Source organism: Ricinus communis, chromosome 10, assembly GCF_019578655.1.
Source record: "Ricinus communis isolate WT05 ecotype wild-type chromosome 10, ASM1957865v1, whole genome shotgun sequence".
NCBI lineage: Eukaryota > Viridiplantae > Streptophyta > Magnoliopsida > Malpighiales > Euphorbiaceae > Ricinus > Ricinus communis.
The window spans coordinates 12,865,149-13,105,741 of NC_063265.1; the positions used below are offsets into that span (position 1 = coordinate 12,865,149).

General features: G+C 33.4%; 38 protein-coding genes, 2 long non-coding RNA genes, 2 other non-coding genes and 3 pseudogenes across 95 annotated transcripts; 25 read left to right on the plus strand and 20 right to left on the minus strand.

Moving 5' to 3' along the window:
• Positions 1 to 393: 393 nt before the first annotated feature.
• Positions 394 to 4,984, minus strand: LOC8269813 (pyrophosphate-energized vacuolar membrane proton pump 1). The gene is made up of 8 exons (XM_002512456.4): positions 4,302 to 4,984; positions 2,831 to 3,405; positions 2,267 to 2,646; positions 2,077 to 2,163; positions 1,629 to 1,959; positions 1,068 to 1,478; positions 899 to 958; positions 394 to 783 (listed from the first exon to the last, which is right to left on the minus strand). The coding sequence occupies exons 1-8, from the start codon at positions 4,522 to 4,524 to the stop codon at positions 577 to 579; spliced, it is 2,274 nt and encodes a 757-aa protein (XP_002512502.2). The 5' UTR covers positions 4,525 to 4,984; the 3' UTR covers positions 394 to 576.
• A 2,406-nt stretch (positions 4,985 to 7,390) lies between these two features.
• On the minus strand, positions 7,391 to 9,766 carry LOC8269814 (RNA pseudouridine synthase 1). 3 transcript variants are annotated; one of them, XR_001534716.3, is made up of 3 exons: positions 9,349 to 9,766; positions 8,306 to 9,045; positions 7,391 to 8,137 (listed from the first exon to the last, which is right to left on the minus strand). XR_001534716.3 is itself a non-coding variant. In XM_002512457.4 (2 exons), the coding sequence occupies exons 1-2, from the start codon at positions 9,764 to 9,766 to the stop codon at positions 8,378 to 8,380; spliced, it is 1,086 nt and encodes a 361-aa protein (XP_002512503.3). In that variant the 3' UTR covers positions 7,391 to 8,377. The 3 variants fall into 3 exon arrangements, 1 of the variants encoding a protein (XP_002512503.3); XR_001534715.3 differs by having other exon boundaries at positions 8,226 to 9,045; XM_002512457.4 differs by having other exon boundaries at positions 7,391 to 9,045.
• A 144-nt stretch (positions 9,767 to 9,910) lies between these two features.
• LOC8269815 (peptide chain release factor PrfB2, chloroplastic) lies at positions 9,911 to 13,049 on the plus strand. 2 transcript variants are annotated; one of them, XM_048370104.1, is made up of 7 exons: positions 9,911 to 10,444; positions 10,722 to 10,934; positions 11,310 to 11,411; positions 11,558 to 11,695; positions 11,923 to 12,227; positions 12,310 to 12,474; positions 12,563 to 13,049. In XM_048370104.1, exons 1-7 carry the CDS (start codon positions 9,911 to 9,913, stop codon positions 12,636 to 12,638), a joined length of 1,533 nt encoding a protein of 510 aa, XP_048226061.1. In that variant the 3' UTR covers positions 12,639 to 13,049. The 2 variants fall into 2 exon arrangements, with proteins under 2 accessions (XP_048226061.1, XP_015570378.2); XM_015714892.3 differs by having other exon boundaries at positions 12,310 to 12,463.
• Positions 13,050 to 13,460: 411 nt separating this feature from the next.
• Positions 13,461 to 16,658, plus strand: LOC8269816. Of its 4 annotated transcripts, XR_007214425.1 has the most exons (5): positions 13,461 to 13,862; positions 14,159 to 14,274; positions 14,816 to 15,254; positions 15,656 to 15,934; positions 16,074 to 16,658. XR_007214425.1 is itself a non-coding variant. In XM_048370105.1 (4 exons), exons 2-4 carry the CDS (start codon positions 13,743 to 13,745, stop codon positions 15,195 to 15,197), a joined length of 618 nt encoding a protein of 205 aa, XP_048226062.1. In that variant the 5' UTR covers positions 13,466 to 13,624; positions 13,738 to 13,742; the 3' UTR covers positions 15,198 to 15,402. The 4 variants fall into 4 exon arrangements, 3 of the variants coding, with proteins under 3 accessions (XP_048226063.1, XP_048226062.1, XP_025011925.1); XM_048370105.1 differs by lacking the exons at positions 15,656 to 15,934; positions 16,074 to 16,658 and having other exon boundaries at positions 13,466 to 13,624; positions 13,738 to 13,862; positions 14,816 to 15,402; XM_025156157.2 differs by lacking the exons at positions 15,656 to 15,934; positions 16,074 to 16,658 and having other exon boundaries at positions 13,466 to 13,618; positions 13,738 to 13,862; positions 14,816 to 15,402.
• A 122-nt stretch (positions 16,659 to 16,780) lies between these two features.
• Positions 16,781 to 22,325, minus strand: LOC8269817. Of its 3 annotated transcripts, XM_015714891.3 has the most exons (7): positions 22,144 to 22,325; positions 21,075 to 21,360; positions 18,569 to 18,796; positions 18,305 to 18,478; positions 18,107 to 18,213; positions 17,703 to 17,989; positions 16,781 to 17,604 (listed from the first exon to the last, which is right to left on the minus strand). In XM_015714891.3, exons 3-7 carry the CDS (start codon positions 18,710 to 18,712, stop codon positions 16,985 to 16,987), a joined length of 1,332 nt encoding a protein of 443 aa, XP_015570377.2. In that variant the 5' UTR covers positions 18,713 to 18,796; positions 21,075 to 21,360; positions 22,144 to 22,325; the 3' UTR covers positions 16,781 to 16,984. The 3 variants fall into 3 exon arrangements, with proteins under 3 accessions (XP_015570377.2, XP_015570376.2, XP_002512506.3); XM_015714890.3 differs by lacking the exons at positions 21,075 to 21,360; positions 22,144 to 22,325 and adding an exon at positions 19,072 to 20,134 and having other exon boundaries at positions 16,781 to 17,583; XM_002512460.4 differs by lacking the exons at positions 21,075 to 21,360; positions 22,144 to 22,325 and adding an exon at positions 19,072 to 20,128.
• A 4,235-nt stretch (positions 22,326 to 26,560) lies between these two features.
• LOC8269818 (lon protease homolog 1, mitochondrial) lies at positions 26,561 to 36,960 on the minus strand. 2 transcript variants are annotated; one of them, XR_007214291.1, is made up of 21 exons: positions 36,522 to 36,960; positions 35,815 to 35,880; positions 35,321 to 35,512; positions 35,146 to 35,211; positions 34,975 to 35,016; positions 34,723 to 34,845; positions 32,098 to 32,196; positions 31,860 to 31,925; positions 31,686 to 31,772; positions 31,465 to 31,504; positions 31,054 to 31,225; positions 30,420 to 30,544; positions 30,116 to 30,246; positions 29,906 to 30,010; positions 29,639 to 29,752; positions 29,259 to 29,426; positions 28,975 to 29,076; positions 28,467 to 28,688; positions 27,684 to 28,202; positions 26,933 to 27,300; positions 26,561 to 26,826 (listed from the first exon to the last, which is right to left on the minus strand). XR_007214291.1 is itself a non-coding variant. In XM_048369692.1 (20 exons), the coding sequence occupies exons 1-20, from the start codon at positions 36,831 to 36,833 to the stop codon at positions 27,115 to 27,117; spliced, it is 2,937 nt and encodes a 978-aa protein (XP_048225649.1). In that variant the 5' UTR covers positions 36,834 to 36,960; the 3' UTR covers positions 26,561 to 27,114. The 2 variants fall into 2 exon arrangements, 1 of the variants encoding a protein (XP_048225649.1); XM_048369692.1 differs by having other exon boundaries at positions 26,561 to 27,300.
• Positions 36,961 to 39,609: 2,649 nt separating this feature from the next.
• LOC8269819 lies at positions 39,610 to 41,415 on the plus strand (annotated as a pseudogene).
• Positions 41,416 to 42,744: 1,329 nt separating this feature from the next.
• On the plus strand, positions 42,745 to 44,740 carry LOC8269820. Its single transcript, XM_002512463.4, has 3 exons — positions 42,745 to 42,842; positions 42,957 to 43,089; positions 43,768 to 44,740. The coding sequence occupies exons 2-3, from the start codon at positions 43,014 to 43,016 to the stop codon at positions 44,484 to 44,486; spliced, it is 795 nt and encodes a 264-aa protein (XP_002512509.1). The 5' UTR covers positions 42,745 to 42,842; positions 42,957 to 43,013; the 3' UTR covers positions 44,487 to 44,740.
• A 5,408-nt stretch (positions 44,741 to 50,148) lies between these two features.
• On the plus strand, positions 50,149 to 51,528 carry LOC8269821 (nicotianamine synthase). The gene has a single exon (XM_002512464.4). The coding sequence runs from the start codon at positions 50,257 to 50,259 to the stop codon at positions 51,217 to 51,219; it is 963 nt and encodes a 320-aa protein (XP_002512510.1). The 5' UTR covers positions 50,149 to 50,256; the 3' UTR covers positions 51,220 to 51,528.
• Positions 51,529 to 54,859: 3,331 nt separating this feature from the next.
• On the minus strand, positions 54,860 to 59,519 carry LOC8269822 (homeobox protein knotted-1-like 1). The gene is made up of 5 exons (XM_002512465.4): positions 58,437 to 59,519; positions 58,117 to 58,230; positions 57,662 to 57,806; positions 55,395 to 55,645; positions 54,860 to 55,203 (listed from the first exon to the last, which is right to left on the minus strand). Exons 1-5 carry the CDS (start codon positions 58,704 to 58,706, stop codon positions 55,000 to 55,002), a joined length of 984 nt encoding a protein of 327 aa, XP_002512511.1. The 5' UTR covers positions 58,707 to 59,519; the 3' UTR covers positions 54,860 to 54,999.
• A 6,555-nt stretch (positions 59,520 to 66,074) lies between these two features.
• LOC125368638 lies at positions 66,075 to 67,412 on the plus strand. Its single transcript, XR_007214339.1, has 3 exons — positions 66,075 to 66,720; positions 67,099 to 67,180; positions 67,271 to 67,412. It is a non-coding gene; the product is annotated as an uncharacterized LOC125368638 (long non-coding RNA).
• On the minus strand, positions 67,309 to 76,571 carry LOC8269823 (protein SEMI-ROLLED LEAF 2). Of its 6 annotated transcripts, XM_048369852.1 has the most exons (21): positions 76,403 to 76,571; positions 76,277 to 76,291; positions 75,479 to 75,613; positions 74,612 to 74,686; positions 74,424 to 74,539; positions 74,106 to 74,220; positions 73,399 to 73,527; positions 73,181 to 73,228; positions 71,852 to 72,042; positions 71,525 to 71,721; positions 71,095 to 71,378; positions 70,863 to 71,012; positions 70,106 to 70,510; positions 69,860 to 70,009; positions 69,344 to 69,422; positions 69,135 to 69,259; positions 68,761 to 68,952; positions 68,538 to 68,678; positions 68,201 to 68,338; positions 67,876 to 68,082; positions 67,309 to 67,660 (listed from the first exon to the last, which is right to left on the minus strand). In XM_048369852.1, exons 3-21 carry the CDS (start codon positions 75,608 to 75,610, stop codon positions 67,544 to 67,546), a joined length of 2,991 nt encoding a protein of 996 aa, XP_048225809.1. In that variant the 5' UTR covers positions 75,611 to 75,613; positions 76,277 to 76,291; positions 76,403 to 76,571; the 3' UTR covers positions 67,309 to 67,543. The 6 variants fall into 6 exon arrangements, with proteins under 6 accessions (XP_048225809.1, XP_048225807.1, XP_048225808.1 ...); XM_048369850.1 differs by having other exon boundaries at positions 76,277 to 76,571; XM_048369851.1 differs by lacking the exons at positions 76,277 to 76,291; positions 76,403 to 76,571 and adding an exon at positions 76,078 to 76,226.
• A 1,513-nt stretch (positions 76,572 to 78,084) lies between these two features.
• Positions 78,085 to 83,552, minus strand: LOC8269824 (RNA polymerase II-associated protein 3). 9 transcript variants are annotated; one of them, XR_003078111.2, is made up of 15 exons: positions 83,224 to 83,549; positions 82,985 to 83,077; positions 82,683 to 82,817; positions 82,466 to 82,590; positions 82,166 to 82,287; positions 81,992 to 82,074; positions 81,749 to 81,907; positions 81,161 to 81,310; positions 80,624 to 80,806; positions 80,134 to 80,228; positions 79,938 to 80,035; positions 79,567 to 79,675; positions 79,106 to 79,154; positions 78,500 to 79,018; positions 78,085 to 78,300 (listed from the first exon to the last, which is right to left on the minus strand). XR_003078111.2 is itself a non-coding variant. In XM_048369832.1 (13 exons), exons 1-12 carry the CDS (start codon positions 83,263 to 83,265, stop codon positions 79,575 to 79,577), a joined length of 1,386 nt encoding a protein of 461 aa, XP_048225789.1. In that variant the 5' UTR covers positions 83,266 to 83,549; the 3' UTR covers positions 78,085 to 78,583; positions 79,567 to 79,574. The 9 variants fall into 9 exon arrangements, 3 of the variants coding, with proteins under 3 accessions (XP_048225789.1, XP_025011923.1, XP_015570381.1); XR_001534713.3 differs by lacking the exon at positions 79,106 to 79,154 and having other exon boundaries at positions 78,500 to 78,583; XR_001534710.2 differs by having other exon boundaries at positions 79,106 to 79,675.
• An 872-nt stretch (positions 83,553 to 84,424) lies between these two features.
• Positions 84,425 to 88,806, minus strand: LOC8269826 (SWR1 complex subunit 2). Of its 3 annotated transcripts, none has more exons than XM_015714889.3 (8): positions 88,371 to 88,806; positions 87,502 to 87,672; positions 87,038 to 87,382; positions 85,942 to 86,590; positions 85,747 to 85,847; positions 85,555 to 85,644; positions 85,307 to 85,434; positions 84,425 to 85,026 (listed from the first exon to the last, which is right to left on the minus strand). In XM_015714889.3, the coding sequence occupies exons 2-8, from the start codon at positions 87,643 to 87,645 to the stop codon at positions 84,882 to 84,884; spliced, it is 1,602 nt and encodes a 533-aa protein (XP_015570375.1). In that variant the 5' UTR covers positions 87,646 to 87,672; positions 88,371 to 88,806; the 3' UTR covers positions 84,425 to 84,881. The 3 variants fall into 3 exon arrangements, with proteins under 3 accessions (XP_015570375.1, XP_002512515.1, XP_015570374.1); XM_002512469.4 differs by having other exon boundaries at positions 85,942 to 86,629; XM_015714888.3 differs by lacking the exon at positions 88,371 to 88,806 and having other exon boundaries at positions 85,942 to 86,629; positions 87,038 to 87,425; positions 87,502 to 87,643.
• Positions 88,807 to 89,039: 233 nt separating this feature from the next.
• Positions 89,040 to 92,022, plus strand: LOC107260758. The gene is made up of 2 exons (XR_007217698.1): positions 89,040 to 89,181; positions 89,423 to 92,022. It is a non-coding gene; the product is annotated as an uncharacterized LOC107260758 (long non-coding RNA).
• Positions 92,023 to 95,678: 3,656 nt separating this feature from the next.
• Positions 95,679 to 100,894, minus strand: LOC8269829 (dynein regulatory complex subunit 7). Its single transcript, XM_015714887.3, has 9 exons — positions 99,430 to 100,894; positions 97,941 to 98,468; positions 97,772 to 97,837; positions 97,438 to 97,604; positions 97,171 to 97,324; positions 96,984 to 97,074; positions 96,500 to 96,903; positions 96,287 to 96,391; positions 95,679 to 96,202 (listed from the first exon to the last, which is right to left on the minus strand). Exons 1-9 carry the CDS (start codon positions 99,562 to 99,564, stop codon positions 95,891 to 95,893), a joined length of 1,962 nt encoding a protein of 653 aa, XP_015570373.1. The 5' UTR covers positions 99,565 to 100,894; the 3' UTR covers positions 95,679 to 95,890.
• A 1,625-nt stretch (positions 100,895 to 102,519) lies between these two features.
• On the minus strand, positions 102,520 to 107,937 carry LOC8269830 (solute carrier family 40 member 3, chloroplastic). Its single transcript, XM_002512473.4, has 14 exons — positions 107,406 to 107,937; positions 106,932 to 107,145; positions 106,764 to 106,827; positions 105,834 to 105,958; positions 105,663 to 105,752; positions 105,401 to 105,577; positions 105,212 to 105,286; positions 104,952 to 105,053; positions 104,755 to 104,872; positions 104,532 to 104,678; positions 103,934 to 104,040; positions 103,731 to 103,844; positions 103,030 to 103,331; positions 102,520 to 102,859 (listed from the first exon to the last, which is right to left on the minus strand). Exons 1-13 carry the CDS (start codon positions 107,567 to 107,569, stop codon positions 103,038 to 103,040), a joined length of 1,791 nt encoding a protein of 596 aa, XP_002512519.1. The 5' UTR covers positions 107,570 to 107,937; the 3' UTR covers positions 102,520 to 102,859; positions 103,030 to 103,037.
• A 918-nt stretch (positions 107,938 to 108,855) lies between these two features.
• On the minus strand, positions 108,856 to 110,478 carry LOC8269831 (probable pectinesterase 55). Its single transcript, XM_015714896.3, has 5 exons — positions 110,221 to 110,478; positions 109,838 to 109,997; positions 109,522 to 109,740; positions 109,186 to 109,430; positions 108,856 to 109,105 (listed from the first exon to the last, which is right to left on the minus strand). The coding sequence occupies exons 1-5, from the start codon at positions 110,430 to 110,432 to the stop codon at positions 108,940 to 108,942; spliced, it is 1,002 nt and encodes a 333-aa protein (XP_015570382.1). The 5' UTR covers positions 110,433 to 110,478; the 3' UTR covers positions 108,856 to 108,939.
• Positions 110,479 to 111,274: 796 nt separating this feature from the next.
• Positions 111,275 to 113,698, plus strand: LOC8269832 (pentatricopeptide repeat-containing protein At5g66520). Its single transcript, XM_015714877.3, has one exon. The coding sequence runs from the start codon at positions 111,322 to 111,324 to the stop codon at positions 113,314 to 113,316; it is 1,995 nt and encodes a 664-aa protein (XP_015570363.2). The 5' UTR covers positions 111,275 to 111,321; the 3' UTR covers positions 113,317 to 113,698.
• A 1,657-nt stretch (positions 113,699 to 115,355) lies between these two features.
• On the plus strand, positions 115,356 to 128,769 carry LOC8269834 (protein SUPPRESSOR OF QUENCHING 1, chloroplastic). 2 transcript variants are annotated; one of them, XM_015715160.3, is made up of 29 exons: positions 115,359 to 116,047; positions 116,194 to 116,294; positions 116,378 to 116,434; positions 116,529 to 116,623; positions 117,118 to 117,217; positions 117,768 to 117,826; positions 118,051 to 118,175; positions 118,486 to 118,609; positions 119,186 to 119,273; positions 119,384 to 119,468; positions 119,673 to 119,730; positions 119,879 to 119,954; positions 120,216 to 120,326; positions 121,338 to 121,433; positions 121,890 to 122,012; positions 123,120 to 123,317; positions 123,561 to 123,665; positions 123,823 to 123,887; positions 124,466 to 124,559; positions 124,721 to 124,878; positions 125,048 to 125,097; positions 125,201 to 125,322; positions 125,487 to 125,594; positions 126,197 to 126,289; positions 126,540 to 126,576; positions 126,727 to 126,974; positions 127,110 to 127,259; positions 127,674 to 127,858; positions 128,549 to 128,769. In XM_015715160.3, the coding sequence occupies exons 1-28, from the start codon at positions 115,690 to 115,692 to the stop codon at positions 127,833 to 127,835; spliced, it is 3,246 nt and encodes a 1,081-aa protein (XP_015570646.1). In that variant the 5' UTR covers positions 115,359 to 115,689; the 3' UTR covers positions 127,836 to 127,858; positions 128,549 to 128,769. The 2 variants fall into 2 exon arrangements, with proteins under 2 accessions (XP_015570647.1, XP_015570646.1); XM_015715161.3 differs by lacking the exons at positions 127,110 to 127,259; positions 127,674 to 127,858; positions 128,549 to 128,769 and having other exon boundaries at positions 115,356 to 116,047; positions 126,758 to 126,945.
• Positions 128,770 to 134,965: 6,196 nt separating this feature from the next.
• On the plus strand, positions 134,966 to 136,058 carry LOC8269835 (transcription factor bHLH149). Its single transcript, XM_002512478.4, has one exon. It carries the CDS (start codon positions 135,245 to 135,247, stop codon positions 135,866 to 135,868), a length of 624 nt encoding a protein of 207 aa, XP_002512524.1. The 5' UTR covers positions 134,966 to 135,244; the 3' UTR covers positions 135,869 to 136,058.
• A 6,476-nt stretch (positions 136,059 to 142,534) lies between these two features.
• On the plus strand, positions 142,535 to 142,653 carry LOC112533765. The gene has a single exon (XR_003078128.1). It is a non-coding gene; the product is annotated as a U5 spliceosomal RNA (small nuclear RNA).
• A 950-nt stretch (positions 142,654 to 143,603) lies between these two features.
• On the plus strand, positions 143,604 to 143,719 carry LOC112533766. Its single transcript, XR_003078129.1, has one exon. It is a non-coding gene; the product is annotated as a U5 spliceosomal RNA (small nuclear RNA).
• Positions 143,720 to 144,305: 586 nt separating this feature from the next.
• Positions 144,306 to 145,976, plus strand: LOC8269836. Of its 9 annotated transcripts, none has more exons than XM_048370220.1 (3): positions 144,306 to 144,482; positions 144,899 to 145,677; positions 145,759 to 145,976. In XM_048370220.1, exon 2 carries the CDS (start codon positions 144,954 to 144,956, stop codon positions 145,536 to 145,538), a length of 585 nt encoding a protein of 194 aa, XP_048226177.1. In that variant the 5' UTR covers positions 144,306 to 144,482; positions 144,899 to 144,953; the 3' UTR covers positions 145,539 to 145,677; positions 145,759 to 145,976. The 9 variants fall into 9 exon arrangements, with proteins under 9 accessions (XP_048226177.1, XP_048226174.1, XP_048226178.1 ...); XM_048370217.1 differs by having other exon boundaries at positions 144,309 to 144,482; positions 144,831 to 145,677; XM_048370221.1 differs by lacking the exon at positions 144,306 to 144,482 and having other exon boundaries at positions 144,491 to 145,397; positions 145,516 to 145,606.
• A 186-nt stretch (positions 145,977 to 146,162) lies between these two features.
• On the minus strand, positions 146,163 to 148,541 carry LOC8269837. The gene is made up of 3 exons (XM_002512480.4): positions 148,306 to 148,541; positions 147,471 to 147,619; positions 146,163 to 146,486 (listed from the first exon to the last, which is right to left on the minus strand). Exons 1-3 carry the CDS (start codon positions 148,412 to 148,414, stop codon positions 146,406 to 146,408), a joined length of 339 nt encoding a protein of 112 aa, XP_002512526.1. The 5' UTR covers positions 148,415 to 148,541; the 3' UTR covers positions 146,163 to 146,405.
• Positions 148,542 to 149,506: 965 nt separating this feature from the next.
• LOC8269838 lies at positions 149,507 to 150,284 on the plus strand. The gene has a single exon (XM_015714955.3). The coding sequence runs from the start codon at positions 149,732 to 149,734 to the stop codon at positions 149,966 to 149,968; it is 237 nt and encodes a 78-aa protein (XP_015570441.1). The 5' UTR covers positions 149,507 to 149,731; the 3' UTR covers positions 149,969 to 150,284.
• Positions 150,285 to 150,584: 300 nt separating this feature from the next.
• Positions 150,585 to 155,890, minus strand: LOC8269839 (importin subunit alpha-4). Of its 3 annotated transcripts, none has more exons than XM_048369834.1 (10): positions 155,510 to 155,887; positions 154,801 to 154,897; positions 154,597 to 154,652; positions 154,368 to 154,499; positions 153,805 to 153,990; positions 153,512 to 153,675; positions 153,289 to 153,367; positions 152,270 to 152,398; positions 151,630 to 151,757; positions 150,585 to 151,276 (listed from the first exon to the last, which is right to left on the minus strand). In XM_048369834.1, the coding sequence occupies exons 1-10, from the start codon at positions 155,726 to 155,728 to the stop codon at positions 150,907 to 150,909; spliced, it is 1,560 nt and encodes a 519-aa protein (XP_048225791.1). In that variant the 5' UTR covers positions 155,729 to 155,887; the 3' UTR covers positions 150,585 to 150,906. The 3 variants fall into 3 exon arrangements, with proteins under 3 accessions (XP_048225791.1, XP_048225790.1, XP_048225792.1); XM_048369833.1 differs by having other exon boundaries at positions 154,597 to 154,688; XM_048369835.1 differs by having other exon boundaries at positions 151,135 to 151,276; positions 151,590 to 151,757; positions 154,597 to 154,688; positions 155,510 to 155,890.
• Positions 155,891 to 157,426: 1,536 nt separating this feature from the next.
• Positions 157,427 to 160,756, plus strand: LOC8269840 (rhodanese-like domain-containing protein 6). Its single transcript, XM_015714839.3, has 9 exons — positions 157,427 to 157,817; positions 157,904 to 158,065; positions 158,179 to 158,284; positions 158,440 to 158,629; positions 158,773 to 158,854; positions 158,968 to 159,050; positions 159,322 to 159,454; positions 159,642 to 159,807; positions 159,979 to 160,756. The coding sequence occupies exons 1-9, from the start codon at positions 157,638 to 157,640 to the stop codon at positions 160,725 to 160,727; spliced, it is 1,851 nt and encodes a 616-aa protein (XP_015570325.1). The 5' UTR covers positions 157,427 to 157,637; the 3' UTR covers positions 160,728 to 160,756.
• A 145-nt stretch (positions 160,757 to 160,901) lies between these two features.
• Positions 160,902 to 167,554, plus strand: LOC8269841 (intermediate cleaving peptidase 55, mitochondrial). 15 transcript variants are annotated; one of them, XR_007217591.1, is made up of 16 exons: positions 160,902 to 161,329; positions 161,809 to 161,883; positions 162,202 to 162,465; positions 162,778 to 162,870; positions 163,327 to 163,533; positions 164,110 to 164,213; positions 164,394 to 164,460; positions 164,567 to 164,674; positions 164,809 to 164,901; positions 165,180 to 165,272; positions 165,386 to 165,476; positions 165,648 to 165,718; positions 165,869 to 165,924; positions 166,288 to 166,314; positions 166,642 to 166,702; positions 167,061 to 167,141. XR_007217591.1 is itself a non-coding variant. In XM_048379859.1 (15 exons), exons 1-14 carry the CDS (start codon positions 161,282 to 161,284, stop codon positions 166,073 to 166,075), a joined length of 1,431 nt encoding a protein of 476 aa, XP_048235816.1. In that variant the 5' UTR covers positions 160,902 to 161,281; the 3' UTR covers positions 166,076 to 166,124; positions 166,226 to 166,702. The 15 variants fall into 15 exon arrangements, 9 of the variants coding, with proteins under 9 accessions (XP_048235816.1, XP_048235817.1, XP_048235818.1 ...); XR_007217589.1 differs by having other exon boundaries at positions 166,015 to 166,314; positions 167,061 to 167,121; XR_007217590.1 differs by lacking the exon at positions 167,061 to 167,141 and adding an exon at positions 166,015 to 166,124 and having other exon boundaries at positions 166,226 to 166,314; positions 166,642 to 166,705.
• A 130-nt stretch (positions 167,555 to 167,684) lies between these two features.
• LOC8269842 (50S ribosomal protein L13) lies at positions 167,685 to 171,738 on the plus strand. Of its 3 annotated transcripts, XM_015715056.3 has the most exons (6): positions 167,685 to 168,349; positions 168,450 to 168,537; positions 169,319 to 169,390; positions 169,750 to 169,916; positions 170,273 to 170,384; positions 171,170 to 171,738. In XM_015715056.3, exons 2-6 carry the CDS (start codon positions 168,502 to 168,504, stop codon positions 171,389 to 171,391), a joined length of 609 nt encoding a protein of 202 aa, XP_015570542.1. In that variant the 5' UTR covers positions 167,685 to 168,349; positions 168,450 to 168,501; the 3' UTR covers positions 171,392 to 171,738. The 3 variants fall into 3 exon arrangements, with proteins under 3 accessions (XP_015570542.1, XP_015570543.1, XP_048235821.1); XM_015715057.3 differs by lacking the exon at positions 170,273 to 170,384 and having other exon boundaries at positions 171,175 to 171,738; XM_048379864.1 differs by lacking the exon at positions 167,685 to 168,349 and having other exon boundaries at positions 168,356 to 168,537.
• A 4,203-nt stretch (positions 171,739 to 175,941) lies between these two features.
• On the plus strand, positions 175,942 to 176,832 carry LOC8269843. The gene has a single exon (XM_002512486.4). The coding sequence runs from the start codon at positions 176,190 to 176,192 to the stop codon at positions 176,694 to 176,696; it is 507 nt and encodes a 168-aa protein (XP_002512532.1). The 5' UTR covers positions 175,942 to 176,189; the 3' UTR covers positions 176,697 to 176,832.
• Positions 176,833 to 177,544: 712 nt separating this feature from the next.
• LOC8269844 (protein AGENET DOMAIN (AGD)-CONTAINING P1) lies at positions 177,545 to 180,382 on the minus strand. Its single transcript, XM_015714847.3, has 3 exons — positions 179,745 to 180,382; positions 178,613 to 179,068; positions 177,545 to 177,980 (listed from the first exon to the last, which is right to left on the minus strand). Exons 1-3 carry the CDS (start codon positions 180,249 to 180,251, stop codon positions 177,966 to 177,968), a joined length of 978 nt encoding a protein of 325 aa, XP_015570333.1. The 5' UTR covers positions 180,252 to 180,382; the 3' UTR covers positions 177,545 to 177,965.
• Positions 180,383 to 181,268: 886 nt separating this feature from the next.
• On the plus strand, positions 181,269 to 184,850 carry LOC107260767 (pentatricopeptide repeat-containing protein At5g66520). Its single transcript, XM_015715043.3, has 2 exons — positions 181,269 to 184,311; positions 184,460 to 184,850. Exon 1 carries the CDS (start codon positions 181,317 to 181,319, stop codon positions 183,708 to 183,710), a length of 2,394 nt encoding a protein of 797 aa, XP_015570529.1. The 5' UTR covers positions 181,269 to 181,316; the 3' UTR covers positions 183,711 to 184,311; positions 184,460 to 184,850.
• On the minus strand, positions 184,830 to 187,054 carry LOC8269846 (putative pentatricopeptide repeat-containing protein At1g56570). Its single transcript, XM_015715044.3, has 2 exons — positions 186,443 to 187,054; positions 184,830 to 186,352 (listed from the first exon to the last, which is right to left on the minus strand). The coding sequence occupies exons 1-2, from the start codon at positions 187,052 to 187,054 to the stop codon at positions 185,147 to 185,149; spliced, it is 1,818 nt and encodes a 605-aa protein (XP_015570530.1). The 3' UTR covers positions 184,830 to 185,146.
• A 130-nt stretch (positions 187,055 to 187,184) lies between these two features.
• On the minus strand, positions 187,185 to 191,566 carry LOC8269847 (alkaline/neutral invertase A, mitochondrial). Of its 2 annotated transcripts, XM_002512490.4 has the most exons (6): positions 190,487 to 191,563; positions 189,703 to 189,862; positions 189,280 to 189,491; positions 188,502 to 188,995; positions 188,341 to 188,389; positions 187,185 to 187,841 (listed from the first exon to the last, which is right to left on the minus strand). In XM_002512490.4, exons 1-6 carry the CDS (start codon positions 191,300 to 191,302, stop codon positions 187,515 to 187,517), a joined length of 2,058 nt encoding a protein of 685 aa, XP_002512536.1. In that variant the 5' UTR covers positions 191,303 to 191,563; the 3' UTR covers positions 187,185 to 187,514. The 2 variants fall into 2 exon arrangements, with proteins under 2 accessions (XP_002512536.1, XP_025011889.1); XM_025156121.2 differs by lacking the exons at positions 189,280 to 189,491; positions 189,703 to 189,862 and having other exon boundaries at positions 190,487 to 191,566.
• A 1,120-nt stretch (positions 191,567 to 192,686) lies between these two features.
• LOC8269848 (psbP domain-containing protein 1, chloroplastic) lies at positions 192,687 to 193,934 on the plus strand. Its single transcript, XM_002512491.3, has 3 exons — positions 192,687 to 192,925; positions 193,081 to 193,515; positions 193,614 to 193,934. The coding sequence occupies exons 1-3, from the start codon at positions 192,779 to 192,781 to the stop codon at positions 193,827 to 193,829; spliced, it is 798 nt and encodes a 265-aa protein (XP_002512537.1). The 5' UTR covers positions 192,687 to 192,778; the 3' UTR covers positions 193,830 to 193,934.
• A 134-nt stretch (positions 193,935 to 194,068) lies between these two features.
• On the minus strand, positions 194,069 to 197,169 carry LOC8269849 (AP-3 complex subunit mu). The gene is made up of 8 exons (XM_002512492.4): positions 196,730 to 197,169; positions 196,519 to 196,618; positions 196,224 to 196,334; positions 196,035 to 196,124; positions 195,671 to 195,918; positions 195,153 to 195,362; positions 194,767 to 194,974; positions 194,069 to 194,503 (listed from the first exon to the last, which is right to left on the minus strand). The coding sequence occupies exons 1-8, from the start codon at positions 196,762 to 196,764 to the stop codon at positions 194,258 to 194,260; spliced, it is 1,248 nt and encodes a 415-aa protein (XP_002512538.1). The 5' UTR covers positions 196,765 to 197,169; the 3' UTR covers positions 194,069 to 194,257.
• A 141-nt stretch (positions 197,170 to 197,310) lies between these two features.
• LOC8269850 (Golgi apparatus membrane protein-like protein ECHIDNA) lies at positions 197,311 to 200,108 on the minus strand. The gene is made up of 6 exons (XM_002512493.4): positions 199,910 to 200,108; positions 199,583 to 199,639; positions 199,293 to 199,496; positions 199,126 to 199,185; positions 198,658 to 198,784; positions 197,311 to 197,680 (listed from the first exon to the last, which is right to left on the minus strand). Exons 1-6 carry the CDS (start codon positions 199,922 to 199,924, stop codon positions 197,592 to 197,594), a joined length of 552 nt encoding a protein of 183 aa, XP_002512539.1. The 5' UTR covers positions 199,925 to 200,108; the 3' UTR covers positions 197,311 to 197,591.
• Positions 200,109 to 200,792: 684 nt separating this feature from the next.
• LOC8269852 (chloroplast stem-loop binding protein of 41 kDa b, chloroplastic) lies at positions 200,793 to 204,023 on the plus strand. The gene is made up of 10 exons (XM_002512495.4): positions 200,793 to 201,023; positions 201,150 to 201,284; positions 201,402 to 201,488; positions 201,611 to 201,701; positions 201,794 to 201,848; positions 202,156 to 202,216; positions 202,718 to 202,939; positions 203,150 to 203,266; positions 203,393 to 203,482; positions 203,678 to 204,023. Exons 1-10 carry the CDS (start codon positions 200,916 to 200,918, stop codon positions 203,855 to 203,857), a joined length of 1,146 nt encoding a protein of 381 aa, XP_002512541.1. The 5' UTR covers positions 200,793 to 200,915; the 3' UTR covers positions 203,858 to 204,023.
• Positions 204,024 to 204,172: 149 nt separating this feature from the next.
• Positions 204,173 to 207,530, plus strand: LOC8269855 (annotated as a pseudogene).
• A 706-nt stretch (positions 207,531 to 208,236) lies between these two features.
• LOC8269856 (G-type lectin S-receptor-like serine/threonine-protein kinase SD1-1) lies at positions 208,237 to 211,509 on the plus strand. 2 transcript variants are annotated; one of them, XM_015715034.3, is made up of 7 exons: positions 208,237 to 209,595; positions 209,684 to 209,821; positions 209,925 to 210,076; positions 210,181 to 210,391; positions 210,478 to 210,715; positions 210,811 to 210,961; positions 211,047 to 211,509. In XM_015715034.3, exons 1-7 carry the CDS (start codon positions 208,338 to 208,340, stop codon positions 211,353 to 211,355), a joined length of 2,457 nt encoding a protein of 818 aa, XP_015570520.2. In that variant the 5' UTR covers positions 208,237 to 208,337; the 3' UTR covers positions 211,356 to 211,509. The 2 variants fall into 2 exon arrangements, with proteins under 2 accessions (XP_015570520.2, XP_048226209.1); XM_048370252.1 differs by having other exon boundaries at positions 209,466 to 209,590.
• A 2,868-nt stretch (positions 211,510 to 214,377) lies between these two features.
• On the plus strand, positions 214,378 to 216,154 carry LOC8269857 (galactinol synthase 2). Its single transcript, XM_002512500.4, has 4 exons — positions 214,378 to 214,908; positions 215,016 to 215,336; positions 215,419 to 215,553; positions 215,648 to 216,154. The coding sequence occupies exons 1-4, from the start codon at positions 214,573 to 214,575 to the stop codon at positions 215,870 to 215,872; spliced, it is 1,017 nt and encodes a 338-aa protein (XP_002512546.1). The 5' UTR covers positions 214,378 to 214,572; the 3' UTR covers positions 215,873 to 216,154.
• A 4,815-nt stretch (positions 216,155 to 220,969) lies between these two features.
• Positions 220,970 to 222,718, plus strand: LOC8269858 (galactinol synthase 2). The gene is made up of 4 exons (XM_002512501.4): positions 220,970 to 221,469; positions 221,558 to 221,878; positions 221,969 to 222,103; positions 222,200 to 222,718. The coding sequence occupies exons 1-4, from the start codon at positions 221,134 to 221,136 to the stop codon at positions 222,425 to 222,427; spliced, it is 1,020 nt and encodes a 339-aa protein (XP_002512547.1). The 5' UTR covers positions 220,970 to 221,133; the 3' UTR covers positions 222,428 to 222,718.
• Positions 222,719 to 223,594: 876 nt separating this feature from the next.
• LOC8269859 lies at positions 223,595 to 228,016 on the minus strand (annotated as a pseudogene).
• Positions 228,017 to 228,205: 189 nt separating this feature from the next.
• On the minus strand, positions 228,206 to 231,948 carry LOC8269860 (WAT1-related protein At1g09380). The gene is made up of 7 exons (XM_002512503.4): positions 231,604 to 231,948; positions 229,940 to 230,002; positions 229,710 to 229,826; positions 229,353 to 229,605; positions 229,098 to 229,256; positions 228,826 to 228,977; positions 228,206 to 228,640 (listed from the first exon to the last, which is right to left on the minus strand). Exons 1-7 carry the CDS (start codon positions 231,783 to 231,785, stop codon positions 228,454 to 228,456), a joined length of 1,113 nt encoding a protein of 370 aa, XP_002512549.1. The 5' UTR covers positions 231,786 to 231,948; the 3' UTR covers positions 228,206 to 228,453.
• Positions 231,949 to 240,593: the final 8,645 nt, after the last annotated feature.

The following is a 240,593-nucleotide window of genomic DNA, read 5'->3' on the forward strand; positions in this document are numbered from 1 at the left end:
CTTGCATAATAATTTCTGTCAGAAAAGTGGGGGCCGGCACTTACTTTTATTGGCTGATTTGGATGCTTGCGTTTGAAGCGAATCATTAAGGTTAGAGCATAGGGTACGGGTCAGCCACTGTCATTACAATATATATATATATATGGAATGTAAATGCATGTCAAAGTTTGAATTTGAAACATTAGTTAACCTCGTCTATATGATTTTGGGTGTGTCATTGCATTTACATATCTAGCAAATTGCCATTAATCTAAGGTTTACTTTCAGTCTCTAATGGGTGTCATGTGGGAACCCCTTAGTAAGACAAGCCAAGCCTCCAAAACGGCTAGTTCAGTTCCAGTTGTGAATCGGTGTTATTAAGGCCAATGCTAGACTGCAAAAGGAAGAAATGTATATATGAAACTACAATTTTATTCACGGTAAATTTAGCAATGTAGAAGCAGCAAAGCCATATATCTGTTTCTTTTTTTATATTCTTTTTACATGTTGAAACTATAACAGTGAGAACTCAATTACATGATATTGCTTCCGTCGTAACAACATATCTTTGCTCGGGTTATAACTTGCTTGCTTAAATTACAGCAATTTGAACAGCAGACCTCCGTGAGCAGCAAAGAATGGAGCAAACACCAATGACTCGACTGCCATGAGCTTGATCAGGATATTAAGTGATGGACCCGAAGTGTCCTTAAGAGGGTCGCCGATTGTGTCGCCAATGACAGCAGCTTTGTGAGGGTCTGAACCTTTAGGACCTAGTGATTTAGCATGCTCAGAAGCACCAGCCTGAAAACCCACATTGATGGTGGCTAGTGAGATATCAGAACTTAGAACTGATTGGCATCGAGCTTCTTTCGGAGTTGGGTATTGTAAATAAACATAAATATCAGGAACTTTTTACCTCAATGTATTTCTTGGCATTATCCCATGCCCCTCCTGTGTTAGAAGCTGAAATGGCAACCTAATCAGCAGAAAACGCACGAATGAGATGGTGGATTTTAGATATCTTGTCAAGCCCTTAAGGGAAATATTCAATCCTGTTGGTGAAAAACGATTAATAACAGAAATACCTGCACACCAGAAACAAGTGAACCAGCAAGAACACCAGCAAGAGTTTCAACTCCGAAGAAGGTTCCAGCAATTAGTGGTGTAAGCATAACCAAAGCACCAGGTGGGATCATCTCCCTGAGCGAAGCATCAGTTGAAATTTTGACACAATTGGCATAATCTGGTTTAGCTGTGCCTTCCATGAGTCCTGGAATAGTATTGAATTGACGACGGACTTCTTCAACCATTTTGAGAGCTGCACTTCCCACACTCTTCATTGTCATGGCAGAAAACCAGTATGGAAGCATTGCCCCAACAATCAGCCCAATGAAGACCTTGGGAGTTAAGACATCAACAGTTTTGATGCCTGCCCTGCTGACAAATGCACCAAATAAAGCTAGGGAAACAAGAGCAGCTGATCCGATAGCAAAGCCCTGACACAGGAAGAGGTGACGTAAGATTTTTCGGGCAAGAACCTCTAGCTCAACTAAAATTTGATGTTGCACTAAAAAGAATTTGTTAATTCAAAAACAACCAACTACTACTCTGAAACACTGACATGCTATAGATCAGAGAAGTCCTACCTTGCCGATTGCTGCAGTGGTATTTCCAGCAGCATCTAGAGCATCTGTTCTTTCGCGAATCTTGTGACTCATACCGGCCATTTCTGCAATGCCACCAGCATTATCGCTTATAGGCCCATAAGCATCAATTGCAAGACCAGTGGCGATAGTACTAAGCATTCCTAAAGCAGCCATAGCAATGCCATACATGGCCGCCATGCTAAAGCTAACATAAATAGCAATGGCAATCGCGAAAATGGGAATGATGACAGATTTGTATCCTAGAGCCAACCCGAAAATAACATTTGTCGCAGCACCAGTCCTGCAAGAATCTGCTACATCCTGCACTGGGCTGCAGATTTTGAACAGGATAAATAAGCATCAGTACGAAATTTTGATGGTTCTCCAAAACACACCACACAGAAAGAACAACTTGTTAGGTGATAATTTCATAGAGAAAATAACTCACCTGTAAGCATTGCTTGTATAGTACTCGGTTGTATATCCAATAACAAGTCCAGCCCACAAGCCAATTGCTACACAAAAGAAAATGTGCCTGCACCAACATATGAATTAATCAACATCATGAAAACCCTAAAAGAGGGGAAATCCAGAAAAAAAGATAAACAAATGGAGATGGGTTTTGATAGATAGCATACCAATTCTTTACAACCTTTTCAGTCCCAAAATCGAAGAGAGTGAATTCTGATGGTAAAGCTAAGAAGCTGACCATGGCAATCCCAGCAGTCATCAAAATGGTGGAGATAAGAAGTTGTCTCTTCAAAGATGGTTCAATTTCACTTGCATCCTTGATCTCAAATAGATCAGTTGCAAAAAGTGTAGTTATCAAGCACACGATTATCCCCATTGAACTTATTATCAATGGATAACACATGGCTGTGACGTCATGGCTGATACCAAATGACGAAATAGATGCAACAAAGAGTGCTGCACAAGATGATTCGGCATAAGATCCAAACAGGTCTGAACCCATCCCAGCAATGTCTCCTACATTGTCACCCACATTGTCAGCAATGACCTGCAAGAGAACCCTAAAATTAGTGCGGTCTGTCAATGATAAAGGCTTAAGCAACAATAAAACATTAGTAGTTGGACTTATAGCATGGCTAAGAAGGCGGCAATTATTGGGAGGAAGGACTAAATTATGCGTGAAATCATGATAATCAGTGCAAAAGATGGCAAAAGGAATTCGAGGACATTACAGCTGGATTTCTTGGATCATCTTCAGGGATATTTCGTTCAACTTTTCCAACAAGGTCAGCGCCAACATCAGCTGCTTTTGTGTATATACCTCCGCCAACTCTTCCGAAGAGTGCCATTGATGACCCTCCAAGACCATAACCAGTAATTGACTCATAGAGTCCCTCCCAATCATCTCCATAGTAGATTTTGAACAAGTTGATGGATACATAGAGCACCAAAAGTCCATTGGCAGCTAGAAGGAAACCCATTACTGCCCCAGACCGAAATGCTACAATGAAGGCTTGTCCGACACCCTTCCTTGCTTGTAGAGTTGTCCTAGCATTGGCATAGGTTGCAATTTTCATGCCTAGAAAACCTGACAGAACGGAAGTAAGAGCACCGAGCAAGAAAGCAAGTGTGCTAAAGAGGGCATTGGCCAGAGCTGGTTTACAAAGATTTCCCTTGTTGTATGTGCAAGGTTCACTTTCTGTGCTAAAGCCCTTAACTGAACCAAGGAAGAGAAAGATGACAGCACCAAAAACACCCATGAAAATACCAAGGTACTTGTACTCAGTGAACAAGAATGAGGTTGCCCCTGAGAAAATGACAACATATATTCAATCTTATGCACTAGACAAAAATAAATAAATAAACCATAGGCTAATATGATGCGAGTATATTTGCTTGTAAGATATAAAAGAACTGCATAAGAGTAATATTGCTTGTTGAATATGATAAAAAAACTATGCTAATATATATTCTGCTCTTAAATTGACATATCGAAAACAGAAAGAGAAGTGACATGAAGAAGCTGTCAAAATAATCTTTCCAGTACCAGTTTAAATGCTAGTGAAAACCAGTTCTTAGAATCAATAATCTGACTTTCTTTTGCTACTGAAAGATTAAGAATTCTGATTTCCATTATTACCTCAGGAAAACAAAATTTTCCATTGATGGAAACGTCCTGGTTGTGCATAAGTATCACAAGAATAATACAGACTTTTATTTAGATCTAGTAAAAGAGACTACTTTCTAAGATATAAAACTATCACTTAACAGGTTCATTCAGAAGGGGAGTTTGGGAGCTGAGTGTTTGAGCAAGATGGAACAAACAAAGAGAATTGCAGAAAAAAAATGGAAGCCTGATCTGAAAATCGCAAAAAGGAAAAGGATTGCTGATAGGTGAATGACTTCCTTTGCAGAAACAGATGCTGCAAACTCAAATCTAGCAGAGATTACAAGGAAGAAGACAAAGAATAAGTACTTTAATGGACCAATGCATCAGCAAAATAAACCGACAAGAAATCATTTGATATTTAATAAGCACAAGAAAACCACATATCACTTTAATAATCTTTTAACTTTTGGCCTGGCTTAATGGAACTGGAAGTGCTCATCATCCTAAATTAAATAATAGATTTCGTAGTACGTAAGATAAATACAATTGATAATCGCAGTACAAACACATGAATAATAGCAGTGAGAGATTACCAACAGAAATTGCAGTCTGGATTTCAGCACATTTAAGAGTAACCTCAAGATTATCAATACCATCCTCTTCTTCTCCAATCAATTTATCATTATAAGCATTACCAGAATCTCCCGAAACCCTCACTTTTGACACCAAAAACCATTGAAGCAAAGCAAACCCGATACCAACCAAAGAAGCTACAAGTATAAAAACTTGAGTAATACCCTCACTCAACATAGCCATTTCTCCCCTGGAAAAACAATATCAGCACTGGTTTCTTGAACAGTCTTGCACCAAATATAGCCAAATGGTACAAGCTTGGTGGAGTTGTCACTGCTGCTTATTAAAAAAACTATAGACCCTGAAAGTACATTATCCGAAAAAAGAAATATCCTCTTTAGAGGCCCATCATTTTGGCCATGAAATCTACAAAGAACTGGTTGGTCTGATTGACAGCTGAAGAAAGAAAGAAGATTCTTTTAGTCCTTCTGGGTTTCTTAACCAGCAGGTTTGTGTTGAATAGCAGTTATCAGTTTATGTCACTGTCTTTATCACTTCCTCTTTAGGATATCTCAGTTTCCTTGTAATCCGACTCTGTGTCTTTGTAGATTAAGAGTGGCGGGTATTGAAGGATGAGAGACAGATAAAAAAAGACACAGAAATATAAAGTACTGTTGGCTTGATTGATCCTATTCAATGAGTTTCACTGTATAAATTTATTGGGAGGAATACAGTGATCTAACAAAACTTAATTACTAAGACTAATACATTTCTTTTCTTCTTTTGTTAATTATTATTTTTATTTCAGAAGTTAGAAAGAAATGATCTAGATGGTCTGTGTTTTCCCTCCTGTTGAATAGGTTTAAGTAAAGAATAATTCAATAGCCAAAGCCAAGTTGAAGTGATTAATTCATTGAAAATTGGTCCAAAGATTAGATTCATTACGTGTAAAAATCCATTGGTGATTGTGGAAAGGGAATAAAAGAATTGACATAAAAGATCAAATTGCTTACCAATATAATTCTGTGAATGAAACCAAGACGGACAATTGTATTTCTTGACGTGAAAAAATATCAGTTGAGTAGGGTTAAGAGGGTGTTTGATTTATCAGCAGGATTGCTTAAAATAATATTTAAGATAGAATTATTTTTTTAAATAAAAAAATTATATAAAATTATATTTTATTTATTATTAAATTTTCAATGATTCATTTTGATAGTTTTAATGAGTATATAGCATTTTTTTTTAGTTTTAGTTTTATGGTTTTTGACTTGCTATTAAATTCTTTTATTTTAGTCAAATATTAATTTATATTGTAATTATAGTTTTATCTCCATACTTCAGAAAATCATAATTTTATTTTATTTCTATCTTGTTTTATTTATTTATTTATTTATTGATATTAGTTAAATTCTGGTTCCTAAAAAATTTTAATTTTATATATAGTTCCTGAAAAATTTGTATTATAAATTTTAATTCTGAAAGACTTGTGTTATAAATTTTAGTTCCGAAGGACTAATGTTATATATAGTTTTTAAAAAACTTATATTATAAATTTTAGTTCCTAAAGAATTTGTATTATAAATTTTAGTTCATGAAGTACTTACATTATAAATTTTAGTTTTTGAAAAATTTGTATTATAAATTTTAATTCCTAGAGAACATAGTAGTTTTTTTAGTTCATGAAGAACTAATTAAATTAATAATTAAAGTATAGATTTCTGAAGAATTTTGACCATGAGTTCTTAAAGAACAAAATATCCTGAAATCTAGTATCCTAACTTATTAAAAGATTAATATTTTTTGTTCCTAAATAAATAAATATATTAGTCTCTAAAAGAATTATGTGTCATTGATATTAGATACCAAAACATATCTGGATGCTATGGATCTTGAAAACATAATCAAAAATAAAAATTAAGAATTTCAATAAATTGCGATAAGGTGATAATTTTTTTTCTTCGTCATCATCTTCTTGAAAGACTGAAACTGAATTATTTGACAGCTAAATATCCATTAGTTCTTTAAAAGAAATTAAAAGAAATATATGACTATCATAAATTAGTCATCCTTTCAAAGGCTTGTTATGAATGGATGCATTTACGATTGCAAGATTTTAAATTTATAAGTAAATATAATTTTACAGTTTTTAGAATATAAAATTATAAGAAAATATGAACTAGAAGTTTAAAAGATCATTCATTTGTAAAAGAATAGCAAACCAATTGTCAGATACATTTTATGATGTAAAAAAAGTTACTAAATCAGATATACCAAATTACAATTGAATGTTTGACAAGAAAAAGTAAATTTACTAATTTCTGAAAAGTTATTCCATTTCTTCTTTTCCAATTAATTTTTTTTTCTTTTAAATTATACTCAAGGATTCAAATCGTACATGTGGTGCTAATAATTTTATTTTTATAGTTTCTTGTGGTTTAAGCATTGTACGAAGTCTTGGTCAACTAAGATATAACAAAAAAAATTCTTTGCTTTTGGTCTTCTTTTACATCAACATATACGTAAATCCAATTTGAAAAGGCAAGCTTCTGAATTGTATATAATTCAAGAGTGGTTAAGACTTATAGATGCTCAATTAAATAATAGAAAAGGATATTAATTCACATTGTTGTTAACGAATTTGAGAGTTGTTGAAATCTTATAAGAGAGAAGATCAACCGGATTGCTGAATAATGCATAATTAACCTTAAAGAGAGAGCCTTCTTATCATATCAATTCATCCGATCAGACAATGTAGAAATGATCTTGCCATTGTGCTCGAGTTCAAATATTGATTTCTACATTTTCTGTTAAAATCTCTGTCTCTGGCTCCAAAAAAAAAAAAAAAAAAAAAAGAAAAAGAAGAGAAGAACCCTTTTTGATATTTAAAAGAGAAGATCACTCTAAAGGATTAACTTAATTTAATTGTTGTTGAGTTGATACATAAACTAATGACATAGTTGTCCATTAAACAATGTTATCAAGATAAACCTGCCACCGCATCCTTTCTCTTTTACACGCTTGAATCTCTAGCCTCAATGGCTCAACTGCCGAACCTACTACTACCACTCATTAATTACATTCAATCAGATTATTAAGATACTAATAATGAAGAGCCACAAAGTCCATATACTTTCTTGAATAAGATACCAAAAGGGTTAAAGAAAACATCCCAATTCAATGGGCACATTTTTACCTTTTTCCTCCCCAAGTTGAGTTTTCCTATGCGTTTGAACCTCTTCAAACATGCAGAAAGCGAAACAACACAATACTCTTTCTAAAATGCATGTGATTACAGCACACTGTTTTGGTAACTATGCTTTGCAAATTCTTACAAGTCTCTTGATTATATTCTATTGAATAAAAGTAGAAAGTCTAACACCATCATGCCTGAAATCCTTTTTCTTACTTCTTAAAGTCACAAAGACTTGCGTGAAGGAACCTTTAGCTGAAGTCATCACCTGAATTTTCAATGAACAACGGCTTCTCAACTGCACTACCCATCAAGGTACAAAAAGAAGAAGGAATTTCTTGCAACTTGAAAATTTTGACAAATTATATCCTGCAACTTAACACAGGGTGCTCAATCATGCTAGAGCTTAACTACAGCACAGAGGACCATCAAGTCAAGTATCTACCTATCACCTTTTCAATCACCGAGCTAACTATTATTAACAGACCAATCTCTGAACAAGTTTCTTAATCACATCCTTGCTATATGTTACATCCTCTTAATTGCTTCAGGCCATTATGCGTCCTCTCCTCCTACTGTTTGTTTCTCAGATGCCATCTTATTCATATGTATCTGGCATGAACTCATATAAGCGGTTGGCAGATTATCCACTGTGCTTGGTTGCTGAGAACAGGACATAAACTTCCCTGTTTAACTCCCAATATAATTAAGGAAATGCAATTGGGACAAAAAGAAAATGTATATCTCTCACAATTTCTGTTAATGATCCTTCATGGGCGTAAATGTGCTTGCCATTCCACCTAAAAATATAGAAAAACAGCATTAAATCACCTTATAAGATTGTCAGCAGCTTTCAAAAGCCAGTTTCCAGAATGACATTTTGAAGGAAACTGCTTAATAATGTCATAATGGCTGCAATGCCTGGATGGCCCATGAAGGTAGAGGTGCACGGAGCATGACAGGCACCCCAGTAACTGGATGTTCAAAAGACAAGGTCTCTGCATGCAATTCATGGCCATCATATGTTCTCCCTTCCCACTCATAAACGCCCTCATATTTCACATCCCCTCTTATAGAAATTCCAAGATACTGACAATGCAATCGGATTTGGTGTGTTCTTCCACTCTGAGGAAATGCTCTAACCAAAATCTCAACCTTCTTTACATCAGCATTTTTCGCAGCTTTTTCTTCAACTACCAAAATATTTTCATCTTTCTCAAATTCAGATAACTCTTTGAAGCTCCCTTGCCCATTTACTGATAATAGTTCAAATGAAGTTTCCATATCTTTAACTGTGGATCCACCTGGAAGCGTCTGACCCACATCTGATGCAGCATATACACGCCAGACCCCAAATTTTGACCGACCATGCCCTGATTTAATGGTAATCTTTTCCCATTTTGGAGCCAAACCAATACAGAGAGCAATATATGTTTTCTTAATCTTGTGATCAGTAAATGCCTTTACAAGCTTAGAAGCTACTTTATGTGACTTGGTTATAACCATTACGCCACTTGTATCACGATCAAGTCGATTGGCAAGATGGAACTCATGCGGATTGCCTTCAGCTCCTGAAGTTAAGATGTTAAAACTAAGTTCAATATTCAAGAGCAACCGATATGAGTTGATAAAAACAAAGTATGTAAAAATAGTCCCATTTATCAGACCTTGAGAATTCAATACCCACAAATGAAAAGAAATATGCAGCGATCCATTATAGGATATAGCCAGTCAAGCAATCATATAAGCTTTCATATCTATGAGCTAAGAACATTTCAAATTCAAACATTTGCATATCCAATCCCATTCTACATTATGGCATTTGCTTTTCCTAAAGTTGGAAAATAAAAATAGGTAAAAATTAAAATTTATACCTTCACTAGGATCAGTTAACTCAGCTGAGGCAGCAAGAACACGTGGGACAGATTCCAACACGGTTTCACAATAAACTCCTTGAGGTTTATTAACAGCAATGAGCCATTGATCTTCATATAAGACATCACTTCTTGACAAAGTAAAAAGACTTGATCTTGAAGAGGCAGACAATGCCCTGGCAAGTTCTATTTGCTTTGAGATGGAAGGTAAGGGAGGAGAGAGTGGTGTAGGATAATTTTGAAGGGTTAAAGGATCATTTTGAGAAGTGGGATTTATGTTACCAGGTGGAGATGACATGGGGTTGCTTGATGATTGCTGAATACAGCAAGAAAAGATTGTTCTTTTGGAGAATTTGGAGAAAAGGGGGTTTGGGGCTAAAAAGAATAGGGTGGGACTGTGAGAGGATAGCAAGGGCATCTCCGTCCCTTATGGCTGTTCTCTGTGTGCTAGTGCTACTATGTTATGTTGGATTTAAAAAGTATTAGGAAAACGGTGTCGTGTGACAGTAAGAAAGAAGCCCTTTTTCTTTTTGAGTTCCTATAAACCTTGAAATCTAGTTCTATGCTAAAACCCAGAAGACAATCCCAAAAAGAACCCGGCTTTCTGTTCATTACATTAGAAAGATCAGAAAAAATGTTATCTTTAATTCTCAATACATCACGCCGTAGATATTTGCGCCATGATTACAAGTTCTTGATTTCTGGGTTCTCTTCGTTTTCGCTTAAAACTATAAAAGAACCATCTGAGTCTCATTTTAGCGGATCAAAGAAATATCTTTCTTCAGGTTGCAGTGAGAATTACAGGGTTTTGGCTTCTGGAACTGGTGTTTTACAAAGAAATTTTTCTGGGTTTGCTTCAGCTCAGCTTCCGAGAGTTATATGTCGATATGAGTGTAATAAGGATCCGGTCAATAATTCAATGTGGTTATACTTTTTTAGTACACAGGCAGCCGTGGAACTATCAACCACTGATGGGCTAACTGTTGACGGAATTGTTGCTAATAATTGGATAATTCTTGATGAGAATGAAAGCGATTGGAAGAGTCATGCTGCTGCTATTGCTCAATCCATTCAAGTGATCAAGAAGCGCTTGCAGGTATAGCAGATTTTTGTATTTGCTTCAGTTCTCTTCTTAAGTAGCGCACTTGATGAAATTTGAGTCAATATCAAATAGCACTTCTGTATTCCCACTGGATATTCATGTATACTGTGTATGCGGGGGATGAAGTATAGTTTTTGTGCCTGTTGTGGATGAATTTGAACTCATTTTCTATCAATTTTCCCGAAAATTTTTGTGCAAGAATATTCTAGTTTTTGTGCTTATAAGAATGTTCTAGTTTTTGTGCTTATGTGTTTGTTGTCTGTGGTGGCAGTGGAAGAAGTTAATGGTTAGGTTAGATCTGTTATCAGTGCAGCTGAATAAGCCCGACCTTTGGGATGATCCTGTTCTAGCTGGGAAGATAAGCCGCGAACATGGTTCACTTATGGCTAAAAGGAAGGAGGTAACTGCATTTGAGAGGGAATTGCTTGAGCATATTGACATGATAAAACTGGCTCGTGAAGAGGATGATGCTGAGTTGGAATCGGTGGGCTCTCACTTCTTATTCTAGGCATGTATTCGTTCTTATCACGATTGCTGTCTTGTCTTTGGTATGTGGCAACTGTTGTCAATGATGTTTAGTTTTTGACTCCTTAAAACTTACCAAGTCTTCTACTTATTGTTGCAACTGTGTTGAGATTCAACTCACCATAAGGAGCAAATAACCATGTTTTCTTATTTATAAAATGGAACACTGAGAAGTCCAATTGAGCTGAAGAAAGGATTAGTTCTTTGCTAGAAATTGAATCCTATAATCACTTAGGACTCTTTTCCTGCACTTAATGTGATACTATTTACTGCATAAATTGAATTCCTCTATGCCCGTATTTATACATGTAAAATGCCTTGCTTCCTGCTGCAGGAATCATTGAAAGCTTTATTTCACATGAGAAGAAATTCAAAAGAGAAAGAGCTTGAAGCTTTGTTAGCTGGCGAGCAGGATTCTTGCTCCTGTTACATAGAGGTTAGTTTTACATTGTTCTGATTGCCTTTGCACCTGCTTTATGACATCTTTGAATGTTATTTTCCTCCACTCAAAAATGTAGAGATATATTATATGGATGTGACGTTTCACCAATTTGAACCTTGATATTTTGACACATAAAACAGGTTCAATCTGGAGCTGGGGGTACTGAGAGCATGGACTGGGCGAAAATGGTCATGCAAATGTATAAGCTATGGGCTCAACGGCGTGGTTATAATGTAACAGTGGTGGATGAAATGCCTGGTGAGATTGCAGGAATCAAGGTTCAGCTTTTTCCATCCTTTACTATTTTTTGAACATAAATTGTTATATCTTTAATATTATTTACATATTCAAATGTAGTCATACAGTATAATTGTCTTTCTGTCATGTCGGATGGAAAGCCGGTAAAATGTAGCTCTACCAACATGTATCCTCACTATTGTTTCATGTTAGTGGATTTTCAAGAACACATTTTAGGTTTTTAACCTCAGATAGGCATGTCTTTCAGCGTGCAACAATCAAGGTAGATGGTGAATATGCATTTGGATATGCCAAAGCAGAGGTAGGAGTGCACAGGTTGGTTCGTATCTCACCTTTTGACAGTGGAAAGCGTCGGCATACTTCATTTGCTGCTGTTGCTGTAATTCCGATACTAGGTGATGGATCCACTCATGTGCAAATTAATGAGTCTGATCTCCGTATTGAACGCTATCGATCGGGGGGACCTGGCGGTCAGCATGCTAACACAACTGAGAGTGCTGTGAGAATAGTTCATATCCCAACAGGAGTCACTGCTACTTGTCAAAATGAAAGGTACAGACTTTTTGCTAATCATAGAATTGGGAGCTGCAATTGTCTAATCTCTTTTTTCCAAATTATTTTCTTGTAATCACAGATCACAGCATATGAATAAGGCTTCAGCAATGGCAGTGCTCCAATCTCGGTTGGACCAGCTTGAGATGGCTCGTCAGGCTCAGATGAATGCACAGCATACACAGTCACTCACTGAAATAAGTTGGGGCAACCAGATTCGCACTTATGTGCTCCATGTATGTTGCAGGTTCATCTTCCATTATCTCCTCAAGTACTGTCGAAAATTTAAACTAAATTAGCTTTTTCATTTTTTTTCTTTCTTTCTTCAAATGTAGCCTTATCGCATGGTTAAAGATCTGCGAACCAATTATGAGGTCTCTGACCCTGACTCCGTGCTTGAGGGAGAGATAGATGGCTTCATCTTGAGTTACTTATCAGCGTCTCTCGATAAAGACGAAGACTACCAGTAAGCTTAGCTTGATACTTGCATATTCCGCAGATTGGCAAAAGAATTCCCTGCAGTCTACGTGCTTCATTGTTCAACCTGTATGAACTTCAGCTGCTGGATTAGTGATGAGCACGGCAATACATACTGCACATGTCAATCATGGGTGATAGATTATCCTGAAGATGATGACTATAATTAGAAAGCACAATGAGTTTTTCTCTATGTAGTTAAGCAAGGATGAAAAAACATATGCTGCAGAGAGTTTTTATCACTTGTAGTTGTAAGTACATATTCTTCATGGCAAGCTGTGATTGCCATCAGTTACAAAATTGGTCAGTATTTATAACAGAATAAAATGTTCATTGCTTTGATAATCTTCTCGGCGAACTAGTCAAACAACATTTCAACACTTTGTGAATCTGTCTTTTAAGAAAAAGTCATTTATAGGAGTCTGACTAAAACTTGGCTATGCAATGCTATTTTCTTACACACAGAACCTCTCTTTTGAAGAGCATAACGCTGTTACTAAATTACACTTTCAGTCGGTCTTTACATTACATAATTCAAACTAAATTTTAAGTATAATTAAGGGGGAAGAAAATCAAAAGAAAATGGATGTTTGCTCAATTAAGAGGGAGAAAAACAAACGAAAAGAGAATCTTTTATTAATCAAAATAGAATCGTACCTTTTTATAAAGTTGGTAAAGAAAATAATGAAAACAATATTAAGAAAAAGAAATAGAGGCTTGGACTTGAGCTTACGACGAGCAAGGCCACAGGTGGCTAAAGTTCAAAACGACTACGTTCGACATAAATTGAAGAAGTAAATATATATATACATCTCAAACCCAAAGGAGCGAGGATTTTACGATCCAAACACATCAGAATTTGCAAAGTTGGAATCAATTTAACAAGCACAGACATCATTGTGTTGGTGAATTAGGTTAAAGTTTTATGTCACTAAATTTACTTGATTCTCTTGTTATTTTATGTTCTTTTTAATTTATTTCCTCTCTCTTTTTCCTTGCATTAAATTTGAGCTCTAAAATTTGTTCCTTTTAGAGGGAATGGAATCATCGTCATCGTCGTCTTCTATAATAAGTCCAGAAGATGTATTAGAATCACTCATGAACGATGGTACTATTGATGCTCTCAGATTAAAGATCATTAATCAGCTTAAAGCAAACGTATTTCTCTTTCTCTCTTTCAATTTCGTGTTGGGTTCTGTGTGGTTCTTTATAAAGTCTAATTATTCTGGGTTCTGCAAAAAAAAAAAAAAAAGACTTCTTTTCCCTTTTCCTAAATGCTTCTTTTTTTTGCTCTTTTGAATTTTATATTTCTTTAATGAAATGAATGAGCTTTTGGTTCTAAAATGTGTTGATTGTTAGATATCTTGAAAGAAAGAATCTAATAAAGATTGTTTAGTTTTGGATAGGTGTGATGCATATGGAAGTAGAAATGGCTAATTTTAAATCTGCTGCAGGAAGAGTTAAAGAATACAACTATTAGAATGGCTGAACAAAGCAAGGTTTTAAATACACCTGGAGCTGAGAAGCAGACTAAAAGAGAGTTGTTTGATGCGCTTCGACAGGAACTCGAGTACGTATTTCTGTTTGTGCTCACTTACTGTTGTGTCGGTAAATAAATTTGTCGGGATGCATAAAGCACAATCCATGTATTGATTGTTGTGAAAATGCTAGGAGAATCTATCCATAAATGAGCTGCAGCCGGAGTAATATTGGTTCTCTAACTGTTGCATACAATTTTTAGCTGCATTATTCCATAGGTGAAGTGACCCATGGCAGCTAGCAATAGTATGTATTTTACTAGAAATAGATATGTGAATGTAGGGTTATGGTTTTAAATCCTTATTTATCACTTTTACATGCTTAAGCAGCATTCTTTCTCCTTGTCCTTCACATACCTCTTGATTTAAGTTTCCTTGAAAAGAAAAGGAAAAAAGCAAACTGTTGAGATGAAAGGGATAGTCTGTATGGTATTCCATACGCCGATTTCTTTGGATTTTACCCCAAAACTGGTCAGATGGACAGCATGAATGAATGTCTGATCTTGTTTTGAGGATCATTGAGTATGTCATAATACTGATTTTCTTCATTATCTCTGTGCTATTTTAATGCAGAACTCCAGTACTTGAGAAGGCCTCTAGATCAGTGTGGGAGTTAATCCTAGATAGCAATGGATTGGGGAAAGAAATAAGTGAAACCGTTGAAAGAGTGTTCTGTAGATTAAGTGGACGGGAACCTCCATTGTTTCCAGTGCAAAATGCTGAAACCCAGTTGACTAAAGAAAATGACAAGAAGGGAGGAGAAGGAAAAGAAGAGGAGAGTGAAAGTCAGAAGGAAAAATTAAACTCAAATTCAAAAAAAAGGAGTTATAGTGAGATGAACATGGAAGGAAGGGGAACTGAACTTGGAAGCCAGTCGGCTAATGAAGTTGCAGGAAAACCCAGTGAACCTGCACTTCTACAAGAAAGCTCTAGTAAATCCCCTCTGCCAACTTGATAGAATTCAACCTTTGTGTGGAACTAGCTGTGCTTTGCAGAGGAAATTATCAGTCGGGTGCTCCTCCAACATTTTGTTTGTCATTAATATAATATTCTTTTGTTGTAGAATTAGCTTGACATTGTTAGGACTTCCCTAGGAGTGAATGTAGGGACTAAAGTTCGAAGTTCTAATTGCATAATATATGCGTCTACATTTATGTTAATATTTTTATATCCATCATGTGCATATTGCTTGAACATACCCTAGGTACAAGTCCTTTAGCTAGTGATGTTATGACAGAGTTCAATCTATCACTATAACTTTCACTGCCAGAGAGCTCTTCAAAAAGTATTTTTCTTTCTTTCTTCAATAAAAGTAATGAGCGGATGTTTTGATCAGTTTAATTATTTTCATCTTGCCTCCTCCAGAATTTTGATATTTTTTTCTATGTTTTTCTTCATATTTTATGAAATAAGGATTAAATTTGCTTTGGCCGCCTCTCAAGTAAATTTCTAGTTGTGCCACTGCATAAGATGAGCTCCAAGTTGCCCGTAAGCTATACCTGATGCATCCTTCTGACTGCCTCCGTCCATGCCTTTTTGGATCTTAACATTGTTAGTTTGAAGTCTCGTAGCTTAAACGGTATCAGAGCTAATCTGGGTTTACCATGGTCAAACCAGTTGCACAGTATGTGGCAGTATGATTTGCAGGCTGCAGCTTTCTCCAAGGCATAGGGATTCAAGCAGTTACCTGAGGTAAGAATTTCAATATCTGACGGTTGCTTGTCATCCGTGTATCTTCAATTGAGTATGCAAGTGCTTCAGTATGAAGGGCAGCAACATATTGTCCTCTATGGCTAAGAAATCTGAGTTCTTTTTATTTTTCTTTTAACAGGGCAAATTCTTACAGCTCTCCAAGAACATCAGTGGTTAGGTGGTGAAAGAGTAGTACCCTTTACTCTTTAAGGGTTGCCAATGATTATGGATAATGCCAGAATTGAATGTGAATATGTGCAAGTCACAACTGGCAAAGGTTTAGGTATTGGGCTAATTTTTTAGGATAACATGATTGTATTCAAATTTATGTTGCCTCTCGTGTTGAAGAAGACTAGCAGAGACTACATGAAGGATGATATTACGTTTGTGATATTGATGGCCACTTGAGAATTGAATTAGCAAGCATGCCCAAGAAATGACCACCCTTTAGGAGGATCGGAAAACAAGCTACCACTCAATGCAATGACGGCTACTAGATTGTTATTGACTAGAATCTTGATCTGACTCGAAATGCTGCTTTGTGTTTAAGGCAGCTAGCATGACGCGTTTAGTGACTTGTAGGAAAAGCCTTGTACTGCACAACTGTATGTTAGAAGAGCAATAGAAATAACTTTTTTGACAAGACATGTACACATTCCCTTCAAATTATACTTTCTTCAAAGAAATGATTCATTAAACAGATATAAAAGTTAACCATTCTTTTGTTCCATTCCATTTTATCAAGAAAAGTTAGCTTAAATTATTCGCTTTGCTTCTAAATTTTATTTTTAAGGTGTTTCATGCTACATACAATTGCATATCAAAAGCCTTAAAAACAAAACAAAATTCAATTGAAAGATTTCCTAAAGCAGGTTGCCTTTGCATTTTGACGCTATACCATGTAATTGACTAACAGCTGAGGTGTTAAGAAAAAGGGTAATCCTAGAGGAAAACATAGAAAAAGAACAAGAGCAGGAGACGATGCAACGCCTGAATATTTACACTCATCATTGACAACTTTCTCCTCTATCTGCCTTACACAACCAGATGTCAGGTCCAACGTTTCAGTTGATCGACAGTACTGATATGACCAAATTCTTCCATCATCGAATCAGGACTGAGAGGAGAGTAAGACAGGTGGTTCCCAGCCTGATCCTGATGCATCATAGCATTCGGATAACATGCCTGTAAAGACATGCAAGAAAGTGATTGTTGCTGCTGATAGTCTGATATTACACTTGCTTGCTCGTTACCACTAAAAACCATGGCATCGTCACTGCACATTTCTTGTTCATGAAATGTCTGCTGTACACTATCTTCACTCGCCCGATTCGCTTCCTGAGACATATTGACCAATGCATTTAGTGATGCTACTCTTGCCATGTGATATTTCTCATCATAACCTTCAACTTGGGCGTCACTTAGCAAATGTTCAGCCAGATTATTTAGCAGCATGTTATTCAGCAAGTTAGAGGCTTCTCCTTGATCAAAAGCTGATGGGTTGTTGAAGTTAAGGTAGGAACTAGCAGGAGGATTCGCATGGTGGAATGGGATACTAGCAGCTGAAGAGTCGATAACATTATTGTTTACCCCTTGAGACCATATAGACATTCTTGGATTCTCAAATACATTGTGGTTAGTTTGCTCATCTGAATGCGAAAAATCCATAACTATGTTACAAGAAAGAAGAGTTAGTCTTTTCTATAATACAAAACTTTTCAAGTCTTAAAACAGGATATAAATAAAAGCTTGGAAAACAATAGCAGACCTGATATTGGTGAATGTGTTTGCTTAAAAGATAGTTGAGGAGGTGTTTGTTCATACTGTCCATAATGGACAGCCATCAAAGGAGAAGGAATACCAGAAAAATTAAACTGCCTTTCTCCATGATAATTAAAGAAGAAATTGGGATAGTTAAAAACACATGGCTCAAAATAGAGTGATTCCAGACTAGGAAAAGGTCTTTGGGACAAGCCATATAATCGATGGTCACATTGTAAAAGCTTCTCATAATGTCTGTCAAGAGCTCCAGGAGGAAACACAAGATAATGCCTCCTGAGAAAGAATATACGAGCAATAAGTTAGACAAGTGCTAGGAAATCGCTTGCTACGCTAATGAAACTGTGGCAGTAAACTGCTTCTGCTTGATTGATTGAAATAAGTGGTCTAAACCTGAAAGTTGAAGCTTGTCCTCTTGTGAAATCTGATGTTAGTCGCCAAATAGTGTGTTTTCTTGGCTGTGGATCAGTTTCCTCGTGAAAGGTAGGAGCCTGGCTTAACTGCAATCGGAGAAAAAGGATATCATATTAGAGAATCATCAAAATCTGTTCAAGAGAAGAGTATTAGAATAAAAGAATAGCAAAAGAAAACCTCAATTTCTAGGATTCCAGGCTCATTCTCCTGAATATGAGCTTTCAAGGCTATAATATCATTCCACTGAATTTCAATCTTGCTTTTCAGACCCTTTTCCAGGAACTCCCAAACCAACTTCTTTTTAGCATAGTAACATTTAGCTACAAGGTCACCCTCATTCTTGGATCTTCTCTGCACAGATTAGTTCCACATATATTAAGCAATGGTAGTAAAACTTGACTTAGCCTCTATATTAGAATGTTTTGAAATGAAAAGAATTACCTCCCATGTGCCAATTTTGAGCAATGAGGCTGAAAAATTAGATGCCTTCAACTTCTCAGAAATTGGTTGAGACCCATAATCATCAACCTTAGGATGAGGGTGACAGGATTTTGCTGCTGCATGTTTAGGGTGGTTTAGATTCATGTCCACTGACTCTACTAGAGAGGATGTAAGGCTGAGTTTTAAACCAAATGGACGTAATCTCAGTAGGACATCAGCCACCTCAGCCTGAGATAAGAAGAAAAATGAAGAAAAATGGTGAGTTATACATTTGTCAATACAAAAAGTTTGACTGCATGCATGTGAAAATCGTGGATTTCTTGGAGCTTCTTCAAAGTCGATCGATATGAAAAATAAGACGAAAACAGAAAAGAGAAGGGGCCGGGCTGGGTTCATATGATTGAAAAATAAATAAATAAATAAAACTTGCCATGCAAATACCAAAAGAAACCATTAACAGGACCCATGCCACTGCTAGAAACAGAGAAATAACAAATGTAAACCTCTTCACTATTTTCTTGTAGGGTTTCTATGATTCTTTTATTAGCTGCTTCAGTACAATAATCTCGGTTATTCTCTGAGTTTCCGAACCCGAAAAATTCATCCGGGAACTCCATCCTTGAACCAAAAGGACCATCACCACCAGCACCACCATGACTCCAAAACAAGTTTCGTCTAGACCCACCAAGCTGTTCATCAGCCATCATTAAAGGACCTTTTTACAGATAAAACCCAGTTCTCGAAAACTCAAATATATCAGGTGTATACTATATACATACAACAAGTTGACGCTTTTAGATAGGAGAAGAAAAAACGGAGGAATTGTAAACAGAGGAAAACAGAGCTGAACTGAACAGAATCAGAGCAAAATAGAGAGAAACAAATGAAAATTCTTAAAAAAATCCTTTCTTGCAAATGAAAAGTAACAACAACAACAGTAATAATAATAATAATAATAATAGCAGAGGAAGCAATTGTTATGAATAGGGAATTAATCATGAAGCCAATGATGGATTTATAGTTGTTTCAGAAGAAGTCTGCTGACATCAGGATCCTGCCCACGTGTGTTTAAAGTTACAACCTTTTTCTATTTGTCAATAATAATAATAAAAAATCATACTTTTCTTTCTGTTTTTTTACAGATTCTCTCGGTTACTAATTATTTACTTAGCTGCTTGTTATGTTTTCCAGTGTCCAAGTGCACTGCAATTAGAGTACTCAGCCATTTGTATAACTTACAGTGCAGTAAAAAACTATTAATTTTTCAATAATTTCTGTTTAATTTATCTAGTTGGTAATTTTGTTAAATCTTCTTTTTATTGTCTTCTGTTATTTTTGGTGGTTAAGCACTAATTTGTGTTTAACCCAAATTCCTTGGTTGTTAAATTTGTTATTAGTGGAATATAACTTTTACCCTTTTGTTTTAACTTTCTTATTTACCATCTTTCGGTTTCCTTTACTTCAGGTGTTTTCAGATCTTCTGTTGATTCTGTTCTGGCAAATGTTTTCCTCAGAATTCCTTTTATATATCAATTATAAACTTCTAAGTATTTTCATGGATAATTAATTATTTATTTACTAGAACAAATGAAAATCTTTTAATTCATTATATATATATATATATATATATATATATATATATATATATATATATATTTTAAATTAACCCTTATTTTCAATGCTAAAGTTATTAAAATAATTTTGCACAATATAAAGTATGGCATTTAATATTTAGACTAAAGTGTGGCATTCTTTAATCAAATGATATAAGTGTCTTAAGAGCAAAGGGTCCAAGCAGCCAAATGAAGTTAATCTTCAATACCAAAATGATTAAATAAATAAATAAGTGTTCAAAATGATGAATAAAATAGTTGATTATTGTTATTATTTGTTGTTAAGGTTGACATATGCTTTTGGAAAAGTAATAAATAAAATTTAATTTCCATGATAGTATGAAAGCTTTGTGTGTGTACGCCAAGCTATATAACATTATATTATTGCATCTTTATCTTATATATTAATGTTATCTCTCTAATTCTCGAATCTAACTTATGTTTTCTTTTTTTTTATTATAAAGTTTTGAATTCTGACTCCCATTTATTATATAGTTTTCATGTTGACACCAAAACTAATTACCATATTCTTATTAATTAATTTTTGTGTAAAGTAAAAAAAAACATAATGCATGTTGCATATTATAAATATTTTATTTTTGTAGCTCCACCTAATTATCTAAAAGTATTGAAATTTTGATTATTTAACAATTTTAGCCAATTTACTAAGAAATACTTAAATTTTAAAATAAAAAAGTTTAAACTAAATCTTTGGCTAGAATATCGATACAACACTAAAAGTTAATAAAATATTAAATGAAAAACAAAATGTTTGATGAAATTATTATTCAAACAACTAATTATACTTAAATGAAATTAATTAATTAACTAATGAAATAAAAGTAATTTTGGTTAAAAGGGTTTTAAAATTCAATTTCAAACAATTTACGTACCTAAAGAGAAGTGATCCTCTATAAGATGATGCAGTAAGCATAGTTGAAAAGCAGAGTACTAGCAAGCTAGTGGTATCCACGCGGCAATCTATGATTGGAAAGCAGCCATCCTTAACAGAAGAGCAGCCATTTGGTGCGCCATGTAAAAGCCGTCATCATGCACGCTAAGCATGTACTTTGATCCGGACGCCACGTCAAATTTGATGTTATTATTTTTAAATAAAGGACCCCACTCCTGTCTCAATTTTATTTGATCATCGCTCGTACATTCCCACATATCGTGTGGCTGAGAAAACACCGCAACAGAAATACAGAGAGGTTATAGAACTTATAAACAACACTTCATTTTCTCCAAATAAATAAATATAATACGTATACGCACTAAATTTACTGCGTCCCGTTTGGGATTGCATGTATTTATATTATCCATTTAAATTTCAAAAACCATTTAAATAATTGACAAAAATTATTTATAAAAAAGCTTAATATGTTAAATGAAGATTTGATCCATTATCTTATAATTTTAACTCAAAATTAACTGTCTACTTATTAAACAAATTAGCACTGGTAATTAATTAATTAATTAATTAATACAAAGAGTGATTTAATGTAGATATTGAGCACAGATTCAATGCTTCAGCAATGAAGCTAGTGGGTATATTTAAAAAACACTATTGATTTCACATGTGATTAGTGAGTATAATTCAAAAGTTTTATCTACTCCAGGGTGAATAACAAAACCCTAATTGCATTTCTATCTTTATTAATTTTTTTCTCTCCACACTTACTTAGCCTATGGAATTTCTTTTTTAAATAAATCACTGTGGATTATCATAAAGAAGAGAATATTGAGTAGATGGTTTTACTTTCAGAATCCTGAATTAATTTCCAAATTATTGATTAGCTACTCTTTACAAGTTCTTTGTGACTGCATAGAAGAACAATAAAGGGAAAAGAGATGAAAAGAGCTAAACACATGCTAAAGTGCTAGTTAAGGAAGATCATAAAAATGAATCTATTTTGATCAGAAATGCATTTAAAGAAGAACAATCTCGGAGAAAAAAAATACCTTATAGTCGGAGTTTGAATTCAACTTCAAAAGTAACAATCGAAAATCATATCGAATATATCTATCGCCGAAGCCAGAAAAGAATATCGAATTCATCTAGATTTAAAATTATTAAAGTTCGAGCGTAAGACATCGAAAGACGAGATATATAAAAGAGTCGAGATCAGTTTTCCTCGTTTTGTCCGTCCAGAAAAAATTTAACGTGTATATATATCAAATTTAAATTTTAATTATATACAAGTGACTTTTCTAGTCGAAAAATAATATTAAAATTGATGATGTCATATAATCTTATAAAATAGTTATATTAATAGGTTATGACTCAAATAATGAGGAGGCCAACATAATTAATTATTTTTTATATATTATAAAAAAATAATAATATTTTTACCACTTAAATTAGACCGAAAACTTGTATCCTTAATTAGTTAAATTAGCGAACTTTGCATACATATCCACAGTTAAGTGATAACATCCAGTAAATGTTTTACTTTTACGTTTTTGTTTCAAACCTCAAAGTTGTCAAAGCAAGAAAAAGGAAAATAGATATTATGAGGAAAAGGGGAGTGAAAGTGATGATGATTTCAAACCTTTAGTGATCTAAGCATTATCAACGTTTTCCTTACTTTTTTTTTTATATATATATTTAAAATTTTTCTTTGTTGGTAGAGAAATTTAATAAAAAGATGGGGAAATGAGATCAGCCTCAGATCATACAAAAAAATGATCCAAAAAGAAAAGAAAAGTGTCTTTTTCTTTCTTACTTTGAAGGGAATATGAAATATGAGAAGTATGAGATTGCCAAATGGATGATTAGTTAGAGGAATTAAGCCACACCTGGACTTCCAAATCATGTTTTCCTACCCCAAATGCAAAGTCTGACTTTGTTTGGTGGGTTTGTCCCAATTACCCACAAGACGTCACATAATTAATATTCGGATTCAACCGTAAAAAGAATTCCATATTTTTCTGTCCCATGTATGACTTTTCTTTTTGTGAGTAAATTTCATACCAAATAGACAAAAATATGAAGAAAAACAAATTTGAATTTATACCAAATACAATTTCTTGTGACCCATTTAGGCAGAGAATGGTGAATGACTAAGCAAGAAGATATCTGAAGAGATAAAAATGAGTCTTGATTATATATAAATAATCCACAATTGATTAGGGTCTTAATTAAACTTGAGGGTACCTTAAATTAATTATCCATTTCAAGGTGTTGTCATGGCATGAATCATAGATCATATTTTGAAGGCATCATTTGTTGAAGAACAGAACATTCAATGGGTATAAGATTAAAAAACCCAACACTTTATTTCACTGTTTAGTGGATATGATGGATAATGTTTACCAAAATCATTGCTTTATTTGCTTTTCTTTGGTTAATTGGATTAAAAGTTTGGAAAAAAAAAAAAAAAAAACTCCTGCAATAATATATGAAGTGTGTGGAATTTACTTTATATTGAAAATGACATTATATTATGCATTTGTGGCTTTCAAGTAATAGAGTCATGCATAGAAACCTCCAAAGAATTAGGGCAGGAAAAAAATACTTTTTCTTTTCTGAAGAAGCTTGTAGCCTTGTACCAATCTGCTATAAGATTTCCTGTCCTTAAGATTGAAATAAAAACTAAGGGCCTCTCAAAAGTCTAACCACACATATATGTAGTCATGTGTCTAAGATTTTCCTAGCAAGAGCTTGATGATACATATTGGCACCAAATTAATTTAGGTTCATATCATCCCAGGTTTAGTTTAGATTATCTACAAATGCAAACACGCAACTTTTATATATATAAAATAAACACGTATAAATAATGAATTCTTGAATAAATTCTTAATCAGATTTTATATCAATTCTAAAATATTGGACTCTTTTTAAATCTGTACGTGCGATTTTCAAGTAATACAAATGGTTATTAGTTCAAAAATATATGGTGTTTTAACTTTTTTAGGAGAAAAAGAAATTCCAATTAATTTTTACAGGTTTGGAGATTTTTTCTTTTTCTGCGATTGCGATTGGTGAATTTGTATCTTTGTAATGAATATAAAGAGATGATTACTTCTGTTGTATGATCAACTGCCCATTAGCCCTATTTTTTTAGGGTATCCCTCTTAGTACGAAAAGAAATTTATTTTTTATTTGAATTAGAAGTGTTCGAGTTGATAGTTAAGCTAATATTATGCATAAATAATTTGATTAATCTAAAAAAAATTCATTCCTGCTTAACGGTAAATGTTCTACTTATTCAGATTTCTCATATCTCATACGAAGAAAATCTTGGGAAAGGAAAAAAGAATTGAATAAGACTTGAAGCTATAAAAAGATGATTTGCTAAAGTAATGGCTTTTGGTTTATGAGATTGGATTGCATGGACGATGAGTTGGCTGCTAGGGCTAAAAAAAGGATGGATAATGTTAGTTAGGCGCCTACTATATAATACTATTGTATCTATTGAAGGAGAAAAGGAAGAAGAAAATAAAAATACATTTCACATTTCTATCATCTCATAAGCAGAAAAAAAAAGGGTTATTGGAAGATTTCCTTTTCTTGACTATATATAAGATGTCAATGATCTAATCATATACTTTGATGACAAGGAGCACAAGCTCACTTGAAAATGATGGTTTCAGCTTATGAAATCAGTCAATTTTCCAAGACTTGTTCTCTCGCATTCATTCTTCTTTTTTTCTTTTCTCTTGGTGGAAGTATGACCCAACATGGTCCCTTTCAAATCTCTCTCTCTCAACCCTTATCCAAAATTTTCTCTTATGTTATATATATATATTTGGACTTGCCTAGTGGCATTTTGATTTTAGAATATGTAGTTGCATTTTTGCATTGATAATCACATGGGTTTTTTTTTCTTTTTTTTTCTCCCTGTATATTTAACAAATAAGGGTTGAGATTGATCTAAAGGATGAGATCTTTGTGGGGTCTTTTGAGTATTATTTTTATGCACTACTTCCTCTAATCATGAAGGTGCATGCATTATATCTAGTACAATCTTTCTCTAATTTGTGATGATTAATTACGTACACAATTTAGATTTTGGCTTTATCTATGTTAAGTGTAAGTAGCCTTGAAGATCTTATCAAATCTTTTTCGGATGATTAATGATCTTTTTAATTATATGATTACGGTAATTTCTTCCACCTTTCTTTCTTCACTTTTGTATATTTAGTCATTGAGAGAGTCCAAAAAAAGTCTTGTGTTTCAAAGAAAAAAGTCTTCTTGATAAAAGGTGATCATTAGTAATTAATAATTACTGAAAATGGTTTTGCATAGACTTTTCATTTCAGAAAAAAAAAAAAAGTTGATTCAAGGAATGAGTACTGTTTTAAGCAAAAAAAAGGGAAAAAGGAATTAAGGGGAAAAGGGTCTTAATCATGGAACTACATTTTCTCAAACACGCATGAGTCTTGAGATTCCTGAAGCTTTTCTTTGGCATAAATATGTCATTGTTGGTGCAAAATAGGAAGTAGTTCGTTCCTTCGTATGGTAGCTTAATAATAGTAACAGAATAAATGTACTTGTAAAAGATAAAATGTGGTCGTATTTCCAATTTGTCACATCTCTTAGGAATGGAATATGGTTTATCCATTTCAGAAACCAGAAAAAAGAAAAGAAAAACACTACCCAGTCGAGGACATAGTCCTTGGAGCAACACTAGTACTAGGAGGCCAGAGAAGACCAACAGCATCATCCTCGAAGGGCGACGCAATACCAACGGGCGGCTCTCTCCATAGCCAAATTTTAACCCTTCAATGTATCTAATTTTTATTTTTATTATTCTGAAATATTTGAATATTTATGGTGTGGACAGCAATTAAGAACTTATTAATGCGGAATGCAGTCTCTGATGTTATGGAGGCCATTGGGCGGGGTCCTGAGAGTAGTCTCATTGACACCAAGGAAAATGAAATATGTAGTCTCAGTATTTTATATTTTTCCTCTTATGGAAAAATGGTGGGTCTATCTCACATCATCAGTTGCCCTTGTGGGGCTCAATTCTTTTTCAGTGAGAAAGGAGATTTTCATAAATAAAAAAAAAAAAAATCAATGAATAAAACTGACACCAACCCACTTGTTATTGACCAATGATAGCCATACTTGTTAAGGCTATCTGGAGAGAGAGTAGTGTCAGTCTATGAGAAAAAGAATCAGATCCTCAAGCAGAAAGTGCACCTGTCAGGTGGCACTCAAGGCTTCGAGACTTCTTCATAGATCTTAAGAGTTGGATTTGGATTTGGACAAAATTCCTTCTTTCTTTTTTTTTTTTTTTCTCTTCAAAAATAATAATTGTAATGGATCCTCTTTTGCTTTTGATCCTGAATTTCTGATGCAACGCGTGCGCTCAAGAACTACAGCGAATTTGCAAGCTGATACTGGTTTTGCATGGCAACTAGGAAATGATAAAAAGGCAATTGCTCATAAAAATATCTCCTTCCTTTTGAAAAAGCAAGGCATTGCCAATGATTTGTCTCTCGTCTTTCTCCAAAAAAAATCTCCAAAGTTCATCATTTCTACAATCATACATTGAAGCACCAAATAGCATCACGAAAGACTAGAATTGCCGACAGGATTATCTTAGATGTGTATCCCGATTCCTGAACAGAAACTAAGGCAGCATTATCCCCCTATATGGCATGCTAGAGCCGTTAAAGTACAAACTTACCCTGTCAGCCAAAAAAGGAAAAGAAAAAAAAAAACTATACTTATTACAAATGGTGGTTCTGGTTGCAAAATCAACTAAATAAGTGACATAAAGCAATGGCAAATCACCTTCCACCCATGTGAAGGAACAGATCTCAGCTATATTTCTTTTCTGAGAGTATCCGCATGAAAAATGTATTCATGGTATAAAACTGGATTTAGTTCCAGGAAAGGGTCACAGAGAACAAATTGGATTTCATTGATGGACCCTGAAAAATAAGCATCTCAAGAATGGAGTGCGTAACGAGGGTCTATTTTTCCCCATTCTGGTCATATCCAAAGGCCAAATCTAATATCTGACTATAGTGATCTACAAAGTGGACATCTAGGCCTTCTTTCACATTAGGTGCAAGCTCATCATAATCCCTTCTGTTTGCTGATGGGAAAATAATGGTCTTCACCTCACTCCTCCTCGCTGCTATTGTTTTCTCCTTGACCTGATTTATTCACATAAACTGAACTTGTTAATACACCTATTCTGAGGTGATAACATAAGACTTGTTATAAAGTAGAAGAAGAAATGGTTCTGAATTACAACATATTAAAGATATATGACCAAAAGTCTGTATACTTAATCGAGGAATTTCAAAGAATTTATGTATGCTAGAAATGCCACTACTACTACTATCATAACTAATACCACATAACAAGCCTCACACATCTATGAAAGCAACAGAAAAAATAAAACAATTCTATCCGAGGGAAATCAAGTGAGCATGCATGTGTATTCTGATGGTTCTGCTACTAGAATAAGATGTTTAGGTTTGGGAACCAGTAAACGTTAGCAGGCAAGAAAAGAATTCATGTTTATCAAACATACCCCGCCAATGGGAAGTATTTTCCCAGTCAGTGTCACTTCCCCAGTCATCGCCAGATCTTTCCTCACAGGTTTCTTCATGGCAAGGGAAAGCAAGGATGTGATCATGGTGCAACCAGCACTTGGCCCATCCTTAGGGGTCGCTCCTGCAGGAACATGGAGATGAAGCTTCGAATTGGCAAAGAAGGGGTTATCTGGCTCCTTCTCTGTCAATATTGCTCTTGAAACAGTGTGAGCTATTTGGGCACTTTCTTTCATAACTTCTCCAAGTTGACCGGTAAGATGAAGAGCCCCCTTCCCCTCTCCTTGTTCTACCTGAGTGGTCTCTATATACAAGGTGGAACCCCCCATTGCTGTCCATGCAAGACCCATTACAACACCAACTGGAGTCTGTTCATAGATGCGCTCAGCATGGAAAACAGGCTTGCCAACAAAATCAGCTAGATTGGATGAATCAACCAAAACCTTCTCAACCGCCTTAGTTACTTCACTTTCCTTGATTTTGTCAGATTCAGTTGCTTCCTGTCATCATTAAACAAAAAGAAATTCAAAAGGTGACTGGAATTCAAAAAGCAATAAAATGAAGAAATTTTCTTAGCTGCAAAGCTATTAGAAAGCAGAATCTAGAGGGAAAAGAATTCTTATCCGTTCACATTTTAGAAGACACCATCTTAATGTGTCCCGGAGGAAAGTCCTAATTTTCATAATAATATTAGCATGGTTGCATTTTTGCTCAGCCTTATAACTGATACAGAGATTTCTAGCAGCAAATAACTTTTAGCATACCTTTGAATCAGCAGCTTGCTCTACAGGACTTTGAATCTGGTCAGATGGCTGCTCTGCCACCAGAACCTCAGATTCTTCAGAGGTCTTATTATTCTGTTCATTACTGCTCCCCTCTACTGATTCTGAAGAAGATTCATTACACTCTACCTTTATTTCTTTTGGTTCTCCTCCAGAAACTGCAGATTCACTTGTCTCCACTTGACGTACAAGTTTCAGTGCAATCTGGCAGGTAGGATAAAACGGCAATTTAAGCAGCAAGGCACTATAGACATTTGATTATTCAGGTATGCTTCTGTATACAGTCACGTGTCTAATGCAAGTAATGACTGTTCAAGCAGGCTTCAGCTAGATGCATCCCCAAGTACCACGTACATACTCTTAGGAAGAAAAAATAGGGTCGAGATATAATGTTTGAACCCAATATATATTGGATGAATAGTTTTGGAGAATTTCCTTTTCTATTACGTAGGGGAGTAGGAAAGTGTCGAAACCAATGTCTTACACATACCTTCCGATATATCTTCTCTATTTGCTTTTGAAGATTCCGTACCCCTGCTTCTCGGCAGTAATTCTCTATGAGGGCAAGAAGAGCAGTATCAGTCACTTCAACCTGAAAAATATTAGAATAAATTCTGTAAGTAATGATGCATCGAGCAAATTCTAGCAGCGGCAGAGTGCGCATGCATCCTAAATTTTTTAAAATAATAAGGTTTTTAAGTCAACAAAGATCTTACAACCCCTGTAGTATCTTAGTGCTACTACGATGAATTTACTTCCAGTAAGCATACTCACCTCTTCAGGCTTGATGCCACATGCTTCACGTGTAGACTTCTCCAAATAATCTCTAGCAATGTGCATTTTCTCATCAGTAATATACCCAGCAATAGCAATCACCTCCATTCTGTCCAAGAGAGGCCCAGGTATCATGTCCACGACATTTGCTGTGCATACAAACAGAACCTGCAATAAGAAATTCACAGGATGAAAAGGTAAAAAACTTAGAAAATGACATACAGAAAGATATGCATTTAACAGCAACATATGTTTAACTTGTAAAATGTACAGAGTTCTTCATACATCTATGGCACAAATTAAAAGTTCCAAGGACACTTAGGATGCAAGTAAAGCCAATTTTGACATGACATGATATGACAATCACTGCATTAACTAACCTTTGATAAGTCAATTGGAACATCAAGATAGTGGTCCAGAAAATTAGCATTTTGCTCTGGATCAAGAAGCTCCAACAAAGCACTAGCTGGATCACCAGCATGTCCTCTTCCCAACTGTCATTATTCACAAAAATATATAGATTACGTAAGCTAGTACTTCAGTTTAGAAATCAAAAGGATCTAATCATTGTGGTCCACCAGTGGAAAACATTGTCAGGAGAGATGCAAAAGAGGACACGGAAATCAAAAGTAAGTAAAACATAGTACCTTGTCAATCTCATCAATCAAAACAAGAGGGTTAGCAGTTCCCACATTTTTCAGACACTGCACCATCTTTCCTGGCATTGCACCAATATAGGTTCGACGATGCCCCTAAATGTAATCTCAAGTCAGATGAGCTGCAAATTCTATAGGTCATGACACTTTATGGTCAACACTTATAGACGCGATCATTTTATCTAGAGAACTTTCAACTACCTTAATTTCAGCAACATCAGATAACCCTCCTACTGAGAACCGGAAGAACTTTCGATTCAAAGCACGTGCTATTGAACGGCCGATGCTAGTTTTGCCCACTCCAGGCGGACCAGAGAGACAAATGATTTTTCCTGATATGTGTTTGAAAGAAATGAGTAATGTATATTAGTGCTGCTCTAATAGTCTAACTAGCAGAATTATCAGTGATAAGTGGAATAGAATAATTAGATGGCAAAGAAAACATTAATGGATATCTTATTTAGATTTGGACTATAAACCTAAAAGAAAGAAAACGTAAACCAACCTTGTGAAGTTCCTCTTAGTTTTCCAACAGCTATAAACTCCAATATCCTTTCCTTAACATCAGTTAATCCATAATGGTCCTCATCGAGAATCTTTTGTGCCCGAAGAACATCAAAATTCTCATCGCTGCATTTGGAATTAGAAAAAAAGTAAATGAGACAAGTCTAATGTTCTATATAAATTCCACGATGGAGTTTTCCAAAACCAATAGTCCAAGGTACACCTTCCCAACGAAATAGTTTGTACAGAAAAAACAAAACTATAAGACACAATTGATAGTACTTGAAAACAATTGAGAATAGGTACTAGCTTGACATCACTTTAGTAAGAAACAAAAATTATAAAGTTCAGAAAATGAAATTGCCTTCTTACATAATTTGATATCTAAGTGTGCTAGTATAATACAGATTGATAGAATTTATATTATCAACATAATTGCTATAATAGAAACTCAAATAGGGGATGCCTTTTCCTCCTAAATATTAAGCCACTTAATCAGCTAATAGGTTCATTTCCCAAACTCCAAGAACGAGGTGTATGTCCATCAATGTGACTTGTAAAATATCAACAAGGCAATACTTAATATTAAATCTCTAGGAGACATTCATGAATATGCAGCAAAAGGAGAAACAAACCTATAATTACCCCAAGGTAATGCAGTCAGCCAATCCAGATAATTACGAGTAACATTAAATTCACTTGAACTGGCCTCTAAAAGCTGCAGTTTTGTAAGCTCTTCTTCTATTACTTGCAAAACATGTGCCGGAATTTTCTCCTTGTTTGGTTCAAGCCTTTCCCTAAACTTTGCTGCAGCCCAGGAATAAAACATTTAAACTATAAATTACAATCCAGAATAAATACTTTGATCCATCTTAAGGTAAAGCCAAAAGCAGAACTAAACTAGGAGAAAAATGCAATACTATATCAGACCTTGTACCATTATGACAAGCGTCAATATACATACATTTGTAGTAAAATACAATCCTGAAGAATTTCTTCAAGGTGGGTTTGGAAGAGGGAGAAAGGGAGTTGAGAGAAGAACTAACCAGAGAGAGCAGTTTTATCATCTGTTTCTAATCCCAGTTCCTGTATCAACAAAGATAATAATAGGTAAGTCCCATGAAAATAACTTAAAACATAATTTATCTGCTTCTTACCAATGAGACAAGCTGCAAACTGACTATGATAGGTAAAGATCAATAACAGAAAGGATAGACAAATAATATACAAACACATGCAGGTCAAAGCAAAAAAGTGGACCAAATACCTTCTTTATGGCCTTAAGCTGTTCATTCAACAAATAACGGCGCTGCTCACCACTTATCTTTTCTTCAATTGCTTTTGCAATTGATTCCTATATGGATCCCAGAAAGTTAAACAGCATGAACAGAAACCGACAATGATAAGACACACGTGCCTAGAAAAATTATGAGTAGTGTACCTGAATCTTACTGATTTCCACTTCTTTCTTCACCAGCTCTAGTGTAAGCTTCAAACGTTTATATACCTGAGCTACCCAATATATAGTTATAAAAAGTCTCACAGACATAAGGCGTTAAGTGGATTTTCCATTAATGAAGGTCCACATCTTTCGCCCAATCAAAATATTAACCAAAAACATTTCAAATTTTATCAAGATTATAAAGTGAGCTCTTCGACACATGTCTGCTGCTACTTACATCCAACTCTTCAATTACTTCCTGGCATTGCAATTTGTTCGCACCAGATATTGCAGCACCAAAATCAGCCAACCTTGGAAAATTGAATTCACCTATATGCTGCAGTCATCAAGAGGGAATAAAAAATTACTTGGAAAGAAAATGAAAGCCTATTGATCAATCAATCAGTTGTGTCATTAAAATATCAAGATATACATGAAACTCTTATTCCGGTCATAAGGATTATCGCTGTACTATCATTAAACCTGCAATACTTAATTGACCACGTACATCATAACATATATAAAAGTGTGAAGAGGGGGGAGGATGGATAAATTTACCGAAAAGCCTTATAATTATTATTGTTAAGATTGACCAATTTAGTCTTTTACTAATTTAATATAATTTAATAGAAAAGATAATAGATAATAGTAGTATAAGGATAAAATTTATATAAAGATAGGATACTACAAGATTATAAAGATTGCTTTTACTAATTTAATAAAAGAGATAATATATAAGTAGTATTAGAATAATATTCATATAGAAATAGGATACTACAATATTAAAAACAAAAGTAACTAGAATTAGAAAAAGAAAAAAATAACAGAAAAATTAAATACTAAATTTAATATGTTGAACACTAAATTTACTTAAATGTAAAAAAGCAAACACGTACCTACATATGTGTGTGTGCAGAAGGGAAATAAATGAAGAAAAACAAAAGTAATATGCACAAACTAATAGCAAAAGAAATTTGATTTCAGAATTAGGAAAAAATCTAAGGTTTTTGTTCTTAAAAGGAAAACAAAAATTATAAATATTAAATTATTTAAGGTTTATAGTATAATAAATATTAGACATGTTCAATTGGTCATTGGAGTGGATTTAGATTCTATCTTATAAAACTATATAAAATCTCTATATTCATTCAATCTAGATTTAATAATTATTTTATCATTTACAAGTCTAACTACTATTAGATAAAAGAAAAGTTTTTTTATTTTAATTTAATGGATTAGAAAAAATATTTAAATAGAAACTAATTGCCTAGAAGTCTAGCTACTTAAATAATATTAAATAATCAGTCTCAACTGTAATTTAATTTATAAATATAGAATCTAGGTATCAAGAATAGTTGCAGATACAAATATAGAATATAAGTTATTTTATAAAAAATTATAATTAAGATAGAACCGGTAAAGTAATTATGTGATAAATCCACATTTTTTTATAAACTAGATAGACTTTTCATATCATTAAAAATTGAATCATTGACATTTATTGAATGAAAAACTAAAGTATTTAAGAGAAATAAAATCAGTACTAAATCTATCTGATAAAATACCAATAAAATTATATTTTGGCTAACATCAAAAGCTTTAAGTTTTCTAAATTGAACAAATATGTAGATATTGACTATTGAAGAAGTTATATGATCAATCCAAAGTTTGAGAATATACTTAAATAACGTTAAAAGTTTACATAAACATTTATATTTATTTTGTCTAAAAATAAAGAAATTGAGTCAATATTTTAGAACGTTGACTCAATCATAAACTTTACTTAAAATAGATAAAATCATAAAAGTATTTAGATTATATTGAATGCTAATAATGAATTTCATCAATAGAAATTCTTTAAATTTGTCCATTGAATTTGTATCAAGTGGACTAAATATATATATAAAAAGAAAAGCTTTTACAAATGAAAATTCATTCGATTTATGTGTATTTTTATTATGAAATAACATCATATGAACTATTTCTACTTACATATTAAGTGTGATAGGATTATCCTATAGTACATATCATCGCATGTAATTATTAATGACAAATTATTATTGTTACTAAAGTATCAACTTATTAATGACAAATTATTATTGTTAGTATAAAATTAATTTGAATTATGAGAATATTGAGTTCAATTATTTAAAAATTTAAAAATTAACTCAACTAATGTGTTCATGGATATAAATGGTTTAATTAGTTTTCAAAAATAAAATTTAGATGAACCATTTATAATTTAAGAATTATGCAATTTTACATTAATAGTATTTATTATTCTAAATTTAGTAATTATTTTATTTTTTATTACAAACGAGTTCAATTATTAATATTCACGTGCAATGCCCGTGAGTAAAAACTAGTAAACATAAAGGGTCAAAAAGATATGTGGAAAGATGTCTAAGACACTTGTACAACTTTCTTGTTCTATATACAAACGAGACGATACACCAAGGTGATGGCATCATCATCTACCCTGCCTCTTTCTTCTTCCTCAGTAACTGCCTCTTTCTTCTTCCTCAGTAACTGAACTTTTAACTTGAACTATATAACTAAGATTGGGAAACCGTTGTTTAGAATTTTAGAAAGCAGCAAAAAAAAAAAAAAAAAAACAACAAATTGAGAGTGACAGTTAGGGACTTGAAAGCATGAAATTATTGCAAGGCAAGATTGATTTACATGACTGACCATAAATTTATAAACAAGACAATAGCATGAAGGTAGTCCTAAATGAAAACTTTGAAATACAAGCGCACCATAAAAACTAACAAAGTGCGAGTAAAGACAAGCTTTTCAAGAGCACTAATAAAACTAATAAAGAAAAGAATTAAAATCTTGGAAATCTTTGAAAGGCACACACCTGAGTATATGTTTGAACGTGATCTCTCCAAAGGGAACTTGTTTTAAGAACCTCCCTTAGAGTTGAAATAACCTCGAAGGATGTCGCCTTTATGACATCGTCATCCTTATTAAATGGTTTTTCCTATAAAGTGAGAAAGGCAGGTCCATGATTGGAAGGGTACAAAAATCTCTCTTCTAGAGATAGATCATGTGCTTCTACATAAGAAGCAACGATTAAAGTTTAAACGTAAATAATAGACAAAAGACATACTTTAAGATGATCAACTTTAACGGTAAGGGGTTCCTCGCTAACCTGTGCAGAAGCCATAGTTATGTCAGCACGAAGAACTTCATAGCTAAAACCAAGGAGAAAAAGAATCACAATATCATAAACTTAAAAGACCTTGTACTGGCAAGAAATGACGAGTTAATCCATACTCACCATCTCTGTTATTCGAAGTCGCCTATGACCAATAAGGATGACCTGGTCTCCTTGGATGCTCGAGATCTGGTATCACAAACCATAGATATGGCGTCAGCACTTTTACACTTTTCTCGATATTGCTTCATTCTAAAGATCATTTTACTAAGGAAATGCAAGAAAACAAAATGCACACCTGAGCAAGTGTGCCAACTTCATGAAGCCGATTAAGCAAATCTTTTCCCTTAAGTTCATATATGTTTTTCTCTGACTCAGAACCAGTTACTACGCTGGGATCAGTCCCAGGCTCATCTTTAACAAGAAAGGCACCAGCATATGGGGCTTGCCTTTTCCGACTTTCTTGTAAAGCTGCCAATAATTTAGGATCCTGAAATTAAAATAACAATACATCAGTAAACACCAATTTTATGCTAGCTTAAAGTTTGATTCACCAATGAAATGACATCCTCCCAACTACAGTTGAGCTTCAAAGAGCATGTTTATCAAATTTCTATGCAACTATGCCAGCTATTGTAATTTTACAAGTTGCATGCCTAGAGGATTATAGCCATGATCCCAACTTGAAGCAGTAATTAGGCCTGCGCTCTGACAATAGAGTAATATGCCAACTCTAGTTAAAGTTCTGTGTGATCTTCATAACCAATGAAAATAAGACAAAGCTGGCTATACCTTGATGTAAATAGGCATGTAGAAACCAGGGAACAAAGGTCTATGCGGCAAGGGTAACGCCAATACCTGTCGAATCATGAAAGATTATTGTAATAATAGACAAATCTAAATCAGTCTCAAAAAAAAATCATCAGGTTGCAATTAGAGATCACTAAACAGAAATCTGAAGAAAATGGCAAAAGTGAAAATACTAATTAAACCTACAAAGATAAACTTTCTAATCAGTGATATCTGCAAGTATTCCAATTCCAAATGCACCAGAAGGATGTAGAGCAAAATTTTATATATGTGTCAAATAATTTATACCAGGGACAACTACAAAATCATTTAAATACGTTAGGCACTATTGAAAGGCTCACTTTTTTTTTTACTTCGTTTCTTTGCTAAACTAATAAGCTCAACGTATTCTACAATCTAAATAGGACTTTAATTTCACCAAAATTAGCTTATACTTCAGTGTCAGTAAATCAAATAAGATAACATTATGTGACTAGCAGAAAAGTAAGGAAGAAACTAACTTTAGTATATCATAATTGAACCACATTTTCAGTCGAAATGACTATGATTGATAGTTAACTCTGTTTAATATTCCAATACCATTAAAAAAAAAAAAATCGATTACAGGATTATGAGAGCATAAAAAGAAGTATATCAATACCAAAGAGCAAGACAAAAGCTTAAAAAGAGGGAAGCTTTATAGCACCAACCGTGAGATAATCCTCAGGACGAGGACTAGTAGGCACAATAGCATTGCTAGCATCAGCAGCATCATTGACGGAATCTGCGCTCTTCAATTCAATCTCGACCAATTCACCAGGCCCATCTCCAGAATTGGAGCAAAAGAAAGCCTGTTGATAAGAACTAGGGTTTTTTCTCCGAGTTAAACTGGTGATTGAATTCAGTGCTTTGAGTAAAGGAGAAGACTCGGTGGTGGCGGTGGTGGTGAGTCGGAGATGAGGAGAGGTTGTTAGGTGGTTGTGAAAATGGCGAGAAGCAGAAGAAGAAAGGAGCTTTAACATAGTGTTTGGAGGTGGAATTGATGATGAAGGGCACAATTGGAAAATGATTGGGTTAGTTTTGAAGAAGTGGTGCCATTGAAGGAGGTGGAGAATGTTGTAGAAGGGGTTCTGTTAAGAGGAAAAGCCCTTCATAAACCCTTTTCTTTCAATTCTTTGCGTGTGCGTTCTTATTTTGTTGGACCAATTTGTCCTTTTCTTTATTTTGAGTAACTGTGTATTTGGAGTTTTACTTATGCTAAATTGATTGATTAGACTTTCCTTAATCCCTTAACTAAAGAAACAAAAGTAAAACTTTTAATCTAACTTCCAAAAAAATAAATAACTAAATTTTGTTAATAAGCTTTAATTAACTTGTGGCATGAAAGTTTATTCATGAAATTGAAGAAATTTATAATTGGTTGTAATATAATAATTATGTAATGACATTTATAACAATTTGATACAAATTTAAATTTGACATGATTAGTTATTATCAAATTATATCATTTTTTAATTCTCTACGATTCGGAGATAAAATATTTTTGAAAACAAGTAAAAAATTATAACAATTTTTATCTTTATTTTCAATTATGCCTTATTGTCTTTCAATATAAATAGAATCAATCTTATTTCTGTATTGTTAATTTATTTGTTGCTTGTTCTTATGGATTAATAAGATACTTATGGTTTGATGCAAAAGAAATTGTTCATCATTTTTTACCTATAGACGAATGGATTTGATAATAAATATTCTTCTTTTTATTAATTCTGTAAGAGTTAAATCCTTATGAATCATCAAAATATTCAGACTTATTTTTTGCCTTTGAATATAAGATTGTCAGTTTAAACAGGAGACAATATATTTTAATATTATTGATTATTTTTTGATTTAATGAACCATTCCATCTTAATTGAAAATATAAATATCGTTTTAATATTTTTTGATCTTGGTGAATTGTAATGAAATTTTTTTATCAATTTTATCAATTATTTGATACTTAGTAGTCTTTATGTTCGCTTCTGATATCGATCCAGGATTCAATCTCGACCTTCTCTCTAAGACAAAAATTAATAATTTTTCAATCCAAATATTTTCTATTTGGGCTTTTCTCTATATCGATAATATCATCTTTCGCTAGATAATTATTGATAGGAATACCTTCTAACATGTCAAAAAAATTACTTTTATTTATGTTGTAATTATAAGAAATCTTTTATTTATTATTTATTTATAATTGATGATCATAAATATACGAGTCCTTTTTATTTTCATAATTAATAGATTTATATGATAAAAGATTATATTTATAGTGTTTTTTAAAATTATCTTTTTAATTCGGTAATGAGTCTGCCTCAAAATTATTTTTATCATAATGAATTAATTGGTCCTTTTCATATAAATTTCATTTGTTTAATTTTTTGTTTTGAACTATAGGGTGTTGGTACTGATTGATTCTATTTCGCCATTTTTCTGGTATTAATCTAGACCTTCTAATCTAAGATAAATCGTATTTATATTGATAATGACTCCTTAGCCAGTTTTTCCATTGATTAATTATAGAATCTCTAACATTTTTTTCTTTTAATTGAAAATCAAATAGCTCTTGGACTCTAAAATAATCATTTATTTTATTCTTTAATAAAAGTCTTTAATATTGAAGGATAGATCTTAACTTGTATAAGTTAATAATTTGAATTTGTAATAATTTGTAAAATACATATGCTTATGACATGGAGGATATGTCGTAAAGAATTTTTGAATTATTATTAACAACATCAATATTGCTATTACTAAATGACTTTTTTATATTTATAATCGAAATAAAATAAATTATATTTTAGTTTGTTTTATCAAATTTTTTATTTTCTTCATTATTGTAAATGTATTTAGTAACAAATCTTTTTGTTGACTCAAGAAAAAGCTGTGCATGGATCCTCGAATTACTAATGATACCTAAAAAGATATCTATGCACATCCTTTCAATTCAAATTCTTATAAAAAATGGATTTATGTGCTAATTGCACATTTCTTCTTTTTTAATACCTGTGAAATATTTTTTGATGATTTTAATTTTAATGTTTTAGCATTTTAACTTAGTTTTTTAGAACTAATATTTATCTATGAGGTCGTTACTCTGTTTATATCCGGAATATTAATAATACCATGAAATAATTAATGAATCATAAGTTTAGGTTCGAATTCCATAGAAAATACGGATAGTATTATCTATAATGATAGACAAATGAAAGGCTTCCTGAATCCTTTTTTTTTTTATGTTTCTTATGCATCCACTTATTTAATATTTATTTATATTTTAAAAATGAGTTAGTTAAACTTGAAAATTCATCCATTGAAAGTAAGTAAATAATTGAATTAAATGATTAGAAGTATATGAAAATATTAATTCTTAATTATTATTTTTTATTCACAATTTTAGAACTATTAAAGTCTATAAAACTCTAAGATATTTTAAAAATTTCCGCCAAGCAAAATCTTAAATGCTAAACTCTCAACTATTAATATTTTCTAGTTCTAACCAAATATACTCTTACTACTAGTCTTACTTTCACTAATAAAAATCAATTAATTATTGATATTTTACTTTTAAGTTAATTTGGGTAAAAAATAAATTAAAAAGGGCAATTGGTAAATCCAACTTTCTGCTATGTTTCAGAAGAATGACTGCAGAACCAGAAACGAAGAGAGGGGAAGAAAAATCATTGCAAATAAAGAAGCCATCCTTTTTATATGAAGAAACTAATACAAATTAAACATATTTGAGAGGAAACTATGTTGATGTATCTGAAACTCCATATTTTCCAGGGTAAACTATTTTACACATTCATTTTCCCGAGAAACAAACAACCCTTTAGTAGATTCAATTCATCATGTGTAAATATCCCAGACGTTATAGACCTCATAGCGAAGCAATATTGGTCAGAGCTCAAAACCCATCTCAAGAGTACAAACCCTATTGCTCTCCTTCATCAATTACTCACCTCAGGAGCAGACTCAGACCTTACTCTTAGGTATTTTACATGGTCCCAAAAGGAGCTTAAACTTTCACACTCTTTAGAACTTACTTTCAGAATGTTGCACTCGCTTGCATATGCTAAAAAGTATTCAAAGATCAGATCTTTTTTGGATAATTGTGTTCATAATGATAAGAATTATCCAGTTTCTTTTATTTTTCATGCAATTTCAGTTAGTGGGGATTCCTTTTGTGCTAATTCTATTATTGTTGATATACTGGTATGGGCTGATGCAAAGAATTTAAAAACCCGTTTAGGATTTGAGGCATTTAAGAGAGCTAGTGATTATGGGCTTAAGTTGTCTGTTACTTCTTGTAATCCATTGATGAGTGGTTTGGTTAAGGTGGGTGAAATTGGGGATATGGAATTTGTGTGTAAGGAGATGATTAAAAGATGAACCTACTTTGATTAGTTTTAATATTGTGATTAATGGGTTGTGTAAAGTAGGAAAATTGAATAAGGCTGGTGATATTATTGAGGATATGAAAGTGCGAGGGGGTATCAGCAAATGTGATTACTTATAATACTCTTATTAATGGCTATTGCAAAATGGGTAATTGGGAAGATGTATAAAGCTGATGCAATTTTGAAGGAGATGAAGGCAGATGGGATCTGCCCGAATGAGGTCACATTTAATATTTTGATTGATGGATTTTGTAACGATAAAAATGTATCAGTTGCAATGAAGGTGTTTGCGGAAATGAATAGGCAAGGTGTAAAACCTAATGTGGTTACATACAATTCATTAATTAATGGGTTATGTAATAATGGGAAGGTTAACGAGGCTACTACTTTGCGGGATCAAATGGTTAATTCGTGCTTGGAGCCAAATATCATTACTCATAATGCTCTTCTAAATGGGTTTTGCAAGAATAAGATGGTAAAGCAAGCGGGTGAATTATTTGAGGATATGCCAAAACAAAGAATAACTCCTAATGTTACTACCTACAATATATTGATCGATGCTTACTGTAAGGATGAAAATATGGAGGATGCGTTTGCATTATATAGAATAATGTTAGGCAAAGGGGTATACCCTGATGTTTCAACATACAACTGCTTAATTGTTGGTTTATGTAGAAAGGGAGATTTAGAAGGAGCCAGGAATCGTGTAAGTGAAATGGATACTAAGCATTTGAAAGCTGATCTCATTACATATAACATATTGATGGATTCATTATGCAACAAAGGGGAAATGAAAAAGACCTTAAGACTCTTGGACGAAATGTGCAGAAAAGGATTGAAACCGAGTCAGTTGACATACAATACCATGATAGATGGCTATTCCAAGGAAGGAAATCTCAGGCAACATTAAATTTAAGGTCACAAATGGAGAAAGTAGGGAGACTAGCAAATGTTGCCACATATAATGTGTTGATAAAAGGGTTCTATAAGAAAGATAAACTTGAAGATGCAAATAGGCTTCTTAATGAGATGTTGGAGAAGGGCTTGGTTCCAAACTGAACAACGTATGAGATTGTTACAAAGGAAATGATGGAGAAAGGCTTTATTCCAGACATAGAAGGACATCTATATAATGTTGCAGTCCGCTCTTAAACTTTGTAACTGAACAAGGGGTTGTTATCATTGTTAGATATTAGAGTGCTAGCACTGAAGAAGCTAAATGGACTTTCACATGGAAACTTATACCTGACTGCTTAACCCGTGCAGATATGGAGCTGATGTGTATGGATCATCTTGGATCCTGCTAACTGCTGTAGGATGGTACTTGTCAAAAGGAACTGCTGGTGCTTAGCAAGTTGTTGAATATTGTCAACCTTTGCTTATACAGGTAGATATATCTAACTTTTGGTTGAGTATTCTGATTTTGTGAAGATTACAATGCAAAATTGCATGTCAAATTCTTGATTATGGCAAACTATTGGTTCTTCCAAATGCAACATTGTCAAATTGAAGTCAAAGTATGTATTTGCACTTGCATTGCAAAGAAGTCGAATGATGTGATTACCTAAAGTTTCTTCTTTATTTCATTAGTAGTTACTTATTTGACTGGATATGATTGACATTTCAAAAGGAGAAGGAATTATCCACCAAATTGTTATGTTCTCTCTAGAATTGTTTCTGTTTCAAACTTACATTTAAGGTGTTATAATATTTGGAATTATCTTTTAGAAAGAAAAATGGTTTAATACTAATCATCATGGCTATATATGACAACAAATTCATGTTTACATATTAGCTATTATTTTCTCTTTTCCTAGTTTTTCAATCTCAATGCACGGGAAATAAAGTACATTTGTTGTTTCCTTGCCATTTCAAATTGGGTTTCTCTTGTTTGATTTTTTTCTCAAGAGACCATCTGTCAATATTGCTTTTATGAATATGATGGTAGATGATGGTATAAAAGCGTGAACTTTAAAACTTACAATAATGATATTAAATGAATATGGAACTAACAATGGATGACATATATTTAATAGTTAAATTTATTATAAACAATTGTATAATGAAAATGTCATGATTAAATTTGAGGATATGAGAAAGAATAATTATCTAATCACATTAGCAAAAATTTATATGAAATCTTTCAAGAATGAAAATAAAAAGAAAATAAAGTAAGACTTCATTCAAAAATAAAAATTAAAAATCAAGGGATCATTGGGGCTTAATACATAAACTATAAAGTTTAAAGTTTAATAGGCAAAAGAATAAATTTCAAGGGCTTAAAACATATATTTTTACCAGGGTTAGAAGTCCGTTACAAAGGGGACTTAATTAATAAGATTGAAAGTTGAAAGATCCAGTTAAATTAAAATAAAGTTCAGGGGTCTAATTAACAACATACGCAAAAGTTTGAGGTCCTAAATATGCTTTTTACCAGAAAGGAAAAGGGATAACAAAGCAGATATCAAGACAAAAATTGTAATAATAAAACTAAAAACGACAGGGTTCCAGTAGTTCGGACTTCGGAGACCGCACACCAAGGAGGTGAAACGGTGCGTTTTGAATGGTGGGCAAAGTCATTATTCAGCGCTGGTTAGTCATTAATGTCGATTCAAAGCAAGGAATTTTCTTCGTTTTGGAATTTCAGGCACATGGCTTCATTTATTTTTTAACTTTCATCAATTTAATTAGTTCATTCATTTTTAGTCGCATACCCAAATCCCAAATTTCAGTGAAGAATTATTGGCCAAATACGAAGGCAGTATGGATTTCGATTTCCAAAAGAAGCGGGTTCAACTTCTAATCTTCATGATTGGAATCGTCGCTCTTAGTATCACTGGTATGTCTATTTTTCGCCCTTTATTTAGAATTTTTCTGGGATCCAATTGTAAGCTACATTTCTTTTCAAGTTTTCTAGTGATTAAGCGATTGTTAGAATTTATTTAGTTAGTTAGTGAGTCTTGTTTTGTGTATATGGAGGTTTTGAATTTTATTATCCACCGAAGCTTTGTGTTTTGATTTGAATCGACATGTATGTTGCAAAATTGAGTATTGGAATTCAGTGTTTCGAATAATAATGCTATATAGTTTCTAATCTGGGTGATGTAATTAAAAAGAAAGAAAAAAAAATCACCATCTGATTGATTAATGCAGGAATTAACCTTGATAGAAGGAAAAAAAAAAAAAAAGACTAAAACCAAAACATAACTGAAAAATAAAGGTGCATCAAAACTTTCATATTTCTTATGTTTGATCTTTTTCCACATCGTCAATCTTTTTGGTCTGCTCACATATGAATTTAGATGATTTAATCTGAGATTTTGATAACAATATAGCTGATTTGAACCCTTATCTATTCTTGATATCTAACTTGCGTGAATTTTCAGTGAGTTTTGTTCATTTGCATGTAAAACGTTGTTTTCTACTGGTGGATTTTAGAAGAAAATCAGAACCAGATGTGCTCTGGTTTTGTTTTGCTCTACTGATAGCTTATATTCCTGCCTGCTGCTGTCTACAGCTGATAAATGTAGGCAACTAGTTGGGGAAGATTCTTCATCCCAGAGTGGGAAGTTTACCATCTTTAATTGCTTTGACATGAGCACCGGAACCCTGGCATGCACAGTGAAGGAGGGTGTGAAACTTTATTTCTACAACATCCGGTCTGCTCATGTTGAGAGTGCGAGGAATCTTGCAATTGAGCGTGCATTGCTTGATGCGTTGGGACAGGGAATGGCTGCTAAAGATGCAGCAAAACAAGCACAGAAAGAAGGGGCAAAAGCTGCAAAGTTGGCAACCCGACAAGCAAAACGTATTATAGGTCCTATTATATCATCCGGCTGGGACTTCTTTGAAGCTCTTTATTATGGGGGTACCATAACAGAAGGATTTTTAAGGGGCACTGGAACTTTGGGTGGTGCCTATGCTGGAGGGTTTCTTGGTGAGGCAAGGCTTGGACGCTTTGGCTATCTTGTTGGAAGTCATTTGGGCAGTTGGGTAGGAGGCAGGATAGGGCTGATGGTATATGATGTGGTTAATGGAGTACATTACTTGCTTCAAGTTTTCCAAGCAGGAGATAGCGAAGTTCATGAAAATTATGAAAAAGTCGTAGTTTCTGAGGATTCCCCTGTATACGAATCTTCTGAATATACGAACTCTGAGGCTTCTGAAGACTCCAATGTCTATGAAGCTCCACCTTATGAAAGCTCTGAATCGTATGACAATTCTGAATTTCGGTAATATTTTAGGTCTTGAGTGGCTTATCCCAATCGGTTTCATTCTTTGTAGGTGCAACATTGCGAGAGCTATAGTTCAGTGACAGTAGAAAATAGTGTATAAATACAGAGTGACAGCAGCATTGTTATAAATACTTGTGTTAAATGTATTTTATTTGGGAATTTATCCAGGTAAGCATCATCACTTTATTCCTGTATTCCCCTGACACATCAATCTGATCTCTTCATGGGGCTATGAATATATTGGGATTCGTATCAGCCTCATATGAAACTGGTTTTGGACAATTCCATGTCCCGTACAGGAGAATGTTTGTGGTAGTTTTACATACACCTTACCTTTGTGAGTTGTATATATTTGGAAGTCTGAAGTTGTGCTTTGTGAGAATATAAGAATGCCCTCCATGTGCTGCTACATAAGAACTTAAGAGAGTCTCTTCTCACTGTTTTAGGACTTCAATATCCCTTACCTTTGGAGTTTGTTGGACTATATTGCCACATAAATCTTCTTTTTCTGATTTTCTTTTTTATTTTAATGCTTTTCCATGATAGCTATTTAGTTATTGAATAATTGAATCTATAAATCATATGGTATACTAATAAACAATAGGAAAACTAAAATGCCAAATATATTTAAAAACTTTATTAGTCGTAGTAATTTATTTATTTTTATAATATTAAATACATTTTAACATACGACTCTATTTAATATATACATTTTAAATGATTAAATATCACTAATAAATTAAAAATTAAAAATTAAATGTGTTGTAAATGTTATAAAAATAGAGTTCGGATATTTAATAGATTAAAATAGAAAATTAAAGTTTCAAAGTTAGCAAAAATTGAAGCCACTTTCCAACTTTATCAAAACTTTCCAAATATGCATTCCAACTTTATGAAGACATGTTGTGGCTATCAAATACTAAAATGCAAGGACACTAAACTTGTTTTTCACAAATACAAGAAATCTCGAAGAGTTACAAGTTAATTATTAGTATTAGACCTAAGTTTCTAACTTTTCCTTTATAATAATATGGCCCTTCCTTTATTAACTTCATGACTAAGCACATAACTTTTTTCTGCATATCAAAATATATTGATTTTTTTGTGTTTAGAGTGTGCCGGGTGCCGAGTAAGATTTTTACGGGTGATAAATTACTGTTGCATACCCAATATTTTAGTTTTTAGCAAGTAAAAGTTAGCATGGAGTGATCTAAATTCCAGTGGGAGTCAATTACTTGGAAAAAAAAAAAAACAAAAGAAGAAGAAAAACATAGAAATATCTAAATATACTGTATAATGGTACCTTAAACTAAAGCCTCATAACTCATAGCAGTATAGCACGACAGGAGAATAGTATCCGTTGGAATAAATACAACCACACCACACCAGAATGATAATTAATGGTCTGCACGCTAAAGGAACTAACACAAACTTATTTTGTGTGTGTTTTAAGAGAAAGAAGGAAAGACAAGAAAGGAAGAAAAATAGAAGCAAAGTCGAAAGGTCTACCTTCTGCAAACAAACAAGAAATTGATTGAAATGGGGAGAAGGCAGACAACCCAAGTGGCAGGTACCACACACACAGTGGATGTTGGCAGCAGCATAGACTAGAACACAGAACAACAAGCTTCACCATCCATCCGTCCGCCCATCACAGTCAGAATCTTTGCAGTTTGGCACATGGCGTCGTGTGGTTGCCACAATTTATTTGACTTCGCTCACAGCCAACCAACATGCCGTTGCCGCACTTGTTGTTGTTGTTTTTCTTTAGTTGCTTTAGATTTCCCTCTATTGCTTTTTAATTAAATAAACTTAAAATTTTGAATGCTAATGCTATATATCATTAGTTCCCTATCATGGCATGAGGGCACGCCTCCAATATATGCTATACCTATCAAAGAATAATAATACTAAACCAAAGAATTTAATGATGATTCCTTGCTTATGAAACTATAGGAGTGATTATAATATAGTGATGTTCAAGAATGATTACATAAATTCTTAATGAAGTATTAAAACAAAGGTTCAAGCACCACTACAAGAAAATACTCGATCAAGTTCTTAAATCCTGATTCATAATTTTTATAATTCAGTTTTGTTTAATGTATCAATGAAGATTTCATGGTGTTATATATGACCCATTTAATAAAAAGATGGCCAAATCTAATATTTTGATTCATTAAGATGATAGAGCAAATCAAACCCTACACACTTTGTTGAAAAGATGATCCCAACTTCAACGTCGAGTAGTCGCGTAGGTGCCTGTTGTTGGTGGTGGTGGTGAAAGTGGCCAAATTGGCTATAAAAGAATCATATAAATAAAGCAAAGCCACTTCAAATGTGTCATAGTGTCTACATAATATGTACGAACATGACTTCTCTCAATCAATGGCCAAGCTTCAACATTTTTTTTTTTTTGAAAATATATAGAAGATCTTGGAACAAAGTGGGAGATGAAAACAGAAGATGGGACATGGAGAAACTATTAGATTAATAATTTTCAGCAGATTGCACACTTAACAAATTCTTATAATTCTCGTCGCATTGACCCAATTAGCGAATGATTTGGTAAAATAAATAAATATATCATTTAATCAAATCTTAGACATAAATATAAATATAAATTTTTCTATTTGACCTATATTTAAAATAAAATTAAAAAATATTTTATCATAAAAAAAAATCATACATTTCGATATGAAAATCAAAAAGGAATTGTATCAGCAAACTACTTTGATTTAGCAGCGAGTGTTATGAATTATCTGCTAGCCTTTGCATCCTTAAATTCTTATCAAGTGCTTGCTTGTTAAAAGAAGTTGTGAATTTATCATTAAGAACCCGTTTAATCAGAGAAAGAGAATTGTAATTGACTTGTGAAGTTAATATTTTTCCTGTTTTTCTAGATATAAGAAGTGAAGGGTTTGGAAAATTTTCATTATGCAATTTGTTCTAAAAGTGCACAAAATTGATTGGTTCAAAAATGGAAGTCAAAAGCAGAAAACTTTTAAAAGCAATGAATTGATAGCCATCACTTCCTGAAAGAGATTGCTGAATCTCTTGTATTCACCATTGAATTTAAAAGGAAGAGAGGATATCAATAAAAACAAGGAAAAAAGCAATGAAAGACCACTTTCTTTCTTATCTAAAGAGATAAAGAGAGTATTATTATATTTAAACAAGAAAACAAAATGGCATGAAATGTCAACATAATAGTCATCGAAATTGGCCATCCAATTGCTGTAAAGGACACATTATGTCTGTTTACATAATTGAAGAATCAAGAGTCGAAAATTAAAAATAAATAAATAAACTATTATTTAGTGCCCTAAATTAATGATGCCAAAAACATCTTTTCTGTTGCATGTCTTAACTCATTTTATATGGCATCTAACAAAAATAATCTAACATCTCTGGACCCTCAAAAATCAAAGTGACACAGCCGGACCTTCAATATTAATTATTGTTGCAAAACTCAACTACTAATATTAATTGCTATTAACTTGCTAAATTGAGACAAGCTGGTGATTGCATAAGTAGATATGAAAAATAACTTGCTTACTTCATATATATCTTCTTTTGAGCACATATGAAAAAACCCGTACTCATATTGACCAATCCATAAACTAGATCGTGACCCGCTCTTGAAATATTGTTTGTTCCTTCACCTTGTAGCCTCACGGTTTTATCCTTTATAAGAAAAGGGTTCTAAAAGTGAAGAGATGGTATTGAATCCTATAAAACTCAGGTTCTCTTAACTCTTAATTAATGTGGAATATAGTGTGATCACATACTATATAATCACTCGATCTAATAGCTAGTATGGAAATTGCGTGCACAAAACATGAACATGGAGTCAACATCCTCTTGTTTTTCTTACAAGAAAAGTTTTGGTAAAATCTTATAACTAGTAATTAAATCACTGGATAAAGACATTTGGTATTACATGATTGAAAGAACACACTTTGTTTTCCTGTATTTAATCTCTAATCCCAAAAGACATATGGTAATTCTTGGATTATAATAAGGAAAGTCTAATACTTTTTGTTAGCTCCAAACGGAGTTGAAACTCAAGACAACACATTTATAGAAATTATTTTAGTATTAATTTAGCTACACTTAATTAATGAGAAAGTATAATACATCAAAAGGATGAAAAAATAATCTTAATTAACAATCTTTGGTATTGTTCAAAAAGAATTAACAAACCTTTGTGAATTAAGGTGAAGTTTTACTATGGGGTGGACCCAATTTTTTTGTCTTTAATGTAAGATAAGACGATCAATTTTGATTAGGAAAACGAAATGACATAGCTATAATGTGAACTGAGAGATGCTACTTGTTAACATCAATATAGAGAAGTTCCTTGAAGGAAAAGAAGACTTAGTCTAGAATTAAAAACTAGGGTTTACCTCAACCATCATTGATTGATTTAAAATATCTTTATGAGCTAACTATTGCAAAATACTATTACTTTGTTAGGTTCTACAAGTAACCATCCAAAATCTAGTAGTAAGAAAACATTTTAGAGTAGTGTGAAATCATTCATCAGTTGAAAGAATCAAGGGTGTGAAAATATTAGAATAAGAGTCTTATTACATTTCATTTTATTTTATTTTTGTTATTATCATCACGTAATTCCATTAAAATTGAGATAAGATGATTCAAAACAAATAAGTTAAAATTTATTGAGTAAATTAAATCAAATTCTAAGTTTAGTATTATTACTATAATTAACTTCAAAATTTGGAGAGACTTATGACGAGCTTACCCTATTGTATTTGTGCAACTCAAAGTAAAAATAAATAAATAAATTTATTGCATGACTAATACGAAAAAAATTTAAATTATTCGTATGAGTTTCAATGATGCGTGATACTCCAGTATTAGTAGAAATTTTTTATCTAATTTAAATCCATACTTTTACCTCTACATTAAAGGAATAGATAATATATTTTACATATATATATATTGGTAAGCAAAAATTAACAGTATTAATTATGACTAGACTTGCAAAGTTGCACCAATCCACCACAATATAACAGGAAATATTCCAGAGAAAAGAAAAGGTGTGTTCATTTTTCTCTTAGTAGTTTCACTCAAATGCACTTCAGATTCTGAAGTCTCAGGTCTGCAACTAACTGCTTCAATTCAGTACCACTAATGTTAACAAGAAGACAACAAGAGAGGATGAACTTTTAATGCCATATTGGCAATTGATCTTTTTTATGATTTTGATGCTGAAACATAAATGCCTCGACATTGGGATCGTGAGTTTGATCACATCTCCCAAGGAAAATCATCTTCTACTTGTATAGTGTGACTGTGGTCCATATATAATATAAACCCTAGTTCTCCATGAGACAAAGAATAAGCTTTTTTAAACTTCTCATACTGTCTCCATTATTAATGAAGACTAATTGATATCTTATTCTAGTTCTAAATATTTGGCTATTGATGAAAATGAATGAGTATTAAATCTATAAATGTAAAATTATTTAAATACAAACAACTATTAAGATCATCGATTGTTATTAAAATTATTCGTCAGATCTATTTTAATATTTTTTTAAAGAGAAAAATAAATATATAAAAGATGCAAATCTTCTCTGGGGTGGGCCCAGAAATGCCCATAAATAATGACCTCATTGGAGGGCTCCTTCCTAGATGTGAAGAGAGTAATACCTTACTGTATCTTTTGAAAGGTCCTTGGAGTGAGTTTTCTAATCTTCCAAGAACAGCCTTTGCTTAGCAAATAACCTCATAGTGTCGACATGGGCTGCCAAGAAGAACTCTTGATACAGAAAGTCTGCGACTTGTATCATCAAATCTCAAGCCTTGAGAGTCTCAAACCTTCCAAAGATGTCGACATGCTTTTCACAAACCTTGTTCTCACGTGCATGCCACCGAACCCTATTGATGTTAACAAGCTTTGCAAGAAAATCCAAGAAATGAGGTCCAAGCTCATTAGATTATGTGGAGAAGCTGAAGGTCATTTAGAGACTCATTTTTCCACAATCTTAGGTTCCTTTGATAACCCTCTTGACCATCTGAATATATTTCCTTACTATTCAAACTACCTCAAGCTTAGCCACCTCGAGTTCACTATCCTCAGGCAGCATTACCCTCATGCTCCTAGCCAAATTGCCTTTGTGGGTTCTGGCCCTCTGCCCCTCACTTCGATTGTGCTAGCCTCCAACCACCTTACCACAACCTCTTTCCATAACTTTGATATTGACCCATCAGCCAATCTTAATGCGCTTCGCTTGGTCTCCTCCCATCCTGACCTGTCCAAGCGAATGTTCTTTCACACAACTGATATAATGAATGTCGAAAATGGATTGCAAGAGTTTGATGTGGTTTTCTTGGCAGCTCTAGTTGGAATGGACAAGGAGGAGAAGATTAGGGTCATTGATCATTTGGCCAAGTACATGGCTCCTGGAGCTATTTTAATGCTAAGGAGTGCTCATGGTGCTAGGGCTTTTCTCTACCCAGTGGTCGATCCTTGTGATCTCCGAGGGTTCGAGGTTCTTTCTGTGTTTCATCCTACTGATGAGGTGATCAACTCAGTTGTCATCGCACAGAAACATCAGCTTCCTATACAGTCAATTGATCAGCAAGTTTTTGTCCCCAATAACATAATACTGCCAAGCAAGTGCTCTGAGATCCAAGCCTTCAATCCCCTCAACCATGGAAACATGATTGAGGAATTGGCCATTGAGGACCAACTCTCATAAACTCATTCTCTTTCCCCTTCTCTTTCTCTCTTCCCCTTGATACGGTCTCTTAGATCATCCGCATGGAAATTGGATCTTCAAATTGCATCTTGTATGTTAATGATGAATGTCTAACATATCATCTGCTATTTTATTACATAAACAAACTATCATCTATAGATTGTAATTTTCTCCCAATTCGTGTCTTTACTATATTTAATTTTCGATGAATAAACATCTCCATCTCAGGCAGATGTGTTTAAAAAAAAAAATCTTCTAATTTGTTTGTGCAGTGGAATATTATGTTTCTATTAATTTTACTTTCTTCAATGATATTTGTTTCAATATTTGGATGCATATTGTCATATAGCATGTTAATTTGTTCAAGTGTATCATCTTTTGCGTGTAGAAAATTCAACAAATTTCGTGCATAGGAATTATACTCTTATATGCATCTCTGTTATTACTTAACACAATCTGATATACATATACCTGATCTGAAGTATTCTGACTGCTTTACAAGATGACAATCTGACACAATGATAAATGTGAGACCAATAACAGTATACCATGTGGATGCTGCATATATATAGCAGTAAAGAATTAATGCAAGAGTAGCATCGCCCTTCAGTATTGGCTTACGTTTGCTTAACAAGAAGCGTATGTCCTATTTATGAAATCAATCCTGCCTGTGCATTAGCACTAGCTAGCAATTAATGTATTGACTTCGTTCAAAAACCAAAACCAAAAAATAAAAATCTAACATTCAAAGTCTGATTATGATGACGTCCATGCACATGTGGGGTTGTAAATATTGTTTGGCTGATAATACATAATGCCTCTTCTTTTATCTTATTCCTTCCTTTTTTTTTTCTTTTTTCCTTCTTCTTTCTGTTTTTGATGATCATCTTCGAATAAATGTCTTTTTGTTTGATATATGAGGTGGGGTAATGGGGTTGGAACTTTATGATCATGGCAAGAAAATGATAATGCAATAGGGAAAGAAAAACCGGTCGAATGAGACTCTTTTTCTTGTTGGATTAGACCTGTAAACAATATCGTTACATAACATGTAGGCCATCATATATCTTATCAGCTAAAAGGGAAAGCAAGTCTCAGATTTGTCCATAAGTGATCAATTTATAGGTATATTGACAGTTCCTTAACAATCTTTTTTATCTATGCCTTCATTTCCCTATCTTTTGCTTCTTTTGGTTTCTGCCTAAAATTTGAATGCTCCATCGAACTATTTATCTATATTAGTATGAGAAATGTGAAAAGCAATAGATGTTGTTGAGGAGTTCATGATCGTCTCGATGAAAAATAATAATAATGATAATAAAACAGAACTACTATGCATTAAGATCCTAGTTCTTATATATGATGACAAGAACACACCTGGTACTTAAAAAGAACGTCAGCATCTTTCAAATTTGAAAATATCAAAGCACTATTATGACTCAATTTGCACCTTGTTAATCGCTTAAATCTGACAATTAAAAGCCATACCTGAATTATTAATTGAATAGTAAAGCAAAAGATTATATTGCTTCTGCTTCTCAATCTGTGCATTGGATGACCCAATCATTCCCCATTTCAATACGAATTTAACTCAGAACAGCTTGTTCAAGCTAAAAGGGCAGCAGCAGCAGCAGCAGCAGGAGGGAAGCCTTTCGCTATCTGTTACGATTGATTTTTCTACAATCTCATTATATTTCAATTACAATTAGTGCAAATTAAATTAAAGCTTAAACCTGCATTTGCTTCTGAAACTCTCTATAATAATAATAGTAATTAGTTGATGGAACAGATTTTCTGATTAACACCGGCCTAAAAGGAATTCACTTTATACGGTTGTGTCTAACGACGTGTTTGGTTAAATTGCAATCACGTCATTGTATTCTAGCAGGTCGGGAATCAACCCATAGTTGGGTTCTTGTAATTTGGTTTTTTCTTTTCAAACTGAATTTTTTAATTTGGTCCATTACAGTTTTAAGTTTCTTTTTTTAAAAAAATCAATTCAACTAATTAACCAAACTAACTGAAGCTTTCTATTTATTAATACAAAATATTTTAATATTTTAATTTTAAAATATATCTAGTTCAATTTGATTTATTTTTTTTTTCAATTGGAATGATTTAGATTCATGAAAGAAAAAAAGTTGATTTGATTTAGTTCTCTTATTTGATTTAAATTTATAAATAATTTGATTTTTTAATGTATATATATTTAGAGTTAATTTAAAGAATGTCGTGCAAGATTCTTACGGATGGTAAAATATTATTTTAAGAGTTTTAACAAAGTTACATACTAGATGATCGAACTCAGAATCTTAATTAAACTAAAAGAGACCATTATCATCTCTTCTGTAAGCTGTTGAATATAAATAATTTGATATGAAGAGTTTGTGTCTACACAATTGAATATTCACCCCTAAACAGGGCAATATAAGTCCAAGTTTCTCAAATGCCTCGTTGCACAACTACATTTGTTATTTTATTTTCATGAAACCTGTTATATAATTTTTGAATATGCGATTTTCGTATTACTTATAAAATTTAATATATATCTCCTTTTTCTTGGTTAGATATTGAATAATGACAATATTTATAGAACACATTTTGAATAGAGTAGACATTATTCTTAGTTATTTATTTTTCATTCATAGAATAATTAAGAAATCAAAGTCATCTATCCTTTTATTATTCACACACTATAAAGGTGATAATTCTAATTAATATAGTTTGTTTTATATATTTTTAATATTGAAAGAGACTTTAACTTTGGATAAAGTCACTAGATTAAAGTACTAATCTATATATGTTTATAGGTTTTAGATAGATTTATATTGTTTATTATTTTTATTTTTATTTTTAATTTTTAAGTTTGGCCATGTCCATTGGGTATCTACTAATAACTATTGGTCAAAATGCTCCAACACTGTATTATAGCTCCGGCCTAAACTAAACCGGCCCAGCCCAATGATTGAATCAAATTGAACTGATTTATCACTTTGTTTACATACATTTATTAAAAAAGAATTACAAAAAACAATAACACTAAAAATTGAACAATCTTATGATTTTTTTTATAACAATTGATATTTAAAAGAAAGATAATAGTTTCGTTTTTAAACTTTACGGTTTATAATTTATTTCCTACAGTTTATATATTTTATTTTATATTATTTTACTTATAATCTTAATAACCCAAAACATTATAATTCTATAAATATACATCTATTTAATTATTTAAATTTTAATATATTTTTAAAAAATTTAAAAATTTTAGTATTTAAACATAATTTTACGTGCCATTGAAATTTAATAATAATAATTATTTTAAGTTATATAATAAATAAAATATGTTGTCGTTTTGAAAACATTGACTGCGGCAATATTCCAATTCCGTCACAAAACTAATGGGTTTTCTTTCTTTCTTTCTCTCTTATTCTTTATTATGTTTAGTTTAAAGTATTCTTTCCTCCGGCTGAAATGCGATCATATTAAGCCAAGTTCATTAGAAGGGTAATAATGGGTGGAAAGTTGAGAACTAGTAGCTGCCATGCAAAGTTAACCAAATTGAATGATTATTCTTTTTCCTTATTATTATTATTATTATTATTATTATTATTATTATTATAAATTGAAAAATATCTTATACTTTACATGTATATAAGTTTACATAAAAAATAAATAAATAAATAAGTGAAGATAACTTTGCTTAAATAACATTGTAAAACAAAAGATATTAAAGTGGTGTTTGAAAACCAGCCAAATCCTTAAATCATCAAATGTCACTCACATACCACCGTCACCTCCACCTCTACTATCGAAGTAGGAAGGCGCTCCTCCTATGCTGCCACCGACAGTGACACCTTCCATAAGAGCATATCTCACATCTTCAGATGGCTTCCAATGCCGCTTCCGCTGGTTGATAAACCAGTTGTTTATTTGCTTTTGATCTAATCCAGTGATCTCTGATAACTTCACTTTCTCGTCTTCCTGTACCATGCAAATCGATGCAGTTCATAATAACTCGGCAAGAACATCCCACATATGTATCCAAGAAAAGATGCAGTAAAAGGAAAAATATAAGTACCCAGGACTTGTTTTCAGAAAAAAGTTGAGAATTTTCTGTTCAGCCACATGCAAACGCAAGACAGATTAATTTGTGAAAATGGGCGATGTTTTACCGTAGGATATGGCCATCTGTAATGATTATTCCACCAATCCAAAAGAATCATCCTTGCATCCTTTGGTAGTTTGCCTTTCTTTCTTTTCTTTAAGAACTCCTTTCTCAGATTGCTAAGATAACCACTGTACTTCCGTAATAGCATTCCTTTAAGATCCGGGTCAACAGGCCGGCTGCCACAAGATTCTCGGCTTTCTGATGCTTCAATCTCACCACAGCTTATCTCCTCCTCTGAAGTTCCAACTGCTTCATCTACAGCCAAAAACACATTGTAGCAACATGAATCAGAATGCAGTGGCGTGGTTACATTTATGTAGAAAATCCCATAAAATTAACATATCCATATCCCTGATCCTGCAAAGAGCATTTGGAATAGGGTTTTAGGTTTCCTTAATCACATGAATATGAACAGAAAGTTCCTGTGCATTAGTATAACTTGTTTAGAATCTTTAGTTACAGGCAGCATTCCTTGCATCCAATTCCTGCAATATCTAAACTCCCTAGTTTCATTAGCTAATGTGCAGTATACCCGGATCCTGTTCATCCTCATTTCGAAAGAAACACCATTACTAGAAGAAAGATGCTTGCTACACCCTGTAAATTTTAGTTCTGAGATATTAGCAACTGGCTTCATAAACTTCACCTTTGACTCCAAGCTTCAGCTACCACCACTCAAGTTAAGAATACGAAATATCTACTTACAAAAGTAATTCAACCAATTTCATTGCTCTCTAATGAGGTGAAACTTTGCATGTGGGAACCATAGAAATTGCCTATTCTCTGGCAGTGGTACTATATTGAGGGAGAAACAAAACTATCCCTAGAGAAGCAAACCCATCAAAATTCAATCTACTAGCTCAAAAATATGGCTAAAACGGACGGGTAAATGCAAGTTATAAAATATCAAGAGAAAATGCAAATTCTAGAAATGAATATAATAAAAGAATTTAAACTTTCTATAGCCTCAACAAATAGAAAACAACCGTACTACTAAAACAAGAATTTAAATATACATACTAAAACAACCATCACCCTGAATAGCTAAGTAGTGTAACAAGATGTCTTTAAATAATGTTAAGAAAGGGTTATATGCAATCTGTGACAAAGGATTGTATTCTGGAGTCTAAAGATGTAACTGATATGTGATTTGGCCCCTTTCAACTATAATGCCTAATGTTTCTGTGCCAAAACTAGCTAAAGAGAACACCTTCAACATGCCTCTATAGTTAATAATTTTCTGTTAAGAGAAAATTCTCTATCACTTCCACATACTGTTCCTTCAGCTACTAGCTTTAGCAAAGCGGTTGACAGGGAGTCCAGCCACCTTGTTTACCGATGGTAATGCATTCAGACAGTGCAGTTGCAAAAGGTTATAGTGATTAGGAATTTGATCACAGGTGGAAGAACATTATATTTTCCAAATCTAATTCTCAAGCATACTTTTTCAATCCATTGTTAATCTTTAGTATACCTCCACCAAAAACGAATCAATATATACATCTTAAGTATTTTATAATTTGAGCTCTTAGAATTATTCCCTTGAATACTATTTCCTAAATGCAAACCTTCATTATAACAGTTAAGCAAAAGAGTCAAGCTCCTGGCACAAAGTTCATCATAGACTGCTTATTGATCTTAGCAGATACATTTTACGGGGGGAAAACTTCTGAATTAAACAAACAAATGTATACCAAAGTTCTTTTCTCTATATAGGCAATACTGGCATGACTGATAACATTATAAAGTTCAATTAAATCTAAATCCCCAATCACTTTTGAAGCGCTTTGAGCTTGAGAAATGCGATTGCCTGTAATAAGAGTCATAAATACTGCAAAAAGAGATGAAACAAGTAGTTAAGCTGTCTAAGCACAATTACACAGCAGAAGTTCGTACAGCAAAAAAAAGAAAGGTTCATGAATCAGAAGAAAGATAGGTATGACTCAACGTCAAAATAAAACAAATGCGCACAGAACATTGATTTCATCCATATGAACATGTCAATGTTGGCATAAACAACGCATAGAGACTGATATGGATGGAAGTTGGCAAGTACAGCAGCATATGGTCATCTGCTAAAGGGAATCGCAACTTTTCAACTCAAATACCAGAAACACTATTCTTTTTAACATGCACAGTGGCAAAAAGTTTGTACCCTCCGCAATTCAAGCTCCTTCAATGCATAGATTAGAATAATATGTATGACCCATTTCGTAGCACTAACAAATTAAACATGAAAAGCAATTACGAATTCACATTACAAATCATTACCAGAGCCATAATGAAAGGTTTTTGTCAGCGTTCCTTTACAAAGATTACTTAGTTGTGATTCTATGTCGCTGAAGAATGTAGTCGCCTCATCAAACGGCTTGGATAGCTCCTCCTTGTATCTATGGAGTACCTCACAGTACGATTCCTTGAAAAACAACAGCAGTTTTTAGTCCTTAATTGTTCCGAGAATATTACTAAATGAGACCTAGAACAACATAGACTTGCTAACAATTTAAACAAAATAATAATAATAATAATAATAATAATATTACAGTTGGCCCCTCCCAAGAAAAAGCAAGGAAAAGAAGAGGTTAAACAGGAGTTGTAAGATTCGAAGAGTTGTCTTTTCATTTCGTTCACCATGAATTTTCTTGAGAAGAAAACTGAGGATAAGCATGATGAAACTGAAAGACTGAAAGTAAAATTATAAGACTTAAAGAAAATGAACTACACACCATGAATTCATCAAGTTCTGGATCAGCCCCCATCTCACCGCTACAACCTTTGATTGAGTAGTTCTCTCTCCCTATTTCTTCCAGAAGAGATGTCATTTCTGGAGGTGCACCAACCTTAGAAAGGCACAATAAAAGAAATGGGAAAATTAAAAAAAGAAAATTTACACTTTTGATCACATTGTTCTTGCGTATTTTCAGCACCATCCAAAAGAAAAACTTTGCTTTGAAAAGCAAGAGAAGTATCTTGAAAATGCATTGATAACAAGTTTTAAAAGAAAAGGAAGAAAGAAAGAAAGCAAAGATGTGTAGACAGTGAAAACCTTCTGGCATTCTATGTAGGCAGACACTAGGTCAGGATAACGAGGGTGATGGGCGATCTGGGTCTTGATTAAACCAAGCATATCTGAATCAGACACTTGTGCATGATGATGATTACCCGCTTGAAATTGAAGTAAATTAACAACCGAACTACGAAATTCATGAGTCGTGCTAGTAGAAGCAGTGAAGTTTGCCGGCTGGAAGTTATGATCAACAGTAACAATATTTTCTGAACAAGAAATCCTAGGATCAAGTCTGTACAAATCCTCCATGGCATGCACAAGATATGGTATCACATAAAAAAAAAAGAAGAATATATATCGATTCTTGAAAACAAAACAGCTAGCAACAGATGGCTTGTGTCTTAATCTTGAAATGACCTAAAGAAAAGATTTTCAAGAAATCTTTAACCACCAGGTTTGAGATGGCCAGTTGTATGATCAAACTGATCCGCAACCATCAAAATCTGTTCAAGACCAAAGGGCTCTGGAGTTAGCAAGAAGTTCCAAGTCCAAGAAAGAAACACTAGTTAGAAGACAGACACATACTTTCTTTTCTTGTAGGACTGAAAAATGAAGATAAAGGGACATGTATGTATGTAAGTATTACTGTATTAGGAATAAAAAGAGCACGATCTAAGTTGCGACCAGTAAAAGGCAATCTTTAATAAGTAATAGAACTCCCCATTACTAGAACAGAAAACTCGAAGTTCAAGAATACTAGTTGCAGAATAAAAACACAAGTGAGCTAACAAGAACCATTAAAGGAAAGAAACAAGAAGAACCCCATCTAACACACAAACTCCAAGTTCAAGAATCCTAGTTAAAGAAAGAGAAAGAGAGAGAGACACGGTCACAAGTCTTAGTCTTTGAAGTAAATAAGAAAAAGACCAGACTACTTTCTTTCCCAAGAAGAGACCTCTTCAGATAAAGTGGGTACAGTGAGAAAGTGGACTATGAAGAGGTAAAGAACTGAAAAAGTTACTTAACAGAGCGAGATGGCAGATGGATAAGCAAAGCAAGCAAAGGCACGTTCTTTACACGGTGGGTAACAGTAGAAACACATAATGAGAAGTGGGTAGCCCGAATTTATAGAGAACATGTTTTCTCTGTGTATTTATAGAGTTTTTTAACTGTGACATTTCATTCTGCTAGGTTTCGGATTCCAATTGGGTGAACTTTAAGAAAAGAAGAAATAAATAAAAACAGGAGATTATTTAGAACAGTAGATTGTGATTGTGGGTTTCAATGGCCTCTCTCTTTCATTTTGTACCGTACCATTTATGGCTGTTGCTTCCCGTTCACCAAGAGAGACCACACCACGCCATATGTATACATGTCCTCTTCTTCTTCTTCTTCTTTTTCATTAAAAGAATAATCATAATTATATACTTATTCTTACCATAAAACTAAAATTTGTCAAAACTGAATTTATGATTAACAGAAAAATTCAGTTTAGTTAATGACTTTTCAAAAAGAAACTAATCAATTCTTTATCTGAAGTTTTCATGAATCAATATAAAGTCTTTAATTCAGTGCAAGAAATTAAGAGTTTAGACTTTATAATAATATCTAATCTATATTATTCCATATTGATTACCTTAAAAAGATTTTAATATGTATGATTCTTATGTTTCTTAAATTATTATTATTTTTATACATTAACTAGTATATTATTTTTTTAATTAAATCATATAATAATTCTAATATTAAAAAATAAAATATTGACTAACGGGTTACTTTTTCAATTAAGAATAATATTAAATTCTAAAAAATATTATTCATATTATTAATATTACTTACAAAAATATAATTAATATATTAATTAATAAACTAACAAAGTATTCTGAATTTTTTAGAATATTTTCTAATCTTATATGATATTAACTTTTTTTTTTCTTTGTATAATCGTGTAAATTCAGTTTAATACTAAATAAATATTTTTTGAATAAAGCTTAATTTGAATTTGAAAACATTATAATTAAAGTAATAACAATATTCACATGGCACGTAGATTAATAATTAATTATTTTTATTACTATTTATTAGAATTTTATATTGAACACAAAGTACACTTTTTTTCCATCATACTAATTATGAATTATATATTAAAATTTTCAGTTTTTGCAATATTTTTTTATTTAGTGTAAATTCGAATATTTAAATAATTACACTTAGTAGACTATAACATTTTATTATATTCATGAAATAAAAAACAAAAGATCATTAGAAGTAAATTACTGTCTAATTGTTATTTTATTTTTTATCAAAGAGAATTTCCTTGCCTTTATATTATTATTATTATTATTATTATTACTTATTGACTCATTTGTTTCTACTAGTGCATGTATTACGTACATGTCAGAGAGGATTCTGACCATATGAATGTGCTAAATTCATATTTTTCTTTTAGGACAAATTATAGAAAATGTATTTGCGATTTTGACTATTTCTTAAATACAAGTATGTTATATTTATTGAAAAAATAGTATAAATAAATTACATTGTTAATAAAATTAAATATATAGTATTATATCAAATTTTCTTATATGGTATATACATATTATATATACTGATAAAGCGTTTTTTCTTTAGAAAGATAAATCATAATTTTCTTTAGTTTTTCTTTTACTTTGAAATTGTTATATTAATAAATTAATAATTTATAAATAATATTATTATATTTTACTAGTAAAAGATTATATAAACTAACTTTATTAATAAAATATCTATTTCTCACTTATTCAGTACATATTTTTCTTTAGTTTGAAAGCATTACATTACAGTAAAAGAAAGCATAACATTAATAAATTAATGATATCACAATAATATATTATATTTTATTAATGAAAAATATGAAAATTAATTTTTTTTAAATAACATTCTAAAATTCAAAAAGTAATTAAAATCCGAGTAATTTTTTATATTACTTACCTTTTTTAAAAAAAATTATTTTAAGTTTAGTATATATTTATTATTTTTAAATAATAAATATATATTAATTATTTAATATTGAATATAAAATGTTTATTATATGAATTCCTTTATTTTCTATTCATTGTAATGCAATATTAAGTCTAAATAATAATAATTTTTTTAATTTTTTTATTGGTCTGCCATCTTTGATCATTTTGGAAAAGTACGAGGCGGAGAGCCTTTTGTCAAATTCTAAGGCTGCAACATAGTCAACAACAAAGAATTTAAAGACAATATCTGAAATAAATACTTTTAATTCTTATATACTTCAAAGAGTTATATATATAAAAAAGAAAAAAGAAAAACTCAACTAAATTAACCTATGAGAAAGAGTTATATTTATAAATATGATTGTTAGTAAATCACAGTCAAATTGATTACACCGTTAGTAAATACTGACATGGTAATTGAAAGAAGAGTAGCTATCGCATGTCATATCAAAATCTTTTATTATTATTTGCTAATAATTATATTTATAAAATACTAAAATAATAAAAAAATTTAAATTTTAAATAAAAATATATTAAACTACGAAATAATTTAATAAAGTTTTTCCAAATAAAAATTACTGCTACATATACAGTCCATAATACACAACCAAGAGAAAAGTACACTAATTTATATATATATATATATATATATATATATATATATATATATATATATATATAAATTTTTAAAATCTAAAACTTTTGTGCCATGTGTGTTAATTTTAATATATAATTTTTATTTTAATATGTGTATTTAATTTTAACGCATGAGATTTAAATTTATGTATAATTTTATAATTTTTTATTAATTTATTAATTAATATATTTCATTCACAATTAAATACCTGACTCTAATTCTAAAAAATAGCATATTAATTATATTCTAATATTTATATTTACTAATAAATAATTTTCTAATCGGATAATGATACTAATTCTATCATAAAAAATTGTATATATTAATTATATTTTAATATTTTATTAACTAATAAGTTAGTTTTTAATTAGATAATACTTTTAATTCTAGAAAATAGCATATTAAATTATATTTTTATTATTTTTAATAATAAATTAATTATTAATTATATGATAAATTTTAATTTTAAAAAAATAATAATATCAATTATATTAATAATATTAATTTATATAATATTAAAGTTAATTAATAAATAATTTTTATATTATTACACTAATAAAAAATTTAAAACATTGAGAAGGACATTTCAAAATATTCAGTTTACTATTTTTTTTTAAATATTATAAATTAATATCAAATATTAAAAAATTTATTAAATTTTATCTATCAACTTGAATTTATAGTCAAAATAATAATAGAATTATATTTTAATTTTATTATTTATGTAGAATAATTATTTTTTATAATAGAAATTTAAAATATGGTGACAGCGTGGCATAATCCTAGAACAATATAGATAGGGATAAATTTAATTTGTGTGGTGGAAAATAATGAAAATGAACAGTGGTTCCCTGGTTTCTGAGGGTGGAAATTAATTTAACAAGAGTGGTAGGTAGGAAACATTTTGTCTCACCATTGCCCTATTATTATGTGAAGAAGCTGCTACATTTTTCTACTTCCTTCTATGATCACTGTTTTTTACTAGTATTTTCTGCCCCCCCCCCCACATGCCTCCTATCAAATTCTATTACTTCTCAACGAAAAAATATATATAATTTTAAATTCTGATATTCACTCCATAAGGTTACATTTATTTATTCACTTTAAATATTTAAATTTTTCGAGCTATATTATGAACATAATAAATTAAAATTTATTTAGTTTACTTGTCAAATAAGATTAAATTATTTCGAATGAAAAATCAAGTGTCGTGTTCGACTCACAATCGGAATACCCTTTTTTGCATCCATATATACTTTTATAATAAAATAATAAATTATATTGGACTTATAATCACAAAATCTACTTTTAGTTTTGAAAAGAATTCTTTTTTTTTTGTGAGAAATTGAAAAAAAAATCTGAAAAAAGAATAATATATAGACACTCACGGATATTTACTTTCGATGAATAATTATACAGTCGAAAAAAATATTTATATTTCTTTCTATTGGAAAAAAAATTCTAAATCTCTATTAAAAATTAGTTTTTTTATATATAAATAAATATCACGATCACAAATTGTGTCTCCATCATATAATTATTTGGGACATTTTCCTTATTATAGAAAAAGAAAAATTAGAATTCCCAGTTAAAAAGAATTGACTTTTCTTCAACCCACAATGTACATGAAATGATTGTTAAAGGAAAATAAAAGAATTTCTGGCTTTGATCATATCAGAAAAGCAAAGCCGCCATTGAAACAAATGAGTAACAATTAGTGATGAAAATGGTTGCTCCACAGCAAGCAATAGATTTCTAAGGCCACCATAATTCACCCAATTCTTTAAGTTATTGATGCAAATCTTTGACTCCTGCAAAGTGACTGAGGGATTTGGGCTAGGAATTATGGTTTCTCACATACTTTAACTTTTTTAATTATGATTAAATATCATGTCTATCTTCCATTAATTTTAATATATATCATCATTTTCATAATAAGATAATAATATGATGGGTTATAATAGTTTATAATCATACATTTTATTCTAATACTTAAATAATTATTGAGTTAATTTGAAGGACATCTATTTATCATTAGTTTAGAGGAAATTAGAAAACAAGGGAACAATAAAGTAAGAAAATGAGAGATTCTAAGCCTGGGTGGTCGACAAAGCATCATTGCTTGTTCATGATGAAGAGATCCCCACCTTTTAGGATCATTATTAATTTGCTTTGCTTAATTTTCTTTCCTAATACCAAATTTAACTCAAAATCATTTTATCTAATTTTCTCCTTTTCACATCTTAAAAGCCAACTTTCAATCAACCTCAATTCAACACAACAACTTTTTAATAATTTTATTTGAGTTTTCTTTTTTCTTTTTCTTTTTTTAAAAAAAAAAATTCATTCCGGAATAGAAAATAGATTCGTTTCCTAAAACAAAATCTATTGTATTGAATTTTTTCATCTCTAGTCATCGGACTGTATAGTATAGTGATTTATACGACTAATGTTATATGCACTCGACAAAATTAATAAATACTAAATTTCTTTATAATTCTATATCTATATTTGAAGAGAACGGTCTTCAAATTTCTTTATATTTTTATATCCGTATTTTTAAAAAGAGCATATTTTATAATTTGGCTATGTTATATAAATAAAATTGAAAATAAATAGATATCGATTTGGATATTCAACAATTTGCCTTATGAATATTATACAGGTACAATACTCAAAATTACATATGATTAAATTATTTTATCAATCATCCAATGTTAAATTGTTTATTTAATAATCTATGTGTAAGAGCTTAAGATTTTTATTTTAAAAAATTAGTATTTAAATTTTCTTGCCAGAGATTAAGAAAAAGAAAAAAAGAAAGAAACTATAGGCTTAAGTTGGAAATGTTGAGCATATTTTAGGAATGACTTAAATAGGGTTTATCATTGCAATGTATTATCAAGGAGACCCAAAACTACAAAATAACTAATAATCAAGCAGTCTCATAACAATCCAAAATTTGAAGAAAGAAAAAGAAAAAGTGGAACTCAATGAAAGGACTCCAACCCAAATAAAATTTGAGGAAGTGAGCTTTTAATTATTTGGTTGTCTCTCAATGTCACCAAGTAATCAATTTGAAAACAACTTGTCAACTTCCATAACACTAATACCTAAAAAACTTGAGTCGCTGTCTGAAATATTGTAAGTTAGCCATTCAATATTTTTATCATCTATGTATTATGTATGGCCCTTTTTTTTTTTCTTTTCTTTCCCCCCAATTATCCTATCATATCAAAATTATACACCTCTTGCATTTACCCACAACTCTAATATGTTCATGGACCCCCTTTTGATCACACTATTTCAAGAACCCATTTCTTTCTATCATTTGTTAATAACAAATGTTTGATAAGATTGTGTGTTTGTGTTGGAAAATGACAGTCTTGATGAGTTATTTTCAGACCTCATTTTAAGAAGGAAAGTGAAAGTTTAAAAGTGAGAATAGATACATACTTTATTCTTAAAAAGAACTTTAAATTGGTATTTACTTAAATTACATGTTTAAAATGAATCAAATAGAAGTTTGATACTCAAAAATTTCTGATCACTAACATCCTATCAGTATCACACAATGATTTCTGTAATTGGTAAGAATTGTGTTTGCTATTTCACCCTTATGATTATGCTTTACATGTTCTACTTCTACCTAACAGTTTGTACTAAGAAAAACAAATCTCAATTGGCCAAAGAAATGTAAGGCTACGGTATCTTATCTTATCCTATCTATTAATAACAGTGAATAATAGAACAGAAAGTGGTGGTGGCAATCAAAGAAAAAACAAAATTAGGTGTTTGTCGGTTGTGATTTTCTAAAGTTTAAAAGTTAATCTCCCTTTTTTTAATTAATAATGTCTTCTTCGCTTTTAATTTCTTGTGCATGATAGTAATGCTACATTATCATTCAAATTAAATGCTACTAAAAAACAATATAAGATATGAAAATTACCACCCACAAGAAAGGAAAAAACAGTGAATTGACTGTACAAAGGACAAGTACAAAGAACATGGAAGATGAGTGGAGGCATTGATGTGAATTAGGCCCACAGCACACGTTCAAAGCTTAAAAGAAAGGAGGAGTTGCAGGGCAAAGAAAAGCAGTCATGGCCAGGTGACAATACTTTTGAAACAAAATACTAAACAACAATGGAGACATCAATTGCAAGTCTGTACTGTTTACCAAAGTTATTCAGACAATTCGTCCCATGGGTACAAGACGTTGACTGTGTTTTATGGATCAGCAAAATATAATTTTAAAATATTATAGCATCTTTGGTATTGCCAGGGTACAAATTTTTTTGTTTTTTTTTGTTTTAAAGGTAGCTGTTCTAGAAACGGATACTTAATTTCAAAAAATGTTTGATAATAAAGGATTTTAGATTTAATATTTCAATACTGGACAGCAATCTCAAATAGACTTATACGGGTGAAAATTAATATAGATAATAAGCAAAAAGGACGATATCAGAGTTTTTTGACAAGGCAAGTTGGCAACAAATAAGGTCCTTGATTCTGTCTGCATATAAAAGAAGACAAGAATGATTCACATTTGTTCACATGTATAAAGCAAGAGCCAAACACAGAGGCATAATGGTTTATTTTTCAAAAAGATTAAAGAACGTATTCGCATTTAGTTCACATGTATAAAGAAGGGGCTGGAAATATGAGATTTTTGAAGCTTCATGTAAGTGATTTTATACATGCTCAAAATGATTCATGGGTGATTTAGAAATTAATGCATAAAGTGTATTATACTAAGAAGATGCTTTCTCCTATGATGTACGCTCCGATCCTTTGCTGCACAAATTATGCTTAAAAAGCATCTCCTATTTAAGCTCATGAGTACTAATTTAATGGTAATTAGATTCTTGATTACCATGTTTAACATCTATTTGCCTGTCATTCACATCAGTGTTCTTTATATTGAATCTATATTTGCAATTTGCAGACATCGAATCTACTGTAGTCTTTACTATCTTAGGTTATCATGTCGATTAGTACACAAAGAAGGAGAAGGTGCTAATCCTGTTTATGTCTACTAATCAAAAGTTTACAAATGTAGGTGTTACAAGAAATTTATATGAGTTTTGAAATTTATGTGCTGGTGGGAATTTGCCAGCCTGTGGAGTTCCACGTCCTGAAAGGTGAGGAGTTTTCATATTAAAAATTAGAATTTGAAACTTGTAAATCTATTTTCAGGAAATTCATAGAACTGACGAATAGAGCATTGCCAGGATTCCTGAAAGTAGCGCATCAGCATAATCAATCAAAATAACATCAAGAAAGGGCCTCGCAGATATCTTTAGATACTTCCATCCTACTATTCCTTATCAGTACAATGCTCAAGTTAAAGACTCAACATCTACTTTACATTGGATACATTAACTGGGCATGGAAGCCCTCAAATCATCTCTAAGTTCAAGTCAAGAAGTAGCCTACAATTCCCAATTCCTACCTAACACCTTTACAACATTGATAGCCGAGCATATGCATGTTGCTGATCTCTTTTAGCATCCGGCAGCTTTGAGAAAGTTATCAAAAGGACTAGCAGGAGGCAGCCTCATAGCCAAGCATGGGCCTGTTGGCTTGATGGTTGCGTGACCAATGTCAACATTACTCATTATCTGCAAGAGAATAAACAACACTTTCAGAGAAGCTTTTTACAAACATGTTCAACCATTAGCGTTCCAATAAATTGGAATATGCCCAGCAGAAATACTGGTTTGTTATCCATTAATTGCAGCAACACAAGCAAATCAAAATTCACGGTTTCTGTATAATGCCTCTTGTGAAACAGGAGCAACAAATCTGAGGTGATTAGTAAATTGGATCCACTAACCTTCTCTAATTCAGGGCACCCATTTGCAGGAACTGCTGGTAAAAATTTGTCAGCTCCTCTAGTGTAATGATACTCATGGGACAACCAATTGGAAAGCTTCTTTCTTGTGCCTTTGCCAAGATCTTCACATTGTTTAGCCATGGTGTCATATGGGAGGGGTGAGGTAGAGATAGATGCTCCTGCCACTTGACCAGCTACTTCAAGTGCCTGAAACCATATTATTCAAGTTCACATAAAATATGAATGTGCACACAAATTTGTCAACTTCCAAACCACGACAGTCAAAAAGGGAGATAGTGGGGTTGCCAAGGAAGGATGACATTACCGATTCCAAAAGTTGCCCAATGCTAATGACATGGGAAACTGAAGGGGATGATGGCATTTTGGGAATGAACCGGGACATGTCTGCAACAGAGGCTTCGCTTACAGCATCATCCTCAGCCAATGAGCCTGTTGGAATATCCTGTGAAACAAAAGTTATAGGCAGAATTTTAATTTGATTATTATCTTCATTCTTGTCACGTGTACATGAAGCTGTTTGCTTTTCTCATGGCACTAGAACCCCAAAGAAAAAGAGAAAAGGACATCCTTTAAGACTCAATACTGCCCGTGTGATTTGCAAATTCATCCAGAAGAGGATCATACTTTTGAGAAGCTCATACCTCATCAAAGGAGAGTGATTCCTTGGAATGGGAAACCATCTGGCTGTGGTCCAGATCAAATAGAGATCGTGGAGCAAAGACAAATGCATCATCAGGTGTAAATGGTTCTGACAATTGTCTTGCCAAATCATTCTCCTCCAGCTTGAAGAGCAGTAGACACATATGAGAGAAAGCAAATGAAAGAGAGGGAGATGGGGAGGTGGGAGTTTTTATCAATAGGTACCTCAGTAGCATTAGAGAGGTTCTGAATTAAGGTATCCATTATAACCTTGTCAGATTCAAATATTTTTCCCTGCAACTCAAAGAGTAATGATAATGCTAGTTGATTATCAGTTGCGGATCCATATTCTCTCACATCCACCTGAGGCTTTAAATATACTTGAAGGTCATCACTAATGCCAATGTAAGGATCAACCTGAAGTGGGAGAAGATAGACTAAGTTAATGTACTTCGTAAAAGCTTGTGCCATCAAGGAAATTGAACTGCTTTAAGGAGAGCTCTGATTAACCAAAGGACAGCTCCATACCAGCAATGAAAAAAATCTTATGCTTTCTTCATTTGAGAAGGTTTAGAATAACAATAGATGTACAAACTCACATTGTTTGGAACTAATGACTTGAGTTGATCATTCAGCTCAGGAATTTGATATAGTTTAGCAGCAAACATTAACATTCCTGTTGATAATACAAAAATTGATCTCTGGCATGCTGGATGTAACATCCCTGACAAAAGAGGGTAAACAAGTAAGTTCTGTAAATACTTCTCTCATGACAACATTAAATGTTGTTTCAGTAAATGAACTATACCATTATTACGATCCAGGGATAAATTTCTGAGAGATAGGGGGAGCTGAAAGAAGCGGACCACAAGGCTGTTACTTGGGTTCTGCAACAATACAAATTGAGGGCTTGTAATTGGTGTCAGTAATAAATAAAGAGCCACAAACATATTGGAGCATGATCAAGCACCCCATGAACGTCAAATGTGTTTTTACAGGTTTGAAGTTACAAATCGAAGAAGGCCATAGGAAGACTGAAGGACAGGGTGCTGTACCCTCCAAAGGATAGGAACAAAAGAAAAGAGAAGGATATTGTGCATCTTTTTCACTGTTATATGCAATAAAAGCTCAATTTCCAAGATCAGATTTGTAGGACATTTATAAGTAACAGGAAAACCAAACCAGAGAACAACCAAGATCCTTACTCAATGTGAAATTCATATAGTTCCTCAACTAGATGATGCAAGATAATAACAGAAAGCAACGTAAAAGTGATCACACATTAAAAAATAATGAATAATATCTACATATTTGGAAACCCAACCTTCAGTCGCGAGGAAATAAGTGTCAGCATGAAAGAATGAGCTATAGCTTCAATATTTGAGGGCAAGTTATCTGGAAGATTGGCTTGTATCCAGAAGGCAGACAGCAATTGTGCAATTTGATCCTCACTAAGCTTCATTACATAAGGCTCCTACGAAAATCATCAATCAGATCTTAGTTAGCAGCTTGCTAAACTAGATTTTAACACCACATGCATACTTTAATTACCCAGAATAAATTTTCTTACTGCCTCAGCCAAGCTTGTTGTCCCAGAGGTTCTATCAATAATAGAACTTATATTGTAAAAGTTAGGGGAATTCTTCCGTAGTTGCCCCTGCTTCCAATCTTCTTCTATTGCATCTCTTTCTTTGTAATCATCAGGAACATTGTTTTTATGCTTGTCCATTCTGGTACCATCCTTCTCTCTCCGAAGCTTTTCAAGTAATGCTGCAATAGATGAAAATGCAGATGCAGTATTGGAATTCCTCGGTTCCCGAATATAACCAGATTGCAAAGGTATAACTCCATGGCGGGGATGACTAGAGCTTGGGATGAGAAGCACTGATAATATCTGGTGTGCTCCAACTCGCACCTCAACATTTGGATGCAGCATTACTTTCAAAAGTTGGATAAGAAGTGCTTCTGGAAAACCCTATATGTTAAATTTTTTAAGAAGTTCAGTAAACTGTCTCCTAAAAACAATTTCTGGATAGCATTCCAGGTTTCATTGTCAAGACATTGCATATTTATTCATGTATAAGAGCAATAATGAGATAATTTCCACAATAAAACAAAGATTTTAAAATCATTCCTTGGAAGATATTTGACTGACAAATATGAATCAGTAACATTAATGTGCCCTCAAATTACAATATACAGTAAAATAACTATAAAAAATGTCTAAACGTAAGTAAATTTACAAGTAAAACTAGTATGACTGTATGAGGCAGCAGCTCAGAAAGTAAATATGCATGAATAGAATAAGTAAATCAAACTCCTTATACCTGCTGTGAACAGGAAGTGACTGATGATAATGAAATCATATGAGCAAGAATAATCAATGACCCAATGGTTGCATGGGCAACAACTCCAGAAGATGGCAGATTCTCCAGCGTTATGGCCATCATGTCAAACAGTGGGTGTGCGTCCCCAATCTGATATAGCCAGTATAAATTAAAGTAAACTAGATTGACAGTAGAGACATTCAATCTGATACAGCCATCATTTCAAACTCACCCCTCTAGCAATTTCAAGCAAGCAATCTTCAATGGAATTCTGGAGCAAGACATTCATATTTGACTCTTGCTCTCCTGCAGATTCAACTGTGGCCTGAAGACTTTTCCTCAAATGCCTGCATAGGTCACTGACAAATCCAATTTCAGCCAGCACTGTTTCTGATCTAATTTGCTTAGCTAAAACTGCAGCAACTTGTATGACATCAGATTTGAGCTGTGGATCATGCACAACATTTTTGTGGTCCAGATGGCGTACAACAGCAGCTAACACCAACTGCTGATGCCCTGAAATGAAGTAAACATTAGCACTGTCACACCCCTACACTTGCAAATCACTGAGAAAATTTTTGCAACTGAGGGTGCAAGGCTTAGAATGAACATAAGCAAGATATAGTGAACAGACCAAACAATAAGTAAAACAGTCAAGCTACCTGAAGTCTCAAGTAAGTGGCACATATCAGACAAAACTGCTATGGACAACCCTTGGCGGGGAACCCAGTGCCTTCCAGAATCAAAATAAACAAACATTGGATCCAATACTTGGCGCACTGTTGTGCTCTCTTTTGCTAGTTCAGCCATTCGTTGAATACAAATTCGAGCCCATGCACTAGGTGTCTCAATCTCTTCCCTACAACAACAAATTGAAGGAAGCCACTGAAAATTATCAGGAAAAGAAATGGAACTATTTATCGACTTCCATGTGTGATTTACAATCCAGTTTATGCTGTAAGCAGTTTTTTAGGCTTGACTAGTCATACCCAGTCAGAAGAGAAGGATCTTTCTTTTCTGGTCGGGGTCTGATGGTTGTGCAGTTAGAGCTAGTATCATAACTGACAGCCGCCCCTCTTCCCTCAGATCTAACTACTTCGTCCACCCAATTATGCTGTGGTTCCCCTCTTTCATCATCATGCTTATCCGGCTCATAGTTATCTAAGGTGACTTGTACAATCTGCAGTTTGGATATATTTACTACTCAAAGCCTGACAAAACCGATAAACATGTGGATATACATACACACTACACGCATATATGATATAAAAAGCAAGTAAATAAGGCAGCATCCCGTACTACCTTGACAAGGCACTCAAATTATGAGCAGCTTCACAGTCATCAACTACAACTACTTTCTTTTGTTTTACTATTCATTGGTGTACTTTTATATTTAAGTGGAGCACAGTACAGGGCTGCAGCACTTATTTCTATTAAATATATGTTAGTCCTGAATTACTTTTGCTTGGTCTCAATAGGCTGCATCAAAGCATCATCAGCTTGATATATAGGCCCAGTTCGCCATAGTTACAACCAGTAATCAACACCAGACTTGAGCAATAGCCACCATCAGGGAAGGACAAGATAAGTTCCTCTACTTCCACATGGTCTTGAATTTATTAGAACATTGACAATACCTTTATCCAATATTACTAGTACCAAAACCAGAACATTCTGGAATTTAGAGAACTAATAGCACTGTCAATCAGGCCTAACCTAGTTGGTCTCCTCACACTTACGTTTAGTGTGAGAACTGGGGAGGTCTGAAGTTTGAATCTCTCCATCAACCAATATCAGTGGAAGCAATCACCTTTATGGTAAATAATTAGTAAGGGGGAGGGCTGACCCAATTTGTAGCCCATAGATCCAGCCCATTGGGCCTCCCAAAGAATCAGAAAAAAACAAAAGAAAGGTTGAAGGGCCTTCTTGAGGGCTGATCTTCCTAATACATGGTTCAAGTATTCAGTGTCTTTGTTTGTACTGGAGATAATAATTAACTTGAGTTCATCCAGAGAGGAGCGAAGTGAGGAAATTCTATTAGATCAGAAACTGAACATCCAACGACATGCATCTTATTTCCAACAGATTTTTGGAAAGAGTGGATTATGTATCTACTGATCATATAGCTTAGAGTTAGGGAAGAATATCTTTCAACTTTTATTTACCGTATGCATATTTTCATCTCTTCTACCATCCCAAGTGATCAAAAAGACATTAAAGCTCTAACCAATTAGTTCAAATTTCGCACAATAAATCATGAAAACTAACAAAAAGGCCATTGAAATACAATGTAAGGTAATATACTCAAAGGAACTAACCTCGTCAAAAGCACCAAAAATGTATAAGAACTCTGCCATGAACCACACCTAGCAAGATAGAAGCTTATCAGATGAACAGTTATCGAAAATCTAGGAAACGATCAGAAAGGACAAAAAGTGAAAAATAATAAGTAGAAAACAACTTAACCAGAAAAAACTAGTAGAAGTAATAGATTAATTAATGTTTCTTCGCATCATTCAGAAACCTATGGAATTACCATTGCTGAAAGACACTGCAGGCTAGATGCTCTCAAGCGGCTTTTATGATGTTCGTCCCCATGCTCACGTGCCAGCTTACATACTTTTTGAACAAATTTTTCAATGTTATGCGTGTAAGTTCCATCTGTCTGCACATATCAGATTAAGAAATATGCATGAAAAGATAATTCTAATCAAATATCAAACTTAATCAGCAAGTTCCTAAAACCCATCAGATTGAATCATCTCATTACCAGAGGAAACACCTCGACCACAAGTGCAGTCGATGATTCCCAAATAGATGAGTTGACTGCAAATGAATAAATGACATTCACAGTTTACATCAGTTTAATCATTTGTAGCACTTCACCAGGTCATATAAAAACTCAGGTGAAGATTCTGAGAATTGCATGCCTGATCCATGCACTCATTTTAGTCATCTCTCTCCAATTTAGTACTTCTTTATACAATAACAGGAGAAACATATATGGAATTTTGACAGCTGCAGAACTTCTTTTGTCACTCATAAAGAATCTATTAGCTTATTCAGATATTTGAAGCTGGAGGCGTACACATCAGTTACTTTGTGACATCTGAAATGGAATAATTTGTTAATTTTCATTTTCTTTTTTTTCCAGCCTTTTTCCAATACTTCTTTTTCTTGCACGTTTCATTGTTTTTATTGTCATTTCTACCAAATTTATCAGAAAGGCAGATTTTAACGTACCTGACTATAGATAAACCTTGTTAAGGTCTGGCATCCAAGTATCAGCAAAGCATCTTGCTTAGGTTTGTCCAACAGTTCACTGACCACATTCAACAAACTAACAGCAAAGTATGCCCTGCAAAGGAAAAAAAGATAAGTATTCAACATTAATAAAAGACCTCCAAAATGTGAGTTTCTGGCAGTTATTTATACATAAGTGAAACAAGAAATTAAGAACCTACGGAGCTAGAGACTACAGCAGGAGACTACAGCGGATCTCCATATACCATTCAGAAATAAAATAACTTGAAAGGAAAAGGAGAACCAACTTGCACTTACATCTGCTCCTTACAAACACAGAGCAACTTATTATATGTCTCTGTGACAGTATTAATGAACTTGATGTGCTCACTTCTAAGTTCCTTGCAGCACCTTTCTTCCAGATATTTTGCAATCTATTAAAAAGCAATGATTCCAGTAAGGACCCAACAGAGCAATAGTGATTTTCAAGTTAACAGAATCATTACCTTTGGAATTCGAAAAGGATTCTTTGCAGCATATTCACATAATTTAACAATTTTTCTTTCATTCGGGGGGCCATCCTGCAACATGTAACAGTGAGCTTACACCAACAGAGACAAAAAATAACAGTAAAGCAGCATAAAAAGACTCTTACTACATGATCAAACAGTCATCATCTGGTGCTTTTGCCTAGTAGTAAGGTGGGACCATTTTAGGAGTGGATAGCAGGGTTTAAACCTTACCGAGCTCAAAGAAAAGAGTAATCATCTACCTCAAGCATGGAAACTAAACCACTTGCCAGTGCCAATTATTCTGTCTTGGTTTTCAGTGAATGGAGTTCATTGACATGTAAATATGTCCAAAGCCCATGATTGTCCAAGAATATCTTAATCTAATTTATACAAGATGGGAATTCAGGATTCACTACCATCCATTGGCTAAAATACAGCCAAGAACACCATAACAAGTCAGACTAGAGTATCTTGTCTGAGGAAAAGGAGATACATCTTTAGCATTTGAGCATCTTAAGATATTCATCCTCCCATTGTTTCTCTCAAGATCCAACAGAAAGATGGCCATTTTTCATTTATTTTCAAATTCAAGTTTCTGAAACAACCATGCATTTCACAAAAGTAAAAGAGATGAATAAATTCTGCAGTAATGGCACACATTAAAGGCCAGTTTTTTCTTTGTTACCTACTAATTATAGATAAGCTAAATGTAGACTCTAGCAGAGACATACATGGAGAACAAAAAATTGAAGCATGAAAATGATTTCTCAATCAATCCTTATAATACTTGATGCTTAAAACAATGCTTCTACGCCAAAGAGAGTGAAAGAAGAAGAAATGGTGTGGACACATGATACTCACAGACTTAGGGAATATCTCAGCAAGCAGTTTTTTATATCGTTTAACTGGTTGACGAGATCTGGACCTCAAAGCAGGGCAGCACACACACATGCTCTCACAGGCAGGAAATATCTTCCTGGAAACGAAACCCATTTCCTGCACATTGTCATGAACAAAAAAAGAAAATGTGAGAACTCAGCCGAGTTCTTAGACTGAAATCCTAAACCATAAAAAAATAGGGCCAATAAAAATAATTGAAAACAAAAACTCATATTAATAGCAATAAAAGAGAGAAAAGGGAAAACTTTGAAATTAAAAGTACCAGCTTGAACACTAGATATGTATTTAGAAAGGAAAAATACCAGCTTCAACAAAAATGTATGACACTAAATTACCCAGAAATCAAAATGACAGCAATTCTAAAAGGTAAAAGAACCACACGCCCTGTTTTGTTTTTCAAGACCCAAAAGAACGACCCACATCAAATGTACTTAGTGTAGCATTCCATGAGATAAACATTGATAAAAACAATGACACGACCAGGAACTCGAAAGGTCACTACAGTGAAGATATAAGAGATACAACCAACCAACTAGAAAGGAACAAAAGAACGAAAATACCAGCAGTAACTAACTGGAAACTTCTGGTAAACAAGAAACACAAGAAACCCAGAACTCAAAACACCATTTTTGCGGAAAACATCACCAACCCAGAAACAAAAAGCTACCAAAACAGCAAATTTTAAAACTTTAAAACAAACCCATAACAGAAAAGAATGACAAAAAAGAAATACACAAGAGAAACGAAAGTGGCACATACCTTGAGCCACACTTCCAGTTGTGGACAGACAGACCCAGGAGAGCTAAAAATTAATACTCTGATAGTGAAAGAAAACAAACACAAGAAAACAAAGACACAAAGCAAAAGGGTGATCGAAGACTATACAAGGAAAGAAAAGGCGCCTGGATTTAGAGAAATTAAAGCTCCATTTGAGAGTTAAGAGAGAGAGAAAGTGATCACGTGATATGTGTCAGTTTTTGTTCTATTTTTACCATTACTTACTGTTACAGTGCGAGAGAGAGAGAGAGAGAGAGAGAGAGAGAGGGATTTTGAGTTATTGTTGTCAGAAGCTAAGAAGAACTCAAAAAGGGGGCTACTTTTTAATATGCTTTGTTTGAAATAAAGGCAACATTGTTTCATGGGCATGGAAGCTTTGATTTTGAACACACATTACATTGCATTATGTTACCATTGACCATTGCTTTAATGCTTTTTTTGGTACCATTCTCAATCAACAATAAAAATCTTACCTTTCCTTTTGAATTTTGTATGAGGTAATCAATAATTGGATTAAGAAAAAAAAGTAAGCTTAATTGATTGAAAGTTGAAGATTTAACAAGGGTTATCTTTAAATTTAAGCTACCCAAAAAAATTGATAGGTTATATGGGTGATGGTGATTACCTAATGCAATCCTTTATTTATTTAAACTCTTTCTTTTACTGGGGACTCATTATAGCTGATGTGGTATGAATATTTGATTAACTTGTAATTTTCTGTTTAAATGGCTTCCCCTGTAATCATAGTTGAGTCTCTAACTAAGCGTAAATTATAAGGGAAGGTATATCTTATCTCTCACTAAATTAGAATAGAGATTTCTAAGATTTTAGTTTTTTTTTTTTCTCTGTAATGTATATGTGATTGTGTCAGGAAATTAGATTCTTGATATAGTCAATTAATTGGTTTTTTCTTTATAACATTGTTTCAATTTCATGCAAACATTTTTACCAAATTCACAATGGTAGTCATGACTAGAGTACTTATACTTGCATTCATGGATTGAGCATTTAATGCATTAGTTGGGCAATTAATGTATACAAAGTTAGAAAATTTGTCAGTCGTTGGCTTGGATTTGTTACTTAAAGAACATAAATGACAAAAAAAGAAAAATTTTACTCTCATTGAGGTTCCAAACTCAAAATACCAAATGTGTCTCATGTTATTCCACTATCCTTTCAGGATAGATGCTTTTCATTTATTTATAATCACACAGGATGGCATTCCATATATTTATGAACCGAATAAAATTTGGTCGATGAGAACCTTTTCACCCTTGCCTACAGTTATGAGTTAATTACAAATGAAACCTTAAGATTTCTTTCGAGTCCACTTTGATCCCTGTTATTTCAGAATTAATAAGCTCAGTCCTTATGGTACCATCATTGAAAACATGAATGGCTTCAAGGGATTAATCTATTTTTAGCAATCAACGACTAAAATGTAAAGCCATTGATAAACCCGAGGGACTAAAAAACACCATAGAGTTATTATGTTTGTGCATCTTTTTCACTGAAAACATTTTAGATAGATATATATGAGCAAACACTTTATTGCCATTAAAGGACCAAAACCAACAATACCAAGTTAAAATTTAGTGTACTCCCTAATAACCCGCAGGTAGTGGTGGTTAAAAAAGGAAATCTTCCAAAGAATCCTGTTACTATTGCTATGTGGACTGGACAAAATTAATACCTGGAACTTGAAAATCCTGCCAAAATAATATTCTACAGGTTCTTTTATCATATATATATATATATATATATATATATATAATAATCAACAACGTACATGTCCGGGAACCGTTACAGTCATCCGATCTTGATTTGGTGGAAAAATAAGCTTTTGGCTTAAGAAAACATCAATCTCAGTCATGATTCAAGGAAAAATTAATTTAATTCCACTTGTAGTTGAATACATTCCTCGAGTAAATCAACATTATCATGAAGGATAACGAGGTGATTAATACATCTTGGCTCCATGATGAGAAAGAGCAACAATAATACAACTGCCAACAACAAAAATTACCAAATGATTGGTGAAGAAAAGTCATGGTGGGTATAAATCATGGCCAGCCAGTGAACGAATGTGACCATGATTGATCAGTAGAATTTGGCCAGGCTTCAGAATTATGAGATAAGAGAGTAGAAAAGGGCATAGATAATTATTTAAATGGCTATGAAGAATACAAAAATAATGGCACCAACCTGCAGGCCGTGCTCTCAGCTCTCCTGCATGTGGAAGATGTACAACTCTGACAAATTGGATGCAATGGAAATACCTCAAGCTTGCTACACATGTACCAAACAATAAAATTTAATTCAAAGCCACAGACTAATAAATCCGAAATCAAAATCTAATAAAATCCATATTAGATTCCGTTAGCAGATCACACCAATCAACTACAGCTATAATTAGAGGAATATATTGATAAAATTAAAAAGAAATTCTCACAACTAGCCAAGGATATAAATAGATGAATTCCACTATCCCAGGATATCCTGATGATTTTGAATGTACAGTTTTTTTGGGGGGTTCAAATTATTTACATTTCTCCTGGAAAACAAAGAAATGGGGAAATAAAACAAAATCCTGGAATACATAATACAATCATTGCTCAAATCATTCGGAAACCAGTGGGAATTAGTGATGGCAGCTCATTTAGTTGCGTCTACTTTTTACTTGATCATGATTCTATAGGATCAAGGATTGTAGTTATGTTCCACCTAAAATATACAGTAAACTCCAAGTTAGGAAAAGGAAGAAGTTGATGTTACATTATCACTTCTATTACGAAATTGCACTACTCATACCACTTTAAATCTAATTTGATGTCGCATCATCAGTCAAAATCCATACCGCCTGTGAATTTTTAGCACAAAGAATTAAGATTTAAACTATTATGTCACATTAGGTAAGATAGAAGTAACATGGAAAAGAGGTACTTGTAACACTACTGATATCATTAATCACAAGAGTTATGGTGTGAGGTCAATTCTCACGTACTCTTTATCCGTCCACTTCAACCTTTTGTGACATGCAGATATGGAGAACCATTCATTTAATGTATCTATGATCAGGATTTTAACTTTCAGATGTATATTTGATATCAACACAATGAAAGAAAAAAAAAGAGGTTGCGGAACCAGAGTACAAGAATCTCATTCATATATTAACAAATGATCAATGGATCTTGTCATCTAACCAATAATTTACAATGAACATAAGCATAGGGAAAGGCAAGTATGACACCCAAATATTGTTATATACATACACCTGTGATCACTTGAGGCAGTATTTAGTTCGCAAGTTGTCAAGAATCTCAGCATGCTCAATTGGCGTTGCCTCACTACAAAAAACTTCATCCCATAACTTGAGGAGATCTGATCAGAAGGTTAATCAAGTCATATGCTGCTATATCCATATAATTCAATAATACAGTGCATAAATTTACATCGATCCCCACCAGAGAACTGCACATGCATGCATGGCAAATGCATGGGCAGCTGCAAAATGGACAAAAAAAATTTATAGTATATGTGCATACTCTCTTAAAATCCTATAATGTAGATAATAAATCAATTCATGTTAGAAAGCTGATCAGCACAATTGGAATACTATTGCTTATTAATATTACACACATACCAGCCTTATCTGCAGCTGAAAGACACATGATAAGTATGTTGAATCTTGGGACTTGGGCTAAGTTCTGAAGATATTTAACAGCCAAATTCATATCATCACTACCAGAAAAGAAAATAGAAGATACATAAGGACTTTATCAAGCTTAAAAAAGAAAGCTCATTTTCTCCAAATAATAATAACAGGAAAAACCACTCACACGAAAAAAGTGGCAACACATTTGATGATGTCAATTAACATTGGAGCAGACAATGCATTTTTGAATATCTGTGGTAATGCACTTGGAGATGTGGCCTAATGATGCAAGTAAAGCAACTCACAGTTAGTCAAATTAATAAACCAACTTATAGTAGAGAAGTAGCAAAAGAAGAAGTTAGAAAGAATTCTGGTAGACAACTGAAATAGCTCACTGTATTTGTATATTGTTATGGCTATACATAAAGCTTCTTGGTTAGATCATATATGACAAAGCACAGTTGGATAAATTATCATTTAAATTGCTTATGGATCTGGAGACCATAAAAGATAAAGGCAAAGAAAGATAACCACAAGATATCCATAAGGGGGGTGGTTTTGTATTGTTGGTTCTCTTTTGCCCATTAAAGTGCTTTTTGGCCTCCTATATCATTACTTCCTTCATGGATTAGCTGAAACATGAATCAGTTTAAACTTAAATCATTAGAACAAACCTTCAAGAGGCGAGTCTGCGATGCACGATCACCAGAAAAGCTTTGCCAAGAAACCTCAAATTGATAAGCTGAACTAGGAGGGCTAATATTTTTTGCAGCTTCAGTCGCAGCCCGAGAAGCTGCCTGAGAAGCAAGCTCTTGTACTGAGGCCTTGAATTCTTGCTTTCTCATTCTACCATGTCCCTGCAAAAAGCTTAAGGCGTGAGGAGAAGAGAATCGATTAGTTTGATATCACTCTTTCTTTCTGCCTTCCTTCCCCTCCCCCGCAACCCCCCACATGATTACTTCCAATCTAAGGAGAAACTCAAGGGCATGTGGAAAAGCAGTAATAGAAACAAGAAAAAAGCCTAAAAGGGCAGAGAAATACGACCTTTTTCTCTCTTTGCTTTAACAAGCACTACAAGAAAGCACAGCACAATGGGGGGAGGCCTATGTTTGCAGGATCTACATGAGAAAACCCTTACTGATAACTATCATATTAGCTATTCAAGACAAAGGCTTGCACCCCTCTCAAAATAAATTGTAAAAATGCAGCACCTGAACACTCTTCTTCTGAGAAGTCAAAGTAGCATCAGCATGAGAACCATTCACTTGTCGACTTTCAGTTTTGCTACCAGCTTCTGAGCTTTTGTCTTTTATCTCCTCCACTGATGGGGATTTCTTCACAAGAACCTCTTCATCACTCCCCTGCCAATAGAAATCAAAGTTAAACTGCGGTAAACAACAAGGTCATAATTAATCGTGAACCTTAGAAACAAGAGAGAAAAATACAAATAATCTGCAAAAAGAAAGAATTTAACTTTTTAAGTTGGTGTACATGAAACTGCAATCACTGCTCTGTGTCACAATTCACGTGATATATTGCATTCCAAGCAAAATGTCAACAATCAACATGACACAGCATACACACTCAAATTTGCAATTAAATATGATTTTTGAAGATTTTCAAGGTTGTGTGACTTATGTCCGTGTGTGTATCTGAAAGAAAGCAAACTTGCGTCTTGTAATATCACCCAAATCATAATTTTTAGAAAATGCATGACTTTCATCTTTACTCATAAGCATCATCCTAACAGAAAGTCTAGCTAGCAGCAATAACATGGATCCTTCCATTATCATTACAACCTTAATCTTATCCTTTTGAGCGGTAGATATTCCAGTCCCCTGAGTGCTGTTTGAGACAGAATTGACCCCATAAGCATTAACTTTTGTATCTGATTTTCCTCCTTTCTGCACTCCATGTACAGAGCTGCTTACTGCTCCAGGTGCCTTCTGGAGAATCTCCTGGAAAAATTGGTAGCAGTCACTTAGAAGAAAATAAATTAAAACTGAAAAACTAGATACAATAGAAACATTAAAGTAATTTACCTTTCCATACAAAGATTTGACCTCAGCATACTGTTTTTTTATTTCCTGGTTGTTAGGTTCCAACCTCAAGGCAAACTCAGAATCTGCAGTTAGCTACATTTATTATATCAGACAGATCAACATCAAATAAGAAATAATACCTACATCAAATAATTAAATATGCCACTAACGCACCCTCCATGGACTCCTTAAATTTTCGCAACTCCTTTCTAGCAGTTGCTCGTCGGGAGTATGCTTTTATGTAGCGGTCATCTAGATTCAAGGCCTCTGTACAGTCACCTTCAGCTTCTTGAAATCTAATAATCATTTTTTTTTTGTGAATGAAAAGTAAATAACAATTTCATGTATTCATAGCACAACCATTAGAAGCAAATTACAGAACCTAGAAAAGATACATCATGAAGTATAAGCAAACTAACACTTCCCCATATCCTGGCATCTCAAATACAAGGGCGTATGTTAAGGAAAACTCACTTTCTGATTTTAAGATAAGCCATTGCCCTATTTGCATAGGCAACTGCTGATGGCGACAGGGCTATACTTCTTGAATAACATTCAATAGCTTCCTTAAACTTCTTCTGCTTGAAGTACTCATTGCCCTGTAAAGAGTAAAATAAAATGCACACTTAGCCACCAAAAGATTACTAGTTCTGCCCAAAAAATGGAATCACCTTCATAAGAAATTTTTTACCAGTTCTTTCTCTGAAGTAGCATCTACTGCACTTTCTTCAGTCATCAAACTACTAGATATACGATCAATTGCATCAAAATTCCTTGAAGCAAACATAGAAGTTTGACCTACTGATCTGCTATCCTCACTGGTTTTCTGAGTCAAAATGGTTAATCAAAGTATCAACATCAACACATTATCATATCATAATGTTTAAAATGTCAAAAAACACAAGAACTGCCCCAAATGCATATACTTGCTGCATGCAATTAATAGTTACTTATCCGCAAAAAGAAAAAAAAAAAAATGAACATCATGGTTACCTTATGAGAAGCTTGTGGCTTCAATTTTTTATCTTTATTATCCTTAAGTGAAAGCTCCCAATCCTGCAAGTCATTTAAAAACCCCTGGAAATCCTAACCAGCCAACAAGAAAAACATTATATAACACCAATTAAACCCACAATAGCAACACTACCAAACACAAACTAACCTAACATTAACTATGCAAAAGTTCATTTGACATCAAAGATTAAGCATTTCGCCAATAGAAATTAATGTACCAGAGCTTGATCACGTCCGTGCTTGCCCGGAACCCTAGCCATAGGTCGGAGAGATTGAGTGAGACTAAGTGCTCGGTACGCGCGTGGTTTAGATGTTTCTGGAACTTGTCAGTCAGGGTTTTGTTGTTGAGCTATATAGCTTTTGACGATTAAGGACGATAACACTGGTCTATTGTAGCATGTGTTTGGGCCTCTCATAACTGCACCGGTACAAGCCCTCAAAGCCCACCACTGCCCAAACTGCATCCAATATCTTTTTTTCTTTTTTCTTTTTTCTTTTTTGACAAATATAAAAAAATATCCAAATTTTTATCAATTTTATAGTTTTTTTATTTTTTTTATTTTAGTATATCAAAATATAAAAAAATGTGATTTTATAATTTTTTTAAAATATTTAATTTTAATTATTTTTTGAAAAAAATAAAATAGAACAGTTGGAAACTAATTATACTGTAAATCTTAAAAACTGGTTAAAAAGTTAATTTTGAAAAAAAAGTTACACATTGAAAATAATATTTTTATTGACTTTAAGGTAGTTTTGGAAATTATCCTTTTTTTTTTTTCCTAAGATTAATAGTAAATATTTGCATTAATGATATCTATAAAATCAAAGATTCTTTTAAAAAAATAATGAACTAGTTGCTCAATTATAAGTCTCATAATACCTGTAAAAATCTTTAATGGGAAAACAGTTGGGGTGAATTTAAAACTTAAAAAGTATTGATAAAAGTCACTGATAATCAACTTTAGGTTAAACAATGGGTATAAACTCCAAATAATATGAGTACTACGTTGACAACACTATCAAACACACAAGATTTTATGAGTAAATATAGAGATGATTAAATTATATATTCTGAGATTTATTTTATTATATGTTTTTATTTTTATATTTCCAAAATTCATATTCATATATATATATATATACAAAATAATTTGCTATTAACTATTAGGTCAAAAATGCAAAATTAATTAATATGCTAGTGTGTCATTTCTATCAAGAACTAAAGTGTTCTACATTATAGAATTTAAAAACCAATTTACTAAATAAAATAAAAAGTTAAGGATTACATTTTAAAATTATATGCACTTATGTTAATGTTTAAATAGTCTTCTTTTTTTCAATCTTATATGAATGACATATCAATGATATTTAGATGAGAGAACAAAATTTTCACCATCTTAAAAGAATACAGGGATGGAAGTGTATAATAGTACAATCCTCAAAACAAATATTTATAATTATCCCAGAAACAAAATACAGATATAGCCCAATGCTTTCCTAAATGTTAACGTTATTGGAAGAGATTTATCATTCATTTACATAAGATTAAGTGCTAAGTTCACATGTAATTAAGGACAAGATACCTTTTGCTTCCCCCAATTAGATAGAAATGATTACGAAGAAAACAAAAAAAAAAAAAAAAAAGATACAAATAGTTGAAGTCCAGTCGAATTCCTAACACTATCTTCCAAAATTAATAGAGCAACACTTTTCCATATTTCAGATGCCACAGTCTAGAACTTGAGATTTTGCATAGTGCATCATTGTATGAACTATCTAGGCATATACTGTTATCGTGGAATACATAGACAATGTAGTGGTAACATAAGATTGCCATCGTATATTCAGGTTGCAGAAGCAACTGAACTCTGTCTCAACATGCAGGAACTGTCCGCATCTTTTCTTGTATTGCTTTGTAGCATTGGAGACTACACAGTGGGAGCTTCGACTTTGAATCCCGGTACTTGTATGGGTTACTACAGGATGGACCTGCGCACTTCTCGCGTGGCGGAGGGTAGCTGACAATTCCACATGGTAAACAAAAATCATCAGACAGGAAGACTAGCAAAAGAAAGCAGTACTACCAGAAAACATCAATGGAAGCAAGTATTAACAGGTGTGCGTAAAAAGGGGTATAGTGCAATATATAGACGAGAAGCCTAATTTCAGAAACTTTACTAATGAATAACAAATGTGTTCTCAGTCAAGCCAACGACTAAATTGCAATGGTATAAAAAGCAAAATTCTGTTTCTTTAGAGATTAGTTCAAAGATAAAATTAGAGAGCAAAAATTTATACCTGCAAGGCTTTGGGTCAAATATACTAGGCAAGCCCATTTCATTGGGAAATGTTACAACTGTTCCTGAAGGGCCCATGACCCATCTAACATGGTCTGCTGTAAGTATCATAGCATTTGCAGCCTTCTCCTGCAAATGATTCAAATGTATCATAATTAATGCATAATATCATTCAATATCAAGAAGACCAACAAGAACAGGGAAACTAGTGACAAAGGAAAATGCTCATAATGCCACATAATACATTACCTGTGCTAATTCTTCTTGCCGTTTCTTCATTTTATCTTCTCGCTTCTTCCTGCTGGAATCTTGGCCCAGTATTTTTCTGATTGCCTCAGCCTAAGATTTTGAGTTAAAACATAAGTATCTCCCACAAGTATACAATCCATAAAATGTAACAGAATATACAGACATGCATGCACAAAAGAAAAATAGGCAAACCTCTGATTCTCTATTTGCCTTCTCCACTTGCATTCTACGTCTCTGAAGAGCCTCGGCTCTCTTCAGTTGTTGCTCCATTTCAGTGAGTTCCTCTTTTTTCTCTGTTGCCAAAATAGTTGAGAATTTCATGTTTGATCGATTTCAACAAATGTTCAAGACAAGTATCATATGACACGAGTAACAACAAGTGCTTACTTTTAGGAGGAGCTGGAGGCAAACCATTTGGGAACTCAATTAAACTGGCACCAAGACTGGAAGGAACATCTTTGCCGGTTTGAAGTGCACGTTGACGTGTGGTAACTGTCATTTCCTTTTTAGATTCTCCCATTAAATAAACTGATTCTTTTCTCGGTTTCTTCCTCTTAGCTGTAGGCTCGCCATCTGACCCTAGTTCTTCTTCTTCCACATAGTCAGTATCTTCAAATACTCTCCCTGATTTAGACTTCTTACCGTCCTTGCCAAATTTTGATGAGCCATGATCTCCGCCATATGCATCATATAGACCATCAATATCTCTTTTCAGTACCTTAGATATTTTCCTCTGCTTCCTACTTTTTCCATCCTCTTCGTCCTCATATTCTGCACCATAATCAGCAGTAATCTTTGATGTTTTGACTTTCTCTAGGTATTGAATCTCATCATCATCCTCATCTTCATCATCAAGGACTCCATCTAACAAGCGTTTCTTTGGGACCCGTTTGCTCTTACGAACTGGCTCATACTTGTCTGTTTGTTTTGAAGGGAGATTTTCATCCGGCATCCTATCTCTCAAACTGTCTGCTGTCCTAACATTTAAACCACTTCTAGAGAAATCCTTCCATGGGACTCCTCGCAAACCACTTCCCTTATCAGAAGAAAATGAAGGATTATCATCCAAATTGTCCTGCGACAAGAATGCAATGAGCTACTAGCATTGCCTAATAAGCTAACAATGACGCAGAATAGAAGCCAACAGCAGTAGAACAGTTAGGTAGACCAAAGAGCAAAAGAGAAAAATGAAGAATAGATCCCTACAGATGTATTTTCTTAAGAAACTCTTTGATTTTGTTTTATCTAGTTCAGAAATTGAAAGTACAAGTAGCAAGAAGCAAACATTGCAGTTGCAAATAACCATATCAAGATCGATAGACTTAGCCTGTAACAAGATTTGAAAATTGGCATGAAAAGAGTGGCTAGCGCATGCTGTTTATTCCTCTTCATTTTGTGTATACAGTCTATAATATGGATAGAACTGTCAAAACAGAATGCCAAGCACAAGAACTAGATACAGAAGATTTTTATGGGGAAGTACCTCATTTGATTTCTGTTGAGAATCTGGGAACCGAGAAGACCTTGTAGAAGAAGAGCCGACAGCAGATGCACCATCAGATGTGGACTTGGCATTAATAGTACGTGTAATGCCATTAACCTTAAGCTTGACCTTTTTCACTTTATTCTCAGTTCCTAATCCATCTGAAATAACTCTAAACTGTCCCAAGCTGCTTGTATTTTTCCAATTAGCTGGGGCAAGGACACCTTCACTGCATCTTCTAGAATCAACTCCACTATTCCTCTGCTCGTTACTGCCTCGAAAAGAACCATTGTTGGAAGCTTCATCAGATTCTACGAATCCTCCATCTTCAGGCTTCATTATATTCTGGCCAGATTCAGAGTCCATATTGTCAGTAGAAGCTTTTGAACTGCATCACATTTAAATTCTTTCTTTTGATAAAATGCAAAATAAACATTTTTGTAACTGAATTTCGGTTTGCTTACACTGTCTGAAGGAGGTGTAGATGATAAGGATGAAATTTCATGGTAATCAGAAGGCAGCTGTGAGTCATTCCGAGGCCGACGTGATGTGTTACTCCTCCTCTTCCTCACGGCACTGCTTGCATCACTAAATCCAAAACCCTCCATAGTGCTAAATGGACTTAAAGCAGATCCCTAGTGCAGGTTTTATTTGGAAAGAAAGCTTAGAAAGTCAAAGAGAGAAAAAGTATAAAAAAGGAAAATAGTGATCCTCAGTTTCACAACATTGGATTACTCATAAAACAACATTGCATAATTCATGCCCCTCTACAAGGGAAGACATAAAATTAGACACAAAAATAATCAAAAATTGAAATCAGCACCAGTAAAATAATCACAGAACAGAATTTCTATGCTCCAAGCTCTTGCAAGTTCTGAATTCTATCACCAAAATAAAACTTGGCACGTTTGAACTTTCTGAACAATTATGTAATAGAAAAGAAAAGGTATCACTACAGTCAAATTGAAGTACAAAAAACTACTGGAAGTGTAAAAACACCTATAAGGAAAATAATATAAGAACTTCAAAATCAATAGGATTGCCAAATTGGTGCACAAGATTAGCTTAAGAAGACTAAATTATCAGATATTAACATTGTCAATCAAGAATAATTCAACATCCCACAGATCATCAACCCAAAAACATAAACAGGAAACTAGAAACAAAAATGCATAAATCAACCGAAGAAACTCCAAATAGTAGTATACAATCAACTATCCTAAATCAAAAGGCAGAAACTTTGAAGCGAAAAGTCGTTAAAAAATCATCGCAAGATTACCAAAAGTCATAGAAACCAGAAGAAAAAAAAAAAAAGACGACAAAGAACTCTTACCTCTTCTGGGGTTGCAACCAGAAAGTCTCAAAACCCTAAATCAGCCTCTAAAACCAATAATCAAGACTGAAATGGTGCCGTAAAAAGGTATGGACAAAGTGATACGGGTGAGTAAAATTAATTAGCCAGGTGGAGGAGCGTGATTCGATGCCAAAGAAATAAGGAGGTGGTGGTGGGTCTGGAATAAATCGATTATGATGATGATGGGAGGTGCTAATAAGGGTATAAGAGGAGAAGAGTGGCGTAGATGCAAAAGACCTGTTGCAAAGTGATCTAATTCCAAAAACATCATCTTTTCTTTTTTTTCTTTGTTTCTACATCAAAACCCGCCAGTCCTTTTTTTGTTCTTTTTTCTTGGGTCACCCACCTTTGCACCCTATCTTCTCCTCTCGGCTACCATCTTGCTGTTGGACGGGTAATGAAGCAGCTTCTTTTATTTTTGGGTTTACTGCCCCTTCAAAATCCATTTACTTTGGTCTTGCTCTGTTCGCTAACTTATATGGAAGTGCAAAAATTTCCAATAGTTGATCCTTTAACTCGAGACTGTTTGTCGTTTTCCTGTGAAAAAATAGAAACTTTCTTTACTATATTGGTAAACAAATAATCATTTTTTTAATACCAAGACAAATAATCAACTTTGCTACAATGAGAAAACGCCAGTTCGTCTGGATTCATGATCTTCTCTGAATCAGTGCAACCCATATGGCAGATGGGTCTTTGTCTAATCAGCGAAATATATAAGAAGGCTTGATCTTTTTGGAGAGGATAGCCAGATCAAATTTTTGCCAGCAGAAAAATTGGAAGCGATCAGGTATTGGGTTTTTGAATTCTCCTATTTTTTTTTTTTTTTTTTAATTGCAAATTGCATTTCAAGCACCTGAGGCAATAGTTGTTTATATTATTTGTGCATGCCATGTGAACGAATATTGTGCAAATGATATTTGATTATGAGCTATAAAATATGTATTTAAAATGTTTGGGTATGATTGCAGTGACGGCTTCTTATAGTCGATATCAAAGCTAATACCATTGTGTATCATTGTGTTTTTCAGATTTCAGATGGCACTGTCTGTTTTCACATTTTCAATGACAAATAATCCCCTTGTGGATAAAATCTTGAAAATCTGAGCCACCTTGCAGAATTCGAACTTCAGTTTTAGCAGAAGTTCCATTTGGTTTGTTTCGACTACTTTCATTTATTTATTACATTCGTCCCCCTTGTGCTTGGCATTGATATCGTACTCTGCACAGTTTAGCCAAACCAAAGTCAGATATCTTAGGGCAGAACTCTTCATCCAGAAGAATGTTATGAGGCTTAATATCAAAATGCAGTATTCTTGTGATACAACCACGATGCAAGTAATCAAGCCCTCGGGCAATTCCAATGGCAATCTGATAGAGCGTCTCCCAACTAAGAACTTGCTTTCTTCGATTCTTTCTGGAGTAAATGAACCTTTCAAGGGATCCGTTTAGCATAAATTCATACACGAGCTCTTTTGGCACCCTCAGAACAGAATCGTAGAAGCCTCACGATATTTGCATGGTGAGTGCGTCCAATGCTGGCAACCACATTGATGATTTCTTCACCATTACCTTTGGATTCACTTGACACCTTAACTGCAACTAAACGGCCATCAACAACTTTCCCTTTGAACACTGCTCCAAATCCTCCTTGTCCCAGTTTTTCCTTGAAGAAATTGGTCATTGTCTTAATCTCTGAATACTTCTTGTCTTTTGAGAGTGAAAGATCCATAGTCCTCAAGAAAAATTTCCACTTCTCTAGCATTTCTATGTTTCTTTATCCAGTAAGGACGGATTGGACAAGAATAATCTACCTCTATTAAGGAACATAAGTGCTACAAGAACTAATGCTCCTATACTTATTGAAACACCTGACAGCATAGAAAGAGAGAGTAGAAAAAAATTAGATCAGAACATTGTGTATATATTTTATTCTCTGGGATTTGATTTTTACCTATCAGGATTTTGGTCTTTGTGGACATATCTGTAGATTGACAAACATAGATGTGTTTAGCACTTATATTGAATAAAGGACGAGCAAAAATCAATCTGTGTCATAGCTAGTGCATTGACTTCTGTTTTGGTTTCTTTTTTATTGAAAAGGAAGATGAGAAGACTAATGTCTAATGGCATATTTTGTATAGTTCCCTCTGTTTGCATATGCAGTAAGTACCAAGGTAACAGAGAGGTCATACAAACCTGTTAAGCTATTACAATCTTGGGATGGTTTTTCCCAGTAGGATAAAAGCATTTAAAATTCCAAGCTGAATTAACATAATAGCCACAAGCTCCACCAGATCCTTCACATTTCCTACAGTTTGAATCAAGACTCCAGCTTACCTTGAAACCCTCCTGCAAGGTCTTTGTCGAACCATTCCCATTCTGTTTCTCTAATGCCATTTTGAGCAACGGAATTGTTAGTTTTTCTCACACTTGTAGTATCAGGTGAGAAATTTTCTGAAACTGGCAAATTCGACTTTATACTGTTATTTCTTTCTCCTTGACATGTTATTGGTATTGTGGAACTGGAGAATGAAGTGCTCTTGAAATAAAGTGTGGTAAAGAAAGTTTCATCTCCTTGACAGTCATAATCTCTAAACCAAGTGAGCTCAAATCCCTTCTCCCAACCTCTCATGCTCTTGTTTTCAGCTGGTGACTCCAGTGCAGAAACTGTTTACCATCTCTTCACAATTTTTATTAGCTAGGTCCTGTAACTCTTCAGATTCTTCATAAGTAAGAGCATAAGAACTTCTCTTTGCAGTGGTCAGACAGTCAATGGGTTTTATGGGATCTAGAGAAATGGTACAGTTGAAGAAGCAACTGAGGTGTATATTTTGTATTGAATCTCTAAATCCCATAGTATACATTGTCACATTTGTGCGTGGTCTTGGGCAACTACTATTGTTATCAATGTTAACATCAACAAGAATTAGGGAACGGTTGGAGTAATGAACGTCCTTGACATAAAGGGAGCCTTCAGAGTTTGTTAGGACAGGCCTGCTATTCCTGCACGAGAGGCCAAAATCAAGGTAACCGCAGATTTGATTGTTGGTATTATTAGGGATGATCCAAAATGGATATTTGATGGGAAGGCCATTGCCACAGTGCTCTTATGCAGAACAGTGCATATTGGGTAGTTTCTGAGAATCGGAAAGAAGCGTGAATATGATCAGCAGAGCTTGGGTGAGAACAAGAGATGGCAAGATTGAAGCATTTTGGAGGAAAACAAAATTAATGGTCTGTGGATGGTATCTGATTAATATGCAATGCAAGAATCTTTCTAAGCAGTTTCTTGGTGGACTTGGGAGGTCTCTCTTTTTGGCTGTTTCCTTGTGTTTTTGCGTACACTTAGTCAGATTTCTGATTTTTAAAAACAAACCAATGGTCAGACAAGACTAGTCCAACTTTAAGTCGAGTTCCACACCAAATTGCTGAAGCTACTGTAGATTTCTTTCCCTCCAGACTCTGGTGTTTCAGAAATGAAAAAAGATAACCCAATAATGTTTGTGCTTGGATCCGACACAATGGACGATAATCTATCTAGTTGTGATAGTGTCGAACTCTAGCTTTGTAGTATTACTGAGATTGTATTTAGCTAATTGATGCTCAAGCAATTTATACGAGTTGCCAATTGAAACCCGATTTCGGTCTAATTAATCAGATTCTGAAATAAAAAATAATAATCCAACCAAAGTGGAGATTTATAAATAATTGAGAATTTATAATGTGGTTGTTGTATTCAAATGTTCACTCATGGATTCACGTGTAATGTTAGAATTTAACCTAACAAAGTGAATGACAGAAGGTCTGATTGGATAGCAATTGAATGTGTATAGAAATTAGTATCTTTATACAAGTTTTCATATCCATCTAATTATACCATTTTTTAATATAACTTTTAATTTTATACACAAATAAAATAATAATATAAAAATTACTCTGCCAAAAGAGGAGTTTTTGTGCCTAGTTGTAATATATTTAGCATTATAATAAATAAAATAATAAAAGGTTATTAACTTAATTAAAATAAGTGTTTTTTAAAATCAGCCTATACATACATATGATTAAAAAAGATTTCAAGCTTATGTAAGTAGTTGTTTATAGGATTAATTATAAAAATAGTTTTCTTTATAAATAATCATAAAAAAAAAATACCTCATCTTTCACTCTTTTATATTTTTCTTTTATATTTTTACTACTTTTTATTCCACTTAACAAAAGTTGATACATGTCTTTTTAATTTTTTATTGTCTAGTAGACCTTCCTTTCTTTATACTTTCAACCTTTGTAGGGGCAATTCTTTCTTTCCCCATTCCCACCTTCACATCTATTTTTATCAATATTATAATTCTTTTTTATTTTTCTACAATCATGTTAATTAATATTTTTTTATAAAAAAATTAAAATAAATTTTAAAGTATTTTTATTTAATTTAATTTAAAGATTATTTACTCTCTTTTCTTTATAAATAAAAATATAGATATTGATTAATGTATTAACTTAGTTTGAAATTTTTTTAATGAGTGTTATTAGATAAGATATTAAGGAGTGAAGTGGATGAGTATAAAGTAGAGCATATTATTATGATTCAATTTTGATACAATTCATACCAAAAAAACTAAGATTAGTCATTATAGATTGGATCTTAGCATCTATAAATTAATTTTAATAAAATTAAAATTTTACCCTTCATATCAATTGCATATTTGATTTACTACTTTTTTCATTCTCCTTTAGAATATGAAATTAATTTAAAACATAGATATATCACCGTATTAAGCTACTGAGACTGAATAATAATTCAAAGAAAAAAAAACTAATAAATTAAGGAACTATATCTATCTTAATAGAAAGCTGAAAAATTAATAAATTCAACTAAAACTAACCACTTTATCAATTAAACTAATAAATTTAATAAATTATTTGAATTTTTCTTAATTACATGAAATCTCAAACACACTAAATTAAAGAGTCATATCAACCAGTTAACTTGGTTTATGACTATAAAGACATTAAGCCTTTAACATACAATAAAGTTTATACCATTATTGTTCATTTATATTTTAAGTATTAATTTAATATAATTACTGCTTTAATCTAATCAAATAAATTCAAATAAATTAATTACATAAACTATTATTATAATTTAATACTCACCATACTAAAAAAAAAGTTTAATAACACATTTTATATATTCTATTTTCATTATTGTTACTAAACTATATATTAATTGTTTAATATATTTATAAGATAAAGTTTAAAAAATTACTATGTGGTTTAATATTTTTTTAATACTAAAAGAGTATCATGTCTTTTATTTTTTAGCATTTTTTAGGTACATTCAATATTTTTCTCATTTTTTAAATTATAAATATTGATAGAAATATAAATGTTTTAGTAAAATAAATAATTTTTAAGTAATTTAGCACTTGACTAGATATTTTGTGATCATATCAAATTGTTAAAATATAAAAATTTTCAATTTTAATTAAATTTAAAAAATATTTTTTAAAATAAGATTTTATTATATTTATAAATTCAATAACGCATTGTTAAATGCTAAATTGCTTATAAAATCATAATTTAGTGATAGTTCAAATTAAATACATGCAAAACTATCTAAAAATAATAAAAATATAAATGTGTATTTAGAAAAAGCTAAGCAAATAAAAAACGTGATATTCATTTAACATGAAAAATACCTCTATCTCTCAAATAAAAAAGGGTCAAATCACATGATGATTTTTATTTTTTACCTTTAGTTATATATGAAAAATTACCCAGATAAAATAATATCATTGTTAGATTATTCCACTTTGAATTTATTATTTATTTATTTTGAAATCAAATTCTATTAATATAGGAAGTCGAGAAAATTTAAAAAATTATATAATTACTTTAAATAATTTTATAATTTTAGTTAATATTTAATTGATGTATGATTGATTTTATAATTGGTGCGATTGATGTTTGGTTGATTTTTATTTATTTATAAAAAATTATTTTTAATTTTTTTATTTGAACTTGGTAGTCTGGCCCAAAAGAGAAATCAATAGAGGCCCAAATTTATTATTATTATTATTATTATTTCTGTTGGTTTAAGCCTTAGGGGCTCCGGATCCAGGGGGGGCATCGGCACATAAACGTGAGCAATTAGTGATAAAAAAGATTGTAACCAATAGAATTGTGAAACGTGGAATATGAAGCAACGAATAGAAAGAAAGAAAGGAAGATAGGGAAACGGTTGGGGTGACAGGGAGAGGTACGTGGATGACGCAAACAGCGTCAGGAGAGAGGTCAAATCGGAAAAGATGGGGTTTGGAGGGGAGGGTGACAAAATTGAAAATCTACTAATCAGCAAATCACCAATCAAAAGTTGCTGACGTGTCTGATTGATCAGACCATTGATCTCGACTCCTTTCACCTTTATTTCCACTCCTCCTTTTTCTTCTTCCTTTCGAGAAAAAAAGAAAATAAAATAAAAGTAATAAGACAGTATCGCGCGAGAAGCGCGGGTGCCTCCTTTCTCTCTCCTACTCTCCCACCAAAGGGGTCCCACCCAAATGGCAATCGATCCCACTTCACTATTACCTTAATTTCATTTTATTTTTCTTTATCTCTGCTCTTTAAAACCTTTTTATTTATAATATATATTCTATAAGTTCTGTTGTTATTATTTTATCAAATCAAATATAAAAATTTATTTACTCATAAAATATGAAGTACAATCTATTTGTCGACAAAACCATATAGTAAAACTTCATAGGTGTTCGATAAATAAATAATAAAATTAAAAAAATTAATATTATGAAATATATTGATAAATTAATATAAAATTTATTAATTAAAATTTAATTTATTATAATTAATTTTACATAAATTTAAAATACATAAATTTTAGATTAATTTTTATTCCATTTAAAATATATAAATTTCAAATTTACAAATTTAATTGAATATGAATCTCTAAATTCTTTCTAGCTAAGAGTTTATTCTTACTTTGCTAAGACCGCCTCGCAAGTGCCTAAAACTAGTTTATTTTTTAAAAAAATACTTATATTATTTACATATGAAAATATGTAAATTTATTATAGATAACCATGTGACTGCTATTTATAATTTATTGTAGTAATGTATTGTTACAAAGAACTACTACCAAGTTAAATATCAAATTGTTAGCTTACAAACATATTAACGAGCTGACTCGCAGTAACCGAGCTGACTCGCAGTTTAGACTTAATTTATTTATACGAGTTGAGCTCAGACAAGCTTTTATGGAGATCTCAATCACTCAAGAAGATGACACTCGGATTAACATTGAAGTGTGACGCTGAAGCCCATAATATTACATCGACCAAAAAAGACAGACTTCAGATCAGATAACTTGTCCTAGTCCTGAAGCCTCAACTCTTACAACCATCTTGAAAAACAAGGAGGAAAAGAATCTATAATAAAATTTACTTGGGATTTACAAAAAGGAAAGAAAATTACCCATTACTTTAAATTTGTCCAACATGGCCACTTCCAGGTCCTCCTAATGTTAGAACAACTCCTTGAAGATCATTTCTGAGCCTTGGTTCTTTGGCTAATGATGGGGTAGCTCTTACTAAAGGATATGATCTTGTCGTGTTCATTTGAGTTTGTCGAAAACTCTGGCCGGATTCTGGCATGGGAAATGTGCTTGGTTGTCGACAAATCTTCAGGGATTCCATGTGATTTGAATTGGGAAATGAGTGAGCATTGACAATATGGTTTGCTGGAGTTGAAGGATTTTGAGCTAGGATGGCCCCTCTTGATACAACTTCAGATACCTGGCAAGACAAAAGAGTAGGTTTAAGGTTCCTGAACATACTTCAACATGAGAAATGGAACTGTGTCAAAAAATGGACGCTTACAGGGGCAAACAATACTCCTCTAAAGATCTTCCCATTTACTGTTGCAGTCATTAGAAGGCCCGAGTCGAATGCTCCGTCAACTCTACCACGTACCTCAGCACCAATCTGAGAATTGAAAGAACGTAGGGTAAGAAAATGAAGAAGCAGAAACAGACTAAGGAAAGAAGACAAGAAAAGCATAGCGATTGATCATCATCTGTAGCAAGAATTTACCAGGTTCTGAGCATATCCTGCGTCCTTGGGTTTTTCGTCCATTGCTGGGAAATGCATTCCTTGTCTACCTGTATGAGCAATATGAACACATTGTTCTGGTTTTGTATGCTCTCTTAAAATTTGGAGATTATATGGACTTTTTTGGATTGTATTTCCAGGTTCTTTCTGGTAGCTTGCAACATCAATAGTTTGGCAATTTCTAGGACTTCTATTCAACTGCTTAAACAAATTAAATCCTTGAGAAGCTGTGATGGAATCTGTAGCTTTTCTAACTGGGGTCTGCTCTTGATCAGATTGTGATGGAGATGAATGTTGAGAGAGTGAAAGAGAATGCTCCTCCTGTTCTGATTCAACCTCCCACGACTTTGAATTTGTGGTCCTTTTCCTCTTCGGATATGGACTATCTGAAATCAAAATTAAAGGAAGTCGATTTGGAAATGTTCATATTATGCTAATGAAAGATTGCCATTATCATACAACCAACCTGAACTGAAACGGAAAGCTTGTTTCGACTCTGATTCTTGTTCATGAGCCCCCTTTCTAACTATTCCATCATTTCCCAATAATGTAATTCTCTGGTTCACAGCAAAATTCAATAAGCTACTGCTATCTTGAAAAAGCAAATATATAAACAAGGATTGTGTTCTGTACTTCGATGGCAGTTCAATTACCGAGTCATTTTCTGCTTGAGGGGATCTCCTCTTTTCTTGATTCCAATGTTTTCCAAAAATCTTGCATATGGGAATTCTGTAAGGAGCATCAGGATGCTCTGCTCCGAGCTGCAAGATCAATAACTCATTCAGAGGATGTTCATCCTCTCCACACCTGCATATATGTTCAAACAAACTGAGAACATGCAGAACTTTAACTTTTATCAGAATAAGAAGTAATGACAATTAGAGGCAGGGATGTGAAGCTAAGATGCCATTAGAAGTTACCCTCCATAGATGGCGATATCTGAATCTGTTACAACAGCAGTATGAGAAAATCTCCCTTGAGGTTGCTGGCCGCATATATCAAGTTGAGTCCATGAACAAGCCACCACATCAAGAACCCAAACATCATTGTAATAATGTTTATCTCCAACCCCACCAATGACATAAACCTGCAGACCATGAATAACACATTGACTCTTCTCTGCAAACCAATTGACAAGGGATTATTCAAACATCATTTAGGCATAAGTGGCATAGTTGGTTCCAGTTGTCCAATATGTCAACCCTGACACTAAAGATAGAAGCTACTCAACACTATTTTAGTTACATGACTTGCCTTGTTTCCAATGTTCACAGCAGCATGACCTGCTCTAACACCCGGTGAAGAGCCTTGAACAACTAGCTGTCACGAAAAACACACCAAAACCAACAATGCATTTAAACAAAAAGATCAATTAAGATTTTGACACCATAGTCATGAAATCATAGCAAGTCAAGGTTAATACCTTAGACCAAGTCATTGTATCAGTATCAAGCACATCAACATTGCCATGATACCTGTCACCACGATCACCACCGTACACAAAAAGGTCATTACCTATTGCCACAGCACCGTGACTGTCTCTAGGAACAGGAATATCGCCCTTCACTTCTGGAGAACTCCATCTCATAGTCTTGAGGTCTAAAACATGCAAATCATTTAAGTAATTTGCTTCACCTTCTCCACTACCCCCAAATATCAATATTCTATCATCGCCAATAAGAGTAGCAGTGTGACTTTCGCGAGGGCAAGGGGGAGTCCCTTTACATTCAGGTTGTATCCACTCTTTGGTCACAAGATCTAATATATGAAGATCATTTACTTTCTTAGAGCCATTTGTGCCACCGAACACGAACATTTGGCGCCCGACGAGAACAGCACTGTGGCTGTCTCTAGGACCAGGCCCTTGACCAATAGTTGCCAAAGTATTCCACGACATAGTATCAAGATTTAGCATTAAAACATCACTGAAATGCAAACCCCCACAACACCCCTGAAAAGAGAAAACAGAGAGAACTTATCACAATGTAGTTAGAGTGGAAATTAAAAGCACTTAAACATTTTCTTTCAAACCTCTAGTGCCATTTTACCTCCTCTACTAAACCTCTACTTTTTGCTCTTTCAAAATTAGAAAAGCAAAGATATACCGAAATTTGGCAAGACAACGACAACCATAGCCAACACTAGAAGCGACGGAAAAATACAACCAAAATTCACCATCATCATTATCTTGTCGCTTGAATGCATCAAGGACAAGAAAATTGTGCATAAGCATTAGCAGGAGAATTATTTCTTTACTTTCTTCACCAAGAAAAGGAGACATGAACAGTCAATACTAAAATATAACAGTAAGAAATGGCAAGGAGACATGTGAAACAAAAATAAATAAATAAAGATTTGAGATTGGGGAAGAAATGGAAAAAGGAAAAGAAAAGATTATTATTTTTTTAGAGAGAAAAGGGAGTGGGTAGAAGAAGGAGGAAGGGAGAATTTAACACATGAAAACATTGCTATATCAAGAAAGCAAAAGTACAGAAAAAAATGTTAAACTTCAGAGACAACAATCCAACACCAAAAGAACACACAGCAAAAGATAGGAAACATCTAAAACCAATGAAGAAGTATATGTTTCCTTTTGCCAAATATACTCTACACGGTAGAATAAAAATACCAAAAGAACAATAATAATAATCATAACATAGAAAACAAAAGATAAAGAAAGGCATAACATCAAACAACTGCAACACAAGACATAGCAAAACACCTATTTAGAGAAGAATTCTTGTTCATCATAGCCATGATTCTACCAATAATATATTCAAAAGGCAACCCAACTATTAAGAACTTTTGAAAAAAAAAGAAGTTACTACAGCTCGATGAACTATATTTAAATATTACACAATATTTAAATTAACAGAAAAGAAAGGCAACAATATAAAGAAAAATAAACATACCCCAAAAACATAAACAAGTCCATGAGAATAACAAGCAGAGTGTCCCCATCTTTCAGAAGGATGAAATCCAAGAACCTTAGGATAGAACCACATTGCCTTCTTGTTTGAAGTTTCATGAACTCCTAAAGACCCCATCTTATTATCACTTTCTTTCTTTTTTATTTTCTTTTCTCAGAGCTGAAAGCTATTCTTGTTCAACACAGTGCTTGACAATGATAAAGAAAGAAAAGGGCGGTGGAGAAGAAAAAAAAATAGAGCTGAGAGAGAAGGGTCAAAAGAGGACATGAACAAGCCAAGAGATATATCAACTATCAGTGTCAATGGACATGAAAAGATGGGCGCTTTCAAGTCTCAATCACTGTGGCAACCAACATCAACAGGATGTTGTAGTGAAAAGAATTAAACAATTTTTTTTTTTGTTTTAAAATCCACTTAAAAGTAAGAACAAAGAAAAGAAAACATATTCATGAATGAGAATAAACACTTCACTGTTTAAATAGTGCAACATCAATAGCAAACAAACACTAATATGGCTGGATATTGGAGACTACTAATACTAACGCAATTGATGTAAAGTCATTGGAATGTGACTATTAAGAGAGACATAGAGAAAAAGACCATAGCTTTTGTTATCATTATTATTATTATTCTTTGCAATTTATATATTTTGGATGTTCTAATTTCTTTTTATTTTTAATTTGAATTTGTTAGATTATTTTTCACACTTGTCTAAATGAAAATGATGGAGTGTGGGGGCATTGGGTTGTGGGAAATGATGGGAGAAGTTGTTCAGAGGTATGAGGATTTTTGACTGTGCAATAGACAGTGAAGGAAATGAGAAGAGAAGAGTTTTCTTTGCAATTTTCTTTTTCTCTGCCAAAACTCACATGGGTTTTCTTCATCTCAGTTTCCTTTCTTTGCTAGCATGAATCCCATTATTGGGATTGATGAAGGGAAGTTTTCATTTCCCTTATCTTTCTTTTCCTTTTCCTTTTTTCTCTCTTTTTTCTTTTTTTTTTTTTCTCTTCATCACTCAAGTTTCAAGGTGGGTTATTGATGTGGATCTAGAAATATGTCTCTTCTCTAGGCTCTTTGGGTAAAGTGTGGGGCTTTGTGTTGTGTGGGTTGTGCAAATTCTTTTTCTAGTTTTGGGAAATGGAAAGGAGTGTTGTTTCCCTCAAAAGGTTCTAAGTTTTTGAAAGATAAAAAAAAAAGCATATTTATATGTCTGTGTTCATGCAAATTTACAATTTAATTAACTTGTAATTATTATTAATAATATAAGATTTCTTCCCCCTATATCATGTATAGCCTTATTATTACTTTGTGATATGCTGTGGAACTTGTGCTTTAAAAATGATATGACAACTCTGTTGGGTCATGCACATGGAGGCCATTTGCAAAGGTAAAATCTCTACTGCCATGAGTCCCTATTCCATTTCTTTGATTTTGTTTTTTTATTTCCCTTTCTTTCTCCCCAAAATTACCAAACTAAAGTTGGCAAACAGTAAACTAGCTATGCCTACTGTGTTCATAATCATAGGTGACAGACAAGTAACTTTTGAAAAACTCTATACTGCATTAATCCAAGCTTCACCTGGATGAAATATTGTCATTTCTGAAATTTTCATCACCATTTTTCACATTATATACAAATTAAGAGTTTTTTTTTTTTATATATAATCAAATAGAATAATTTAAATACTAAATAAAAAAGAATAATTTGACTAGTATTTCCAATAAATTCTAAATTTGATATCAATGTAACAGCTACTCCAACATTTCATTGAATCTTTCTTATAATGAAAAATTAAAGATCATCAAAGTGAAAAATATCATTGCAAAAGAAAAAAAGAAAAGAAAAAGAAAAAGCATTTGAACTTTGCAAAGTGAGAAAATGAGGGGAGATATCGCGAGAAGAGAGGAGGGTGGAAAAAAACATAGTATTGGACACAGGAAACGAAGACAGAAGTGAGGAAAGACGTAGAATACACGCGACAAACACGGGAGACTTTTCTATTAATTATTTTTTTATTTATTTTTTGAAATAGTTTGTTTTGTTGGTCAGATTTTTTATTTTTATTTTTATAATATAATTGTATAAATCAGGCTGCCCTTGATTCACGTGACCTTCTTTGTAACTTGAAATCAAAAACACCTTTCTTTCTTTTCTGTTCCTTCCTTCTTTTCCATTTCTTTTCTTTCTTTCTTTCTTTCTTTCTTGTTTTCAAGAATGGCAAATAATAATAAAAGAAAGAAAAGACATCTGTCTCTTCGAGAATGACATGTTCAAACTTTTTTGTACCCAACAATTCACTTAAACGACCCATGCATTTGTATTTGTTCCCTTCACAGAATTTATAATATCAACATTTTCAATTAACAGTTTGACGTTTTCTACTTATAAAAGTCTCTTTCAAGAAAATGAATTATGTTAGTATTAATATAATAATAGTAGCAAAAATTATATGCCTGGTGACCCGTTTGAGTATTTTAAATAGAATTATAAATTAGAAAAGTTTTGAGTTTGAGCTCTCGGAGATGGATTGAAGGTATAGCCGTTGTTACTGGTAAAAGATTTAGCAGTAATATAATAGTAACAGTAGCAAAGATGTGTGTTTCTTGGAATGTGAATGGCCCAGCCTGCGTGACGGGTACGGGCAATTGACTGATACAATCACCGATACCCCATTTGCACAATGCCTCAATCAAACTGTACAAGATTCCCAAACTGAAAGATTTTCAAAGGGATCTTGTTTTTTCAAAGGGATTTTCAAAGATTTTAAGTCTACAGTCTCGTCATCATCATAAAAGAGAAAGAGTGAGTGTCTTGAGAAGTAAACTACAATTCGAACTCAACGTTTTGGTTCCGCTCACGCGTTCTCATTGCTCGATTAAATTTACACGCGATTTGGTTCGGCTTTATGCATGAGACTGAGATCTAAAAACTTCTCTTACAAGATCAAGGATAGGATTATGGATGTTCAAGCATCATATCAGTAAGAAGCATTTTTTTCTCAGAATCCCTCCATTTTGGAAATGGTAAGAATAACAACTCAGAACCATAGGGAAGCAAGTATGATATGAAGCTAGATGAATACCTGAAGCAAAAGATTTGATTGCTGTAGGTAGAAATTGAATAAATCAAATGCTGTACAAATTTTGTTGAAAATGTTTGTAAAAAAGCAAAGGCCTGACATTTCAACCTTGTCACTCTACATGGCCCGATTTAATACAACAGAGGGATTTACAATAATGTTATGCAATTATATAAAATTGTGACCCATAGCAGTGAATGCTAGAAAAAGATGTACCTCGGGCTTCTTGTACAAAGATACTTGCAGATGCTGCAAATGTATTCTGGCAACAGCAAAATCGTGGTTTCTGTCATACCTAAATGGCCTTGCATTGTGTTAACTCGAAACAGAAACTGTAGACAATAGAAAAACAGAGTAGAGAGCTTGATAAGTACATCTAGAAGGGAAATTTTAGTCCCCAAATAACAAGCCGTATTGGAAACAGTTGAAAGGCGATAATCACAATGTGAGAACTATGCCTCCAAAACAATCAATAAAATGTGTATGAAAAACAGGTACTTACACTAACAATTATAACTTAAACTCATAGGCAAAAAGACTTCTTTGTTCATCTGTTGGATTCGACAACCATCGCCAGAACATCCATGCTGCCCCAACCACAGATAACAATGACAGTATTGCCAAAAATCCAAAATGTGAGACATCATTTGCAATAATTGCAACTCCCAACATTACAGACTCTGCTAAACTTGCAATAGAAACCTCTGTTGCCCCTATAAGATTTGCTTTAGATGATGGGATCCCAGTTTGGAGAATCTGTGCACCAATAACATCGTATGACATGTGTCCTAACCTTGAAACAACCTGCATAAAAAGTTCAGTCATATTGTTCCCAAACTCCCAGAACAAACACATAACAATAAGAGAGAAGAGCGACAGTTTGCACAGATATAAATTTGCTAAATTCTGATGTTGATTCAAGGGGGATTTGACACAATAGTTCTCAAGAGAGTGACATGCTCAATAATGTTACACATCGAGTTTATTAACAAGTTTGGAAGTCAAAACTGAAAGGATCGCGGGAAGCAATTCGATGCGCGAACACGGAGCCTGCCTACCCAAACGATCGTGATACGACTCATGCACCACCATGTACAATGAGCAACAATTATTTCCTACTAAGTACCCAATCAGCTAATACTGCAGCTGAAATGATTTTCGCACTATAAATGCAAGAAGAAACAAAAGAAAGATGATCCTTACAATCAATCCCAAGAAAAAGAGAAGGGGACTCTGCTGGGAAAGAGATCCACTCCAATATACAGCAACAGCTAACGTGAGAAGAGAAGCCTGAAATACCAAACCAGCTGCCCCGGCCTGGTCAGAGGGGAAGAAATATAAGAACTAGATTGAGAAGGTAAAGTTTTAACAAAAAACTGTAATATAAGCAGGAAGCATAAAGTAACCTTTAAAATGCCCAGTTGTCTGACCAAGGATGCAGACAGGAATGTTGCTAGAACACCCATGGCAGCACATAATCCACTGAATCCCGCAACAATAGATGGATTAACTCCTATTAAGCAATTCCATACAATTTATAGACATTAGCAAGGAATCCCATACTAACTCAAAGTCCAAAGATAACAGTAAAGTAAACACTCATCAATACAACTTTCATATAAAACAGAATCACATTACAGCACACAGAAAATCCCTTATTTCAGGCATCAGCTGACATACTAAAACAATGAGCAAAAACTAACTCCATATATAGGTCTTCAATAAGAAAATGCCAATCCAACAAATGTTTATAATCCATGTGGATGCATGAAGAGTTGCATAAGGAAGTTAAATGTCTGTAATAAAATAAGAAATCAATTTTAAGCAAGACGATCGTAGCATGTCCTCCAAATTGTGATCATACAAACACTTTAAAGTGTGCTATGCGGGTTCACACTGCTTCAACCTTCAAGTCAGATGCAAGATCTTAGATCTAAAATCCTTTAATAGTCAAATATCTCATGTTAATATCTCATGGTATTTCAGAAAGGGTACGACGAGTACCACGCTGAGTTAAAAATGCTGTCATCAAACTGCTTGGAGCAAGAACAACATTGAAGTACAACAGAACATAGGCAAGGCTTGCAGGAAGAACTGGCTGCTGCAAATATTCTTTCCACCCAAGCTTGATAGTTTCCAGACCTCTATCCACTGATTATGCAGGAGAAAGTAAATATATCAGGAAATTTCAGATCACTTTAAAATAATGGTATCTCATAATTTTTACCTATGCTGTCCACACCAGCCATAGCTCCTCCAGTTGATTCTCTGCAGCAGGCATGGGAAGATCTAGTGTGGTCAAGAACCCCAGTAGAAAGCTTGTTCGTCAACAATGTCAGACCAATCTGCAAAAATGGCATTAACAGTTACAAATGATGGTGGGACGTATTATTTAACCATGAATTACACCAGAAAACTGATTACCATAATCGGTAAAGACCATATCATTAGACCAGCAGCAATCTTCAAGCAGGACACAGGATCATACTTGCAGAGAAGAATGCCAAATAATGATGCCCCAGCAATCTGTAATTGGTGATAACATTGCAATTAACACATTTTTGAATTTCTAATCTTATATAAGAGAGTAAATAACATTGCAAATATGGGAATGCCATGTGTAAACTGTTTTAAAGTACACATATTCCTCATTAGATGGAATAGATTATGAATTTAGTGAAGACCTCACACAGAAGATCAATTCGATTAAGAACAGCATTTGCTTGCGCGAGAGCTATTGGCCTATTTATTCCTGCTAACTGTACATATGGGAACATCAAGTTAGAGTTTGTAGTGTGTGCTAACTTTACAGGGGAACAGAGAAAAGGATAAACGCCAAATATATGAAGAAACAATGGAAGCACAGGTACTACCAGCACAACCCAATCACGCTCCATAGCTACCCCCAATGCTACTCCGCATAGCCTCTCAATAGCCCCTGCTACAACAAGTACAAGAAACCATGGATGGAGAAGAATGGATGATGCAGAAGTAGGAGATACAGTATGTGCATGAATTATCATAGATGCAGACAACAACTGAGCAGCCACCTGACAGAAGCAGAAGAAGAAGAAAAAATTAGAAGGAGTATAGCACTTATTCAGCTATATTGTATAAAGTAACAAAAAAAGTTACCTGGACTATATTTAGACCAATTGAAGAAGGTATCCGGGGAGAATAATCCATAAGTTTGCCAACCAAAGGACCTCCAGCAATTATTGCAAGCTGTTTAACACAGAACTCATAAAAAATATGCTCCCAGTTTTAAATGAATGGCTCAATATAACTTACTGAACAAACTACAACCTTGGTGAAAAAACCCATGACAGCCACTGGTAGAAGGCTTGGATGAATTAGAGCTATAGCAGAAGGCCAAGCAAAGTTCCACAGTTGTTCCACTAAATTTCCAGCTAGGCAACTGGCATAAAATGCTGTAACATGCAAGTCCTTCATGTCAGGAAGTGAAGATCATCTGGCATTAATTTCATCAACTGACTTCAAAATTTAATCGCTACATCAAGAGATTATTCAGCAAGAAACATGTCAACTAATATATCAAAAGCTATTATATACGCATTATTAACCAGATTGGTTGGAACACTTTCTAAGCTACAAAGCTACAAGGTCATGCAAATAAAGCATCTGCCACCATTAGATATTGGTTTAAAATAAAATGGATGCCACACCATAAAAAAAAAAAAAAAAGAAGATAACAATTCCACTTAATGCACCATACTACATTACCAATGATGATATTGATCTAACAGAATAAAGAAGTAAAAGAAGCTGCATGAGTTTTGGAGACACAATGAGCCCAAGATCTCAAGGTAACATAATTTTAACTAGTTATGCTAGAGAAAATAAGGGCATTGGACAACCTAACAGACTTTCTCAGTTCAAGGAAAATAAACCTTCTAGGCATCCAAAAGCCTCTTACTGGATGATACAAAGAAGTTGATTAAATCTCATGATACCAGAACAGTTAGATGCTTCTTAAACACATACTTATGACATCAACTTCATTTTCAACATAAGAGACTCGACTTTTGGCCTGCAATTCTAAATAAGAAGGGAGGAACTCCATATCATAATCATGGAAAGCAAAGTTTGCACCTCATAAAAGCTTTGTGATAGTAATATGATTACGGTACAAAATAAACCATCTATACAGTCTAAAAGAGCTCCCGTGTTTCATGCTAATCACAGGTTAACTAGACATAATTAAAACAGCCTTACCATATAATCCAACTGGATGGGCTGGAGTTGCCGCAAGAGCATTTTGTTCCTCCTCTGACAAAACCTAAGGAATTAAACAACGAGAGAGATGAAAGGATAGTAAGCCGATACTACAGTGAAACCAAGTTAAAATTCAAATAAGAAAAAGAAAAGGAGAAAGGAATTTACAGGCAATGCCGTCAAGAGACTATCAACAAAAGTTGTTTCAACCAGTAAACTGAGAGGTTGAGACTCAAGGACATCTGATTTAATATGAAAAATAGGAGCTGAACAATCAGGCTCAATTTCTGACACATGTTGTGGAGCCTCATCCTCAGTGAGAACAGAGCTGCATTGTGATTCAGAATTTGTAATTGAGCACCTTGAATTTAAATTGCTGAACCTGCAATTAACAACCCCAACCAAAACCCAATGAAATAAGTTGGTTATATATATGTATTCATTGAAATTTTGTATGCACCAATGTGACTAACTGTATTGTAAAATATATGTAAAGACTCAAAATTTAAGCTAAGTAACTATGCAATATAAAAAAAAGAGCCAGTAATTTCCCAAAAATTCCAAAAACTTCACGCAACTTTCTTTCAGATTCTCAAAAGCCAAACATAATCCAAAAACAAAACCAAAAGGATAGCGAAATACCTGCAAGAAAGTGAAGCAGGACCAAAACTCAACCATCGGCGAGTAGAGAGGCGATAGCGAATTCGAGAAGCATGCGGTGTCGCCGATAAAGACGCTTTCCGTATAGAGAAGACATTAACATTAACATTGGGATGGACAGGGAGAGTGTGCGAAACTGAGACCATAGCTTTAACTTCAACAACTTCAAGTACCCAAACTTGAAGAAGCACCAATTAGAATAAAATTCCTGACTAATACTCATGCAGACTCCAAAAAACGTATCTTTTTGCCAGACTTTTGTGGGTTAACTTTCATTAGCAAGATGGTACAAGTGCCTAAATATGATGATTTTATGAGAAAGTTAGTGTCTTTACTTGTTTTTTTATTGAATTGGGTGTTGGATATTTTTGGGTCTGGTGATGTGAATTGAGAGGCTTATCCGATGATGGTGAAGTGGAAGTGTGTCATGGAGTCCGCCGGGGGAAGGCGGACAGTTCAAGTGGAAATTTTGCACGTTTGTGTGGCTATTAGTTTGATGAGTCATCTGTTTTATATTTATTATTTTTATTTTCTTATGGAAAAGCCTATGGGCCATGTGTCATGTTTGAGGAGACTTTGCCATCCTGATTTATGAATTTCCACAAATTATATGCAAGTCATTTCAGTAATTGAGCAAAAGGAAAACCAAAAAAATATAAGAATGAAGTTTAAAGTCATTGAATTAGATTAAAAAAAATTAATAGACATCGAATTAATGTTATATTTATATTGACTAATTCATTTATTATATTAATTATTATGATAAAAATAATTAATATAAATATAATAATTAATAAATAATATCATATATAGTAATGCAATTAATTATATCTACTAAAAAGACAGCGGACTGAATTTATTTAAAAATTATAAAAATTAAGCGACAATTTATAATTTAAATATTTGATATTATTTTTTTGTATTATTTTACTTTTTGATGTCATTTTTATAAATAAATCTAAAAATGTATAAAATAAATATTAAAAGAATAATCTCAAAATGTCAAATATCTACAAATCCTAAGGTATCAATGTGAAGTTCTTTTTGTAAACACAACCTTTTTTTCATAATACATATGAAGGATATTTTTGAAAAACAAATAAATTACTTTATTTAAAATAAATTATATAACTATTATGTAACGTATTAAATATTAAAATGATTTATAAGTAAATTATATTATAAATTAATTTATAAAAAAAATAAATTGTACAAAAAATTTCAACCAAACATAACCTTATTTATGCTAAAGTCTTTTCTTATTCAGAATTATTGTTTTTTAATTTATGTTGTTTGGGAATACTTATATTATTTTCTGTTGTTTAATCTTACAAAATTAGATACTTAGAAATATATATATTATATAAAATTTAAATTTCAAATTATATAACTACTGAGTAAAAATTATACTAATAACTACAATAAATAGAACTTAATAAGAGAAAAAGGGTCTATTCAATATATGAAAGATGACTGTGGTTACAAGAAAACCGAGTCCCTGTAAGAGGGACGATCATTAAAATCTGGGCTGTTCCTGGATCCATCCATCTGTATTAATAAATTTATTAATATTTACTAATCGGTTCAGTTCTTTCTGAGTTAAATTCTTCTCCCACTTCACTCGCCGAGAGGTATCAGAACCTGGTCCACTGCATAACACCTCTGAGAACGTAATTTTCTCCCTTAAAAGAAAAAAAGAATTCCAATTATGGATTGTAAATGTGATATTAAGGCAAGAAAGAAGAAGAAGAAAGAGTCTTACTCATGACCAGTATAATTCCATGGTAGCCAACCCTGAGGCATGACAGCTTCAGGCATGTAAGCCATCTTGAAGATCACTCTTGAATATGCTCTATATGCTCTTCCTAGGTACACAGGCCCACTTGCAGCTATTTTACATGACAGAAATACAAAACCACTTGAATCATTTTCATTTTCTCGACCTTGAGCTGTAATGAAACCAGCTGTTCCATTTAGAATCCCTGTAGTTGCATTTATAACACATTTCTGCACAAAAAAGTTTGAACATAATTATACAATCTTGAACCAAATGCAGTAACACAATCTTGAATACTGCTACTTGTATATGATTTCTGACCTCATATACTGATTGCCCTCCTCCCCAAATGAAATCTATTGCACCTTGAATATAGCATGATTTAAAATAGTGACGTCCTTGGATATCTGTTAAAGTGTCTTGCACTCCAGAAAATCCACAGCGATAAAAGCTTGCCTTGTCTGCATATAGTGTAGCTGCTGGTGCCCATAGAATACGCTTCCCATCGGGTCCTTCCGGTATAACTAGATTATATGTGTTCTGTTTTCAAAACCCAAAAATCTTAAGACTCCAACAAAATAATAAATATCATGGATTCGAGTATGGTCGTTCAATATTCACTGATATTTTGATTTACCTGGAATGATATGTCCATTGCCACAAAATTTTCTGCACTCAATATTAGCGTAGAGCTTTCGGTAGCACTGCCAGCCTCTTCCCATCGGATAATGGTTCTTCTGCGGCTCTCTCCTTGAAGAATAATAAAAGACTTGCCTTGTGGGATTACAACTTTTTCACTAAGAAAAAGATAAAGAAAAAAGAGATTTCACTTGTCAGAATTGAAGAGGCTTCGTGTTCGAGTATCTTCATTCATCATTCACTAACAAGATATGATGAAATTTATCACCTTTCTAGTGAACGATAGTAGGAAAAAAAAATACTAATAATCTGTTTAAAATTTCTTCTTAATAGCAATTGTTTACTACCAAAAAATAAAGAAGATGGTGGCAGTGTACTTACTAGTAAATAGCAGCTTTTATGTAGATACGAGTCCATAAGTTATTATTTGGTGGGATAGAGTCGATGGCTTTTTGTACAGCAGTGAAATCTCCATGGCCACTTTGATCTACTGTGATTTTCCTTGCAATTACCCCTTTTTCTACATCATGCTTGGTGCTGCCTTTGGATGTACAAAGTAAGAGAAGCATGGTTATGAAGTGAAGAAAATGCATTTTGGAAAAATTCCAATCTAGATAATTTTAGCTATGAGACGATACTAATGGGATTATGAGAGCATATTCATAGCAGATTCATATGTTCATATTTTAAGGGTCCAAGTTTTGTCCATTTAAAGAATTTTGCTTTTAATTTGGTAAAGAAACATTTTGGAAAACTATTTGGGATAAATGAAGAAAGTTCTTCTCATTTGGTTTATTTCTCATCAGCAAAAAGATATAAAAGGAATGTTTTTGGTGAGTGGAATCTGTATTTTCATGGAAAAATGTGATGCAGTTAATGGATTCCAAGTACTCAACTGCTATAATAAGCAAAGTATAAGAACATTCCTAAATCATACATTAGGCCCTGGCAAAGATTCACTGGCAAGGAGGAAAGGAATAAGATGGTGGCACATGATGCATTTGACACTTGCATATCTGAATCTCCCAATTAAATTAAGAGACAATATTAGCACACAACACATACAGCTGTATGTTTTTATCCTGTAAATATAAGTTCAAACAATGGATTGCCAACTATTAACAAAGGAATTAATTGAAAATTTACTGTCATAAATTTGGTATTAGGGCAGAAAATCTTAATTTTGAAGACCAAATGTGAGTTTGCTTCAGCACTATTGAATATTGTCCATATGCTCTTCCCACGTATAGAATATTAATTAACTCTTAGCATATATATATATATATACACACTCACATATATTACCAATGCTTCTTATAAAAGAAATTCCTTATCTCTTGCCTTTTTAGCTTGGCCCACCATATCTGTAAAAAATGCATGCTCAGTCGCACATGTCAAAGAGACAACTTCTTTTGATGTATAGTTTTGCCTATAGTATATTGTCATTATGGCCTGGCCAGTCATTGATAGGGCAAAGGAAAAATGCACACAGCAACTACCACCACACATCTTCCTTATCATCTTTCACCAGCAGAGAACAAACCCACTTCCAAACTAACCCAGAAAACAATCCTAGACCTCCTAAACTCCAAATGCAATGCTTCGTTTCAATATCTCAAGCAAATCCATGCTGTGATATTAAGGAGTGGCCACTTTGAAGACCATTATGTATCTGGTACCTTACTCAAATGTTATGCCAATCCTCATTTTAAAAACATTGACTTGGCCTTTACAGTTTTTGATCATGTCCCGAAGCCTAATGTTTTTGTGTATAACATTATTATTAAGGCTTGCTTAGACAATGATGAACCATTTAAGGCTATATGTTTTTACTACAAGATGGTGGCTGCAAATGCTAGGCCTAATAAGTTTACTTATCCGTCACTGTTGAAGGCTTGTGGGGTTGCAACAGCAGCTAAAGAAGGCGTGCAATTGCATGGTCATGTGATTAAACAAGGGCTTACTGGAGATGTGCATATAAGAAGTGCTGGGATTCAAATGTATGCAACTTTGGGTCACATGGCAGCAGCAAGGAGAATGTTAGATGAGGATGGAGAATCAGATGTTATTTGTTTCAATGCAATGATTGATGGGTATTATAAGTTTGGAGATGTAGATTCAGCTAAAGAATTGTTTGAAAAAATGGAGGATAGAAGTGTTGGTTCTTGGAATGTAATGGTGTCTGGTTTGGCTAAAAATGGGATGGTTAAAGAAGCAAGGGAGTTGTTTAATGATATGAGAGAAAAGGATGAGATTTCTTGGAGTAGTATGATTGATGGTTATATAAAAGGTGGGAATTATAAGGAGGCATTAGAAGTATTTAATGTAATGCAAGAAGAGAAAATTAGGCCAAAGAAATTTGTTTTGTCAAGTGTGCTGGCTGCTTGTGCTAACCTGGGTGCTCTTGATCAAGGAAGATGGATTCATGCATATGTTAAGAAGAATCCTATGTATTTGGATGCAGTCTTAGGCACTGCTTTAGTAGATATGTATGCGAAATGTGGGCGGCTTGACATGGCTTGGGATGTTTTTGAGACAATGAAAGAGAAAGAAGTCTTCACTTGGAATGCCATGATTTGTGGGCTAGCTATGCATGGTAGAGCAGAAGATGCAATTAAGCTTTTTCTCAAGATGCAAAAGGAGAAGGTTAGGTCGAACGAGATAACCTTTGTAGGTCTATTGAATGCTTGTGCACATAAAGGAATGGTAGATGAAGGTCTAAACATATTGGATTCTATGGAGAAAGAGTACGATATTGTCCCTCAGATGGAGCACTATGGTTGTGTTGTCGATCTCCTGGGAAGAGCAGGGCTATTGGCAGACGCAGAGGAGTTTATATTTTCAATGCCAATTGAACCAAATGCTGCTGTTTGGGGAGCACTATTAGGTGCTTGTAGAATACATGGAAATGCAGAATTAGGTGAAAGAGTAGGGAAGATTTTGCTCCAATTAGAGCCTCAAAATAGCGGTCGGTATGCATTATTATCAAACATCTATGCAAAGGCTGGAAGATGGGATGACGCTGCAAACGTGAGGAAACTCATGAAGGAAAGAGGAGTCAAGACCACTCCTGGAACTAGCATGATTGATTTAGGTGGTGTTATTCATGAATTTAAAATGGGCGACGGTTCGCACCCAAATATGAAGGAAATCTACTTGATGCTGAAAAATATGATTCAGAAGCTTGAGATGGTAGGCTATTCGCCCAATACTTCTCAGGTTTTGTTTGATATTGAAGAGGAAGAGAAGGAAACTGCACTTCATTACCATAGTGAAAAGCTCGCAATTGCTTTTGGATTGATCAGCACAAATCCAGGAACGACAATCCGCATCGTGAAGAATCTAAGGATGTGTGAAGACTGCCATTCTGCTGTCAAGCTTATCTCTCAAGTGTACAGTAGAGAAATTATTGTGAGGGATCGTGCTCGTTACCATCATTTCAGGAATGGAACATGTTCTTGCAAGGAGTTCTGGTGATTCCTGGAAGTAGAAGGGAACTAAGACTGTCGATGCAGGAGGAAGGCATACTGATAACAAAGTTTTACTTCAATGAGTAAAGAAGAATCTGTCTTGAATAAATTCCATTCTCCTACAGGATGTTTAGAGAAGATGTTGACGTCAAGAGCTTATTCAAGAAACCTGAAGTTTTGACATCTTGATATGCCAGACTTGAAAAAAGAACTAGCTCTAGTACAAGCCAGAAAAAGCAGGAAATTGCAGCAGTATGCAGGTGTAATATTCTGCAGTTAAGGAAACTGCATATTGCTCCAACTTGCAAGTATCAAATAGAACAAGTTTAGCTAATCTCTTTTTGTCTAGGGTTCCAAATTTTCTTGAAATACAGCACCAATTAACATAAGCAGATTTAAATCTTGTTGCTTATCTAATGTTTTATCAGGTAGGAGAACATAATTCCGAATTGACACTAGAATGGTACTATCAATCTTGAAATTACAATTAATACTAAAGAAGCATACCAGTAATGACCTTAATCTATGGTTAAATACTATGTATCTCATGTAATTTAGTTTAATATATGACTCAGTCATTGCATTTTTTATATTATATTAAAATTTTCTTAAATTTTAATAAAACTAATCGCCGTTTCCTTCCGTGTTACTCGAAAGATTAGACTGACAATACAATATTATATTTTGATCTTTAAATTTATTATCAAATATCAAATTTGTCCAAAATTAATTTTATTATCAAATTATAGTAGAATCTTATTTTTAATACAAATTAATTTTACTGTCTAATTAAAATAATAAATTTTACTTATTTATATCTTTTATTTTTTTTGGTATAATCTAATTCTAAGAAAATTTAAATACATTAAAAATAGTTATTTATTATTTAGTATTATTAAATTACTATATAGTTAATTTTAAATTTTTAAATAAAATAAATAATTACAAGTTATTATTTTTACTAGACACTATACTAAACTATATTGAAAATAAAAATTTTACTCATATTAATTTCATTTGAATAGTTGATAAAAAGTTTTATTTTTAATATACAAAATTAACATGATCTCTTCATTGATAGTGAATTTGTCAACTTAGTGTTTAGATTATTTCACTAGATTAATACATGATTATTTAAATTTAATTTTTATTTTTTATATAGTTTAACTATAATATATAATAAAAATATCAATAGAATGATATTTTTTAATTAGAAATATTTATTTTATATTAATAATTAAAATTAAATTATATAGTAATTTAATAATATTATTATAAATATAAGTAGTTTTAAAATATTTTAATCATTTTAATTAAAACGTATTAAAAAATAGAGCAAGAAAAAAATATTAAATTTATTATTTTAATTAGACACTAAAACTAACTTGTGATCAAAATAAGATTTACTCTAATTTAATAATAAAATTAAGTTTAAACAAAATTTAATATTTGATAATAAATTTAAAGATCAAATTGTAATATTAAATTAACAGTTTAATCTTTCGACTGATATGGGAATCTAGTTTCATTAAAACTCAAAAAAAAATTAATATAAAATAAATACAAAAACTGCATCATATATTAGATTAAACTATAGGGTAAATTGTATTTAACCCTTTAATCTAATTACACTGTTGAGCATAATTGCAAAGAAGCATAGAGGCCACACAACCGTGACCAAGTACCATACACAGCATGAGTTACAGAAGTAAATCAAGAATTTTCTTAATGGAGTTTTGACATAGCTTTTTATAACAATTCACAAAAACAAATTTGAGAATAATTGGTTTACTGTGAGTATATTACACTTAAATAGATAAAGAAATAAATGATAACTGATGGATATTATGTTACAATTGAATAATAATAAAATTAATGCTATATATATATATAGTTATAATCATTTATTTTTGTTACTAATCTATTAATAGAATGTAATATACTCAAGAGTGTATAAGAATTTTCTTATAATATTTATACATATGTTAAAAATTGGATATTGGTAATAAATTCTTATTGGGTTTGAATCAATATGTTCACTAAATAAGCTCCAGAATGTACACCATACACCATAAAAACAGAAATTTAGAGGAAAAACAAAAAAAGAGTGGTCACCAAGTGGATAAAGTATGGACTAATTTCGAGCCTTGAGTCCCAACCAAACTGAAAAATCAACCAATTTCTCCACCACTAAAAAATTAAAAAATCACACAAGAAAAGGCAACTAAACCAATCCGAATCCCAGAACAACAGTCACTTAGCAAACTACGAAGCAGAAAAACTTGTCCTAACAGCAGCTCCATAGAACCAGACATTCCAGCACGTCATTCTAACACTATAATCACTCCAACCATAAAAAGCCCACAACGTTTTAGGGGCCATGAAGCTGCTATCTCCTCCTCCTTCTTTATCTCGCCCCACTTCTCTGTTCTTCTTCTTCACTACCAATCCAAAAGGTACAAAACCCATCTCCAGTTCAGTTCAACTCTTCCAATATAGATCAAAAAACTTAACTTTTACTCAAAGAATGGATGTTAAGGCATGTGTAAAGGTAGAGCAAAAGAAAGGTGTTGCAGAAGTAGAAGAAACTAAGTGGAGAAAGGTTTCAGCTGTGCTTTTTGACATGGATGGAGTGTTATGCAACAGTGAAGAGCCGTCTAGATTGGCTGCTGTTGATGTTTTTGCTGAAATGGGAGTTGATGTTACAGTTGAGGATTTTGTGCCTTTCATGGGAACAGGTAAAATTGGTGTCCAAGTTGGTTTTTTTTTTTTTTTTCGTGTGTGTATTAAATATAGTAAATTGGTATTTGATGTCGTAAAATATTGAATTTGATAGAAAGTTATTGTATTTGCTAATTTCTTTTCTTTTTGATTAATGTATTAGGTGAAGCAAACTTCTTAGGAGGTGTAGCTAATGTTAAGGGCGTTCAGGGATTTAATACTGATGCAGCAAAAAAGAGGTTCTTTGAGATATATCTTGAAAAGGTAAATTTTTAATCAGTGTCTAATCTGTAATGTAATATTTATTTACCACAATCACAATAACTTAGTCTTCTCGAATCTTGCAGTATGCAAAACCAAACTCGGGAATAGGATTCCCAGGTGCCCTTGAACTCATAACCCAGGTAATGCAGCCCATTGGTTTAATTTGCGATTCACTTAATCACTGTAGCAACATCAAGCAGTTACTATTACTTATATAGTGGGTCTGGTCAACAGTGCAAAGAGAAAGGTCTCAAAGTTGCTGTTGCCTCCAGTGCCGACCGGATCAAAGTTGATGCAAATTTAGCAGCTGCTGGTTTGCCATTGTCCATGTAAGTCAATCTGCTCATAACTTACGGTCGAAGCAATTGTAGACTACAGCAAGAATTTGCCTCTTGAAAAGTCAACAGTGGTACTTTTTTCCTTAAAATATTGGTCTATTGCTCTCGTGATTAGCTTCAGTTGAATCTAATGTTATCTTGTTATGATTTTTGCAAGAATCCCAAAATCCTAGGAGGGAGTTGCATGCATGAAACACACATGTATATAATTTATGTTGGAAAATGTTGCTACATATATCAATTTGAATGTTGAATGCTGATCAGAGTCTAGAATAAATTCAAGTCAAAAGTACTTGCAAGTGAGGGACTTAATGATGTTAGGGTGGTCTATATGGTACTTTCTACATCAAAATCAGATTTGTCCAAAAACTAAGGTCTATATATTTATTGTCCAAACTACAGATATCTGTGAAATGATTGTATCTTTCACCAGCTGTTATTGGAATACTTCTATTCTTATTACTTTTTTAGCCTCTTTTTATCAGGTTTGATGCTATTGTGTCAGCAGATGCTTTTGAGAATTTGAAACCAGCTCCTGACATTTTCTTGGCTGCATCAAAGATCTTGGAGGTGCCCCCTAGTGAGGTATAATATTTGGGTTTGCCATTTTATTCTCTTTAATAAGTTGCTGAAATTTTGACCCAAAAGCACTTATTGTAAATGATTGAAATCATGAAAGCAGCTGCAAAACTTTCTAGTTTCTTTCTTTTTCTCTGAAAGAGAAATTAGTGCATAGATTAGTGCTGCAGAGTATATTATTTGCTGACTGCTATGGAGGCATATTATTGAGAGAATACTGAGAATTTTGTCTTTGTCAGCTGTGTTTTTCAAAAGTTGTACATGCACTCGTTGAAAATCTTTTGCACAGGCTTTTTCCAAGGTTGCTTCTTTATGTAGTTAGTATATGCTATTCTAATTTATTTTGCCTGTGAAAGAGATTTTCTAAATCATCTTGTGGCTGTAAAGCTAGTGAATTCTGTCAGCTGAACTTCAGTTTCTCTATTCTTTTTGTTGGTTCATTATAGGGAATTGCTCTCAAGTCAGTTGAATATTTTCCCTGTGGTTCATTCTATAAAATATTGATTATGTTATTACATGCTTGTCATATCGTTGACATGTTTTGCTATTTTTCCAGTGCATTGTTATTGAAGATGCACTAGCTGGAGTACAAGCTGCACAAGCTGCACAGATGAGGTGAATAATGAACTTACTAATAACATGTGCTTTTGGTTTCATCAGAATATCTGTGGTAATAAATTCTTTCAGACTAAAAGTGGAAACAGTTTGCAAGAATGTCTGGACACTGAAAAGACTATGTCGGATTTCTTTTCTACTTTGCTAATGCCTGCACTTTCTGTAAGGTGCTCACTTCTCTGTTCCGTTGATTACTAATCAACCACATTATTTGCTTCTTGTAGATGCATAGCTGTGAAAACTACATTGTCAGAAGAGACACTAAGCAATGCAAGCCCATCCCTTATCAGAAATGACATAGGAAGTGTTTCACTTGATGATATTCTCAGCGGTGGATCTGATGGCTATAGTATGTAGTCCTGAAGATGTCACTTTGTACCATCAATAATGTGGATGATGAGTTGCTTTCGCTACACATTAAAAGAATTATACAATTTTCGTTATTTCTGTAACGGATTTCCTCTGTATTGAAATTTTTTTCTCCAATAAAACTTGCCTTGTAAACTATCAAATGCTTTTATAATTGTTAATTTAAACTTTTCTTTAGATGGCAAACAAGTTACATCTTTATTATTCTCCTAGCAGTGCTTGTCCTGGTTAGTACTCAAGACTGTTTTTATTTTGGCGCAACGGAATCTAATAAAGATATGCCATTGCAGATGAGAAGATGCAGGGACCTCAGGTTCTGCATACTTCTGAACCGACTTCGGCAGCAATGCTCGAAGAAAGACCAGATAATGGGTCATTTCCTAACAACATTGCTACCAATGACTCAGTTGGGGGGTAAGCTAGGTTCTTTCTCTTTAAAACTTTAATTGACCCATGTTTGTTAACCATTTCTTCCCCCCCTTCTATAATCTACAGGTCATTCTACGCATTCTCTTTCGAACATATATGCATCAGAACTATGATAAACACCCACCCCCCAATATATAAAATTAAAGAAAAAAAAAAAAAGAAAAGAAAAAGAAGAGAACAAAACAAGAAGTTTAGGCAGTCTTGTGGCGTATGTTATTACAATATAGGGTCCTGTCAATTAGTGAATCAGACAATATGCTGGGTACTTCTAATGTGCGGATTAAGTATCCTGCAGTATGCTCAATACAAACTCGGATTCTGTTTGTTTTTTTTTTTCCATGAATAAAAATTCAGCTACAGTTCTGGCATTCTCCAGAATGGCAAAAGGGCTTCAGTTATAACTTTTGGATGCTATTGTCAAGCAAACTATTTCATTTTTCTCTGGAAATAGTTAAAACTGAATCTAATGTGTATAAAATACACAATTATGATGGTATCTTTTTGACAAAGAAAATAAAGCCTTGATAACTACGTCAGGTTGCAGAAATAATTTGTGGACAGGTTGCAGGCTTCTCGGCGCAATATATTGAGATATGGAAGTTTGGGAATTGCTCTGTCATGTCTGTTCTTCACCATCTCAAACTGGAAGGTAATTTTAAACAAAAGAATAGTGGGTGTTTGCATAACTGTTGGATTCTTGTTATACTAAATTTGAACATCGTTACATCTTCTCATATGCATACATGTTTGCATTTCTAGGCAATGCAATATGCATCCCCTCAAGCTATATGGAATTTGTTGTTTAGGGTTAATAAGCTGGATTTTGAGAAAAATGAAAATACAGGTATATGTCATATTATACATTGTTTGGCCGTGCTCTGTAATTTCTTCTGTTCTGTTCCTTTTTCTCTTTTACATATTTATTTACATATTACTTTATTGTTCAATACTTTGAGAAGCCTTTTACTTTTCGAAGTCAGTGGTCATTTTGATTCTAGTTATAACGGGTTATGATTATTAACAACTCACTGGTATATGGTCATTATAGGTAAATCACAGTCAAGAGTCCAACAGTTCGTAAATTATATATCTGATCTAGAAACCAGGTATGTAAGATTTGTCCTTCTTACCGCTTTTGATACATTTACACTAAGGTTCAATTCTTATCTGCATCAAATTGTTTTCCATGATATTTTCAATCTCCAAAATTTGTGTTTGACCTGTTCTGACGTGCATTGTCTTTTGTTGTGTCAGGGAAACTGCTCGCATTGTGCCAGAATTTCCAGCTAAACTTGATTGGCTAAATACAGCTCCACTTCAATTTCGCAGGGCAAGTTTTACTAACTCAGATTTCTGTTGTGAGCTGTGGGCATTACAGTCATCGACATGTACTACTTGATTTTTAGGATAACGTATATCATTCCAAGTCATGTTTTTAACATGCATTGGCTCTTTCGCTTAGCAGACCATCTATCAAGCAAGAGAAATTTGTTATAGAGTTTACTGCAATTTTCCTCTTAGTGGGATTTCTATATAATCACTACATGTGATATGGCTTTTAGATTTAGACTATTTCAGTTTATTTGTGCAGGAGTTGAAAGGTAAAGTGGTTATTCTGGATTTTTGGACCTACTGTTGCATAAATTGTATGCATGTGTTGCCAGATCTAGAGTTTCTGGAGAAAAAATACAAAGATATGCCGGTAAGCCCCTCTTCTTCCCATTCAGATATCATTGGCTGTTGCAGATTTTCATTATTGGATTTGACCTTCACTCAACTCAGCTAAGCCTCAATTCCTTATTAGTCGGGTTCCAAGATGCCCATCATCATAGCACCAAATTCGCCAAGATGCTCATGAGGCACTGTTACGGTCCTGTGTTTGGGATTGTGTTATGGGTCTACGATTCACCATGGGATCGAAAACGGGTGAAGAGTGTTTGTTGGAATATTTACCTTTACGACCTATATTGAATTACACTTAAGGGCTCATTAAAGAGAACCTGACTAATAAGGAATTGAGACTTAGTTCCTGCATTTGGGATTGGGTTATGGGTCTACGATTCACCACGGGATCGAAAACGGGTGAAGAGTGTTTGTTTGAATATCTACCTTTACGACCTATCTTGAATTACACTTAAGGGCTCATTATGACCTATATCTATGAACTTTAGGAGTTCACAATCTTGAAGAAATTTCTGCTCTCCTTTATTCCATAAGAAAATAACGCTTAAGTAGTTACAAGAGAGGGTAGGCTAGCCTCTAACCCTTAAACCCTACTTGCCATAATTAAGAACAAACAATTAAGGAAAACTTATATAAGGAGATCCTAAGATTTTCCTATAATAACTAAATAGGAAATTAACTAGCAAAATATTAAGAAAGGCAATTAAGGAAAACTTAATGATCCTAAGAATCACCTATAATAGCTAAATAGGAAATTAATTAGTAAAACATTGGAATACTGTAACAGGCACAAAAATCACTTATATTGGAGTTGGTTAAGGACACAACAAAAAGAAAGAAGTGCATGAAAATATAAAATGGGACCAAAAGAAAGCCAAAAGTCTACAAATTGTTGCCAAAGTTTTTCATTATGATGCTTTCATTGTGCCTTGACACCATGTCAACACTTTCTCTGTGTTTTTTATATCTTATTAACAAAGTATTCAAAATGATTCCATATGATGCTTTTTATGTGGTAATATTTTTACAGTTCACTGTTGTGGGGGTACATTCAGCTAAATTTGACAATGAGAAAGATTTAGAAGCAATTCGCAATGCCGTTTTACGCTACAATATCTCTCACCCAGTAAGTCAAATTCTAGAAGTACAAAGCATAGTCTCCATCTATCTTAACAAACTATGGGCATTAGACAAGAAGATGCATCTCCATACACTTGCTTAATTGAAGGGAAAAAAATGGATCCTTCACTTATTCAGCACAGAAGAACTAGAGCTGAAGTTTTGTAAGCTATCATTCAGGCTGTGGATTTGATTTTTCTCTACTATGATTGATAGTCTTACTTATGGGGGCTACATGGTTCTAAGGTTTATGTCTAAGGTCTAGTTCTCTAAAGAGAATATCCAACCAACTGGGGAAAAGCATCATTTTTGGTATCATATATAATTCAAAAACACATGTTTAAAGTAGGCCAATTGTGTTTTTTGTTTAAGCATTATGTTATGTATTTTAACTTGCTTCTTCAATTGACTAATCGAACATTACCATAGTGTTTAATCTTACTCCAGCCTCTTATCAGTATAGGTTGTCAATGACGGAGATATGTATTTGTGGCGTGAACTAGGTATCAGTTCATGGCCAACATTTGCCCTTGTTGGACCAAATGGTAAGCTTCTCGCTCAAATATCGGGAGAAGGCCACCGAAAGGTACTCATGAGCAGATTTGAATTTAACTTGAAATTCATTATGTAATTTTCATTTACACAGTTTGTTTAGCATATTTAAACATCACCATGCATGTGTATGCTTTTGTTTTTTCATCACATTCAAAAGACTTGCATATAGAGATTTCAGGATTATGAATTTCAGTCTTTTTTTACCTGATTTATAGTTGTCCTTCAGCATTTGGATAACTTAGAATTGGCTGGAGACAAAATATTTGCTTACATCAAACCTTGCCTACGTTATTACTGTTTTGAAATCTTAATTGTTAGAATAATTTTATCAAGGACTATTAGTATGAATAGAATGCAGGACTAAGACCATGTGGAGGAAAATAATAAAAAAATTCCAAGAGCTGCAAAAGCTTAAGGAACAAATTCCACTTACATGAAAAACTTATGTAATGACCTAATTGGACAAAATTGTCAGTGTAAACCGAGCGGAACCAACAATTTTCTGTGTCATATTGTCTTGGGCTAAACCCTGTTTTAATTTTGCTGAGCCTTTTACCTTTAATGAGGTCTTTGAAGCAAAATAAAACTAGCAAGTTAGTCTCATGGAATCATATTTATAATTTATTACTGCCACCATTTCATGTCAACAGCATAGCATTTTAGCGGCTATCATTTTACAGATGGATTGATTTGGGGTTATGAATTAACATGTAAACATCATGACATGAAAAGTACTGGTGCAATTTAATTAGTTCGTGGACTGTTTGTCTGTGTTTTCCGTTCTTCTATTATCATGTCGGCGAATATAAACCCCACATGGGAGAAGTATAAGAATATGAGGTGGAATATATGTGGAGTAGATTGGGACTTAGCACATGCCAATTGGTTTTGTGCAATGTGAGGTTCCAACCCCACTTATATGGCCACTTAAATCATTTGGGCCAGCACTCCCAAGGCCCATGAGTTTCTATATATCGTATTACTGGATGGTGGATTTATATACCAAGTTTTAGACTTCTTTGTGGCAGTGTTATCTTTGCCAGTCTGCATCTGATACTTATTTTATGCCATAATTTCTTATTCTTAATCGGTAACAATCAAGAAAGTAGAAAGTCATTGTTTTGCCTTCTCATTTTAGGATCTTGATGAGCTGGTGGAGGCGGCTCTTTTGTATTATGGTGGGAAGAAAATCCTAGACAGCACATCAATTCCCTTGAGTTTGGAGAAAGATAATGATCCTCGATTAGTTACCTCTCCTTTGAAATTTCCTGGAAAGTTGGCAATTGATGTGCTTAACAAGCGGCTGTTCATTTCAGATAGTAACCATAACCGCATTGTAAGTTTGCTCTCTCTTTGACATCCACACACCACTGAAAAAAAAAAAAAAAAGGAAAAACTGCACTTAAGATTTGTGATGTCTGTTAAACTGCAAGCATAAATAACATCTTCATTTATTGATCATAACCTGAGCAGCAAGCAATCACCAGAAAATTATCTTTGATTCTTGAACTTTTGTAATATGAAGTTTACGAGTATGTGGATCATCCACATCTCAACTGACATTACTTCTCAAACTTAGGTGGTCACTGATCTAGATGGAAACTTTATTGTCCAAATTGGGAGCACTGGAGAAGAAGGTTTACGTGATGGTCCCTTTGATGAAGCCACCTTTAATCGCCCTCAGGTGAGGATTTAAAAATAAATTTGTTTCTATATAAATATATCATAAATGAAGTATTGGTTACTACTTTCCTGTACATGCATTCTGAGGTCTGCTATTTGATGTTTGAGTTTCATTTCTGAATGTATTTTCATAATATTGTCTTTATGTGCTTCTCCAGGGCCTGGCTTATAATGCAAAGAAAAATCTCCTGTATGTTGCTGATACTGAAAACCATGCTTTGAGGTATGCAGCAAGGATGTCAGTTTTTATGACATGAAATTATAAAAGAAAAACACCTGAAAACCTATCAACATGAACGTCAGTTTTTATTATTTTGGATTTTCATTTTAAAAACCTAAATAATCGTAATAATTTTGCGCAAATAATAGTTCAATGGATGTAATCTTTAAAAAATAAATTAAAACAATAGTTAAGAAAATGAAAAATAAAGGAAAATGAGCTGGTTTGGATAGAGTCTTGATTGGGTCCACCAATTAGTAGGTATGAGAGAATTAATGTTGAATCCACAATACCCTCATGGTATTACTTCGCTGTGCGTCATCCCTGGTTTCATCAGCTTTAACCAAAATGGGTTTGAAATTACCAAACCAATTAAGGCATCAGTCCTGTTTTTATCGGTTGAACTGGCTGGATTGGTGGATTTGAAAGCACAGCTGAAAACTAATTGGCAGTCAAAATGATGCATGCATTCTAATTAATTTCCCATATCTTTCAAACCATAATTAACTCATAAATTTTGAACTTGTATTGGTACTCTCATCTTGCTGTAATGTTCACAATATTCAATTGTTCCTTTATAGGGAGATCGATTTTGTCAATGAAATGGTGCGGACTCTTGCTGGAAATGGAACCAAAGGTTCTGACTATGTAGGGGGACAAAAAGGGACTATCCAGGCAAGACAGAGACATATGACTTCACATTGATATTTAAAATCATTTAAATGTCACTGATTAGTTTCTATTTGAAATGAATAAATATTCTTAATTCATTTTTGATGACTGTGATCTCTCGTGTATCTTTATTCAAAATCTAAAATTGACATCTTCTCTTTCAGGTTCTCAACTCTCCGTGGGATGTCTGCTTTGAACCTGTCAATGAGAAAGTTTATATTGCAATGGCTGGCCAGCATCAAATATGGGAACACAATAATGCGGATGGAGTTACTAGAGCTTTCAGTGGTGATGGTTATGAAAGAAACTTAAATGGTTCAAGGTGTGATAATTGTTTACCTTGTTGATTATGTTCGATCCAAGTTTTACATGGTTCAGAATTTCTTAAGTAGATTCATTTTGTATGGTTTAATCTTTTGTTAATCAAAATTTCTATTTCTTATAACATTTTTCGTACTCTGACATTATCTTTATCATGTCATATTGGATAGCTCCACTAGCACATCATTTGCACAACCGTCTGGAATTTCACTGTCTCCTGGTAAAGTTTTGGATTATTTTGACATATTCTATACTGCCAATGACATTTAGTAATTACTTTTTAACCATTCAAATCTCATGATGAATGATTTTCTTGATCATAGATTTGAAGGAGGTATATATTGCTGATAGTGAAAGTAGCTCTATTCGAGTGCTTGATCTGACAACAGGAGGATCAAGGCTGCTAGCTGGTGGTGATCCAATTTTCTCTGACAACTTGTTTAAGGTAATTAACTTTCAAACTAATGAATCATTTCTATTATGAAATGATAGTTTAATTTCGGACACACTTAGAAAGCTAATAATGAAGATTTTAATGTTTATTGCTTAGAAAGATCTACTATTTTGCCCCTAATTGTCTTCAATTTATCCCTCTATTTAATTTTGCAGTTTGGAGACCATGATGGAATAGGATCTGAAGTACTGCTTCAACACCCACTGGGTGTATTATGTGCAAAGAATGGTCAAATATATGTAGCTGACAGCTATAATCACAAGGTAATTTCATTGCAACTGAAAATACCCCAGATTTTAACTGCTATAATTTGCTACATGCATAGTGTATCTGTTCCATTACCAATAATTTGGTCTTAAATTATCGCATTTGGAGAAATAGACAACATGTCTTTTTTGGTGGGGCTGAAATGATAGACCTATGTGATAAGGTGTAGTTCTTCATCCTCATAAAAAGATTTGAGACATCCAAGTTGGAACCTTATATTCTGACCACTAGACTGTCCCCTCAGATTCATGATTCATTTTTTATCCGAATACCAAGTATATGTTGTAGGTGGCAATCTTCAAAAGCAATCTGCATTCATGGTAATGCTATAACTATCCAGGCACTCCTTTTATTAAGGCTCCGAAAATGACAAAAATTGGTTTTGTTAGCAAGAAATTAGAACTCTGTCAATGTTATCGACCCATTACTTCAAGGTCTTTCATGAGGTTAGATTCCACGAATAAGGCTAATGAATGTTCTGTTTTGTACAATATTCAAGAACCTTCTTTTTGCGTGTATTGGATTTTCAGTATAATTTCAATGGTGCTATTTTTATTACAAACAAAGAAAAGAGAATCATTGTTTTTAACAATCTCAGATCAAGAAGCTAGATCCAGCAACTAAAAGAGTGAGTACAATAGCAGGAACAGGGAAAGCTGGTTTCAAGGATGGAAAGGCACTGGCTGCTCAGGTTAGAAAATATCTCAGAAGATGTTGCATTCTATGGATAGTAATCATATAGAACTTGTTGTCCTTTGTAGGAAGCTCAAGTGCCTCTTGGCACTGTTAATTGAAAAAATTACCCGTCCTTGAAAGCTTAAATTACTCTCCAGCTTATAAAGAGAGTAACTTTTTTTATTGGACAATTTATCTGGCAATTTATTGCTGCTTTCACCCAGTTGCCTAATATATCAAATTCAATGCTCATTTATGTTCTGCAGCTTTCAGAGCCATCTGGAATTATTGAGGCTGAAAATGGTAATTTTCTTTCCTATCATATGCAATAATCAATTCTTTACGAAGATGAGATTTGAAATGTGTTCAAATTTCCTTTGTCATTGCCCAACATTTGTTAAATGGTAGAACTGAGTTGTACCAAGTTACCTTCTTTTCTTGGTTAATTCTCAGGTAGACTTATAATAGCTGATACAAACAACAGCATCATCAGGTATTTGGACTTGAACAAGGAAGAAGCTGAACTTCGGACTTTGGAGCTAAAAGGAGTTCAGCCTACTGCACCAAAATCCAAATCCTTGAAACGTCTTAGGAGACGATCATCAGCTGACGTGCAGACAATTAAAATTGATGGTGGTTCATCTAAGGAGGGAGACCTTTGTCTCAAAATATCATTACCTGAGGAGTACCATTTCTCAAAGGTCATGCAGAGCCCTATCTCTTGAATATTGTCTTATAATAAGCTGAATCTACTGCTCACATTATTAGTGGTGTAATCCTTTTTTAATTTTCTAATTCTGCCATGTTAAATTCTCTCTTTTGGGAATGAAATGCAGGAAGCACGCAGCAAATTTATTGTTGAAACAGAGCCTGAAAATGCAGTTTTGATTGATCCCTCAGACGGATACCTTAGTCCAGAAGGAACTGCAATCCTTCATTTCAGGAGATCCTCTGCCTCAGCTTCAACAGGGAGGATAAATTGCAAGGTATACTATCTTTTGCTTTGTGCCCTACAGCTTGAATGCAGAAAGACAACTCACATCCAATTTGTTCTGCATCAGAAAATTTATTTTCAGAGACTGCATTTTGCTTCAAAAATCCTTCTATTTTCATGTTATAACCTTACAGTGAAATCTGAAAGAGTACCTCGTAAATTTTTTACATTTACAAAAAGAAATTTCTTCTCAATTGACCAGCGTTGAAGAACTTTTTTATACAAGTATTTCTCATCTATTCAGGAAATTAAACACTCACCTAAAATTTCAATTGAGAAATGCAGAGCCATATGCTTGTTCTACATCTGTGCCTTGTAGTGTCAGACATCGGGCACCTTAGGTGGTTGTAGAGATCTCCTTTCTTAAAAAAAACTGTCATTACTCAATTTGGTTTGTATTTTACAGGTCTACTATTGCAAAGAAGATGAGGTGTGTTTGTACGAATCACTACAGTTTGAAGTACCCTTTCAAGAAGTTCAAGACTCTATCCCATCAGAAATCACAGTTGCGTATGCTGTGAAGCCCAAAGCTTCAACAAACAGCTTGCAGCTACCTGTTAGTCGTTGATGGCCATGCCACATAATTACACTGTAAGATCCCTTGTATTTCTTTTTCCTTTTTACGACGAAGGAGAAATTATATAATAAACCTTCTACTCCATATTAGCATCATAGTAATACGAAGGAAATAGTATTCATTCAGAGTTGAAGATAACATCTGATTCTAAACATAACAAGTAAATCAAAATATCTCAGCTTTCTCTTTGATTTGTGTGTTCTCTTACTCTACTATATGCGATCACAAGTGTCTTGGATGCTCATTGCAGAAGGAAACAACATGTAAAGCAAACATTAAATTAAGTTTGAGATATGAACTCTGAAGCTATAATAGTTTAAGATGCATAAAAATAATAAAAAAAAAATAAAGCAGCAGATAAGCATGCAACTTATTCATAATCAGAATTATCTCAACTCACGACCTTAGTTTTGATAACCTTAATTATTTTTGTCTTCATGTAACAAGAATGATGTCTTTTACGGTTGTTTAAAAAGATTAAAACACCTATGTACTACTAATTCAAGGGGACAGGAAAAAGTCAACTTGCTCTGTTAGTTTGGATCATGAAGTATTATAAATTCTAAATCAGGTAGAGAGATAGCGTGTGTAGAAATCATTGAACTTGCATGTTTTGTCAGAAAACTCTAGTCTATCTTGGATTTGACATTTTCTTAAAATTTCCATTTGCTCGAACAACATGAGAAAACTATTGTTTGTAACAGGGAGACAGACGGGAAGAGGTCAACCCAAAATTCCACTTTCTTGCATCGCATAATCGGGTCTAAGCTACAACAAAGCATATGTGTTTTTACAAATACATGTCCATACTGTTTTGACTCAGATTTGTAAATCTCGTGGATACCTTTAGTAGTAGCTATTATAAGTGACAATCATCTATCGGTACAGCTATCGGTTTCTAAATAAACAGGCATATTTTAGAGCATGCCTTCCGGTGAAAAATTATTGGGTAACGTTAAAAGACACTTGAGGGTGGAGAAAAGCTTAATCCAATTAATACAAGTGTTAAAATGTGTCAAAATTATCATAAGTTAGTATTAGGCCACTTTCAACAGCTGGGGGAGGCTTTAGTTAAGCTCTTCACTTTATTAAGATTACTGTAATCATCATTATTGTGGTCGACATAAGTAACAGAATTGGTTGATTGATTGCATATCAAGGCATGCACTCGTGTGCATCACTTTGGCCTTCAATGATTACGAATTCCGAAAATTATCATTATATTATTGGTTTAATTGAAGGAAAGGGGACAGATTAGCACCCTACATTACATATATTGCAAAAGAAATTTATAATTAGTAGATGATACAAACAACCTTTGTTTAAGAAGCCTCTAAAGTGTTTATCTTTTTGCAAATAATATTCTATCATTTACGTATTCAAATCCACCTCTGCTGTGCGTTTTGGTTTTTGCTTAAAGAAGTTGCTAATCTCAAATTCCCTATCTGTTTAGTGATGTGATCTATCCATCTTTCGATGCACTTGTATAATTTAGCTCCAAGTTTGTTCTTTTGCTCTTATACTTCAAAACCATTGATTTTTATTTTAAGAAAAAAAAAAACAGCATGATTGGTATCTTTTATTGTAATAATTAAAGAGATTTAAAATTTAAAATATTCTTATTATTATTAAATGATATTGGTAGGTAATCAACCGACCGAAAAACCAGCCCTTTTATAGGTAAAAACTATGAATATTATAAATTTTTTATATTTTTTCTTTTAAATATTTATTTAATAAGTCATTTCGAACAGTGCTTAGCTTAGGTCGACTAACCGGAACCGGTGAGATTATATATATATATAAAGGAACAGCTTAATTGAGAAGATTAGGCGACTGATAGAGAAGATTAGACAGACGGTCAACACAAGAGTCTAATAATTTAGAAGCCACATAAGTCCGTGACAACAAATGAAACAAACTGATAGTTTGCTTGTCAAAATTCAAGCTTTTGATAAATTAAATACCCAATAAAAACAAACAAGAATTCTTCTTTTCTTTTTTCTTTTTTTTCCTGAAGGAAATGACAAGTGTTGATTATTTAAGTAACAAATCCCAAGATAGGGAGCAGGACCCAATTGGAAGTTGCTTGTCTTATGTAAATCACATGCTTTAATAAAATCTTATGCATCCAGCTGTTTTAGATTTTATTTAAAACTATATGTTAATTCGTAGAGGCAGACCAAATGAAAATCCTAATTGGCTGCTTCATAGGAAGTAGTTAAGAGATGGGATAAGTAGGAATCTGGTTGGACAAATCTGTTAATAATAGAGATGACTAAATCTATAATTAAGAAATCTCTCGATTTCCTATCTATTCACATTAATAAAACTTTATTATTATAATATAATGTTGTGAGGTTTATAAGTATTATTTCATTTATTAAGAGATAACTTAAAATTAAAACAAAAATGCAAAGCTAAATATTTCTAATATGCCATAAACTAAGATTTGGAAATTTATTTCCTTTAACCCAGTATCAGAAAAATTTAAAAAATAATAAAAAAAAAAAAAGGCAGCTCAATCTATTATATAATATATAGTTTGGTGAGAAACCAAAACTATGGTCTAAATGATTTATTCAGAATGAAAAAATATTTATTATTGGTATAGAATTTCATATTGACTCTTCCTTTATGACATTGAAGCTTGTCTCACTGAAGGAGGCAAACTTTCTGGCATGTTGTAGGTAATGGGGCTCAATCTGATTCTCCTGAGATTTCTTTGTTTATTTTATTTATTATTTTTTTTTACAATCCCATAAAAATCACAAACATATACTAGTAGTTATCATTACCCTTACTTTGCTAAGAAATTATTTGTTTTTTTTTTAATTATTATTTGTTCCAACCCTACCCTTCAATGCTCATTTTACAGAGATTTTGGGTCCTTTGACATATAGTATGGATATGAACCCTAGCCTATGGCTGTGCTGTGCCCTAAAGTTTGCATAAACAAGTGAAATAGGGAGGGGCAAATTATTGCTATTAGAATACAATGAGGGTGCTAGAGTTATAGTTAGGACCAAACAATGCAAAAATATGTAATTGTGAAAAAGATTGGTTCTGTTCTTTGTTGGCTGGTAATTTGCTTATATATGTCTGGTCACTGGTCGAATTTAATTGAGGTATACCACATGATATAATAATACTCTCATTCTCATAAATGATTATTCCCCTTTTATTATTTCCTCATTAGCTTTTTTTTTTTTTTTTTCGGTCGTTTTCAGAAATCATAACTCTCCTTCGTTCATAGTTTCAGCACTAATGGAATTTCGTTTTAGTGTATAAGTATTTTGAAAAGTTCTTGCCTCGTATTCAGTGTATATCTTTATCTATATATTAAATTAATAGATGTTAATTAATATATATTTAATATTTTTAAATAACAAAATATATATCGATTATATAAATATCAAAATATAGAATATTTTTATATATGTCACTCTCCTATTTATTATAGTCTAATTTCTCAAGTATTTTATGATCAATAATTGGAGTGATCCTTATTGAAAATTTAGACTTATAGAAACATGAAAAAATTTATTTTTTCATATCGCGTTTTCTTCAAAATATTTCATACTAAATATGAGCATATAACATTTTTTTAATATATATATATATATATAAATAGTTAGTTAGTTAGTTTAAATAATCTAAAGCTTGCCAATTATAATTCTTAGGATTGATAAAAGTACTATTTTAAATACTTTAACGCAGTTATATATCCAAATATCTTATCGTTATCGGTATCATTCTTTGATCATCTCAGGAAACAACTCGACTCATGCATTTGATTAAATCTTCTAATGAATAATGTTGTGGTTAAAAACCAATGTTGCTAAACATAAAGGTTCACTATAATGATGATATTACTCGGTGCACCACTCGGCAATAGGCATGCATGTTTAAAGTAAGAGCATGGACTATTAAGAAGGGTGTTCAATACCAAAAAAAAGAAAAAACAAAGCAAATACAAAGACATGCTCGAGCACATGCATAATATTGTGACATCAAATCAAAGTTTATTACATACATTTCCCTCTCTTATGAAACATCTTTTGAGAATTCAATAACCGACACCATACAAGTTGTTGGTACATTTAATTCTATCTCAAGGTCATTTCTGCCTGATCATTCATGACCAAGTTCATATCTAAATCTTTTAAGAAAATATAATGCATAGAATTATTTATTGCATGAATCTTTAAATTTTCTAGAAGTTCAATAATTCACATTTGTAAATCATTTTCTGATTCTCATTATAAACGATATACTTGATACAACTTGCTATATCGGTAATTCTATACGAGTTTTAGGATTTGCCACCTCTGCTAAAGACTCGCTCATTTTATAAATAATTTGATATTGACCGGTGAACTATCCAGTTAATATTAATACTTCTTATAAATTTGAAAGTTGTAAAATAATATTTCGAATTCAATATTTTTTTTAAAACTAAAAGGCAACGTGAATTAAATTTTTTTATTATTTTATTTTTAGAACAATGTGGATCAAACTTGTCCATACTAAAATGAGTTAAATAAAAAGACAATATATTTAAAAAATAATAAAATAAAATAAAAAAGGGGGAAGAAGAAGATAGAAAGTGCCATGAAAACAACCACATGGGTTTCCTTTTTCCTCTCATCTTTTGTTTTAAAAACAAAAAATTTCTAAATGTGCATCACCCACTAATCATTGCTCACAATAAAAACAAATTCCATTAGCCCCACCATACAAAACACAACAAGTGGAAGCCAACACTTCGCTTTTGTTATCCAATACAACAATTCCACGTCATCACCTAAAATTAACAATTTTATTATATACTTTAGAAAAAAGAGAGGAATCTGATAACAACAGCAAACAAGGGCATATACATAGTATATTGTACCGTATACCGGCCTTGCAAGAAAAGATAAAAGGACACATGTGCTGCCATTTGTCTCCCTTTATAACAAAGTTTTTGTTTATTTATTTAATTAATTATTTACATATGCCACCTATATGTTATAGCTTTTCATAAATAAATAATAATAATAATAATGTGTGTTTTTTGCCCTTGCCCTTGCAGAGCTTGGGTAATATTTTTTGAAAAATTAAATTACAATTTAAGAAAAAATAAAAAATGCCTTAAATTTTTTTTTAACCTCTTAAAAGCACATTTAATTTAGTTTAATAGACACTTTATTTTTATTTTCTAATAATATCAAGAAGCGTTTAAATATTATAAAAAAATATATTAATATATCTATTAAGTTATATATAAAATTAATATATTAAAGTGATCAAGTAACTAAAATAAGCATTTAAATATGCGTTTTAGCAAAACAAATTAAGCCGAATTAAATTTTTTTTTTCAAAATTAGAAAAATCTTGATTACGGTGAGCGTAAAAAGGAAAAGTATTTACTCCCAATTGTGCGCCGTACAGCCTTTAAAGAGGTAAACTGATAAAAATAAATTACTAACTCCAGAAGTGTTTGGTAAAAAAGAAAAAAGAAAGTTCAGTGGAGTAAAAGTTTTTCACTTGGTTTTTACCGGAGCACATTTAAAATGAGATCCAATCTATCGTATGGGTCGGATTCAATGGACAAAAGAAATGTTTCACCTGCCACGTTTGACGTACAGAGAGTAAAACATCAAAAGCACCAGCAAATGAGAAAAAAATTATATTAAAATGAAAATACTATTATTACTAAAACAAATTAAGGAGGTTTATCCATTTTGGCTGACCTAATTGCTTAGCTTATTTATTTTTGTTTGTCTTGGTAAGCAAGTTAAGGTGATTGAAACTGCACGCCATGTGGAAGATTATGCCCTTTTTAATGACATAAATAAACATAATAAGAATAATTATAATCTAGGTGGGTTTAGGATGATGTTTAAGATTCCTATTATTGTTGGGTTGCTTGGAGATGCAAAATTCATCTCCATTCTTCCATCTCCCTTATCACTGATCTTACTTCTTTTAACCAAAAAAAATATAAATATAAATATAAAAGTTCAGAAATTATGTTGCTTTCTTCTTGTTCCTTTTTTTGCACCTAATTTTTCAGTTTAAACCAAGATTTAATATTTGAGAACAACATAATTAATAAGACCTCCATTATGCTTGAGACTAAATTAACATTATTGTGAATACCACATGCCCACTAGACACGAACATGAATTTGTTTAATCAAGCAAAGGCCTAATGTCCTCATGCGTGATGCAATCACCGTCTAACTCTTCAGTTATAGGCCTCTTATGGGTCTCATAATTATTTTGTAATCATGTTTTGCTGGGTCGGTCCAAATACCATTTAACAACAAATAAACACACTCGCTATGGCTAATTTTATTTATTTAATTTCGTTTTTGCAGTAGAATCACTGAGAAACTAGGCATTGTCGGATCATTTGAAGTGGAGAGTGTTTGTAAGTATTGTTTGTTAGCCAATTGAGGAGAAGTTTCTGCTAATAATCCGTGTTGAAAATGGTAACCTAATGGGTAATTATAAGTAATGCCGAGAAAGAAATTACGAGATGAAAACAAAATTGCACTTCAATTCACTTAAAAGATGAAATTATGTCACTATTAACAATAGTAATATTATAAAATTAAAAATTAACAAAAAAAATATAGAGTTTTTCATATTTTTTATTAATATGCAAATTATATTTTAATACTTTTATTAATGTTATAAAAGAATATGTACTTAAATTATTGTAGAATAAATAAAAATAATTATTCAACTAAAATAAATCATTTGTGATAAAATAATTATTCTAATAAAGAATAATTAGATAAAATAGATATATAAAATTTAATATTAGAATGAATCAATAAATCAAAGAAAACAATTTAAATATTTTAATTTTATATAAATTTACTTAAAAGTTTAATAATATTATTAAATTTATAAAGTATATGAATTTTTTAATATAGTAAAATAATATTCATAAAATAATTAAATATATTTACTATAATATTATATATTTAATTTCTTATAATAAATAAAATATAAGTATGAGGTAGCTAATTTATCTTGTCTCAATTTTGTTCTTATAAAATAGTTTAAAAGGATAGTGAGTAATCTTGTAAATGATAGTCATAATTATTCAAAAGAGAAAGAAAATAAAAAAAGACAGAGAGAGCATGAAAATGCATCTGCTAAATAAATGTGATTAAGGAAATGCCGCGTGGGTTTCCCGTGAATTGCTTTTAAAAGTCTCCCCCACTCCACCCCTCTTCCTTTTCTCTCTGTCTCTCTCTCTCCTTCCATAAAACCACATACACCAACGAACACTGTCAAACACTTTGAACTGCAAAAGTTCTTGATTCTTTAACAGAAAGAAAGAATTTGAGAGAGTTCAAATTCTTGTTAGTATATCCATTTTTATATTCAGTTACTACTATGGCGAGCTTTATGGAATCAAATTCAGATACGTCACAACAATTCGATCATCAAAGAAAGAAGCGGAGAAAACTCACTCACGATCAAACCTCCTCATCAAATTCCAATAACAATCAAATTATTGCTCAAACAGCAACGAGATGGAGAACCCAACCAGAGCAACAGATCTACTCCTCTAAACTTCTCCAAGCTCTTCGCCGATCTCGCCGGACCGCCTCCGCCGCCGATGATGCTGCTGCCGTTTCTCCTGCTGCCAAAGGTAGACAAATCAGAGATACTGCTGATAAAGTTCTCGCCGTCGCTGCTAAAGGTACCACTCGATGGAGCCGTGCCATTTTGGCGGGAAAACTCAGGTTGAAGGTTAAAAAGGTTAAAAAAGTGAAGGTCACCGGTGAGAGGAGAAGGGAAGCGGTGAGGGAGAACAAGAGGTTGCCGGCTGTGGATAAGAAAGTGCGTGTTTTGAGTCGGCTGGTTCCTGGTTGCCGGAAAGCCTCCTTTAGCAATATTTTAGAAGAAGCGAGTGACTATATTGCGGCTTTGGAGATGCAGGTTAAAGCTATGACCGCTCTCACGGAGATTCTCGCTGCTGGCGGTGGCGGTTCGCCGGTTGACCGCGCAAGTTAAGTGAATAGCCAGTTACAAACTTTGTTAGTTTATATGCCAGGTGTTATTACAATTTTTTTATTTTGTTTTTTTCCTCTCATTTTGTATTTTCATTTTCTTTTATTAAATATTTGTTCCTTTTTTTTCTTTCTTCTTTCCCTTGATTATCAATTCATGTACCTTAATGTATACGGGACCCTTTTTTTTTGTTTTTTTGTTGCCCATTTGACTGTTTATATGTTAATTTTCATTTTTGATTACAAGAAATGCCAACTAAATTTGAAGCATAAGCTAAATATGTTAAGAAATAGAAAGAGGAATCTCAACTTAAAATATTTTAAATTAGACATTTTTGTGAATGTTTCTTTCACTCTAGATGTTATTACATTTTTGTTTCAAAGATTTCAACTTTAGCATCACTTTTAAATAGTGCGATCTGAGTCGGGCATCTCTTCATTTAACACCTGTGGTAAACAAGTTTCTGAACAATCCACCAAACATATTGTGGATATATGAAGAGGTGTACGTTTTTGGAAGGGACTGAGCTAATTGAATTTACATAAATTGTTATATTTTTTTTGTTTCTAAAATTTGAATTATGATATATATTTTTAAATTAGTTTAAGTATCGAAGCAAAATAAATATGATGTTTATTAATGTGATATTGTGTTTGTCAATTAGAAGAAAGAAAAAAGAAGGAAGAATAACATGTAGCAGATGAGTTAATGGAATAGGGAGATTCATTGAAATTGGACGCAAACAAGATGAACTAAATTCACCAAACATGGAAAAGTATATGATTTAATTTTTTTAAAAGGAAGAAAAAAAAAGGGGGGGAAAAAACAACATTCGTCTGGCAGTTTTTATAAAGGATATTTATGAGATAGGAAATCGCGAATAATAAGGAAATAGTAAAGGATGGATGGGAATGATTAAAAAAAAGAAGACCAGAAAGTTTGTGCAATAGTCCAAAAACAGTCTAATCTCTAGTGACCAACACACCTTCATATCATGTGCCTTATTGGGCCTACACTTTCAACTGCACCGACCTCTCTTTGCCCGCACTCTCTCCTCTCCCCCCCCCCATTGCCCTTCCATGTGATCCTTAACTGTTTATTGCAATTCAACTACAAACCCCTCACATGCCAGTTCTCTCTCTCTCTCTCTCTCTCTCTCTCTCTCTCTTATTATAATCAGACTCTAGTACATCTCTAATTTGATGTTTATTTTTTAAAATAACTCGCTTTAATGATTAGAAGAAAGTTATCCATACATAATGAAAAGAAAATGTGTAAGAACCATGTATAATTTTGTGAGTCTGAGATCAAGAAGGAAGGGATGATAAGTAATATGTGGATCAATTAGAGTTAGCACTTATCAACCGAGCCAGGCTTGCCTTTTTAGCTTTTTGAAAATGCATCCACGTTGTTCTAAAGAACCAAAACATTATGGTCTAAACAAGCTTTAGACTGGAGCCCCACTCATTCTGGTGGGGGAGGGGAGGGGGTGTAGTGGTGGCTCTTATTAGGGCATTTCATTTTCTCATTTAAGAGCTAACACGTGTGCTAGAATGAAAATCCAATTGTCAATTTCTGAAAACGAGACATGTGGGATGCTAAATTGGCATCCCTATCAAAAGGGTGTTTGGAGCCAAATTAGTCATGATGATGGTTGAATTTATGGACCACATAATGTTGTGTATTTTTCTTTAGCCTACTTTTTTTAGTCTAACAATTTAAACATTATTTTCTGTTTGCTCTCTTTGAACTATGCTTGCCCACAAATCCCACATGCATCCATGTGCCTTCATTTAAGATTCTACTCCTTCCTCCCCATTTTTTTCTTTTGGATTTCTCTTTTACATTAATCGCCACATCAGTGCCCTATGACATTTATTTTGTCAATTAGTGCCACAACCCTCTTCTTGCTCATTATTTTTCTTTTTCTTAGCCATGAGTTGGCTCAATCACAAAATTGAAAAATTCTATTATGAATTCACAGCCGTGCTACGTAATACAACTCGACTGCCGAATGAACCCAAAAGGAAAAAGAAATTTCATGATGAAGAAACCATGGGAGATCATTATTAAGTTGTATCTATAAAAAGTAAACGAAGAAGACACACATGTATTTCGATTTAGGCCAGTCGGTCTCTTTGAAATGGAAGGTCACATTGGAGGAATTTCTCCTGTTCCAAAAAGTCAAGTTTGGTATAGTTTGTTGTCTTTGCTCATACAAATATCCTTAACCTTAAGTGGTTATGTATATTTGAGTAAATGGGAACCCTTTTATGAATCATGCATGAACCAATTCTCCCTTTATTATTTTTTTATGCCTTTTTTTCCTTTTATTGGTTAAGAAATAGGAAAGCAATTTTGCACAAACTTATAATCTTACCAATAATTGCAAAATTTTAACATATTTAAAGCTTTTAATAGATTAAAAGATCCACTAACTTGGTTTAAATTTGCTATTTTATTTTTCAATATGCAATTTTAAAATATTAAAACTCAACTTGTTGTGATTAAATTATGCTATTTATTCAATTTATTATTAGCTAAAAATTGTATATAAATAAAATATATCTATAATCAAAATAACAGAGATAACTTGGTAAAAGAGTACTAATTAACAATAATTCTAATTAGAATTTGACATCATAAAATAATTACCATTACTTTAGATAGTTTTGTAGCATCACTCAACCAAAATGCATTAAATCTTTACATGTATGACAAATTTAAAGTAAATATTTCTCCAATAGAGCAGTCCTTCATGAAAAACTAATGCATAGATAAGTTATTATTTCTCCATTTCCTTTTTCTGGTTAGGTGACGAAATTGAAGTCCAAATTTATGGTGTTCTTGGATTTCATAAATCCTTTGTCATTCATTTTTTGCAAAAAAAAAAAAAAAAAAAAAAAAAAAGAACAAGAGAGAAGTGGGGGGGAAATGGTCATGTATTTGATTTGATAGAAGAGCAAGATCTTTCTATATCTCTAGCCCTTTTAGCAACAGCCTCTGCCATATTAAATTCAAGATCAAGAGGGCATTCATTTTCCTTTTCCTTTGCCATTGCCATGATATCTAATACCATAAGGGGACAAAAGTATTAATGCCATATTAAATTAATTATATATGAGCTCACACCCATCAATCTATTCAACACATTGAATATTTAAGATGTATCAAAATTTTGATTAAGAAGCATATTTTATCTAATGTCTTTTACAATAAAATTAATTTTTAATATATGAATTCAAGCTTAAAATTTTTATTCAGTTAATTTGTTGCTGTTCTGATAGTTAAAATGTATTTCTCTAAGATTTTATATGAAAAAATGAATTTTTTATTTGATATTTAAATCAATAAATATAATCGCTCACATTTATTCAGAAGTTAGACGGATTCTCCGATCAAATTTTTAATGTTCACTATATAGTCTACACTGATAGTTCCATATTCACTATAAATTAAAATATTCAATATATTTAATTAGATTGTTTATCTTAGACCCAATTTATTATGTCTCATACTAGACTTAATGGATTAATAAAAAAAAATCAAAAGATTATAAAATTTATAACTTCTGCATTTCATTTCATCTGTAGGTAGGGAAATGGGAAATACAATTACTGCCTGATCTGCTCCAGTGACAAAATGCATTCCTTGAAGAACTGTAATGACACAGAGAAAGGAAAAAAAGGTTGCAGATGGTTTTACATTCAAAAGAAAGAAAAGTTTTAACATGTGCATGACAGGCCAGGTTTTGAATTCTGAGTGGCAGCAAATTTCCACTTTTCCAGGACGCTCGAGCCACTTCTTTTATTGGATTAGGAATTTGTATATTCCTTTGCAAATGGTAATATTCCTGTGTCCTGAAACATACATTTGTATATAATTCAGGTATTAACGGTCAATTCTAATTGGAGTTTAGCTAAGGTATGGTAAAATATGGAGGAAACAAATAAACACATTGGTTTTTCTTTTTTTCTTTTTTATTTTTATTTTTATTTTTGGGGGTATGAAAAGGAAAACACATTGCTATTATCTAAGAAGATTTGGTTTTGATATCGTCAAATGTCAACTCTTGGGTAAACCTGACCATTTATTTCTCATTTTCCTCATTTAAAAAAAAAAAATGATTTATTAGCATTTATTCTATTTGAATAGGGGCCAAATTGTATGGAGAGCAATAACTTTTCTTCTTTTATAATTGGCATTTTACCCCCTCTTTTTTCTTTTATCTTACTAATGACCCCAAAACAAACATTGCATGTGCCCAAATTGTTCCAACATTTCCTTTTTAAATACATATACATTTGAGCTATAATTGGATTAGTATTACCCCAGTGATGAAAAAAAAAAAAGGTATGAATTTCAAGTATTTTAATGGAAATTTCAAATAAATAAAAAAGGTCTGTCTTTTTCATAGTTAATTTGTGCATTGAGAAACTACTTTCTAGGTATTAGTATTTGAAAAAATAAAAAAAAATTTGAATAGTCTTCTTAATTTAATTGAAAAGATAATAATCTAATTTTGGAGCACTATAATTACAAACTTAGCAATTAAAAAATAAGAAAGAAAAGCATTTGATAAAGAAAAGAAAGGACAAAAACAAAGAAATCAGAAAATGAGCTGGCAAGAGATGATGCACCACCAAGAAGGACCCTCCAAGTCCAAGATCACTGGGCCCATTACTACTACAAGACAAAGTTTTCAAACAGGTTTTGGCAGTTAGTAAAGGTTAACTTAAGGCTACATTACATTTGTTTTTCATTCTTGTCGTCTTGTTATAAATCAACATCAAATTAAGGATGCTGCTCCCACCACTTGCCTTTGCACATATTAGATGATCTTCTGAATAATTGTATTTTTATTTAAAAAAAAACTTAAAATTTATAATTATTCATTAATATTTATGGGTTCTATTTTTTTCTTACCATTTTATATTATAGTATAATTTTCTATTTTAATTATTAGCTTAGTAAATAATTATTAAAAATTATCATGTATGACTTAATACAAATATTCTGACATGTCATATATTAAATAATAATATTCATAAAAAATTAGTAAAAATATTTTTAAAAAATAATAGTAAAAATAATTATGTAAATTAGGACTATACTATTTTTTTTTAGTGATAGTGAGAGAATAGTTTTTATAGCAAATATATCTCATATAAATAAATAAATAAATAAAAGGATTACAAGCTCACATGCCCTTTTTTAAAAATTTTATTTTTGAATGGCTGGTTTTGATTTATTTCTTACCTGTAAGCCTCAACATCTATCTTGTTGGTTGGTTGGTTGGTTGGTTTTTTGGTTTTTTGTTCAGTTTGGTCCCCCACTCTTCTTAATTTGACACACGTGGCTCCACAGTAGTTGGGATTACTTACCTGTTTTGCGGCTTGACCAGTCACCACTTCCTCTTGGACAGACCATGGTTAAATGCCTAGCCTGCCTCCTCATACATCGGACTTGCCTTTACATGCTCTTCCCTCTCTACTTCCTTTTGGTTCGGGATAATGGAAAATATTTATCAATGTCTATTTTCACCTTGTATAGCACATCAATAAATGAATAAATATTTTTATTTATATACTAAATCGATGAATAATTGATATACATTTATCAATTTTAAATAAAATAATATGTAATGATTATCCGATTTTAAAGTGCAAAACATTCGTATATATGCGTTATTCTCTTATTAATTGTTGTACGTATAATAAATCTAGATAAAAATCTTTTTATGATTATAATAATGTTATGAGTGACCTCTCATACAACAAAAAAGTAAAACCTCAAACTCAGGCTATGATTTGTTATATTGAGAAAATTAAGAGAAAAGCAATAGAAATTTAAATAAAAATCTCAATTATTTTTATTGTATTGAGTTGTAGATGGTATAATAGACATAATAATCTTTTTACACTCAAATTATAAGATAAAAACTATTTAATGTGGATGAACTTTTGATTTTACATTATTAAAAATAGATGTTCTTACCGTTTAAATTATGATTCAATTACAAATCTTAAGTAACAGGGTGTTTTTAATATTCTCTTGAATTTAACACATTAGCCCAGCCTCTTAAATATAGGTTGAGATACCACAATTGGCCCATCCAAGCCTATAGTTTTGCCGGGTGATGTATATTCGAACAAGGAACGGGCATAATAGATATTTGAACATCAATTAGCATGTTTGGAGACCATTTCCTATAGTGTTGGTTCCTTTATTCCCTCTCACCACCGCGCAAAAGGCACGATGCTGCGGTGTTCTTACAATAATTGATAACAAACGTTCTATACAACAAATGCACAGCTGGGATTACCTACTTCAGTTCTGAGAAAGATGAGTAGCAATTACATGCAGAGAGGCAGAGAAGGAAATGAAAGTTGCGGAGTTATCTCGAGCTTTTGGTAACAGATTTTTGCAACCAATTTACATTCAAAAGGTGCCAATCCGAGCCACTATAAAAGAACTGAATGGGATCTATTATGATGGGTTTTGTTATGTAAAAGAGAATAGGGAGCTAAAGGCAGTAGCAAATGTGCAAAGAGTAGTAGCGCGCGGTGTTGTGTATGTTTGCTTAACAACCCACATCGAACAGGAAACAAGAGAGAGATGAAGCAATGTATTATAAAAGAGCAAGGAAACAGTCCAATAGAAGCACGCAGCCGCGCGGTAAGCACAAAGCGAACTATTCTTTCGCCTTTTACTAAAGAATACCGTGTGCTTGCCGCAAATAGCGGCATACGCCAATTTTTGGAGGGTTCTCTTTTCTCGGAGAGGATCCACGCAAGTTTAGTATTTTAAATTGTTGTAGTCTTTCATTGTTTGAGTAATAATTCTGATAGTAATAATTATACATGAGATAAAAGATACATAACTATGTGCAGGCAGTGAGTGAGTGGGACCGCAATGTTTTGTCCTGCAAGTATGGGAAGTATGTGTGAGATACATGACCACACAATAAATTAAGTGGGTTGTTTATCCTAGTAATTATATTTCCCAAAGGGCAATTTTCTCAAGAATGTGCACGGCAATAAATTTATTTCAAGATCTTATGCTTGTTCTATTTTTGAAGCAATGACAAGGTGATGTTTTAGATAGTCTTCTAATTTTTAAAACGTTTGCTTTTTCAAATTTCAACAAGAAGTCATCTTAAAGCTTCGACGTGTTTGAAAGACGCTTTTTTGCTAGTGCAAGTTTTCAATATTTAGGACTACAAGATTACCAAGGATCGTTAGATTGATTGATGATCAAATTGGCCTTCTCTATGAAGAGATAATCTTCTGAGCTCTTCTCTTTCAGCAATTTCCAAAAGCCAACCCTTCGATAATCCGTAACAAATGCTTGCATACAGTTGGTACCTCGTAGCCAACTGCTTAAGTTCCACATAAGAAAAATAACATGCAGTAAGGAAGAGGAAAAAGAAGAAGAAAGAAACCAAGTTAAGGTCAGAATAGAACCCACTATTAAGAAACCAAGTGAAATAACTGAACTAATTGCAGGGTTTTGAAGGTGCCAACATAATCTAAGTATAAAAGGTCAGAATAGAACCCACTATTAAGATGGGTTTTGCAGTGTCAAGGTGAGAGAGGTAGCTTTTAGCATAGCAAGAGAAGCGGGAACAGTAGTGTGTATTTTTAAGTTTAGTCTTGTCCCACAACGGGGAGACGTGAAATGAGAGATGAGCCAGCACATTAGAAAAGTGAAAGGAAATGAGGTTGCAAATTTACGCAGCCGCGCTGTAAGCACAGAACGAACTATTCTTTCGCCTTTTACTAAAGAATACCGTGTGCTCGCCGCAGATTGTGGCATACACCTATTTTTGGAGGATTCTTTTTCTTAGGGAAGAGTTTCCACAAAATCAATCATTATTTGAAGATAATGAAAGCAAATTTATTGTTGTATTTTTATGATCGGGAAATTAGAACCCAAATGTTTCATTGAAGTTTTCTGTTATTATCTAGAATGTGTTTTTATTTGGCTCCGACTTTATAATTAAAATTTTTGAAATTTCAATGATGTGGATAATTAATTATAATGATAATTATAAATCAGCAAAAATAATTTATTCTAAGACTTAATATAGTTTATTTTAAGACCTAATAACATAGTTCATATTTGTATGTGCATTCCTTAATAATGTAAATTTTTTTTATTAAGTTCATATTTGTATGTGCATTCCTTAATAATGTAAATTTTTTTTATTAACTCATTAATGTAACTAGTTTATATTATTAAGTAGAATTGATTTGTCACGTCATTTTTTATTATAAAATTTAAAAATATATTATTAAAAATTAATTAAAAATATATGTATTTATTTTAAAATTTTAAAACAGTTGAATAAAATTATTAAAGTATATAAAATTTAAAATTTAATTAGTAATTAGAACATTTATTTAAGGAGAGTTCATTTTGGGCAAAAAGGTTTAAAACAATATGACAGCATATTTGTTTGGCTCAAAAGCTAAAAATGGGAAAAGACAAGGCGCTTTATAACAACAAATGGTTTTGTAAATTATAACGGTTTTTTTAGGAGCTTCGAAGCCTTTTCAAGATTCGAGGCTTCTCTCTATCCAGAAAACTTTCTCTTAGCTGACTATTTCAAATGGTATGTCCTAATTGTCATCATTTTGCACTTCTAAAAAAAAAAAGATCTTTTTTATGTCTCTTTCTGTTTGTTTCTTGGGAAATATAATCATGGAGAGTCTTTGCATTAACATTTTTATGCTCATTCTTATACATCCAAAAGACAATGATACTTGGCGATAAAATCGTGTACTTGTTTATTTCGTTTTCTTGGATTCCACATTTTTTTCTTTGTTTTCTTGGATACCAAACAGGAGAATGTGGATTTATGCGCAGGAAATTCTACAAATCCAATAAGAAAGATTGTTTCTTTGTATTATCCTTGAGATTTTTCACAATGCGAATATTTCTTTTTGCTCCTGAATGACAGGATACATAGATCATAACTTCCTCGGAGTTCTACTAACAATTACAATTATCTATTGATTCTATTTGAAGAAGTGTAGCTTTGTGGACATTTTTAGAGTTAAAGGGAGAAGGATAGAGATTGAGTATGTTTGATCATCTGTATACAAGAAGTAAAAGCATTGCTGATTTGGAAATTGGTGGGTATTCTAGTGAAGATGATGAGGGTTCGAGTGGCGAAAAAGCTGATAAAAAGCTTAATGGGTTTTGGAGGAGTGGGTCTCTGAGTTCCATTAGAATGACAAGTGATGATTCATTGAGTTCTAGTGGGAATGTGGAGATATTAGAAAGAGAGGGAGGGGAAATGGTTAAAAATAGTACCGATAATGGACTGGTGAAGGAGAAAAGGAAGAAGGGCATGCATAAACCACCACGACCGCCTAGAGGTCCATTGTTGGATGCAGCAGATATGAAGTGGCTTAGAGAAATGTCTGAGCTTGGAAAGTTGAAGCATGCTAGGTTTCAACGAATGAAGGCAATGAAGAAGAGATCAGAGAGGGCATCATCGTCTAGCAATACTATTTTCCCAATGGTCGTTACTGTTGTCTTCTTTTGTGTGCTACTTTTTCAAGGTATTGCAGTGCTTAATTCGGATGCTAGAGATAAAATTTTAAGCCTTAATGTGTGTCTGCTTCTTTGTCAACTCACAGGTTTCTTGGGTTTTCGTGTATAAAAGCTTTTGGATGTACTCTTCTTTCCAATTGCATTGTTAGCATTGGTGGATCTTCCAAGCCTGTAATGGTAACAGCATTGAAGGAGTCTTCATCTTGTTTGCAAGTGAAACAAGTTGGCTTTAGCTCTAGGTTTCCTAAGTATAGTGCTTCTTTTTTTAAAACCAAGTTATTACTAATAGCATGAACTTTTTTATAAGACTTTGGTGCTTTGCCTTGCAGTTATATTTGAATGTCCTGGATCTGTCCCACTGGAAAATGTGCAAGAACAAAATCTTATTGGCAACTGAAAGTGGCAAATTTTATCTTGTACTAGTGATGCTGGAAAGGAATGGTTTCTCCGAGTGCATTTATGTGTAAATTTTTCTGAATACTGTTGAACTATGTGTTGTTTGTAACTATCTAATTTATGTTAACAGTTCCTTTTCATTTTTGAATTCTGCTAAATGGGAATTCAAAATGTTGTTTCTCTTTTGGATTTTGACGTTAAATGCCTGGAACCTCTTTGCCTCCACAAACCATAAAAACCATTATGCATATATCTATATACATGCCTCACAGGAGTGGAGGAATGGAATATGCCTACCAAAATCATTGTTTCGGACTTCTGGTCAAACAAAGAGAAAGAGGTAAAACATTGTTTTGCTTAATCTGCTCCTTATCCTTAATCTGTTCTTAAAATGATGCTTCAAAATGTGGTGATAAAAAATAATCTACAAAGTCCATGAAATCTGACAAAAGAGATATACGACTTCATATGTCATGAGATCAAACACTCTGAAACCTTAGAACCACAAAGCAAACTGATTCGGTTCTGTTTTGCAGCAAACAAACATCTTCTCATCCTAAGGACTTAAGAAACTGGCAACTTATTTTGCTTTCATAAGGTCAGCTCTGGGCCTCCAGAGCCCCACCCTAAACTTGTGGGCATAGTTCAATATCAGCTTCCTCTGCAAAACCAAAATCACATGTTAGTAACTGTAATTCTCCATGTTTTGATTGCAATCAATGAACATGACATGCATCCTACAGTCCTATGGTGAGTTCCAATTCAAAATGAACATAATTTAGAATGGTCTGAACAAAATTTGATCAAAGCATCAACAGTGACAGAGTTCTAAAATTCCCTTTTCAGTTGCAATTCTGAAATTGGACCAGGCTACCCAAACTTCTGACACTAGGTTTCCAGCAAAACTAAGAAAAATATCAGTTGCAACAAGAAAATAGGAAAATGCACATGTGCTGGGATCAAATTTTAGCTGATGATTCAGAAACTTCAACCCCATTTTGTTCTCAGCAAATCCAAATCAACTGCAAACATGCTAACACCTCCAAACAGAGAATTTAAGCTCTGCAGTATGTACAATATTACATTATTCCAGATGTTTCAATGCCATGTCCCTTATAAGGGACTTTACAACTTGACCAGGACTAACCACGGTATTTCATGAACAGATTTTATTTGGGTACAAGTACAACCTGCATGGTATATGAGGATAGAAGTAACAAAATAACTACACAATGATTTCATGCATACTCTTTCCATTTGCAACAAACAAAAGAAAGTAGAGGCAAAAAGACTTGATCTTCGGCTCATATGTAACCGCCAATAAAAGTATGAATTTCTCAGTTAGAGTCTGACTAAAGTAAACTCTTTCACAAATGAGATAGAAAATCCCTTAGATTTATGGATCCTATGTTGCTCAACCAGCGAATAATGTAATCAGGCAAAGGAAAGATTAGCTATATCAATCGTATGATTAGTATCTTATCAAGATAAATTATTAGAAAAAATAACTATCTCATCTTTCATATTATAGGCTATAGTTAATGAAGAAGAGATTTTGACACTGATCTAAAACTAACATACAGTAGACAAACAAAATGAGGCCACAAGAAAACAACAAAAGAGTTCACAGAAATGAGAAAATTACATGTTGGCAAGGAATGCCAATCTTCTTGAGCTTTAAGGTCCGCGTGATAAGAAGTTTCTGAAAGTCACCAATTTCAGATTCAAGCTTGGCTGCATGGGCTTCAACTCCTTTCCCTATTCCATTTAGAAACTCTGGAATTCCAACTTTCACTGCAATAATAATCACACCCTCTAAAACACATTTCCAGGTTCTAATTGACTAAAAACAACAAATGTTCTGCTTGAGGGCAAAACATCAGAAAAAGAAAAAACTAAATCCTACTTTTCCAGACATGATAAAGCAAAACATCCACTTGAGCATACATCTTCCAAAACTTCAGAAACATATAAAAAACTAGAAATTGAGATTCAGTACTATTTTTAACAAAATAAAGTTCTTTTCTCCATTTGCTTGCTAAAAACCCACTTGAGACAAATATAATCCATTATTTGGGACATGAAATTTAAAACACAATGGTTGATTGCCTAACTCTGTAGGCTATCTTGCTTAAGAGCAGAAAACATCCTTTCTAAAAACAACTAGTCAAAATAAACCAGCATTAATATAGAGCACATAACCATAGACAAGAATTAAGTTCCAAACAGTGACTCAGCCCCCCGTATGTGTATGTATGAATCATTATCTCCAATATCTCAAGAACAACACAGACACAATAAAACAAAAACAAACCAAATCACCAAACAGCTAGCTAGCTATTTACAGCGATTATTCCAGCTTATGAAAGCTTCCGACTTTAATAATAACCCAAATCTTCAAAACCCAATAATCTATTTCCATATCCTATCAGAATAAGAAATAAAACTCAAGAGTGAAATGTGAGCCAAGAAACTAATACCTATGTAAGGTGGGGATTTGGAGAAAAATCTGACGAAGCCAGGTGTTGAATTTGCTTGTGCAAACACTGAAAATTCCCTCGTGTTGTTCATTAGTTGCCTCCATGCCATCTTTGAATTTCAATTCAATCTCTGAACTGTATAGTGTATACGATCAAAGAGACGGACTGCTCATAAGCAGAAACCAAACCAGGCATGGGGTTTTTCTAGGAGTTGCGGTTTCGCGTTTCCTGCAAATAAAACGCACGGTTTCATATACACAAAACGCACAGTTTCGGGTGGCACACACGTGTGTATCTTACACGTGCATTCACTGTTTTTTCTTTTCAACCAACAAATGTTTATATTTACAATATAAATAATGTAAAAAGAAAGTTAGGGCTCGTTTTCGATTGATGGATTTTAAACTTTATAAATTTAATTTAAATTTATTATCTGACAAACAAAAGATATCTAAAGCCATGTATTTTCTTTTAAGAAAACTATCCCCTAGAGTCCTTCATTTATTAGGATTTTAATATTATTTCTTATAAAGTGATATTATCTCAAAATTATATTCAACTTTAAATAAAATCTCATCATTTTTATGTTTAATTCAAGTAATAAATTTTAAAATTTTATAAATTTTAAATCTATAAATTCTAAAATACACATATGTGTCTTAACCTCAAATTAGTTAAAAATATATTAAATATTTTATCTTTTTTATTTTTTATTCACACTATCTAATATTTTTATAAAATTATTATTTAATTCTAAAATATTAAAAGATGGGCAATATAGTTAAATTAGAAGAGTTTTTAAGATATTTAGAAGAGAAAATATAAAAATATTTCACATCATTTTATATAAAAGAAAATAAATATTCAAACAATAATGAAGTGAGATTATTTTATAAGTAAATTTTAAAATTAATATAAAAATAAAATAAAAAAATTAGAAATTCAACAATAATAAATAACAATCTGTCAGCCACTACTAGAGTCCAATTTTCTACAAAATTGAATTTTTTGTAATCTAGTTAAGATTCAAAATTCCCCCCAATACATTACACAAAATAATTCAAACTACTGCTTCTTTTTTTCTCCCCTCAAATTTGTCTCTCTTGATTAAAAATAATCATCTACTAACCCAGCCCACTCGCCTCATTCTGTGAACTTTCAATCTCAACCGTACTAATTTTAGCAGACTTGGAATGAATGTCATCCATCCACCTACTAAACTGTATTCCTACATCAATCACTATACATTGATGAAATTGGCCATACAGCTCACCAATTTAAAATATACACTTTTACACCTTATCATTACTCTTCCAGGGTATAAAATAAAACCTTGCCTTGGTTTGGCTATATAAACTAGATAGTAATTGAGTCTGCCTGGGACACTCAAGAAACCGAGAGATTCAAATAGTGAGAGAGAGCGAAAATGGCGGGGAGGTGGTCCACGTCAGCATTGAGGTGGCTAGGAGTAGACACGGCTTACTCTCTCCTCCGGTGGCCGCAGTTCATGTCTAGCTCGTATTTATCGCCGAGGTGGCCGGAGCTAAATTTAAATTTCTCCATAGTTGACGACGTCGTATGGGGTTTAATAACAGCGTTCGAGTCAGTTGCTTTGGTTTCCATGCTCTGCTTCTTCTTTCTCTTCTGTGGCTGCACCATTTAATTAAATAATTAAAAGTTGTACTGGTCGAAATCGGAGATTTTTTTTTTGGTGGCGGAGGTAACGAGGATAACTGCCGGCGAGGGGGATTTAGAAGGGGGAATGAGCAGGCGAGGCGCGTGGTGGAGAACAGCTTTATAGCAGATTTTTCTTTTCAAAAAATGTTATAAATATGTAATGGGCCAAGAGCAATTGGGCTGTCAGTAAGTAATGTGCTCGAGCAATTGATAGGAACATGCTATGGGTGTGGGTATGGTGTATTAGTAGTATTGAGTATAGTCTTTGTGTTGCTAGAAATGAAATTGGACAACTTTTCTTATATTAATAATTCATGTGTAGAGAACGAGTAAATCGGTCATCGTTTGGTTAGAGGAAGGCCAGCAAGATTATCACCTAATTCATATATTTGTTATAAAAGAAGGGAATAATTTCATTGCATAGGCCAAAGCCTGAATAATAATAGTACACGAGAGAGTGCTGATACGTGAAAATTGCTGGCCCACAGTGGACCTACGGTCCGATTGCAGGCTCTAAACAAATACACCCCATGGACCACAATAATAAACAAACCAGAGGACCAATACATAAAAAAAAAACACTCATTATTTTGATAATCCAATAACCATTAGAATTTTGCTATTTTCACATTCATTAATTTCATTCACATGAAGACAATAACAAACACCATTTCTCCTATGAAATATAGAATAAAGGCATCTAGTTGAAAACTGTAATCTGAAACCTCTGACAAATCCCACAATCCCACAATCCCACAAATGAATGAAAGGCCTACGTGCCAGATCAAAAACTCTGACCCTTGGCAGCAAGGAAAAATAGAGTTCATTATCCCAGGAGCAGAACACCTAAAATGCTATGGGATCCAAAAAGAGAAAGAAGAAAAATAAAGAAAGAAAGAACATGTCCTTATTATATCCATAATTTCACCCAAACTGGAAGCCACCCTGGGGCTGGTTAGTTCCAAAAGCAAAACTCTGCTGATTTCCATCCCCACTCTCTTGAACATTTTGTTCCTCCTCTTCTTCAGCCCAATATCTCTCCAAAATCTTCACAGCCTTCTCATAAATTTCATTGTTGTCATGGGTCTGCAGATTCTCAATTTTATCCAAGCCATCACATTCATCAATCATTTGTGCATACAGATTCACTCCGCCATTCATTCCCATTTCCTTCTTGGCTTCACCCACCTTTAGAATGTTCTCCAGCCCCTCGAGGCAAACCGTCACAATCCTGGGGTCTGGACATATTAGAAGATCACAGAGGGGCTTAATGCAACCTTGGTTCACTAAGAATCTGCATAAGTAGATAATACCAATTTAAAGTTCAGCATCTCTGCATGAAATAATGCAATGTTCAGCTCGACACAAAGTTGAAATGCAAATCTTCACCGAGAACAGAACCAGAGAACTTAATAACTATAATGTGATAATTTCACAAATTCATTTATGATCAAGTAGTTTTGTCACAAGAAAACATACCATTTTAATTACTTGTCGGTGTGATTAAAGTAGTACTATGTTTTTCCATCCATTATGACAGTGATGTAGAAATCTAAAAAGTAAGATTTAAAAAAAAAATTGCAATAGAGAATAGAGAACTGCCATACAGATCAGACAATATAGAGTGGAACAGAGAAGAAAATGTACTGAATCTGTTCATGCGATCCTCCAGAAGTCGCATTTGAGATAGCCCATGCAGCTTCCTTCTTAATGTCAAACTCTGCATGTTGGAGGAGGTGTACAAGAGGAAGGATGATATTGGCCTCGATAACAGCCTGTTTCACATAAATGTAACAAAGCTTATAGAGTATTCAATTAACAAAAAACATCTTAGACAGTATGGACCATGTTGTTTCCCAATTGCAGAATAGGCATTTTCAGATATTTTCTCTAGTAAAAGTTTCAAACACAAAACATTACATAGTCAATTTAGAATTTGTCAAAGTTGCTAAGAGTTTTATAGATCTCATAATTAATTGGCAATATTATATTTTTTCTCCCCTGATAGCAGACAACACAAAAGCAAAAGTTTTTTAAGAAAAGAAGTAAAAGCTTAGACTCTATTTTGAATAACACATACCGATCCTTAATAGTAATATTTAGATTTTAGTACCAACCATGACAAGGGGCTTTTTCCAGTATTCTAATAAAATTTATTATTCCTAAGTTCCAACTGAAAAAAGATAAAATTTAGATATATAGATGAAAGATAGTTTCAACACTAGATGTGTAATCAGCACCCACAGGATATTCATGCAAAACTTACAACTAATTTGTAACCTGATACCTGTATTTGAGCTCTATTTCCCGCTGTAATATTTGATATTGTCCAACAAGCTTCCTTCTTGATACTCTTTTTATGATTTTGCATAAGGAGTTGATAGAGGCATGGAAGGGCTTGGTTCTCAATTACAAACTGAAAAAACACATTTAGTAGGTTATTAACTGTTGCAAAGAAAGAAGAAAAAAATGATATATTTAACTGGAAATATACACAACATATGCAAGTGCTTATAAAGATAAACTTCAACCAACTATTTAATTGATATGACTTCAGTTACTTGAAAAAAGAAAATCACAAAGATGATTGGGTTTAGAAAGAGTATGATTGAATAATTGCTTCCGAAATCAATCCAAGGGTGTCAATTTTAGTCTCATCAAACCCCATTCTAGGGGTGAGCATTCGGTCGGTTAGTGGGTGATGTTCAGGCCAAACCTAGTTAACTGAACCCACATCATCTAGCACTAAACCAAACTGAATTATCTGTGAAACCGAACAATCATTGAACTGAGATAATGGTTTGGCTCCTTGCTTATTCTGTTTTTCCAAATAATGATTCTCTATGAAATTGAATATACAGAAACAAATATCCTTTACCCAGATAACAACTCTAGTGAAAAAAACTAGACTAATTTTGTTAAAAAAAAATTACATTGAATTAAAAGAAAATGCTGCTTTTTTCCTCTCCAAGCATAAGCAAAACCACAAATCAATAGATAATCAAATGCACAATAAATCTACAAAGCTCACAACAAGAAAGAGATGAAGGCATTTAGGGCCTGTTGACTTAGTGGAAACAGTTCAGTTATCCATTTGCAGTTTCACAGAAAATTTCAGATTTGGTTTTCTAGGAAAACTGGGAAAAAGTGCTCAGACATTATAACAACACATTTTTAATACCTGCTATTTCTTGTTAATAATATTTTGTATGAAAATTGGAAAAGTACCTAGAAATTTATCTATATTAATAATATTATTTTATCAAAAAGGCTACTTAAAAGCAGAAGTACAACTATGGAACATACCTGAGTCTGAGCATCATCACCAGTAACTATATTTCCCACTGTCCGGAGGGCAGGTATCAAAACTGTAGGAGATGGATGACTGGCAGAATTAATCACATTAAAGTTAGTATATCAGTAGAACAACTATAGAAACTGAATGAGATATTCACACAATAAGTTACAGTACAAGACATGCACAAAATTGGAAAACAAATCCACATTAGATGCGTGAAGCAGAACTTACAGTAGAAGCTCAACTAGTCTTTGACAGACACCTGCCTCAATCACAGCTTGAATTTTGTCATTTGGGCCATCTGAAAGATAAGACAGGGCCCAGCAAGCATCTGTTAGAACTTCTTCATCATTCAAGTGGATTAGTTGCCTAAGAATTGGCAATGCAGCTTTCACCTGGCACAAGTCACAATAAAATATTATAACCACAAAAAGTTTATTTATAATCGATTATAAAATTAGGATTTGAAATATAAAATATCTGGAGGGGTACTCTATTAACTTAATCATCTCTCAAAATCTTACCTGTTCAAATGGTGTTGGCGGCTTGCCACGGCAGAAGTTGGACAATGTCCAAGTAGCATTCCGCAGCATGGATAGTTTTGAGTGTTCATTTAACTGAACTAGTAATGGCATCAGAGCCCCATGCCCAAGAACAAGATCCCTGCAACTTGGTGAGTCACCAGCAACATTGCCCAATGCCCATACTGCCTAACCAAGAAACTATGAGGTTAAGACTCTGTGTGTGTACATATATGTAATATGGGTTACCACAACAAGAAACATAAGTTCTCAACAAAATAGATCTGAAAAATGCTACAGTCAGAATGAAAAAAGAAAAAAAGAAATCAGACGAGATGAAAAATATTAATTTCAATATGAGAAAGAAGTAACCTAACTAAGAGTTAGACACATCATGGGAGGGAAAGAGAAATTATTTCATTAGGATGCAAGACATATATGCTGCCCTATGAGGTTATCCACTGATGTTACTGTTTTTTCAAAACTATCTTGATCCTAGAAAGCCAATAGTTATAACACCCTTGAGTTACAAATGAAGTTTCACAAAATAGGAGCCAAATGCCAACCTGCTCTCTGACATCATCACTTGCAGAGCCAAGAAGCTGCACAAACAAAGGAACTGCGCCATGCTCAATGACAACTCGTGTATGCTCTGATGTCCCAGATGCAACATTGGTCAAAGCCCATGCAGCTTCAAACTGCATATGAAGATAAGTAAGTTAATCCTCATACAAGATTACAATCATCGAGCCAATTATTTCACTAACAGAAAGTATTAGTTCAAGCAAATCATACTTGTAACTGTGGCAGATCATGCCTTCCGAGGAACTCCACAAACCGTGGGACGACACCTGCTTTAATCACTTCATCAATGGGAGGACTTCGTTCTGCTCAATTATGCAGCAATTTAAAGAAGAAAAAGAATTTTCAAAATCAAATAGTTTCACTATACCCTTTTCTGTAAAGACCAAATTTTGGATGAACAAATTAAGTACGTACCAATTGATAACAACTTCCTGAACTGAGTAGTTGCTTCCAACTGAGAAGCAGGATCATCAGACCACACTCCTTGAACCATCACAGGAATACTCTCCAGCTGTTAAACCAACAACATAGCATATGGAAACCAAGTATTCAAATAAAATTTAAATCACATCACGCATGTAGCTATAAGATAAAACCAAAAAGGCCAAGTGAGGATCTTTGTTTCAATAGCTTCAACATTTTAACAAATTCAGATACTAAAAACTAAAGCAACAGGCTCGTCTATCCCTACTTTGATAAAAAAATTTATTTCAATCCAATGAATTGACTGTATCCCACGGCCCATCAGAAACCATTACTTTAGCCAGAAAAACTGTAACCTAAAACCTCGATTATAACAGGTATTCGGCTAATCATTGAGATTCACTAAATAAATCGCCTAATTTAAGTTGATCTTGCATTATATTAAATTGAAAATTGAAAATGAAAACCCCAACAGGCCAATTAAATTTTATACGCTGAATCTAGTTCACAAATCAAGTTGCTTCACTTGATTTCTATCTTCCCTCACCGCCACATTTTCTCGGAGGCTAAACAGGAACCTTCATTCGCCAACATCAATTTAGAAAGAGAAACCAAAAGAAAAAAAAAAAAAAAACAGAGATCCGGAAAATTAAGCAAAAGAAGAAAAGAGAGCAAATAAATTTTATTAAAAATCACGTACCCGCTTTTCAACAGCGTCAGCATTTTGAGAAGCATCGAGCAAATGTTGTGATTGAAGTAACAACCCTTCTCGTCGCTTCTTCAACAGATTATCTTCTCGTTTATTCTTTCTGATCTCTACCAGATTGTCTTCTCTTCTCCTTCTCGCCTCGTCAGCATCCACTCCTGTCTTGTATGATTTCTTCCTCACCTCGGTTCTTGTGCTCGGTCTCAGCGACATTTTCCGACAAGAGCTATTGCTGTGTATGCGTTTGAGGAAATGTCACAGCGAAATACAACAGTTGTGGGCGTGTGCCTGTGTTTCTCTTTCCCTTTGGCTGAGGAGCCCCTCTTGACACTCAATAAAATTAATAATCTTTTGATTTCAAATAAAGGATTTAAATTTTAAAATAGTTTGAAATGATAATATCTTATTCCTCATTTCGTGAATATGTAATATTCCACTTGAATAATAAATAATAGTATTAATAAAAAAAAACTACATCAGCATCTATATTTTTTCAATATTTTTTATTATTTTAATGTTTAATTTTTTATTCAATCATACTTTCCAAGTTAATAATATAACAAAACAATGTTTCACGCTAATGAACCCATACTAAAGTATTTTTAATATATTATTATATATATCAAATTTTTTATTTTAAAAGTCATTATTATAGAACAACATTTCAATATATTTTTTATTTTTTAAATATAATATTGAGAATTGATTTGAGTCTTTATATGTAAAGAGTCAAAATTTACTCTCAACTTTATATTAAAATAAATATATATATTAAATTAATTTATAATTTTTATTACTCAATGTATGAAAATGAAAGAAATTAAAAAAAAAATAAACTATAAATATTTACGCCATAAACAAAATAAATAATAAAATATAAAGAGTTTATTCAATTTTACTTTTTATATTTAAATATTTAAATAATTTTCTTTTGTTATAAAAACTATACTAAAATATATAGTACGATTAGAAATGCATTAAAATACTACTAATTAGACTTCGTGGGGTCTAATTTTCTACAAAATAAAGGCTATTATGGTAATGAAATGGCAAAACTAACTTCATTGGGAATCTGACCCCTCATTTCTTATAGCTAGCTGTTGCAGGAACATGGAGGAGATTCTATGAGAATCGCACTTTAATTTTGTATTCATATGAAGAGCTAGAGTATTTACTCTTAGAGGATATATAGTTAAATGAAATTCATTTCGTTATGGTAAAAAATATTTCATATTTGTAACCGTGGTAAATTATGCATTTAAAAGAACTCCATAAATTATATATTATATCCACTTTAATTAATTCAGATGATAAATATTGTATTAGTATTTTATATATTAAATCTGATCACGATTTATAAATCGATAGTTCACGATTTTGAATTGATTCGAAACTAATTAGTTTTGATTTTAAAATTGTTGATTTTTAAATCGGAGCCAACGATCTTTTTTTTTTTTAGAACTGAACTGCTGATTTATAAATCGAAATTGACGTTTTTCAATTCAAGTTAAAAAAACTAGTTATAAATTAGTTTTCTCACTCGATTCGAACCTAATTCCTACTTAACTGGTTCTTAATAAATTTTAGACATATTTCACTTTTTTCTTCTTAAGGGAAGGTTTATTCTACTTTAAAATATAATATTTTAGTATATGCATTTTACATATTGTCATAATTGTAAAAGGAAAGCTTTAATTTTTACTATTGAATTGATATATATAGGCAGAATATGGTTCTTTTTACAATATAAAGTCCTAATATCTATGACGTGATATATATAAATCCTAATATCAATGCCAAAATACTCCTAGTTAAGATCTGTTCAGTTATTGAACAGTTTAGATTTGGTTTTTGGGATTTAAGGTTTTTCGTGAATAATTATCTTCAGGACTGTCGATTGTCTTTGTTTATAAAATACTTGTCGGATTTGAGCGATCCGGTTGGAACCGCGACTTTGGTAAATCTTTTTCCATAACAATCTAACGGATCGCTAATAAAAGTTGCGAATTTAACAGGGACTAAATGTATTAGTATTTCACAGTACAAGGACCAATTAATTGTAACCCAAAAAAAGGCAGCATTCATTTCAAACTGCCGAAAGTATCAACCCTAAACCCTAACAATGGCAGATCAAGAACAAAATCTAGAACAAGGCGATAATCATCAATATGGTGTTCTTCTCTATTATAAATACACTCTAATTCCTGATCTTAATTCTCTCCTCTCTTTCTACAACTCCAATTGCACCTCTCTTTCTCTACTCGGCCGTGTCCGCCTCTCCTCTCGCGGCGTCAATGTTACTGTAATTTTACTTTGCTTTCATTTTATTAGTTCTTGCTCTTTCTTGTTTTGATTCTAATTTTTTAATTAATTATGTTAATGCTTCAGGTTGGTGGTTTATTGTCGTCGCTAAAGAAGCATATAGCGGCGGTTGAATTACTTAAATTATTTGAAGGAACAGACTTCAAGCTTGCTGCTTCTCATTATCCTTTGAACGATAAAGTCGCTCGCGAGTGCGGATTCACTTCTCTTTCCATTCGCATTGTCAAGGTCTAACTTTTTATTTTGTTCAATTAGTATCAATGGTTCCACTTCTGATTCAAGTATGCTGCTTGTTTGTTTGTTATGCTAATGTAATTATTACATTTGTTTTCTTCTTTTAGGAATTGGTTACATTTAGCTCTTATCCATTGTTAAAACAACCAGATGTTTCAAATGCTGGAAAGCACCTCTCTGCATTTGAGTTCCATTCTGCTCTTAAAAGTGCTGGTAATTCACTTGTAATATCTTTCTTGCTGTTACTTTTAATCCATTCCATGTTTTTTGTGTTTGTATTCTTATATATTTGGTTGTGTTGTATATAGTTCATTATTTAAGGAGAGTGGTTATTGATTATATTCAATGATTTAATCCACATTAATTAGGGCAACGTGAAGGTTCAAAGTCCAATGAAGGACTTGTTCTATTAGATGCAAGGAATTTATATGAGACAAGAATCGGGAAGTTCCATGTGCCTTCTGTGGAAACTTTGGATCCAGAAATTAGGCAGTATAGTGATCTGCCATCCTGGATAGATGATAATTCGGAACAATTGCGAGGCAAACAGGTGCTTATGTAAGTTCTTATCTGGAATTGATTATATGTGGTGTTTCATGGAGTTCCTTCCTTATTATTATTTTTTTCTTCATATAGTTACTGCTTTAACAAATTTGTAGCTTCATTTTGATCATCATTTACATTGGTGGGTTGTGTTGTAGGTATTGCACTGGAGGAATCCGGTGTGAGATGGCATCAGCCTATATTAAGTCCAAAGGAGCTGGATTTGAAAATATATTCCAGGTAAGCTTCTTAGACTTAGAGTCTGTTCTTAATTTGATAATATGGCTTTTAGGAAGTAACATTAGTCCTTGTTGATGATAACAGTATATTTGGTCATGTGGGCTCTGTTGCAGTTATTTGGTGGAATACAACGTTATTTGGAACAATTCCCTGATGGTGGCCATTTCAAAGGAAAGAATTTTGTTTTTGATCACCGGTAGATTACCCTGTCTCTCTAAAATCTCTAATAGCTAGTTCAAGAGTTGGTATATTTTTTGGTCAAGAGGATATCTAGCGTTTGAAATTCACATGACCATAATGTCTCCTTTTTTATTTATTTTTTTAATTTTTGAAAATGCATGTTTATCAGACTTTATAGACATTTGGTGATCCTTCTTTTAGCAGGAGTGGGGTCGGAAAAGGGTGGGTATATCATTGATTATATGGCAACTATCTATGTGCTAATACCTGTCTTAATTTGGCTGTAGGATATCTGTTGCGAGTTCAGATACAAATATTTTGGGCATGTGCCTTACCTGTGGCATGTCCTTTGATGACTATTCTTCACGCTGCAGATGCTCTTATTGTAGAATGCTTGTTCTGGTTTGTGATGGTTGTCAGGTACGTATTATCGAAAGTTGACCATCAAAAGATGTGAAGAGAATAAGTTAGCACATGTCCAGTGTGAACCTTCTTCCCTTGCATTTGCTTATGTTTCTAACTGATTTCAACTGATTGTTTCTGTCCCATTTATTGGATAGAACCTTCTTTGTTCCTGTCTGTAAGTTTTATTGTTTTTGATGATCAGATGAAGGAAGCTGTCTATGTTTGTGAGCTATGTCAGAAACACGGCAAGGCTGTTGGCTCAGTTCCTTTAACTGAAAATGGCCAGCCAGAAGAAACAATGCCAGAAAGTGAGCTCCAAAGCATTTCATCAGACAATGACCTCCTGAGTCAACTGCAGCTGGGACAGGGTAAGGTCTGTATCTGTACTACTAGAATGTTTTTGCTATCCTATTTACCAATATACTCATGTGTAATAATGCTGATTTACTAACTATAAATTGTTATTGTTTCTATCACATTTCTATTTTTTCTCCCAGCTTTCTTGCACTTAACATCATCAGCATTCTTTGATAACACAGGTACTGGATCCCCGAGGAAGCTAAGAATTTTATGCTTGCATGGTTTTCGGCAGAATGCCTCTGGTTTTAAAGGAAGAACTGCATCATTGGCCAAGAAACTTAAAAACATTGCTGAGCTTGTCTTTATTGATGCACCTCATGAATTGCCTTTCATTTACCAACCTCATGTCACCGAACAACAGGACAATAAAGCGTCTTTTCCTTCACAACAGATTCTTCCTCCAAAAGAAAATTGCAGGAAGAAGTTTGCTTGGTTGATAGCTACTGATTTCAAAGGGAGTAGTGAAACTGAATGGAAAGTGGCTGATGGTCCATTTGATCCCCTCCAATATCAGCAGCAAGCTGAGGGATTTGATGCATCAATAGCATATTTAAGGACTGTATTCTCTCAGGAAGGGCCTTTTGATGGAATTCTAGGTTTTTCACAGGGAGCAGCAATTGCAGCCTCAGTTTGTGCTCTAGATCGGAGACTAAAGGGTGAAATCAATTTCAGATTTGCAATTTTGTGCTCTGGATTTGTTCTTCAACTTGCAGAAATCGAGCCTGGATCAATCAACTGCCCCTCCCTACATATATTTGGCAGTACTTCGGGCAAAGACAGGCAGATTGCAAACCAAGCCAGCAGAGAACTTGCTTCCTTGTTTGAAGAGGGTTCCTCGGTTATTATTAATCACGACTGTGGTCACATTATTCCCACCCGACCACCTTTTATCGACCAAATTAAAGGCTTTCTTCAACGTTTTCTTTGATGCTATTAATGCAGATTTTCTTTTTTTAATTTTTATAATTGCAAACTGACGGATGAATTCAGTTTTTCTTAATCATTATTTTCGCCTAAATCAACCAACTCTAGTGATATAAGTTGAGGGATATCACGTTCGCATCTCACACTAAATTGTTATTTGATACGTAATAACTGGTAAATCTTTCCCTGACCAAAAGTTCTAGTCGATTTAAGCTAATATTCTATTAGGTGACAAAATGGTTCGTCATACGCCTGAATAAATCTTCTCAACAAAGAATAATATCTTTGCACCGATAAATGGTCGTGGCCGCGAGCAGCCCGATTTTATTAATTTTTGCTCTCATTTAAAGAGTAAAAAGAAGAGGAGGGCTAAAAAAGCCAGAAAAGAATTAGCCTACTCCTAAACGCACCGTCTAGAAAGTAAGAAAAACACAGAGGATATGATATTTTTAAGAGGAAAATTTCATAATTTAAAACTGGCCTTAAACCCTAAAATGAGAATTTGAGAATTTACCTACAAGTGAAGAAGCAGAAAATCAGTAAACAATAACCAACAAAATGATTCCCTTGAGGAACTTATTCCAGAGAAGAGTTCCATTTAAACAAGTAAAGTTTTATCTTTTTATGAAATAACTTCTCATTTCTTTCTTTCTTTCTTTTTTTCCTTTAACGATCTTCATATGTGATTCCTTTTTTCATTTTTATCGAAATATCTTGTGGGCAGCTCTCAATTAAGTTCCCACAGGCATCAGTTGATCAATTTAACTTAATAATCAAGATTGTTACTTTAGTTTCCAGGGATTGGCTACTGAGTTTTAACATGTGTGGTCTCTGGCCTTTTATGTGATTTCACTTATTCAAGTGTTAGCATCTCAATACTTTATTGTTTCCTGGCTAGTTCCCGTAGTTCCATTAATTCCTGCAATCAGGTGGTGCAAATTAGTCTACTGCTTTATTCTAATTGTTTTCTCTTTGTCATTATACTCTCAGGGAATGGTTATATTGTAAATTGATGCTTTGGTGCTCATTGAATTTAGTGTACATAGTGCTTATTATTTTTATTTTTATTCTTATTTGGTTGTCAGGGTACTGCTTGTTATGCTTATTCTACCAATAAAGTCTTCGATATTGGGCAGCCAACTCCTGCGACTCATCCCCAGGTGTTATTCTTAAAAACACGGACATAGCACCGTGTCTGTGATGGGATAGGCATCTCACAAACATGATCTGGTCCAGTGCATGCACTACATTTCTTTTCTCAGAGTAAATGTGAATGCATTATTACTGCCGTTAGTTAGTGACTATACATTCACTGAATTTGAAAACATGTTAACCGATGCAAACACATGTCTATATAACATCTGGTTGAGTTTTATACATAAATTTGAAACTTTTGTTGGCTTTCTGCGTCATACCATCGTGCATAAATCTTTGCTCTCGTTTGATTTTGATGAACTCTACTATTTTCACATTTGCAGTTGCTAAAGGAAGGAGAGATCACTCCAGGCATCAGTAATGAGGAGTATATCTCAAGAAGGAAAAAGTTACTGGAAATTCTTCCTGAGAAAAGTTTGGCCATTATTGCAGCTGCCCCGGTAAAGATGATGACTAGTGTTGTGCCTTACACATATCGACAAGATGCTGATTACTTGTATATCACTGGCTGCCAACAACCTGGTGGTGTGGCAGTTCTGGGTCATGACTGTGGTTTATGCATGTTCATGCCAGAAGCAACAAAACATGTATGCCCTTTCTTGATGATAGAACGTTTTAGATAGTCTGTTAATTTATTCAAGTTCTTCAGCAATGGCTCCAATTGCTGCCATCTATGGCTCCTTTCGACTTGTGATTTGATGCATCTAATTACATTTCCTAATTACATGTCAATAATGCTTTAGTATGTTTTTGTTTTTTAAAATAAAATGGATTTTAAGTTATTGGAAGAGCTTGTTAGGTCAATCTGCAATTATAACCCGAGTGATGGTCATTAGATTTTGTAGAAAGATAAGCAGTTCCTTTAATTGTTACTTATTAGTTAATTATCATGTCTTCAGGACATCATTTGGCAAGGCCAAGTTGCGGGAGTTGATGCAGCATTAGAAACATTCAATGCTCAACAAGCATATCCGATGAGCAAATTGCATGATGTGAGTTGTGGTGGTGTTGAAATCCAGATAAATGCATCAACATGACATTTATATTTTCTTATTGTTACTTCTACATTTGGCTTACCGGATTTTTTTTCAGCATATGCCATATTGATAGACACTTTTATTTTTCAAGTAGTCTTTTATGGGGGTTGGAGAAAGTATCATCAGTGGTGTTTTTTGAGTTTGTTATTAGTTTGAATTTGAGATTCTATCTTAAAATGTGTCCAATGTTCGCATGAGAGAAAATATTGTGCAAATTGAATTTTAAAAGACGAGCCAAATCAGGTGTACCAACCATGTAGTTCAGTAGTAGAAGACATTATTGTAGAGCCTTATACTGCTATATATCTGGGTGAAATTTAAAGCATTCTTATTTTTGGCTGGAAGTGCCTAATAACCCCTTTGCAAATGCTTATGTACATTCATTTTAGCAATTTTGATATAATGATGTAGGTTCTTCCAGATATGCTAAGGAGATGCTCCAGGTTGTTTCACAACATACAGACAGCCACAAAGACATATACAGAACTGAAGGCATTTCAAGAGGTATTATGCACTCGCTCAGTAGAAGACATCTCTTGTTTAACCAATGAGTTACGATGGATAAAATCACCGGCGGAGCTTAAGTTGATGAGAGAATCTGCTTCAATTGCTTGCCAGGTATTTACAGCTTTACATTATCTCCAACTAGTTTCATTGAATTTAATCCTTTAGTAACTCAATGATGGACATACAATAAATACTGCTGTGCAATGTTAATAATAATACATTAAAACTTATTATGATCCACATCATATTGTGCCCTTTTCCTTAGTTATTACCAGTTGGTTTTTTCTGTGAAATGGTTGATCCCATATCATGTTGAAATTATTTGCAGAATCTTTGATGCCTTTACCATACCAAATTTTCTCCTTTTCTTTTGTTGCACCAAATTTCTTATGTATGAACGAAATTAGACTCTCTTCTTGTTAATTTGCTTCTTTTACAAACAAAGATACCTAGTTTTCAATAGAATAACTTTCTTGCTTTCTGCTTAGGGGTAGTTCATACTTCTTAGTTTACCTTTAAAAGCTTATCTCATTTGTAAGTTTTTGAGTTTCAAGTTCTAAGCAATTCTTTCTGTGATTGCATACTAAATTCAGTAGTGGAATCCATTAACAGTCATGCTGCTTTTGTTGATGGCAAATAAGTTAATTATATGCAGGGTTCTAATAACTAACTATTCTTTGTGGATAGGCTCTTTTGCAGACAATGCTACATTCCAAGACATATCCCCATGAGGGTATGTTAGCAGCAAAAGTTGAATATGAATGCAAAATGAGAGGTGCTCAGAGGATGGCGTAAGCTTCTTTAATATGATTCCAAAGAAGTGAATCTTTTACCAACTCCATATATAGTGTTGTAAATGTTGTAAAGAGAGATGTTTAATTGCTATTGGGTTCTGCTTGTTAAATTTTTTTTTTCTTTTGTTTTTATTTTTTCAGATTATGATTTCTTTTTATACTTGTCTGCTTCACCAGATTCAATCCCGTGGTTGGCGGTGGATCTAATGGTAGTGTTATACATTATTCCCGAAATGATCAGAAGGCAAGTTTATATGTGGAAAACTGATATGTAGTATTATGAGCAGATCTAACTTATCTCATGTGGTTATGGTCCATGTTTATGTGCATTTCAAATGTCTGTGGTGCAGATTAGAGACGGTGACCTTGTTTTGATGGATGTTGGGTGTGAGTTGCATGGTTATGCCAGTGATCTTACTCGTACTTGGCCACCCTGTGGTAGCTTCTCTTCAGCACAAGTAAGCCCTATTGATTTCTATGGGTGTTCTCTCTCTCTCTCTCTCTCTCTCTCTCTCTCTCTCTCTCTCTCCCTCTCTCTCTTTACCTTATATTTGGGAAAGCTGGTCAAGTATGCTTATGCCTTAATTTTCAGGAGGAGCTCTATGATCTTATACTTCAAACAAGTAAATCATGCACAGATCTTTGCAAACCTGGTGCAAGCATTTGGGAAATACACAATTATTCGGTACTGACTTGACAGTCTATCTTTTTTTTTTTGGTGTCCAAATGGAGTTCTTACTTATGTTTTCTTCCTAGTAATATGTTTTATAAACGTTTCTGATATTCTGATCTGTTTTTAAAACTCGAGGACTATCTTGAGGACTTCATTGAGAATTTACTTAGATCAGCTAGTACTATAGATTGTAAAGAGTTGCAATGGGGGAAGGTGGTCTCAATTGAAAGCATACACTGAATTATTTGAGGACTTCATTGAGACATTACTTAGATCAGCTAGTACTGTAGGTACCCTTGTTGGAGAACTATACTTCCATCTTCTTCCTTTTCTTTTCCTTCTCCTGGTGTGTCTTTTCGTTTTGCTTTTTCTGGATGGTGGTGGTAAGCTTTATTTTTTTCCTCCCTCAACACATAGGTGCTCATACAAATTGAACAATTTGTCCATGAAGAGAAATTTTTATCTCTAATATTACTGATTGCTGTTTGTTCTATAGGTTGAACTGTTGCGTAAAGGACTTAAGGAGATTGGGATTTTAAGAAATATTGGAAGCAATTCCTTCCATCTACTGAACCCAACTTCTATAGGTCTGTCTGAACTTATTCTCGCATCCATCTCTTGTTGCATTTTCCTAATTTGTCAGTTTCTCAAGATTGTAAGCATATAAATATTTTAGCTTTGCATAACACAGCAGATTCTAGCTTCCAATTTGGCTTTGGCTGTGATTTACTTTTCATCCTTTTACATTGATTATATAGGTCATTATCTAGGAATGGACGTCCATGATAGTTTTTCTGTCAGCTATGATTGCCCACTGAAGCCAGGTGTTGTAAGTTCTTTTTCCAATAAAGTGATTTGATCTTTCAATTGAATTTTAATTAGACAGCCATTTTTTTATCTAGGAAAAGGATTTGTTTGATTGAAGCTCTTTATGTAGTATATAAATAGAGTTTAATAGACTCTTATGGTCCATGGACAGGTGATAACAATTGAGCCAGGAGTGTACATTCCATCTACTTTTGATGTTCCAGAGAGGTATGAATTCTTCTATTAGCAAAGTATTTTTATCTTGATGCGGTAGCCTGGACACATTAAGCCATTTCTAAGCTGCTCACTTCCTGCTAGTTGTGGAGTGCATGTTTGCTTTAAGCAAGCTTCCTACAAGAAGTTGCTTCTACAAAAATAACCAGAGTGCGCTGAGGAAAGTTACTTGCAAAATAAATGCTGAAGCTGAGGTTGATTGATGGATAACTTTAGATTAGAAAAGTTGAACCTGTGCCTAATTCGTTTTATTTCTGTGACTTATTGAAGTCTGAATACTCTTACATTGAAGCAGTAATCAAGTGTCTTGAAGGACAAACAGGATAACCTTTTTATGCTACTCTTTCCATTTTTCAGCTTCAGCAGGTTGTTACCATGATACAGGTGTTTTTTCTTGGCACCATACTGCTGCCTTTCTTGTCTTAAGTCCGACTTACAATCTTTGAAGTTTGAAAGTTATTCTGTCATCTGTTTCCTTTATTTATATCTATACAAGTTAATTTATGATTTATGGTGGGATAATACTCCTAGAGCATTTAGAGGTTATTTTCTGCTTTTGCACTTGTTATGTACTGTTTATAATTCTAGAATCCGTATTTATCTGTGTCCAATATGTCTAATATAGATTTGTGGATAAATAAAATGCACCTATCTTAGCATGATATGCTTATTAGATTCTTTACATAAGTCACTGAATATTACCTCTTGCAGGTACCAAGGCATTGGGATAAGGATTGAAGATGAGGTCCTAATCACAGAAACTGGTTATGAGGTAGAAACCATCCATATCTTAGATTTTTGGTTATTACAATCATGCTTCAACTTCTTGTAGTAGTATAGGTAACTTATATAGTGGCTATTATAAGTTAAAGCTTCAACTATTTTTCATTTCTTTATTATTCATAAGTATTTGTTTTTGTCGTTATTCAGTAGATCAATATCAGTTTTTTTAGTATTTGAACTAAATGAACAACTGCTGCACAAAAGATTGTACCATTAACTAAAGTTGGAGATCATATCTTTGATGCATCATTGCCCTGCACGTAATCATCAAATAGCATTAGCATTGCTTTAAACGGAAATGTTTAGCAATCTGTTTTCTTCACTGACCTATCTGGTGCTGGAATTAGGTACTCACGGATTCGATGCCAAAAGAAGTAAGACACATCGAGTCATTGCTCAATAACTACAGTCATAAAGGAGGAATGGAGAAAGAGGACTGTATGCAAGTTGCTTCAAGTTGGCAATCCCATTAAAATGTCAGCAAGGCTGGACAGCGGCTTGTTTGGCTTGGGAGTTTCACTATAAAGCTCTATCTCCAGCAAATTGGCTGGCACATTCCCATTGCATATTGCCTGATTTGTGTTTAATATGTGTAGTCTGCAATGGTTCCTTCTTTTTATCGTTTTCTTCATTTGATACGTAATCTGCAATAAGCGGCTTCAATAATATTCTTTGTTATGAGACCTCTCGCAAATCAGTTGGCGGTTTGCCATCCTGGAATGGGGCCAGGAGGCACTTCTGCTTCCTTAGGCTAGCTGGAGGTGGCTCAGAATTTTGACATGTAATTTGTATCTGTAGCTGTACATTATTAGTCAATTGAAAGTTGTAGCCATTAATATTATTTACCAGCTGAAGCTCGGCTGTTCAGATGAATACGTACATTTACATAATGATTATGGTCCCAACCACTCTAGATGATGGCCAACATGCAATAAATTCTTTTAAATGCAAGAATCATATTTTCCAAAATGGTTATTGCGAATTCAAGATTCACATTGATTTTCACTTTATCAGGGGCACACGTTGCCGGAGTCCAAACCAACCTGAATCCGGTACCAAACGGATATTCTTCCACTTCAAAGCGGGCATAATTTGTTATATCAAATTCAGAAAGCTACCATCCATTTCCATTCAAGGAGGATGTATTCAGTACTGAGTTTATTGTGGATTCAATTTCTAATAGGTTAGGTTGGAGCTTACCAGTTGATAATGCCAAACAGCTTGATTTCAAAGCTGTGGTGTTATAAAATCCTCCTATAAGTAAAAATAGAGAACTTGCTTATTAAGAAAGACAACGTGAATTATGGTAGCTAGCAAGTGCCTGATTCATCCATGATCGAAGTGACTAACAAATGAGCCATTTGCCATCCTTCGTCATTTCTGCAAATACAGTTTGATTTTTGTCTATTGAACTAACTGTTCAGTTCCTGCGATTCATTCTGTCCACCTACTAAATCAGCCACGTGATCTTAAAAAAGAGAGTTTCCTTCTTCTATGGGACTTTGTTGGGCTTGATCTTGGGCATAGTATAATCCAGCCCACACAATTTGCTCATTTACAGCTAAACGCCTCAACCCCAAAGGTCTATGTCTTTTTAGTTTCCGCTCTACTCTTCAAACAAACCCTACTCTTCAAGGTCTCGATGTTAAAAAACCCACTCCAATTTTTGTTTTCAAATGTTATTATATTCTTATATCATTTTCTAAATCGGGAATTTGGTTTTGGTGTGCGCACAGGTGAATGATTTTGTGAGTGAGAAACGAAGACAATTGATTATATAGAGGAGACATGGCAAGCCAAGCATCTTTTAATGGCAACGTGAAGGTGAGATATGTCTATATATTGGAAATAAGAAAAAAGAACATTGACTTGTAATAAGCCCATAGCCATGTTTATTGTTTGCCACACAAGATCGTCTGCGCCGACTTCTATGTGAAATTAGATTGAAGCACTCCAAATTTTTGTGAAATTGACTGAATGACCTGTACTTTCATTTAGTGACAGGTAGAGATGCTTTCAGGTAAGATTATGGTCTCCCGTGATTTTTCTATGGGTTCGTGGGCTCAGAGGTTTAGAATATGTAAAAAAGAGCTGTATAGAGTAGGCTTTGTCTGTCAATTGGATTGTGTATCATTTCTTATTGTATTTTCTGATTGTTTTTGTCTATGTTAAGGCGTGTGTTGCTATTTAGCTAATATACTCTCTGTCTCAATAAATTTAATGAGTACAGCATAGTTTGCTAGAATTACTTTCTTGGCTTTTAGTGCCCAAATTTCATTCACATTTCATGAAATATCTCTATGGTGTACCTGTTGGAGCAACTATGATTGCTCCTAGATTTAAATTTGACCCGGACTGTTCTGAAAAAGTCAAGGCATTTCAAATTGTTTGTTGACACGGACAAAGTCAAGGGAAATCTCTGAAATTATTTCAATGTTGGACCTTAGAATACAATAGTTCCAGACGGCATCTCCTTAGAAAGATCTTTTAATATCATAAAATAACTTTAACTTTTATAGATGTTGGGTTATGGGTTGATGATTGATACTTGACATTAACATGGACTTCAATCAATATCAGAAACTACCTTCTTGTATGCTTGCAGAAAGCATTGGCTGGCCTCAGAAGAATCAGTCTTGAAGGTTTGAGATGGAGAGTATTTGATGCTAAAGGCCAGGTGGGAATTGCCTTTCCTCTATTCTATCTGCTGTTGTGCAATTTGATAAACTGGTAAGCTAAAAAATGTTACCTATATACTAACTAGTTTTAGTGAGGAAAAAAAAAATATAACGAACTTGCAATCTTTTAATTTAAATGTAAATAATAGCAAAACTGGTCTTCTCCTCAGATATGGAAAAAAATGAAAACTATATTGATTGAGTGGATTTATTTTTGAGATAGACTGATGGGAACTTTTCTGAAGTGAGTACATTGTTCATTCATTTTTTTGAAATGCTCGAATCAAAACGTCAATGTCAAACTCTTTATCTTTAGCTCACTAAGTTTGAAAATATAACAGTTATTCACTTTTTTTAGGTCCTTGGAAGATTAGCATCTCAAATTTCAACAGTAATTCAAGGCAAGGATAAACCTATTTATGCTCCATATCGTGAAGATGGAGATATGTGCATTGTGATTAACACAAAGGATGTATCTGTTACGGGGAGAAAGATGACGGATAAATTTTATCGCTGGCATACTGGGTAAGTATCACCTTTTCAACTCATAACTTCCTAATAACCATAGATATTATGCAATACTGTATTTTAAAGAAAGAGGTAGTTGAACTTTGTTACACTCTTTTTGGTGTTTCAAGCCTTTCATTGCCAAACACTTTCATGGCATCCAAAGGATGTCTAACTTGATAAATTAAGAGAGGTGTGGTGGATTCTATGCAAATAGTTATCTCACTGATTAGATAATTTTTCTTTTCCCATTTTGTTTCCTGAGAAAGGTGCCCAATATGACTTCATGCGATATTGAAACTTAGTGCATTAACATATGGCTTTTTTGAGATGGAAGTCCTATCTTGGTGCTGAAAATTGTGTTTTGCTGGTAGTTATGTGGGAAATCTCAAGGAAAGGAGTTTAAAGGATCAGTTGGCTAAGGACCCTACAGAAGTCATTCGCAAAGCTGTCTTGCGCATGCTTCCTAGAAATAAATTACGTGATGTTAGTACTACATTGGATATTTATATTTACTTGAAAGACTACCTATGTTCATGTCTTTCTTGTGTGGAAATGCTTTTGCCTTTCTGTTTGGTGTTTACCGATTTTATCTTCACTCACTCTTCATTCCTACTAGATATGAGGGCCATATTAATACCTATCTTTTGCAGGTTGCAGTACACTTGACTATAGTGTAGTTTGATTGTCCTGTGTGGTAGGCTATTTTAAAATGCAGCTATTTGGTGAGAGATAATTAACATACTGCTTACCCTACTTTAGAAGAAATATTAAAGACAACTTAGAATGCAAGATTGAGAAGAAGATCGACAAATATCTATTTCTGTAGCTAGCATCACATAGAAAAATGTCACGGCAAACTCTTGTTTGAATACAGGCAAAAAGAGATAAACAGAACAGGTAGAAAAATAAGCAGGCATGATTTATGCAACTCAAGGCTTGCAAGACAACATAGAAAGCTTCCAATCTGATCTATTTGTAATCCCACTTGTGAAGCATTAGTTTGTGCAGTAGATTTTAATACTTAAATTGTTGGAGGTCACCTCCATCTATATTCTGTGGGTATCTTTCTCCTTTGACGTAAACTGAGAGCTGACTGTTGGACCCAGTCTAATGATGCTGTAGGCAAGTGCAATTATGTGCCTTTTCCTTTCATTCTTTGGTTGCAAGATACATTGTTGCCATGTCTTGACTCATTCAAATTGTTCAATGTTTCTTAAGCTAACTAATATTCACAATGCTTTACTGATTTTGGTTTCAAATGGTTGTAGGATAGAGATCGGAAACTGAGGATTTTTGCTGGAAGTGAGCATCCATTTGGTGATCGGCCCCTTGAACCATACATAATGCCTCCTAGAACTGTACGAGAAATCCGGCCACGTGCCAGACGGGCCATGATCCGAGCACAGAGAAAGGCTGAACAGCAAGTACGGGGTGCCAATGAAATGAGGAAAGGCAGGAAGAAAGAAGTTGAAGCAGAAGTCGCCCAATGAAATTTGGGATAATGATACAGGAAAAGAAGAGGATATGACTAGATGCAACTTTGAAAGAGATAGCATGTCTTTCTCTTGCTGGTCTTTCCTTTTGTTCGTCTATATTTAAACACCATAAAGTAGTCCTCGAAATTAATTCAGTTTTTCAAACATATTGGGAATGCAGTCCTTGAGGTCTTTGAAGGTGAGTGCATTCCTTGGGTATCTGGAAGTGAGTGCCTTCCTCATATGATCTGAAAGTGTGATAGGAGGGAAAATGGCCCTAATTGATTTTGTGCTTGTTGGAAATTATGTAAAAAACTTTGTGGGAAAGTTTCTGCCTAGAATGCAATGCTGAATTTCCATGACTGATGGTTGTTGATATCCAAGATTATGGTTACATGTGAAATATTCTGAAAAGATGCTAACAAATGGTAAATTTTATATTTTTTGAAAGCAAGACTATCTCTGAAGATATGATGATTAGTTCGCTAGTGAAATAGAAATTGTTGAGAGTAATTTGAAGGTTATGTGATATCATGGACAGTACGCAGACTGTCTTTACTTGCTTTTAATATTATGGACAAGGATTTCATTTCATTGCTCTGATCCGCTTTCTGGGGAAGATAATGTCCAATGACATCCTAAATCGAGTACAAGCAGGAGCAGACTCAGCTCAGACGAGGTATTTCTCAGCACCTTCATGCGCAGAGCACTGCTTAACACGCTCGAAAAAGTAACTTCATGCCCTTCTACACAGGAGCTGCCGTGTCATTCATTCAGATCTGAAAGTTCATAACGAAATTTCAGCATTTTAAAATCCCAGACAGACCAAAGTGCAGCTTTTGGACATTTGCAAGGCATGGAAGATATAGACTTAAGAAGATCCAATAATAATTCTCAACATATGAAGGCAAAAGCATCATGGGGATAATACAAGAAAAAGGTAAAGAAATGCAAAACTGCAATTAAAAAGCTAAAATAACTCTGTAACAAGCGCTCATCATCACTTTCAGGGGTGCATCTCCGAGACCCACATAAGTTGCTTTCACTGCACCATTATTGTACACCAACAAAGTGGGCAGACTACAGCCCGGGTAGTTTGGTATACAATCTGAAGATATGATCTTAACAAACTTTGTTTTCTTCCCTGACCTATCTGGTGCTGGAATTAGGTACTTACGGGTTCAATGCCAAAAGAAAGTAAAACATACCGAGTCAGTGCTCAATAACTAGAGTCGTAAAGAAGCTCGGCTGTTCAGATGAATCCGTACATTTATTTACTACTTGAAAAGAAAAGAAAAGAAAAGGCTTCAATGGTGTTGCTCAATGTCAGTCTATACCCTGATGTTTATGGTCCCAACTACCCTAGGTGATGGCTAACATGCAATCAATGCTTTGAAATGCATGAATCATAAAATATTTATTGCAATATCAAGATTCACATTGGTATAACTTCATGAGGGAGACACTTCGCCGGAGTCCAAACTAGCTTGAATCCGGTACCAAACAGATGTTCCTCCACTTCTGTTTAAGGAGGATATATCCACTAGTGTGGATTCAATATTTTTAATAGGTTAGGTTGGAGATTACCGGTTGAACGTAATGTCAAACAGCTTGGTTTGAAATTTGTGATGTTTTAAATCGTTCTGCAATGTCAATTTACCATCATGACATGACATAAATTATTTTATGGATCAGTTGCTTGTGCACATCTTAACCCCGACCTAAAATCACAAATTCCAATCCACGAATCTCTTTGGAGATCAAAATCGATCACTAGATCAAATAATCTAATTATATTACACGTGTCATTATTATATTATTTAAAAAATCTGATGAGACCGATTTAAGAGATTTAATGAATCATTTATAGACTTAATTTAAAAATAAAATAATATACGGTAATATCTGATTAGACCAAAATGATAAGTAAATTTCTAAAATCCTTCTTGATCTCATATATAAAAAAATATAATGAATAAAATAAAAATTAAATTACTCATTCTATTGTCGAAATGAATCCACTAATCTCCCTATAAGCGCTTCCTACTTAATAGTTGTTATCTTACAAAATCGAATTAAAATAGCTCTTAAATCAGATATCATAATCAACCTTAACTACTATGTTAATGCCATGAAAAGAAGAATAACTACTAAGCTAACCCTCAGAAAAAAGAAATATCTTTTGTCCATTAATAATAATCTCATACCTTAATTGGAAAGATAAGCCTTAATATTTTATAGCACTTATTAAGTAAACTATACAAAGAATTCTATGTTAATTGAATAAATCAATCTTTAAATCATTATCCTTTAAAGAATGTAATCTTATATATGATAATGAAAATGATAAAAGTGTGTTAGCTTTTTAAGTCTTTCAATTTGGAAAGGTATTATCCCTTCAATTTCAGAATTTGGCATGTATCATAATGTCATTAGCTTTTAAGTTTTCATTTTAGCATGTGAATTGAAGCCACAGCTTCACAATATAAATTCTCTTCCTCCTCATCATAACCAGGGAAAACAGAGACCGTAGGATTTGGAAATATCAAACGATTACTTTCACGACACATATTGCTTATGAAATAAATCATAACATTCATTAGAAGCCAATGCCTCTTCTTAGAAAACACAAACAAACAAACAAGAAATTAAAGCCTATCACACGGATGAAAAATGAGATTTATGGTTGAAATCAGTTAAAAAATTTATTTTATTTGAAGAATATATAAAAAAATAAAATAAAATAATAATAAAGTTGAAAGAGATATTCTAACATTATAATAAACTAATATAGAATTTATTTATAAATTTTATTTATTTTATTAAAATTTAATTTAATTATAATCATTTTTATTATAATTTATAAATATAAAATTTTAAATTAATTTTAACATATAAACTTATAAATTTATAAATAAATTTCATAAATATTATAAATTTTAACAAAACTCAGTATTAATATATAATTGCTCACCTTATTACAACACATCTAGCAAGTCACCCTTACAAATAGCGCAAATTATAATATTGACTCTGGTCTTTATAGCTCTCTGTGGACCTAGGAGTCCATCCGGAACCATTTTATTTATAAAAAAGTTTCAGTATTTGATGCGTGCGATAGACATCGATGTAATTTTGTCGTGAAAAAATAATTTATGCTTATTGATTTTGTATTAAATATTCATTAATTTATGTTTATTAAATATATGTTGAATGTTCACCATTTAAATATAAAATATCTATTGTTTGTTAATTTAATTTTGTTGAAAAAATATATATTATAATATAAATATCTGTAGTATAACTTTAGCTGACAAACTAATAAATATTATGTCTATAAACAATAAATGTTTATATTAATTATAAAAATATTTTCAATATGCATCACAAAAATAATAAATTTTTTCATAAATAGTCAATATCTTTATTTGAAAATATTAATGAATATTATATATACAGCCAATGAACATTGCAGTACTAGATAATGAACATTAATATTAACAGTGATGAATAATATATTAAACGAAATGAACATAAATATTAACCGTAATGATACTGAGTTTATAGATAATGAATATTTAAATATAAAAAAATTAATTATTATAAAATATTGCATCTAATGGATATCATACATATATAAAATGAATATTTTAGCTCACGTAAATAAGGAAAAAAATATTAATATGTATCTAGTCTAATAAAAACGTTTTGATATGTGTTACTATATTCTAATATATATAATTTTTAATTTCGACAAATGTACTTATTATTAACACGTAAAATTTAAGTTTATATATAATTTTATAGTTTTTCTATTAATTTATTTGTAATTTCTATATTTTTATATTTATAAAATTTTAAAATATAAAATAATAATAATGATATTAAAAATATTTATTATTATTTTTAAATATTTTAATTAATTATAAAATATTAAAAGATTTATTTGATTATATATATAAATTTAATTTATATTATTATTTATAATTAAAATAATTACGATGGTCGACCGAGCGGATAAACGACTAACTTTTATTAAATATAAAAATATTATCTAAAATATTATTTTTGATATAATATTAATTTTAAAATTATTTTATTATAATATAAAATAAATACACGTATCAAAATAAAAATCTTTCAAATAGTAATAAATAATGATAAATTCTTATAAATATATAAAAATTTACTAATATATATATTTAGTATATAATTTTATTTTATTATAATTTGGAAAAATAAAAATAGTACAATTTTAAAACAGATGTGAATAAGTAGGGACAAAAATCCCCATACTCCGCACACGTGTTGCTTATAAATCCTAATCCATGTTATAAGCATTGTACAAATAGGTTTTACGTCTCAACCGCATTACACGTGGTTTGTTCTTACTGGCAACCGCCTCCAACCTCCCTCTTTCCCTTTAATTTTGCAATAAATTTCCAACTGTGTCACTTGAATACAGCCATATCTCTCTACCCTTTCTTGTTCACATAAATTACAATCTTCCTTTTGGGTTTGCTTTGGCAAAGCATGTGAAAGATTTGTCTTCTATGGCCACTTTTTAAGTCAAGAAATTATGTAACCTAAGCAAACCCAAATCCCCTTTGACTTTGAACATGATGCACAGCCAGGTTAGCAATGCACCACCATCAATGGCACTTTGGCAATTTGGGTAATGCAAAAGGGTAAATGCACAACATCACCACTATATCAATGCTGGAATTTTCCTCTGGGTTCATACCATCCTACTACATCTCTAGCAAGTTTAAGGTGATTTAGGAAGAAATAACAAGAAACCCAGTTCGATAAAATGTCTCTAGTCACAGAAGAGATCAAGGCCAAAGCTGAGGTCTATCATGGAGATGAAATCTGCCAAGAGAAAACAAAGTTGTTGCTCAAGGAAGTAGGCCTACCAAATGGGCTCTTGCCTTTGCATGACATTGAAGAATGTGGGTATGAGAAGGAGTCAGGAATTGTGTGGCTAAAGCAAAAGAAGAGCATAAACCACAAGTTTGAAAAGATTGGAAAGCTTGTGAGTTATGCAACTGAGGTCACTGCTGTGGTGGAGAAATTCAAGATCAAGAAACTAACTGGAGTGAAGACAAAGGAGCTCTTGGTTTGGGTTTCATTAAGTGACATCTATCTTGATGATCCACCGACTGGAAAGATCACTTTCCAGACTCCTGCTGGTCTCTATAGATCTTTCCCAGTTTCAGCTTTTATGGTTGAGGAAAAAGAAACCAAGGATGTGAAGGAAGAAAACAAGGAAGTTAAGGATGTGAATGCTGCTGCAGCTGTGGAAGTGAAAGATGTGTGAGTTGATTTAGTTGTCTCTTAAATCTTGACACAAAACAAGGCTTTACTTGCTTTGTCTTTCCTATCATAATTACCAATTCTGATGTATCACCTGTTTTAGTTCTTGCTGGTAATAAAATGCTTTTAATACTTCCTAATTTGCTTTCTTTGTTTAATAAATTTATCAGATATATCACCAAAAAAAAAATATTTTAAAAGATTGTAGATGAGTAACTCAAATCACATTGCAGTATCTCACTCTGGGATTTTATCATCCATACAATTCTAAGGAATCAATTCTCAATTCAAAATTAATAAATTTCTTGACCTACATCCTTAAACCGAATCAGTGCATACCTGTGCTGAATTTAAAGATGGCAGTTGGGAATTTAATGGAGGTGATAATGTTTTCTTTTCACTATCTAAAACTTCCTCCGGAAAGCATTGGCATTGAAGTGGTCTATTGTCTTTTCCTCTTTTTAAGACAGGCAAAGGTGAAAAGGGGAGTAGCTGGGTGAGTTTGGTTTGTTTATTGCAAAGCGTACTAATCAAAAAGAAAAACAAGATTTCAAATAGTGTCAAGTTTGATTCCCTATCTTTAGGCACCGAGAGCTTGAAATCTTATGAACATGATGTCGCAAGGATTCCACAGACAGACCTAATTTAGGGAGCCAATGTGCAAGGAACACGCACTGAGGAAAAGCATATCCTGTCATGAGACTACCATAAGCCTTCTTGACAAGAAGGATATGAAAGGCTCAGGGATACCGGATATTGAAGAAGAATGTGTGAATAATTGAAGAAGACCGAGCAAATTATTCAAAAACTACTGAACAGAAAAAGCAGAGTAAACGTGCAGATTTTACATCATTTTCTGTTAACCAACCAAATGCATTCATGAGCTAGTTTTTCCGAGAGCAATACATGTTACAAGCAAGACGATAAGAACAGATAAGTTTATGATAATCCCCTGAAGGGCAAATAGACCTCAGATGGTCATTATCTTGAGGTTGCACAACAATGCATCTAAAAATACTCAACTTGCCTTTCATGCATGGATCAGTTCAAGGATGCGTGTAGAGAGCTCTAAGTCTAAAAACATACGTATAATACTAGAATACTACTATCAAACAGCCAAGGATATCCAACTTGTCAGGTAATATATCTGGGAAAATTCAGCTTCCACCACTTTTAACACAGAATATGGCAGGGAGCCAAGGAGCCGGATGTTAATATCTACATAGTAATGCTGCAAATGATCACAGCAAATCCCTTGCAGTTCCTTCAGCAATCACCGCTTCATAGCCTGAGACAAATCACTGTATAAGCACATATTTAACAATTATAGAGCACTACAATTTTTTCTTCTACTTAATTACTGGTGTCCAGATCAAAAAACAAACTCAAGAAGGTTGTGGCATTACTAAGTTACATCATGAAATTACATCACCGACCCACTTGCCAACCACTAAGACATATGCATGGACTCATAGGTAGGCCTCCTACATAAAGCAGCACTATATTCATAACTCACCCACCAATGCCAAATATGAACCAAGTTATTCTCATAGGTAGGGCATTCAATCAAGTAATCCAGTGAGTATCTATCATTTTATATCTCACACACACACATGCACAAGGTCCGTTGGGTATTTTTGTAACCGCTAGCAATTAAGTAAATAACTGCTTCTGGTGAGCTATTAATGGATTTTTCTTCCCTTTTATACTACAGTTTATTTTTCACATGACATCCCACATTCCCAACTAGTCTGATATGTGAATTCTAACAGACAAATGTATTGTTCAGTAAACCTCTTTCTAAAACCTAACTGGAAAAATGATTAAACCGAAAATTCTCCATTAGATTTTGGAAACATACGAACAATACAACACCAACAATAATTATCGTGAGAAAAATTTCAAAATATCATCTCGTACCGATGAAGGCAAGATCCATTCGCCAGCAATCCAATCATGATGCAGCCTTAATTCAGAGTGTCGAAACGTCATTTCCTCACTGGTGTCTCTGAAATACACTGTGTACTTGCAGTCAGCAAGAACCTTAGAAATAACGCCCACCCACCAACCATCATTGTATAAAGCATCAACTTCATCCAGCAGTTTAAAACTATTAACCATTATGATTTCTGGTGGACAGGGCCTTAAGTGAGCAATGTCAATCTCCTCTCTTAAAAAATCAGTATCGTCTTCTGTTCTCAAGTTTTTGTACTCAATAAGGTACTTATCCTTTCCCACTGCTTCGATAATAGTTGCTGCAAACCAAGCACCTTGAAAACCTTCTTCATCACTACTAACCTCAATCTCCATTCCCTTGCTAAAGTTCTCCTCTGTCTCTGCTTCAATATGATTCACTTCTAAGGTAGTTGGCACTTTCTGCAATTCAATATTGAAGAAATTCACAAGGTAAATTGCAGCATGATACACAGTAGAGACCACAAAGAACATAACTTTTAGGGGGAAAAACAGAAGATAATTGGAAATAATGTAGGTAATTATCTTACTAAATCTTTCTAATTTATTTGGCATCTCAATAGTACTAATCCCAAAATCATAACCACACAAAATAATGCAATGATCAGTTATTCAGCATGGCAGAATCGAGTCAGGCACAACATCATCATGTTAAAGCAGTGGGTCATAAGTCTAACTTCCCAGCCCGAGACCTGCAAATAACGATGAATACACTCTTTACCAACATCAACCTCATATTTAAGAAAGTGATAAAGAAGGAGCAATCTAAAATCATAAAGTTAAAAGAAAAGAAAAAACTCTTTCAATTACCCTAGCATCTTCTATAATTCGACTGATACACATCCAGTCCAAGTTTTGGCCACCCAAGATCAATATAGATTTTTCTAGATATAACATGCAAAGCTAGAAACAAGCACCAAGCTAGCAAAACCATGCAGCAAGAACAAAACAAATGCTCTAAATATAGACTCCATCAGTGTATTGTCCAAATATACTTCAATAACAACATTCTTTGACCAGAAAGATTTACAAGATCATAGAAGCAAGTTAAAAAATGTAAAAGAACAGAACTTTATACCGGTGTTTCATTTGCCTCCTCTTTCTCTTCCTTCAAACTCTCATCTTCTAAAGGAGGTTTCCATTGATCATCAACCCATTCTCTATGCAACCTTAAATCTTCTTCCCCAAAAACAATCTGCTCCCTTGTACCTCTAAAAAACACAGCAAATTTCCCATCTTTACACTCTTCAGTTATAGACCCTTCCCACCACCCATCATTATGATAAGCATCAACTTTCTCTCCAAATCTAAATCTCCTCTTTTTCTCTCTTGGAGCTAAAGGCCTCAACTGGGCAAGATCAAGAATTTCCTTCAATGGGTTTTTCCCCGATTCATCACTAAAGAGTTTCTCATACTCAATCAAGTATTTGTTAGGGCTTCTAGAAGATGCCCGCTTGATGATTTTTCCGGTGTACCACGAGCCCCGGAATCCGTCGTCGTCTGAGGAGACTTCGACGACTGTGCCGTTCTTGAAGTGAGGGTGCTGTGGTGGAGTTCTGGGTTTGGTTTTGGATTTGGGGGACATTGTTAGCTATGGTTAGGTTTAGGGTTTTGAAAGAGGAAAATGGAAAGGTGAAGGTTTAGAAGTTCTCTCTGTGCACAGAGGAAAGGAACGGGAAGAAAGTAGAAGAAGAGTGTCAAACAGAAAAGAGAGGCAACTTATTTGATCAAATGCTCTTTTACTGTACGGGCTCCACCTCAGAATCACTCAAATTAAAACTTAAAAATATTTATAATTATATTTCCACTAAACTTTTTTAATTCTTTCTAATTTACGTTTTTTCGTATATAATAAAATATTAATTTTTAATTATTAATACATAATAATTATAGAATGCTAATTTCTTTTTCAGTTTAATAAAAAAAACTATCATTAATTATAAATTATAAAATATAAAATCAATCTAAGATATCTAATTATTAAAATTCAAATATTTTATTTATTTTCTAAAATTCTATAGATTTTTGGTGATTATATTAGTTTTATTACTATAAGAAATTTATAATTTAATAAAATATTTATAAATATTTATTTTATTTAATTATTTTTACTATAAAATTAGAAAAATTAATTTAATAGAATTAGTTAATAAAATATGTTATATGTTAAAAAAAATATAATTTTGAAAAAATATATTTACCTAAATAAAAATATTGTCTAGATATAAACTAGTAAATTTATTAATTCTATGAAATAAAATATAAAGGATGATAAAATAAAAATAGTAAAATTAAAAGAGATATTTTAATATTATGAAATATATTGACTTATTAATATAAAATTTATTTAAAAATATTATTTATTTTATTAGTATTTAATATAATTATAAATAATTTTATATAAATTTAATTAAATAAAATATTAAATTAATTTTTACTATATTAATATAAATTTTAGATTCTTCAATAAATCTTATTAATTTTATAAATTTTAACTAAATATTAAAACTTAAAAAAAATATGAGACATATTTATAAAAAATAATCAGACACCTCTCTCTTTCTCTCTCTCTCTCTCTATATATATATATATATATATTCGAGACACAAAAACAGGTCACTTCGCTGGTTATCAACTACAGATTTTATCTATGAATTTAACCAAAATAAGCTATCTTTGTAGAGCCGTAAGGTTTAAATGCTTCAGTTCCAGACCCGCTCTAAATCCAACCATAACTCTCTCAATCTTGGAGACCTTATTGCAGCAATGCTTAAACTTCGAGCAATTCAATCAAATACTTTGTCAAATGATCTTCACTGGTTTCCTCAAAGATATATTTGCTGCAAGTAGACTTCTCAAGTTCTCTACTGGTTTTCACTTCATTCATGCCAATCACTCTTATAAAATCTTTAACAGCATTGAGAACCCAAATGGGTTCATTTATAATACAATGATGAGAGCTTTTGTTCAAAGAAATTACCCTTATTATTGTATGGATATGTATAAATGGATGCTGCAAGAAAATGTTGAACCTGATAATTTCACTTACCCAATTTTGCTTCAGTCTTGTTCTCTTAGAGTAGCTAAGTTTGATGGGAAATTGATTCATTGTCATGTTTTGAAAATGAGTTTTAATTTTGATGTTTACGTACAGAATACTTTGATAAATTTGTATTCGGTTTGTCAGAATCTGGGTGATGCGCGTAAAGTGTTTGATGAAAGCCCTGTATTGGATTTGGTTTCTTGGAATTCGATCTTGGCTGGGTATGTTTCGTTAGGTGATGTAGAGGAGGCAAAGTATATATATGACAGGATGCCTGAAAGGAATATTATTGCTTCGAATTCGATGATTGTATTGTATGGTAGGAAAGGTGATGTCACAGAAGCTTATAGGTTGTTTAGTGAAATGTGCAAGAAAGATTTAGTGTCATGGAGTGCCTTAATTTCTGGTTATGAGCAAAATGGAAGATATGAGGAGGCTTTGGTAACGTTCGGGAAAATGAATGCTTATGGAATAATGGTGGATGAGGTTGTGGTAGTCAGTGTTCTTTCAGCATGTGCTCATTTATTTGCTGTTAAGACAGGGAAATTGGTTCATAGCTTAGCTGTGAAAATTGGGATTGAATCGTATGTAAACCTTCAAAATGCTTTAATTCACATGTATTCAAGTTGCCGGGAAATAGACAGTGCCCAAAAGTTGTTTAATGTGGGTTATAGCTTGGACCAGATTTCCTGGAATTCTATGATATCTGGGTACTTGAAATGTGGAGAGATTGAAAAGGCCAAGGCTTTGTTTGACATAATGAATGATAAGGATCTTGTGTCGTGGAGTGCAATGATATCGGGTTATGCTCAACATGACAGATTTGCTGAGACTTTGGCATTGTTCCAGGAAATGCAGCTTGATGGAGTTAAGCCTGATGAGACAACTTTAGTAAGTGTGGTCTCAGCTTGCACCCACTTGGCTGCCCTGGACCAAGGAAAATGGATTCACTTATATCTAAGGAAGAATGGCCTAAAGATTAATGTCATTTTGGGTACAACCCTTATAGACATGTACATGAAATTTGGGTGTGTTGAAGATGCTTTGGAAGTTTTTCATGGTATGAAGGAAAAGGGCGTTTCCACTTGGAATGCTGTAATTCTTGGTTTGGCACTGAATGGGTTAGTGCACATGTCCCTTGATACATTTTCAGAGATGAAGGATTGCGGAGTAGTGCCTAATGAGATAACCTTTGTGGCAGTTCTTGTGGCTTGTAGGCACATGGGTTTAGTAGAGGAGGGGCGCTGCCATTTTAGTTCTATGATTCAGGAGCACAAGATAGAACCCAACGTTAAGCATTATGGATGCATGGTTGATCTTCTAGGACGAGCAGGTATGCTAAAAGAAGCAGAGGAACTCATTGAGAATATGCCTATGGCACCTGATGCTTCCACTTGGGGAGCCTTGCTTGGGGCTTGTAAGAAATATGGGGACAATAATATGGGGGAGCGGATTGGAAGGAAGCTTATTGAACTTCATCCTGACCATGAAGGATTCCATGTATTACTATCTAATATTTATGCTTCAAAAGGTAAATGGGATGGTGTTCATGAGATTAGGGGGATGATGATGCAACATGGGGTGATGAAAACCCCAGGATGTAGTATGATTGAAGCAAATGGAACAGTTCATGAATTCCTTGCAGGTGATAAGACACACCCCCAGATTAAAGATATTGAGAATATGTTGGATAAAATGGCTAAGAAATTAAAGATGGAAGGTTATGCACCAGAAACGCATGAGGTTTCTTTTGACATTGATGAAGAAGAGAAGGAAACTACTCTATTTAGACATAGTGAGAAGCTTGCAATTGCCTTTGGGCTTATCACCATTAACCCACCAACACCAATTAGGATAATGAAGAATTTGCGAATATGTAGCGATTGTCACACGGCAGCGAAGCTAATTTCTAGAGCCTTTGATCGTGAAATTGTGGTGAGGGATAATCATCGATTTCACCACTTCAAGCAGGGTTCTTGTTCATGCATGGATTATTGGTAGGAAAATTTCATAAAATGGGTAATTTGCTTCCAAATTAACATCATTGGTGCAATATTCACTGAGAACCTGTCCAGTTCTGCCAATTGAAATGCTTCCATTACACAGCATGCTGGCTGGCCTACAAAAGCAAGCACTGCAGGGAAAACAAATTACACACTAGATGTTAATATTTATTATTGAGAATTGATGATGAATAGAGGCAGTGCTCATGCTCCTTTCAGAAAGGAGGCAATTCTGAGAATAAGACCTGAAAAATACCAGAGTTGAGTCTTCTGTGCATGAACACTGCATATGGCAGTACTGCAACAGGCAACATATTACAACTCATAAACTTTTGTGCTTCCACAAGGTGCTAATACCATATTGCTATATTCCATTGACTGCACAAATTTTATGGTTTTAGGCTTATTCTACTTCTAAGACGTTTAAATTTATCCTTTAACAAGTCTGAAATCCCATCATTCGGCTTGAGCAAAGTTTCCTAGAAAACTTGACAGAGCTGAGCATGAGTTTCTAATGTACTGTTCTTCCATTAGCTTGAAAATTGAAATTGAGAAATTGCTGCAAAAGAGGCCACCGAGAGGGGATAACTTGTAACAAGGTAAGATGCTACATTATTCCTTGTGTTAGATAATATTTAGCTTTACTAGTGATGATATATGCCTGCATTCAATTTGTTAAATTTTATCTCAGAACCATTTAGACCTAAGAGCAGCGATACCGAAATGGATAATCTTGTTGCATTGCAGGATTTCCAAACCATTATAATACAGAACGGAAAACCGTTGATGATCTTATCCAATGAGGTGGTCCTCCGCACTCTAGTAGAAGATTCTTCCCATAGCTGAAACTCTCTTTATTCAGTGACATTAGCATGTTGAGATCATTCCATCCTACCGAGCAGTGACTCTGCCTGCAATGGAGTTGAAAATTTGCAAATGTGCAGCTGCAGAGAAGAAAGATATAACATTATTCAGATTGCTAAGTGGGTTTTACAGAGCATTCGAGCTCTGTTTTCTTTTGACCTGTTATTATTCAAGCTCTTTCTGCTGTTTTTTCATTTGTGGCCACATGAAAGAAATGTGCAGAGGGAGAGAAAACTCCTTTGACAATATGAAATAAAGCAATCCATCTCAACTAGTATATTTCTATAGAGAAATGGTGGAATCATTAGTGGTTACATTTGTGATTGAAGTCCAAATTATATATTTCCACTAAAGAATGTGCTAAAGTCACCAAAAATTTGGTAGCAGTTACTTTGCAACATGTCTTGTGCAGTCAATGGTGTAAACTATTTCCTGATCTACCTAGATTAAGATGAGCTTCTTAGCAAGAATTTAACTACTCTTAAATCAAAATTTTCTTTTCCTACTCGTGAAGCAGCCCATTTTCTGGGAGCCTTCAAATTCACTTTCTTTGCTTTTATCAACTTCAATTCAAGTCCCATCTTCCAGGTCATGTAATAAACAATCTATATCAGGCACGCAATCTGCTTCATTCATATGCAGAATCAACCATTCCAAGACTTCATATACCCACTCTGGACCCACTTTATCTCCCACAACAAAACTATAAACCTGGTCTCTAACCTCGATCCAACTCCTCCCAACTTCTTTTTTATTTCCCATTCCCTTCATCAACTTCCTCACTCTTGCGAATTCCCCCCACTTCCCTTCAGCTGCGTATATATTTGACAGCGTCACATAAGTCCCTACCAATTTTGGCCTCAAGTCCAATACTTGCCCAGCTGCCATCTTGCCCAAATTTGGAGTTCCATGTGCTTTACAAGCACCAAGAAGTGCACACCAAACAGATTCATCGGGGATGAATTGCATACTCTGTATAAGTTGATATGCCTCCTCGACTCTCCCAGCTCTACCTAGCAAATCCACGACACACCCATAAATTTCGTGATCTGGTTTGATGTTATAATCGTTCATCATTGAACTGAAGTACCTCAAGCCTTGGTCTACTAGTCCAGCATGACTGCAGGCACTCAGAACTGCCATAAACGCTATGTGATCAGGTTTGATGCCCGACTCGACCATCTCATCAAACAACTCAACCACCTCTCTTCCAAATCCATGAGCCCCATAACCAATCATCATAGAAGTCCAAGATACTAAATTTTTGCAAGACAATTCGCTAAATATTTTACGCGAGTCTGTTATGATTCCACACTTTGCATACATATCAATCAAGGCATTAGCCAATATCAAATCCTTGTCAAGGCCTTTCTGAATAATACCTCCATGAACCTGTTGTCCACAACTCAAAACTGCTAGATTAGCACAGGCAGCTGTTACACTGGTAAAAGTGTTGCAATCTGGATCAAAACCGTTTAACTTCATTTCTGAAAATATAAAAAGGGCCTCAATAGAATCTGATCTTTCATATCCTGCTATTATGGTATTCCATGTGATCAAATCCCTTCGAGTCATTTCATGAAAATACTGATTTGCCTCAGGTAAACGACCACACCTGCAATACATGTCTAGTATAGAATTCATAACAGGAAGACTAAATTCACAGCCATGTTTAATTACTGCTGCATGTATTTGTTTGCCAAAGTTATGCGAACCAATTGATGCACAAGCTCTAACTGCAATTGAAAAACTATACGGATTGCATTCTTCTTCCTCCTGTTTCAAAGTGCATTAAAGTTATCAATTAATTGACTGACAACTAGCAGTTCTTAAAAATTGAAAACCTATGGTCTTTCATGCACATACCAATAACATTTGCCGGAAGATTTGGAGCCCAAGATGCCCATCACCTTTATGAGTATAACCAGCAATCAGGGTTGTCCATGAAACAGCATTCTTCACTTCAATACCGCAAAAAACCAAGCATGCTTCCCTCATGCTAACACAACAAGTAGCATACGCATCCATTAGTGCATTATCCACAAAAATAGACCCTTCTATGCCATGTTTAATAGCAAAGCCATGAACCAAAGTCCCACAAGAAAGACTCTTCATGCCTTTACAAGCCTTTAAAACACTTGATATTGTAAATGCGTTTGGGTTCATTTCACTTGCTACCATATCACAGAACATACTCCACGCATACGCGTGCTCGTTACAAGATGCATATCCTGCAATCATGACAGTCCATGCAACAACGTCTCTCTCAAGCATTTCGTCGAACACATTGCGCGCTTCTCTGACTAAGCCCTTTTCAAAGTAGGACTTCATGAGGTCAGTGGCTAAGAAGCTGGGAGCTTTAGGTGCATAAGGTTTGTTTGATTGGATGGGAGTGTTTTGGGTCCATCGAAAATGATTTGTTATCAGGGATGGCAATGTATAAAAGCTATTGGTGGATATTAATCTTTTAGAATTCATGTCTAATTTATACGATCATGGCACCAATAAGTACCCATATTCATTGCATTTTATCCAGTTTTGTAGCTTCAAAAATTGGAGGGAGTGGTTTTTATAGTGTGTGTCATGGTGCATAGTACATTTCATAAGCTGCAAATGGAAGCTTGGCTAAAATGTTATTAAGACTGAAACTTTTAAAAGAATTTAGTAATGGATATAAGATAGCAATGGAAGGAACTTCACTACAAATTCATAAAGCTCCCTCAAAGCTCCTATAAATTTCAGAGACCGATCAGCTTAGCTAATCAACTGGAGGAACAAAAACAAGAACTTTGTACAATTACAGGTAAGAGAATGCTGGTATATATTTTACATCTTAAATAGTTGAAAATTGCTGTTTATCGCCTCTTATATAAGCTTTTTCTAAACTTGGAGCTGTACAGTACAACCAGACTTCGGTTTTGACAGAATGTTCATTGCCCTACACAAGAATTTGCGACTTCGCAGCACCTCGAGAGCACTTCTTTCGACCAGTCTTGCTAAGTGCACAAACACAGATTTCAAGAAGCTCATAGTCTTCCTCCCACAATAACAATGATGCCATTTCTGGATTCTCTAAGAGAACTTTAGATGTCAGGAACCCAGCAATTGTCCATGTTTGATAAAGTCGGGATTGCTTCCCAATGAACTTTCCTGTACGCGTATCATAATACTCAGGCCAACGATCAACTGATAGCCGCTTTTCAGCCATAGCAACTGCCCTGTGTGCAAGTTCTAATCTGCCCATCTTGATGCATGCCAATGTGAACTAAAACCAATAAATTACGAGGAGAATTTAGATAACAGTAGCATATCATTGGCAGAAGAACCTGCCCCAACATATAAGGCAAAAACTACCAAAAAGACCCATCTTTATATCGCGTTCAACAATATTAGTTCTGTTTCTAAAATTTAAACGTCTGACACAGCTTTTTCAAATTAACCATAACCCATTAACATCAAGAAACCACAAAAATACACCTCAACCAGATTCCCAAAACCAGCAGGAAGGGGTTGAGCATTGATTTGACATAACCAGGCGTTTATCAATACGTGCACAATGTTAAAAAGGAACATGGAGCTAAATTTTTCCAGGTGGATGATTGTTAATACAAATGAAAATGTTTTAAGTGAGTTCCTTTTTTCTTTTTTTTTTTTTCTTTTTTTTCTTTTTTTCTTTTGGGGAAAAAGATTCAAGTGAATTAACAGATTATAAGGTTTTAGCATTATATAAAAAATTTGCTAGTCAAGTTAATATTTAAACTTACCTGCCAAAGAAGTGTTGGCCAGGATCCACCATTATGATACGACCAAGGGCTGCAAGGGTCCACCAAACAGAGGCGCTAATGAGTTAATGAAATTCATAAACTGGATCAATAGCAAGCATGCCCAGACAGGGCATAAATTAAACAGCAAAAGGAGAACTCACGTATTTTTTGGGTCACTGCCAGTAATAATACGCCAATCCTCATGCTCCAGTGCAGGATAACATATTTTAAGAGGCATACATCCAACAAGATCATCCCATTTGGCTTCAATCAAGTTCAGAATAGCTTCATTTTGTTTTGGGGTACCCAAAGATGAAACAACTGACCAAAGATTTCCAAGAGTGAAGAATCTAAAATCCATGTGAGCAGGCTGCAGATTCCCAATAAGATAGCCACCTTCCTCTGGTATCCAATCCATGAGCCAGGCAGGAATTTGTTCAGGGTAGATATTGAATTTGTTGGTGGCATCCATGGAATACTCTTCTGTTTTATATCGATATATCTCATTGATCTTTTTTATATCTACCCAGTAGTATTCTCTAATATGGAATGACAGTGCACTGAGTCTGTTGTTGATGGCCCTCACCAAATTCTTGGATCCATCATTTACAGTCAGCATCTCCCGAGAGCACCGCAAAGCAGAGTAAAATAACGCCTGCAGGAATAGAATTGTGATAAGTGAACCACGTGAGAATAAAAAGACGGAATAACTCAGGACAGATGCAACCAAACACATACCTAACCTAAAAATAATCAAAGATCAAAGAAGGACAGAGAATATGAAAGAAATTCTCCATAGTCCATGTCATCATAAAACAGATAAAAAATTGAAATACCAGGAATTAAAAGAAAGAGATCTCTAAACATCCAACAAGACAAACTCTTCATACTGCTAAAAGTTACAGATAAGGAAACATGGAAAACAACCCCCTAACTTACTTGAATCTCAAGGGGGTGACCATGAATACCCATCCGACGATCTATCATGCAAGAACCATCAGTGACTAAAAGAGAAGGAAACATATCAAACCCATCAGCTAGGCACAAGTTTAAAATCAGCTTTATGCCTGTCTGAACATCCACCCTTTCTTGCAATGTGTAATCACAAGTGATTTTTCCATATGCCCTCAACAAAATGATCCACCACAACCCTATCAAAGAAATTAAGAATGCAAACTCAGATGCAGTCAAGTTTAGAGTAAATATTGGAAGAACAATTGCTTTTCCACTTCTGGAATGCAGGAACATAAGTTGACTTTTCACAAACAAACATGTAAGCCAAAATAACATCATACGTAAACATTTCCATCAGGACTACTACAATGTCATATCAGCACCACTCGCAGGATGCAATCTACTAACCGGAGTCCACAGGTGCAACACGGCCAATAGCTGATTCACCAAAATCTGGATCTAGAATTTCTTCAGATTTATTTTCATCAAGAGGCACAGTTCTGACTTTAAAACTAGCAGGCATCAAACCTTGCCCTGGACTATAACAGTCCACAGTTTTCTCCCAACTCTAAGCATAAGAACAAAAAGCACAAGCTCAGTTACAAGGAGGACAGAAAAGGAGATAGCTAGATAAAGCAACTGATAGTGACAATGATTTGACAAAATAATACAATTTATGGACACTTCAAAGAAACATGTAACTCGAAGGATGCAAAGATCATGCTCGATACAAGGATAGGACACTATCTAAAGCCGCATGAAATTAATATACTGAGTTTTCAACCATGAATATTTACAACAAATACATCTCCTCTTATGGAGCCCAGGACCATGAAAGTTGTCCCTACATATATTTAGTCACCTCCACGCCAAATCACTTGCATTCAGAAACTAATCCAGCTAAGGTGAAAATTTAAAAGTCGACTTAGCATTTACCTTATTCACATCACAAAATGTACAAAATTGGCTAAAATTAACCTTATTCTGAAAAAGTAGAATTCAGGGCTCATGATAAAATACTTGTATCTGGTAATAATAATGTCGGAGCATAAAACCATTAATCACATCTGTCCTCAATAATAATTATTCGCCACACAGCGATATGAAAAATAGTATAACTATATGCTACCCAAAATAGAAAACAAGAGAACAGATCGATAAAAAAAATATATCAGAAATGTAAAAATATTACCTGCAATTGCAAAGTATGAAGCAGAAAATTCCTGACAATCTCTCCTTCTCCTCTAAGCAAAAATGCAAGAGCTGAAGGCACAAAATCACGGATGAACACCTGATCATAATTCAATGGCTGCTTATCCCCTGGATCATTTGCAGCTACTGTTCCTACAGGACTTCCACAATACCTCACAACTGCATCATTCAATAACTTCCATGCCTCTTTTTCAATATTCGACTCCTCTCTCCTCGGACTAACAATATCCACTCCCTTAACACCTTCCAAATCCTCTCTATTTATAGGGCTTTCAACATCATCAGGAACAGCAATTCCTATCCTAGAAGCTTCTTCTCCTACAACATTCTCATCCTTATCAATCTTCTCAACCGCCAAAGGCTTCACACCAACACCAATCCCATTTTGCACATAAATCCTCTCAAAATTCTTATCGTTAATTCTAGTTTCAATAGAAGTTGAATAATCTCTAACTTCTGACGCAAAACTAGCGATAAAAGATAAATCCCTACCTCTAATTGTTCTACAAGGTCCAGAAGGAGAACCCGATATAAGCCTAGATTGGCCTAAATTGATATTGGCTATACAAAAAGATTTCGGGCTACTCTTAATAATGCTTCTAGATCCCAAAATTCGAAAAGGGTAAGTAGAAAATCGTTTGTTATGCTCAAAACTAAAGAAATGATTCCTAGAAATATTGTTGGTTAAAGTATGGAGCTTTTCCGCAGAACCAAATAGAAACGAACTTTTTCGAGCAATAAGGAATCTACAAGATGGTTTCATGGTGGAATTGCTGAGGAAACCAAGCGTATTCATAGTATCAAAAATCAGATAAAATATTGATGAAATAAAAATTGAAAAAGAAAAAAAGAAAAAACAATTAATATCTATATTTACAAGCAAATGAATATTTGAGATACTTAAAAACAAATAAAAAAAAAAAATCGAATAACAATCAGTAATCACAGAGAGAGAAATAAAGGAGATAGACGAATTGCAAAGAGAGAAAACTGTAAGGGAAAAATGGTGCCGTGGAAATGAACAGAACGATTCAATTTAGAAAAAAAAGGTTGATTCTTTTATACATAGAGGCGGTGAATGGAGGAGCAGGCTTTGTCTTCGGCCAGAAGTTTGAGTAATGACCTCAATGACCCTAAACAGTCTTTTTCTTTTCCTTATCCTTTTACATTTTTTGGATAAATTATTTAAATATTTTCTGCAATTACATGAGAAAAAGATAAAAAGTAATTTGGTGATGTGGAAAATGGATTAAAATAAGCACAAATCCATGAAAAGGAAACAAGTGAGTAAAATTCTCTATAAAAGGAAATTATAAAATTCGTTATCTTTCCATTAATGTCCTAAACATATCTAATTATCCAATGATTAGATTGCAATAATCAAAATCAAAATTCATGATTTACGATATTCTTTTTTTAAGAAAATATATAGTTTTGGGCTTTTGGTTATTTATTTTCTATATTTATATTTATGTGGTTTAGAACACATTGCACGCGTTTATCCAAAAATTGGATTATGGGGGTTTTCACATTAAAAGAATAGGATAAAAGTGGTGGTGACGTGTCAATAGATTTGTATCCACTACTTTATGCTTTGGAACCTGGCTAGTCTTTCACCAGCCACGTGGCATGAGTGATGAGCTGGACTGCACTTTTAAGTGCTTTTTAACTATAAATATACGAGTGATATATATATTTAATTTTCTTAAAGGTTTTAGAGAGGACAAAAGATTGCATAGGCAAACAAAGCTTGGCCAAGTACACAAAATTAGCACATAGATTGGTAGAGATGTTCAACGACAGACGAATGAGAGAATGCCATTTTTCAATACATACCAAATTTATAAAAAATAAGTGATTGTTCAAAAATTCATTAGCAAATGATGCTTTGTTCTAATGGTCAAATTAATCGTATTAATTTACTTATTTATCCAATTTGACGAGTATTTTTCATTTATATTACTTTTAATTTTTATTAAATTAATAATGTCAGTCTCCAATATGAAACTCGGGTAATTTTTGGTTGTTTTGTTAGAAAACATATTCTAGGCCCAGTGCTATAAACACTTTATAATCATAAGCATTATGATTATGATTATACCAATTGCAATTTATGGATCACCAAACTTCATGGGCCGAAAAGCCCATTTAGCCCAATCTATATAATCGTTAAAAGATCTGAAACTTTCTTCTCATCCATTATCTTTCTTTGCCCCCTTCATCCATCTTCAAGATTCTCGCTCGCTGTTGCATTCTCTTTGCAATTCCACAGATGGCCACAATTCTTGACTCATTTCTGCCTCCGGTTCATCTCACATCTCCAACTCGTCCTGCATTTCTCTCGAGTTGGTTCAGTTGCTCATTGCCCATCTCCGCCGATTCCACTCGCTGCACTTCCATTTCTTGTAAAAACCAACCGGTAATTTATCATTTCTTGAAGCCATTTTTACCCAATTCTTGTATTTTCTTACATGTTTTTGTTTTGTGCATATTGGGTACTTTAACTTTCTTGATATTTATGGCTGTTCTTGGGCTTGGCATTTGAAACAATATCTAATGGCTTCATATAATCAGACTAAAGCTTTTGCAGTTCCAAGAAGAAGCACAATGGCATTGATCTTTTCAAGTTGTATATTATCAGAAGTTGGTTTCCACAGTTCTGCATTGGCTCAATCATCTGTTGGGTTCAGAGAATACATAGACACCTTCGATGGATATTCCTTCAAGTATCCAAAGAATTGGATTCAGGTTAGAGGAGCAGGAGCAGACATATTCTTTAGAGATCCTTATGTTCTTGATGAGAATCTGTCAGTGGAGATGTCATCTCCCTCATCATCCAAGTACACGAGTGTTGAAGATTTGGGTCCTCCACAAGAAGCTGGCAAGAAAGTGCTTAAACAGTATTTGACAGAGTTCATGTCTACTCGACTTGGAGTTAGGCGTGAATCAGATATACTGTCTACTTCCTCTAGAGTAGCTGATGATGGGAAGCTTTATTATCAAGTTGAGGTGAGACATTTTAAAACTAATTGATATTTTGCAATTTAGAATCTTTGGGAAAAATGATAGGATTTGGAAATGGTGTGTTGGGTTGTCTTTGTTATCAGGTGAACATAAAGTCTTATGCAAATAACAATGAGATGGCTGTTATGCCTCAAGATCGAGTAGTGCGTTTGGAATGGAATAGGCGCTATTTGTCAGTTCTTGGAGTTGAAAATAACAGACTATATGAACTGAGATTGCAGACACCTGAGAATGTATTTGTGGAAGAGGAAAATGATCTTCGCCAAGTTATGGAATCCTTCAGAGTTAACAAAGTGTAATAAATGATTATTTTGCACATTTTGTAATTTATAATTATGTATTTCATGATTATCTATTCTCACCCTCCTTTTTGGTTTGCAATGGAATCAATATGTTTTGTTTTACAATCCTACTTTACTCAGTGTCTGATAATTTTTGTCGGGTTTTAACAAGAATGTCCTGTAATAAAGGGAAACCGTTGCCCTTCAAATTTAGTCTGCCACAATGCTAGAAAAGAAAAACCTAAAATGTGCATAGGTGGACAACATGAATAAAACTCCAATTATCTTTTGAAAAATGTGTACAAAGTCCATATTGGAAATCAATAAAATCATTTCACAATGTATTTGGAGGACTCAACTGGAATCCATATTATAATACAAGAAACAGAGCACTCAATTCAAGCAGCACAAACAAAATGGAAATTTAATTTGATACAAAACTTGAACTATGACCTAACTTCATATAGTCCTGCTCGTGTCAAAGCTCGAAAACCTTTATAAAGACGATTAGGTACAACCTTCAGGTCCAGTTTATCTATTTGCAAGCCTGAGAGGGCAACACCTTGAATTCTAAAACTCAATTGAAATATGGGGAATACATGAAGGCGCTCTAATCCCGTCTCAAGCACTAATGTACCAGACAATGACGGAGTTTTATCTTTAGGAATTCGATCGATTGACCAAACACACATCTGCAAAATACACAGCAAAAAAGGTGGAAAAGATTAGAATTAAGCTCTAGCTGGGAAATATTTTGTTGCTTCTTCAATCAAAATGAAGATATTTCAGGACATCCTCTAAATATGGACTTTATTGGCCATGGCAGTAAATTGAGCACAAGAAAGGCACTGAATTGGCATTGTCATAATGAGATATGAAAACTGAGATTTCTGTCCTACACAGTGAAGGATAAGCCAAACTCACACTCATAGCTGCACAAAAATTTATTACGTACCTTATTAGATAGGACATTCACTACTCCATGATTTGACGTCAGATCAGCTGACAAAATGCAAGGAGGCAAATGGAACTGCACATTTATTGAGTCGATCATCTTCCCAGGGTCATTTTTTATTCCAACCATCAGATTGATGCGGCATGTCCCAGCATCAGATGTAAGTTGTGGCTTTACATATATCGGTACGGTTTTTAACTTTTTAACCCTGGATAGAGGTAAAATGTCATTTAAAACAAGTATATATAGCACGTAAGGGAATAAGGAGACTAGAAAGCATTAAACAGTTAAAAGCACTATCAATCTTTTCACAGACACAATTATCCCAGACATGTAATTTAACAATAGAAATACCCTTAAGCTGAACTACAAAAAATTCAACAAACCTGTAACTCATGAGCTTAAACAATCCATCAGGAGGCACAAACGACAGGATCTGATGGGACTCCCAAGGTCGAAACCGAACACAAGGATGAAATCTCACATCATCCAGTATAGATGGGTTTGTAAATGAAAGAGTCAAATCTGGAACACCTGTGATATGGGAGTTCACTTGAAGTTCACCATAGATTTCACATTTCATCAAGACTCCATCCCTGTACAAGGCATTTGAAAGAGAAAATTTCTTTTAGCCCTTTCAGATACAAAATCCATGAGGTAAAAAAATATGAATGATACAACAACAAATGATAATCACTGAATAAAGCAGCATTTGGTCTTCCAGCTGTGTGTTCACCACAGGAAAACTAGTAACACAACTAACTGCCCTCATATTCATGGTCCCATTCAAATCAGTAAGAAAATAAGTCCCACTAATCACAATATGAACTATTAGTGTAAATGGACAAATCCAAAAAATTAATAAAAGTATGAAAGTGGCAACTTTGAGAATACAAATTCAGACCTGTTTATAATTGCATCCATTTCTTCAACAAGATCAACATAAACTTCATTGTTAGCATATTTTACGTCGGTTGTTCTCCATGGAACACAAGATGATGTTGCATTTGGAAGAGTATCACTCACATTTGAACTATTACCAGTCACAACACTAAGCATTTTGCTAACAATATTTGGTGGTGCTATCATCTCTCTCAAGATGTTAGGTTCTGTGGTTAGAGGGAATCCATTGTCTATCATCTCATCCAAAAGCTGCAAATTTCAATAAAAACATGCTAATTATATTGAATCCAAGTATATATGCAAGGTTGGAAAGTAATTCATGCATGAAACTGGAACGACCATAGAAAGATTAAGTAGGAAAGTACCTCATACACGATGACAAAGTTATCCTTTATCAAATCTTCATTCAGCCCTTCAAGGTAATCCGAGAGGATATTAGCTACTCTGCAGAGGAACTAAAAATCAAAGATTCCAATAATGTTCAATGAATATATATAGACGGACACAGACACACAAATGAAAGCACATGAACGTAAAGCTTAAATAATAAATACCTCAATGGCCATCAAAGGTGGCATTTCAACTTGGGTACAGGCTAAAAAAGTAATCCCCTCACGAACAATTTGAAACAGGTAATGAGTTGGTGAAGCAATAACCGATTGTTGCTATCAAAAGAAACAGCAAACGAACAAAATAAAACGTAAAACGAAAGAAACAACAAGAGGAAGTGAAATTGGAAAAGACCCAGAAGCTGAAATGCCAAACGGCACTAAAACTCAGTCAAGCCTTAAAATCGTTTTATCAAATTAAAATAAAATGAGAAATTGAAGATAAATGTGACATAGGTACCTTAAAGGAGTCATCTTGAGAAATGGCTTGATTCCAAAACCAATCACAAATGGATCTGTCTACTCGGTGACCAGTTAGCTGCTTCTCTAGAATGACCTCCCTGTTAAAATTATGCAAACATCCAATTTCAATTCAGTTCAATTCAATCAGATCAAATCGCGATATATTTTGTTGATCAATTAATTAATTGTATCACGAATTATCTTCTTACCCGCAATCTGAGAGGAGAAATATACATTGCAGCATCTTGCTCTCAATCTTTCTCTAACTATTGATTCAGAGATGACAAACATGCCCAGCTGTTGTGTTGGAAGCAAAGTAAAATTGCCGCTCTGCCTCTGAGGAAGGTCATACGACGGCGTTTCGAAACAGGACAATATGTTAATTTTTTTTTTTCTTTTTGGATTGAATTGCCATTACATTATTAGATTTTTATTTATTTTTTTAAGAGTGTCACATTATCAGACGTTAAAAATAGCTAAAAAATTGCACAAAAATTAATCTTTTTTTTTAAAAAAAATTATATATTATTTATTTATTTTAGTATTGGAGATGGGAGATTTATTCCATTATCCAGCTCTCATTAAAAAGAAAATTATGTGCCAGAGTTTATACAATTTCTAAAATACAATAACTGTGTTTTGCTTCTGTTCATTTATTTATACTTTCTTCTCTTAATAATAATATGGGTTCTTTCGTCCATTAATATTTTAAAAAAGTTATTTGACTGAGAGGGGTAAATTACGGCATCCATCAAATTTATAAAGAGAATGAATTATACAAAGGAAAGAATTAAGAAACATAATACCTTAAGATATGAAAAAGAAAAAGAGAGAGAGGGAGAGGTCGTTCTTGTACTATTACTTTTGGTGATAAGAGAGTTGCACAAGAGAATTAGATGTGGAGAAGGTCATACAAAAACATCTAATCGTGTATCCTACTGGAGCAGTTTTTAAGGAACAAGCCAGCTCAACACCGCCAATTTGTATAGTGCCCCCCGCCACTTTGTCAATGTCTCTTACGCCACCTCCTCTGCACAATCTTCCATTTTATGCCCATCTTCCCTAACCGACTCAGACAACACTGAATGCTGACTGAATAGTTGATGAGAACCGGTTTGCAATAGTCTGGGATGCAAACTGCTGAAACTGCTTCTTAGCATCTACATGAAACGCCAGGTTTTTCTTTTTAAATTGTAAAAAGAAACCAACTTTACCAACAAAAGAAGAAGAAGATTAAAGATTTTGAGACAAAGAACTCCATGAGGTGGGCATAGTCATCCCTATAGGTTACTATGAATACCTCAAGCTGCAGTAGCAACATCAATCATATTTCCACACTACTAATGCAAGAGCAAGTACCAGATGTTATGGCAATGACCAATTTAAAGTGCAATAGATATGCAATCGTTTCATGGCATATACCAATAGTTTATTCATCATCTTATATTGGTTTCAGCGTAACTGTTAAATGTCTAGCTCAATTATTTGGAAAACATGCACTGGAAATCAGTCGGGAAAAAAATGCAACAGTTCCAAAAAAGAAAAGCATGTAAACAAAGCCTCTGGACTATTCCATCTATATTAAGAGAAGCCACTCTCAAAGATTAACCGATATATCATAAATAAGAGGTAGGAACCTCTGCCTTGGTTCAATTGTGCATGGTGGAACTTTGAGATGTATCACAAAACCTAAAGGGAACATAGGAACTTGGAAAGAAGCAGTCAGCTAATAATGAGAGTAATCGTTAAACAGCCAAGTTAGTTGGTCAATTTGGGAACACTGCATGGAAGGTAACCTCCAGCAAATGGCACACAGTATGCTGCTATATGGATGATAATAATAATTATGCTCATATCACTCAATCGCAGACCAGACAAAGGCAGGGTTTAAAAATTTCACTAGCACATATCCAATTTGACCCTATCTTTTTATTTTCTCATCCACTATTAAGTCAAGCCACTATTTCCTTTCTCACTGCCTCGCTAACTTCTTGCACTAATAGAAATCCCACAATCTTTTACTATTCATTTATACTATAAAAGTACTGGATATCTTTCATAAACATAATGAAGAACAGTGTTAAACGTCATTCTAAACCAATAATACCTTTTAGAAACCAAAAAACTTCTTTCTCACCTTTTTTGCATTTAGTGAAGCCAATGATGTTGGCAACGCTGAGAGTCAAGCAAACTCCAATAATGAGGCAGTAATCTGCTTGGAACCTTATTAGGGAGAAAATTCCAAGCACAATCCACGCAACGGCCTATGAGATTAAAGAGCAGCAACATCAAATAAATCAAATCTTGGGAAATAATATTATATTTTTTATCCGAATGCTAGATACTGAGAATAACCAAACAACCAAGCAGGACTGAGCAATACCAAAAACATATAACCATGGCCCATAGCTTTACATTCACTACTATGTCCCTTTGTGTTTTCAAATGCTTTAATAGGAATGCATGCAAATTGTAATTCGCTTAATACTTTCTTGAGTTCCTAAAAGAAATATACTCCAAGCCGAACTCTATACAAACACTACGTGCCAAGGGGTACGGACAGATAGTCAAAGCAAGATACTATAATGACATTCCACTTGCTTACCGTTAGGTAAAGAGTCCACCAGAATAGCCATGAATCTTTCTTGTTCAGACGGGCCATTGACTAATAACAAACAGAAAAAAAAAAGAATGTGAAATTTAAGCAATATGAGCCCTAGCAATTGAGCTGATACTTAGAATCAACGAATGTAAACATTGTAGCATACAAACCTCTTGGTCAAGTGATTCAAATTTCCAGACGCTCTCACCAAGATCATTAATTTCATTCCACCATCTAAGACCAACTAAAATACGACCACTTACATTTTTAACTACCCAAAAATCAAGAGCAGCAAGAAAAACAGTCACCACGAAAAGGATTACGAAATTATTAATAAACAAGGCTGAAAGTATGTAAAATGCCAAAGCTGCAGCCTGCAATAAACCCAAGAAACAAACACAATAATAAATAAAATTGTGATTACAAATTCTAAACTTTATACGAAAACAAAGAAGCATACCTTGAAGAGAACGTGAAAGAAACATGTTCTTGGATTGGCATAATTCTCTCCAGGAGGCTGTCAAAATTATAATTCAAAAGTCTTATTATTATTTGAATTACTTGTTGATTTACCAGAGGAAAAAAGCTCAACATCATTTAATAATAAGAAGAAGAAGAAAAAGCAGATCTAATAAAAACGATACGTATACAGTTTACCGTATGCATTATAGATGTGAAGAAAAACCCTAGATTGAGAATCAATACAGTAAAACAAAAGGAAAGAAGAGAAAATCCAAAACAGTAACTGAGATTGAAAAGAGAAAGATGGATTGCGAAGTCAATTCACCTGGTTAAGATCCATTTTAGCAAATTACAGAGATTTTGATGGCTCTTCTTGTCTATGTGATGCAAGGATAAAATAAGCTAAATTTATTTGTTGTTGTTGTAATAAATTCCTTTGTCGAGCCAAAGGAAGAAGGAGAGCTGGAGGGTGTTTAATTTCTCTCGCAGGACTTAGGCTTATATATCTCGTACTAGATCCAGTCTTATATTGTATTGGTTATTTTTCATATTTATGAACAAGCCCCTCTTCTCTTACTAAATTACTCTCGTTTCCTCGGTTTAAATTATACTTTCTTTTTTGGCATTCTTAAATAACTATCATGATAATTTCAAAAAATAGCAAATTATTCACACACTGCCAAAATATGTTTGAAAATAGAATTTATAAATATGATAAGCCATATTGCTAGAATCCCAATATAAGGGATGATAGAATGAGAGTGTGGAACAATTAAGAGGACAGTGTTGATAAGATAAAACTATTATAACAAGCAATAAGCTAGAATTTGCTTGAATGACCTAGAGATTGTTTCCTTTCAAAACGAAGCACAGAATATGAGTACACAGGAGCATAAACGAAAATGCCTAGGCCACATAGTAAGTGGGCTGGACTTGTTGATTTTGGGCCTCTCTTTCGGACAAAGTCCATATCTGAGCTCAGCAAACAAGAGGAGCTCCAATGGATCGACATATTACCAGATGTACATATTTATACCCGAGGATGAGCTTGTTTGATAGCTAACAGGCAAAGCATTGGCTCAAAATTCTTTTATGGAAAATGCCATTTTTCATTTTCTTGGGAACAGAAACAAGAGGTGGAAATGTTGTTTATGAATGAGAGGCTGTGGATACGACCAAAGTGAGAGAGTAGGGTCATTGTCTTATCCTAATGGTTTAGATTTAGAGGGAGCCAAGAAAATTAAAGAAGAGATGGGCAGTAGAACCACACTCTTTCAAATTTTTGTTTTAACCAACAAACCACCCACTGTCCACAACACAGAACCATAATCATGGCAAGGTTGATAACAATTCAGCAGCAAACTCAACCTTCTTTCTCTCTCCTTACTTCTTCTCTCTCTTCTGACTTCAATGGCACAAGACTCCACACTCAAATTCAGGTCTTTCTTTATAACTCCATTCTCATTCTTTCTTGAAAACTAACTCAAAGTAAAAGAAAGAGCCATTTTTCTGTCTGATATTGAGCATAAGTGTTCATTATCTTATATGTTTACATGTTCATGCAGTGTAAAAGAAGGGTATGGCAGGCAAAAGGAGCACTACAGGTAACAGCTTCAAGTTCCAAGAATATTCTCATCATGGGAGGGACTAGATTCATTGGTGTGTTTTTATCTAGACTTCTTGTCAAAGAGGGTCATCAGGTATCATTCATCTGTATTTTCTTGTACATTCTTGTTTCTTGCAATTTTTAATTCTTGAATATGGTTGAAGTTACATCAGTGATATACAAGTCTGCTATCCTGTTGTAAACTTTACAGGTTACCTTGTTCACTAGAGGTAAAGCACCAATTACCCAAAAATTGCCAGGTGAATCAGACCAGGATTATGCCGATTTTTCATCCAAGGTGTTATTATCACTATGTCCTGAAGCCCCTGAGCAACTCATAATTTATGATTTATTTTCTTTTCTTAAGTTGAAAAATGTGGAACTAGTAGATTAATTTTGCAACCGCACATGATTTGCTAGGTATTGCATTTGAAAGGAGACAGGAAGGACTTTGATTTTGTCAAATCCAGTCTCTCAGCTAAAGGCTTCGATGTTGTTTATGATATAAATGGTATGCAATGCCTTATCTATGCAATGTGTTATTGCTTAATCCATCCAAGATACTAAGTTTTATTGTCCTTTCTTTTCTTAACAAATTTTTAGGACGTGAGGCCGATGAAGTTGCACCTATATTGGATGCTCTACCAAATTTAGAACAGTAAGAAGCTCTGAACAGTCTATAGATGATATTGCCTACATTTTATTGGGCTATACTCTTTATCAGTGCTTTTGTTTTAACACACTGCTTGATGTAATTTTTATTCTGGTTATACTTGAGTTACTAAATTAGTTACCACAGACTGAAATTTTCGGAAAGTAAATTATCATATTGCAAAACTGGGAATGTCACATGGAACTGCATTTTATTTTATTTTATTTTTTAATGGAAATTCATTAATGAAATTATACTCTCTTCCTGTTCTTCATCTATAGCTTTTGCAATCTAAACTTGTGCTAATTTTCAGGTTCATATACTGTTCTTCAGCTGGAGTTTACCTCAAATCTGATCTTTTACCACACTCTGAGGTAGGCTTTATGTCACTATCCTTTAAGTTGGTTGTTCATGCAATATGATAATGAATATGAAATGAGCATAGGCAATATCACAAATTCTGTAAGTTCGTGTGATAGAACAAAAGTGATTCAGAATGATAGCATGATGTTGGAAGATTCCAAAAGCAAATTAGAAAGACCTCTGTGAAAAATTGATAAGAATAAAAAAAAAGAGTACAAGGCATGAACTTCTATAACTTAGATTGAGAACTACTTTTACCCTCTTCTGTTAAACAACTGTTTGGATATCATTGCAATCTTATTAGTGTGGTTTACTTTTGATCTACACATGGCTTCAAGTCCATTAGAACAATCTGTAGCTTTTTGTATTGTTTAGTTATGTAAATAACTAAGACTTGCCTTGTCTTATTTGGTCTTCCAGAATTAACTCTGCTTACTGAACACTCAAGAATTATGTAGTTTTGGTGGAATTAGATTGCATATCTCTTCTAATTATTTGCTTTTTGCTAACAGAAAGATGCAGTTGACCCAAAGAGCAGGCATAAGGGAAAGCTTGAAACAGAGAGCTTACTAGAATCAAGTGGTGTTAACTGGACTTCCATAAGGCCAGTGTACATCTATGGACCCTTAAACTACAACCCTGTTGAAGAGTGGTTCTTTCACCGGTTGAAAGCAGGGCGCCCAATTCCAATCCCCAACTCAGGAATCCAAATAACTCAACTTGGTCATGTAAAGGTTAGTCATTTATTATCCCATCAGGCGATTAGGACTAAGCCAATTCAAGGAAGAGAAACTTTCAATAAAATCCAGGCAGTCAAAATCAATTAAAGTCTGCACTTCGTTTTTCTGTTAGTACAGAAGCTTTTCCTTGAAACTGCTCATATCATCTTTATTTTTCATTTTCTACTGGTCAAATTACATGCTATTTCTTAAATTTGCTTGCAGGATTTGGCAAAGGCATTTATTCAGGTTCTCGGAAATGAAAAAGCTAGCAAACAAGTATTTAATATATCAGGAGAAAAGTACGTGACATTTGATGGATTAGCAAGGGCATGTGCAAAGGTAATTGTAGACAATATATTGCTAAGTCCTCATCTATTCATGGATTAGGTTTAGTTTAGTTGTGTATAACATAGAATGTAGGACGAGTAATTAATTAGCAGTTATCTCCTTCTTTTCCACTCTCAGGCTGGTGGGTTTCCTGAACCTGAGATTGTTCATTATAACCCCAAAGAATTCGACTTTGGGAAAAAGAAGGCGTTTCCATTCCGTGACCAGGTAAATGCTGACAGAATTTCCATGACCTATATGGACCCTGCATTGTTTCCATTTTGTTTGTGTAACCTGTGACAGAATCTTCCCTAAGTAAATTTTGAAGAATTTAATGAGTTTGGCTTTTAAATAGATAGATTATCTAGACTAGACAATTTGTTCACTTACTAATGACATCATACTTTTTGCTGTATAATGCAGCATTTCTTTGCATCAGTTGACAAGGCAAAGCATGTCCTTGGATGGGAACCTGAATTTGACCTGGTGGAAGGACTTGCAGATTCTTACAATTTAGACTTTGGCAGGGGAACTTTCAGGAAAGAGGCGGATTTCACCACTGATGACATGATTCTTGGCAAGAGTCTTGTTCTCCAATCCTAGGCCATTCACCCTCTTCTTTTTTATTTTGCCCCGCTCTTTTTTCCTACCATATTCCCTTCTTCTTTACTTTATATTTTTTTCTTCTATTATTCTTAATTTCCGCTCAGGTGCAGTAACAGTTCACCGAATTCAAAGCTACACTTGAATAGAAATAATTTGGAATCAAGAAGTTCTTCACAGGCTCTTATCCATATAGACAAAATTCCACAGCGGAACAAAATGAAACTAGCAGAGTCTAAATTCCTTTGAGATCTGCATTTCTTTAAGCAAATAAAACAGGCATCTATTGGCATAATCACAAAAACATGCATCAACCTTTTGTTGCATAAAGGCATGAGTGCAGCACACAATCGTTGACCCTTCTATGCCACTCAAAATCTTAAGCGGTTGAGAATTTCTTTATAATTTCGTCTAATATGCTTACTTTCGAGGACAATTCACGTCTTTGGTCAATCTAATGGTCCACGATGACGGAGCAAGAACATTGACAAAACACTCGAAAATTAAAACTGATCTCGTGGTTCAATGCTAATCTAAAGTTTCATCTTGGTTCCAAGGAAATGCTCCTAAACTTTTTGCTTCTATTCTTGCTCTTCCCATTTTGCTTGTCAACTGACACCATAAAACTGAATGAATCTATCACAGACAGAGATATTATAGTATCAAGAAATGGAAGTTTTGCCTTAGGATCTTTCAGACCAGGCAATTCTAGCCACAAATATCTGGGCATCTGGTATAACAAGCTACCAGGAGAAACTGTGGTGTGGGTTGCAAATAGGAACAGTCCAATACCTGGTTCTTCATCAGGGTTCCTCTCTATTAACCCAGACGGGAACCTCGTGCTCCATGTTAATAACCATGACCAAGAACTTCCTCTCTGGTCTACCAATGTCTCAATAAAAGCAAGAACAAAGGCTTGTTGTGAAGCTCAGCTTCTAGATTCCGGGAATCTTGTTTTGATCCAAAATGAGTAATAAAAGAATTATTTGGCAAAGCTTTGATTATCCAACAGATACAGCGCTTCCGGGTATGAAACTTGGATTAGACAGGAGAATTAGATTAGACTGGTTCTTAATAGCATGGAGGTCGTTAGATGATCCAGGAACCGGGGACTGGCTACACAAGCTTGATCCTACTTGCTGTCCGCAGTTCACTTTGTACGAAGATTTAAGTAGGCATATTGGAGAACCAGCCCATGGCCATGGAATGCTCAATTACTGCCGGGTTATTTGAGTATTCTGTTTACAATCAAGATGAGATATACCCCACCGCCCTTTTTGATGGTGATGATCGATATGCTCTCTCAAGAATTGTACTTAACAACTCCGGATTGCTACAGCTGCTTACATGGGACAATAGTGCTCTTAAATGGAGGGAACTTCGGTCAGAGCCTAAGTACAAATATAGACATTGTGGGGCATACAGCATACTGAATGCTAACAACATTGATAGTCTCGAATGCATGTGCTTGCCAGGGTACCAGCCCAAGTACTTGAAGAATTGGAATCTTAGAGATGCTTCTGCTGAGTGCACCAGGAAAATTTCAGACACTTCAATATGTGGAAATGGAGAAGGGTTTGTTAAGATAGCGAGTGTGAAGGTTCCTGATGCTTCAGCAGCAGCTTTATTGAACAGGAATTTGAGTACCAGAGAATGTAAACAACTGTGCTTGAGCAATTGTTCATGTAAAGCATTTGCAAGCTTAGATATAGAGAGGAAAGGAGTTGGCTGCTTGACATGGTATGGAGATTAATGGACACCATGCAGTACTCGAAGGGAGCAGATGTATATGTTCGTGTTGATGCAATAGAGCTAGGCATTATGTTATTTTCCTTCCTCTGCCATTATTCTAGAATCTTTAATTGTACACAAGAAATTAATTTTGATGTTTTTCTTTCATGATATTGGCCTATAAATGCAGCTAAATATGCAAAAAGGAAAGGAGGTTTTCTTAAAAAGAAGGGCATGCTGGCCATTCCAATAGTATCTGCTGCTCTTACTGTGGTTGTCATTGTCTTATTGGGCTCTCTGTGGCTAAGGAAGAAGAGGAAAACAAAAGGTAAAGAATAAGATGTTTTAGCAGCTTGGATACTTTTAGTTATTAACAATTCGACATAACCAAACATTCACAACTTATAATTTCTTTAATTCTGTTAAATGGACAGTGAAGAGGAAAAGCTTATTTTCTATATGGGATGAAAGTGAGCTTGCAGAGAATAGGCAAACAACAGATGTCCAAAATTTTAATCTGCGCACCATATCTGCTGCCACTAACAATTTTAATCCATCTAACAAACTCGGACGAGGTGGTTTTAGCTCAGTGTGTAAGGTAAAGTTCCCAGAAATAAGCTTTAGTGAGCAGTAAGTCTAAGCTTGACAGTTCTAAGCAATAACTACATTGAGTTTCGGATTGACGCTGAGATGTTTATTTTAGGGTCAGCTACCTGATGAGCAAGAAATTGCTGTAAAAAGATTATCCCGTAGTTCGTTACAGGGAAAAGCAGAATTCAAAAGTGAAGCCATGTTGATTGCAAAGCTTCAACGCAGGAATCTTGTGAAACTCATGGGATATTGTATTGAGGGAGAAGAACAATTGTTAATTTATGAGTACTTACCAAACAAAAGTTTGGACTGCTTTATTTTTGGTAAGACTTGAAAAGGTTTATTACACTTTGTTCTCAAGAATCCAGTTAGACAATAACGCAATGGTTAATTGACAGTATCTTGCTGTAGATCATACAAGAAGATTGGCTTTTGATTGGAGAAAATGCTAAGGTATTATAATAGGAATTGCTCGTGGAATCTTGTATCTTCACCATGATTCAAGATTAAGAATTATTCATAGAGATTTGAAAAGCAGCAATGTATTATTAGATGTTGATATGAATACTAAAATTTCTGATTTCGGCATATGGCCAGAATATTCATAGGGGAAGAAGCACAAGACAACACTAACCGAGTTGTTGGAACATAGTAAGTTTGATAATCGCATTCTTAGACATCTAAGACATAATATTATTTGTTCAGACTAAAGATAACTTCTCGTTTATTGCTTTTATGCAGTGGTTATATGGCGCCGGAATATGTAGTGTTTGGAAAGTTTTCAGTAAAATCAGATGTTTTCAGTTTTGGAGTATATTATTGGAGATCATTAGTGGCAGGAAGAGAAACACTTGTTATCCAAATGATCTTTCATTGAATTTGATCGGCCATGTAAGTAATAGAAATGGGTTTAATAAGAAAGCGTGGAAGTGCCAAGCTGATCCTTTTGTATATTACAGGTTTGGGACTTATGGAAAGAAGACAGTTTCAGAAATAGTTGATCCGTCGCTAAGAGATTCATCATCTCTTCATACTCAAGAATTATACAGATGTATTCAGATTGGACTTTTGTGTGTGCAAAAAAATGCCAAGTGTTATTTCGATGTTGAATGGGGAAACAACTCTTCCAAGTCCAAAACAACCTGCATTCATTTTGGGAAGAAACAGCACTCTTCCAAATCCATCACTTGGAGGAGGAACACCCTGTTCTGTAAATGAGGTGACAATTACTAAGGTCGAAGCTCGATAAAGATCTGATTCCTATATGTAATATCGCAACCAAATTAGTAAGAGTATGATCACAAGTCTCCCTTTCAGAGAGGCAATCACAATTGTGAAGTTTGAGTAACAACTCCATAAAACAATCTAAATAACTGTTGTTATCTGTTGGATATAATGACAATTGACATCTCTTTTAGGCCCAAAAGGATAAAGTAATTTCCAACTGGGCTCTTATCTAGTACTAGCGAAAACCAAATGTCCAACAACTAAACTCAATTTGCTCAAAGATTCATTTAATGAGCAAACAGTAACATCAACACAAAGTCTACACATATCCTTATTGCCAACAACCACAATAACATCATAAACATGCCAGTATTAACTCACATTACCAATTATCAACCCAAAAAGGAATCTTTGAGTTCAGTAGTAACTTGCCGATTTCAAAAAAGGTCATAACTCGAATAGAAATATTCGAAATCAAGAAGTTTTGCAGAGGCTTTTACCCGGAAAGAAAAAGGTTGCACAGCGGACTAAAATGGAAGTAGCGCAGTATTATTTGTTAATTTCCTACGAAAACTTTGTATTTAGTGAGAATGAGTTTGTGCTCAATAATTTTGCCACTTGCCTGCCTCATGTGGAATCCCACAGCTGTCATTTTCTTCCACAATAAAGTCTATGCTATTGTTCAAACAAAGACATAATTTCAAAAGCATGGGCGTTGAATTTCGTTTCATAATTTTAAAAACAAGGCGTCGCTGGCATTTCCTGACCTACACGTAACTTGTCATGTCCGGGCAGCAAACAATCATTGACCATTTTATGATGGAAGTGTTCGATGACCGAGCAATAACATTGTCAAAACACTCGAAAATGAAGACTGATCCTAACGTTTGTCGTTCTATCAAATTTAAGATTTCATCTTGGTTCCAAGGAAATGCTCCTGATATTTTTGCTTCTATTCTTGTTCTTCCCATTTTGCTTGTCAACTGATACTATAAAACTGAACGAATCCATCACAGACAGAGATGTTATAGTATCAAGAAATGGGAGTTTTGCCTTGGGATTTTTCAGACCAGGCAATTCTAGCCACAAATATCTCGGCATCTGGTATAACGAGCTACCGGGGGAAACTGTGGTGTGGGTTGCAAACAGGGACAGTCCACTACCTGGTTCTTCATCAGGATTCCTCTTCATTAACCCAGATGGAAATCTCGTGCTCCATGTTAATAACCATGACCAAGAACTTCCTCTCTGGTCTACTACTGTCTCAACGAAAGCAAGAACAAAGGCTTGTTGTGAAGCTCAGCTCCAAGATTCAGGAAATCTTGTTTTGGTCGACAATGAGAATAAAGAAATTGTTTGGCAAAGCTTTGATTATCCAACAGATACATTGCTTCCAGGTCAGAAACTTGGATTAGACAGGAGAATTAGCTTAAACAGGGTCTTAACTTCATGGAGATCAGTAGATGATCCAGGACCTGGGGACTGGTCGTACAAGATTGATCCTACTGGCTCTCCGCAGTTCTTCCTTTTTTACGAGGGTGTAACTAAGTATTGGAGAAGCAACCCATGGCCCTGGAATCGTGATCCGGCACCAGGTTACTTGCGTAATTCTGTTTATGATCAAGATGAGATATACTACAGTTTCCTTTTAGATGGTGCAAATAAATATGTTCTCTCAAGAATTGTGGTTACTAGCTCTGGATTGATACAGCGGTTTACTTGGGACAGTAGCTCTCTTCAATGGAGGGACATTCGGTCAGAGCCCAAGTACAGATATGGACATTGTGGTTCATACAGCATATTGAATATTAACAACATTGATAGTCTTGAATGCATGTGTTTGCCAGGGTACCAGCCCAAGTCCTTGAGTAATTGGAATCTTAGAGACGGTTCTGATGGGTGCACCAATAAACTTCCTGACACTTCAATGTGTCGAAATGGAGAAGGCTTTATTAAGATAGAGAGTGTGAAGATTCCTGATACTTCAATAGCAGCTCTGATGAACATGAATTTGAGTAACAGAGAATGTCAACAATTGTGCTTAAGCAATTGTTCATGTAAAGCATTTGCATACTTAGATATAGATAATAAAGGGGTTGGCTGCTTGACATGGTACGGGGAGTTAATGGACACTACGCAGTATTCAGAGGGAAGAGATGTGCATGTTCGTGTTGATGCATTAGAGTTAGGTATTATGTTCTTCTCCTTTGTTATTATTCTTGAATCTTGAAAGCTACATTAGACATTAATTTTGATGTTTTTATTCATGATATGCAGCTCAATATGCAAAAAGGAAAAGAAGTTTTCTTGAAAGGAAGGGCATGCTGGCCATTCCAATAGTGTCTGCTGCTCTTGCCGTGTTTATCATTCTCTTATTTTTCTATCAGTGGCTAAGGAAGAAGAGGAAAACAAGAGGTAATGAATAAGATATTTTAGCAGTTTGGATACTTTTAGTTGTCAACAATTCGACAACCAAATATGCCCAACTTATAATATTTTTGTAATTCTGTTTAAACAGGCTTATTTCCTATATTGGAAGAAAATGAGCTTGCAGAAAATACGCAAAGAACAGAGGTCCAAATTTTCGATCTGCACACCATATCTGCTGCCACTAACAATTTCAATCCAGCTAACAAATTGGGACAAGGTGGTTTTGGCTCAGTGTATAAGGTAAAGTTCCAAGAAATAAGTTTTAGGGGCAGTAAGCTAGAGCTTGACAGTTCTAAGCTGTAACTACTTTGAGAATCAGATTAACGCTGAGATGTTTATTTCAGGGTCAGCTACATGATGGGCAAGAAATTGCTGTAAAAAGATTATCCCATAACTCAGGACAGGGAATAGCGGAATTCAAAACTGAAGCAATGTTGATTGCAAAGCTTCAGCACAGGAACCTTGTGAAACTTATAGGATATTGTATTCAAAGGGAAGAACAATTGTTAATTTATGAGTACTTGCCGAACAAAAGTTTGGACTGCTTTATTTTTGGTAAGACTTTAAAGGTATACTATACTTTGTTCTCAAGAACATATTTAGACAATAACAAGATGTCTTATTAGCAATATCTTCTGCAGATCATACAAGAAGATTGGTCTTGAATTGGAGAAAACGCTTTAGCATTATAGTAGGAATTGCTCGTGGAATCTTGTACCTTCATCATGATTCAAGATTGAGAATTATCCATAGAGATTTAAAAGCTAGCAATATATTATTAGATGCTGATATGAATCCAAAAATTTCTGATTTCGGCATGGCTAGGATATTCAAAGGGGAAGAAGCTCAAGACAAAACTAACCGAGTTGTTGGAACATAGTAAGTATTGCATACCTGAATTCTTAGACACCCAAGATAATAGTACTATTCTTTTTCATACTAAAGATTATTTTTCTTCAATTGCTTATATGCAGTGGTTACATGGCGCCTGAATATGTAGTATTTGGAAAGTTTTCAGTAAAATCAGATGTTTTCAGTTTTGGAGTTATATTATTGGAGGTAGTCAGTGGCAAGAAGAGCAACACTTGTTATTCAAATGATATTTCATTGAATTTGATTGGTCATGTAAGTAATAGAAATGGGTTTAATGAGAAAGCATTCAAGATAAGCATTTAGACTAACAAACTGTAATATACTCTGAATTATACAGATTTGGGATTTATGGAAAGAAGACAGAGTTTTAGAAATAGTTGATCCATCGTTAAGAGATTCATCATCTCTTCATACTCAAGAATTATACAGATGTATTCAGATTGGACTTTTGTGTGTGCAAGAAACTGCATCAGATCGACCCAACATGCCAAGTGTTGTTTTGATGCTGAATGGTGAAACAACTCTTCCAAGCCCAAATCAACCTGCATTCATTCTAGGAAGTAACATTGTTTCCAATCCATCACTTGGAGGAGGAACAGCTTGTTCTGTAAATGAGGTAACAATTACTAAGGCCGAACCTCGATAAGTATATATATTTTTTATCTAAAAACATTCATGGAGCATAAAGCAGGATAGATGATACATGTGTCAAGATTCCTATTCATTATTGTAACCAATTAAACTGAACTTGCAGCAATTGTTAGCAAATTCACATCACAGCAACTGCTACACTTCTCTTCCTTTTTTGTTATCTTTTGATTAACTCTGCTTTCACTAAAGCTCCAACTCAAAACCTTACGACTCCAGTCCCATGCATTCAGCCAAAAACTTAATGATAGTATGGCTTTGGTTAATCTGATTGTCTTTGGCAGAAAATCAGTGCAGTACGAATAGGAAAGCTTTGTGGTTTAGTTTCATTTGACAGATGGAAACCCAAGAGAGAAGCAAACCTAACTATAAATGAGAGGTACTGACTACTGACTACTTAGAATGACACCTGGGTGATGTGAACAATTTGTAGCTAGTGGAGTGGCAATTCAGGATATATATATATATATATATATATATATATATATAACTAATCCTTCAAATTCTTTAAATCTTGATTACTAGATTCTCATTTTCCCTGGAAAGTTGTATACCAGAATTTATGGACTCATTTTCTTACATCCAAGAACCCTGAAAAATAAAAGCAATCGCATGTCAAGTACTTTATGAAAACTACATTAATCAATGATGAGAAGTGAAGATTAGAAAAAAAGGGAATCGCAAGCCTCCCGGTCACAGATAGATGCAATCATTCATTAAAGTACAGGTGGAATGCTAATTGCCAAGACAGATGGTGCAGAATGCCCAATTTTCATTTGCCCTGTACAGTAAGTGCATCACAAGTGTAAAGTTTGGACAACAATTCCATAAAACAATCACAACTGCTTACGACACTCTAAATCACACTTGTCTGGTGATTTGGTGGCTGGATGCTATGACAAATTGACATCTCTTTTGCATTTCGGGTTAGTTTTCTCTCCTGTAGTAATTATATTTTCTTGATCGGTTTGAAGTTTAGATAAATCATCCGAACTAGAATGAAAAGATTCAGAAATTGATACATATTGTGTCCCAGTGGATTATACCCCTGGAATAATAATTCAATGGAGGAAGCTCAAGGATGTGATTGAGGTTGAACATGGAAAGGGAAACTTCCCACGAGAGAGGAATTGGAAATTGAAGAAAACAAATATTATTCTGACTCTTCCAACATTGAATATGTTAATCAATGTTTTTGAGTGTAAATCCCGGCAATTGAGACGTTTCTGGAAAGTGGCTACACATTCAACTAGCCTGAAGTTCAGGTAATGACCTAGATTAATTAGGCAGGCAACTCATCCACTTAATATTCAAAACGTCACTAACCAAAAGGGATAATGCATTTAATTTAAGTTAAATATATATTTATAGTTTCTGACTTGTATCATTGGCAGGCCCTTATTGGATATTCTTTTTTTTTTTCACTTTAATACTTTAACTTTTAATTTAATTTAACAAGTATTTAAATTTTATTTTTTTAATATCTAATTATTTTCAACTTAATCTAATATATATATATATATATATATTTTATTTTTTATAATAATAAATACCTTTATGCATTCCAATTGCACTTATTAAATGAAAACATGTATCAACGAGTATTAAAATATTATAAAAAAATAAATTTATGTGTCTATTAAATTAAATTAAAAATTAAAATATTAAATAGAATAATTTTATTATTTGATTACAACTATATAATATTATTTGATGTTACACTTTAGTCAGAAAAGAAAATATGAAATTTAATTCTACTATAAAGTCCCCATGAACATTGTGTTACTACCATTCAAAACTTGCTCCAGATAAATGATCAACAACCAAATGGTATTAACAGAATATCCTAAATAAAATAAACCATGCATTCTGCTAGTCAAAGAATCCAATTAACTAATTCCTACTATACACAAATATATGGCGGCAAAATTAAGTTACTACAAAGTTCGAAACATTATCTTATAAATTTTTTTAGTATAAAGTCCAAAACATTATCCAAAACCAATTGTCGGTCGACAATAAAGTCACAACTACTTCGATTAACATTTGGATCAACAGGTCCCATTTTTGGACCAACTAACTAAACTGTAAAATGGGGAAAACAGTCACTACGGAATGAACCGTGGTTTCCTTGCAGCTGCCCATGTTGCCACGTGGAAGACACCGTCCCCTATATCAGATACTGAAAATATCGGCCCCTCATACATGGAACCACAAGAAGACCGACGTGTATTACTCCTGCCATGTGTCGTCTAATTAGTGGGTATGTGGCGATTCTTTTCTTTTTTTCTATTGGACCCTACAGGCTTTACTTAATCTTTTATCTACTTGAGAAAAAAACTAAAAATAAAAGTACTTCAATAACAAGTTTTTCATTATATAAACTAATAAAAAGGGCAGATAACAGGCGCCTAGAAGAAAGCCACGTGTCTAAACTGGCCAACGTGGCACCAACCGACTTTTGCATTTAGTCACTAGAAGGTGCTGTGGTGTAACTCGTAACAATAGGCCCCAGTTGGCGGTGGTAGTTAACAGTAAATAAATATTTTTATTTGCACTTTTGCTTTTTCCTTTTTCTTTTAAATTTTTATAATTTTTAATTTAAAAAACCAGCCCCAAGTCCTCCTATAATAACATAGAAAAAGCCTTGTTAACCAAATGGTAAATAAATTAAAGATTAAGGGCGTTAATATATGAAGAAAAGGTCTGACCAAAGAGATCCTCTGGTATATTCCATGAATTACTACTGGCCTTTTATCGGGATCTTTCTTGCACCGTCCAATTTCAAGATTCTTTATTAACCCTTGGATCGAAGTTTACCGCCATATGTACAGCCTGATCGACCCGTATTCAAAATTTATATAATTTTTAATGTTAGTGAAGACGAAAGATAATCCACATTCCACAAGGTTCGTCAACGTAAGCATTTCAATTTTAAATAATAAAGATATGATTTTACCAAATCTTTTGGATCCCACTTTGATTAATTAACCCTATGCCAGAGATCCTATAAATACCCCTCCTCCCGATCAACCCAAAAACCCATCCACAGAACTTCATTTATCAAGCAAACAAAACAAGCATTCCTTCAATTAAACATTCTGACATACCCTTTTCACATTCATACTCACTTCTCATTTCTTTTCTTTTATAGCGCTCGAACCTATTCGTTATATTTCCCTGCTTTTGCATCTTATTCAAGAAAACTAGTTACTATGGCCCCTCATCTTGCCAGTGCTAATCTTGCAGCCAATACCAACTCTTTGGTTAAGCAAGCCAGCATATCTAGTTGTGCATATGTTACTTTCTTGGCCGGCGATGGAGACTATGTGAAAGGTGTTGTTGGTTTAGCCAAAGGGTTAAGAAAAGTCAAGAGTAAGTACCCACTAGTGGTGGCTATCTTGCCTGATGTCCCAGAGGATCACCGTAAAATCTTGGTCTCTCAGGGTTGCATAGTTAAAGAAATTGAGCCTGTTTATCCACCTGAGAACCAGACTCAATTCGCCATGGCTTATTATGTTATCAATTACTCCAAGCTTCGTATATGGGAGGTACGTACGTGTTTGTTAAATTCTTTATCCTTTTTCTTTCTGAAAATCCCAATTCAATTTTGAACTCGTAAATATGGAGTAAAATATGGTGCCATTTTTGCTTGCAGTTTGTGGAGTATAGCAAGATGATATATTTGGATGGTGATATTCAAGTTTTTGAGAACATAGACCATCTGTTTGACTTGCAAAATGGTTACTTTTATGCTGTGATGGATTGTTTTTGTGAGAAGACATGGAGCCACTCTCCACAGTACAAGATCGGATACTGCCAACAGTGTCCTGATAGAGTGAAGTGGCCTGCTGAAATGGGTCCTAAGCCTCCACTTTACTTTAATGCTGGCATGTTTGTTTTTGAGCCCAGTCTTTCCACATATGATGACCTCTTGAACACAGTCAAACTCACCCCTCCTACCCCATTTGCTGAGCAGGTAAACTTTTACACGTGTTATATTTGTAGTTTCGTTTTCCTCGTGAATTAGAGTATTCATATGTTTCTTTGTATTTTGGCAGGATTTCTTGAACATGTTCTTCAAGGACATTTACAGGCCAATTCCTCCAATTTACAACCTGGTCTTGGCCTTGCTCTGGCGCCATCCAGAGAACATCGAGTTTGAAAAGGTCAAGGTTGTTCACTACTGTGCAGCCGTAAGTATCTAGCTAAAACAAACATCTTTTAAGTTTTAATATACAGAGTTACAATTCTACAATTTCTAACTCCATTTAAACGGTGTCTTTATAGGGATCTAAGCCATGGAGGTATACTGGAAAAGAAGACAACATGGACAGAGAAGATATAAAGATGCTGGTGAAGAAATGGTGGGACATATACGAGGATGAGTCGTTAGACTACAAGAATACTGTTGCTGCTACTGGTGGTGCAACTGAAGGTGAACTGCAGCCGTTCTTAGCAGCTTTATCGGAGGCCGGCGTTGTTCATTACGTTACCGCCCCATCTGCTGCTTAATGGTTGTGGATTCTATCAAGCTACTATATAGTATTACGAATACTTTGTATAGGAAAATATAATTAAGGGGTTTGTTTTAGACAGCGATTTTCTTCTTTCTTTTTTGGGTAATCCTCCATATATTATTAAATGGGGGAAGTTTTCTTTTTGTGTGCGAGGACCTTTTAACCCTCCTCAATATTTGTTGGTTTTCTGAATTATTTTGCAATTTAAATGTAAACTTAAAACATAGTGTTTTTATTTTTTTGGTAAATGTTATTCCTGATCTTTTGTCTGTCTCAATCTACCCTTTTATGAACTTCAATCCACTTGAATGATAGCCAGTTTCGGTATATTAAGTTTTTTGTTAGGAATTATATATGCGCTATCGATGGGGATTAAAATTTAAGGTTACTGCAGTTACACAATTCGTTAAAAGAAATATATAGTAGCTGAAATGGTGATGGGATTTAAAAAGGGTTGTAGTTTTGCTGGTTTTCTTGTAGTGATGCTAATCTGTGATAGTAATGACAATTTGGAATCTGCCTAAAGGAGAAAGAAACAAACAGAGGTGGTGAGGAGATGATTGGTCTGTTAAAACATAAATTGTTTTTGATAATATTATATGAAGTGTTACTGAACTGATGAAAGAATTTAGAAGAACTGAAACAAATCACTGAGCATATGACAATGAAATTATTGGCCTGATCAAATCTTAAGTAGAAATTTAGAACTAACATATGTGACAGCGTCATTTGCATGCATTTGTCTTAGCTTCATTGCCGATGGCGAGGGCCTTTGCTTCCGGTGAATCAAAACGACATAGTTTTGATTCAATAAAATGCAAGCCAAGCATATCCCAGGAAAACAGGATTCATATCTTTGGTTTACTTCTTTATCTATTTCGTCGTTTCTTCTCAAGATTTATATTTTCATGGAATTTGGTCGAATGTTGACCTTTTAGTTTTTCTTGTACAGAGTGAATAAAGAATTTTGAAAAGGATATGAGAGAAAAAAGAATTGTGATTGCGTATATGCAAATGTTGCTGCTGAAACTGTTGAAGCGGTTTAATTGATGCGTTTGCTGTTTGCTGCAGCAGTTAAGGCTGCAATGGTGAGCTTGTAGGTGAAGCTGTCGATGCTGCTGGTGGCTGCCATGGTTGTGTTTGCGGCTGTGATAGGTTTTGTTGGAATAATTGCAGCAGGGACTGTTGCAATTGTGTTGTGTCTGCTGCCGGTGTCTCCGTATCAGGCTAGATTGTTGCTCCATTTGTGTCTTTTTATCTTACCTTATCTTTAACAAATGTATTAATTTATTAATATAGAATTTATTTTAAAAAACTATTTATTTTATTAAAATTTAGTTTAATTTTAATTAATTTTGTATAAATTTAATTATATAATATATACTAAATTAATTTTTATTTAATTTAAAATGTATAATTTTTAAATTTACAAATAAATTTTATAGATTTCAACTAAATACTAACTAAAATCAATTTTTCTGATTTTATTTCAAATTAGCATCAATAAGGTTTTATTCTTTAATTAGGTTTTAAATTAACTAGGCAGGAATTATCTTTTTTAAGAACTTAATAAATATAAAAAAAATAAAATAGAGAATGAGATAGATAAAAATTAACTAAAAAAAAAACTAAATACTATATAAATTTAATATAAGTTGTAAAACATTGTTGTAAAAGATCAACTGTAGAGAATTTGTAGAAAAAATAATAATAGAAACATCATCTCCCTTTGATTGACATATACTTATTATAGAGATTTTTTTCAGAGTTATTCTCTCAGCAACCGCTATAGTTATTCTCATAACTATCATAAACAAAATAAACAATTTAAAAAAATAATTATCCTTAATTACATCATAACTAATTAATCTCTCCTTTGTAGGCTTTGATAAATTTGATTAGGCCTGTAATTTTGGTAGTTCACAGGTCTTTATTTCAAGCATTTTATTGCCGCACTCCAATTATTTTTTACTCTTAGTTCTCTTTTTAACCATTATCATTTGAAATTAGACAAAAAAATTAAAATGAGATAAAAAATATATATTTTTAATAAATTATTAAAATATATTAACCATATACATAATATCAACATACCAAGTGGGTCTTTCATTAATAGCACCCACAGTGGCGATGGTGTTTGCCCTCATCCATGTTGGAGGCATATGGAATTGAAACAAAATATTTTGTTTTATTTGTCAGTGACGACTATAAATTCAAATAGCCAATATTAAGGCAGCTATTCATCCACCAAAATTTCGATATCCTTGACTAGCTGATTATTTTTGGGATCCCTTTTCCAAACAAATCAAAATCGAATGATTTTTTGCATTCTATATTTATTCTTTTTTTTACTATTTATAAAAAGAAAAATTGTATTTTCAATTTCTATTTTTAATTTAATAATTCATAAAATTGCAGCATACATATTATTAAAAACATCAAAAAATAATAATATTAAAATTTTATAATATTTTTGTACGAATTTAGTTGATAAAAGCGTCGTAACTGTGAAAAATATTGAGATCCTTTTTATAGCAAAAAAGAAAAGGAAATTTGTAAAAGTAGAAGAATCAAGACATGCTCCAAATAGAAAGGAATAATCCTAGAAAATGAAAAAGTAGCTATTATTTGCCACAAATTTCTTGCATGCTACTAGTCATAACTGTAACTGTTCCTACTTGCAAGGTTTTATAAACATTATCTTATAAATTCTTTTTAGTATAAAGTCCAAAACATTATCCAAATCTAAATGTCGGTCGACTATAAAGTCATAACTATAACTGCTGCCAATTAAATAAAATATTAGTTCTAGATCCATACGTCCCGTTTCGGACCAACTAACAAAACTGTCAAATGGGGAAAAGTCGAGTCCGCGACACTGAACCGTTGCTTCCTTGTAGCTACACTTGATGTTCACGTGGCAACACACTTGCTACGTCGCCAGTGACCCAAGTCGACACGCATTAAGCATTTGCCAACTTTAATTAAATCCTAATTTTAGATAAATATAAAAAATCACTAAGAATATAATTTATTTTGTGAGAAAAATAATTCTATGATTAATACTCTATTAACAAATTATAGCCTAATGATGTTTATTAGCTGTAGTGTGATTTTGTATATTTGCGATTATATATTTTATAGTTTTTTTATGATGTTACTTTTTAATATTTTAATGCTAAATTAAATTGATATAATAAATATTTTATAAGATATTTTCTCAAATTAGATTTAATTTTTATACAATAGTTATTTCTGATAATTTAACAACTAACTAAATGTATTGGAGTTAAACTAAATGATAATAATATATATTTTTTTATAATTTATAGTTAAATTAAATGATAATTTTTTTGAAGAAATTTTAAATAGATTATGAATTTTTTAAGCATATGACAATGTAAAAGTTATTATAAAAATATTTATTATTAATCGAGTTGTGTTAGTTTCAAATCATAAATATCAATTCTATAAATTGATTAAGATATGCGAAAGACAAATTAAATAAAATATAAAGTATAAAAATATTAAAAAGATCTATAAGATATAAAATTATAAATATATAAAATCATATAAGAACAATACTAGTATGTTTGACACTAATTTATTAATGGAGCAAACAATATAATAGTTTCTTTTATCATAAACTACAAATTCTATTTTGCTAATGAGTGAAAATATAGGATAGCTTTTTTTTTCTTTTCATGTATACCTCTTAATGAATTAAATATATATTGAATTTTGATGAATATTTATATTTTTTATAATATTTTAACACTATTTGATACGAGTCTTTATTCAATACGTTTAGATAATATTTATTTAATTTATTATATATATAGTTACATACATTTATTGGTTACTAGGGTAATCATACTTTCATGAATTTGAATTAAACCCTCGGCAATCACTGTCTTTGCAAGCATCTACTTTCATACATATCTAATTTATAACTAGGATAAAAAACGAAGGCATGCTTCAATATGAGGTGAAGGAAGAAAATTGGACTCATTAATTTATTAAATAAGAAAAACTGAGTTCGAATAAATAAATAAAAAAAACTATAATCATCCTATTAAAATTAAATTATAAATTTAATAAATTTAGTAGCTACAAATACTATACTTATTATTCAATGCTTAAAATAAAAATCAATAATATGATTAGCATTTATCAATTGAATCTATAAGCCATGTTGATTGTGGAAGGAAAGATAAAACTATGAGCAATACATGGAACTTTAGAGACTCCTTGAAAATGTAATAGTCAAATTGGACGTAATTGAAAGGAATAGTTTTCATGGTAAATTCTCTTAAATAATTTTATGAAACCACTAATGGGAATTAAAATTATTAGGTAGCTTAAATTAAACTAAGAAAAGAAAGAAAATTAAACAAAATGGAAAAAGAGAACAAGGAAATGACAGGTACCTAGGAGAAAGCCACGTGGCTAAATCTGACATCGTGGCACGAACCCGCGTCACTTTCTCGATTAGTCGCTGGAAGGTGCTGTGTTACTTGACAGTCCTTTACGCGGGTAGCAGTTAATCAGTAAATAAGTTTTTTACTGCATATTATTACTTTTTCTCTGAATGTTTATAATAACCTTTATTTTAACAAACTAACCTCAGATCCTTCTATAATAACAAAATGATCCTCACCAACCAGATGGTAAATAAGCTAAAGAGTAAGGGTATTGGTATTTGAAGAGAAGGTAGAGTAGGACCAATAATATGTATGTGTTCGGCATATTTCTTGCACCGTCCAATTCCAAGATTTTTTACTAACCGTTGGATCTACGATCAGCGCCGCATGTACAGCCCGATTAAACCCCCCCATTCATAAACATCAACATTTTAAAAATCTAAGCGGATAAAAACGTCATCGCATTAGAATCAATAAAATTAATATTCTTTTTATTGAATAGATATATTATTATTTAATGTTAGAGAAGACTAAAGACTAAAGACTGAGTTCGTTCTTTAAGATTGATCAACGTAAAGATCTCATTTTCAAATACCAAATATTATGGATCCCACTATCATTAAATTAACCATACCATAAATTCTATAAATGCCATCTCTACCCATCAACAAACTTCAGATACCGAGCAAACAGAACAAGCATTCAAAAAACTTCATTCAAATTCCAATTGCTTTCTTCCCAAAGACTTTTCCTTATTCATACACATTTTCATTACTTTTCTTTCATCTTTTTAATTCTTTCTTTTGTACCTAAATCAAGAAAACTAGTCACTATGGCTCCTCATCTTACCAGTGCTAATCTTGCAGCCAATACCAACTCTTTGGTTAAGCAAGCTAGCATTTCTAGTTGTGCATATGTTACTTTCTTGGCTGGTAATGGAGACTATGTGAAAGGTGTTGTTGGTTTAGCCAAAGGGTTAAGAAAGGTCAATAGTAAGTACCCATTAGTGGTGGCTATCTTGCCTGATGTCCCGGAGGATCACCGTAAAATCTTGGTCTCTCAAGGTTGTATAATTAAAGAAATTGAGCCCGTTTATCCACCGGAGAACCAGACTCAATTTGCCATGGCTTATTATGTCATCAATTACTCCAAGCTTCGTATATGGGAGGTAAGTACGTGTTTGTTAAATTCTTTTTCCTTTTTCTTTTTTAAAACTTGTAGATATGGATTAAAATTGGTGTCTCTTTTGCTTGCAGTTTGTGGAGTATAGCAAGATGATATATTTGGATGGTGATATTCAAGTTTTTGAGAACATAGACCATCTGTTTGACTTGCAAGATGGTTACTTTTATGCTGTGATGGATTGTTTCTGCGAGAAGACCTGGAGCCACTCTCCACAGTACAAGATCGGATACTGCCAACAGTGTCCTGATAGAGTGAAGTGGCCTGCTGAAATGGGTCCTAAGCCTCCACTTTACTTCAATGCTGGCATGTTTGTTTTTGAGCCCAGTCTTCCCACATATGATGACCTCTTGAACACAGTCAAACTCACCCCTCCTACCCCATTTGCTGAGCAGGTAAATTTCAACTTTCACACGTGTGTTATATTTGTAGTTTCTTTTTCCTCATGAATTAGATTATTCATATGTTTCTTTATATTTTGGCAGGATTTCTTGAACATGTTCTTCAAGGACATTTACAGGCCAATTCCTCCAATTTACAACCTGGTCTTGGCCTTGCTCTGGCGCCATCCAGAGAATATTGAGCTAGAAAAGGTCAAGGTTGTTCACTATTGTGCAGCTGTAAGTATCTAGCTAAAATATTTTTTCTAAAAAGTTCTTACTATACAGAATTACAATTCTACGATTTCTAACTCCGTTTGAATGGTGTTTTAATAGGGGTCTAAGCCATGGAGGTATACTGGAAAAGAAGAGAACATGGACAGAGAGGACATAAAGACGCTGGTCAAGAAATGGTGGGACATATATGAAGATGAGTCGTTAGACTACAAGAACACTGCCGCTGCTGCTACCGGTGGTGCAACTGAAGCTGGACTGCAGCCACTCCTGGCAGCTATGTCAGAGGCCAGCGAAGTTCACTATATAACCGCTCCATCTGCTGCATAATGGTTGTGGATTCTACAGTGATGTTAATAATTTGTATAGGAAATATAAAGGGTTTGCTGCTTTATAGCTATTTGATTGTGAGGAGGGACCTTTTTTCATGCCTCCTTTGTGGGTTTTCTGAATTATGTTGGAATTAAATTTATTTTTTATATATATGTACACAGAGTGTTTGCATAGGGGAGGCCTGAAGAATTCCCCTAAGTTGTAATTATTCAAAGGCAAAGTTGCCTAGGTGTTGAATGTAATATCAATTTGAAGATAATATAAAATTTGAGCAATGTTTTAAATTAATTCAATTGTAATATAAAACTTGAAGATAATAAGGTGTTGAATGTAATATCAATTTGGAATGTTCGAATTGTTGTATAGTTGTAACTATTTGAGTTTTAAATTAGGACTGATTGTGGATTCACAAACTCCATCGATATAATTTATTTGAATCTTAGATAGAGCCCCAACTAAATTAACGGTATAATTTGATTTGAATGCATGAAATTAATTGCAATGCAAATAGTGTTCTAAATGCGAACTGAAAACATGCATTAATAAGTTAAAATATAAGAAAAGAAATTACAAACAACGTTACGTTCTAAGAATTTACAATCAAGAAAAACTTTATCATACCCATTTTCCATTTAGAGTAAAATTAATTTTTAAAATAATGAATAAATATTAATTTTTGGATTTCATTATTCAAATTTTCTTGAGTAATTTAACGTTATAGATGCCAATGTCACAAATTCCATTTTGGTAGCCTCGACAAAAATAGTGAGGGTTTTGGAAAAAGAATATTGAAAATTAATAATAAGAATTCTGAAAATCAAGTCTTCAGCTAACTTTTTCACTATGGAACGAAACACTCTCAGATAACTTAAAAAGATAATTGCTCCATTCTATTAGAACCATGCAAATAGGAAGTTATGCGAAGTTCTCATTATCTGTGACGACTCATTTCATTATTAAGTTTTTAGTCTTTTTGTAAACTCAACTCTTGCTATGTCTTTTGTAACCTCTTCAGAACTTTGAGAAACAGTGCCTTTTGTATTTCTCATAATCTCTTACCATTTAGGAATTATAAATCATCTTGACGATTTCTAGTAATAAATTATTCAAAAGAAGATTTAACAGGTTTCCTGAGAAATCAAACTCAGGAAAAGATCAGGCAACTAGAGTAAACCAAGTTGTTTTGCCATAACACGCGTATCGCCACTGTTAGAATCCAGAAAAGAATAGAGAGAATAGTTAGATATGAGCTCAACCCAAAAGATTCAGCTCAACGGACAATCCAACTTGGTAATAAATACATACAAGACATGTGGCAACAAATCTACAAAAAACAATTTGCCAATCTTTATTACAGTAACAATATCAGGATAAATCCAGACACCAAATAACCAATTTTAAGTAGAATGCAGGCCAACAAGTTGCAGATATAAAATGACCTTCACCAGAAGTGGCACACGTGCTCTGGATATACCTATGCCTGCTACAATCAAAAACCAAAATAAGGTGGAGGGAGCAATATCAAAATAAAGACCTTCACCAGAAGTGGCACACGTGCTCTGGATATACCTACAGCAAGGGCAATTATTATCAATTAATATTGGTTTTCCAATAAATAGTAATAATTACCATTGAGAAATAAAATTAAGGAGCTATTTGTCAAAATACCAATGGGGAGTGAGTGGAAGCCAAGCTTGGCAGTAATCTCAGCAGCGTTCATAGCATTTGGAAGATCTTGCTTCTTTGCAAAAGCAACACAGCATCCCTGAACTCGTCCTACACAGAACAAAATATCATATAACATTCTTAGGCGCAGTAAACCCATTATACACCTTAAAAAAATTGACGATAAATAACCTTTGAAATGATTATATGACAATGATCACTAATAATGTTATAAGAAAATAAAATCTATTTGGAATAATTTAATAATTTCGTCGTGTTTGCAGGCCAACTCTGAGCACCAAATTATTTTCATCAACATACGAATCCAGTCTTCAAAATCTAGAAACTACCTCATTCTACATGCGATGCAGCTCAATCAAGCCTCAACATGTGATGCGTTACTTTTAACCACAAAAATCAGTCATCGAGTGTTTTAGAAGTAATGCCTCCACAAAGGATGCATCTGTCACAAAAGACACATAAGACTGTCAATAAACAGGTGTGTCAAAAGAAATAAGCATGAGCAGAAAAACTATAAATTATTAACATAGTCATTCAATGAGATTAAAGGCAAAACAACCAAACTAGTATCATTCTAGTTTCTTACTGCCACAGGGTTAACTCGCTAGACTAGATATTCACCCTATTTCTAAGGGTCATATTGTCCGCACTGTATATACTCACAAAGAAATGCAACTGAAAAGCTAAAAGCATACAAGTAGCGTAGAAGGACAACGGCACAACATGGATAACCAAAGGATAAACTAAAACACGTGTGCAGCTTCACAAACTTATCCTATAAATACATTACAGTGATAATGGAAAGCCTAAAAATGTTAACTGGCCAATGGAAAAGGACAGATTTGCCAGCATAAGATCGTTTATGGTTATAAAGTGCCACTCATGACTATAAACTATCAAATGTATGCCATATCATGGATAGTCTTTCCTCATCCAAAAGAAAAAACTTGAAAGACGGGATGGCCAAGTCAATGTAGCTTATGCTTTTGTTGCGTGCTGAAAAGAGAACATGGATCAACACAAGACCGTCCATAAGCACATGAATCACTAACTTGTGACCACAAACAAAATAAAATAAAATGAAATAACACACAATAAACTATCGGCCATAGCAAAAATAGCCCTTCCTCATTCAGTCTGAGGAAAAGTACAAAACACACTATGCCACGAGTCAATGTAGCTTATGTTTTTGTTGCGTGCTGATGAGAAACCATTTTATCAGCACAAGACCGTCCATAAGCACCAAATACACACAAGTAAGTGCAGTTGCAGAAAAAAGAGTGAATGCATGTGCTTGTGAAACATAATTTTAGCCATTCAACTGATAGTTATACCTCAAACAGGAAAAGGAAAACCCAAAACATTGAGCAGCTAGAATGTAGCTTATGATTTTGTTACGTGCCAATGGTACAAATCTAATTAGCACAGGACCGCCCATAAGCACATGTCATCCAGATACTTGTAGGCAAGCAAACACTGATGCATCAATTTTGGTCAATGGCATGGAGCATAATAGGCCAACACTTACATAAAACATAACAGTTTAAATAATAATCTCTACTTTCTTCCAGATTATGACCACATTTCCAATGTTCTATCCACAAAAAACAGTAAAAATTACATACCTTGTCCTGATCACCAACATCCCAAACAGTGAAGCTAATGTTCTTATATTCAACAGTCTCCACATTAAATCCTGAGAGACAACTGTAATAAACATCAGTGATTACCCAACCCAAAAAACAACAACATTGTTATAGATCCAGTTCTGTAGAGAATGTAAAATAATAATCATTATACCAATTGTAGGAATAGTTGTGACAATCTCTCCAAGCTTGAGCTTCTACAAAATGGCGGTCTTACCAGCAGCATCAAGACCTACCATAAGAATTCGCATTTCTTTCTGGGCGAAAAGCCTACTGAAAAGCTTGGTGAATGAAAGCCCCATCTTCTTGTCTTAGCTGCATCCAGAACACAAAATCAGAAATATTTAGAAGATATAAATCTTCAAATCCTTTAACATGCTATACAGGTGAGATCTAGAGGATTCATTTTGACAAAAAAAATGACAAAGAAAAGCCAAAGGTGTTATCATTTAAAAGGTAAGAAAATATCAATCTATCTTTCCATTAGCGTTTTTCCTTTTCTTTTCTTTTTTTCTAAAAAGAAAAAAACCTTTTTCATTTAATAATGGATTAAAACACAGTTAACAAATTAATTAATAGATTTGTATATTTTTTTCTAAAACAAATCATGCACAATAGATCTGCAGCAAACACGAACAAATCAATATAAATCACTATCTAAAACTTTGAAATCAATAAGAAAAACATAGCAAAAGTGGCAAAGTCAGCAATCAGATCCAGATCTAAATACAGATCCATAACAGCAGCGTATACATAGAAATACAGAACTAAATAAAATATGAAACCAGAGAGATTACATCAAATAACCGTACAAATGGATTAAAGAGAAACAGAGAGAGTTCTAACTTACAGAGAGGAGCATGGACCGAGAGAGAGTGAGAGGACGGTAAAATGAAAATGAAAACACCATATGGATGGCTGATATTTAAACGAGTATTGGTTAATGAGCAAAACAGAGAATATAAAATTAGAATCTCTCTTATATTTTAGTAGATTTATATTATTTTAATTATTAAACTTAAAATTATGGTTAAAACATTATTACCGAATAAAGAATAAGCTGTTACATTTTAAAATTTAATTCAGTTTTTATTAAATTTGAATGTAACAGTGTAGACATGGAAGAATCTTCCTTCATTTCTTAGTTAAAAAAAAAAGGTAGAAAAAGGCTAATATTTCTGGGAATTTGTGGGCCAAGGCCCCAACCCAGGATGAAAAGGGCCAATACATTTTCTGGGTGGGCTGTGTTTGGGTTTTGAAAAATGAAATCTGTAATATGTAGTGAAAACCTCTCCATTAATGATTAAGCAGGAGTGCCCAACTCAAATATACAAAACAAACAGAGACTTCCTAAATTAAACTCCGGCAGCAGCAAAGGACGATCCTACACAGATAAAGCAGATAAGCTTTTCTAGAAGAGGCGGTGACCTTTCCCGTAAACTATAATCTCATACAGTAAAACTTAGTATCTGTTTGTTGTTCCATCCGACATGGGCTTGAAGGGTGACACTGTAGCTGACAGAAGATAGCCAGCCACATTAAACAAACAACCAAGCAGAAAGAAAGACGTTGTTGTTTGTGTTGTACTCGTCTATGGCTGCCTCGACAAGAGGAGTGATTCTATTGACAACTTTCTCACTTGACTGCAGTGGTACAAGGGCAGATTCAATAATATTCAGACACGTCAATATCCAAATGAAACCCTGCATATACCCAAAAAAAGAAGAAAAAAAAACACCAACAACCAGAACTATGAGAATTAACAGTCCTTGTTGATTCAATTCCAGATTGTCGCATCAACACAAATATTACAAGCACCAAAGAAACGAGAAGATAATTTACCTCATTTAACCTAATCTGTCGGACATATTCCTCCATCAAATCCCTCGGACTGCATTACTTCTGGGATTCATGTCGATGATCGGGATACCACAGCCGATTTCAAGAATTTGGGAATGAGTTTCTTTTTTTTTTTTTTTTTAATTCGACCTCAACTTAGGTTTTCGTCTATTTATACAAAAGGGAAGAATTCTAGGTGCATTGTATTAGCCCTATTTCGGTGTGGGAGAAAATCAGGGAAAGAAAATCCGTGTAGAGGGAGAATTAAATTTTCCATTATTTGAGAAAATTCTTTGGTGTTGTAATTAAGGTTTCATTCCCTTAAATTTCAAACCAAACAAAAAAAATTGATAAAAAGAAAATGATTTTTTACATCTGATTGATTTTCATATTTGAGATTTTTGATGCTTTTGTGTTTTGGGTGCACAATAAAATATCAAAATAAAAAATAATTATAGGAGAAAGAGAACACATATTCTTTTATATGCAGGTATTTCCACACCTTCTTAGTTATGAGACTGATCTTATCGGAACCAAAGAGATGTTTATGAGAAAGTGAGGATTATACTTCCAACTTGGAATAATAATTAAGAAAATCTGCAACTAGAGATAATTATAGCTTCATAATTACTCAATCAGAAGGTCATTCTGATATAACAGAAATAGTACACCTCAAAGCAAAACAGTGTGGACTGGACTGGATGATCTAAGTTAATTATAGACTAAAGCAAACTTAAGCTTCTTCTCCTAAATAATAATATTACAAACATGATATCTAATTTGATAGAATTCAAATGGAAAGGTTCTTCAAACATAAAAGACCTGCAACAGATAATTTAGCTTTGCTTCATTTTACTTTGCAGGACCATTGCTGCCATTTGAATTTGCAGGAAGTTGCAATTCAAGGTCACCTCTCTCTTCTTTCCCCCCACCTTGCTTAATTGCTTCTATATCTTCAATACCCTTCATTTTCATCTCCTTGTCTTTGCCCCACAGAACAGCATAAAGGCCGGCAACAATCAAACCAGATCCTACGACACTGAACCGATCAATGCGTAGATTAGTTGCAACTTTTATGAGCATAGGCATAACCTTTGCATCGACATGTTTATGTTAATTAGAGCAGATGATCGACAGCATTGTCATGTTCATGAATCATTTTAATGCAAGAATGATTTGCAGTATGGATAAAGATATCTGTGAATGAGATAACAATATACATACGTTCCAAGGTATAGTTTCTCGCGAAGAAGGGCCCAACTCAGAACGGCAACTATAACAAGCAATAAGGGGCTAAAGACTGATACATAGAGTGCTCCTTTCTTTTGAATGCTCCATGAAGTAAGGGAAAATGCTAGGGCAGAACATACAATTCCCTGAAAATGTTTTACAATTTTTTCTATGTCAGTATCCCAAAGTTCTAAGAACCTCACCAGAATAACATGCCATTTGATCATCCTATATTAACTTATAAAACCAAATGAAGTGAAACATACTGCATAAAGAGCTGCAATAAGCCTGCCAGGAGAACGCAATGACCATTGAGATAGTTCATGATTAGCACCTAGGCCGATCACTACACACTCTATACTGCCCATAAAACACATCAACAATGTGCTTGTGTACGGAGCTGGAAATGTAACGCTTACTTTCGCCTGCGAATTATCATGGAAACGAAAAATGTAAGAAGAAATTTAGTTGTTGAAACCTAAAACTTGCAGGGAAATTATACAGGCCATCCTAATTCTTACCTGGAGTGTAAACCATACTGCCCATGAAACAGCACTAGCCATAATAAATACAGGGCCTAAAATGAAACTTGATTTTGCAGCAGCAGAATTGCTGCTTCCTGTTTCATCTGCATATTTCCAGTGAATGCTGGATTCACCTATATTGATCATTGGTCCATGGTAAAAGGACAACAACATTGCTCCTCCTACACATATTACTGTCCCTAATAACTTAGCTTGCCCAGATATTTTCTTGATTCCAACAGATTCTTGTCTGCATGAACAATACAATAAAGAAACAATAACTAGAATCAGAACAAGCTCAAATACAATAACAACTAACTTGGCAAAAGAAACATGAATCTGAAAACACACTACCTGAGGAGGACTGCAAGAATAAAAGTCACGGCAGGGAGAATATTGGTGAGTGCACATCCAATTGTTGGGGTGGAATTTTCTAGTCCAATGAAGTAAAATACCTGGTTTCCAGTTACCCTGCATGTTATAAATTTAAGATAAGCTACTATGCAGCAATAATCAACTCAAACCTCTCTGGCATGAGCAATTAATGTTAACAAATAAAAAGAAGAGAGGTTTATGCTAATCACCCAGTAAGGGAACATATGAAAATTTGGATCAGCAGAGGCTTGGTAATCTTGGGTCTTGTCTTCCTACACATAAGAAGAAGGGAAACAAGAAAAAAAAAAATCGGAAATGAGCAGTACCCAATGTCACAACACTAGTTAGCTTCACAAAATACATACAATTGTAGCCAAACAACATGTGTATAATCTTCAATATAGAAATTCCTTTTTGTCCACCTGAACTAGCTAGCCACAGGTGGCAGTTTTCTTTATAGTCATTAAGAGGTGCAGAAGGGCTATACAATGAGGTGCACCATTTTTAAGGAAAATTGTAAAGGCAGGAGCAGGTAGCATGTGTTAGTGCAGAAGGGGATGGACAACAGGCAGCCATGCATGGCTTTGAGATTTGAAAGTGGTCAGAAGCTATATGTATAAATGCCAAATATCAATGCCTTAACATAAATTCTTTCAGTAACTAACCAGCAGCACACAGAGGCTATGAGTAATAATCACAAAAGAGAAAAAGAAAAAAAAGGGTTCCAAAAAGAAGTGCCTTTATTCAACTTTTGGATCTTTTCTTTAGGAGGACAGGTGTTAATTCATATTATATTCAGATTTCTTTGGTAACATAAATTTTTTGGAGATGTTCAGGGAAAAGGACAAGAAAGAAGAATTAGTAATCATTTTTATTTGGGATAATCAGTTTTATTTGTAGAAATTTGAATTTCCCATTTTTCTGGGCTATCGAAAGTAAAAAAATAAAAGCTGAATTTAGAAAAGGGTTAAGATTAAAAATGAAAAGCTAGAAAAACACCATGGAATTTGGCAAAATAAACACTTAAATTCTTTCACATTCAAGATTATTTAATAGCTCTCAACCTTTCTACTTAGATTATGTTATTTTTTTTAATAAAATTATATTTAATTTTTTCATTACGAATAATATTATATAATATAGTATTATTTTGATTCTTAGTCCTAACTCCTGAGAATAGCTTTCAATCAGAAGATTTTTTCAAAGTGCTCTTTTTTTCCAAAAGAAAAAAAGATGAGACATCCAAAGGTTATCCCACAAATGAGAGACTAAAGTGTAACTGTAAAGACTAAAGTGTGTTACTTATCTAAAGTTTAATCTTATTCAATTCATTTGGCAATAATAAGATTCCAATCTATAATGGTAATTTAAAATTTATCCAAAATAAAATAGTAACAGAAATCATTAACATATGTTCTTGCAATTGTTTAAAAGAAAACACCAAAGAGATGGAGAGAAATATGTGGTAGCTAACTAGCTAGCCATTTTGGAGATAATAATGGGTTCGAGAAATTAAAATAACTCTTTTTATTATATGTGCTAAAAAGCAAAACCCTTTTTTCTTTTTTCATCTAGCATGCCATGCAAGATTAAACCACCATTACCAATGGAGTTACATGTACATGCAGACTGCAGATTATGATCCATGCCCTTGGAGTCGTTTAAAGACTTCTTTTCTTTTTCTCAAGAAAACTCACTAAACTTGTTGAATTCTACATGCAAAACCATATATCATATCAAAGAAAAGAAGAAGAGACTAAAAACCTTGGGTCTACAGTGTGTAATGCGGGGGTCTTTCAAGAACTCATTGACTATATATTATATATATATATATGGGTAACTGTTTCTTGAAAGATGATTTTCAAGAACTTACCATTCAAAGAAATATGCAAAAGGAACCATCGCAATGGTGGCAAAGATTTGCCTGTAAGAAACAAGAACAAGAGGTTTCATTCCAGAATCCATTGCAAGTTTTGAAGTTATGTTCATCCCTGCAAACCCAAACTGAACAATAACCATAGCCAAGAATGGGAAAAAATCATTCACCGCATCCATTATCTCTCTCTCTCTCTCTCTCTCTCTCTCTCTCTCTCTCTCTCTTTTCTTAATCTAGTATATTTTGTTCAAGAAAACTTTACTAAGAGAGAAAGACAAACGATGAGGGAATGGTAGAGGGAAAACGAGAGAAGACAGTGAATATGATCAAGAGAAATGTAAGCACATGGATATAGAAGGAGAAGAGTTAGGAATTTATAAGCAAAAAAGAATGAGTTTTCATTAATTTCTTAATTATTATAATTATTTTTCCTGGCAACAGAAAGCGAGGATCTACAATAAAAAAAAGAAAAGAAAAGAGAAACGGTTCAAGATTTCTTGTAACACCTGTGCTTTTTGCATGGACCGAATGGTTGCCATTTTAGATGTATATGAAGTAAAGCTACTTTGAGATTTGTCTCGTCCTGTCTTGGGCTTATAATTGCCAGTCCTTTCCTCCATATTCACTATAACCACCCGTATCCGCACTCCATTTTTACATGTCACCATTAGAAAACAAGCTTTGTAACCCATTATCCCCCGTGGATCCGGACCCTATTGTTTGGTTAGTGCTACATATCGAGCAATATCAGATTCCATATATGTTTGGTTTACTTTGCTTTTCTTGTTTCAAAAGAAAACTCCGATCAAATATGATATATGAATGTTTGAACGGAATTATGTCTCTTTATGGGTTCTTTTTCAATTTGGTTTTTTAAATGAAGAGAGCTGTTGGAATCTGTAGCTGGATTTTGGCCAGTTCTTTTAAGTGCTTTTTGTTTATTATGATCAAACTTAATGAGCTATAAGGTTTGAGCTACATTAGTAAATTTATTAAAATGTGCACACTTCAATTCACTATCTTTCTTTAAGTGTATATGAAAAAAGAAAGATCAAACTCTACCTTATATGCGGCTTTCTTTCTTTTTTCTTCTTTGTTTTTTTGCCTTTAAGCAAGAGTATTACACCCTTTCATTCTTCTTTCGAGACGTTAATACCTAACTATTATTTTTCGAGCGACTTTAAGAATATACTCACACACATGACCTAATATATTTAGAAATTAGAAAGAAAACCTCTATTGAGGTAACCTTCTAGAATAAAATGACCTTTTTTTAGTTAACATTTAAGAATTTAAATCTGGGTTCTCCAAGAACGACAAATAAATAACAATTTACATGTTGGTATATATAAATATGAATATATATATATATATATATATATATATACATATGCATTTCCCATTTGAAATTTGTTGTGCGACAATGATTCTTCTGCACTTCTACATGTCCTATAAAGCTTGTCTCTATTGGCACGGCTGCTTTGAGGTTGTGGAATAGTTAATGTCTTAATATAAGGTCTTTATTGGTTCTTGACGATTGTTATTTGCCCTTCTCTTCTTTAAAGATAATGTTAACAAAGCCATTGACAACAAAATTAGACATGCCAATAATGGGAAAAAATAGCACGTTAGTGCATGGTGTACTTTGTCTTGTTTTTATTAGTGCCAATTTATGTATCATTTTTCAATATGGTAATGGGTTTGCATGCACTAGACCCCTGGCCCCAGTGGTGAATTTCTTGTTAGGTTAGCTAGCAAGTAACGTAGACGCAGTTGGCAAGGGTTTCGTGGTAGTGATAGCAGGATTATAAGTTGCAGATAATTGCCTTTGCTTTCTCCTTCTTTCGAGCCTTAATTTAGTGGAGGGTTGCTTTTTTTCTTTTTTGTTTATTCCAGATCCTTGCAATAAGGTAGCTGCTTCCCACAATATATATGACGTTTTTCCTTCAGAATTCCCATAAACCCACGTTACCAAAAAGCCAAAAGGTATTCTATTTTTAGTTTATTGTCATTATTATTGCAATCATTTGATGGACTAGAGAAAATTATGAGATATTATTATTGTATGATTCTCTTAATTAATTGCAACTTAAAATTGTTTTGGTATGTTTTTAATTGTAGTTTTTGTTTGTTTATATATTTTCCATATAATCCAAAGTATATATATATATATATATATATATATATATATATATATATATATATATATATATATATATATATATATATATATATAAATCACCCTTGTTTGGAAAAGAAAAAAAGGAGAGGAAAAAAAAGGAAGAAAATAGAAAATAAAATAGTATTTTTTTTTGTTTTATTTGAAAAGAAAAAAAAAATAACAGAGGGAAACAAAAAGACAGTCTATAAATATATAGATGAGATAGTAAGAGTTTCTTTTAGCATAAATAAAGTTTCAATTCAAATCATGGACATGCATCTGTTTTAAAATTCTTCAAGAAGTGATTTATCATTTGCAAAAATTCTATCTGATACGCTTTAAATTAATTTTAGATATATATATAAAAAAAAAAAAATTGATGGGCTCATTTCTCTCTCTAAAATCGAAGAAAAATAAAAGTAAAATACTTTAGTTGCCATTTTATGTATATGGTAATTCATTTTTTATTATTTATTTTCCTCCTTAGCTACACTTTCTTTTTCCTATTTTTCCTTTTCCTTTCCAATTTCTGAAAGAATAGGATAATGATATTACAAGTACCTCAGATAATCCATATTACTATCAAGTTAACCACATTCTTTTCTAGATTAATTAAAAATTCAATGTTTATAAATAATAAATTATAAAAATAATAAAGTTGTATCAATATTAATGAACAGTTGACAGAGACATCTCTAGGGTACCAACCAATGAGCACACTGAAATTTATGTATTTAAAAAGAAGTACTTTATTTATGTTAATCATCTTAGAATAGTAATTAAAACTAAAGTTTCAATAATGCATATATGAGTTTTTCTTTTTTCTTTTTTTTTTTTCAAAAGAAAAGAGAAGTAAATAGGAGACTGGTTGTGGTCAAAGGTCAAGAGTGAGAAAGATGAATGGGTAAGTGCCGCCTCAGCATCCACTTCCCGACTCCACTCTCTCTCTAACAAAAAGTGAAAACGACATCCACGTGACGACATAAAAAGCTTTAAACAATTCATCTCTTTCCTTTCTATTCATAAATTAAGCGGTTAAAGACGTTCAAAAAAGTTATCTCCGAATGTTGACCAAAAAAAGAAGTTACAACAATCATTCTAATTACTATTTATTTAAACTTTTATTTTAAAAAAAAATAAATTATATTTCTTTAATTATATATTAAACTAATAAATAATTCATGTATATTTGTGATTATATATATGTCCCTCCTCTATATGCTGTCATGTGTAGTTAAAATTTTATCTTTTCTCTAATAGTAAAAATATTTACGAGGCTTGTGAATTCAAATTCTTTCATCTTTATTATATATATTTTCATTTTTATAGCAGATATAAAAAGTTATTATTTTATGTTATGCAAACGGTCAGACTTTTTATGATTTAAAATAAAAAATATCAATTTGACAAAAAGAAAAATGAAATAATTGGCATTCATAGTTCAAGATGAACCCATGCATTGTTAGCCAGCTCGCAGCCTTAATCTCTATTTCTTTATTAAGATCTTTGTTATTTATATAAAATGGGGAAATTATACCACTTAATAATACAATTTTATTGTAACACCTTACATCATATTTTAAAATACCAATTAGGTCTTATCAGGCTACCAAGTCAATAATTGAGTATCTACTTCATAGAACAAGCTATCAAGGAAGGATTTGAACCCTTGAAAATTTTTACTGTACAAATGAATGTGTACAACTTTTAGTACTTGAAAGACTTTTATAGGGTTGATGAAAGAAAATTGTACAAATAGGTCCTCTAAAATAGGAAGAGAGAAAAAAGAAAAAAAAGAAGCTAATTTGGCCTCCCATTAAATTCCTTTATAATAACATTCTAAAACCTAGTAAAATGATTAGGTTCCCCTTACTTCCCTAATGCATTCAAAGTTCCTTTTTGCAAAACAAAAAGATTGATTCAAAAAGGTGAAGGGAGTGGAGATTTAAATTCTTTTTAATATGAGTGCTTATGGTATAATTGTACATTGAGTTAAGTTTGGTTTTAAAGAAAATGATATCTCTGGGAGCCACTATTATTAATTTATGATTTGTTCAGAAAAGTGATAGAGTCATAATTATAAAAGTTGAATAGTAGATTCAATCATAATATATAGTGAAATAAAAGAAATTGGTAATTATCTAATTTTTTTTTATTATGGTAAAAATTGATGATATGGGAAAATAATGGAGTTAAATTACATGAGTGATACCCAAATCTTAAGGTATATTTTACATTGAATACCATATTTTATTTTTCTTTTTTGTTTGGCTACCGGCCTTCGTTTATGTATTAAAAAAGTAATTTTATTTTTAATTTTAGTGAGATGGTAGTCGAAAGAAGAATATTCTAATTATTTTTCACATCAGATGCCACGTCAACGATCATGTCATTTTATAAATAAAGTATCAATAGCATTTGAATTTTAGAATTTGTTTCAAAATAGGTATCAAGTTTTAATTTTTTATTTTACTAAATGAAACCTGTGTGGCTTAATTCACAAAATATACATGGTTGTTTTAAAAGGCATTGGAATTTAATTTAATATTAGCATTACTATATTTGTCATTTTTATATCTTATTTAATTGATAAATACTTGAAATGGTCATAATTTAAAAATAAATATTTTTATTCAAACAATCACTTTAAATGAATTATCAACATCCATAAATTAAAATTTGGTGTCCTTTTTAAAGCTAAATTCATTTAAATGCCTACCACCTATGCTTCAATTACTAAAATAATGTGGTCGTTGAGGTGGAGTTTGATGTAGAGAATATTATCAGACCATTCTTCCTTCCATCGTCACTTTAGCAAAATCAGGGAGTGGGAGACCTCCTTGTAATACAAATATAAAAGTTTAGTGACCAAAAATTGAAATTAAAATATGATATCTAATTTGAAACATATCCTAAAATATAGAGGCCACCCATGCAATGCAATTAATCCAAAAACCACTAGACATATTTCATAATTAAATATTATGAGTTTTAATATTTTGTTAATTTTCGTTCAATTTTTTTTTTTTTATATCAATGAACTAATACTATAGTTCTTACATCACAAATGGACCGTAGCTACACAACACAATGCCATAAAAATGAAATAATAAAATATCACCGAGTGAACTAATTAATAGGTGTGCTAGAATTATACATTTAGTATGATATAGAAGCTTTGATTTTGGCCCCCAACAGGGTGGTTCTAGATTTCTCCCTGCTTGTATATGTAGTCTCTTTCCCACATTGGATAAGGGATCATGATTTTTCAACGTTGTTTCTTTAAGCTCAAGAAATATAAGAACTGCCTGCCTGCAACTGTCATCTCCAAGGCAGTCTGTTGAACTACATGAGATGGGTATTACATATAAAACTCAAGCGGGTATATTTCTCCACTTGATGAGAAAGAAAATGAAGGACTTGAGAGAAAATTAATTATTAAATTGATACCTAAGATGATAGTTCTTTAATATTTAGGATGCATTGGATCATGTAATTTTCTGTCGATTTCTGAACAGCATTGCAGGGATGCAAGAAATGAGGAATGGAGGAGTAGATTGATGAACTTTGCCTAAAATGAGAAATGCATAGCAGTTTTAGAGTATCTTTATACGTATGCTTCAACTAAAAACGAATTCAGAAAGTAATATTCAGTTTTATATATATAGTATCTGCTTTTACAGTTTTGCACTGTTTATTAGGACCAACATACAATATTAATTAGGCACTGAATTACTTGAGAGAATATTAATTATTAAATTGACACCTAAAACGATAGTTCTTTAGGATGCAAGAAACTGTTGAATCATATAATTTCTGTCGATTTCTGAACAAGTGTACGTTGCAGGGAATTTCTCATGCGTGCAAGAGCAGATTCAGAACTTTGTCTAAAATAAGAAATGCATTAGTATATAAGAAGGATTTATTGTAGTTTTAGAGTATATTTATACTTATACTTCAACTTAAAACGAAACTTCAGTGTAGCAAAAGTTGAATTACAGTCTGCAGTTATCATAACAAAACGTTCTAATCATCAGAATGAAATTGATGAATTCCAGCCTTAAAGATGATAAGAAGGGCTTTGGAGACATCACATATTTCCATCCGACTCACCAAATTGCAGAATGGGATATTCAGCAATGCCCTGTTCTCTTAAAGCAATGTGAGAAGGAAACAGGAAAGCATTGCTGCAATGCAAGATAAGGCATGTTCCAATTGATAATAGGTTAAATTTATACCTTCTCTTAGCCCTTTTTATTGTGGTGTTGGTTCATGTTTGATCATTCCTCTATTAATTATGATTCTTATCTTACATATAGATCATCTGCAGAAGTGATGGGTTAAGCTAAAAGGTACCTGCATCAAAATGGTCCAGATTTGAAAGGCACTTATATGAAAAATCTAATGTTTTATGCTACTTTGGCTCAATGACACGCAACAACCCAATAAACAGTTGTTAAGTTTTAGGGCCATTGAATTAGCCAGTTGTCTCACCATGTCTATTATCAGTCATTCACCAAATGTAACTCTCAGGTGAACTGATCACTTTCCTCTCATGAAAAACAACATTCCTTTAACAGCAACGGAAACTCCTCTGATAATTTGGCGCCTCCCTGTCTCTCCCCAAATAAAAAAAAGCAGTGAAAACTTCTGCAAACTGCGTATCTTTCTCTGTTTCTTGCTTTCTTTGTCATCTTTTTGATTCTTGCATTTACGGTTTTCTTTTTTCTTCTTCTTTTGCCTTTTCCCTGTTCTTCGTTGAAACAAACAGTGAATAAGAAAGAAGATATACAAACAATCAAGATCCTAACCGCCCTTCCACTCAACCCAATGAGAAAAAAGAGCAAGACACTGATAAATATACTGCAAGAACAGATAAAATTCTGAAGCAAACAGTTGCAAGATTCCAAGAAAGCAAATAAGGAAGACCCCCTTGAAATATTTTCATCAGAAAAAAAAAAAAGCTGAACATTTTGTGATACCCCCTTGGAAAAGGCGAATTTCCTACTATGTCGGGCTTCATGTAGTAAGTGGAACTAAAGATGTGGGTATTGGGTGGCACATGAATCCTAAATCCTAATGGAGATTGGCAGTCCAACTGAAATTGAAGGAAAAGGTACTAAGAGGCCTCCTAGTGAAGGACATTGGGCAAACGTTTATCCCTTTTCCATTATGTTTTCTTTAGGATATAATTTACCAGCATTTCTGTTAAATATATTTTCAAAGGAAAATTTTATGGTTATTTTGTTTTAAAATAAAGTAATTATATTTTATTTTAATTCATTAATAAAAATATAATAATTTATATAATTTTTTTGAAACAAATTTGGTAACATATAATTACAAGATATCAATTAAATAAAATTTACTAAAGTAACATAAAATAGTTTTAAAAATTCATATACCGCTAAAATATATAAAAAATCGGCTTAATTTATAAAATAATTGTTATTTTTGTCATAATAGCAATAAATTTCGCGATGACGAGTATTTTTTATAAATCATTAAATTTTGTAAAAATTATTATCTTTTCATAATATTATTCATTCTTTTGCAACTAGTTTCACTTATGAAAAATTAATATAATTCACGAAAGAATATAAAGATGATTGTCATTTTTTGTAATTTAACAATATATTTTGCAATTATAAAAAGATTTAATATTTTTTATAAATTTATCCACTTTTTTGTAAATCTATAAATTTTGCAATTCTAACTAATACTAAAAAATTTAATCTAAAAATTCATAATTGAAAACATCCTTAAATTTTTACTTTTTCAAATGAATCATATCTAAAAAATTTTGAATATTAATTATTCGTATCGAGAACCATATTGAAATGTCAATTTCATATCTAACCAAAGAACAAAAACTATAATATTTTCTAAAGAGATTTTATTTAATTTCGAATTGTAGAAAACAAGAAAAAAGAAAAGATGAAAATAAAATGAAGAAGTAATATATAAATGAATATTATAAGAGTGATTATCAGATGTCTAATTATATAAAAGTAAAAATATATTTTAATTATTTATTAATTTAATCTTGACTAAAATAAGAATTTTCATAATAGAAATTGGATAAAAGATTGTTGGGGCAATAAGGCCGCAATGCCTATTGTCACGCCCCGCCTCGCAGTTAGCAAGGGAAGGCTGCACAACACGGCCGTGTTGGATTTCAACACTGCCCGTGTTGACCAACAAGCCCAAGGACACGCCCGTGTTGGTTGAATACAAATGCGAAGGACCTAGAAGCTTCGGGAAACACGGCCACAGTAGGTAACACGGCCAATTACCCAAAACTGTATTCCCAACACGGCCTTAAGCACGGCCGTGTTGGCGGACAGGGGGAAAAAAACTATAAATACCCCTTCCTTGTATCATTTGAAGGGAGAGAGGAAGAGAGCTTGCATAGAGAGAGAAAGTGTGCTCATTGTAAGTAGCTTTAGTGTGAATTAATCAATACAAGTATACACTTCTACAACTCTTGCGTCTCTTTGTGCCACTTTCGTGAATTTACTTCCGCTAGCGTATTTGCTATCATTCTGCCGGGTTTGGCAATCAAGGGTAGGCTGACTAGCTATCTTGACTTTCGGGGAAATCAAGCAAGCTAGGCCGCACGTGGGCAAAGTTTTGGAGATAAAACAAAACTCACGTGACAGTTGGTATCAGAGCCTGGTTCGAGACAAAGCCAAGTTGGTATCAGAGCAGGTTCGAGACAAAGCCAAGTTCGAGACAGAGCAGGTTGGTATCACGCCACAGTTGGAAGTATAGCGCGGATAAGTTCTTTGGGAGAATTCTTGCACGAAGTAATGGCCAAAAGTGG

Bases quoted from the DNA above. Each gene is read 5' to 3' on its own strand.
- LOC8269858 (XM_002512501.4), top strand. From the start codon at position 221,134: ATGGCTCCTCATCTTACCAGTGCTAATCTTGCAGCCAATACCAACTCT. The intron at 221,879-221,968 runs GTAAATTTCAAC...ATATTTTGGCAG, and splicing joins CTACCCCATTTGCTGAGCAG to GATTTCTTGAACATGTTCTT. The intron at 222,104-222,199 runs GTAAGTATCTAG...GTGTTTTAATAG, and splicing joins TTGTTCACTATTGTGCAGCT to GGGTCTAAGCCATGGAGGTA.
- LOC8269849 (XM_002512492.4), bottom strand. From the start codon at position 196,764: ATGCTGCAATGTATATTTCTCCTCTCAGATTGCGG. The intron at 196,619-196,729 runs GTAAGAAGATAA...TAATTTTAACAG, and splicing joins TTTCTCCTCTCAGATTGCGG to GGAGGTCATTCTAGAGAAGC. The intron at 196,125-196,223 runs GTATTTATTATT...TTTGATTTTTAG, and splicing joins CACCTTTGATGGCCATTGAG to TTCCTCTGCAGAGTAGCTAA.
- LOC8269850 (XM_002512493.4), bottom strand. The intron at 198,785-199,125 runs GTAAGCAAGTGG...TTAATCTCATAG, and splicing joins GGTGGACTCTTTACCTAACG to GCCGTTGCGTGGATTGTGCT. The intron at 197,681-198,657 runs GTGAGAAAGAAG...CGTTTCATGTAG, and splicing joins CTTCACTAAATGCAAAAAAG to ATGCTAAGAAGCAGTTTCAG.
- LOC8269842 (XM_015715056.3), top strand. From the start codon at position 168,502: ATGGCAAGCCAAGCATCTTTTAATGGCAACGTGAAG. The intron at 169,917-170,272 runs GTAAGTATCACC...TTTTGCTGGTAG, and splicing joins TTTTATCGCTGGCATACTGG to TTATGTGGGAAATCTCAAGG. The intron at 170,385-171,169 runs GTTAGTACTACA...AAATGGTTGTAG, and splicing joins CTAGAAATAAATTACGTGAT to GATAGAGATCGGAAACTGAG.
- LOC8269857 (XM_002512500.4), top strand. From the start codon at position 214,573: ATGGCCCCTCATCTTGCCAGTGCTAATCTTGCAGCCAATACCAACTCT. The intron at 215,337-215,418 runs GTAAACTTTTAC...GTATTTTGGCAG, and splicing joins CTACCCCATTTGCTGAGCAG to GATTTCTTGAACATGTTCTT. The intron at 215,554-215,647 runs GTAAGTATCTAG...GTGTCTTTATAG, and splicing joins TTGTTCACTACTGTGCAGCC to GGATCTAAGCCATGGAGGTA.
- LOC8269860 (XM_002512503.4), bottom strand. From the start codon at position 231,785: ATGGATGCGGTGAATGATTTTTTCCCATTCTTGGCTATGGTTATTGTT. The intron at 230,003-231,603 runs GTAAGTTCTTGA...TCTTATGTGTAG, and splicing joins TTTGCATATTTCTTTGAATG to GAAGACAAGACCCAAGATTA. The intron at 228,978-229,097 runs GTATGTTTCACT...AAACATTTTCAG, and splicing joins TTATTGCAGCTCTTTATGCA to GGAATTGTATGTTCTGCCCT.
- LOC8269815 (XM_015714892.3), top strand. From the start codon at position 9,911: ATGCTAAAACCCAGAAGACAATCCCAAAAAGAACCCGGCTTTCTGTTC. The intron at 10,935-11,309 runs GTGGGCTCTCAC...TTCCTGCTGCAG, and splicing joins ATGATGCTGAGTTGGAATCG to GAATCATTGAAAGCTTTATT. The intron at 11,412-11,557 runs GTTAGTTTTACA...CACATAAAACAG, and splicing joins CTTGCTCCTGTTACATAGAG to GTTCAATCTGGAGCTGGGGG.
- LOC8269834 (XM_015715160.3), top strand. From the start codon at position 115,690: ATGAAGCTGCTATCTCCTCCTCCTTCTTTATCTCGCCCCACTTCTCTG. The intron at 116,435-116,528 runs GTAATGCAGCCC...TCTGGTCAACAG, and splicing joins CCCTTGAACTCATAACCCAG to TGCAAAGAGAAAGGTCTCAA. The intron at 119,274-119,383 runs GTAATTTTAAAC...TTGCATTTCTAG, and splicing joins TCACCATCTCAAACTGGAAG to GCAATGCAATATGCATCCCC.
- LOC8269836 (XM_048370220.1), top strand. From the start codon at position 144,954: ATGTTTGATCATCTGTATACAAGAAGTAAAAGCATTGCTGATTTGGAA.
- LOC8269841 (XM_048379855.1), top strand. From the start codon at position 161,282: ATGATTCCCTTGAGGAACTTATTCCAGAGAAGAGTTCCATTTAAACAA. The intron at 165,273-165,385 runs GTAAGCTTTATT...TTTGTTCTATAG, and splicing joins GCTTTTTCTGGATGGTGGTG to GTTGAACTGTTGCGTAAAGG. The intron at 165,477-165,647 runs GTCTGTCTGAAC...TTGATTATATAG, and splicing joins ACTGAACCCAACTTCTATAG to GTCATTATCTAGGAATGGAC.
- LOC8269818 (XM_048369692.1), bottom strand. From the start codon at position 36,833: ATGTTAAAGCTCCTTTCTTCTTCTGCTTCTCGCCATTTTCACAACCAC. The intron at 35,881-36,521 runs GTTGGTGCTATA...ATGATTCGACAG, and splicing joins GTCCTGAGGATTATCTCACG to GTATTGGCGTTACCCTTGCC. The intron at 34,846-34,974 runs GTATGTCTTTTG...CTCACTTTATAG, and splicing joins TTAAAGTTGATCATCTTAAA to GAAAAACCATTTAATAAGGA.
- LOC8269837 (XM_002512480.4), bottom strand. From the start codon at position 148,414: ATGGCATGGAGGCAACTAATGAACAACACGAGGGAATTTTCAGTGTTT. The intron at 147,620-148,305 runs GTATTAGTTTCT...TTATTATTGCAG, and splicing joins CAAATCCCCACCTTACATAG to TGAAAGTTGGAATTCCAGAG. The intron at 146,487-147,470 runs GTAATTTTCTCA...TTGGTTTTGCAG, and splicing joins TTGGCATTCCTTGCCAACAT to AGGAAGCTGATATTGAACTA.
- LOC8269843 (XM_002512486.4), top strand. From the start codon at position 176,190: ATGTCTCTAGTCACAGAAGAGATCAAGGCCAAAGCTGAGGTCTATCAT.
- LOC8269813 (XM_002512456.4), bottom strand. From the start codon at position 4,524: ATGGCTATGTTGAGTGAGGGTATTACTCAAGTTTTTATACTTGTAGCT. The intron at 3,406-4,301 runs GTAATCTCTCAC...TCATTTTCTCAG, and splicing joins CCAGACTGCAATTTCTGTTG to GGGCAACCTCATTCTTGTTC. The intron at 1,479-1,628 runs GTAGGACTTCTC...TTCCTGTGTCAG, and splicing joins CCACTGCAGCAATCGGCAAG to GGCTTTGCTATCGGATCAGC.
- LOC8269816 (XM_048370105.1), top strand. From the start codon at position 13,743: ATGGAATCATCGTCATCGTCGTCTTCTATAATAAGTCCAGAAGATGTA. The intron at 13,863-14,158 runs GTATTTCTCTTT...AATCTGCTGCAG, and splicing joins TTAATCAGCTTAAAGCAAAC to GAAGAGTTAAAGAATACAAC. The intron at 14,275-14,815 runs GTACGTATTTCT...ATTTTAATGCAG, and splicing joins GCGCTTCGACAGGAACTCGA to AACTCCAGTACTTGAGAAGG.
- LOC8269814 (XM_002512457.4), bottom strand. From the start codon at position 9,766: ATGCCCTTGCTATCCTCTCACAGTCCCACCCTATTCTTTTTAGCCCCA. The intron at 9,046-9,348 runs GTATAAATTTTA...TCTTAACTTCAG, and splicing joins GTTAACTGATCCTAGTGAAG to GAGCTGAAGGCAATCCGCAT.
- LOC8269830 (XM_002512473.4), bottom strand. From the start codon at position 107,569: ATGGTCTCAGTTTCGCACACTCTCCCTGTCCATCCCAATGTTAATGTT. The intron at 105,578-105,662 runs GTAACTTTTTTT...TGCTTCTGTCAG, and splicing joins TTGGTCTAAATATAGTCCAG to GTGGCTGCTCAGTTGTTGTC. The intron at 103,845-103,933 runs GTTACTTTATGC...CCCTCTGACCAG, and splicing joins GACAACTGGGCATTTTAAAG to GCCGGGGCAGCTGGTTTGGT.
- LOC8269829 (XM_015714887.3), bottom strand. From the start codon at position 99,564: ATGGGGTCTTTAGGAGTTCATGAAACTTCAAACAAGAAGGCAATGTGG. The intron at 97,838-97,940 runs GTATTAACCTTG...TTTTCGTGACAG, and splicing joins ATACAATGACTTGGTCTAAG to CTAGTTGTTCAAGGCTCTTC. The intron at 97,605-97,771 runs GCAAGTCATGTA...CATGGTCTGCAG, and splicing joins CTGTGAACATTGGAAACAAG to GTTTATGTCATTGGTGGGGT.
- LOC8269823 (XM_048369852.1), bottom strand. From the start codon at position 75,610: ATGGGTTTCGTTTCCAGGAAGATATTTCCTGCCTGTGAGAGCATGTGT. The intron at 74,687-75,478 runs GTGAGTATCATG...TACATGTTGCAG, and splicing joins CTGAGATATTCCCTAAGTCT to GATGGCCCCCCGAATGAAAG. The intron at 68,339-68,537 runs GTATGAGCTTCT...TTTGTTTCACAG, and splicing joins AATCACTCTCCTTTGATGAG to GATATTCCAACAGGCTCATT.
- LOC8269846 (XM_015715044.3), bottom strand. From the start codon at position 187,054: ATGAATTCTAAAAGATTAATATCCACCAATAGCTTTTATACATTGCCA. The intron at 186,353-186,442 runs GTATGTGCATGA...ACTTTGAAACAG, and splicing joins TCTTCCGGCAAATGTTATTG to GAGGAAGAAGAATGCAATCC.
- LOC8269838 (XM_015714955.3), top strand. From the start codon at position 149,732: ATGGCGGGGAGGTGGTCCACGTCAGCATTGAGGTGGCTAGGAGTAGAC.
- LOC8269856 (XM_015715034.3), top strand. From the start codon at position 208,338: ATGCTCCTGATATTTTTGCTTCTATTCTTGTTCTTCCCATTTTGCTTG. The intron at 209,822-209,924 runs GTAATGAATAAG...CTGTTTAAACAG, and splicing joins GAAGAAGAGGAAAACAAGAG to GCTTATTTCCTATATTGGAA. The intron at 210,962-211,046 runs GTAAGTAATAGA...TGAATTATACAG, and splicing joins CATTGAATTTGATTGGTCAT to ATTTGGGATTTATGGAAAGA.
- LOC8269822 (XM_002512465.4), bottom strand. From the start codon at position 58,706: ATGGAGGATTTGTACAGACTTGATCCTAGGATTTCTTGTTCAGAAAAT. The intron at 57,807-58,116 runs GTGTGTAGTTCA...TTGTTTTTCAAG, and splicing joins CAGAACTTGATGAATTCATG to GAATCGTACTGTGAGGTACT. The intron at 55,204-55,394 runs GTAAAACATCGC...TGCATGGTACAG, and splicing joins ACAGATGGCCATATCCTACG to GAAGACGAGAAAGTGAAGTT.
- LOC8269847 (XM_002512490.4), bottom strand. From the start codon at position 191,302: ATGAATACGCTTGGTTTCCTCAGCAATTCCACCATGAAACCATCTTGT. The intron at 189,863-190,486 runs GTAATATTTTTA...TCTTATGCTTAG, and splicing joins TTCATACTTTGCAATTGCAG to AGTTGGGAGAAAACTGTGGA. The intron at 188,996-189,279 runs GTAAGTTAGGGG...CTATTCCTGCAG, and splicing joins GTCACCCCCTTGAGATTCAA to GCGTTATTTTACTCTGCTTT.
- LOC8269820 (XM_002512463.4), top strand. From the start codon at position 43,014: ATGGATTTCGATTTCCAAAAGAAGCGGGTTCAACTTCTAATCTTCATG. The intron at 43,090-43,767 runs GTATGTCTATTT...TGCTGTCTACAG, and splicing joins CGTCGCTCTTAGTATCACTG to CTGATAAATGTAGGCAACTA.
- LOC8269817 (XM_002512460.4), bottom strand. From the start codon at position 19,275: ATGATGGCTGATGAACAGCTTGGTGGGTCTAGACGAAACTTGTTTTGG. The intron at 18,797-19,071 runs GTTTACATTTGT...TTCTTATCTCAG, and splicing joins TACAAGAAAATAGTGAAGAG to GCTGAGGTGGCTGATGTCCT. The intron at 17,990-18,106 runs GTTTAGACCACT...ATTCTTTCTCAG, and splicing joins GGACAAGCTTCAACTTTCAG to GAGGCATTATCTTGTGTTTC.
- LOC8269826 (XM_002512469.4), bottom strand. From the start codon at position 87,645: ATGGAGGGTTTTGGATTTAGTGATGCAAGCAGTGCCGTGAGGAAGAGG. The intron at 85,848-85,941 runs GTAAGCACTTGT...TTTTGGCAACAG, and splicing joins GCCTCCAGCTCCTCCTAAAA to AGAAAAAAGAGGAACTCACT. The intron at 85,027-85,306 runs GTATAAATTTTT...TGGAATTGTCAG, and splicing joins TTTGACCCAAAGCCTTGCAG to CTACCCTCCGCCACGCGAGA.
- LOC8269835 (XM_002512478.4), top strand. From the start codon at position 135,245: ATGGCGAGCTTTATGGAATCAAATTCAGATACGTCACAACAATTCGAT.
- LOC8269848 (XM_002512491.3), top strand. From the start codon at position 192,779: ATGGCCACAATTCTTGACTCATTTCTGCCTCCGGTTCATCTCACATCT. The intron at 192,926-193,080 runs GTAATTTATCAT...TCATATAATCAG, and splicing joins TTTCTTGTAAAAACCAACCG to ACTAAAGCTTTTGCAGTTCC. The intron at 193,516-193,613 runs GTGAGACATTTT...CTTTGTTATCAG, and splicing joins AGCTTTATTATCAAGTTGAG to GTGAACATAAAGTCTTATGC.
- LOC8269840 (XM_015714839.3), top strand. From the start codon at position 157,638: ATGGCAGATCAAGAACAAAATCTAGAACAAGGCGATAATCATCAATAT. The intron at 157,818-157,903 runs GTAATTTTACTT...TTAATGCTTCAG, and splicing joins CTCGCGGCGTCAATGTTACT to GTTGGTGGTTTATTGTCGTC. The intron at 158,066-158,178 runs GTCTAACTTTTT...TTCTTCTTTTAG, and splicing joins TTTCCATTCGCATTGTCAAG to GAATTGGTTACATTTAGCTC.
- LOC8269832 (XM_015714877.3), top strand. From the start codon at position 111,322: ATGCACACAGCAACTACCACCACACATCTTCCTTATCATCTTTCACCA.
- LOC8269821 (XM_002512464.4), top strand. From the start codon at position 50,257: ATGGGCTGCCAAGAAGAACTCTTGATACAGAAAGTCTGCGACTTGTAT.
- LOC8269824 (XM_048369832.1), bottom strand. From the start codon at position 83,265: ATGGCTAGGGTTCCGGGCAAGCACGGACGTGATCAAGCTCTG. The intron at 82,818-82,984 runs GTAACCATGATG...ATTTTGACTCAG, and splicing joins AGCCACAAGCTTCTCATAAG to AAAACCAGTGAGGATAGCAG. The intron at 82,591-82,682 runs GTAAAAAATTTC...TACTCTTTACAG, and splicing joins CTACTTCAGAGAAAGAACTG to GGCAATGAGTACTTCAAGCA.
- LOC8269839 (XM_048369833.1), bottom strand. From the start codon at position 155,728: ATGTCGCTGAGACCGAGCACAAGAACCGAGGTGAGGAAGAAATCATAC. The intron at 154,898-155,509 runs GTACGTGATTTT...TTGGTTTAACAG, and splicing joins CTGACGCTGTTGAAAAGCGG to CTGGAGAGTATTCCTGTGAT. The intron at 152,399-153,288 runs GTATGTTCCATA...GTGTTTTTTCAG, and splicing joins GTGATGATGCTCAGACTCAG to TTTGTAATTGAGAACCAAGC.
- LOC8269852 (XM_002512495.4), top strand. From the start codon at position 200,916: ATGGCAAGGTTGATAACAATTCAGCAGCAAACTCAACCTTCTTTCTCT. The intron at 201,489-201,610 runs GTGTTATTATCA...ATGATTTGCTAG, and splicing joins ATGCCGATTTTTCATCCAAG to GTATTGCATTTGAAAGGAGA. The intron at 203,483-203,677 runs GTAAATGCTGAC...TGTATAATGCAG, and splicing joins CGTTTCCATTCCGTGACCAG to CATTTCTTTGCATCAGTTGA.
- LOC8269831 (XM_015714896.3), bottom strand. From the start codon at position 110,432: ATGCATTTTCTTCACTTCATAACCATGCTTCTCTTACTTTGTACATCC. The intron at 109,431-109,521 runs GTCAGAAATCAT...TTTTTTGTGCAG, and splicing joins GAGGGCAATCAGTATATGAG to AAATGTGTTATAAATGCAAC. The intron at 109,106-109,185 runs GTAAGACTCTTT...TTTTCTTTTAAG, and splicing joins TGGAATTATACTGGTCATGA to GGAGAAAATTACGTTCTCAG.
- LOC8269844 (XM_015714847.3), bottom strand. From the start codon at position 180,251: ATGTCCCCCAAATCCAAAACCAAACCCAGAACTCCACCACAGCACCCT. The intron at 179,069-179,744 runs GTATAAAGTTCT...ATTGAATTGCAG, and splicing joins AGGAGGCAAATGAAACACCG to AAAGTGCCAACTACCTTAGA.
- LOC107260767 (XM_015715043.3), top strand. From the start codon at position 181,317: ATGAATTTAACCAAAATAAGCTATCTTTGTAGAGCCGTAAGGTTTAAA.